Source organism: Siphateles boraxobius, unplaced genomic scaffold (genome assembly GCF_051911475.1).
Source record: "Siphateles boraxobius isolate OS27281-9 unplaced genomic scaffold, OSU_SipBor_1 100, whole genome shotgun sequence".
Lineage (NCBI taxonomy): Eukaryota > Metazoa > Chordata > Actinopteri > Cypriniformes > Leuciscidae > Siphateles > Siphateles boraxobius.
The window spans coordinates 3475271-3725161 of record NW_027508701.1 but is presented as its reverse complement, the minus strand read 5'-3'; the positions used below and the strand labels follow the sequence as shown (position 1 = coordinate 3725161).

The following is a 249891-nucleotide window of genomic DNA, read 5'->3' as shown; positions in this document are numbered from 1 at the left end:
GGTCTGCTCCTCCAGCCGTCGCCACTCCTAATCCACGATCTCCGCCGGGCTGCCCACCTAATCATCAGTTCATCCTCAGGGCACAACGGGTAGATCTCATGCACACCTCTCTGGGCACTGGGCACCCCGGGGCCAACAACACTCTGTCACTGTTATCCGAACGCTTCTGGTGGCCGGGTTTGGCAGGGGATGTGAAGAGGTATGTACGAGGTTGTAAGGAGTGTGCAATGTCCAAAAGTCAGAGACATCTACCTGCAGGAAAAGCTCCATCCCTTGCCAATTCCTAACTGCCCTTGGTCACACCAAGGAGTAGACTTCATGACTGACTTACCTTCATCGGATGGAAACACCTGCATCTTCGTCATAGTAGATCGATTCTCTAAGTTCTGCAGGCTATTACCCCTAAGAGGTCTTCCCACTGCCCTGGAGACCGCCGAACTTCTCTTCAATCATGTTTTTCGCTATTATGGGATCCCAGAAGACATTGTATCGGACAGGGGACCCCAATTCATATCCCGGGTATGGAAGTCGTTTTTCAAGCTCCTAGGTGTGACAGTCAGTCTCTCCTCTGGCTACCACCCTCAGACCAACGGCCAGACGGAGAGGAAGATCCAGGAAGTGGGGCGGTTCCTCAGGACCTTCTGTAATGGCCACCAGAACTCCTGGAACCAGTTTCTGGGCTGGGCATAGTATGCCAAAAATTCACTGCGGCAACCCACGACCGGCCTCACATCATTGCAATGTGTTCTTGGGTTCCAACCTCCCCTATTTCCCTGGGATGGTGAACCATCTGAGGTCCCCACAGTGGATTACTGGTTCCGGGAGAGCGAGAGAGTTTGGGACGAAGCTCACCATCATCTGCAGAGGGCAGTTCGCAGATCCAAGACAATCGCTGACCGGAGGAGGATTTCGGGCCCAGTCTATGTTCCGGGAGATAAGGTTTGGCTCTCCACTCGGGATATACGTCTGTGTCTGCCCTCCAAAAAACGTAGCCCCAGGTTTGTTGGCCCTTTTACCATCCTAGAACAGGTCAATCCCGTCACCTACAAACTCCAGCTACCACCGCAATACAGAATTCACTCCACATTTCATCTTTCCGTACTCAAACCCTTTCACGAAACTCTTATTCCCTCCACAGAACCTGGCCACGAAGAGGAACCTCCCCCCCCTTGTTGCTGGGAGAAGGGTCCATCTACTCCGTTCGAGAAATCCTGCAGTCCCGACGTCGTGGTGGTCGATTGGAATATCTTGTCGATTGGGAAGGATACGGACCAGAGGAGAGATCATGGATCCCAAGAGTCGACATCCTAGATCCCACGATCATGGAAGAGTTCCATGTGCTTTTCTTTATGAGTGTCACTAACCCAACTATCCTGTGTTTACTCAGCAGTTCTCTGTGCTGTTCCCGGTCTGTCTAGATCTTCTCTTCAGTGGTGTGCGAGCCGTAAACCATTCAGTCCAGCCAAGTGGTGGGTGAGTGTGTGCCGTCAGCCTCTTCTAACGGAGTGTGTATCCACTCTGGAAATCTCCTCTCGCCGTTCCTGCAAAGGAAACATCTATTATTCATTCACGGACTGCACTCAAGATTTATCCATATCGGAACTCGGATACTCACTCATTTCTGCACGTTGAGAGATCCTGTTACTCTGCTGTTTAATTAAACTTGATCTTCACTACTTACCTTGTTGTCCGTCTGCTTCCGTAACACAGACTGTAGTGGCAAAAAACATTGTTGGGCTTTTCCTGTAACCCCCTGTTATTGTTTCCAACCACCTGGAGAATGCGAGTACCGGGTCAGACTCACAGCCCGAATCCAAGAAAATCCAAGAGTGTTGTTGTTGAATGTTGTCGATATTTATTGCAAATAAATATTAAGTACAAAACAAAAAATGAGAACTGGTTTAAATGTCTTTAAGCATTCCTTTGCAGCGCTTGGAGTTCAGCTTTCTCATACAGGCCAAGCTTCAGTAACGCAGATCCAGGCCGAGGTCAAAGACTGTATCTGCTGGCACGCCTTCTCCTTCTCTCATGCGCTACACGCTCCAACTTATAGGATAGCGCCCTCTCTGGCTGTTGAAGGTGTACTACTCAAATGCAATAGAAAAGACAATTATAAGTAAATTATGAAACCAAAAATAAAACTCAAATGCGGCTCCTACACACCGGCCCCTAATTGTTCTCTATAGAAACAATTATTCAAAATAAATACAAAAAAGGAGCCAGAAAACAAATAATCTCTTAATACTTTTAGAAGAAAAAATAAAATAAAAAATAAAATAATAATGTATACATTACATCCCTTATTGGTGATCTTTAAGGGGCACCTGACACTCTTCATTTTCCAGAATTCGGCACAGCTTGGTAATGGGTCTATCAAGGATTGAAGTCTGTGTCTGGAGCTTCACGGATCGGACCAGCCCCTTTTGATCAGGCTTGGTCTCTAGAACTCTTCCTAATGGCCATGACCCTCTTGGAGCAGTGGGGTCAACCACCAGAACAAGATCTCCAACATTCAGGTTCTTCTTCACTACAGTCCATTTTTGCCTTTCCTGGAGTAGAAGAAGGTATTCTTTGGTCCATCTATGCCAGAAGAGATCTGCCATGTACTGGACCTGTTTCCAGCGGCGTCTAGCATAAAGGTCTGATTTCAGAAAGATTCCAGGAGGCATAATGGGCTGAGTTTTCAGCAGGAGGAGGTGGTTTGGGGTCAGCGGTTCTAGGTCGTATGGGTCTGAGGACACTGTGGAGAGAGGACGGTTGTTTAGAATAGCCTCTACTTCACAGAATAGAGTTTGAAGACCCTCGTCATCGATGGACTGTTGATGGAGTGTGGAGTACAGCACATAACGAACAGATCTTATAAGCCTTTCCCAGACTCCGCCATGGTGCGATGCAGCTGGTGGGTTGAAACTCCACTCGATTCCATCAGGAAGCAGGGCATCCTGGATCTTCAACTTGTCCAGTGTCATCAGAGCTTTCTTGAGCTCCACCTGAGCACCCACCAAGTTTGTTCCGTTGTCAGATCTGATGTGCTTAATCTGCCCCCTTCTGCAAACAAATCTCCTCAAAGCGTGAATGCATGAGTCAGTGTCTAATGAGAAAGCTACTTCCAAATGAACAGCTCTGCTAGACATACATGTAAACAGAACTCCATACCTTTTGATGGTGCTTCTTCCTCGCCTCACTTCAATCGGGCCAAAATAGTCCAATCCGACATTGGTAAAGGGAGGGAGGTCAGGTAGTATTCTTTCCAGCGGCAAATCTGCCATTTTTTGCTCACCTGCTTTGCCCTTTACACGTCGACACATGACACATCTTGAGAGCACCTTTCTTGCTAAGGAGTTGGCCTTAATAATCCAATACTTCTTACGGAGCTCTGAGAGCATGTGGTTCCTGCCACTGTGACCACAGCGTTCATGAATGTGTCTTAAAAGAAGAATTGAAATGTGTGAATCTTTGGGCAAGATACAGGGGTGTTTAGTTTCATCAGGCATTGCAGATTTATGCATCCGGCCACCTACTCTTAAGATGCCTTCATCTAGCACAGGATCAAGCCTACAGATCCTGCTGCTCCTTTTCACTTTAGGTGGGGTCATTTGCAGTGTTTTAATTTCAGCTGGGAATGCTTGCCTCTGAACATAAGAGATAACTGACCTTTCTGCCTGTAAGAGATCTTCCACTGTGAGGAGCTGTCCACCGGGTTTGGTCTTGAAAACCTCAAGTTTTGGGCTCCTCTTTTGGCTATGGGAGCGGGTAGTGACTTGACACGATGGGAAGCCCTTTTGTTTTTTGATTCTCAGTAGCAAGGCCTTTTTCAGTTTGATGTACCATGCCGCTGCTTTAATTAGCCTAATCCAATTTGAAAAGTATGAAATAAGCTGGTCTGTGGGTGTTTCAGTGTTTACCACTGTTGTAAACACAGTAGTGTTTCTCCTGACCTCTGGATCATCCTGTAACACTGAGCCCAATGCCTCCACCTCTAACCAACTTTCCTCAGGTTTCCATAGGAACTCTGGACCATGTATCCATCTCCTTTGTTCCATGAATTTACCTGCACTTAATCCTCTCGAGGAATCATCCGCTGGATTGTCTTTACTTCTTGCGTATCTCCATTGAGACAGCTCCGAATTATCCCGAATCAGCGAGACCCTGTTGGCTACATATGTTTTAAATCTTGCAGTGTCACTTCTAATGTACTTAAGTACGGTTTGGCTGTCAGTCCAGAAAACGGAGGGCTTTAAGGGTAGATGTAGTTCTCTCCTTAGCATTTTGTCCACCTTTACCAACAATGCTGCAGCGGCCAGCTCCAGACGTGGTACTGTGATGTTCTTTAAAGGAAGGACTCTTGACTTTCCCATGAGAAAAGTGACATGTATAATGTCCTGTTCATTAGCTTGTCTAATGTAGCTCACTGAGCCATAGCCATTCTCACTGGCGTCAGCAAAGTGGTGTAGTTCTGCACACTTTGCTGTTCCGTAGCCTTTTGGTTTCAAACAACGTGCAACACTGAAGCTTTTTATTCTTTCTAAACTGTTTGTCCATCCTTCCCACCTGTCTACTACAGCTTGGGGCAAAGGTTCGTCCCATCCAAAGCCTTTCTGGCAGAGCTCCTGTAGCAACTGCTTGGCTGGGAGAATGAGAGGAGCAAGAAAACCAAGGGGATCAAAAATGGAACTTACAACAGAAAGTATGCCTCTGCGGGTATGTGGCTTCTGGCATAAATTGATGTTAAACTGGAAATGGTCAGAGTCCACACACCACTGCAATCCCAGGGCTCTTTCCATTGGTAGGCTGTCTTTGTCAAGATCCAGTGTTTTTATTTCTTTTGCCCATTTTTCTTTTGGAATGGATGCTAGAACTGCCCGATTATTGCTGACCCATTGAGTCAGCTGGAATCCACCTTTGTAGCATAGTGCAGTGAGGTCTTTTACTAGCTGGATGGCTTCAGACTCTTCAACCACGGATTTAACACAATCATCCACATAAAAGTTGTGCCGGATAGTTTCAGCTACATGAAGGGGAAAACAGCTTTCATTGTCATCAGCAGTTTTTTGTAATGCAAAACTTGCACAACTTGGGGAGGACACTGCACCAAATATGTGCACAAGCATACGGCATTCCTTTGGGTTTTGACTGGTGTCACCCTGTGGCCACCACAGAAAGCGCAAGTAGTCCACACCTGATTTCTCTACTCCCACCTGATGGAACATTGACTTAACGTCAGCCATAATTCCAACGGATTCTTTACGGAATCTCATAATGACTCCGACAAGAGAATTGGTCAGATCAGGACCCTGTAGTAGCTCTGTGTTGAGGGATACACCTTTGTAAGTAGCTGCACAATCAAACACCACTCTAAGTTTCTTCTTTTTGGGGTGATACACTCCATGATGTGGTATGTACCATACCTTTCCAGGTGCCTGTATGAGTTCTTCCTCTGGGACCTCCTCTGCATAATGATTTTCAAAGATGTCATTGACAAAGGCAACATATTCTTGCTTGTATTGTTCATCCTTTTTCATTTTCCTTTTCAGAGTTTGGAGGCGCTGTTCTGCAACTTGGCGATTGTTAGGCATGCAGACAACAGTTTTCCTAAAGGGCAACTTCAAATAGTAATGTCCATCTTGTAAGACTGCCTCATTGGCTATCTCTACAAACCTTCTGTCCTCAACTGACATTTCGGTCTTCTCCTCAGATGCTACCTCACTGAAATCCTGATTATACTGTGAGATCAGAAGTTGTTCCAGATTTGTAACTGATATCCTATTCACAGTCACATTCTCTGCACTGCCATCAGCACTTCTCAGTGGCCCGTTTACAACCCACCCCAATAAGGTTCTAACTGCGTAGGGGCCCCCACCTTGACTATTAACAACCTCCCATGGTTCTATGCACTTTGGAGCATTTGTGCCAATCAACAGCTCCACCTTTGAATTAATGCTGGGAAGTTTGACTCGACTTAGATACTTCCATTGTGCTAAGTCTTTCTGCTTGGGAATGCTGTTTGTGGTAACTGGCATTTCTTTGTGAGTGAAGAGATCAGGAAGAGGTAAGAAGTTATTGCTGTCCAGTGCTGAAACTTCAATTTCAGAGACGACATGAGTTGGAACAGTTTTTTCTTGATTCATTGTGCGTAGAAGAATGTGTGTTTTTCTTCCCTTCAGATTGAGCCGAAACATAAGATCCTCGGAGCAGAAGGTGGCGGAGGATCCAGGGTCCAGGAGAGCATACACCTGTAAGACTCGGCTGCCCTTTGCTGCCTTAACCTGAACTGGGACAATGGACAGCACATTCTCTTGGTCTCCGGCCCCTATATGACCACATAACCCTGCTGATGCATTGCCTGTAACATCAGAGGATCTTTCTGCCTTTTTGATGATACTATCTTTGGCCTCAATATGTAGGACACTAGGGTGAGCTTGCTTACATACTTTACAGCTGAGACGCCTTTTGCAGTCTCTGCTAATATGGCCTGTGGAGAGACACCCAAAGCATATGCCTTTGGTCTTTATAAAACTGAGCTTGTCTCTATGTGTTATCTTTAAAAAGTCTTTGCACAAGTCCAATGTGTGTCTTGAGCTACAGAAGGGGCAAGAAAGATCAAACTTCATCTGCTTTTGGGCAATAGCTATACTAGTGGCAAAACTACTGCCAGATGACTTTGAGGCCTGTGGTTTGACTGGGGATCTAGCTTTTCCTCTACTAGCTGACTGATCTTGAAGATCACCAAATACCGGATCAGCTGCTATGCGAGCTTGTTCTTCAATAAAGCAGACTAGATCTAAAATCCTTACCCTACGACTACGTTGTTCTTGCAGCTCATAAGCCTTGTTACGCCATCTCTCCCGAAGCTTGTACGGTAGCTTGAGCACAATGCTTTTCATATTGGATACTGTTTCCAGCTCCTCCATATATTCCATTTCCTCCATAGCATTGCAGCAACTCCTAAGGAACATGGCATAATCCTGTAGCGATTTATAATCCTCAGATTTTATTTGGGACCAGGATAGGGCTTTTTCCAAGTAAGCACAAGAGATCTTGTATTCGTTTCCAAAATTTTCCTTTAGCAACTCCTTTGCTCTCCTGTAGCCTCTATCTTGTGACAAGTACTCACAACTCTTGACTAGCCTTTGTGCTAGGCCTCTAGTATATTGAATAAGAAACTGCAATCTATCTTTACTGTTATCGGTTTTGCTTTCAACCATATTTTCAAAGGAGTGAATGAACGACTTGTACTCAAGAACTTGTCCATCAAAGAGTGGAATGCTACCTTGTGGTAGCGTGGACAGAAGTTGCTGTTTCATAAGAATCCTTGTTAATTCACTCTGCTTTTCCAGAATTTTTATCATGTGACTTTCCTGTGCTGAACTGGGTGTAGGAATTTGCCCTTGAGGTACAATGGACTGAATGGCTGGGACTGACCTTGCTGGCTGGGGAATGACAGAGGGAGTACTGTGAGCTGAGGTCTGCTGTAATTGTGGCCGGATATCACTGCTAGTTCTGGGCTGGAAATCAGGTCTGCTGTGATGCCTACCTGGGCCTAAATTAAGAAGAGGAAATTGAACCTGAACACCTGGCCTGGTTTTAACTACTGGGGACGTCCTTTCCTGGAAATAAAGTGAGCTATCAAGCTTTTCATCCAATGGTACATTTGTCACTGTTGATTTTGTCTTCACTTCATCTGCTTCTGCACCCAACAAAGGCATCTGAACTGTGACATCAGACTTGGCAGGTTTATTCATTTCTATTTCAGCTTCTTTTAGATAATTAATTTTTGCAGTAGTGGCTTCAATTTCAGAATGCAACTCTAAAGTTTCTCTCTTTTTTCTTAGAATATGCTCCTGCTCCTCAATTGCATGCCTTTCTTGCAACTTTGCAGCTTTAGCCATTAAAGCTACTCTCTCTGCTTCTGCACTGATGCGCAATGACACCGACGTTGTATGTGATCCAAATGATTGCGCATCAGTATCAGTATCACTATCTTCTACTTGGGTGACAGAAGAGGTGGCTTCAACTATGGCTTGGGAACCTGGGTTTTGTATGGCTGATATCCAGTTTTCAACGTTAGCCATAAAAGCCGCTATCTGTACACATCTAGGCTGATACCATGTTTCGTGGTCTTCTTGATTTGCTTCCTCATCCAACATTTCACTATAGGAGGCATGCACGGCTTTGAACTCTTCAAGAAATTCATTAAACTTAATCATGTTTTGTTTAACTTCATCCAGAAATTCCGGACTAGTCATTAAATCATTCACAATGTTCATTCTCCGTGTTACATGTGACATTTTTCCTCCTCTAGACGAGCGCAATTGCGCGACAGTTTCATTCATGTCTTTAACAGGAGTTATTTCTTCTTCATTAGAATCAGCCATTATTCTCAACAAAAAAAAAAACTTCCCAAAATTCACAGAAAGTATTTATCTTACTTCAATCAATGCAAAAGTTCTCAAAATTGTAGAAAGCAGTTTGTATTCTTTCCAAAAATCAACATCTCGTTGCATGTCATTCGTTCCAATTTGGCTGTGTTTTCACCACGGCAAACTGCTTTTCACCGCTTTTAATTACTTGTCACAGTTCGCCAACTCACAAATCTGTGGTGAGATTGGTTTCTATATCCTTTAAAAATTATTCACTTTGAAAGCACATACCTCAATCGAAGTGTTTCTTTGTTTGGCTTGCCACGCTTAGACCGATGTTTGCTTCGTCTTCATATCGCGTAGTTTCAACATAAATCCTTTTTTGATAAATTCACAGTAGTCTTTGACGAAATGTAGTGGCAAAAAACATTGTTGGGCTTTTCCTGTAACCCCCTGTTATTGTTTCCAACCACCTGGAGAATGCGAGTACCGGGTCAGACTCACAGCCCAAATCCAAGAAAATCCAAGAGTGTTGTTGTTGAATGTTGTCGATATTTATTGCAAATAAATATTAAGTACAAAACAAAAAATGAAAACTGGTTTAAATGTCTTTAAGCATTCCTTTGCAGCGCTTGGAGTTCAGCTTTCTCATACAGGCCAAGCTTCAGTAACGCAGATCCAGGCCGAGGTCAAAGACTGTATCTGCTGGCACGCCTTCTCCTTCTCTCATGCGCTACACGCTCCAACTTATAGGATAGCGCCCTCTCTGGCTGTTGAAGGTGTACTACTCAAATGCAATAGAAAAGACAATTATAAGTAAATTATGAAACCAAAAATAAAACTCAAATGCGGCTCCTACACAGACCATGCTAACATTCCTTAGAAATATTTATCTACAGCATGTTTATGGAAGAATGAGGTAATAAAGGTTTCAAATATCTTTGATATCCATCCAATTCTCACTCTACCAAATTTCTAATTATACCTAGTGTAAAAGGAAGTTTGTCAAAAGGATCAATATTTATTGAAATATTATCCCACTTCAGATTTACATGACATCTAGTATAAAAGTAGGGAAAAGTGGAGCATGGAGCATCACTGCAGCATTACTGACATTTTCACGGCACATTCTGCAATAAACATTTAAGTATTTAGCACATCCCTGCATTTCAGTTAAAAAAAAATGTTCAGACGGTGTATATTTTGTTTTGTAACACTGCCAGATATTTACACTTTTTAAAATGAGATTATGTTAATCCAAACATGAAAAATCTGTCATGAAATTCTTACCTTCATGCCGTTCCAAAGCTGTCTGATTTTCTTTCTTGCATGAAACACAAAAGAGGATATTTTGAGGAATGTTTCAATGTCCATAGAATGGAAGTCAGTGCGGTTTGTGATATAAATATTTTATGTAATTGGTATTTTCAACATTAAATGTACAGAGAAATACAGACTAAGGATGCTCTGGTCAAAGGCCATTTATACTTGACCAAAAAGTGCTTAACACTGTAGAACTAACAGTCCTATTGTCACGGGGTGACGAACAAAGAGGAACTATTATTCCGGGAAATGTTTCCGAGTGGGAGCGGATTTAGTGGGACACCAGGCCGGTTCCGGGGTTTCCCCCATGTATTGTGTCCGGGCGTAGTTTCTAATTGAAGAAATAAATGCGAGAGGAGGAAAGTTAACAGTGATTGGGACACATATCCATTATATGGATTATAAAAAGGCCATTCTGGCGTGAAGAGGAGAGAGACGGAGCGGGAAGGATTAACGAGGCGCGAAGGCTGAACTTTATTCTCCGCATCTCGGGGAACTGGAAGAATGGATTCATAAAGTGAGAGCGATAAGGATTGAAGAGTGGCTGAGCATCCACATCATCTATGCAGCAGTTAAGTGTCTCTTTGATATTCTTCTGTGAAGCCCCTGTATTCTTCAATATTAGTTTGGGTGTATCAGTCAGTGGACAGTGGCTCCAAATTAGTCAAGATATTGACTGATATTATTTTGTAGTGTACTCCTCACAGTGTTGGATATTCAGATCTATCAATGGGAGAGGACGTCAGCCGGGACCGCGAGTGGGAGCCTTAATCACTGTGAGTTGTTGTGGACTGCAGTGCTTAGTGTGAAGTGAACACGTGTGACTCTTTGAAGTGACTTACTGCATGCACAAGTGTGGGTGTATAATTCTGCTTCCACCCGTTGGCCCCAGTGGGCAGGTCTGTAGGGCAGGCCTGTTCTGAAGTGGAGCCGCTGGGTGAAGATCTCCTACCATTGTCTGTTTCTTTATCTTATCTGCCGTCCGCTCTGCTACCTGCTCCGAAGAGAAGCCGCTGGGTGAAGACCTCTTACCATCATCCGTTCCATTATCTGCTGTCTGTTCTGAAGAGAAGCTGCTGGGTGAAGATCTCTTACCATTGTCTGTCCCATTATCTGCTGTCTGCTCTGAAGAGAAGCCGCTGTGTAAAAGCCTCTTACCACCGTCTGTTCCATCGTCTGCTGCTGCCCGCTCTGAAGAGAAGCCGCTGGGTGAAGATCTCTTACCATTGTCTGTTCCTTTATCTTATTTGCTATCTGCTCTGAAGAGAGGCCGCTGGGTGAAGACCTCTTACCATCATCCGTTCCATTATCTGCTGTCTGTTCTGAAGAGAAGCCGCTGTGTGAAAGTCTCTTACCACATTCTGTTCCATCGTCTGCTGCTGCCTGCTATGAAGAGAAGCCACCGAGTGAAAGTCTCTTACCGCAATCTGTTCCATTATCTGCTGTCTGCTCTGAAGAGAAGTCGCTGTGTGAAAGCCTCTTACCACAGCCTGTTCCATCGTCTGCTGCTGCCTGCTATGAAGAGAAGTCGCTGTGTGAAAGCCTCTTACTACAATCTGTTCCATTGTATGCTGCTGCCTGCTCCGAAGAGAAGCCGCCGTGTGAAAGTCTCTGTGGTGAGGGGGGCGTGGTTCTCGCGCCGTTTGTAGTGAGAGACGAGTCAATGAGCTGTGCGGTGAGTAAGTAGGTCAAGTGCAGATGATGAACACCTGTGTCTGATTGCAGTGATTGGCGTGGGGAGACCGATAAAAGCCACACAGTGGGAGAATGCTGGAGAGAGAGAAGGGACTGGAACTCGTGCGAGAGAGATGCACCTGAGAAGCTGAGACCTGACGGATATCGACGTGGAGAGAGTTTGTTTTGTGGACTGTGTTGTGCTGTAGCCACGCTACGGTGAATGCGCTATGTGCGCGCCTTTTGTTTTGTATTATTATTCTGAGTAATAAAAGCCGTACGAGTTCCAGTTTCGCCGACCCCGTCTTCTTCTTCCCACCACACTACTTTGAACCTTGTTACACTGGTGCCGAAACCCGGAAAGAAGGAGACTGCCGCCGCCATGCAGAACCCGTCAGCATCGCCATTAGCAGAGATCATCCAATCACTCGCGGCTCTTCAAAGGGAACAACATCAAGCCCTGCTAAGCGTAAAGGACGAGCATGAGCAGCGCTTCCGGATGCTGCTCCAAGGCCAGCAGGAAGACCGCGAGTTGTTCCGGAGCTGTTTAAACCGGGGATTCCAGCCACCCCCTCTCAAGAGTCGGCCTCGGCCCCGCCGCTCACCCTGGGGAAGATGGGTCCACAAGACGAACCGGAGGCGTTCCTGGACCTGTTTGAAAGGTCGGCCGAGGCCCGGGGGTGGCCCAAAGGAGACTGGCCCCTGCGTCTCATTCCGTTGCTATCCGGTGAGTCTCAGATTGCAGCCCACCAACTGCCAGTCTCGAATCTCCTGGTCTATCAAGATCTACGACGCGCCATTCTTCAGCGGGTCGGCCGGACCCCTGAACAGCACCGGCAACGCTTCCGGTCCTTGACCCTAGAGGAGTCCGGCCGGCCCTTCGTGATGGCGCAACAGCTCCGGGACTCCTGCCGCAGATGGCTGATGGCCATGGGAAGCGACGTCGAGAAGATTATCGACCAGGTGGTACTGGAGCAGTTTATTGGAAAGCTGCCCAAGAAGACTGCACAATGGGTCCAGTGCCACCGCCGACGTCGCTGGACCAGGCCATCCAACTGGCGGAAGATCACATGGTGGCGTGCTCTGGGGTCGGCGAGCCCCTACCGACTGTCTCTATCTCTCCCTCTCTGTCTCCATCCTCTCTCTCTTCCCCCACTGCCAAACCTGTTCCCCTTCCCAGGTCTCGAGGAGGTCTGGCGCCCAGACCAGCGCCAAGGTGGAGGTCCGGATGGTCAGGGGATACCAGTTCCCCCGGGAGGGCTGCTCCGAGGGGGATGCCTGCTGGGGATTTTTCCACCCTGGCTCCGGTGGCGCTGCTCTCCCCACGTCAATCCCTTGGCCCACTTCCCGCCGCTGGGACAGCGGTAAAGCCTGGGCCGGCCTGTTGGCGCTGTGGGGACCCGGGACACTTTATTGACCGGTGTCCAGTGATGGAGGTGGGGACGCTGGTTCGGGTCCCCGACGCGCCACGGGCCGCCCCCGATCAAGCTGGCCTGTACCAGATACCTGTGAGTGTCAAGGGGGGTACTTATCAGGCTTTGGTGGATTCAGGGTGTAACCAAACCTCCATTCATCAAAGCCTGATTCAGTCTGGGGTATTGGATAAAAGCCACATGGTTAAGGTTCGGTGTGTTCACGGGGTGGTGGTGAGTTATCCTTTAATGTCTGTGGCGATTCTATTTAGGGGACAAAAACATAGTGTAGAGGTGGCAGTTATCCGATAATTCTGGCATCCGATAATTCTGGGAACGGATTGGCCAGGCTTTGGGAAGTTATTGGGGGTTTTATGCGCGGATGCCTCTTGGGGAAAGAAGCAGAAGGGGAAGACAGCGGCGGTTCAGGTGGGAGATGCTGTACCGGGGCCTCTGGGTATTGGTGTAGGGGAAGAGAGCTCTCTAGAGAGATTTGTTCTCTCTGAGCGCGATGATTTTCCCCTAGAGCAGTCCCAGGATGAGACGCTAAAACATGCATTTGATCAGAATCAGAATCAGAAAGAGCTTTATTGCCAAGTGTGCTTGCACACACAAGGAATTTGTTTTGGTACTGAGGCTTCCAGTGGACATATACAAATACAACATGAAACATAATACTACAAATTATAAGAATAAAAAATAAAAATATAAATATATGAGAATAAAACTATCACAGTTGGGTTTATAAGGTCCGCTCTATCGACGGTCAGGTACTCCAGCCGAATCAACCGCTCTTTTACCCCTATTTTTGCGTGATTAAAGACAGGTTGTATCGGGTGGCCCAAGACGCCCAGTCAAAAGAAGATTCAACACAGTTGTTAGTTCCGAAGAGCCGCCGGGAAATGCTTTTTCAGGCGGCTCATTGTAATCCAATGTCCGGACATTTAGGGCAAACGGCGACACTAAACCGTCTCATGGCCCGATTCTTTTGGCCGGGCATTCACGAGAATGTGCGCAGGTGGTGTGTGTCTTGTCGTGAATGTCAGTTGGTTAATCCACCGGCCAACCCAAAAGCACCTTTGTGCCCCCTTCCGCTGATGCAGGTCCCCTTCGAACGAATTGGCATGGACCTCATCGGGCCATTAGAACGGTCGGCACGAGGGCATCGTTTTGCGTTAGTCTTAGTGGATTACGCAACACGATACCCGGAAGCAGTCCCGCTTCGCAATATCTCGGCTAAGAGTGTGGCGAGCGCGCTGTTTTCATAAATCTCCCGGGTGGGGATCCCTAAGGAGATCCTCACCGATCAAGGCACGGCGTTTATGTCACGAACGGTTCGCAAACTTTATGAGTTACTGGGCATTAAATCGATTCGCACCAGCGTCTATCACCCACAAACGGACGGGCTGGTGGAACGCTTTAATCGTACTTTAAAAGCCATGATTCGTAAGTTCGTTCATGAAGACGTCAAAAATTGGGATAAATGGCTAGAACCCCTGTTGTTTGCTGTACGCGAGGTCCCCCAAGCCTCCACGGGGTTTTCCCCTTTCGAGCTTCTCTTCGGTCGTCAGTCCCGCGGGGTGTTAGACGTTCTGAGGGAGACTTGGGAGGACGGACCGTCCGCTAGTAAAAATGAAATTCAGTATGTCCTGGACCTGAGAACAAAACTCCACACATTGGGGCTGCTATCCTTGGAGAATTTGTTACAGGCCCAGGACAGACAGAGACAGCAGTATAATAGGGGGGCTAGACTCCGTCAATTCTCACCGGGAGATAAGGTACTTGTATTACTCCCCACGTCCAGCTCGAAATTACTCGCAAAGTGGCAAGGACCCTTTGAGGTCACACGGCGGGTTGGTGATCTCAACTATGAGGAAATTCGAACATATAGGGGCGGGGGACGTCAGATTTATCACCTCAACCTTCTTAAAAAATGGGTTGAGGCTGAAGCAGTGATGCTGGCGACGGTCGTGAGCGGAGAGGAGGATCTCGGGCCAGAAGCGAATATAAAACCTCAATCACTCGCTCTGGCTCCTGCTGGAGACCACCTCTCACCCTCCCAGCTCACTGACATTAAGAAGTTACAAGCATAATTTGCAGATGTGTTCTCGCCCCTGCCTGGTCGAACGAATCTCATTCAGCACCACGTTGAGACAGATCCGGGGGTCGTTGTGCGTTGCCGCCCGTATCGTTTACCTGAACACAAAAAGAAAACGGTTCAGACCGAATTAGAGACAATGCTCGAAATGGGGGTAATAGAAGAGTCCAACAGTGACTGGGCGAGCCCGATAGTTTTAGTTCCTAAACCTGACGGCTCGATTCGTTTCTGTGTGGACTATAGAAAGGTGAACGCGGTGTCTAAATACGATGCTTATCCAATGCCGAGGATTGACGAATTGCTTGATCGGCTGGGTTCTGCTCGCTTTTACTCGACACTGGACTTAACGAAGGGGTATTGGCAGATCCCCTTATCTCCAATGTCCAAAGAAAAAACAGCTTTCACCACGCCGTTCGGATTACACCAGTTCGTCACGCTTCCTTTCGGTTTGTTCGGGGCACCTGCGACTTTTCAGCGTCTGATGGACAGAATTCTCCGGCCGCATGCTGCATATGCGGCTGCCTATCTAGATGACATTATCATCTATAGCAATGATTGGCAGCGGCATATGCAGTATTTGCGTGCTGTCCTAAAAACGCTGAGAAGGGCAGGGCTCACGGCCAACCCGAAGAAGTGCGCAATTGGGCGGGTGGAGGTAAAGTATCTGGGCTTCCACTTAGGTCACGGACAGGTGCGTCCCCAAATTGATAAGACAGCAGCCGTTGCAACCTGTCCGAGTCCTAAGACCAAGAAGGGGGTTAGACAGTTCCTGGGGCTAGCGGGATATTATAGGAGGTTTGTGCCTAATTATTCGGACCTCGCTAGCCCGCTGACTGATCTAACTAAAAAGGGGGCTCCAGATACGGTCCAGTGGACGGAACAGTAACAGCAGGCTTTTACCCAAATAAAGGCTGCTCTGTGCGGTGGACCGCTTTTACATGCTCCTGACTTTTCTCTCCCTTTCATCCTACAGGCGGACGCTTCGGACAGGGGTTTGGGCGCGGTACTGTCCCAGGAGGTGGAGGGAGAGGAACGGCCGGTGCTGTACATCAGTCGGAAGCTTTCTAAGAGATAGACGATGTACAGCACCATTGAAAAGGAGTGTTTGGCCATCCGATGGGCTGTCCTCACCCTTCGCTACTACCTCCTGGGCCGGGAGTTCACCCTGTGTTCGGACCACGCTCCCCTTCAATGGCTCCACCGCATGAAAGATACCAACGCGCGGATCACCCGTTGGTATCTCGCTTTACAACCTTTTAAGTTTCAGGTGGTCCACAGGCCGGGGGCGCCGACTTCCTCTCCGGGGGGGGGGGGGGGGGCTGCAGGCCGGACGGCTCCCCGGCCTGAGTCGGGCGGTGGGGGTATGTGGTGAGGGGGGCGTGGTTCTCGCGTCGTCTGTAGTGAGAGACGAGTCAATGAGCTGTGCGGTGAGTAAGTAGGTCAAGTGCAGATGATGAACACCTGTGTCTGATTGCAGTGATTGGCGTGGGGAGACCGATAAAAGCCACACAGTGGGAGAATGCTGGAGAGAGAGAAGGGATTGGAACTCGTGCGAGAGAGATGCACCTGAGAAGCTGAGACCTGACGGATATCGACGTGGAGAGAGTTTGTTTTGTGGACTGTGTTGTGCTGTAGCCACGCTACGGTGAATGCCCTGTGTGCGCGCCTTTTGTTTTGTATTATTATTCTAGAGTAATAAAAGCCGTACGAGTTCCAGTTTCGCCGACCCCGTCTTCTTCTTCCCACCACACTACTTTGAACCTTGTTACAGTCTCTTACCGCAGTCTGTTCCATTATCTGCTGTCTGCTCTGAAGAGAAGCCGCTGTGTGAAAGCCTCTTACCACAGTCTGTTCCACGACCTGCCGTTGTCAGTTCTGACGAGAAGCCGCTGTATGAAAGTCTCTTGCCACGGCCTGTCTCATTGTCCGCCGTGCTTGTTCGAAGAGGAACCGTTGTGTGCTCTACTCTACTATCGCCTGTACAGATAGGTATCATTCATTGCCCTAGAGAGGAACCGCTGTGAGAATCCCTTGCCATTATCGCTGCGGGTATTGACCATTGGCTGTTTTGGAGAGGAATCACTATACCCACCATCGATTGCTCCGAAAAGGAACTGCGGAGTGGAGATCTCGTAGCACTATCTGTCACGGCGACCCAATGGAAAACAGGAAGCAAATGCGAGTAACAACTTTTATTTTGAGGAATATGCACAGTCACGAGACAAACGGTGGAAACCGTACAAGCCGATGGTGGTGGGTGACGCAGGGACTTCGATGGTCAGGTCCGTGAAGAAGTGCAGTGATGAGATGACTGTGAGATGAAAATAATCCACAAGGTGATGAATAATCCACAGAACGACGAGCAACAGGAACACAAGCCAGGAACACGAAGACTGGGTCACCAACACTGACAACATCAAACAACGATCTGACAAGGATGAGAGAACAGCGGTGAGAATATATAGCGTGGTGAGTGCCTGCAGCTGGTGATGTAATGATGATCAGCTGGAGCGGATTAGGTAACGACATACATTCACGCCCACTACACACGTGCACTCATACAACAACATAAACACAAGACTAGAAGGGACAGTGAATGTGTCTACCGTGACACTATCTGTCCGATCCGTTACCGTCGTCTGCTCCGAGGAAGACCTACCGAGGGACCCCCCTCTATACCGTCGCCTAAAAAGGCTACTTACCAGTTCTGTCCGAAGAGGAACGATCGAGTCGACTTCCCCATTCCATTATCTGCTGGGTCGTGACCGTTGCACCAAGTCCTCACACCGCTGCTGGACAGAGGGGAACAGAGTTGGAATTCTTCCGCTACGTGTCTTAGTAAATAGGATTTTAATTCAATAAAATGGAACTTTTATTACTTACCTTGTTGTCGGTCTGTGGTGTCTCTGGGTAAACTCCTCGAGGTGGTACATTAGAAAGGGGCCCGTTCCGGCCCGTGACACTATGATTAGCTTAGATAATTAAAAACCAATCACCAGAACAAATCACACTAAAGAAGACTTTAGTGACATTGATTTTGACTCAACTGTATGATATAAATGTACATGTATCTTTCTATTCAGGAGACTCACTTGGTTGTTGTGGCCAGTGACCTCCCGGCCGTGAATAAAACTTAATTTCTACAAAGAGCAACTTGGGAGTCATGTCAGGTATATGCTGCGACGAATTTCCACAACAGGTTCAAAAATAAATGTGACCCCACTGACTTCTTGTTGTAGTATTACAAAAGAAAGAAATGAATAGTTTAGGAACAGTATAAGGGTGAGTAAATTATGACATTATCATTTTTGAGTTGAACTATCTCTCTTTAAGTGAATAAAACTCTGCCAGTGAAACAATATGTATAATTTACATGTATTTCTTAATATTTAATGCAGCTCATTTAGCTATTTTTATTATTATAAAACAAGCCAAAGATATTGATTAAGTGCATTAATTTTTTTGTTGTGCATTTCAAATAGCTTTATTCTTGCTTGGTATCTTTGTAAAAAAAATATATATAATGCACAGGCATATTTTTCCTTTGCTGCTGATGCATTGGGGAATTTATTTTGTCTCATGTATAAAGTTTATATGCTGATGTACCAGACAGAAAAACAGGTCAGAGGGTTTGTGGAAAAGTAGCCAAAATCCTGTAGGTGCAGGGAGAGGGAAGCACTGGAAAGTACTGAAAAACATGTTATATAACATGTTTGAGATGAGATAGAAAGAAGGCTCCGAAAGAGATGTTTTTAACGGTGGCGATATCACGAGGAGGGGCAAAAAAGAAAAGATATATGAGGATGCCTATTGGGTACCTAACGATAAGAAAACAGCTGGCATTTCACTTGGTTGATTGTTCAATAAAGTTATTTCTTCTGAGATCTGGAACTTTGACACTGAGAGCTTCCTTCGAGACCCGAACCAAAAAGACTCTGCCACAACAATTCATTCCCAGGATTACCATGGAAAAGCTGACACTTCTGCTTCTTTTCATGACATTCTCTCAGGGGGACTAATGAAATAATTATTGTTATTAATGGGAGAGCAAAGAATACATTTTATATTCTTCCAAGAAGTTATGTACTTATTTGAGTAACTTAAACAGTTTATGACATTTACCCAATAATAACCCTGTTTAAAGTGTTTACATGACCTACATGTTGTTGGGTTATTAAGCATAATCGATGATTGTGTATGTAAATACTCTAACTGTTTATTGAATATCATATATACAGCTGATGGATGGTCAGCATTTGGACTGAAATGTGTCGAATTCTTCGCAACACCACTTGACTGGATGGCAGCAGAGGTAATGTGCTGATGACAGCACAATTATTCTTATGTAAAATATGTTTATGCATTTCTTTAAATTTGTGGTTGAAATGTCATTTTCTGCAGTTATACAGAGAAATATATTTTGCGACATTTTCTGCCATTTGTCTTAAGTAGGGTTAAAAGTAGCTCTAGAGGTATTGGTATTAAAGGGATAGTTCACCCAAAAATGTAAATTCTGTCAGTATTTACTCTCCCTCATGTTGCTCAACCCCGTAAGACCTTCGTTCATCTTCGGAACACGAATTAAGATATTTTGGATTAAATCTGAGAGCTGGATCACTCCTCCATAGGCTTCTAAGGGATTGAAACTTGCCGGCCTCGAAAAGTCAGTTCACTAGTGTAACAGCGCAGCGCTTCGTCAGAAAGTAGGCTCACTATTGGCTGACGCTGGTCATGTGTGTGTTGCTGGCCAATAGTGAGCCTACGTTCTGACGATGCGCTGCGCTGTTACACTAGTGAACTGACTCGAGGCCCCTAGAGAAGAAAATTAATAAAGTCGTTATTTTTGCACACAAAAAGTATTCTCGTCGCTTGATAAACTTAAGATTGAGCCACTGTAGTCACTTGGACTATTTTAACGATGTTTTTGCTAACTTTCGGGGCTGGTGTTGTAAACTTCTTCCTTCTTCAGTGTAGAAAAACTCAGAAGTGAAAACCAGGGGACTTATTTAAGCAGGATTCTTTATTTGCTGTAGTCTGCTTCGTAGTCAAGTCAAGTGAAGTCTAGTCTAAGGCAGTATACATTGAGTTCATATATACATTTCAAGGGGGAGGGATTACATTGTGATGAACAAAGCATGTAAATGAGCTGAGACAACGAGAACAGGAAAGGCATAGACTTCTCGTACTGAGATGAGACAAATGGTCTCAGTAATAAAATAACAGGTGTTCAAACTTGCTCAGCATGACTCTTCACCCGGTAAACAACGAGAACAGGAAAAGCCTAGCCTTCTCGTACTGAGATGGGACAGTCAGGAATATCCAGCTGGGAACCCCTACCGTTTGCAGAGATTTCCTGGTCTCATCATTTCTAAACTTTCTCAATATAAAATACTATTGTATTGGAAATCTAAATTAAACATTTAAATAAATTTGTAATCCTACATTTCCCCCTTTGAGAGTTCTAAATAACTCTCACAAAATACAAATTTAGACACTTAAAAGTTAAATTCTTGTAACTTGTGATCATTACAGGCTCATGTTTCTGTGTTGCTGTTTCTGCAATTGCATGCTAACACAGAAACAAACATGCAAATTTAGGGTCCGTGTAGTTCTTAAGGGTAATAGTCTTTTCTGTTTGGAACTGTCATTTCTTTGTGAGGGGCGTGAGTCATTTGTTGAATGAAACACTTGATACTGTGGACGCATAGATAGTACGCTATTAGAAGAAATAACAGCAGAATTGCTATTTCCTTTATCCACAGCCAGGGTTTCCCAATCAAGTTTCCGAACCATGAAAAATTAACTTCTGTCATCTGGTGTAATTTTGCTGAAAGATCAAGAATGTCTTGATTTTGTTCAAGTTCTCTGTTGGATCCATTAAAACCCGGAGCAGCACTCAGGTCCGACGATGGTGCAGGCTCCTTGCGTTGCTAGAATGTAATCTAAGGCCACTCTGTTCTGTAAGATCATTATCTTGTGCGAAGCGAGAGTGTCAGTGATGTTACTGGTACGACAATCTTGATCATGTTGAAGGATGACTGAAGGTTTCGTATGTGAGTCTCTGCGTTGTGTATTTTTTTCTTTTTCTTTTCTTTATCCTTTTGTGATAGTTGGTTCACCAGTGAGTCTAGTTGTTTTCTGGAGGTTGTGGCTTCATACGCAGGTGAGGAGGTTGGTGCGTATGGGTCCCGGACTGTCATCAAGTGGTGTCTGCAGTATTTGTTCAAACACTAGGATTGTGAACTTTTTCTGAGTCTGCTATTGTTGATTTCCTCTTTCCCTATTTCTTAAACCTTTGACACCTAAGGAACAGTGAGGTAAGGATGGACTAGGATAGGGCCTATGAGGGATGTCTTCACCCCAGGGTTAACGCCGAAGCCTGTTGCGTTCGGTTCTTCCCGGGGCTCCTCACTGGTTCCGTGTCCTAACCTATCCCTGTTGGTGGGGGAACAACCTTACAGTGTGACACATGAGTCCAGGTTTTCCTTCCCTGACACAATACTGCAGCTGCTGTAATAAACATAACTTGATGTGGCCCATGCCACTTTGGTTCTAATGGAGGAAACGTCTTTGTACAGATCAATTATTAATTCAGGAGGCATCATTTTCTTCTGTGCTGCACTACCTGAACACACTTGTAAAGTTGCATAGAAACAAGCCTGTTTAGCTGCCATATCAGCAAGAGCATTACCTTTAGCTTCCGTAGTATTAGTTGTGAGATGTGCTTTCACTTTGATCGCTGCTAATTTCTTTGGAAGTTTCATGGAAAACATTAGATCTTTCACTAATTCAGCATGCTAAATGGGGGATCCCGCAGAAGTTAGAAACTGCCTGGTTTGCCAAATGACACCAAAATCATGAATTACCCCAAAAGCATATCTGGAATCTGTGTAGATATTAGCAACTGATCCTGAAGCTAGCGTGCATGCTCTTGTTGGGGCTACTAGTTCTGCAGCTTGAGCTGAAAAATGATCTGGAAGACGTCCTGAAGCTAACACTTCCGTGGTGGATGTTACTGCATAACCTGCTCGTCTGTTACCTTTTTCTTTTACTTCAATCATAGGTGTATATGTAAGCGTAACACAATCGTGAGTAATTTCTCCTTCATCCTCTAACAAAACTTCAGTCATAGCAGACATCATACATGAGGACGGATTTGTGACAGGTGCACGCTGTAAGACAATATTTGGCATTATTGTGGACACTGCATGAGGGCTTTTTTTTCATTTACAGTCTGATCTAACACTATTAATGATGAAAGGCCTGTGCTGTAAAATAACATTTAAGGCTGTGAGTCTACTTTAACCAGTGTCCCCCAAAGGAAAAACTGAGATAGTCACTTTCGTTTTGTTCTATTAAACAAAAACAGAAGTCTTTTATCTCTGTTGCAAGTTAGTGGGGAAATAAAGCACTCACAGCCCAAATGGTTAACACGTCAACCAGCTGCCCCAGTTTAATGATGAGGGGAGAGGCTGCTTCAGAGTAGCAAGCAGACTGAGTAGGAGCTGAGTAACATTGTTAACTTGTTTAAAGTTCTTTTTGTTTTTCCTACACTCTTTTCCCCAATGTCCATGTTTACCACAATAATAACAACTACTGCCCTCTCTCTTAGGACATTTGCGTTTCTGTTGATTCTCTGTGTTGACCTTAAAGGATGCTGCTGCAATTTTTACTCTTTCCTTGACATCAGAGTCTCTTTCCCATGCAGCCAAACTGTCTAAGTTGTTTTGTATGGTTCTAGTGGACCATGTTAAGTCTAAGAAATGCAATGCTTTTCTATGTTCTGACAACAGACCATCAAACCATGTGCGAACTAGGGGACCAGTATCTTCTAGCACCTTCTCTGAAGTGTCAGCTATACCACTGTATGCTGCTGCTGACTGGCAAAATCTTTGAGTGTACTCACTAACAGTTTCACCCTTCTTCTGTAAACAACTAGTGATCTTCGACCAGTCAATTTTAGGTCCAACAATGTTCTTCAACGCTTTCAGAACTCCCTCTCTCAATTCATCTTTTCTGGCATGTTTTAGTTCAGAAGTAACAGCAGACTCAAAACTGTTGAATTCAGATTCAGTTAGAATTTGTGACATCAGCTGTGTGACTTCTGCCAACGACATGTCGTAAAGACGCATTTTACTGATCAATGCCCTTCTAAATTCAGAAACATCAGTGCGTACTGAAGGTAAGCTTTGGGATAGTCTTTCTATATCTCTAGGTCCGAGTGCTTTGGCAACAGTTTGGTTTTGGACCACAGAAGAGTTGGTAGGAACACTTTCAGTTCCCTCAATTCCCTGTGATCTTCTGGCAACACAAACCTTTACTGAATCTACAGGCTTATCAGTTACTGATGGGATGCCTACATCTGTTTCAAAGAATGCTTTTAAGTTAGGATAAGTTTCATCTGACTGTTGGTCTTCTGAGTCACATTTGGTTGAGGCCTTGTTATGGCCCACCTTAGTGTGCATTTGTTTGTTCTGTTCTTTTAATTTAGCTATACACCTAGATTGTTCTTGTGCAATGGATAAGCTATATTCTCTATGGCAACAGATTATGCCTTTCATGTTTTTCTTTCTGATACATGCACCTAACACCTTCTTGCATTCTTCAATCGACCAAATCTTATCTGGATGAATCTCATATTTCTCTGTTAGTTCTTGTCTAACTTTTTCAGTGACTATTAGATCCATCTGTTCTCCTAACAGTGTTTTAAATTCGCTATCTGACCACAAAGGATTAGCAAGACCACCTTTTTTAGTTGTGGAGATTAGCCTAGCACTTTTCTTAATCATTTTGTGGATTTCTTTGTTACCACACAAACAAACACTAAAAGTTCTCTGATCCACAGGGGGTACACTCGTTTACACAGATTACTGTTGTTAATGCTAACCTTCTCTGCCTAAAGCAAAGGGTACACAAATTACTAGCAATTTATGCTAAAATCTTCCCCTCCTGAAAAAACATTTGCCACTTCCCTGGCAAAGCAGAGGATAAAACAATATTAACATGTACGTTAATCTTCCCTGCCTGAAAACAGAGGGTACAATATATTAGCACTTGATGCTAATCTTCCCTAATTTTATAGAGGATAAAACAAACAAAAACACTAAATCTTCTCTGATCAAAAGAGGCTACACTCGATAACACAGTTAACCTTCCTTGCCCAGAGCAAAGGGTAACACACAAAATATTAGCACGTTACACTAATCTTCTCTAACAGGAAATGCAAAGGATCTTTCACCTTCCTTACTTTTAGAGGATAAACACATCCCTGTTTGAACAGAGGCTCACCAATATGTTTGAACACGTAATGTTAACCTTCCCTGCCTGAAAACAGAGGGTACAATATATTTGCACTTGATGCTAATCTTCCCTAATTTTATAGAGGATAAAACACTTCCCTGGCAAAGCAGAGGGTAAACAGTATTAACATGTACGTTAATCTTCCCTGCCTGAAAAACAGAGGATACATTTCATCTCTAAAGCAACTTTAGAGGATAACTTTAGTTAACAAACCCTACAGCTGTCTGTTAACTTCTTCTCTGATGGCACATTGGATAATTTTTAATGGTTTTTCAACGGTTCTTTGAATGGAGTGAAACTCACCAAATTTTTGTTGTATGGAAAAATTCGGTCTGGAAAACTCAGTCAGAGATCTTTGTTGAGCTTGGTTCTGGAACTCAGTTAGCTTTGTTGAGATCTTTGTTGAGATTCAGTTCTGGAACACAGTCAGCTTTGTTGAGATCTTTGTTGAGCTTTGTTGAGATCTTTCTGGATTCAAAAGATTCAGTCTGGAACTGGAAAGTCAGATCTTTGTTGAGATCTTTGAGCTTTGAAGATTCAAAAGTTCATTCTTTGTTGAGTTTCAGTTTCTCCATCCGGGTCACGGCACCATCTGTTGTAAACTTCTTCCTTCTTCAGTGTAGAAAAACTCAGAAGTGAAAACCAGGAGACTTATTTAAGCAGGATTCTTTATTTGCTGTAGTCTGCTTCGTAGTCAAGTCAAGTGAAGTCTAGTCTAAGGCAGTATACATTGAGTTCATATATACATTTCAAGGGGGAGGGATTACATTGTGATGAACAAAGCATGTAAATGAGCTGAGACAACGAGAACAGGAAAGGCATAGACTTCTCGTACTGAGATGAGACAAATGGTCTCAGTAATAAAATAACAGGTGTTCAAACTTGCTCAGCATGACTCTTCACCCGGTAAACAACGAGAACAGGAAAAGCCTAGCCTTCTCGTACTGAGATGGGACAGTCAGGAATATCCAGCTGGGAACCCCTACCGTTTGCAGAGATTTCCTGGTCTCATCATTTCTAAACTTTCTCAATATAAAATACTATTGTATTGGAAATCTAAATTAAACATTTAAATAAATTTGTAATCCTACATTTCCCCCTTTGAGAGTTCTAAATAACTCTCACAAAATACAAATTTAGACACTTAAAAGTTAAATTCTTGTAACTTGTGATCATTACAGGCTCATGTTTCTGTGTTGCTGTTTCTGCAATTGCATGCTAACACAGAAACAAACATGCAAATTTAGGGTCCGTGTAGTTCTTAAGGGTAATAGTCTTTTCTGTTTGGAACTGTCATTTCTTTGTGAGGGGCGTGAGTCATTTGTTGAATGAAACACTTGATACTGTGGACGCATAGATAGTACGCTATTAGAAGAAATAACAGCAGAATTGCTATTTCCTTTATCCACAGCCAGTGTTTCCCAATCAAGTTTCCGAACCATGAAAAAGTAACTTCTGTCATCTGGTGTAATTTTGCTGAAAGATCAAGAATGTCTTGATTTTGTTCAAGTTCTCTGTTGGATCCATTAAAACCCGGAGCAGCACTCAGGTCCGACGATGGTGCAGGCTCCTTGCGTTGCTAGAATGTAATCTAAGGCCACTCTGTTCTGTAAGATCATTATCTTGTGCGAAGCGAGAGTGTCAGTGATGTTACTGGTACGACAATCTTGATCATGTTGAAGGATGACTGAAGGTTTCGTATGTGAGTCTCTGCGTTGTGTATTTTTTTCTTTTTCTTTTCTTTATCCTTTTGTGATAGTTGGTTCACCAGTGAGTCTAGTTGTTTTCTGGAGGTTGTGGCTTCATACGCAGGTGAGGAGGTTGGTGCGTATGGGTCCCGGACTGTCATCAAGTGGTGTCTGCACAGAATAAGAAAGAAAAAAAAACAAAAGACAGTAGAGCAGTATTTGTTCAAACACTAGGATTGTGAACTTTTTCTGAGTCTGCTATTGTTGATTTCCTCTTTCCCTATTTCTTAAACCTTTGACACCTAAGGAACAGTGAGGTAAGGATGGACTAGGATAGGGCCTATGAGGGAAGTCTTCACCCCAGGGTTAACGCCGAAGCCTGTTGCGTTCGGTTCTTCCCGGGGCTCCTCACTGGTTCCGTGTCCTAACCTATCCCTGTTGGTGGGGGAACAACCTTACAGTGTGACACATGAGTCCAGGTTTTCCTTCCCTGACACAATACTGCAGCTGCTGTAATAAACATAACTTGATGTGGCCCATGCCACTTTGGTTCTAATGGAGGAAACGTCTTTGTACAGATCAATTATTAATTCAGGAGGCATCATTTTCTTCTGTGCTGCACTACCTGAACACACTTGTAAAGTTGCATAGAAACAAGCCTGTTTAGCTGCCATATCAGCAAGAGCATTACCTTTAGCTTCCGTAGTATTAGTTGTGAGATGTGCTTTCACTTTGATCGCTGCTAATTTCTTTGGAAGTTTCATGGAAAACATTAGATCTTTCACTAATTCAGCATGCTAAATGGGGGATCCCGCAGAAGTTAGAAACTGCCTGGTTTGCCAAATGACGCCAAAATCATGAATTACCCCAAAAGCATATCTGGAATCTGTGTAGATATTAGCAACTGATCCTGAAGCAAGCGTGCATGCTCTTGTTGGGGCTACTAGTTCTGCAGCTTGAGCTGAAAAATGATCTGGAAGACGTCCTGAAGCTAACACTTCCGTGGTGGATGTTACTGCATAACCTGCTCGTCTGTTACCTTTTTCTTTTACTTCAATCATAGGTGTATATGTAAGCGTAACACAATCGTGAGTAATTTCTCCTTCATCCTCTAACAAAACTTCAGTCATAGCAGACATCATACATGAGGACGGATTTGTGACAGGTGCACGCTGTAAGACAATATTTGGCATTATTGTGGACACTGCATGAGGGCTTTTTTTTCATTTACAGTCTGATCTAACACTATTAATGATGAAAGGCCTGTGCTGTAAAATAACATTTAAGGCTGTGAGTCTACTTTAACCAGTGTCCCCCAAAGGAAAAACTGAGATAGTCACTTTCGTTTTGTTCTATTAAACAAAAACAGAAGTCTTTTATCTCTGTTGCAAGTTAGTGGGGAAATAAAGCACTCACAGCCCAAATGGTTAACACGTCAACCAGCTGCCCCAGTTTAATGATGAGGGGAGAGGCTGCTTCAGAGTAGCAAGCAGACTGAGTAGGAGCTGAGTAACATTGTTAACTTGTTTAAAGTTCTTTTTGTTTTTCCTACACTCTTTTCCCCAATGTCCATGTTTACCACAATAATAACAACTACTGCCCTCTCTCTTAGGACATTTGCGTTTCTGTTGATTCTCTGTGTTGACCTTAAAGGATGCTGCTGCAATTTTTACTCTTTCCTTGACATCAGAGTCTCTTTCCCATGCAGCCAAACTGTCTAAGTTGTTTTGTATGGTTCTAGTGGACCATGTTAAGTCTAAGAAATGCAATGCTTTTCTATGTTCTGACAACAGACCATCAAACCATGTGCGAACTAGGGGACCAGTATCTTCTAGCACCTTCTCTGAAGTGTCAGCTATACCACTGTATGCTGCTGCTGACTGGCAAAATCTTTGAGTGTACTCACTAACAGTTTCACCCTTCTTCTGTAAACAACTAGTGATCTTCGACCAGTCAATTTTAGGTCCAACAATGTTCTTCAACGCTTTCAGAACTCCCTCTCTCAATTCATCTTTTCTGGCATGTTTTAGTTCAGAAGTAACAGCAGACTCAAAACTGTTGAATTCAGATTCAGTTAGAATTTGTGACATCAGCTGTGTGACTTCTGCCAACGACATGTCGTAAAGACGCATTTTACTGATCAATGCCCTTCTAAATTCAGAAACATCAGTGCGTACTGAAGGTAAGCTTTGGGATAGTCTTTCTATATCTCTAGGTCCGAGTGCTTTGGCAACAGTTTGGTTTTGGACCACAGAAGAGTTGGTAGGAACACTTTCAGTTCCCTCAATTCCCTGAGATCTTCTGGCAACACAAACCTTTACTGAATCTACAGGCTTATCAGTTACTGATGGGATGCCTACATCTGTTTCAAAGAATGCTTTTAAGTCAGGATAAGTTTCATCTGACTGTTGGTCTTCTGAGTCACATTTGGTTGAGGCCTTGTTATGGCCCACCTTAGTGTGCATTTGTTTGTTCTGTTCTTTTAATTTAGCTATACACCTAGATTGTTCTTGTGCAATGGATAAGCTATATTCTCTATGGCAACAGATTATGCCTTTCATGTTTTTCTTTCTGATACATGCACCTAACACCTTCTTGCATTCTTCAATTGACCAAATCTTATCTGGATGAATCTCATATTTCTGTGTTAGTTCTTGTCTAACTTTTTCAGTGACTATTAGATCCATCTGTTCTCCTAACAGTGTTTTAAATTCGCTATCTGACCACAAAGGATTAGCAAGACCACCTTTTTTAGTTGTGGAGATTAGCCTAGCACTTTTCTTAATCATTTTGTGGATTTCTTTACCACCACACAAACAAACACTAAAAGTTCTCTGATCCACAGAGGGTACACTCGTTTACACAGATTACTGTTGTTAATGCTAACCTTCTCTGCCTAAAGCAAAGGGTACACAAATTACTAGCAATTTATGCTAAAATCTTCCCCTCCTGAAAAAACATTTGCCACTTCCCTGGCAAAGCAGAGGATAAAACAATATTAACATGTACGTTAATCTTCCCTGCCTGAAAACAGAGGGTACAATATATTAGCACTTGATGCTAATCTTCCCTAATTTTATAGAGGATAAAACAAACAAAAACACTAAATCTTCTCTGATCAAAAGAGGCTACACTCGATAACACAGTTAACCTTCCTTGCCCAGAGCAAAGGGTAACACACAAAATATTAGCACGTTACACTAATCTTCTCTAACAGGAAATGCAAAGGATCTTTCACCTTCCTAACTTTTAGAGGATAAACACATCCCTGTTTGAACAGAGGCTCACCAATATGTTTGAACACGTAATGTTAACCTTCCCTGCCTGAAAACAGAGGGTACAATATATTTGCACTTGATGCTAATCTTCCCTAATTTTATAGAGGATAAAACACTTCCCTGGCAAAGCAGAGGGTAAACAGTATTAACATGTACGTTAATCTTCCCTGCCTGAAAAACAGAGGATACATTTCATCTCTAAAGCAACTTTAGAGGATAACTTTAGTTAACAAACCCTACAGCTGTCTGTTAACTTCTTCTCTGATGGCACATTGGATAATTTTTAATGGTTTTTCAACGGTTCTTTGAATGGAGTGAAACTCACCAAATTTTTGTTGTATGGAAAAATTCGGTCTGGAAAACTCAGTCAGAGATCTTTGTTGAGCTTGGTTCTGGAACTCAGTTAGCTTTGTTGAGATTCAGTTCTGGAACACAGTCAGCTTTGTTGAGATCTTTGTTGAGCTTTGTTGAGATCTTTCTGGATTCAAAAGATTCAGTCTGGAACTGGAAAGTCAGATCTTTGTTGAGATCTTTGAGCTTTGAAGATTCAAAAGTTCATTCTTTGTTGAGTTTCAGTTTCTCCATCCGGGTCACGGCACCATCTGTTGTAAACTTCTTCCTTCTTCAGTGTAGAAAAACTCAGAAGTGAAAACCAGGAGACTTATTTAAGCAGGATTCTTTATTTGCTGTAGTCTGCTTCGTAGTCAAGTCAAGTGAAGTCTAGTGTAAGGCAGTATACATTGAGTTCATATGTACATTTCAAGGGGGAGGGATTACATTGTGATGAACAAAGCATGTAAATGAGCTGAGACAACGAGAACAGGAAAGGCATAGACTTCTCGTACTGAGATGAGACAAATGGTCTCAGTAATAAAATAACAGGTGTTCAAACTTGCTCAGCATGACTCTTCACCCGGTAAACAACGAGAACAGGAAAAGCCTAGCCTTCTCGTACTGAGATTGGACAGTCAGGAATATCCAGCTGGGAACCCCTACCGTTTGCAGAGATTTCCTGGTCTCATCATTTCTAAACTTTCTCAATATAAAATACTATTGTATTGGAAATCTAAATTAAACATTTAAATAAATTTGTAATCCTACATTGGCAAGTTTCAATTACAACAGAAGCCTATGGAGGAGTGGTCCAGCTCTCAGATTTAATCAAAAATATCTTAATTTGTGTTCCGAAGATGAACGAAAGTTTTACGGAGTTGGAACAACATGAGTGAGAGTGAATACTGACAGAATTTTAACCCTTTAAAGTGGAGATAAGGCCATTATATTAGAGATAGACTATACTACTGCCTTAACGAAAGTCACATTTTGAGCAAATATAGCTTTATTAATCATGTGCATCCACGCTCTCTTCTTCATAGTAAAATGGCAGTGGCGCACAAATAAAATAGATTATAGTATACATAAACTGAAAATTGTAACGCATGAGCACACACACAAAAAAAAAATCCCATGCGCACGTGAAAAAAGTCTGTAGATTTTTATTTTTGCAAAGGTCCCTTTAGAGACTCCATAAAATACTGATTAAGAACAAGTTTTGTTTTTTGCAGTGCAGATCACATTTGGAAAAACACATCTGTAATGCTGAGGAATACTTAATTTACCATTATTAATGTTACAAAATACTAAAATAATTAGTTTTAATTGATGATATTAAAAACAATCTGCCTTTTCAGAAGCACTGTCAAACTTTTGGTGGAAATCTTGCATCAGTGCACAGTAAATCTGAAAACGATCTTCTGCTGAACATGGTGCCTGATACGACTCGAACTTGGATTGGTGGTCATGATGCTGTAACAGTAAGTGGTTATGCAGACGATAAAACATTTAATTATTTTTTCATTGTCTTCATTGTCATTGCAGCGCATACAGAACGCTGCTGCTAGGATTCTGAGCAGAACCAGAAAATATGAACACATCACACCTCAGGTCTTTACACTGGGTGCCAGTTACATTTAGGATTGATTTTAAAGTATTATTACTGGTATATAAATCATTCAATGGCCGAGGACCTCAATACATTGCAGATATGCTCAGTGAATATAAACCCAACAGATCACTCAGATCATTAGGATCACATCGGCTAGAAATACCAAGGGTTCACTCTAAGCATGGCGAGTCTGCTTTTAGCTACTATGCCAGCCGCAGCTGGAACCAGCTTCCAGAAGAGATCAGATGTGCTCCTACAGTAGTCACATTCAAATCCAGACTCAAAACACATCTGTTTAACTGTGCATTTACTGAATGAGCACTGTGCCACTGTTCGTCCGACTGTTTGCACTGTATTTTATTTTATGTTTTAATTATTCTGATTTCATTTGATTATTTCTGTATTTTATCTTTTATTATAAACTGTTTTAATTATTCTGATTTCTTTTGATTATTTTAATTTCTTCTATGTAAAGCACTTTGAATTACCATTGTGTATGAAATATGCTTTATAAATAAACTTGCCTTGCCTTGCCTTGCATTTAAGTAATGTGTTTGCATTTTCATAGGCCAAATTCTGCCAACAATTAAAAGCCAAGGGCCACCGACCACAATGTTCTGACCGCAATGTTTGTTCTGCGACACAAAATGCTGGGTTAAAAACAATTTTCCAACCCAGCCCTGGGTAAATATTGAACTAACCCTTTAATGAAGTTTTGTGCATGTGTGATGAACTTTGTGTATATCGTACTGTTTTATCTGCAACTGCTCATCCAAATCTTCTAACATCCTGAAATAGTTTTGAGGCTGAGCAGGACCCTGAGGAGGCAGGAGCTGATGGTAGTGTTGATGTTGTGGCTGTGTGTGTAAAGAGGTTGAGGAGAGCATTTGTGTAGGTGTGAGAGGTGAAATGTGTGAGGATGGTGATGGAGTGGACTGGTCAGCTTCCTGGGCCTCAAACAAAACATTCATTATTTTTTTCTTTGCCCTGGTCTGTATGCTTACATTTTTTATTAATTTAAATTCCACAGCAACTTGATGTCTAAAGGAACTGTAAGGATCTGGAGTGGCAAGAACTGAAGTAACTTGCTGTAACAAATTAAGTTTCTGTCGCTCAACAGAATCTGCATCCCCTTTGCGACGTTTTGATTCCGATTTGGGAGTGGGAAAAGAGGTGGTGAGTTCTTCACCCCTTTGTGGGGTAGAGGGATGTGGTGCTGTGGTTAATGAGATAAAAACTGAGAGAAATCACATTGTTATTACAGCACAGAAGAGAATCCAAAGATCTTGCATTTAGAAATAATCAAACATATCAGAGCATAAAGTTGAATATTTATAAATTATTAAATATCTCCATAACATGTAAAAGAATAATAATATGTAAAGAATAATGAATCAAATAAATAATTTGAATAAAGACATTATCATAAACATTGACCATTTTGGATAGTGCAAGTATTTAAAGGATTAGTTCACCCCAAAATGAAAATTTCCTAATAATTTACTCACCCCAATGCCATCCAAGATGTTCATGCCTTTCTTTCTTCAGTGGAAAAGAAAGTTTTTTGAGGAAAACATTTCAGGATTTTTCTCCACATCTCGATCTTTCTGCCGGTTAAAGTTTTGTTTGTGCTGCTTCGGTTTTTAAGATATTAGACATTTAATTACAGGTGATGGCGTTACCAGCCCCTACCTCCAAAATAGGCTCAATCATTTGTGCTTCGGTCAACGTTTATTTTTTGCTGCTTCGGTTTCTTAGATATTAAAATAATATTTATTGGTCATTCTGAGGTCACTCAGCACCCCACATGCTCCAAATCCACGCAAAATAGTCTTGTTTGCTTGTACTTCTTTGTGCTGTTTTGCTGCTTCGGTTTTTAAAATATTAGACACTGAATTATAGACGATGATGTCGCCAGCCCTGGACCTGCTCCACAATTCACCCAAAAAAGGCTAGTCTTCGATTTTGACCCGTCAGATTCCGTGACCTTGTATATTTATTAATATCTGATCAATATGCTCTATAAAATAGAAAGGAGAGATGGTTAAACATCAAATGAGTCACTTTATTGAACATTAAATTCAGATATGGTGAAATAAAGAGCGGTCACATTTTTCGGTATGAATTTGACCCGTCAGATTCCTATACTATAGCTATATATTTATCAATATCTAATCAATATGCTTAATAAAATATAAATGGGAGATGGTCATACATCACATGAGTCACTTTATTGAACACTACAGTCCGTTTTGAAGAAATAAAGAGCGGTCACATTTTTCGGTAGCTATGATCTGTGATCTCAGAGTATTAGGCCAATGCATTTGTAAGGATAAACTGTAGGATCTCCAACATTATTGGGTAATTATAGTTAATAGTAATAAGAATAAAGATAAGCATATGTGTATCAGACAATGAGAATATTTAATACAAAACGAAACCATCATTAACAGAGTCCAGCATCAGACAACAACAGCACAGCATAATGTCAAGTCAAGTCAAGTCAAATATATTTATATAGCGCTTTTCACAATACAGATTGTATCAAAGCTGCTTCACAGTATCAATCAAAACAACTTAACAATGTTTGTTTATTACTGGAAAAAAAAGACATCCAAGTTTGGTAGAGCTGATCAATGGTATGATTGGTTAATTAATTTGAATATCCCCAACTGAGCAAGCCAAAGGCAACAGTGGCAAGGAACCGAAAAAACTCCATCCAGTGACCTAATGGTGTCCTAACACCCCATCAAATGACCCAATGGAGAGAAAAAAAAAACCTTGGGAGAACCCAGGCTCAGTCGGGGGCCAGTTCTCATCTGGCGTTTATGAACTAGAGGCCGAATTTACAGTAACTGTAAGATAAAAAATTTATATGAATGCCTGACTAAATAGATGCGTCTTCAGTCTAGTTTTAAACTGGGAGAGAGAGTCTGAGCTACGAACAATATCAGGAAGGCTATTCCAGAGCTTCGGAGCTAAATGTGAAAATGCTCTGCCTCCTTTGGTGGATCTGGATATCCTAGGAATGACCAGAAGCCTCGAATCTAGTGATCTTAAAGAGCGCGATGGATTGTAAGGCGATAGAAGATCCGTTAAATAGACTGGAGCTAAACCATTTAGGGCTTTATAAGTCAAAAGCAATACCTTGTATTTAATACGGAACTTTATAGGTAACCAATGAAGTGATGATAAAATCGGTGTTATATGATCATATTTTCTTGATCTAGTAAGAACTCTAGCGGCTGCATTTTGGACTAACTGTAGCTTGTTTATTGAAGATGCAGGACAACCAGCTAATAAAGCATTACAGTAATCTAGTCTCGAGGTCATGAATGCATGAACAAACTTTTCTGCATCAGAGACTGTGAGCATATTACGTAGCTTAGCAATGTTTCTAAGGTGGAAAAAGGCTGTTTTTGTAACATATGAAATATGCTTTTCAAAAGACAGGTTGTGGTCTAGTGTAACACCCAGGTCTTTTACTGTAGCGGATAAAGTAACAGGGCATCCTACTATGTTAAAGTCGTGCTGTGAAGGGTTTTGTGGGCGGTTTTTAGAACCGATAAGTATTACCTCTGTCTTGTCTGGATTTAATAAAAGAAAATTACGCGTCATCCAATCTTTTATATCATTAACACAATCTGTCAATTTGGATAATTTAGCGTATTCATCTGGCCGTGATGAAATATATATTTGAGTGTCATCAGCATAACAATGGAAACTAATTCCATGTTTCCTTAGAATATTACCAAGTGGCAGCATATATATTGAGAATAATAAAGGGCCTAACACAGATCCCTGCGGCACTCCATAGTTTGCCGAAGTTATAATCGATTTTTCTCCATTTAAGTAGACGAAATGGAAGCGGTCAGATAAGTATGACCTGAACCAGCTTAATGCTTGTCCTTGAACACCAGTGTAATTTTGTAGTCGATCTAAGAGTATTGTGTGATCTATAGTATCGAATGCAGCACTAAGATCAAGTAAAACTAGTACTGAGATACGGCCTTGGTCCGAAGCTAAAAGTAAATCATTTGTGATTCTAACAAGCGCAGTTTCAGTGCTATGATGTGGCCTGAATCCAGACTGAAACTTTTCATAGATGTCGTTTTCTTGCAAGAAAGAGCCGAGTTGAGCGGACACAACTTTTCTAATATTTTTGACATAAATGGAAGATTTGAAATGGGTCTATAATTTGCTAGGTTATTTGGATCTAATTGTGGTTTCTTAATAAGAGGTTTTATAACTGCCAGCTTGAACGTTCTTGGAACATGACCTAAAGATAAAGATGAGTTAATAATATTGAGAAGAGGCTCTTCCACTATAGGTAACACTTCTTTCAGTAGTTCAGTTGGTATAGGATCTAATAAACATGTTGTTGTTTTAGATGAAGTGATAAGTTTATTTAACTCTTTTTGTTCTATGGTTGTAAAGCATTGTAATTGTTCTTGCGGGGTGATAATTGCGGCTGAATTATAAGGCGCGAGCAGAGATCGAACGTTTACGATTTTGATTCTGATGCTTTCAATTTTCTCGGTGAAGAAGTTCATGAAATCATTACTACTAAACTGTAACGAGGTATTTTGTTCAGACGACATCTGTTTATTTGTTAGTCTAGCCACGGTATTAAATAAAAACCTTGGATTATTTCGGTTGTTTTCTATTAATTTGCTGAGTTGCTCCGCCCTGGCCGTTTTAAGTGCCTTTTTATAACGTGACATGCTGTCTTTCCACGCGATTCTAAAGACCTCTAAATTAGGTTTTTTTCCATTTACGCTCTAAATTACGGGTTTCTCTCTTTAAAACATACGTAGTATTATTGTACCATGGTGCTATACTTTTTTCTCTGACCTTTTTTAATCTAATGGGTGCAACAATATCCAATGTTCTAGAGAGAATGGAGCTCATAGTGCTAGTTTGTTCGTCTAGTTCATCTGTTTGTTTGGGTTCAGGCAGCAGCTGGGACAGATCAGATAAGCTATTTGAGAAATGATCTATGGTGGATGGACGAATTGTTCAACCTGGTCGATAACGTGGCGCAGCATGACATATTATAGCAGTGCATAAGATGCTAGTTATCAAGTATTGGTCAGTGACATCATCACTTTGCGGTACAATATCTATATCGGTTGGATCGGTTCCATATGATATAATTAAATCGAGTGTATGATTAAGACGATGAGTTGGTCTGGTGACGTTTTGCTTGACCCCGAAGGAGTTTAATAAATCTGTAAACGCAACCCCTAACGCATCATTTAAATTATCTACGTGTATGTTAAAATCTCCAACAATTAATGCTTTATCGACGTTGACCAAAAGATCTGATAGAAAGTCAGCAAACTCTTTTAGGAAATTGTTAAGGCCCTGGAGGTCTATATACGGTAGCCAATGCTAGAGATAATAAGGATTTTTTTTCTTACATCTAAGAGCGTAATATTTAGCACAAGCACTTCAAACGAATTAAACCTATGACGAGTTTTCTGAGTAACATTAAGGGTATCTCTGTAAATTGTTGCAACACCGCCGCCACGACCGATCAGACGGGGCTCATGCTTATAACAGTATCCTGGCGGAGTAGACTCATTTAGACCGAAATAATCATTTGGTTTAAGCCAGGTTTCAGTAAGGCACAGAACATCGAAATTATTATCTGTGACCATTTCATTTACAATAACCGCCTTAGGTGTGAGCGATCTAATGTTTAGGAGACCTAGCTTTAGAAATTGTTTTTGTTCACTACTAGCGAGATTTTTTGTTTTAATAACAATTAGATTTTTTCTAGATCCCGCAGTAGATTTATTATTTGATCTTAGTAAACGAGGAATAGACACAGTTTCTATGCAATGTTCTACACTAGTATTAATATCAATTAAATTGGTGCAGTAGAGACTGTGATGTGGATTTTTGGTTACTAGTCAAACGGTATTTAACATCTTGGAGATGTTATCCGACAGAAGATCTGCCCCGATTCTACTTGGGTGTAAGCCATCAGCGCGGAAGAGCCTTGGTCGCTCCCAAAACAGATTCCAATTATTTACAAAAATCAGTTTCTGCTCATTGCACCATGACAATAACCATTCATTTAGCGCGAATAATCTACTGAACTTTTCATGCCCTCTTCGGTACGTAGGAAGCGGTCCAGACACAATAATCGATGTTTCAGGCGATGTGCTGCGTACCGTATCGATAAGGCTCCTGAAGTCTTTCTTCAGAACCTCCGTCTGTCGCACCCTAATGTCGTTAGCTCCCACGTGGAGCACAACAGCTCCGACGCGCTCGTCACCGTTCAAGATCTCAGTTACCCGCGCAGTGATATCGAGAACACGAGCACCAGGAAAGCAGTGACTGTGCACCTTACTTTTACCTAACGTAGCGTGGACGTGTCGGGCGGTGGAATCGCCGATGATCACAGCATCGCGTTCCGTTTCACGAAGAGGGGAGAATCGGTTCTGAGTGGAGATCTCGAAAACCGGGAGGGGCGAAAAGATTCTTGTCCTGGCTCGCGGCTTCCGCGGAACCACCCAGGCTTCGTGGTGGTGTGTTGGAGCCGGAGTGAATGAAACCATGGCTGATCGTGACCTGGACGCTCGGGACCAATGCTGAGAAACGCACGGAGTAGACGAGGTCAGCGTCAGCGGGTTACTAATGTTAATCACTGATCCGTGTGCATCAGCGCGTGATGTTTCAAGAGCTAAATGCCGGTCTCTCATTTCAGCTTGTCTCTCTAGAAGGTCACGGATCTGCTTTTCTACAGCTTCTAATTCAGACTGCACCGCGAGCAATTCAGATTTGTTCTCATCTGCACCAAAAGGTAGATAACATACACCTGATATATTCGCCATCTTAACAGATGGACAGTAAGTTAGCAATGATGCAACCAGTGATGCTATTAATATTTATACTAATTTATGACTCAAGTCTTGGGTAAAAACCGTCTTTTTAGGGGTATGGGTGTAATGTAGACGCACGATAGACGGGAAAACAAACAAACTCACAGCAGGCAACGAAGCTGACAAAAGCAGTCGATCGCAGGGCGAGCAGCAGTGAAGCAGTGTCTTGCTCTACGACCAACAACCAATGTTCAAACCGTATTTGCGGTTCCAGCCGTATAATGGCCAACAGTCCGAGTTGTAATTATGAGTTAAATGATGGTTCAGAAAAGAATAAAGAGAGAAATACGGAAAAACAGAAGGAAATACGAAGCTAATACGAGGCTTAGACAGCCACGACGCAAACAAACTCACAGCTCACAGCAGGCAGCGAGGCGGACAAAAGCAATCGAGCAATGAGAAGGGATGTCTCACCAAACGGGTGTCGACGCCTGATAAGGCAGAAAATTAATCACAGATGTTCCAACAACGTAGCCATACTGGTTCTATCACCTGCAGATGCGTAATAATCTTCAGAAACACTACAATTTCTCTGTTCATGCTCCCCTTCATCTGCCAGTAAATTTAACGCTTGTATCAGCTTTGCTGCCGCCATGTTCCCTTCCAGCAACTCAAAATATGTAACATATATAGCCTATGTTTACCTGTCGCCGAGCCTGTTGGCGGGAGGGGGCGGGACGTGATCTGCTCGGAATGCATTTTCAATTTGCACATTAAATTTTGCTTCATTCATTGCGGGACATTTAATGAAAATGAAATGAGTTTAAATGCAATTAAGAAAAATAACATTGAAATGATCATTTTGCTACAGTTTTTGCTTGAACATGTTAAAATGTCTGATCATTTCTGTTATACATTTTAATTTTGCAATTTATAAAGCCTTAAAATATGTATTCAATTTACATATTAAAACTACTGTATGAAATTCAATTCAATTCAATTCAAATTTATTTGTATAGCACTTTTCACAATACATATTGTTTCTAAGCAGCTTTATAGAAAATGCATTTCTGAAATGTACATAGAAAAATACAGTTAGTTAATCATGTAGTAATTTAGGGCATAACATATCACAGGCGTTTAGTCGTGTCTCTTCACAGGTGTTGGGGCATCTGAGGTCTCCGTGAGAGGCTGGATACAAACTGGAGCTGACGAACGTTATTTACCACGGGACTAACGTCCGAGATAACAGCAGAAAAGCAGATGGGAGATAATTAGCTGCTGTTCATAATATTAATGCATTCGATCTGATTCAACAGTAGTATAAAAGGTAAACATTATGTGAATGCTTGGCTAAAGAGATGCGTCTTTAATCTAGTTTTAAACTGGGACAGCGAGTCTGAGCCTCGAACAATATCAAGAGAAGTCTATTCCAGAGTTTTGGAGCTAAATGTGAGAACGCCCTCCCTCCTTTAGTGGACTTAGATATCCTATGAATGAACAGAAGCCTCGAATTTAGTGATCTTAAAGAACGCGATGGATTGTAGGGCGATAGAAGGTCCAATAAATACACAGGAGCTAAACCATTTAGGGCTTTATAGGTCAGTAGTAATACTTTGTAAATGATACGGAACTTAATAGGTAACCAGTGTAGAGATGATAAAATTGGTGTTATATGATCATATTTTCTTGACCTATTAAGAACTCTAGCAGCTGCATTTTGCACTAACTGTAGCTTGTTTATTGAGGATGCAGGACAGCCAACTAATAAAGCATAACAGTAAACTTTTCTGCATCTGAAACAGATAGCATCTTACGTAGCTTAGCAATGTTTCTAATGTGGAAAAAGGATGTTCTTGTAATATATGAAATATGGTCTTCGAAAGACAAGTTGTGGTCTAGTATAACACCCAGGTCTTTTACTGTAGTGGATAAAGTTTTCCCTACTATACAGTAGGTGAAAAAATGTATGTGACAGAAGAAGTATGTTTGAATTCACTAGGCAACAAGTACCCGGATGACCTACTACTTCCGATGAGATTCTAAAGTGTGCATAGGATGGACACCTTACTATCCCATGAGGCCACGGGAGTGGATTTGTGAATGGTGGATAGGCAATGCAGCTGATGCTGGAAGGTCACATGCAGGGCTTGACATTAACACCCGCCAACCCGCCAAATGCGGGTGGATTTTGCTCGTGGCGGGTAACACAGTCACTCCAACTAGCCACGTTGGCGGGTTGAATAATTGTAGTCTTTTCAAAAGGCATCTGAAATAAGCCATATTGCAATGTGACACTACAACTCCCATGAGTATTACATGCTCACAGTGTTGCCTTGCGCTTGTGCGCTAGTGGCCGGCGATGACACAGAAATGAAGAGACAGCTAACGTTAGCTGCCCTGCTGGAGTTACGTCGTTGAACGCCGTTGGAGCTATGTGGCGACATATAAAAGGTGTAACAAAACCCGGTGAGCAGACAACACACAAGAGAAAACCTGATGATGAAACCAAAACGGAAGAAGAGACAAAGAAAAACAAAGACTTTTCAACGAAAAGTGGAAGTCAGGTCGAGAATGGCTGGTAGATGATCCAGCCAACAAAATCATGTATTGCTCCAATTGTAGGGCATATGGTGGTGAAAAGGTAAAGGGGGCATCTTTTGTGGTTGGGACAAGACATTTTAAAGTCAAAACCATAAAGGACCATGAATTGTCCATTGGTCATATCGGAAGCATTTTGACTAAACGGGTGAAGGTGGTTCGCTACAAGACAGTGTGGGGGTGAAATCTCTGCTCCTCATGAAGTCAGCCGAGTTCGAGAATATGGGGATGCTGTTTCGCAACGTACACGCTATAGGAAAGAAAGGTCGGCCCTTCACGGACTACCTGTGGATGTGCGAGTAAGTATTGTGCATGTTAATTAATATGTTAGAAAGCTAGGTTAGTCATGATGACTCATAACGTTATTCAATTTGTGTTTTAGGGTCGATGAGAAAAAAGGTCTGAAAGTTGGAAGTACATATAGGAACTCTAACAGAGCTAAGGAGTTCATGTTTTACATTGCTGAGGCTGAAAGAATAAAACTGAGAGAAGCTCTAGCCACCACAAAGTGCCTGTCAGTAATGAGTGACAGTTCGACAGACAGTGCAGTGATGGAAGAGGAGCTGGTGTATGTCAGGTGGGTAACAGCAGGGAAGATGGAGGTGCGTTTTGTTGGTATCCAATCGGTGGACAAACCAGATGCTAGCCACATCGCTGAGGCCATATCCTCAATAATGGAGACCGTGTCAGGGAGCGAAGATGAGACAGGACAGTGGCTACAAATACTGGTAGCGTGTGGGATAGACGGCACTGCTGTCATGACAGGGGTCAAGAAAGGTGTAGTTAGCCAGCTGTGTGGCGACAGAGTGGAGATTCTGGGTATACATGTCCCATCGGCATGTCCCATCGGCTGGAGTTGGCCTACTCTGATGCCATGTCCCATAACAAGCTGGCAAGGAAAGTTAATGACCTGCTGAGCGGCCTGTATACGTTCTATCACAAGAGTTGTGTGAACAGGGCAAACTTAAGGGGGAGCTTTGAGGAGATTGGCATGAGGCATCTGATACCGACAAGGATAGGAGGAACCCGGTGGGTTTTACATTTCCTGCGAGCCCTTGAAAACAGTTTGAAAGGCTACAAGGGACTCCTGCACCACCTAGAGCAAGTATAGTAGGCTAGTACAGGTAAGAAAAAGACCGTTATGGTGGCAATATTTCCCAAATGTAAAAACATGTCAGGGCCTGGAAACAGTACAGGAGAAGTGTGTTAGTTTAATGTAGTTGAAGTGTGTATTCATTCATTTTAATAATTACTCAATATTTTTAGATGTTATTTTATACTAATTACATTCTATACATTTATCATGTCAGACACAGTCCCCTGGAGGAGCTGGGAATAAAACACAGAAGGCAAAGGCCCAAGGGTTTCTCCATATTTTGAAGGATGGGGCGGTCATAAAATTCTCCTGCTTCCTTCGTGACTTGCTGACTCAGCTCAGCAGCCTGTCCCTAACCATGTAGCGTTCCTCAGTGACTGTGGCCGAAGTCCATGACTGCCTGACCTCCACCATGGCTTTAATGCTTAAATACAAATCCACGTACAACCACCAAATAGACTGTATTTATCATTAAATGTACATATTTAATAGTATAAATTAAAAATAATCATAATAATATCAATATATCATTATAAGAAGTCACTCAAAGTAGTGAGTGTGTGTGTGTGTGTCTCTCTCTCTCTCTCTCTCTTATAATTTGTAGACCTGGACCTTGGTTGAAGACAGTGCTGGGAACAAACCAGTATGAGGGTGTCAGCCTAAAACCATGTGATGACCACTCCCTGAATCAGTCCAAAGACCGCCTCATAGACCTGCTGGCAAAGACAATGGACAACAGGTTTGGAGATGTGAGCCATGGGATCCTGCGTGCCATGCGCATTACCAACTTCCGATATTGGCCAGAGGCAGACAGAAATACTGGTGAGCTGTAGGGGTGGGGGAAAAAATCGATTCTTAGATGCATCGCGATGTGGACGTGGACGATTCTGAATCGATTCTCAAATGTCAAAAATCGATTTTCCAAAAAAAAAATATATATATATTTTTTTAGATATGTAGCCTATTTATAATGACGTAATATTGACGGAACGCAAAAGACGGAACTCTGCAGCGCGGAAGTGCAGTGCCCGGACCGTCTGTCTGTGGGCTGCGGCGTGTGCACATAGCAGAGACGCGATGGCTGAGCGCGAAATCCAAACACCCTCCTCGTTAAAAGCTGACGTGTGGAAATATTTTGGCTTCTATGAAGTTGAAGGGGGAAAGGAGCTGGACAAGAGCCACACTAGTTGTAAGCTTTGTAGAATAAAACTAAAATATTTCGGCAACACGACAAATATGAGAAGCCATATGACACGTTTCCACCCAGAGGAGGAAAAACACTCGGCTGTACCAGAGCCGTTTCTCTCTATGGCTCTGGGCTGTACCGGTGTTCAGACGATTTCTGCTGCCTTGTCGAAAAATGCTATCCATGCGCGAATCGATCACAGACAATTTTGATTCATTCTCTATTGTTTCCATAATGGTGTAAATCTCACAATATTATGACATCGTTTTTTCATTTTAATCAGGGTAAGTGTATGAGGAACATATTTTGATATTTTAAATGAACTAGCAATTATCACATTTGATATAACAAGTAAAAATGATATTATTATATGAAATAAAATTATAATAAAATTCGAAGTTAAGAGTACAGTATAATGTACTGTTTTTATTTTTAAAACGGTGTGAAAAGTAAAAATTATCATCAAATATTCATCTTTGACCTGTCAAAGTTTCCTACAAGTCTCCACAGCAAGGATGCATAGATTTATGGGCGTGGTAAGCAGAAGAAAAATGAGTCTGTACATGCGCATAACCAGTAAGTAGCACATCTCAATGGGCAGCATGAATCGTCAGAACACCTGTTGTTGTTATATTACTAATTTACTACAAGTATGCTGCTAGTTCAGGCACACATTTATTTTCCTGTTGGTTCTTTGCAATGTTAATAAAATATATTGTACGTTAATTCTTTATGGGGCATTACTTTGTACTTTTAAAGCAAAGTATTTATATTCACACACACAAAGATTCAGATAATCGCTTTAGAATCGAATCGCAGGCCTCTGAATCGTAATCGAATCGAATCGTGAGGTGCCTAGAGATTCCCACCCCTAGTGAGCTGGGAGCGTTTTTGTATGCAAAGTCACCAGACTAATCAAAACATTAAGTTACTGATTTTATATAATTTTGTCTAACACATCTTCTATTTCTTATATATCTGTTATTTTTTGATTTTGGGGATCCTGATGTGGAGGACCTCATCACGCACTTTGAACCTGTGCTGCTGAGAGCTGGGGTGAAGGTGGAAGAAGTCCTGGACCAGTGGACTGTTCTTAAGTCAATGTTGTACCAGGACCCCAGTGTTCTAAAAAAACATCTTATGGCGTGAGGTCAATCAACAGCTTTGCCAGGACTACCCGGACATACTGCATGTGGTTGACCTCATCCTTTGCATCCCTGCTTCAACAGCTGATTGTGAGCGGGGATTTAGTGCCATCAAGCTGGTCAAAAGTGACTGGCGGGCCAATCTTAAGAATCAGACCTTGTCAGACCTGTTGACTGTACAGCTGTCCCCTGTTTCCATCACAGACTTCGCTACAAGACAGTGTGGGGGTGAAATCTCTGCTCCTCATGAAGTCAGCCGAGTTCGAGAATATGGGGATGCTGTTTCGAAACGTACACGCTATAGGAAAGAAAGGTCGGCCCTTCACGGACTACCTGTGGATGTGCGAGTAAGTATTGTGCATGTTAATTAATATGTTAGAAAGCTAGGTTAGTCATGATGACTCATAACGTTATTCAATTTGTGTTTTAGGGTCGATGAGAAAAAAGGTCTGAAAGTTGGAAGTACATATAGGAACTCTAACAGAGCTAAGGAGTTCATGTTTTACATTGCTGAGGCTGAAAGAATAAAACTGAGAGAAGCTCTAGCCACCACAAAGTGCCTGTCAGTAATGAGTGACAGTTCGACAGACAGTGCAGTGATGGAAGAGGAGCTGGTGTATGTCAGACTTTGATCCAGTACCAGCCATCAAGTTGTGGCATGTGGGAAGTCTCCGGTCTCGAAGGCCAGCTTTCATGGAGCACAGAGACCAGCAGAGAAAGGATGAATCTGATGATGAAAGCTGTGAGGACATTTAATCTGCTCCTCTCCTTCAATATCACTATGGTGAGCAGGATGAGGGACGTGAGAGAACCCCACGAGGCCGGTGGCGTGATTAATGTTGAACGACTCCTATGCGATGCACCGGTCTCGTATCTCTCACGGAGGAGCGGAAACATTAAAGGAGGAGCGACGACTGTGAAGAGCGAGAGAGGACAGGCTTGAATTTTATTTCCCGCCTCCTTCTTCCCGGGTTTCGGCACCAGTGTAACGCAGTTCAGATGTTATGGCCTCGGCCTCAGCCTCGTCCTGCTCGCCACAATCACTCTCACATTCTCACAAGTATTTTTTCAGAATTTGAATTGATGAGCCAAAAATAATTTGTTCTTCTTTGCTCATTGTTGTTCTAATGCAGAGACGTTTTTTTCTACTCTATTATTTATTGCTGTTGTTGATAAGGAGTGTTTACATTTACATGGTATATTTCTATCCATTTCTTGTCAACCTTACCAGTAGTCATTATTAGGGCCTGACCACAAAAATGACACAAACTGAAATGTGTTCTTTATGATGAGAGGAACGTTCCCCTCAAATTTGAATGAAAATAAAAACTTTGTCTGAACCATGGCATGCATTTTTCGTGAGGTTTCGAGACTGACCTACTGTCCATTGCAATTTCTAACAAAGAATTTCCCATCAGGGCTCAATAAAGTAATTCTGAGTCTGATTCTGACATTTAAACAGACAGTGTTGCTAATGCTAAAGGTTTTTTCAGTTTAGTTTTTTATCTTTTTTATTAATCTTCTACATCCATACAACACTTTTATTATGCAATAAGAAGCTACTTTTTTAGCTTTATCTTAATACATGGTGAGCTTTACACACAACCTTATCAGAGCTAATGATAATGACCTGTATTGTTATACATTTATGTAGTCTTGATTTGGCTGTATACAGTGGTTTTACATTTAAAAGGGTTGTAAATCTAGTTCAAGTAAATTTTAGCACGCCATAGTGAACTTTAAATAGGGAATTTCACAACAACAAAAATGTGGCTAGTAAAAATGCTGTGTGGCTAGTAACTTTGGAAAACCACTATCCATAATGTCAACATGAAGTACATCTGGATTTCATTCACACTACACACATTCATACTACATAAAAAAATTTTTAGAGGCCGTGAAGTAATTCTTCAAAATAAGTACCTTCTCAAGAGAGTATGCTATTTCGGATGCAGCCTGTGTTTTCCGGAAGACTGGAAAGCTGATCCACTGCCACGAGGACACAGTTGTAGCCATCTGATGCTGCAAGATCAGGGATGAAGTCCAGTCCTATGTGCAGGGCTCCAGACTAACTTTTGTTACGGCGTCTGACCCTGGTGATTCCCTGCACTCTCATTCCCGTGCCCTCTCTCCTGAATATTAAGTGTCTCATACTTCAGCTTAGTAGGGATCGTAATGCTCCTATTGCATTACACCTGTTCTGTATGAACTCTGGTCCCTAAGCTATATCTGCCTCGTTAACTCAGCACACTGTGCAAAGTATTGTTTCACCCTGTGTTTCATGTCCGAGCGCTCTCTAGTTCCCTGATTATCTGTGTTACTGAACCTAGCCTGTTATTAACCTCTCTGACTGTCAAGTGACCATTGCCTGTATCTGGACTCTGATTCTCGCCACCAGCCCTGAACCTTGCCCGTCTCTGGTTATCCTGTTGTCTGCTGCCCGTGTCGAACCAAGCCAGTCTCTGACTCTGAGTTCTGGCCACTGCCCCAGGATCCAGTCCGGCCCTTTCAAGAATTTCTGATTTGTGTTATCCTTCTACTGAAACGCTTTATGTTTGCTTGAGACTGCTTATTAAATTGTTGCAAATGGATCTGCCTCACCTGTCTGATTCGTCACAGAATACTTTGCCAAACGAGGATCCAGCGACAATGAATGCTCTGTCGGCCGCATTCACCGCTCAAGCCTCTCAGCTGGCCACTCATCACCACCAGTTGTCCCGCTTGACCACTCTCACGGAGGAATTGATTTCAGCGGTTCAAACCCAGCAGAAGTCTACCGCGGGACCCAAGGCCGCTTCAACGCCCACCACACCTGCTCTTCCCCCGGACTCACTTAATGCTTCGAGCAATAATCCATGCCTCGCGCTTCCCGAGAAATAAGAGGGAGACCCAGGTAAATGCAAGGGCTTTATATTGCAATGTTCACTGAAACTCGCCCAGCAGACCTCCCTACACGCCACAGATGCAAGCAAAATCGCTTTTGTATGTTCATTACTCACCGGACGCGCGCTGGAGTGGATCACCGCGGTCTGGAGAGTGGATGGGTCCGCCTTCTCATCTTACAGAGAATTTCTGGAACGTTTTCAAGCGGTTTTTGAACATGCCAAAGAGGGGAGAGGAGCCGAGGATCTTCTCTTGGAGCTCACGCAGGGAAAGCTCCCGCCGCGGAGTACATGCTCACATTCCGAACTCTGGCTGCTCAAACCAACTGGACGGAGGTTTTTCGGAGGGGACTCAGCCACGAACTACAAGCCGAGCTGGCCTGTCGCGACGAGGGAAAGGACTTTGATCAGTTTGTTCATCTCGCCATACAGATTGACAACTTGATGCGCTCACGTCGCTCCAGCCTCCGCTCAACCTCTCCACACCACGTGCTTCACTTTCCTCCGCTCACGCCGACGAACCTATGCAAATCAACGCGTCACACATATCCGAGGAGTAGAGGGAGCGCCGCAGGACCCTGAAATTATGCAAATTATGTACTGCGGAGGAGCTGGTCACTTTCGTCTGTACTGCCCACGACGACCTACACTCAAGGAGAGAACCTCGTTTGACTCCGAGGCTACTGCTCCGACTCCTGAACCTGTTATCTGCCCTGATTTCGTTCTCGGACCTGTTCAGTGGGATATTGAAACTGAATGCGCTCAAGCCAATGCTGACATTGAGATACCAACGGACTGTCCTCCCGGGAGGATCTTTGTGCCAGAAACACTTCTGTGGCGAGGGACGGCCGAGGGACGTGAGAGAACGGCGCGAGGCCGGTGGTGCGATTGCTAATGAGCAACACCTGTGTAGCACGCCGGTCTCGCATCATTAACGTCGTCGCTCCCCCTTTATGCTTCCGCTCCTCTGTGAGAGATGCGAGACCGGTGTGCTACACAGGTGTTGCTCATTAGCAATCACACCACCGGCCTCGCGCCGTTCTCTCACGTCCCTCGCCACAACTTCGAGACAAGGTAATAGACCACGTGCATGCCCTTCCCAGCTCCGGACATCCCGGAATCACTGCCACCATTCAGCACCTTCAAAACCGTTACTGGTGGCCCACGCTCTCCCGAGACACGAGCGAATTCATTCAACACTGTCGGATCTGTAACACCCAGAAATCCTCTCGTCTGCTACCAGCTGGCCTTCTTCAACCAAAGAGAAAGTTGAATGTGTCTCCCCCTCACCCTCTTGTTGTCTTCTCTGTAGAGCTTAGATCGGGCCCAAAAAATCAAGCCTGACCCGACCCGACCCGAGCCCGTTGTGTCTGAGCCCGGCCCGACACATTAACTGTAATTATGAGCCTGAGCCCGATTTAAACCCGACCATTTTAATACGTGGGCCGTTATAACCAGGGAAGATGCCAGTTCATTTTTTAACGCAGGTGCTGAATGGGTGCTAGACCATTAGCCGCGTTTCCACTGCCGGGCCAGGGTCGAGCCGTGCTAGTGCGTGCCAGGGACAGTCGCGTTTCCACGGTCACTTCCGGGGCTTGATCGGGCCTTACTCAGGGCCAACGGCCAGGATTTCTGGCCCGTCGAATACCTTGGGCCAAAGCGGGCCAGCTCGGGCTAGAGGCGTGGGCAAGGTAAAAGGCGGAGTTTATCGGTGTTAGGGAAAGTTATGGTCTGCGGCAAAGCCGGCAAGATGAACATTTCACTTTTTTATATCGCGCAAAATAATCGCTGCTCGAAATGGAGAATCGCCTGTACTGGTCTGTCGAAGATACCAAAGCTCTTCTGAGCATTTGGGCAGAAGAAAGGGTACAACGTCAATTTGCGGCGTGTGAAGAAACGAGGACGTTATAAAATACATCGTTGCTGAATTTTCTAAGCTAAGCATTCAGCGAGCAACGCTTCAAGTTCGGGAAAAAATAAAAAAGTTGCGGGCGCAGTATTGTACAAGGCAATTAAAACGCACAATGGACAAAGCGGAGCTCAGAGAAGAAACTTTCCATGTTCGACTTGATGGACGGTGTGCTGGGTCACCAACCCTCTGTTAGTGGCGACTCGCGAGACAAGTCGGGACACTATTGCAGCCACGGCCGGTGAGTTAATATACATACTATCTTCCTAACTTAAAAAATAAATAAATTCATAATGTCCGCTGAAATGGGTTGGGTTATATGACGTTTGATCCAGAAAGGCGATATAGGGGCGGGGTTTAGGGCAGCGTTGCGGGGCTACTGGCCCGGCAGTGGAAACGCAAGCCCGGTGCTTAAGGCGTGAGGCCACTGGCTCGGCTCGGCTCGCTGTTAGCCCTGGCCCGGCCCTGGCCCGACAGTGGAAACGCGGCTATTGATTGATATATATATATATATATATATATATATATATATATATATATATATTATAAATACTATTAATAAATGCCATATTTAATATTCAATTATTTTAATTATCACAACGAAAGTTTTAATTTTATTAAATTGAACAAGCACAACATTCAGCATTCAATCAAATATTCTTAAAGATTCATTATTATTAATAATGTTATTTCGACATAGCCTATGTGTGCGTGCAACAAGCAAGATGTGAATTTGTAAATTCGGTGATAAGCGTGCCGAGAATTGATTTAATGTATGATGAGATGGCTCCAGTTCACGTGCTATGGTGACCGCGGCTCGCCGGCGCCTCCATGTCATGATTATTTTGTCTGCTATATTTGCTTCTTATTTATTAAATCCAGGCAATTGGTTGATGAAAAATTTATTAAAATTAAGATACAATTTATACAAAACGAAATTCACTTTAAAGAAAGGCTTTCTACAAAACAAAACATAATGAAGTGGTCAAAATCATGCCTGAACCACTCCATGTCTCCCGATATTGCGCATCCTCCTATCTACGTTCACTTTCATAATCAACATAGATGGAAAAAAAATAACATTATAATATTTTAATAAATATGAAACTATAAATGCGCTTATTTAATGGCTACAACACGTACAGACTCTAGTAGTGCGCCGCACTTGCACTCAACAAAGCCAACACATATGTTGTCACTGCCCACGACTAGTTTAAAATATTTCCATACCTCCAACTTTCCTTCATACTTGCTCAAAGTTAATTCTCCTGTTTTAATTTTTTTCTTTACTTCTTCAAGCTCCATGTTGCACTTAAGCTACACAATACAGCACAGCGTGCGGGTGGAGGAGACGCTGCGCATGACACGTGACGTGCTTGATCAAGGGCCCGACCCGACCCGACCCAAGCATAGTGGCGGGAAATATCTCTGGCACGGGCAGAGAATTTAAGCTCAACTTCTCTGGGCCTGAAGGTCTACCAGTAATTCCGCCAGCCTACCACCCGGCTTGCATCTCACTGACATGGCCTCAATAGTTGCAAGGAGATTCTCAATTCCATTCACAGCCTGTAAAACATTTAAGTTGTAAAAAACATAAAGGGTAAAAGCTACATATTCCTTGATTAAAAAATATTTTTAACACTGTTTTAATAGGTTTAAACTATATTCTTCTGAACCTGTCAACATTACCTGAGGCAAAATAATATCATATCTTTGGAGAAGGCAGCTGAATTTGCTTATGGCCTCAAACAAGTCAGCCAAGAAGTGACAGAAACCCACAAAGCTTCCATCTTCCATCATCTTCTTGACCTGCAAGACATAACCAATTACTAACCACTAACCACCAATATCAGTTATTTTGAATGCCTCCCATATGAAATAATTTTGAAATTAAATACAGAACTTCCTTGATCTCCCAGCAATATCGGCATTGGTGGATGATGCAGTCAAATGTTCCATGTCGTAATAAACTGCCGTGAACTGGCCATGGTTCTGCAGATGTCTTTCCTTTCCTCCAGGTTTCAGCAAGGTTTGCAGGGCCCGGTTCACATGTGGAAGCTGACACGTACACCCAACTCCTCTCCAAGTGCTCGTAGTTCTCTCATAGATTTGCTGCTTAGGGGCAATCTTGCATAGGGGCGCCGCATCATGGGGGCGCCAAAGCGATGGTTAAAAAAAAATCTATTTTTTTTATAAGTTATATACATACATCTATATAAAAGTTATATAAGTTAAATATAAAAAAGTTATATATATTTTAGAGGACTAACAGGCTAGAGTAGGCACCGGCGCCCTCATAATATTCCATCATAGAATTTATTTTGACAGAAGGGTATCGCGAGCGGGCGGGGGCGCGCGCGTGAGCGCTGAGTCAGCAGCACAGGAGTGCGTTATCGTTGAAACTCGAAAAAGATGAATGAAGCAAAAAAGCGGTCGGGGGCTAAAAATAGAAAAAGAAGGAGGTTAAAGGAGATGGCATGTCAAGGGATGCGACAGCAGCTAAATAAGTGGATGGTGAAATGCAACAGGTAGCCTATGTGATGTTTGTGCTTGGAGGAGGCTTGCAAATATTCATGTTAACAGACTAACGTTTGCTAACTCTGGGAATGTAGCAGCCAGAGCTAGCTAGTTTAGAATATGCAAAACCGAGGTTGCTGAGCTGAAAAATAAAAAATATAAGGTAGCATGTACAATAAATGACAAGAATCTGGAAAACAACTAATGCAATATCTCTGGTTTACCATGGAATCATGCGTAGATTTGCTCCTCCTTTTTTTAGTTTGCTTCATTGCTCAGACGCACATAGCAGGTTGTGATATTTCGTCTGTCTTCCACAGATGTTTACGCGCACTCGATTATAGACCCTCCCCCTCCACACATTAGCCAGTTACAGTGGCCATTCCCTATTCTTCTCACACTCATCACATTCCGGATTCATTGACGCGCCCCTTCCACGTGTAACTTGTAAAAAAAAAATATAATAGAGGGGGGGGGGGGGGGATTTACTGGTCGCACATGTGCGACTCAAGGTAAAATTCAGTCGCACACTCTCAAATTTTCGTCCAAAAATGCGACCATTTGGTCGCAGTCTGGAGCCCTGCCTAGGTGTGACTAGGGGCAATGAGGAACAGGCTGAGGAGGAACGGGCTGAGGAAGGAGTTTGCTGATGGGCAGGTGGCGAGGAGATTTGGAAATTGCAGCCCTGCATGAACCGATGAACGACTGGTACATATACAGGCCACCCGGAAGGGGAGGTAGAGATTAGGATGAATGAGGAAAGGTGCAATGGTGAGGGTGGTAGGGTCTGATCTTAGAAAAGCTTTAATTATGACATCCATGAATTTGCTAACAGTTACCTCTAAAACACATTTCAACCGCCCAGTTGGGTCCCTTTGCCTTATAGAAAGACCACATGGCTCCTTCTGGGTCCACAGGACTGTCTCTCATATCCAAATGAAAACAGTGACCTTGTTCCCTCACCAGAGTTCTGCAGAACATCAAAGATGCCATGTGTGGCTGTAAAATCCTGATTTGTCATTAACATAAATAAACCAACTACATTCTGTAAATATATTTGTAAGCATAATATAAAAAATGTCACCCTTCATAAGCATTACCTAATATCTGCTTGTAATCTTGCTTGATCCAGATGATTCCACTGCTGATGAAGTTCAAGGAAGTTCCTCTATTTGTGTCATATCTTGGACTATTTATTTTTAAACATTTAAGCTTAGTTTTTCAGGTTTAATAAAAATCAATCTCTAAAATGAGAACGAAATATTGACACTCTGCACAATCAAGGGGATGACAGCTAACAATCGGCTCTGCTGTATCAGTAGGCTCAATATGGTTAGTGTATGGGTGGCTTTAGGAACGTAGACCAAGTAAGATCCCAATAATGGAGCATCTATTTATGATTTTAATAAATATACATTGAATATGTTGTTGTTATTATAGCATACTACTTTATTATGTACTAGGCAGAAACCCCTAGGTTTCATGGTTAGTCAGAATCAACAGTGAGACACCTGGGGCCTCTACCATGATAGTAGTTGAACAAACTCGGGGTTACAGGATTAGTTTAGAGTTGACAAAACCAAACCAATCCAACCAGGCTTTCTCTGTCAACTCAGGCTTTGATCCTGAGTTTAGGAGTTTAAGTCTGACATCAGTAGCGAACAGCCAATCACATGTTGAGAAAGAGTGAAACTGAGATTAATTTCTCGCGAGAGAAGCAGCGCAATTCACTTATTAATAAAAGTATTAAAATAGTAAGATTTTAAACAAATTTACACAGCAAGAAGAAAACAGCTGTCTATGAAAGAGGACAACTAAAAGAAAAAGTCTCGCTACTGTATATCATGGTGCGTTCACGTGCTATGGTAATCATGGTAAATACCAAAAGCCGACGTGGAAAATGCACATGAACACCCCGTCATGTGGTATTTTCCACTGGGCAGCTCGTAGAATATTTTGATGCACGAGATGCGATAACCTTTGACCTTTTCAAAATGGCGGAGAGCAACGCGAGAGTCGTGAATGGTAAAAATATTTACTATTCATGATCTAGAAAATATACAGCATATTATTTACCGTCTGAGTTTTGATAAATCATCTTCTTGCTGTAGCAGATGACTTAAGCAACCTAAAACAGTTTTAGCTAAATAACAGGTCTAGATCTCCATCTTTTTACCACATTACGACAACAAAAGCACTTGAACGCAACACACTGGTAAATACCAGTTCACAAGTGGAAAATAAAATATTTTCCATAGCACGTGAACGCACCATCAGTGCAAGTAAAAGTTGTGAAGTTATTTTATAGAGCTGATAAAGGTATAGAGAGAATTGAACATTTAAGCTCACATGTAGTTATTTTATAGCTTCATCTATTGATGCTAAAGCGTATTTATATTACCTTTATATATATATTCATTTAAACTGCATAATAATAATTGATGAACTAAAATTGTACACGTGTGATTGATAAAGGGTATAATAATTACACAAATAATATCTAAATCATACAAATGTATTATTCTAAATAAGCATCACTAAAAACCAGACGATTTTGTCTGTAAAAATCATTTGCTATGTTGTGACCTTTAATTTGGAGTAGAAACAGGAGGAGTGACTTTATCGCATCAGACATCTGTCACTTTGCTCACAGCTGATTGGTCCAAGTTCGGTTTGCAACCTCTTACCTGGAACATAACCTTCCCTGGACCAGGTTAGCCGTGGAGCGTAAGTTACTATGGCGATGAACACAGCTAAAAGCCAAACCACTTTCATGGTCCCTAAAACCCAGGGTTGACGCAAACTAAACTGAAACAAAGCTGGCTAGCCACCTAAACCGGCTTCATGGTATAGGCCCCTCCAGATGAACCAACTTCCAGGTATCATCAGATAACCCCAACAAAAGTCATATTCAAGTCCAGATTAACAAATTAACAGTGCATTCTCTCACTAAAAATGAAGCAAGTAATGCTGTGCAATGTTCTTTATTTCATTCAGTTTTATTTTATTTTATGTGTAATCATTCAGTTATATTATGGTATGTCACAGCAAGACAGAAGTTTAACTAATAATTTGATTTTAAGTTTGGAATGGAGTGACGCCTCTATATAATCAAAATTGGAGGCCCGAGATGGTCGATGTAGAAGGAAGAGTTCATATGTGCATAGGAGCAAAAAAAACAAACAGCCTCAAGCAAAATATAAAGTAGTGAAGGAAATGTGAATGTTTGAATGATATCTAAGGCTTAGTTCTGTTGTGAAGCGCTTTCCACACTGATCACATACAAACACTTTTCTCCAGTGTGAATTATTAATGTGGGTTTTAAGGGATTTATTGTGTGTAAAACTCTGTCCACAATGAGAGCAAGTGTAAGGCTTTTCTCCAGTGTGGAGTCTCATGTGGACCTTAAGGTTTATTTTGTGTTTGAAACTCTTTCCACACTGATCACATGGGAATGGTTTATCTCCAGTGTGAATGTTTATATGAAATCTAAGGCTTTTTTCTGTTATGAAGCGCTTTCCACACTGATCACATGCAAACAGCTTTTCTCCTGTGTGCATTCTGATGTGGGAATCAAGGGTTTTTTTATGTGTGAAACTCTGTCCACAATGAGAGCAAGTATAAGGCTTCTCTCCTGTGTGAATTCTCATGTGGACATTAAGGTTTCCTTTTTGACTGAAACTTTTCCCACACTGCTGGCAAGTGAAAGGCTTTTCTCCAGTGTGAAGTCTCATGTGGGCATTGAGTTTTTGTTTTTGACTGAAACTCTTTCCACACTGATGGCAGGTGATAAAACTGTTAGATTTGGTCTTCTCAGCTCTTTTTTGTGAGGAAGTCATTTCAGTCTGTGTGGATGGTTTTTCTCCGATCATGAAATCATGTTTCTCATCTTTCTCTTCAATATTATTCAGTTCTTGACTCTTTTCAGTTTTCAGTTCCTCTTTCAGTACCATCAGGTCTAAAGTGAAAAAAAGACAAATATGTTAAAACCAGTTTAATGGCAAAAAACATACTGCAATAAAACTACTGAAATCGGTGTTTTCTGTAATTTTTGGGGGGATTTCAAGTACTTTTGCCAGCACAAATGTTTAGTGTAAAGACATAAAATACATGTCTCCCAGATGAAGGGAACGGAGATGTTATGTTGTATGAAAAATAGGGTCTTACTTGGAAGCCCCAATCACCTCTGAGTTTTGAGTACAATCACGCTTTGATTACCCAGAAAAGCGCTATATAAATGTAAGTAATTATTATTATTTAGTGGTGGTTCAGGGTTGAGGCAGGGGGGACACCATCTCTGTTCCCTCCATCAGGGAACAAGGGTTACATTAGTGTTACGAGTGATGGAGATGCAGATGCTGGCAAGCTGTAGCATGCCCTTTTGGAAACTGCTCCCGTTGAGTCATAACCTACCCAGCGCCCCATGAAAGCCCAGAATGTTAGTCCTCCATGCCAACAGGATGAAAGGGACAGGGCTTACCATGGAGACGGTCATAGCTGCTGTTCCTTTTTTTATTTATTTCAAGTTTTATTTTGGTTCTCAATTCCCTTTTTTAAGCCATGACCAGTGTAATTAATGCTGGGGAAGCTTACCTAGTTCAACAGAGAGTGACGCTACGGAGGGCACATCCTACCAGAAGGGAAAACAAACATGTGGAAATCCACATATGGACTGACCCGTGGGGCAGAGCTACATATGGAAAGGCCTCTGCGGTAGGTCCTACCTAGACAGGGATAAAACTACTTAAGGAGCAGAGATGGGGCAGAGGCGATCTGGCATCTAGCCCAGTACAGGGGGCTGACCAAGCGGGCATGCACTTGAGTCCCGGGACTGGCGGAGGATGCTCGGAGGAAACTCAACCTGGTCCTGGAAGGGAGTGGTGGGATGACTAGGCCGGCCTGAACTCAAGGCACAATTTGCTGACAGACATTCCTGCAGGTTCCCCTCCCTCATGATGGAAATATGCAAGGTCAGGAGTGCTGTCTTTAGAGACAGAATCTTAAGGTCAACTGACTCAAGCAGCTTAAAGGGAGCTCTCTAGATACCAGAAAGGACCACAGAGAGATCCCAGGAGGGGATGAGACTCGGGCTGGAAGGATTTAATCTCCTGGCGCCTCTCAGAAACTTTATGACCAGGTCGTGCCTTCCTAGTGTTGTAAACTTCCTTCTTCAGTGTAGAAAAACTCAGAAGCGAAAACCAGGAGACTTATTTAAGCAGGATTCTTTATTTGCTGTAGTCTGCTTCAGTGTAGAAAAACTCAGAAGCGAAAACCAGGAGACTTATTTAAGCAGGATTCTTTATTTGTGTAGTCTGCTTCGTACCCAAGTCAATTCAAGTCAAGTCTAGTCTTTACATTGTAGTTTATATACATTTCAAGGGGGAGGGATTACATTGTGATGAACAAAGCATGTAAATGAGCTGAGACATGAGAACAGGAAAGGCATAGACTTCTCGTACTGAGATGAGACAAATGGTCTCAGTAAAAAAATAACAGGTGTTCAAACTTGCTCGGCATGACTCTTCACCAGGTAAACAACGAGAACAGGAAAAGCCTAGCCTTCTAGTACTGAGATGGGACGGTCAGGAATATCCCGCTGGGAACCCCTACCGTTTGCAGAGATTTCCTGGTCAAATCATTTCTAAACTTTCTCAATATAAAATACTATTGTATTGGAAATCTAAATTAAACATTTAAATAAATTTGTAATCCTACACTAGAGACTTACCGTCCACTGCAACGTGATGTGCCACAATGGTGGCAAAATACATTTACATTTATTCATTTAGCTGACACTTTTATCCAAAGCGACTTACAATTGCTATATATGTCAGAGGTTGCACGCCTCTGGAGCAACTAGGGGTTAAGTGTCTTGCTCAGGGACACGTTGGTGTCTCACAGTGGATTCGAACCCGGGTCTCTCACACCAAAGGCATGTGTCTTATCCACTGCGCCATCATCACCCCGGCGCACATACACCTTCCAGGTGGAGGGGGACAGCTTCTATCTCAACAGGAAAGCGCAGAATCGATCGGGAATCTCCGGGGGTCTTTCTGACGGGAAAAGCACCACACAGCGAACAGAATCCACTTCAAAGCATTAGTTTGCCTAAAACAGGGAGCTCTGGCTTGATTGATAGTGTCTACCACCGCCGGTGCCCTGTCCCTAAAAAATAAGATCCTTCCTCATGGCAATCTGTCAGGAAGATGCTGTCACAAGAAGAGTCAGGTCAGAAAACTAAATTTGGGTGGGCCAGTAAGGCGCTACCATCAAGACCTGTTCCCCGTCCTCCCTGATCTTGCACAGTTTCTGTGCAAGTAGGCTTACTGAGGGAAACGTGTATTTACGTAGGCCCCCGGCCCAGCTTTGTGCTAACACATCCGTGCCGAGGGGGGTTCGGTCAGGGAGTAAAAGAGCTGGCGATGGCAGGACTCCTGGGAGGCAATTAGGTTTACCTGTGTGTCCCTGAATCAACTCTAGATCAGCTCAAATACCTGGGGATGGAGTCTTCATTCTCTATTCATTACAGCATGTCTATTTTTGTGCTGTAACTAGTAGTAAAGTGGAAGAGATGATTAGTTTATGTGTGCTCCACACAGCCTCTTCGCTTGATCCGAGACATTACAGTGATCTGTCACACAATAAAGGGCGCCAAATAAGATCACAAAAGCTCGAGAGACACCTGTCGTCTCACTCCAGTCTATGGGAAATTTCCGATTCTTGTGAGGTTCCTCTATCAGTGGACATGATACTTTGGCAGTACCACTTTTTTATGCGCAACAAAGGTTTGCCTGGATGCGTTCATCTTGATTTTCCGACATGTGTAGTGGAAAGCTCAGACCGTTTAAAAGAAAGGCATTAGCCGACGACGTTATTTTTTCAGTAACGGGGCAATCCAACTAATCTAAACTAATTACTTTTCCCATCGTTACAACGCCGTTAACGTTACTGGATGTTAAATGCGGTGCATTACCATGGGCGTCAGTTTGGTTTGAAATGTGCTGGGGACAGAGACGCATTCGGAAGTGTATTTTCAGAAGTGCTGGGTACAAACTTTACATATTGCCTCACATTCACTCATTCATACATCGACGGCAGTGTCATCCATGCAAGGTGCCATCCAGCTCGTCGGGAGCAGCTGGGGTTAGGTGTCTTGCTCAAGGACACCTCGACACTTGGTCAGGTGGAACCGGGGATTTAACCACCAACCTTCTGGTTTGTAGACAACCTACATGAACCACTGAGCCACTGCCGCTCTGCCGGATTTGTAAATAAATCCATCGATCTGCAAATTTTGTTTGAGTTCTTAAATGGTCTGGTGGAAGATCTTTTGCCAAGCGTGTCAGAGGTTACGGGTTCTAATCCGCAATCGTATAGGTTTTTTTCTCTAATCAAAACTGAAAATGTTCATCAGTGGTTACAGTCTATATCAAGCAGGAACACGTTTGTGTGCATTTTATTTTGTGATTTCACCTGAATGAATAGAGAGTCTCCACTACCGCGATAGATTGAAGTGCGCGTCCAAGTGAAGACTGCGCGAGCCACAGAGAACACTGTATCCATGCAACCTATCGCAGCGGCAACGAGCGCTCAGCTTGAGTTAAAAAACAACACATTTTAGCGCTAGATCTATTATTTAATAGTGAATTAAAGGTTGTATCAGCGATTTCAGGCCCAAACAAAAATTATCACATTCATCTAATCTTTCCTAACGATCCGCTAGCTGCCCGCCCCATAAGCAGGCTGTCAAAAAACCGCGTCTCTGTAGGCAGCCTAGGCTCTGAGATCTGCACACAAAAACAAATGGGTACAACCACCACTCAAAATCAAAATAAACAGTGTTCTAACCAATCACGACAGGGGCGGGTGTTGTTTGTTTTTGCGCTTGTGCACGGCGCCTGCACGCGAAGTCGGAGCTGAAGAATAAGGCAGCGTCTATTAACCCTATGCTATCAGATACATTTAACATGGAAGAGGCAATCCCCAAGAAGAGGAGGAGGATTAGGGCGAGGGAATACCCTCGTTTTTCGTCAAAGAAACGAATAATAATCAGGAAGGCTTTTGAACGGTGGAGAGAATTCAAAGATTTGAAAAATTTTAAATCGGACGCTGAGGTTGCACTGTTTCTTCTGGACAGGTGAGTAGCAAACAGGTGAGTAGTTGTATGTAAACTGTGTGTGAAAATATAATTCTTTAAAAAATATGAGTGAAGCTCGACTAAACTCGGATAGCTCTAGCAAATATCAGATTGTAGGGATTTAGTGTGTGAGATTGGCATGCTAGTGAGCGAGTTGATTCTGACGAATTGGAATTCGTTGAGGGAGGGGCGAGCTAACTTGGTTTGTTTGGGATCTCGATTCAAACACAAACAGAAGTGACTTCACCCACAATCGCTGATACAACCTTTAAATGGCAACGCATGGCGTGGTTAGAGTTTGATTTATTTAATTTGCTACAATTAACTGCAAACACACTTAATATTATTTAACTGTTTACTTTTGAAGAAAATACTTGAAGTTCAGAATATCTACCAGACCAGTTGTCTGACATTGTGAGTTTATTTTATTTCATTAAAGAATAAGACTACAGAGCTAAACACACTTTGTTGTGAACAAAACACTTGGAAGAACAGGTTGTTTACTTGACCGGTTGTCTCAAGTTGAGAGAGTTTGATTTAATTTGCTAGAGTTAAATGTACTTTATATGGTGTAACTGTTTACTTATCTTACAAAGATAATACTTGAAGTGCAGGATAAACCTCTTGCTGTCTGTCCACGTGCAATAAATATCGAAAGTTATGTACAAACACCTGTCTGTTCTACTTCAAAAAAATCCAAATTCTTTGACATATAGCAACTTTTTTAAACAGTAACGCAAATAGTTACTTTCCCTGGTAATGAGTTACTTTTATTATACAGTAATTCAGTTACTAACTCAATTACTTTTTGGAACAAGTAGTGAGTAACTATGACTAATTACTTTTTTAAAGTAACGTTCCCAAAACTGTTCAACTAACACCATCATTTTGCATTCCTAAACTAGCTATGCTGCATTGATCGGTTCTGCTAGGACTCAAAACACTTTTCCCGGCAATATAGCTAGAAAAACACAGTATGCCTTTCTTACAAAATAACTTTTTGTAAAGTTGGTTTGAAACAATATGTATTGCAAAAATAATTATACAAATAAATATGACTTGACTTAGCATCAAACAACTATTTTTAATTGTGTAATATTTAAGTCCACCGAAGGCGATGTGTCTGAACTAGTGCTGTCAATCGATTAAAATTTTTAAATGAGTTAATCACAATCATGGGCTTTGATTAATCATGATTAATCACAAATTTAAAATACTAGGATGTACTTGTAAAAGTGCAGTGTTGAAATAAATAAATGCATGACAAACTGGTTTAAGGAAACAGATTCTTCAGTTTTATTATCTCAACCATTAACATTTATTTAACAAATGTTCGATAACAATCTCTTAATTTGTTGAGGCATCCATATGAACTGCAGACATATTTAGCAGGAACCAACAACTGTTACAAACAGGGGCGGACTGGCCATCTGGCATACCAGGCAAATCCCCGGTGGGCCGGCGTGCTTTTTGGGACAATACATCTTGTACTTTTTTTTTTTTTATCTTAACGTCCCATAAAACTCGTATATCGGCAGCCCATTCGTTTTGTTTTGCTTAATGCCGGTGTAATGCATTGGTCGAAAAAAGTCAGCGCAGTTTATTTTTGTTTGTGCGTGTGTGCCTCATGAAGTGCATGTAAGACAGAGAGCATCCTGATTGGCCTGTTTCTTTAAGTCAACCAATCAATTGTCAGTGTGGGTGGGCTTCTGAACATGTATCCCCCCCATCCAAACTTTGGTTTTATCAGAAGCTTTTTATTACGAAACTTGCCGTTAAGCAGAGCGGACATCGTCTCCTCTGTCTTCGTATTACTCGCGTTTGCCGTACCCTTATCACATCTGCGCTGCGATAACAGGAAGAAGTTGGGGTCAAACTTGATCAAATGATTAATTTGCGTAAAAACAATTAATAACGCGTTAACATTATTAGATTAATCGCATGCGTTAACGTTGACAGCCCTATTCTGAACCCATGTGCAGTTTTATTTGATAAATGAAAAACATGACACAAAAATAAACTGAACTGAAACATAAACATGAGCACTTGAACGTGACAACTAGACTTGAACAGAACTTGACTGTGACCATAAATAGACTTGACAAACTCACCAAACAGCAGGTCACACAAAACAAAGCTAGACAAGAGACAATGGTAACATAAGGGCTATTTATACACAAAGACCAACCGTCTACAATGCGAGTCAATCACTCGCATATGCGACTAAATCTACACTCTGGGCGACTAAATAATGTCAATCATTAGCAATTGGTTAATAAATTCTAAGATTTTACTCGCCGGTGTTTGTGTTAGAGGACAAGTATAAGTTTATATTTTCACTCCCTGAACACTCTGACTGAGCGCTTGAGAGTTTTGCTCTCCGTCAAACAATCTGTACCTAAACTATTTCTATTCAGCTCAATGGATGCACAGCGTACCTGTATTTGACATACTCTGTAAACTCTAGTGTGAATCCGCACAACTCGGTTGCTTTGCTGAGAGCTCTGTGTTTCTCACACACACGCAAAGAGAGAGCGCGAGAACCTTACAACAAACCAGTTTTAGCGAACGTGCATTGTATTGTTATTATTAGTAATAGAATTCGTAGTAGTAGAATTATCTTTTAATAATAATTTATATTATCTATTACTATTATCTATTTTTCACAGTAACTGAATGGCCAACAATATATTAAGCACCACCACCAGTCCTTCACTTCAGTTAAAATGACAAATTTATACCATTTAACCATTCATACATGGTTACCAAGTTTCACTTCTCATTACTAAAGTTCTATAGTTAAGTAGTGCTTCATTATCATAATCAAGGTTAGCTAATTACCTGTCACGATTTGGTTTGTTAATGTCATGTTCCATGTCTGTCATGTGATTCCTTGTTTGTCATGTGATCCTGCCATGTGTCTTGTCATTGGTTAATCGTCTGTTCATTGTTCACAGGTGTGTCTTGTCTTGTCATTAGTCTGTATTTAAGCTCTCATGTTTGCCATGTGTCCTGGTCAAGTTTTGTTCTTCTGTAACCACTGTTGTTGACCGTTATCTCATGTTCATGCTTATGATTTTGAGTTCATGCCACGCCATGCTTTTGTTTTATTGTCTAATCTTGTTTATAAATAAACTGCACTTGGGTTCTCATCTACACTTGCCTCCAGTGGATCCTTTTTACAGAACTTGACCAGGACACATGGCAAACATGAGGGCTTAAATACACAGACTAATGACAAGACAAGACACACCTGTGAACAATGAACAGACGATCAACCAATGACAAGACACATGGCAGGATCACATGACAAACAGGGAATCACATGACAGACATGGAACATGACATTAACAAACCAAAACGTGACCAAGACAAGACCAAATCGTGACATTACCTAAAAAATACATAAATATCTGCTTCAGTTCATACTGCCCTTAACACTTTCTCCGACAAGCGGATGCATTGAGTTAAATTATGAGTTAAATGTGAAGCGGACTCTAGCGTACGTGAAAAGATGAAGAATTGGGACCTGGATCAGAAATAAAGGATTGTGGCGTAAAAAACAACATTAAAATTAATTAATTGTTATTATTATTATTTTTAATATGGAGGCAAATATGGCCCTGTAATAGGGATGGCGAAAACTAAAAATTTTCTTGACCGACCACCGAGCCTCATTAGCCGGTTGAAACCGGTTAACCGATTAGTTTAAAATATGCCACGCTATTTGAAATAACAGCCATTTCGAGCTGCGCCTGCAATTTCGCAACTCTGTCGCATCTCTCTGCCGCTCTGCCTCCCGCTCACACACACACACACACACACACACACACACACACACCCGGCGCCGCCCTTCCACTCACGTCACTTTTTTTAAATCCCCTACAGCGTGAAACATGAGTCCCGCAAACGCGGCGCCGAGGAGCTTGTATGTAATCGGAGGACAAATGGCTCCTTAGTTTTGAAATGGTTTGGGTACAAGGTGATCGCGTTGAAAATAAAGGCGTTAGTCTAGCGTTAGAAGCTCATTTGAAACATTGCAGCGTCTCATTTAAGAAAATGAAGAGACGACGCTTTTGTTTGAGGTAGTGCTAACAATAATAAAGAAAGATGATGATCATCATCACCTTATCTGTTACCACTGAAATGTAGATGTCATGTATTTCCAAATCTAAGCCCATCTTATGAGGAATGTTGCCTAATAGACTGAACACGATAAAACCAATGGATAAAACAGGCACTTTCAGAACGCGTAAGTGACGCACCGGCCAAGGCAGGTCTAACTCACTGTGTGCCTTCTAATAACGGACAGAACAAGTCGCGTTTTCAGGTGATACATCATAGATGATGTAGGCCTACTGTATTTAAGCACTGTATCACACAAGTTGCAGCTTACATCTGTGTCATTCTTTTTGGTGAAATGGTCACACACTACACACTACTTTTCTTTGCACGCTTCATCCTGTCGTCTGCCCTGGCTCTGACGTCGAATGTTTTAGCCTGTAGCCTTTACTTTTCGCAAACCTTTTGAGCGCGCGAACCCAAACGCTGTGACCGGCTCGCGCCAAATGTTTTTATTGGTTTATTAAGTACAAACAGGCGAGTTATGAAAAATTGAGTGTGAGGGATTTGTTCACTTCACACAAACATATCTTGGAATGAGATGGCTAACTGTAGTAGCGTTTAGCCTAATTTAGAGATCACTTTTTTTTTTTAACCGACTACCGACAACTTTGATCGGTTAACGTTGATACGGTCAACCATCGGTCAAACGGTCATCGGTTAGCATCCCTACCCCTGTAATGATTTCCTTTCTCTTTTTACACACAAGCAAACACACAGGTTTCTTTCTTGAATATGTACATTATTGCAAATGTGACATTGGTTTCAAGCAACAGTGCCATAAACAAGTTAATATTGTTATGGGTGTGTTTTCTTTGTATTTTTTATGATTTTGTATTTCTCTTGGTTTTGTAGGGGGCAGCGGAGAGGAGGAACACCAGACTCAGAGTAGGAGGTGGAGGTATATGTGTTTCGGTGCCGTGCATGAGGGGCGACGGAGAGGCGACATCAACTCGGGCTGGACTCGTTTCCTCGCTACAACAGGATCTTTGGTCTGTCGTAGAGTTGAGCCGGATACTCGGCTGAAACGAGTATCCGGTACGGATAAAGCACTTTTGCCGAGTACGAGTATAATACGAGTAATACGAGTCAATATCTGTGCTCGGATTGAATAAAAATCCTCATTGGGTAGCTGACTGTGTCTGCGTTCTGTGATAGACTAGTCACAACGCCCCTCCCCTACACGCATACAGATTTGATTTATTGTGCTGCTGTGTCCCGCTCTGCTCACTCACACACAGAACACTCTCTCCCTCTGTCTCTCCCTCAGTCACTCAGGTTCGCGGGTCTTTTTTCCGTTAACGTTTAGGGTTTCTTCAGCTTCAGGTTTGTTTTTTACTTCGGTTTGTAGTACACTTACTTATTAACCAGTAGAGTTCTGGTAAACCTGGGGTTTGTTCAGACGTGGTGCTTGGTAGAATTCTCAAGGTCGGACATCCGGGAATTTTACTCCTATAATGCACTGCGCGCGCATAGCAACGCGGCGAAGGGTAAAACAACAAGCGCCCGCCATTAAGCAACACGAAAGCGGAAGATAAACAAGCGCAGAGAATAATGCCTAAAAACTATACATTTATGCAGTTAGCCTTTATTGGCTTTTTTTTTGGAAAAAACTGTGTCCCTCACTGACATGCCACTGACAGACTGAGCTCATTACAGCCACTTTGTTACACAGTGCTTTTGAATGAACAGTTTTTTGTTTTTTTAATTAATAAAAAATCGATTACATAGTTAATGTAATCGATCCTTGATGGGTATGTAAACATGACTGCAAGTGTAGGACACATGGTGTTCATACCAGGGGATTTGATAGGGTGGCCATACGTCCGGATTTTGTCTGGACAGTCCGGATTTTAAGTCACTTGTCCAGCGCAGCCTCAAGCCGGACACTCATTTGTCCTCCTTTTTGGAGTTGCGCTGAATTGTTTAAAAAAGTTAACCTATAACAATCCCGCACATTGATAGCGGCTCCCCAATGCCCGGAAATTAGTTAAAATCTCCTGGAATCTCGAGCCGTGCATGCGAGACAGGACATAACGTATGTGCTCCAAACTGTGCAGCGCGCGGCAGAGAGCGAGAGACCTTGCGTGACACTTGTCAACAAAATATATGTGTCCTTCTTTTTGGTGTTATGGAAATAGCCACCCTAGGATTTGATGAGGTAATTGTATGTCTGGAAACTCGAGCCTGGGCCATGCTTTTGGGTTGTTCTCCCAGGACTCAGCTGGATGCCGATGGACAATATTGTAATGCTAAACCTACAAGCGACAGCTTTCTGTGGTACCTGGTCAATGCAGGCGCTAGGAGACTGTCTATATATTGATAAGACATTCTGTAATAGAAGAAGAAGATCTGTATTCATATAGCTGATAGCGCCTTTCACAGACATGTAACGTTAGCTAGTCACAAAGCGCTTTACATGAGTGTTTTATTACATTCACTTCTCACCACCGACATACATTCGCATACACAGATATCATTCATCATTAATACAAAGTATTCCGTTGGTATCCATAACTGACATAATCCACAGCAAAACTTCTGTGAATAGATACCTTTTTGATTTGCCTCGGGCTTTGCCTTCGGTTTGTTTTACCCTTCAAACACGGCGGCGGCTGTTGCTATGCAGGTCACATGATTTGTGACGTAACGTCGACCAAGAGAATGCGACTCGCGTTGCGTCTCTGCCAGTCGGAGTTTTTTTTTTTTTTTTTAACCGTTTGTTTTACTTCATGCACTGAGTGTCTGACACTTTTTGCTGGATTTCATTAAAAAAAAAAAAGGAAGTAGTGGTATAAAACTATATTACAAATGAATTAGCTAGCAACACACACACACACTCTCTCTCTCTCTGCCGGTCATCTGAGTTTTTTTTTTAAACCGTCTGCTGGCTCTAACCAGTTTTTTTTTACTTCACGCACTGAGTGACACTTTCTTGCTGTATTTTATAAATAAATTAAAGGTAGTTGTGTTATAAATAATATTACAAATTAAGCTGCTACACTCACAAAAACACAAACACCCCCCCCCCCCTCTCATGATCAGTGATACAGAATAATGAGTAAATAGTTTTCTAATCAGCAATAAATAACAATTTCTGAACAACCCATATCAATTGCATGCTTAAAATACCATACCGGTTAAAGCCCCGCCCATTTCAAGTCAACCTGACCCACTTCCGGGTTAAATCCCGCCCACGTCCGGGTTAGGCCCCGCCCAGTCCGAGTACAGATACAGATAATTCATATGGTTAACAGATACAGATAATGCTGTACTCGCTCATCCCTAGTCTGTCGGCATTTTGGGACATTTCAGAGGGCATAAAATTGCTTATTGCACTTTGTGAAATCCCTAGAATTATGTAATAAACCTTATTCATCATATCAATCTTTGGTTTTGATTTCCCTTTATTGATGCGGCCACGAGTCGGCTGTAACATAATGGGGGTTTGTCCGTTCTTTTTTTTGCCTTTCGAGAAAATATTGGGCGGATAGATTATTATTATTTATTTTTTTAATCCTTGTAGTTCACGTAATAAGAGACTTTTATGTCCGCTTGTTTCGCGTGATAGAAATGCATGCGCTTTTTAAAAATGTTTTATTCGTGTTATAAGACGCATGGGTGATTAGAAATAACCGTGGGTGTTTTCCGCAGCTCAGCTGTTTGCTGGAAAATGTGCCGACAGATCGATGTGAAAGTTTTTTCAGTAGTTTATCACAAATGTTTGTCACTCATCCATGTGATATAAGAGGAAAGTGGGGTAAGTGAGTTAAACTTTAAACTGACCTACCATTTGAAACGGGATCAAGAAATGCTGTTGAAGTAACATTTTAGCACAATATAATAATAATAATTTGTTACATTTATATAGTGCTTTTCTGGGTACTCAAAGCGCTTTACATGGAAGGGGGAATCTCCTCAACCACCACCGATGTGCAGCACCACCTGGATGATGTGACGGCAGCCATAGTGCGCCAAAACACACACACACACACACACACACACACACACACACGCACACACACCAGCTTACTGGTGGAGAGGAGACCGTGATGAAGCCAATCAGTATATATGGGGATGATAAGGAGGCCATGATGGACAGAGGCCACTGGGCAAGTTTGGCCAGGACACTGGGTTACACCCCTACTCTTTTACGAAGGACATCCTGGGATTTTTAATGACCACAGAGAGTCAGGACCTCGGTTTAACATCTCATTCATTCATGAATGATTCAGTGTTTTTGAATAAATCAGTCACAACCCGGGTTAAGCATATATTCGATCTTTATATATATATATATATATATATATATATATAAGTAAAACAACTTCTCAAATAAGAAAAAAAATTGGATTGTCGACTCGTTGTCATTCGCCTACTGCAGCGATCTCATGTGAAATGAAATGACAGTAGACGGAACTGTGACTGTCGCGATCGGGCCAGTGCTGCATCCTCACGAAAGTTTAATATCTGTGCGCAAATATCCGAAGTGTGCATCCAGAGAGCCGCATCTCAGACAGCGCGTGATGCTTTTGCATCTTCTTGCACTTGAAACAGACATATTCACACAATATTGTCAAAATGTCCGTGGTGAGTGTCCTCATAAACATAGTCGGTTATGTCTTAAATAAATATAAACAGTAATAAAATACATGTGTAACAGTATATTGGATCTGTGCATTAGCTGTTAAAGTGACAGCAGCCTAATATTCCTGATGCTGTCTGTGTTTTTAATGTTAATCAAACAACAAAGGACAAAGAAATAAAATCACCCACTGCTCTTTACTGAATAACATTTATAACTTTAATATGGTCGGGCTAATCCATAAAATTGAGCCCTGAAATACAAAGCGGGTTGAAAATTTGAGATCTTACACTTCAAATGGTGGACTCGAGAAACAGGGGCCTCAAGCCTATTTCTATAAAACATAAGATTTCCAAAATAACACAAGTTTTACCAGATCTTCCCTCCCTCGTGTTAAAAATGCACCTAAAGAAAACAAATGTTCAGCCAGTTTTACAGAATAAACATGATCTGTGACTTAATTAGTAATCTTTAAATTAAGACATGAAGCTGAAACAGGGAGAGCTGCAAGAGGACAACAGTAATTGCATTATTTTCGTTATAAATATTTGTCATTATGACCAGTGTTGGGTAAGTTACTCAAAAAAAGTAATCCACTACAAATTACTAATTACTACTTTAAAATTGTAATTTGATTACATTACTGATTACTGCATGTAAAAAGTAATCAGATTACTAATTACTTTACTTTCAAGTTACTTTGAAAACCTATTAAAACTACAAGAATACACTACAAAGTGAAACTCAGTTCTTTCCGTAATTTAATATTGCAGAATACAGACATCCCAAGTCTCCTGAAAGTTCCGGGAGTCTCCCACATGTTGATAGCGGCTCCCTGATGCCCGCAAATTAGTTCAAATCTCCCGTAATCTAGAGCGAGCGAGAAAGAGCGCGCATGCGAGACAGAAGATAGGGGTGTTTCTCAATATGTTCTTGTGGACTTGTGAAACGTCATCAGTCGCTGCCCAAGTACTGTTCCAATTCAGAGTTCACATCTAGCCAAGTCCAGTTCAAGACCCCTGATGTGTTCCTGATCCACCACTTTTACCCAGGATGCATCGAGAGGTGACTTTAACTTTGTAGCCTATTAGAGAGCTGACTTATGTTTGACTGAACTGTTTGCTTTATTTCTAATTGTACAGATTCTTATACCTTTTAGGCTACTTATACTTTTATACTGGATATTATTGAGCATTAAAACTGACATTTAACAAAAAGAGACAGGGTTGTGTAATTTTATTTTATATATTTTAAAATATATAGAATATTTTTTATATTTATTTTACTATACATTCTCTTCACTGTATGTACACGTATAATAAAATAAAATGACAAGTCTGTCTCTGTTAAATGTCAGTTTTAATGATCAATAATGTTTCATATTTTTTAAAATGAAAACAAAAAGAAGCAGGGTTGTGTTTTATATATCGTGTTGTTATAAATAATGCAGTGAAGATAATCAATGTATGCGCACATTTGTGTGGCCATTAGCCTATGTTTACGATTTTTTTAAATGAAAAGAGGCAGAGTTGTGTTTTATAACATATTTTGTTTTATTGTTGACGAAAAGAGGCAGAGTTGTACTTTATACCATATTTCGTTTAATTGTTGCCTGAAATATAGCTACATAAAGAGATAACCGGAGTAGCCAGAGCTGCTGAGTGACACGATCAAGAACTCCGCGGTTCCGTTTGCAGAATAACCGGACTCGCGTCCTCTCGTCCTCGGGAGTTCGTTCTCCTGAGTCAAACTGGGCAAGTCTGAACGACCAAGGACGCAAGTCCAAAGTTTGCGTAGGCTACTATTGAGAAACGGCCAGACTGTGCTCCAAACCGTGTAGCGCTGTGTGTGTGTGTGTGTGTGCCTCATGAACCGCGTTCTCCGGTAATTCATTAAAGCGCATACTGACGCAGCCGGCCAAACGTGATTAGAAAGGCATTTTACTAAATATTTTTTTCTTAACAATACATTTGTAACGCAAGTAACTTAATTTTATTGACATCAGTAACTGTAATCAAATTACATACATTTTAAATGTAATGTGTTACATTACTGCGTTACCACGAAAAGTAATTAGAATACAGTAACGGTGTGTTATACCCAACTCTGATTATGACACTAGTATTATTTAGCTATGAACAGCATCATATACGAGCTAGTGTCAATCTCTCTGAGACTGAATACTTTTCACATGTGATGATGCAGTTCAGGAGAAGAAACTGATCCTACATCAACTTCTGATGGAAAATTTACAGCTGGGGTTGTTAGAAGAGATTTTAGGTTTAATGTTACACAGAATACAGGTTTTGTTTAGGCTACTTTCACATTATTATCCTAATTTAATGTTCTACATGTCATAATAAGCAGCATTAGCATTTGTCTGGTCATGTGATCTCAACAAACATGTCTGTCCACATGAGAAGACCCGCCGCTCCATGTCAGATAAAACCGCTTTAATTAGGACACTCATATGACATTCTTCAAAAATATCATTCATTTCTGTAGATAATTTTAATAAGGATTGAATGAAACTAACCTGTTTGTTCCTCAGTTTCTTCATGTTTCACGCTGAACACTTCTTCAATCTTTATGTCTTCACTCTCCTCTTTAATAAACGCCATCTTTATAATAGTGTCACGTGGATCTCAGATGTTTCTCCAGGAGTTTTCCTGTGTGTTTGGACAAATGTGTCATGCTTAAGATGAGAATAATTAACAGAAAGAAAAATAAATCCACAGTAAATCTCTGAGTGCGTCTCAATCAGCTCTAGTTCAGTAGTTCAGCGCACTGGTGAGGGAGTCAGTCAGAGTGAGAGTTAATGGACTTAAATCAACTGATCAGACAAAAATCACTAAACAAGCAGTGAAAATTAATAAAGAGGAAATACACACTTCATATTTAGGCATTTATGATGTATAAATGATTTTTAATGATTTGTAGACTACATTGAATAGATTACACTGTCATGAAAACGTTTGCTATTGGTTTGTAAAAGTTGTCATTACATGTTTGTATTCTCGTTGCATTTACACGGTTCTAGGCAGTTCGACCGATTCGAATCAGTGAATCGTTTTGCGGAGCGATTGGTTCAATTGACTCGGAGTAAAAAAAGAAAACATCACTTTCTCCTTCACTACTTGCCAGCTGCCGAATTCGTGTTTACGATCAAATTATTGACTATATCTGGAACGAAATGAGACGCACCTTTTCTGATTTACTGGGACTGTAATACCTAGTCATAGTAAACAAATTACCCACGTGCTTAAGCGCTTTATTCACAAAAACATCGTATGTTATGTTCAAATGAATAATTACAATGTTTCGTTCACTAATAAATCATTAATGCAAATGGTTTAGCGGTTTTTGTGTTGATATAAACGCTTTACAACGAACCTTTCTTCAGGCCAAACACAACACTAGCAGGAACGCGACGCAGACATATGACGTCAAATCACCAGACCAAAATAAAAGTCCCTTTAAATCGCAGCTGTCTAAAATCACAACAACAACAACAACAACAAAAAAAAACCTGTACAAAGACCTCCAGATAAATACTGGGCTTCTATATTTACACATTTAAGTGCTTCAAAACATATTGAGCTATGACATCCTATGACATTAAAAATTATTCTATATACAAATTATCTCATATATGTGGCTATTGTGGTTCATCATAGGCCCTGTCCCAAATGGCACATTTCATATGAATTTTCGGTCTTGTGTAGTTATTTCATGTGTCCGTTAAATCCATGAGACTGTAGGGTGTCTCATTTTTCATTTTAGGTTTTAGAAGGTTTTTCATGCATACTTTGTGGTTGATATGTGCTCTCAATGTGCACTTTTGCAGAGCACACACTGATGCAAGCTCTACAGCACACAACAGTCAAAGCAGGGTTATGTGTTTGCATGTTGTGCACAATAACCCTAAAGGCACTTCAATGTATGGCGGCTTGTTTATATATATATATAAATATAGCTGCGAGCAGCGATGAAGGGCCAAAGCCGGCGGCACCACCATCCCGGTGCCTTGCGGTGCCACCGGCTTGGGCCCGTAATCGCTGCTCGCAGCTATATTTTTATTATTTTTGTTTGTTTTTACGCACAAAAAGTTTTATAAACACTTATTATAGGCGTACCGTAGTGATTCAGAATAAGTCAAAAACACGGTTGGGAAAATGGATTCATGATGTAGCCTACTCGTTCATTTTGAACATAAGTTACGGACTGCAGCAGCTGATACTACGGCGTTCTGCTGCTCAAGCGTCCACTCGCACAAATGCAACCACATAACATTTTAACTCGCACATTCTCAAAAAATGGTCGCAGTCTGGAACCCTGAATAGTACTAATAAAGTCGTTATTTTTGTTTGTTTTTGCGCACAAAAAGTATTCTCGTCGCTTGATAAACTTAAGATTGAGCCACTGTAGTCACTTGGACTATTTTAACGATGTTTTTAATAACTTTTCGCCTATGGAGGAGTGATCCAGCTCTCAGATTTAATCACAAATATCTTAATTCGTGTTCTGAAGATGAACGAAGGTCTTACGGGGTTGAACAACATGAGGGAGAGTAATTACTGACAGAGTTTTCATTTTTGGGTGAACTATCTCTTTAATACCAATACCTCTAGAGCTGCTTTTAACCCTACTTAAGACAAATGTTAGAAAATGTCACAAAAACACTTTATTAAGGTACACCACATTCAGTATTCGAAACAATAAACATTCACCTTTCACATTTAAACCTTTAAGACTCGTCAAACTTTTGCAGTTAATTGCAAAATAAAAATGTTCCCAATGAAAGGCCAACTGATTCTGATATTTCTTTACCAGTGTTTTGGTTATATTTTAGAAACTGTTAACAGGCCTCTTAAAGAAGTTGTGTTTACCTACAAATCTCATTTAATTTAATTTATTATACAGGAAAATTTAAGAGTAACAATTTAGTTACAGTAAACGGGCCTGACTCAGTTTAAAAACTGGTTTACAGCAGGTTCCTGTATACAGGTTCCTCATACACCACATATATGTATTATTGGACCTATCTTCCTAATACAGCTAGGATAATGAATCATCAGATGACGCTTTGGAATCAGACGTTTTTCTGGAAACATAGACTTGAAAAGTTTACGATCATCAAAAATTAAATGCTTCAAAAAATAGGTCATATCATCTGATACAGTTGGTGAGAATACAGTGTTCACAATTTGAGAGTTCTCCAGAAATCTCATTCAGTCTTTCATGTAGACTGTGATAACCGTCTTACCTCGTCGTCTTCGTGTGAGAGAACATGGCGTATCTGTTAAACGCAGAGCAATACATGGAGGCGTGGCTTAGATTTACGTCAGTTTGAGTTCATTTGAAAAGAACGCTCGAATTAAACACTGTGTCAATGTTATAGAGAACACTGGCAGTGCTGTTTCATTAATTACATAGTGCGTTAAAATAACACCAACACTCTGGATTTTACACCCTCCCTGGAAATTTAATTTAATTTTGCTGTGTATGTCTTTCAGGGGTCCATGTACTTCTGGCCATATAACGGTAATGTTTATATATCACTCAAATATATAAGCGATTTAGCATTCACGTTGGCTGGCTGATGACGTGAGAGAACAAACTGCAGAGCTGAAAATGTATCAAAAGAGAAAATGTAAAAATGTTTTTTGATGTATTTTGTCGGTGCAGGTTATTGATGAATACGTCTCATTGAAAAACAACAGGCAAGAATTATATTTATTTAGTTTTAGTTATTATTGCACTGTAATTTTGGTAACACTTTACAATAAGGTTAATTTATTAAACATTAGTTAATGTATTAACTAACATCAACTAATCATGAGCAATACATTTGTTACTGTTTTTGTTAATCTTTGTTAATGTTAGTTAATAAAAATACAGCTGTTCATTGTTTGTTCATCTTAGTTCACAGTGCATTAACTAATGTTAACAAGATTTTAATAAAGTATTACCTATTTTCAAATTGACATTTAACAAAGATTAATACCAGCGCAGTCTTATTGTAATTGCGTCATTAGTTTACCTCACTGTGTCACTCAATGTATATTGATGAGAAATGTGATTTATATATGTAAAGATGTGTATAATTTAATACAGTGTTGCAACCTATTGTATAGGAAGCCACACACACACACACACACACACACACACAAACACACACACACACACACACACACACACACACACAAACACACACACACACACACACACACACACGCCAGTGTAACGCACATGATATCAGACACAGCCTATCCTACATGACCAATAAAACTCACAAACAAAATAAGGAATGTAATTTTATTTCAAACGAATGAGTAAAATAAAGTGGGTTGAATCCAAGCAGCTCTAAAATATTTTAGAATAGTGGCATCCATGATTGATAACCCTATATTTATTTATGTATTGTAGACTTTATTATTAAGCGTAGCAAACTTTTTTCTTAAATATCCACAACATGTGGCATGGTTTATCTGTGGATCAGATGCGTGTGAAAGTCCGTTAACAACAGTATATCTGGTGCTTTAGTTTCAGAATCAAACAACTTTTGTAATGTCGAGGTCATGAGAAAATTAAGTGATAACGAGAAAACTATGGAGTCCCTAAAGGGAAATTAGATAAGATGAGATGAGAGAAAAAATTAGATGGGAGGAAAAACTACTTGGGAATGCTTTTGCGTTTTATTTTTTGCAAATGTTTTTTTCAGGGGAACGCAAAAGCATTGACATTATTTTTTCCTCTCATCTCATATTTTTCCCAACCAGCATGTCCCCTTAGGGGCTCCGTAGAAAACCACTTTTATTATGTCATGATCACGAGAAAACATCTTTTGTTAAGTCGTGATCACGAGAAAACAAGAAGAAGAAAAAATAATAATCTATGACCTTTTAGGGCTTCCATACTAAATACATCCAGTATAAATATTATTTTAGTTTTCCTGGTTGTTACCCCTTTATTCCCCAAACTTTACATGTTGTTCCCTTATTCCTACATGTAAGTTCTTTATAGGTACGTTATAATTACTGAAAGGTACACTGTACATTTGTTTTACTTATGCAGTACTTTGCCGGCTGTAATCTAAAGCGTTACTATTTTGTTTCATAAATATTTAAAGTTATTTATTTGATCTATTTTAACTCTCCCTATAGTGATTACAAAAGTTATTTTAAAAACTGAGGTGGATTTTCTAAATGTTAATATGTTCAAAAGGATAGCAGGAATGACCTGTATCACCGTTTGGGAAACTGCTACATCAGTTAGTGTGGACTGATTTGACCTTAACAAATAAATGAATAAACTTACATTAAACGATCAGTCTGTCTCTGTTTTAGGTTGTTACCATACAGCATGTATTTAAAAATGTATTTCACGTTATTTCTTGTATGTGTGTTTGTATATAGTCAAAATTTCTATGCACTTTAGTGATTTTAGCCTGTGGCCAGGACTTTTATTTTGGTGTGTTGCTGTGACGTCATAAAGCTGCGCCGCGCTACGCTGCGTCTGTTGTGAATCTGCTGAAGGAAGGTTTGTGTTTTAAGCATTTAAAGTTTTCAAAATCAGTATTTGTACCACTGCATTTGTCTTATTCATTTTCAGTAACGATTTACTGTTTTAATTGATTCAATTTAATTTATATTTTCTCCTTATCATAAACATAACCGTTGGTAACCCTCTTGATATATTTAACCTAATTTGTACCATTATATAAAATTACATTTTAATGGAAAGAAAGGTAAATAAGCTATTTCCCGTTTATGAGTGAGATTTGTGTCATTAGCCGCTGCGCTTCTCATATTGTGTGGACCGACATAAAGGGATAGTTCACCCAAAATTAAATTCTAAAAAAAATGACAAGGTACGCTATAACATATTCTAGCAAACATTACATTGCCAGTTCCTCATAGTAGTGGGAAGTTCGGATCATTTTACTGACTCGGATCTTTGAATCTCGTTCATCAAAATGAGCGAATCTTTTTTCGACTCGTTCATTTCGTCAGAATGTATTTATTTGTTAGCTAAATTCCCCAAACACATCAAATATTGATAGCATTTAGAACAAGAAAAAAATAGCACTGCAAGGAAAAGGCCAAATTCTGAGAAACAGAAACGATTAACGTTAATTAATTTATTTGAGTCTTAAAGCGATGCAGTCTGTTAGGCTGCGTTTACACTTGGCATTAACATGCGACATGTATCCGGATGTTGTCCACATACACATTGAAAAGACAAGTGTAAACGCACATCTGATGGGAATGTTATCCGATCAGCGTGTCCAGATTCGGAGGTGGTCGAGGACGCATTGTGATCGGATCTCAGTGTAATGTAAACGCAATCCAGCCATCGTGTCTGCATTCACAGGTGGACGTCATATAAATCCCCGCCCAGTCTCCCCGCGTGACTGTCAGAAAATAATGGCCAGACGCAGTTTAGACAAGAAATGAAACTTATTTTAACCTTACAATAAATGTCAATCTTTAAAACAGTTTATTTAGACTTACATGATACTATGTGTGTCATTTTTCAATTTAATTTTGCAACATTATCTGAACGAGGCGATCGCCTGTACAATCACAGTTAGTCATGAAGAGCGGATTTTTGTTTTAAATGTTTAATGTTTTTATTTTTTCAGCATGTTTATCAATCTCCGATTTCTGTCAATATAGTCATTTCACGCTATAAGCTTAAACCCAGATGATCGATGTGACTTTAACATGATCAACCCAGTTATTTTTGTATGATCAACTCTGGAAGTATTCCTTCGTTCAAAAAAATAAATTTGATCTAATTACTGGAGATTGAAAGTAAAGTGAGTGAGTGAAAGCAATTGGGACATTGTTTAATTTGTATCATCTTTACTCTTAATCTGGTGTCGTGCCACAGACCTAATTTATGCAGGAAACAGAAATCCGATCGGTTATGCAGATACAGAGGCTACTTAATGTGAACAAATGTAAACGCACAATGTCCTGATTGGCTAATGATCCATTCTGCTTGATCGCATGTTAATGCCAAGTGTAAACGCAAAGACCTAAAGACTCAGAAGAGTCAGACCCGAGACTCGAGAGATGAATTAATCATTTCTGTTTCCGGTACAGAACTCATCGGATGTTGCACATGCGCGGTCATGCTCAATAGTACATCATTGCAAATTTAATAACAAAAATTTTACTATATTTAAATAATAATATATTAAAATTATATGAGCATTACGCTTTTACCTATTTTCACAATACAACTTTTAGCACACTTTAAAATAAAATGTAAAATATATTTTAGAAAAATATAGTACTTGAAGTGAAAATTCAGTTTATTTTTTAAAAGTATATTTATAGCACTTTATAAAAAATATATTTTATGTATATTAAACCTAACCCATTATCACTCATAACTTTTGGATAAAAATAGCACAGACACTGGACAAAGATGAAACTCTCTAGAGCGCATGTGTTCACGCACACTATCAAACGAAGTATACATTGAAAGACTATGCTTCGACTGTACACATACGCTAGTGTCCTCGTAAAAAACGAAGTATACATTGAAAGACTATGCTTCGACTGTACACATACGCTAGTGTCCACGTAAAAAACGAAGTATACATTGAAAGACTATGCTTCGACTGTACACATACGCTAGTGTCCGCGTAAAAAACGAAGTATGCTTTGAAAGACTATGCTTCGACTGTACACATACGCTAGTGTCCTCGTAAAAAACGAAGTATGCTTTGAAAGACTATGCTTCGACTGTACACATACGCTAGTGTCCTCGTAAAAAACGAAGTATACATTGCAAGACTATGCTTCGACTGTACACATACGCTAGTGTCCACGTAAAAAACGAAGTATACATTGAAAGACTATGCTTCGACTGTACACATACGCTAGTGTCCGCGTAAAAAACGAAGTATGCTTTGAAAGACTATGCTTCGACTGTACACATACGCTAGTGTCCTCGTAAAAAACGAAGTATGCTTTGAAAGACTATGCTTCGACTGTACACATACGCTAGTGTCCTCGTAAAAAACGAAGTATACATTGAAAGACTATGCTTCGACTGTACACATACGCTAGTGTCCACGTAAAAAACGAAGTATACATTGAAAGACTATGCTTCGACTGTACACATACGCTAGTGTCCGCGTAAAAAACGAAGTATGCTTTGAAAGACTATGCTTCGACTGTACACATACGCTAGTGTCCTCGTAAAAAACGAAGTATACATTGAAAGACTATGCTTCGACTGTACACATACGCTAGTGTCCACGTAAAAAACGAAGTATACATTGAAAGACTATGCTTCGACTGTACACATACGCTAGTGTCCGCGTAAAAAACGAAGTATGCTTTGAAAGACTATGCTTCGACTGTACACATACGCTAGTGTCCTCGTAAAAAACGAAGTATACATTGAAAGACTATGCTTCGACTGTACACATACGCTAGTGTCCGTGTAAAAAACGAAGTATACTTTGAAAGACTATGCTTCGACTGTACACATACGCTAGTGTCCTCGTAAAAAACGAAGTATACATTGAAAGACTATGCTTCGACTGTACACATACGCTAGTGTCCACGTAAAAAACGAAGTATACATTGAAAGACTATGCTTCGACTGTACACATACGCTAGTGTCCGCGTAAAAAACGAAGTATACTTTGAAAGACTATGCTTCGACTGTACACATACGCTAGTGTCCTCGTAAAAAACGAAGTATACATTGAAAGACTATGCTTCGACTGTACACATACGCTAGTGTCCGCGTAAAAAACGAAGTATGCTTTGAAAGACTATGCTTCGACTGTACACATACGCTAGTGTCCACGTAAAAAACGAAGTATACATTGAAAGACTATGCTTCGACTGTACACATACGCTAGTGTCCACGTAAAAAACGAAGTATGCTTTGAAAGACTATGCTTCGACTGTACACATACGCTAGTGTCCGCGTAAAAAACGAAGTATACATTGAAAGACTATGCTTTGACGGTACACATACGCTAGTGTCCACGTAAAAAACGAAGTATACATTGAAAGACTATGCTTTGACGGTACACATACGCTAGTGTCCACGTAAAAAACGAAGTATACATTGAAAGACTATGCTTCGACTGTACACATACGCTAGTGTCCACGTAAAAAACGAAGTATACTTTGAAAGACTATGCTTCGACTGTACACATACGCTAGTGTCCACGTAAAAAACGAAGTATACTTTGAAAGACTATGCTTCGACTGTACACATACGCTAGTGTACACGTAAAAAACGAAGTATACATTGAAAGACTATGCTTCGACTGTACACATACGCTAGTGTCCTCGTAAAAAACGAAGTATACTTTGAAAGACTATGCTTCGACTGTACACATACGCTAGTGTCCACGTAAAAAACGAAGTATACATTGAAAGACTATGCTTCGACTGTACACATACGCTAGTGTCCACGTAAAAAACGAAGTATACTTTGAAAGACTATGCTTCGACTGTACACATACGCTAGTGTCCACGTAAAAAACGAAGTATACATTGAAAGACTATGCTTCGACTGTACACATACGCTAGTGTCCACGTAAAAAACGAAGTATACTTTGAAAGACTATGCTTCGACTGTACACATACGCTAGTGTCCACGTAAAAAACGAAGTATACATTGAAAGACTATGCTTCGACTGTACACATACGCTAGTGTCCTCGTAAAAAACGAAGTATACATTGAAAGACTATGCTTCGACTGTACACATACGCTAGTGTCCACGTAAAAAACGAAGTATACTTTGAAAGACTATGCTTCGACTGTACACATACGCTAGTGTCCACGTAAAAAACGAAGTATACATTGAAAGACTATGCTTCGACTGTACACATACGCTAGTGTCCACGTAAAAAACGAAGTATACTTTGAAAGACTATGTGTTCGACTGTACACATACGCTAGTGTCCTCGTAAAAAACGAAGTATACATTGAAAGACTATGCTTCGACTGTACACATACGCTAGTGTCCACGTAAAAAACGAAATATACTTTGAAAGACTATGTGTTCGACTGTACACATACGCTAGTGTCCACGTAAAAAACGAAATATACTTTGAAAGACTATGCTTCGACTGTACACATACGCTAGTGTCCGCGTAAAAAACGAAGTATACTTTGAAAGACTATGTGTTCGACTGTACACATACGCTAGTGTCCTCGTAAAAAACGAAGTATACATTGAAAGACTATGCTTCGACTGTACACATACGCTAGTGTCCACGTAAAAAACGAAATATACTTTGAAAGACTATGTGTTCGACTGTACACATACGCTAGTGTCCACGTAAAAAACGAAGTATACATTGAAAGACTATGCTTTGACTGTACACATACGCTAGTGTCCACGTAAAAAACGAAGTATACATTGAAAGACTATGTGTTCGACTGTACACATACGCTAGTGTCCACGTAAAAAACGAAGTATACATTGAAAGACTATGCTTCGACTGTACACATACGCTAGTGTCCACGTAAAAAACGAAGTATACATTGAAAGACTATGCTTCGACTGTACACATACGCTAGTGTCCACGTAAAAAACGAAGTATACATTGAAAGACTATGCTTTGACTGTACACATACGCTAGTGTCCACGTAAAAAACGAAGTATACATTGAAAGACTATACTTCGACTGTACACATACGCTAGTGTCCACGTAAAAAACGAAGTATACACTGAAAGACTATGCTTTGACTGTACACATACGCTAGTGTCCACGTAAAAAACGAAGTATACATTGAAAGACTATGCTTCGACTGTACACATACGCTAGTGTCCACGTAAAAAACGAAGTATACATTTAAAGACTATGCTTCGACTGTACACATACGCTAGTGTCCACGTAAAAAACGAAGTATACATTGAAAGACTATGCTTCGACTGTACACATACGCTAGTGTCCACGTAAAAAACGAAGTATACATTGAAAGACTATGCTTCGACTGTACACATACGCTAGTGTCCTCGTAAAAAACGAAGTATACATTGAAAGACTATGCTTCGACTGTACACATACGCTAGTGTCCACGTAAAAAACGAAGTATACATTGAAAGACTATGCTTCGACTGTACACATACGCTAGTGTCCACGTAAAAAACGAAGTATACTTTGAAAGACTATGTGTTCGACTGTACACATACGCTAGTGTCCTCGTAAAAAACGAAGTATACATTGAAAGACTATGCTTCGACTGTACACATACGCTAGTGTCCACGTAAAAAACGAAATATACTTTGAAAGACTATGCTTCGACTGTACACATACGCTAGTGTCCGCGTAAAAAACGAAGTATACTTTGAAAGACTATGTGTTCGACTGTACACATACGCTAGTGTCCTCGTAAAAAACGAAGTATACATTGAAAGACTATGTGTTCGACTGTACACATACGCTAGTGTCCTCGTAAAAAACGAAGTATACTTTGAAAGACTATGCTTCGACTGTACACATACGCTAGTGTCCACGTAAAAAACGAAATATACTTTGAAAGACTATGTGTTCGACTGTACACATACGCTAGTGTCCACGTAAAAAACGAAGTATACATTGAAAGACTATGCTTTGACTGTACACATACGCTAGTGTCCACGTAAAAAACGAAGTATACATTGAAAGACTATGTGTTCGACTGTACACATACGCTAGTGTCCACGTAAAAAACGAAGTATACATTGAAAGACTATGCTTCGACTGTACACATACGCTAGTGTCCACGTAAAAAACGAAGTATACATTGAAAGACTATGCTTCGACTGTACACATACGCTAGTGTCCACGTAAAAAACGAAGTATACATTGAAAGACTATGCTTTGACTGTACACATACGCTAGTGTCCACGTAAAAAACGAAGTATACATTGAAAGACTATACTTCGACTGTACACATACGCTAGTGTCCACGTAAAAAACGAAGTATACACTGAAAGACTATGCTTTGACTGTACACATACGCTAGTGTCCACGTAAAAAACGAAGTATACATTGAAAGACTATGCTTCGACTGTACACATACGCTAGTGTCCACGTAAAAAACGAAGTATACATTGAAAGACTATGCTTCGACTGTACACATACGCTAGTGTCCTCGTAAAAAACGAAGTATACATTGAAAGACTATGCTTCGACTGTACACATACGCTAGTGTCCTCGTAAAAAACGAAGTATACATTGAAAGACTATGCTTCGACTGTACACATACGCTAGTGTCCACGTAAAAAACGAAGTATACATTGAAAGACTATGCTTCGACTGTACACATACGCTAGTGTCCACGTAAAAAACGAAGTATACTTTGAAAGACTATGTGTTCGACTGTACACATACGCTAGTGTCCTCGTAAAAAACGAAGTATACATTGAAAGACTATGCTTCGACTGTACACATACGCTAGTGTCCACGTAAAAAACGAAATATACTTTGAAAGACTATGCTTCGACTGTACACATACGCTAGTGTCCGCGTAAAAAACGAAGTATACTTTGAAAGACTATGTGTTCGACTGTACACATACGCTAGTGTCCTCGTAAAAAACGAAGTATACATTGAAAGACTATGTGTTCGACTGTACACATACGCTAGTGTCCTCGTAAAAAACGAAGTATACTTTGAAAGACTATGCTTCGACTGTACACATACGCTAGTGTCCACGTAAAAAACGAAATATACTTTGAAAGACTATGTGTTCGACTGTACACATACGCTAGTGTCCACGTAAAAAACGAAGTATACATTGAAAGACTATGCTTTGACTGTACACATACGCTAGTGTCCACGTAAAAAACGAAGTATACATTGAAAGACTATGTGTTCGACTGTACACATACGCTAGTGTCCACGTAAAAAACGAAGTATACATTGAAAGACTATGCTTCGACTGTACACATACGCTAGTGTCCACGTAAAAAACGAAGTATACATTGAAAGACTATGCTTTGACTGTACACATACGCTAGTGTCCACGTAAAAAACGAAGTATACATTGAAAGACTATACTTCGACTGTACACATACGCTAGTGTCCACGTAAAAAACGAAGTATACACTGAAAGACTATGCTTTGACTGTACACATACGCTAGTGTCCACGTAAAAAACGAAGTATACATTGAAAGACTATGCTTCGACTGTACACATACGCTAGTGTCCACGTAAAAAACGAAGTATACATTTAAAGACTATGCTTCGACTGTACACATACGCTAGTGTCCACGTAAAAAACGAAGTATACATTGAAAGACTATGCTTCGACTGTACACATACGCTAGTGTCCGCGTAAAAAACGAAGTATACTTTGAAAGACTATGCTTCGACTGTACACATACGCTAGTGTCCACGTAAAAAACGAAGTATTCATTGAAAAACTATGTGTTCGACTGTACACATACGCTAGTGTCCACGTAAAAAACGAAGTATACATTGAAAGACTATGCTTCGACTGTACACATACGCTAGTGTCCGCGTAAAAAACGAAGTATACATTGAAAGACTATGTGTTCGACTGTACACATATGCTAGTGTCCACGTAAAAAACGAAGTATACATTGAAAGACTATGCTTCGACTGTACACATACGCTAGTGTCCGCGTAAAAAACGAAGTATACTTTGAAAGACTATGCTTCGACTGTACACATACGCTAGTGTCCGCGTAAAAAACGAAATATACTTTGAAAGACTATGTGTTCGACTGTACACATACGCTAGTGTCCACGTAAAAAACGAAGTATACTTTGAAAGACTATGCTTTGACTGTACACATATGCTAGTGTCCACGTAAAAAACGAAGTATACTTTGAAAGACTATGCTTTGACTGTACACATATGCTAGTGTCCACGTAAAAAACGAAGTGTACTTTGAAAGACTATGCTTTGACTGTACACATATGCTAGTGTCCACGTAAAAAACGAAGTATACTTTGAAAGACTATGCTTCGACTGTACACATACGCTAGTGTCCATGTAAAAAACGAAGTATGCTTTAAAAGACTATGCTTCGACTGTACACATACGCTAGTGTCCGCGTAAAAACGAAGTATGCTTTGAAAGACTATGCTTCGACTGTACACATACGCTAGTGTCCACGTAAAAAACGAAGTATACATTGAAAGACTATGCTTCGACTGTACACATACGCTAGTGTCCGCGTAAAAAACGAAATATACTTTGAAAGACTATGCTTCGACTGTACACATATGCTAGTGTCCGCGTAAAAATGAAGTATGCTTTGAAAGACTATGCTTCGACTGTACACATACGCTAGTGTCCGCGTAAAAAACGAAGTATGCTTTGAAAGACTATGCTTCGACTGTACACATACGCTAGTGTCCATGTAAAAAACGAAGTATACATTGAAAGACTATGCTTCGACTGTACACATACGCTAGTGTCCGCGTAAAAAACGAAATATACTTTGAAAGACTATGCTTCGACTGTACACATACTCTAGTGTCCACATAAAAAACGAAGTATTCTTTGAAAGACTATGTTTCGACTGTACACATGCGTTAGTGTCCACGTAAAAAACGGAGTATACATTGAAAGACTATGCTTCGACTGTACACATACGCTAGTGTCCACGTAAAAAACGAAGTATACTTTGAAAGACTATGCTTCGACTGTACACATACGCTAGTGTCCACGTAAAAAACGAAGTATACATTGAAAGACTATGCTTCGACTGTACACATACGCTAGTGTCCTCGTAAAAAACGAAGTATACATTGAAAGACTATGCTTCGACTGTACACATACGCTAGTGTCCACGTAAAAAACGAAGTATACTTTGAAAGACTATGCTTCGACTGTACACATACGCTAGTGTCCACGTAAAAAACGAAGTATACATTGAAAGACTATGCTTCGACTGTACACATACGCTAGTGTCCACGTAAAAAACGAAGTATACTTTGAAAGACTATGTGTTCGACTGTACACATACGCTAGTGTCCTCGTAAAAAACGAAGTATACATTGAAAGACTATGCTTCGACTGTACACATACGCTAGTGTCCACGTAAAAAACGAAATATACTTTGAAAGACTATGTGTTCGACTGTACACATACGCTAGTGTCCACGTAAAAAACGAAATATACTTTGAAAGACTATGCTTCGACTGTACACATACGCTAGTGTCCGCGTAAAAAACGAAGTATACTTTGAAAGACTATGTGTTCGACTGTACACATACGCTAGTGTCCTCGTAAAAAACGAAGTATACATTGAAAGACTATGCTTCGACTGTACACATACGCTAGTGTCCACGTAAAAAACGAAATATACTTTGAAAGACTATGTGTTCGACTGTACACATACGCTAGTGTCCACGTAAAAAACGAAGTATACATTGAAAGACTATGCTTTGACTGTACACATACGCTAGTGTCCACGTAAAAAACGAAGTATACATTGAAAGACTATGTGTTCGACTGTACACATACGCTAGTGTCCACGTAAAAAACGAAGTATACATTGAAAGACTATGCTTCGACTGTACACATACGCTAGTGTCCACGTAAAAAACGAAGTATACATTGAAAGACTATGCTTCGACTGTACACATACGCTAGTGTCCACGTAAAAAACGAAGTATACATTGAAAGACTATGCTTTGACTGTACACATACGCTAGTGTCCACGTAAAAAACGAAGTATACATTGAAAGACTATACTTCGACTGTACACATACGCTAGTGTCCACGTAAAAAACGAAGTATACACTGAAAGACTATGCTTTGACTGTACACATACGCTAGTGTCCACGTAAAAAACGAAGTATACATTGAAAGACTATGCTTCGACTGTACACATACGCTAGTGTCCACGTAAAAAACGAAGTATACATTTAAAGACTATGCTTCGACTGTACACATACGCTAGTGTCCACGTAAAAAACGAAGTATACATTGAAAGACTATGCTTCGACTGTACACATACGCTAGTGTCCACGTAAAAAACGAAGTATACATTGAAAGACTATGCTTCGACTGTACACATACGCTAGTGTCCTCGTAAAAAACGAAGTATACATTGAAAGACTATGCTTCGACTGTACACATACGCTAGTGTCCACGTAAAAAACGAAGTATACATTGAAAGACTATGCTTCGACTGTACACATACGCTAGTGTCCACGTAAAAAACGAAGTATACTTTGAAAGACTATGTGTTCGACTGTACACATACGCTAGTGTCCTCGTAAAAAACGAAGTATACATTGAAAGACTATGCTTCGACTGTACACATACGCTAGTGTCCACGTAAAAAACGAAATATACTTTGAAAGACTATGCTTCGACTGTACACATACGCTAGTGTCCGCGTAAAAAACGAAGTATACTTTGAAAGACTATGTGTTCGACTGTACACATACGCTAGTGTCCTCGTAAAAAACGAAGTATACATTGAAAGACTATGTGTTCGACTGTACACATACGCTAGTGTCCTCGTAAAAAACGAAGTATACTTTGAAAGACTATGCTTCGACTGTACACATACGCTAGTGTCCACGTAAAAAACGAAATATACTTTGAAAGACTATGTGTTCGACTGTACACATACGCTAGTGTCCACGTAAAAAACGAAGTATACATTGAAAGACTATGCTTTGACTGTACACATACGCTAGTGTCCACGTAAAAAACGAAGTATACATTGAAAGACTATGTGTTCGACTGTACACATACGCTAGTGTCCACGTAAAAAACGAAGTATACATTGAAAGACTATGCTTCGACTGTACACATACGCTAGTGTCCACGTAAAAAACGAAGTATACATTGAAAGACTATGCTTCGACTGTACACATACGCTAGTGTCCACGTAAAAAACGAAGTATACATTGAAAGACTATGCTTTGACTGTACACATACGCTAGTGTCCACGTAAAAAACGAAGTATACATTGAAAGACTATGCTTTGACTGTACACATACGCTAGTGTCCACGTAAAAAACGAAGTATACATTGAAAGACTATACTTCGACTGTACACATACGCTAGTGTCCACGTAAAAAACGAAGTATACACTGAAAGACTATGCTTTGACTGTACACATACGCTAGTGTCCACGTAAAAAACGAAGTATACATTGAAAGACTATGCTTCGACTGTACACATACGCTAGTGTCCACGTAAAAAACGAAGTATACATTGAAAGACTATGCTTCGACTGTACACATACGCTAGTGTCCTCGTAAAAAACGAAGTATACATTGAAAGACTATGCTTCGACTGTACACATACGCTAGTGTCCTCGTAAAAAACGAAGTATACATTGAAAGACTATGCTTCGACTGTACACATACGCTAGTGTCCACGTAAAAAACGAAGTATACATTGAAAGACTATGCTTCGACTGTACACATACGCTAGTGTCCACGTAAAAAACGAAGTATACTTTGAAAGACTATGTGTTCGACTGTACACATACGCTAGTGTCCTCGTAAAAAACGAAGTATACATTGAAAGACTATGCTTCGACTGTACACATACGCTAGTGTCCACGTAAAAAACGAAATATACTTTGAAAGACTATGCTTCGACTGTACACATACGCTAGTGTCCGCGTAAAAAACGAAGTATACTTTGAAAGACTATGTGTTCGACTGTACACATACGCTAGTGTCCTCGTAAAAAACGAAGTATACATTGAAAGACTATGTGTTCGACTGTACACATACGCTAGTGTCCTCGTAAAAAACGAAGTATACTTTGAAAGACTATGCTTCGACTGTACACATACGCTAGTGTCCACGTAAAAAACGAAATATACTTTGAAAGACTATGTGTTCGACTGTACACATACGCTAGTGTCCACGTAAAAAACGAAGTATACATTGAAAGACTATGCTTTGACTGTACACATACGCTAGTGTCCACGTAAAAAACGAAGTATACATTGAAAGACTATGTGTTCGACTGTACACATACGCTAGTGTCCACGTAAAAAACGAAGTATACATTGAAAGACTATGCTTCGACTGTACACATACGCTAGTGTCCACGTAAAAAACGAAGTATACATTGAAAGACTATGCTTCGACTGTACACATACGCTAGTGTCCACGTAAAAAACGAAGTATACATTGAAAGACTATGCTTTGACTGTACACATACGCTAGTGTCCACGTAAAAAACGAAGTATACATTGAAAGACTATACTTCGACTGTACACATACGCTAGTGTCCACGTAAAAAACGAAGTATACACTGAAAGACTATGCTTTGACTGTACACATACGCTAGTGTCCACGTAAAAAACGAAGTATACATTGAAAGACTATGCTTCGACTGTACACATACGCTAGTGTCCACGTAAAAAACGAAGTATACATTTAAAGACTATGCTTCGACTGTACACATACGCTAGTGTCCACGTAAAAAACGAAGTATACATTGAAAGACTATGCTTCGACTGTACACATACGCTAGTGTCCGCGTAAAAAACGAAGTATACTTTGAAAGACTATGCTTCGACTGTACACATACGCTAGTGTCCACGTAAAAAACGAAGTATTCATTGAAAAACTATGTGTTCGACTGTACACATACGCTAGTGTCCACGTAAAAAACGAAGTATACATTGAAAGACTATGCTTTGACTGTACACATACGCTAGTGTCCACGTAAAAAACGAAGTATACTTTGAAAGACTATGCTTCGACTGTACACATACGCTAGTGTCCACGTAAAAAACGAAGTATACACTGAAAGACTATGCTTTGACTGTACACATACGCTAGTGTCCACGTAAAAAACGAAGTATACATTGAAAGACTATGCTTCGACTGTACACATACGCTAGTGTCCACGTAAAAAACGAAGTATACATTTAAAGACTATGCTTCGACTGTACACATACGCTAGTGTCCACGTAAAAAACGAAGTATACATTGAAAGACTATGCTTCGACTGTACACATACGCTAGTGTCCACGTAAAAAACGAAGTATACATTGAAAGACTATGCTTCGACTGTACACATACGCTAGTGTCCTCGTAAAAAACGAAGTATACATTGAAAGACTATGCTTCGACTGTACACATACGCTAGTGTCCACGTAAAAAACGAAGTATACATTGAAAGACTATGCTTCGACTGTACACATACGCTAGTGTCCTCGTAAAAAACGAAGTATACATTGAAAGACTATGCTTCGACTGTACACATACGCTAGTGTCCACGTAAAAAACGAAGTATACATTGAAAGACTATGCTTCGACTGTACACATACGCTAGTGTCCACGTAAAAAACGAAGTATACTTTGAAAGACTATGTGTTCGACTGTACACATACGCTAGTGTCCTCGTAAAAAACGAAGTATACATTGAAAGACTATGCTTCGACTGTACACATACGCTAGTGTCCACGTAAAAAACGAAATATACTTTGAAAGACTATGCTTCGACTGTACACATACGCTAGTGTCCGCGTAAAAAACGAAGTATACTTTGAAAGACTATGTGTTCGACTGTACACATACGCTAGTGTCCTCGTAAAAAACGAAGTATACATTGAAAGACTATGTGTTCGACTGTACACATACGCTAGTGTCCTCGTAAAAAACGAAGTATACTTTGAAAGACTATGCTTCGACTGTACACATACGCTAGTGTCCACGTAAAAAACGAAATATACTTTGAAAGACTATGTGTTCGACTGTACACATACGCTAGTGTCCACGTAAAAAACGAAGTATACATTGAAAGACTATGCTTTGACTGTACACATACGCTAGTGTCCACGTAAAAAACGAAGTATACATTGAAAGACTATGTGTTCGACTGTACACATACGCTAGTGTCCACGTAAAAAACGAAGTATACATTGAAAGACTATGCTTCGACTGTACACATACGCTAGTGTCCACGTAAAAAACGAAGTATACATTGAAAGACTATGCTTCGACTGTACACATACGCTAGTGTCCACGTAAAAAACGAAGTATACATTGAAAGACTATGCTTTGACTGTACACATACGCTAGTGTCCACGTAAAAAACGAAGTATACATTGAAAGACTATACTTCGACTGTACACATACGCTAGTGTCCACGTAAAAAACGAAGTATACACTGAAAGACTATGCTTTGACTGTACACATACGCTAGTGTCCACGTAAAAAACGAAGTATACATTGAAAGACTATGCTTCGACTGTACACATACGCTAGTGTCCACGTAAAAAACGAAGTATACATTGAAAGACTATGCTTCGACTGTACACATACGCTAGTGTCCTCGTAAAAAACGAAGTATACATTGAAAGACTATGCTTCGACTGTACACATACGCTAGTGTCCTCGTAAAAAACGAAGTATACATTGAAAGACTATGCTTCGACTGTACACATACGCTAGTGTCCACGTAAAAAACGAAGTATACATTGAAAGACTATGCTTCGACTGTACACATACGCTAGTGTCCACGTAAAAAACGAAGTATACTTTGAAAGACTATGTGTTCGACTGTACACATACGCTAGTGTCCTCGTAAAAAACGAAGTATACATTGAAAGACTATGCTTCGACTGTACACATACGCTAGTGTCCACGTAAAAAACGAAATATACTTTGAAAGACTATGCTTCGACTGTACACATACGCTAGTGTCCGCGTAAAAAACGAAGTATACTTTGAAAGACTATGTGTTCGACTGTACACATACGCTAGTGTCCTCGTAAAAAACGAAGTATACATTGAAAGACTATGTGTTCGACTGTACACATACGCTAGTGTCCTCGTAAAAAACGAAGTATACTTTGAAAGACTATGCTTCGACTGTACACATACGCTAGTGTCCACGTAAAAAACGAAATATACTTTGAAAGACTATGTGTTCGACTGTACACATACGCTAGTGTCCACGTAAAAAACGAAGTATACATTGAAAGACTATGCTTCGACTGTACACATACGCTAGTGTCCACGTAAAAAACGAAATATACTTTGAAAGACTATGCTTCGACTGTACACATACGCTAGTGTCCGCGTAAAAAACGAAGTATACTTTGAAAGACTATGTGTTCGACTGTACACATACGCTAGTGTCCTCGTAAAAAACGAAGTATACATTGAAAGACTATGTGTTCGACTGTACACATACGCTAGTGTCCTCGTAAAAAACGAAGTATACTTTGAAAGACTATGCTTCGACTGTACACATACGCTAGTGTCCACGTAAAAAACGAAATATACTTTGAAAGACTATGTGTTCGACTGTACACATACGCTAGTGTCCACGTAAAAAACGAAGTATACATTGAAAGACTATGCTTTGACTGTACACATACGCTAGTGTCCACGTAAAAAACGAAGTATACATTGAAAGACTATGTGTTCGACTGTACACATACGCTAGTGTCCACGTAAAAAACGAAGTATACATTGAAAGACTATGCTTCGACTGTACACATACGCTAGTGTCCACGTAAAAAACGAAGTATACATTGAAAGACTATGCTTCGACTGTACACATACGCTAGTGTCCACGTAAAAAACGAAGTATACATTGAAAGACTATGCTTTGACTGTACACATACGCTAGTGTCCACGTAAAAAACGAAGTATACATTGAAAGACTATACTTCGACTGTACACATACGCTAGTGTCCACGTAAAAAACGAAGTATACACTGAAAGACTATGCTTTGACTGTACACATACGCTAGTGTCCACGTAAAAAACGAAGTATACATTGAAAGACTATGCTTCGACTGTACACATACGCTAGTGTCCACGTAAAAAACGAAGTATACATTTAAAGACTATGCTTCGACTGTACACATACGCTAGTGTCCACGTAAAAAACGAAGTATACATTGAAAGACTATGCTTCGACTGTACACATACGCTAGTGTCCGCGTAAAAAACGAAGTATACTTTGAAAGACTATGCTTCGACTGTACACATACGCTAGTGTCCACGTAAAAAACGAAGTATTCATTGAAAAACTATGTTTTCGACTGTACACATACGCTAGTGTCCACGTAAAAAACGAAGTATACATTGAAAGACTATGCTTCGACTGTACACATACGCTAGTGTCCGCGTAAAAAACGAAGTATACATTGAAAGACTATGTGTTCGACTGTACACATATGCTAGTGTCCACGTAAAAAACGAAGTATACATTGAAAGACTATGCTTCGACTGTACACATACGCTAGTGTCCGCGTAAAAAACGAAGTATACTTTGAAAGACTATGCTTCGACTGTACACATACGCTAGTGTCCGCGTAAAAAACGAAATATACTTTGAAAGACTATGTGTTCGACTGTACACATACGCTAGTGTCCACGTAAAAAACGAAGTATACTTTGAAAGACTATGCTTTGACTGTACACATATGCTAGTGTCCACGTAAAAAACGAAGTATACTTTGAAAGACTATGCTTTGACTCTACACATATGCTAGTGTCCACGTAAAAAACGAAGTGTACTTTGAAAGACTATGCTTTGACTGTACACATATGCTAGTGTCCACGTAAAAAACGAAGTATACTTTGAAAGACTATGCTTCGACTGTACACATACGCTAGTGTCCATGTAAAAAACGAAGTATGCTTTAAAAGACTATGCTTCGACTGTACACATACGCTAGTGTCCGCGTAAAAACGAAGTATGCTTTGAAAGACTATGCTTCGACTGTACACATACGCTAGTGTCCACGTAAAAAACGAAGTATACATTGAAAGACTATGCTTCGACTGTACACATACGCTAGTGTCCGCGTAAAAAACGAAATATACTTTGAAAGACTATGCTTCGACTGTACACATATGCTAGTGTCCGCGTAAAAATGAAGTATGCTTTGAAAGACTATGCTTCGACTGTACACATACGCTAGTGTCCGCGTAAAAAACGAAGTATGCTTTGAAAGACTATGCTTCGACTGTACACATACGCTAGTGTCCATGTAAAAAACGAAGTATACATTGAAAGACTATGCTTCGACTGTACACATACGCTAGTGTCCGCGTAAAAAACGAAATATACTTTGAAAGACTATGCTTCGACTGTACACATACTCTAGTGTCCACATAAAAAACGAAGTATTCTTTGAAAGACTATGTTTCGACTGTACACATGCGTTAGTGTCCACGTAAAAAACGAAGTATACATTGAAAGACTATGCTTCGACTGTACACATACGCTAGTGTCCACGTAAAAAACGAAGTATACTTTGAAAGACTATGCTTCGACTGTACACATACGCTAGTGTCCACGTAAAAAACGAAGTATACATTGAAAGACTATGCTTCGACTGTACACATACGCTAGTGTCCTCGTAAAAAACGAAGTATACATTGAAAGACTATGCTTCGACTGTACACATACGCTAGTGTCCACGTAAAAAACGAAGTATACTTTGAAAGACTATGCTTCGACTGTACACATACGCTAGTGTCCACGTAAAAAACGAAGTATACATTGAAAGACTATGCTTCGACTGTACACATACGCTAGTGTCCACGTAAAAAACGAAGTATACTTTGAAAGACTATGTGTTCGACTGTACACATACGCTAGTGTCCTCGTAAAAAACGAAGTATACATTGAAAGACTATGCTTCGACTGTACACATACGCTAGTGTCCACGTAAAAAACGAAATATACTTTGAAAGACTATGTGTTCGACTGTACACATACGCTAGTGTCCACGTAAAAAACGAAATATACTTTGAAAGACTATGCTTCGACTGTACACATACGCTAGTGTCCGCGTAAAAAACGAAGTATACTTTGAAAGACTATGTGTTCGACTGTACACATACGCTAGTGTCCTCGTAAAAAACGAAGTATACATTGAAAGACTATGCTTCGACTGTACACATACGCTAGTGTCCACGTAAAAAACGAAATATACTTTGAAAGACTATGTGTTCGACTGTACACATACGCTAGTGTCCACGTAAAAAACGAAGTATACATTGAAAGACTATGCTTTGACTGTACACATACGCTAGTGTCCACGTAAAAAACGAAGTATACATTGAAAGACTATGTGTTCGACTGTACACATACGCTAGTGTCCACGTAAAAAACGAAGTATACATTGAAAGACTATGCTTCGACTGTACACATACGCTAGTGTCCACGTAAAAAACGAAGTATACATTGAAAGACTATGCTTCGACTGTACACATACGCTAGTGTCCACGTAAAAAACGAAGTATACATTGAAAGACTATGCTTTGACTGTACACATACGCTAGTGTCCACGTAAAAAACGAAGTATACATTGAAAGACTATACTTCGACTGTACACATACGCTAGTGTCCACGTAAAAAACGAAGTATACACTGAAAGACTATGCTTTGACTGTACACATACGCTAGTGTCCACGTAAAAAACGAAGTATACATTGAAAGACTATGCTTCGACTGTACACATACGCTAGTGTCCACGTAAAAAACGAAGTATACATTTAAAGACTATGCTTCGACTGTACACATACGCTAGTGTCCACGTAAAAAACGAAGTATACATTGAAAGACTATGCTTCGACTGTACACATACGCTAGTGTCCACGTAAAAAACGAAGTATACATTGAAAGACTATGCTTCGACTGTACACATACGCTAGTGTCCTCGTAAAAAACGAAGTATACATTGAAAGACTATGCTTCGACTGTACACATACGCTAGTGTCCACGTAAAAAACGAAGTATACATTGAAAGACTATGCTTCGACTGTACACATACGCTAGTGTCCACGTAAAAAACGAAGTATACTTTGAAAGACTATGTGTTCGACTGTACACATACGCTAGTGTCCTCGTAAAAAACGAAGTATACATTGAAAGACTATGCTTCGACTGTACACATACGCTAGTGTCCACGTAAAAAACGAAATATACTTTGAAAGACTATGCTTCGACTGTACACATACGCTAGTGTCCGCGTAAAAAACGAAGTATACTTTGAAAGACTATGTGTTCGACTGTACACATACGCTAGTGTCCTCGTAAAAAACGAAGTATACATTGAAAGACTATGTGTTCGACTGTACACATACGCTAGTGTCCTCGTAAAAAACGAAGTATACTTTGAAAGACTATGCTTCGACTGTACACATACGCTAGTGTCCACGTAAAAAACGAAATATACTTTGAAAGACTATGTGTTCGACTGTACACATACGCTAGTGTCCACGTAAAAAACGAAGTATACATTGAAAGACTATGCTTTGACTGTACACATACGCTAGTGTCCACGTAAAAAACGAAGTATACATTGAAAGACTATGTGTTCGACTGTACACATACGCTAGTGTCCACGTAAAAAACGAAGTATACATTGAAAGACTATGCTTCGACTGTACACATACGCTAGTGTCCACGTAAAAAACGAAGTATACATTGAAAGACTATGCTTCGACTGTACACATACGCTAGTGTCCACGTAAAAAACGAAGTATACATTGAAAGACTATGCTTTGACTGTACACATACGCTAGTGTCCACGTAAAAAACGAAGTATACATTGAAAGACTATACTTCGACTGTACACATACGCTAGTGTCCACGTAAAAAACGAAGTATACACTGAAAGACTATGCTTTGACTGTACACATACGCTAGTGTCCACGTAAAAAACGAAGTATACATTGAAAGACTATGCTTCGACTGTACACATACGCTAGTGTCCACGTAAAAAACGAAGTATACATTGAAAGACTATGCTTCGACTGTACACATACGCTAGTGTCCTCGTAAAAAACGAAGTATACATTGAAAGACTATGCTTCGACTGTACACATACGCTAGTGTCCTCGTAAAAAACGAAGTATACATTGAAAGACTATGCTTCGACTGTACACATACGCTAGTGTCCACGTAAAAAACGAAGTATACATTGAAAGACTATGCTTCGACTGTACACATACGCTAGTGTCCACGTAAAAAACGAAGTATACTTTGAAAGACTATGTGTTCGACTGTACACATACGCTAGTGTCCTCGTAAAAAACGAAGTATACATTGAAAGACTATGCTTCGACTGTACACATACGCTAGTGTCCACGTAAAAAACGAAATATACTTTGAAAGACTATGCTTCGACTGTACACATACGCTAGTGTCCGCGTAAAAAACGAAGTATACTTTGAAAGACTATGTGTTCGACTGTACACATACGCTAGTGTCCTCGTAAAAAACGAAGTATACATTGAAAGACTATGTGTTCGACTGTACACATACGCTAGTGTCCTCGTAAAAAACGAAGTATACTTTGAAAGACTATGCTTCGACTGTACACATACGCTAGTGTCCACGTAAAAAACGAAATATACTTTGAAAGACTATGTGTTCGACTGTACACATACGCTAGTGTCCACGTAAAAAACGAAGTATACATTGAAAGACTATGCTTTGACTGTACACATACGCTAGTGTCCACGTAAAAAACGAAGTATACATTGAAAGACTATGTGTTCGACTGTACACATACGCTAGTGTCCACGTAAAAAACGAAGTATACATTGAAAGACTATGCTTCGACTGTACACATACGCTAGTGTCCACGTAAAAAACGAAGTATACATTGAAAGACTATGCTTCGACTGTACACATACGCTAGTGTCCACGTAAAATACGAAGTATACATTGAAAGACTATGCTTTGACTGTACACATACGCTAGTGTCCACGTAAAAAACGAAGTATACATTGAAAGACTATACTTCGACTGTACACATACGCTAGTGTCCACGTAAAAAACGAAGTATACACTGAAAGACTATGCTTTGACTGTACACATACGCTAGTGTCCACGTAAAAAACGAAGTATACATTGAAAGACTATGCTTCGACTGTACACATACGCTAGTGTCCACGTAAAAAACGAAGTATACATTTAAAGACTATGCTTCGACTGTACACATACGCTAGTGTCCACGTAAAAAACGAAGTATACATTGAAAGACTATGCTTCGACTGTACACATACGCTAGTGTCCGCGTAAAAAACGAAGTATACTTTGAAAGACTATGCTTCGACTGTACACATACGCTAGTGTCCACGTAAAAAACGAAGTATTCATTGAAAAACTATGTGTTCGACTGTACACATACGCTAGTGTCCACGTAAAAAACGAAGTATACATTGAAAGACTATGCTTCGACTGTACACATACGCTAGTGTCCGCGTAAAAAACGAAGTATACATTGAAAGACTATGTGTTCGACTGTACACATATGCTAGTGTCCACGTAAAAAACGAAGTATACTTTGAAAGACTATGCTTTGACTGTACACATATGCTAGTGTCCACGTAAAAAACGAAGTATACTTTGAAAGACTATGCTTTGACTGTACACATATGCTAGTGTCCACGTAAAAAACGAAGTGTACTTTGAAAGACTATGCTTTGACTGTACACATATGCTAGTGTCCACGTAAAAAACGAAGTATACTTTGAAAGACTATGCTTCGACTGTACACATACGCTAGTGTCCATGTAAAAAACGAAGTATGCTTTAAAAGACTATGCTTCGACTGTACACATACGCTAGTGTCCGCGTAAAAACGAAGTATGCTTTGAAAGACTATGCTTCGACTGTACACATACGCTAGTGTCCACGTAAAAAACAAAGTATACATTGAAAGACTATGCTTCGACTGTACACATACGCTAGTGTCCGCGTAAAAAACGAAATATACTTTGAAAGACTATGCTTCGACTGTACACATATGCTAGTGTCCGCGTAAAAATGAAGTATGCTTTGAAAGACTATGCTTCGACTGTACACATACGCTAGTGTCCGCGTAAAAAACGAAGTATGCTTTGAAAGACTATGCTTCGACTGTACACATACGCTAGTGTCCATGTAAAAAACGAAGTATACATTGAAAGACTATGCTTCGACTGTACACATACGCTAGTGTCCGCGTAAAAAACGAAATATACTTTGAAAGACTATGCTTCGACTGTACACATACTCTAGTGTCCACATAAAAAACGAAGTATTCTTTGAAAGACTATGTTTCGACTGTACACATGCGTTAGTGTCCACGTAAAAAACGAAGTATACATTGAAAGACTATGCTTTGACTGTACACATACGCTAGTGTCCGCGTAAAAAACGAAGTATACTTTGAAAGACTATGCTTCGACTGTACACATATGCTAGTGTCCACGTAAAAAACGAAGTATACTTTGAAAGACTATGCTTCAACTGTACACATACGCTAGTGTCCACGTAAAAAACGAAGTATACATTTAAAGACTATGCTTCGACTGTACACATACGCTAGTGTCCACGTAAAAAACGAAGTATACATTGAAAGACTATGCTTCGACTGTACACATACGCTAGTGTCCGCGTAAAAAACAAAGTATACATTGAAAGACTATGCTTCGACTGTGCATATACGCTAGTGTCCGCGTAAAAAACGAAATATACTTTGAAAGACTATGTGTTCGACTGTACACATATGCTAGTGTCCGCGTAAAAAACGAAATATACTTTGAAAGACTGTGTTCGACTGTACACATACGCTAGTGTCCGCGTAAAAAACGAAATATACTTTGAAAGACTATGCTTCGACTGTACACATATGCTAGTGTCCACGTAAAAAACGAAGTATACATTTAAAGACTATGCTTCGACTGTACACATACGCTAGTGTCCACGTAAAAAACGAAGTATACTTTGAAAGACTATGCTTCAACTGTACACATACGCTAGTGTCCGTGTAAAAAACGAAGTATACTTTGAAAGACTATGCTTCAACTGTACACATACGCTAGTGTCCACGTAAAAAACGAAGTATACATTGAAAGACTATGCTTTGACGGTACACATACGCTAGTGTCCACGTAAAAAACGAAGTATGCTTTGAAAGACTATGCTTCGACTGTACACGTACGCTAGTGTCCGCGTAAAAAACGAAGCATACTTTGAAAGACTATGCTTTGACGGTACACATACGCTAGTGTCCACGTAAAAAACGAAGTATACTTTGAAAGACTATACTTCGACTGTACACATACGCTAGTGTCCGCGTAAAAAACGAAGTATACATCGAAAGACTATGCTTTGACTGTACACATACGCTAGTGTCCACGTAAAAAACGAAGTATACATTGAAAGACTATGCTTTGACGGTACACATACGCTAGTGTCCACGTAAAAAACGAAGTATGCTTTGAAAGACTATGCTTCGACTGTACACATACGCTAGTGTCCACGTAAAAAACGAAGTATGCTTTGAAAGACTATGCTTCGACTGTACACATACGCTAGTGTCCGCGTAAAAAACGAAGTATGCTTTGAAAGACTATGCTTCGACTGTACACATACGCTAGTGTCCGCGTAAAAAATGAAGCATACTTTGAAAGACTATGCTTCGACTGTACACATACGCTAGTGTCCACGTAAAAAACGAAGTATACTTTGAAAGACTATGCTTCGACTGTACACATATGCTAGTGTCCACGTAAAAAACGAAGCATACTTTGAAAGACTATGCTTCGACTGTACACATACGCTAGTGTCCACGTAAAAAACGAAGTATACATTGAAAGACTATGCTTCAACTGTACACATACGCTAGTGTCCACGTAAAAAACGAAGTATACATTGAAAGACTATGCTTTGACGGTACACATACGCTAGTGTCCACGTAAAAAACGAAGTATGCTTTGAAAGACTATGCTTCGACTGTACACATACGCTAGTGTCCGCGTAAAAAACGAAGCATACTTTGAAAGACTATGCTTCGACTGTACACATACGCTAGTGTCCGCGTAAAAAACGAAGTATACATTGAAAGACTATGCTTTGACGGTACACATACGCTAGTGTCCACGTAAAAAACGAAGTATGCTTTGAAAGACTATGCTTCGACTGTACACATACGCTAGTGTCCACGTAAAAAACGAAGTATACTTTGAAAGATTATACTTCGACTGTACACATACGCTAGTGTCCACGTAAAAAACGAAGTATACATTTATAGACTATGCTTCGACTGTACACATACGCTAGTGTCCACGTAAAAAACTAAGTATACATTTATAGACTATGCTTCGACTGTACACATACGCTAGTGTCCACGTAAAAAACGAAGTATACATTTATAGACTATGCTTCGACTGTACACATACGCTAGTGTCCGCGTAAAAAACGAAGTATACTTTGAAAGACTATGTGTTCGACTGTACATATACGCTAGTGTCCACGTAAAAAACGAAGTATACATTTATAGACTATGCTTCGACTGTACACATACACTAGTGTCCGCGTAAAAAACGAAGTATGCTTTGAAAGACTATGCTTCGACTGTACACATACGCTAGTGTCCGCGTAAAAAACGAAATATACTTTGAAAGACTATGCTTCGACTGTACACATACTCTAGTGTCCACATAAAAAACGAAGTATTCTTTGAAAGACTATGTTTCGACTGTACACATGCGTTAGTGTCCACGTAAAAAACGAAGTATACATTGAAAGACTATGCTTTGACTGTACACATACGCTAGTGTCCGCGTAAAAAACGAAGTATACTTTGAAAGACTATGCTTCGACTGTACACATATGCTAGTGTCCACGTAAAAAACGAAGTATACTTTGAAAGACTATGCTTCAACTGTACACATACGCTAGTGTCCACGTAAAAAACGAAGTATACATTTAAAGACTATGCTTCGACTGTACACATACGCTAGTGTCCACGTAAAAAACGAAGTATACATTGAAAGACTATGCTTCGACTGTACACATACGCTAGTGTCCGCGTAAAAAACAAAGTATACATTGAAAGACTATGCTTCGACTGTACATATACGCTAGTGTCCGCGTAAAAAACGAAATATACTTTGAAAGACTATGTGTTCGACTGTACACATATGCTAGTGTCCGCGTAAAAAACGAAATATACTTTGAAAGACTGTGTTCGACTGTACACATACGCTAGTGTCCGCGTAAAAAACGAAATATACTTTGAAAGACTATGCTTCGACTGTACACATATGCTAGTGTCCACGTAAAAAACGAAGTATACATTTAAAGACTATGCTTCGACTGTACACATACGCTAGTGTCCACGTAAAAAACGAAGTATACTTTGAAAGACTATGCTTCAACTGTACACATACGCTAGTGTCCGTGTAAAAAACGAAGTATACTTTGAAAGACTATGCTTCAACTGTACACATACGCTAGTGTCCACGTAAAAAACGAAGTATACATTGAAAGACTATGCTTTGACGGTACACATACGCTAGTGTCCACGTAAAAAACGAAGTATGCTTTGAAAGACTATGCTTCGACTGTACACGTACGCTAGTGTCCGCGTAAAAAACGAAGCATACTTTGAAAGACTATGCTTTGACGGTACACATACGCTAGTGTCCACGTAAAAAACGAAGTATACTTTGAAAGACTATACTTCGACTGTACACATACGCTAGTGTCCGCGTAAAAAACGAAGTATACATCGAAAGACTATGCTTTGACTGTACACATACGCTAGTGTCCACGTAAAAAACGAAGTATACATTGAAAGACTATGCTTTGACGGTACACATACGCTAGTGTCCACGTAAAAAACGAAGTATGCTTTGAAAGACTATGCTTCGACTGTACACATACGCTAGTGTCCACGTAAAAAACGAAGTATGCTTTGAAAGACTATGCTTCGACTGTACACATACGCTAGTGTCCGCGTAAAAAACGAAGTATGCTTTGAAAGACTATGCTTCGACTGTACACATACGCTAGTGTCCGCGTAAAAAACGAAGCATACTTTGAAAGACTATGCTTCGACTGTACACATACGCTAGTGTCCACGTAAAAAACGAAGTATACTTTGAAAGACTATGCTTCGACTGTACACATATGCTAGTGTCCACGTAAAAAACGAAGCATACTTTGAAAGACTATGCTTCGACTGTACACATACGCTAGTGTCCACGTAAAAAACGAAGTATACATTGAAAGACTATGCTTCAACTGTACACATACGCTAGTGTCCACGTAAAAAACGAAGTATACATTGAAAGACTATGCTTTGACGGTACACATACGCTAGTGTCCACGTAAAAAACGAAGTATGCTTTGAAAGACTATGCTTCGACTGTACACATACGCTAGTGTCCGCGTAAAAAACGAAGCATACTTTGAGACTATGCTTCGACTGTACACATACGCTAGTGTCCACGTAAAAAACGAAGTATACTTTGAAAGATTATACTTCGACTGTACACATACGCTAGTGTCCACGTAAAAAACGAAGTATACATTTATAGACTATGCTTCGACTGTACACATACGCTAGTGTCCACGTAAAAAACGAAGTATACATTTATAGACTATGCTTCGACTGTACACATACGCTAGTGTCCGCGTAAAAAACGAAGTATACTTTGAAAGACTATGTGTTCGACTGTACACATACGCTAGTGTCCACGTAAAAAACGAAGTATACATTTATAGACTATACTTCGACTGTACACATACACTAGTGTCCTCGTAAAAAACGAAGTATACTTTGGGCTTAATGTGGAAAGATAAAACTGAAACTGCAGCCTCTGGTATTGCAGGATTACAGTATTGAGGCCTTCTTCTGCTTGTCAAGAAACTGTACATGCAGCAGAAACACACACACACTTTTACAAACTAACTGCAATGTTTTCATGAAAGGTTTATTTATGTGTGACCTGTGCTAGTTAAACGAGCCGGAATGCGCACAGGCTAATTTCGAGCTACAGGTAAAACAAGTGAATTTGTCGATTTTGAGCTTTTCTCAAAAATTAGTTCATTAATCCCTCATCCCAATGCTCCAAATAGCAATTAAACATCTAAAAGTATCTTTATGTGTATGTTTTCTGAGAGTGCCTTTCCTTTGTCCGTGAGAAATGCCGTTTTTCTCTGCTCGCTTCTCGACTGGCGCTTCCCCTCGGCAAAAGCTTGGTATCGTTGTAAAGCGCAGTATTTCAGTTTTGTGAATATTTATAGCGAATTCTCAATGGCATGAGTCTGAACCAATGAGATGTGATTTTCAAACTCATGCTGATGTAAACGACCTCACTCACACTGACAGACACACCCGAAGCGCCTCACACAGACTCTCATACAGCACAATCCCGATAAACACATACAGTGCACACAGAATTACAGTATTTCAAAATATCTCTCTTGGTAAGTATTCACGCAAACATTATCTATTATGTCTTAAGGGAACGTTTACTAACTGTTGGGAAAAAAACATCTGAAGTGTAACCTTATATTAGATCTGTGCGTGCGGAACAGTAGGTCTAAAGTTGTCTGTTAAATAAAATGTTCAAATAAATAAATAAATGTAAATCAAACAATTGTGGTATCGTGGAAAAGTTGAATATATTTTTTTCCTATAGATATTGGTTTTGACTCGGTGTGTGCCAGATTTGGTGTTGTGCCGGGGGTTTTAGGGATGGTCATTGGCTGATTTTGTTTTGGAACCGTCAGAAAATGTTTAGGCTACTCGATTTTTCTCAAAATTGCCTTTGTTGACTCTGTCGACTTCAGACAGGTGTAGCTCAGTCATTCTCTGTCCGATTCCAACAAATAATACATCATTTTGAAGTTTCTTTAATAGAAAGTGTGAAAATAACAATATTTTTTTTTTAATTTGCTCATTCCGACTCCTTTTGGCAGCACGGGTCACATTTATTGAAAGTTTAATACATTTCTTGTAGTCTATAAATCATATGAAGTGTCATTATAATTGTATTCTTTTATCAATTTGTAGTTCTCTGTGATTTTTGTATGATCAGTTGATTTAAGTCCATTAACTCTCACTCGGACTGACTCCCTCACCAGTGCGCTGAACTACTGAACTAGAGCTGATTGAGACGCACTCAGAGATTTACTGTGGATTTATTTTTCTTTCTGTTAATTATTCTCATCTTCAACATTTGTTCAAACACACAGGAAAACTCCTGGAGAAGCATCTGAGATCCACTTGATTGTAAAGATGGCGTTGTTTAAACAGGAGAGTGAAGATATAAAGATTGTAGAAGTGTACAGCTTGAAATTCAAAGATGCTGAACAACAAACAGGTTAGTTTCATTCTCTTCTTTTTATCCTTATTGAAATGATCTACAGAAATGAGTTTTATTGACATGTAGTGGGTCTTCTCATGTGGACATGTTTGTTGAGATCACATGACCAGACTAATACTAATCCTGCTTCAAGAGCATCTGAGAAACTCATACTTCCATGTTGGGCTTTCGTTATTACGACATGTAGCACATTAAAGGCACACTATGTAACTTTTTTGTATTAAAATATCCCAAAACCACTAGAAAAGTGTTATTTATTTTGTTGATTTGTGTAGTTACATTATCACAAATGTTTCTACGAATGTTTAAATCCAGAGAAATAAGCAGTTTTAATAAGGACACGGACCATGTCCGTGCGTCGCCTATCAATGACATCATACCCGGTTACCCTCGATTTCAGTGTGGAGTTTTATTTTGTAGAAACTATGGAAACACCACAGAAGCTTTAATATATTATGTGTTTTATTACACAGGTGAGTTGTTTGGATACATTCATCGACAGAAATTGAATTATTGTTAAGCTCAACATAGTTTAAATCTCGTTTTCTAGATTTACCGCGAGTACCATGTTAATGCCTAATATTGATCTAGTTCACTGCAGTGTGCAATAATTGTGTCATATAGTAGCCGCCGATCGAATGCACAGAGTAGCGTTATAAAAACTGTCAACACACTCAAATGTATATGATAAAACAGCGCTGCGTTTCCCCATGAAGAAGCGTATGAAACATCATAAAAGCTCCGCTGCTCTCGAGCCGTGTGTCGCGCTAGTCTCTCATTAGCAATCGCTCCAACGGCCTCGTTCCTCTCCAACGGCTTTCGTTACGTTAATAAATCTTTAATACATTACCGAGTATATATGTGCGCAGGCGTGTAGTCCTTCACAAATCAACCCTCAACAAACTACTTGTCTGGCTTAAAAATTTATAATACAAAATGTTTTGTCGTGTCTGCGTAGCCACGCAAACCGGAATTATCCTGACAAGGTTATATCAGTACAGAGGTAAAGGGAAGGAGGCCTTCACAGGGAGGGACTAGTGACACTTAAGGACTGCGTTGTCGTCGCGTCCAGGTGCAGGTCCTTCATCAGATCTGGATACGGCCTGGATCCGGCGGACTGCGGTAAACCTCGGGATAAACAGAGAGACTAATATTAGCGTAGACGCCATCCTTCTTATGATGCACAAAGTACATCAGGATTTATGGGAAGTGTTCCCGGTTCCGGCTGATCTAAACTATGCAGCCTAACATTAAATTATAGAAGTCTATAATGTGTTATGTGTATGCTAAGCCAAAGAGATGTGTTTTTAGTCTAGATTTGAGCTGACAGACTGTGTCTGCTTCCCGGACAATGTTAGGAAGATTGTTAGGAATGTTAGGTCATCCATGAATATGATTTCTGCCCGAGTCCATCGTATTCTCCACTGGCTGTAGAGGTGAAGGCAACATCTCCACGAAATCAAGGCATCATCAAGCTACGCCTTTGTTTTGAATAAGCGGTGAAAAGTTACATAGTGTGGCTTTAAATTAGGAAAATAATATGGAAGTAACCTAAACAAAACAATTATTCGGTGTAACATTAAACCCCATATCTAGTATCTAACAATAATATTTATTTGCATAAATAAAACTGTGAAAAGTTAGTATTTTACGGTTTAGTAATTGTTGTTTATGAGTGTCAAACTTAGATTCAGAAATTAAGGACTCACTATTTATAATGTACAAACTCCTCAAAGCTCACTCTGATCAATTACAACTTTTAAAAGGAAATAAGATGGAAAAACATTGGGTGGCAGTGAGAGAGTTATTATAAATGTTTCTTTTTAAAAAGAAAATTTCTGCTAACAATATTCAGAACCTCGTGAAATTCAGAGGGTCAAAAACTTAGTATTCAATAAAATTACAAACAGTAGTAAACATTCATTGATTTAAAGCTATAAAGAAGTCAAAAGCATGTCGACAACAGGAACCAAACTCTTCAAGTCTCAGCCACAGCTACAGTGTTTGAGGGCGGGGCAAAGCAGACGCTGTTCAACTGCAACCAATGGGCTGACATTATGCAAATTAGCAACTAACCTATGCAGGTTCAGCAGGAAGTGAGACTGGAATTACGGACTTGTTTCAGGCAGTTCGATTTTTATTCCCGTTTCAATCAGCTCCCTAGTTCAGCACTGATCAGGGAGTCGGCCATTTTAAGGGCGGTCTCAATCGCAGAATCCTTATATGGCACTGAAACATTCAAAAGTCCCACAATGCACCGTGAAATCCAGGGAGCGTTGATGTTCACTATGTTCCGTTAACAGAAGTTCCCGAAGTGAAAAACTTAAATCACGTGAGCCAACTCGCTACACATAATGACACGTGAAAGTGTGGTTTGAATGCCCCGCCCACAGCTGAAATGGAAGTTTTGATTGGCTTTGCACCGAGTCGGACCTGTCTGTGATTGGCTGAAGTGCAGGGGTACACCTCAGTAGTTTGAAAAATGCCTGTCAAATGCCAGCTCGCCCTGTTGCTCCTTCGGCACCTTTGTCTTTGATTGGGACCAATTCATTCACAGCTCGCGTGCAGAGAAAACCACTATGGCGGAAGGAGAGCGTGAAGCTGAGGCGGAGTTTATCGCTAAACAAGGAACTACCTCTACAATCTGGAACTGGTACGCGGATATATTTCCACTCGCTGAACACTGACTGAACGCTGGAGAGTTTCGCTCTCCGTCAAGCGGTCCATAAAGCGCACTATTCCAGTTTATCCCGATGAATGCACAGTGTATCTGACCCACAGTAAACACTATTTGCTGAGAGCGCTCAGTGTTTCTCACACACTCAAAGAGAGGGCGCGAGAGTCTTGTATACCACGCAGAGTTGACATGCTGGGTATTCTTGATATTCCAGTACCACATCAATCCTTGGTGCAGTTTATAGTGTTGTTAGTAGTAGTAGAATTCGTAGTAGTAGTAGTAGTAGTAGTAGTAGTAGTAGTAGTAGTATTATCCTATCAGTATTAATATTTTTTTATTTTTTTTTACTGAAACACTAAATGACCAACAATGTCTTAAGCACCACCAGTCCGTAGTTCAGTTAAAATGACAAATATGCATTCATATGTCATTTTCATTCATACAAAGTTACCAAGTTTTAGTTCTAATTACTTAAGTTTTATCATTAAATAATGCTTGGTTATTTGCACTCTCTTGTAATTTTGTAACTTATCTGGAGACATGGTAGGGATTATTACTTTAGCTGTTTGCACTATTTTTTGCCACTGTTTGCACCATGAATAAATACAGAATATGCGTTTACATTTCAAATATGTAATTGATTTGAATTATTATTGTGTAATTATTATTGTGTGATGTTTCTCAGTACAGTTACACTATTCGAACATTATCTGCACTTTTACAGAAAAAAAATGTATATCTGCAACATTTCCATTTCTGCAAGGGCTGCCCTAGTGGAAAAAAAGAAGAGTTTATTGTATTTTAAGTAGGTACTTGATTAAGGCCACGGAGATTATAAGAGCCTATTTGATGATGGGTACATTTGACTTTAGATCAATGTTTGTGTTTCTGAGGCTCTCAAGAATGCATGCATCACTTGTAGCCAAAAACAGCGATGAATGGTACTATATATAGTTTTTGCAATATATATATATATATGAGTCATTCCACGAAACCGGCATGATTTGAGTCCCTCTGATCTTTTTAAGAGTATTTTATCTATTGGGTCACCAAAATGTATTTTAAAAAGTTTTTTGTATCAATTGAAATGTCTCCTTTAATAAAGCTTGAAAACATGACATACATTTTATCTTTATATTAGAAATTATCTCCTTTTTTTCAGTTGACACTACCTATTTTGTCATGTCCCTCATGGCCTTCTATGAAAGTGTACTTGGGATATGAACAATAAAATTAGAAAAAAGTCCATACATATTGGCATTCCCATAAATATCTATCTGTGCTTTTTTGCTGTTAATGTTTTTTTTTAGAGTAAGTTCATGATTATTCATTAAAATCACATTATTTAGTCCCGTACCTCAGTAACCCCTCAACCCCGTTACGCACATCATTCTCCCCCCATAAAAATAATGGACTGATCCTTATGTGGCATCAATAACAGGAAGTGACATCATTGAAGTCTTCAGAACAACATTCAATGCAGACACAGGCAAGTTACCCCCTTCTTTTATACTTATAACTTATTTATATATTGTGGTTGTCAAGCTCAACGACTCAACCCCGTTACATCAAATAAAGATAGAAAACTATTACTTGTGAAATTTATCTTTGCTATTTCAACAATATACACAATTCCTTAATATCATGCATGCCATGTGCTCTCCTTTTATTCACTACATATAGAGCAGTGGCCATTTTGAGCAAAAAATCACAACCCCGTCACACTCAACCCCGTTACTTCTTTGATCATAACGGGGTTGTGAGATTGTGATGGGGTTGTGTTTTTAACACTTTGGTTCTGAAGTTATCCAGTAATTTAAATGAATTATTATACAACTGCCTATATTTCCATATCTCAGTGTTAAGTAAATTGCTCTGAAAGAATGTTTATTTAATTATATCAAATTAAACATCTACAGACATCTATGAGTCTGTGATGGCACCGACAACAGCGGCAGAAAGGCAGAGGCAGTATCGTGCACGGCTAAAAGCTGATCCTGAAAAAAGGGAGAAATATCTGCAAAATGAACGCCAGAGATGGAGAATAAATGTAGAGACAGGAAAAAAGAAAGGTATCAATAAATTAAGTAAAAGACAACAGCGGCTGAAGCGTAGAAAGTGGAGAGAAGCTTACAAAAGAAGCAAGGAGAGGAGAGAGGCACTGAAAAACATAACCACTCCTCCACAAAGTCCAGATCATGCCCAAGAGATCATCCCCCAGATCATGCCCCATCCACCGCCAGGATCTTCAAGGTAGAGCAACAGTGAGCAGTTAAGAGTTTTAGAAAATGACTAGGCTGTGTTAGAAAGTGTTAGAAAATTCAAAGTATAGTTAATAAAAGTAACCTACTATTAGTTGTTTAGGTTGCATGTGATAGGTTTACTGACTGAAAAAACATCCGGTTGATGGCTGCTCGCTGTTTTGGCAGCCATCAACCGGATTCATTTTTACCCTTCTACAGAGCCCTGATTTCTTTCATCCTTTCCATAGTGTTCTTTCCCCTGTTATCACATCATATCCTTTTCTCATCATTAATTGACTAATTTATTGATTGTGTTTGTAGGCAACATGTGGAGGGGAAGAAAAAGTTAAGAAAAGAAAGAAACAGGCTGAAGTAGAAAATAGAACAACTTCAGGAAAGACTGGACAAAGAAAGAAAACAGAAAGAAAAATACAAAAAGAGGTTCCAACGTTTAAAGAAGCATTCCGATTCACCACAGTCAAAGGTTAATGAGCTAACTGCAAATTGCCCCGTAAACCCCAGAATCAGGAAGACGTTGCTGTATCACCAATCACTAATTAAAGACATCAGTAACAAATATCAGCAGACCACCAAAGAAAGGGAAAGACAATTAATTGCTAAAGTGACAACAGGGAGAATTGTCAAAAAATACAGGTTACAGAGATTTGCTGAGGATTCCCTTGGCTTTTCGAGTAAGCGTTGGCAGCATAAAGAGAGTCTTAACTTTGAAAGAAAGAAGACCAACAGGTTCACTGATGAATTCAAGAACAGAGTGAAGATGTTTTATGTAAGAGATGAAGTCAGTAGGATCACAACAGGGACCAAACAAACACTCACAAGGAAAAAAGTTAAGATGCAGAAAAGGTTCCTGGTGGATACACAAAAGAATCTTCACAGAAGATTTTTATCAGAGAACTCTGATGAAAAGATCTCATATTCTCTGTTTTGCCACCTTCGACCTTTTTGGGTTGTTAATCCAACAATCTCAGAACGAGACACATGCATGTGTAAGTTGCATGAAAATCTGAGCTTTGTGGCTGAGAAGCTCAATCAGCTAAAACTTATTGAGACTAACAATCTTGAAAACTTGGTAGAGAAGGTGTGCTGCAACCGATTCTTCTGGCCGGCTCGGGATGATATCCTCTGGTACCTGTTTGATGACGTCCTTGAAATCATTCCACCCCCAAAGCCTGTGACAAAGCGCCATGTGGAGATCTTGAAAGAGGTGTGGGCCAGATTTTGAATGCCACTCGTACACGCACACGCACGCAAGCACACACACACACACACACACACACACACACACACACACACACACACACACACACACACACACACACACACACACACACACACACACATCAAAAAAGCAAAAGTTATGTTTTATTTTGAGGACCTATTCAGTCCGTTCTAATGTATACTATGTTATTGTTTTCCTGCAGTCGGGTTAATAAAACTCCGTTCAATTGCAATTTATATTTGTTGTCTTTCTTTGTTACATAATGAAATACAGTGTGTATAGAAAATGTTACAGTCAATTTGAGCAAAAAACAACTATTTATATGTTAAGCTGTATTTGTCTCTTCAACCCCGTTACCATCTTCAACCCCGTTACCCTAGTCTCAACCCTGTCACACGTAAGTTTTTATTAATTATTTTTTTATGTTTATGAAAAAGTAATTTAATGTTTGTTGAACTTAGTCTAGAATGTTTAGAGCAATCATAAGAATACTGATTTTAGTTAAAATTCTGAAGTTTAGCCACATCTTTGATAAAAAATTATGAGGTTGCTGTCACAAAAAGTGCCCATTTCAGGCTTTAGTATAGCAAAAGTGTGAGATTTTATGTAACTTTTATATTTGCAATTACTAAATTAGTGTGAGGGACATCTGATTAATAGGAAAATGTTGATTTCATTACAAATACATTTTATAATCATATTCAAAGAGCTCATATATTGTCCATAACGGGGTTGAAGACTAATAGTGCCCATATTTTAAAATAATAACCAATAATAATAGGGATTTGATGCCTGAGGTGGGAAAATATGTTTTTCTGGAAGTTAAATATGTCATTAATGTTGTGGGCTGTTCATAAAAGTAATATTTATTGGTAAAAAATCTAAAAATGTGTAAGTCCAAATCGTACCGGTTTCATGGAATGACTCACATATATATATATATATATATATATATATATATATATATATATATATATATATAAATACAGAAAATATTTTTAAGTCAGGGGTCTCCAACCCTGCTCCTGGAGAGCTACTGTCCAGCAGATTTTTGCTCCAACCCCAATCAAACACACCTGGACCAGCTAATCAAGCTGTTCAGGGTTACTTGATAATTACAGGCATGTGTGTTGGAACTGAACTGAAGTCTGCAGGACAGTAGCTCTCCAGGAGCAGGGTTGGAGATCCCTGTTTTAAGTCCATATAGCCCATCCCTACAGCTGACTCCCTTCTCTGCGGCTATCCGTCCAATCTCTAAGAGCAACAAAAAAGAAAGTACATTTTGCAAGTAGAAACCTGGGCGAGTAATTGCGCATGGCAAGCACAACTCTCATTTTCTTCAGGAAATGTACAACCTTACCCTGCATGCCACTAACTCTACGGCCCAAGCGATTGGGCGAGCCATGGCTAATTTGGCCTTGAATTTGGCTAAATTTGGCGGAGGTTAAGGGCACTGACAAGACGCCTCTCCTTAACTCCCCCTTGTGTCCCTCTCGTCTGTTCGGTTCTGCAGTTCTTGTCTGAGCTTTTTACAGTGGCCCAGAAGTCGTCACAGGCGACGCGCCACTTCCTGCCAAAGCGGGCCACTTCCTGCTCTGTTTTCGTTGGCTCAAAAGAGCGCCAACTCAGCTTCCACTTTTGCCCTGCCTCAGCCCAAGGCATAACACAAGGTGAAGCAGCACTTCCACCCGGCTAAGCACTGCTGTTTCCCTGGTGCCAGGTGCTCCTCTCTAAGTTAGTGCTGGACCCCAAGCATCCCTGATGTTTCAGGCTCAAAGAGGAGGCTAAGACCCGCCAAGATGGTCACGTTTGCAAACATGTTTGTTTTCAGTACTGGGTCCCCCCCACCAGTGGTATGCGCCCAGATGCTGTTATATGAGCTGCTATAGCAAATCAAATAATAAGCAAATACCATCACAAAAAAGCTTTCCTCCTCTTTATTATCCCATCGCAAGCATCAGCCCCCCCGCCACAGAAGCCAAATTGGGTTGAAATAATCAAATGAGGCTACTCTCTTCAGTTCGCTCCCAGGCCTTCCCATTCTTGGATGTCGACGCACAGATCCTCTGAGCTGAAGTACAGGCTCTGCTAGTGAAGGGCACTGTGGAGGAGGTTTCCACAGCCCACAGCGAGTCACGCTTTTACAGTCGCTAGTTCCTCGTTCCAAAGAAAGATGGCGGCCTCAGGCCCATCCTCGATTTGAGATGTCTGAACCCGCGCCCTAATAAGGCGGCCATCCAGAAAGTAAACTTTGAAACAAATGCTCTTGCTGATTTGCCGTGGGGATTGTTTTTTAGCAGTGGATCTGAAGGGGAGTCTTGTTAATATGTAGTCCCACCATTCTGAATGTCCCTAGCTCCACACACGTTTACAAGATGCGTGGATGTGTCTCTCTCCCCACTGACACAGATTGGAGTATGCATTCTGAACTACCTCGACAGTTGCTTGGTTGCTTTTAGCCCAAACGAAGGAGGAACTATGCATGCACAGATCTCTGCTCCTCAGCTACTTGGAAAGTATGGGGTTCAGGGTCAACCTAAGCAAAAGCTCACTGTCCCTAACAAATCCTATTCCTGTGGCAGTCCACGACTTGGCCCAGATGCAGGCCTAGATTTTGCTGGAGTGCTCTGAGAATTCAGAGGTTGATGCATTATTCATAGTCGTGGACAGCCTTCCCCTAAAACCGTTTCAGGAGCTACTGGGTCTCATGGCTCATCCTCCTCAGTAGTGAGATTAATCATTCTTTTGGTTCGATTCTTGCCTTTGCGCACCATTTTCAGTAGTTTCACTAGTCTACTTTGACCTTTGCAGCACGGCCCAGTGGATAACGAAACACAAGCTCAAAGGAGTTGTTACTCCCGGTCCCTGACACTATTATTAAAGAGCGTTGTGACATCCAGTGAGAAGCGTTTCAATTTGACAAACTTGTCTGTAACAAACCACAAATCACTCAGTGATTTAACTAGTTTTAAATCGGATGAAACGGCCTCAACATTCCCAACACGACTGATGAGGTAAGCAGCAGAAACATTGTGCCATGAATGAAGTTAGAAGACTTTAAATCCCCTAATCAACACCCTTACAAACATTTACCTTGAATGTACTGTAGTAATTTACCATGATTTGGGCAAAAATGTGGAATATTAATATTGAATACTATGTTACAGTCATTTATATTGCCTTAGATTTATTAGGTGGGTAGAGGAATATATAATTCGTTTTTGTTATGAAATTATGGCAGTTTCTTTGTGAAGGTGTGTGTATAGTTTGTACTTGTGTTTAGGCATTTTTATACAGTGGTAGTGAGTGAGGAGCCATTCATGGTTTTACCTGTGATTACCAAGTCTCACTGTCAGAATATTTTTATTTAACCCTATAATTATAAATAAAATGGTTCTTACCAATAGCTGTGAGCTTGAATAATTCATAGATTTGTTCCACGGAAAAGTGTTCACAGGTGTAAATAAGTTTTTTTATTATGATCTTCTAAATCTGTATACTGTTGGGTACCACATTTCCAAGTAAATGGAATACTTTGTTAGGTTTAATTTAGCTTATTTATTGATACTGTTATATTTAAATGAATAATAAATAATGTTTCAATAAATAAGCAAAACCCAGCAGACCATCTCAACTTTTCGATTTAATGATCCGGCCCTCAAATTAAGCTAATTGAATAGCCCTGCTCTTGATGATGTACGCACTCTTATACTGGAGTGAGTGAAGTGAAGTAAACAGAATTATTTAAACTTGTTTGAGACTGTTTATGCATCAGCCCCAGGTGTAAACTTTAAAGTGTCTCCCTCATTTACTTCTGATCTGATTGACCAGAACAGTTCTTGATACCTGGTGTAAACAGGGCCTTTGTTGGGTTTGATGTTTTGCTTTGTGCCATTAAACTAGGGTTAACTTGTATTTGTATTTGTTTTTGTTTTGCTTTAGACCGAATGCAGCTGAAAGAGGAGAGTCAAGAACTGATTGAATTTGAATTGAATAATAATCATGAGAAAGATCATGATTTCAAAACTGGAGAAAAGTCTGTAAGTTGCTCAATTACAAAAAAGGTTTCCTCACAAAAAGGAGCTCCGAAGACAAACACTAGAAGTGATTTCACTTGCCAACAGTGTGGAAAATGTTTAACTCGAAAATCAAGCCTTGATGTCCACATGAGAATTCACACTGGAGAGAAGCCGTTCACCTGCCAACAGTGTGGGAAGATTTTCAGTGAAAAACGAAACCTTGAAGTTCACATGAGAGTTCACACTGGAGAAAAGCCGTTCAAATGCCAAAAATGTGGAAACTGTTTCACTCAAAAATCAAGCCTCAATGTCCACATGAGAGATCACACTGGAGAGAACCCATTCACCTGCCAACAGTGTGGGAAAAGATTCACTCAAAAAGGGAACTTGAATGTCCATATAAAACTTCACACTGGAGAGAAGCCTTTCTCCTGCTCTACGTGTGGGAAGAGATTCACACTAAAAGGAAATCTGCAGATTCACATGAGTATTCACACCGGAGAGAAGCCTTTCAAATGTGTTCAGTGTAGGAAAAGTTTCAGATCTAAACAAACTCTTGAAACCCACATGATGATTCACTCAAGAGAGAAATGTCATCAGTGTGGAAGGAGCTTCAAAGACAGTGAACACCTGAAGAACCATGTAAAAACACACACCGGAGAGAAGCCTCACATGTGTCTTCAGTGTGGAGTGACATGCTCAAGCAAATCAAGCCTTCAGAGGCACATAAGAGGTCACACTAGAAAGAAGGCTTTTGCGTGTCCTAAGTGTGACGCGAGTTTCACGAATCAAAGAGAACTGAAACATCATTTGCAAACTCATTCGAGAAAGACACCTAAATGTTCAAAGTCTGCCAAGAGAAAAAAAAGCAATATCAAAAATCACCTGTAAATTTACTCTGGAGGAAAGTGATTTAATCTTCCTCGGGGTCAAATGTTTTATTTTTTTACTTTTATTTTTTTGGTCACGCTTGCAGATACACTTTGCTTGGCAATTTTAAATTCCACCAGAAAATGGTTGTAAAACAAAATTTTAATATATGGAATTTAATAGATTTTTCAATACATCAGAATCAAAATGTTAGATAAACCTGTTTTGCTGTGAAATGCCACAATGTAATTGGAGAAATTACAAATTAAAGGGCATTAACTGAATAAAATAATGAACATTGCACTGAATTATTTGATTCCTCTTCAATGAGAGAATGCACAAGTAACAGCGTGGTTTCAGACCTGACTTGAATATGCCTAAGGTTGGGAGTATGGAAGCATAATGGGTAGCAATATTCAATTTGAAATCTAATATTCAAAATGACAATCCAATATGTAAAATGGCAATGTATTTCTGTATTTATATGTACATTTTCCATACCAAATGTGCTAATTTTGGAGCAAAATTATCATTCAAATCCTTCAATATAATTACCAATGGCTATTTCCTTGACTAGTTTTTATCCTATAATTTAAACTCATATTTTAATATTTTATGAGTTGCAATTTTTTTAAATGATAAGGTATTACATGAATGAATAGATATGGTAAACACTTTCAAGCTGTCTAGCACTTGCTCCTGTCTGTGCCGTGTCTGAGATTAACCCTAACTGTTGTCAGAGAGTGGACAGAATCGGTCTTCGAAGCCACTGGTTCTCCTACCGTGGCGGTCTTTGACTGCCGGCATTAACGTCTCTCTAATGGTATGTGCTTTGCCTGCCTTGGCAATACACAGTGCAGTGCGATATGAAGCTTCAGTGGCTTTTGCATTTAATTTAACAATCTCCCACAATTTATTTCTGACTTTGAAAAGGCTTGACATTTTCTGTCGAAGATTCTGTCTGTTTTCCTGCTACCCTCATCATTCTTGGTGTCAAGGTGTCGGCAAAGTTGTGCAGGTCTCATGCTGTCATTAGCCAGAATCTCCTGACAAACGAAACATAAAGGCCATGGTTCATCTGCTGGTCCTATCCACATACATCCTTAACTCAAATACTGATCATCATATCGTCATCTTTTGGAATAAAAGATCATGGACTGGATTGATTCCATTCCTAGAGCTTCTGAACAAATGGGTTTTTGGGGTTTGGACTGACGGGGCTCTGAACCTGAGGTTACCCCGTGAGCCCTAGAGCTCCTCATGTCCGATTTTAGGGGAAAATCTGGTCTATTGGAGACGTCCAATAGATTTCTTGGGCGCACCGAAAGAACACCACAGACACAGTGTAATCACCATGGGAAAATCTCACAGTAAAACTGGGAGCTGTGAAAGACATGATACACCAGTGTTTTGCCAGATGAGAACTTTATATATCATCTTTATATCTCTTTTAATTCATTTTACAACCTTAATTTTCCTTGCTTTTATTTTGTGATTATTTTACAATTTTTATGAAATGTGGTATATAAATAAACTTGCCTTGCCTTGAAAACCGGTTACCGACTATCGCAGCAAGCCTAATATATAGTTAAGCAATATCACACAAGACTTTCTCAGAATATTGGCATGATTGCAACTGTGATGCTGATCTTGTACAAAAGTCCAATAAACAAGTTGATATTAAGTGACATTTAAGCCAAAATACTATCTGTTTTTATTTTATTTTGTAAAAATTGTTTCAAACAAAGACGCACCAGAATCTTTTGCACATCTCCAAGCAACGATGATTCTTGAATGAACCTGCGTTTTGAACAATTGTATTGAACACTCACACATTAAGACTTGCCGCCACCTACTGGCAATAATATTTTCAAATTTACATTTATTTTCATATTTACACTTTACAAACCGTTTCTATTTAAAATATCAAACTTTTAGTTTAATTTTTACATATTTCTAAATTCAAAAAATTATATTTTAAAACATTCATGCAACATTATATACCCATGATCAGCTAACAGCCTATGTAAATGTGTCTAAATACCACTTGAGATGGACCTTCTGTGCAGTGATCGCGAGAAAACATTTATGTCGAGATCGCAAGAAAATTAAGTTGTTATTAAGAGGAAACTAGTAAGAAAAAAATTAAAATCCATGGCCTTTTAGGGCTTCCATACTAAAATACTTCCAGTGTAAATAATTATTTAATTTTCCTGATTGATACTTCTTTATTCCCCAAACTTTACATATTTTTCCCTCATTCCAACACATACGTTCTTTATAGGTACATTCAAATTACTGGAAGGTAAACTGTAAATTTGTAATACTTTGCGGGCTGTAATCTAAAGCATTACCATTAGGGATGAGCGAGTACAGCATTATCTGTATCTGTATCTGTGTTAACCATATGAATTATCTGTATCTGTATCTGTACTCAGACTGGGCAGGGCCTAACCCGGAAGTGGGCGGGGTTTAACCAGGAAGTGGGTCGGGTTGCCTTGAAATGGGCGGGGCTTTAACCGGTATGTTATTTTAAGCATGCAATGGATATGGGTTGTTCAGAAATTGTTATTTATTGCTGATTACAAAATGTTCTACGGTTCAAATAGTCTGACACTGTTTTTCAGATCTGCATTGACTTTAATGAAGACCAGTTGTTCCACATGGCTAGGGTCTAAGTTTGCACGTTGTGGACTGACCACATTTCCAGCTGTGCTAAAAACACCCTCAGACTGGACACTTGTAGGTGGACAACTGAGATGCTGCAGTGCAAAGCGTGTAAGATTGGGCCAGCACTGAAGCTTGCCTGACCAGTATTTCATTGGGTCATCGGTAAGGCTGATGTCCCCATCTGCCAGGTAGGCCTCCACATCACCTGATGGTAAATGTGTCCTCATTGGAATAGCCGATATCTTTTTCTGCAGGAAAGACAAGACTGAAGTGCTGCTGGTGGCAGGTGTCTCTTCTGTGTTTCTTGCAGGTGTAGCCTCAGGGTCACAGAGCTCCATCCTGAGGAGTAATGTCCTCTTCAGTGCCTCCACATTAACATTGTTTGGAAAACATCTGGCCTTATATCTGGGGTCAAGGAGAGTGGCAAGCAGAAATGTGGAGTTTGCAAAAATTGGTTCGAAACGCCATTCTAATTCTTTGCTCAGATTGGCTGCCAGTTTCCTTGCTACTGTGCCTAACCTTTCCCTGGACTCAGCCGCAACATCTTGGCCCAGCCCCACTGTGGCATCCTGATCATCATCACCAGCCATGAACTGATCAGATTCATCCTCAGATTCCTCACCAGCATGCAGTGACCTGATGATGGAGCACAGGCCATGCAGGAGGGGGATGACCTCAGAGATGGAGGCGCTGTGTTTTGAGAGCGCCCGTGTGACCTCCTCAAAAGGAATAAGAACAGTGAGCATGTCTGATGCTAACCCCCACTCATTTGGATAGATGATTGTTGGAGATTTACCCATGTTAGACTCCTGTGTCATAATCTGCACAGCCCTGCGCTGCTCCACCAGCCGCTGGAGCATGTAGAACGTATAGTTCCACCTTGTTTTTACATCTGTTATGAGCGTGTGCTGGGGGAGGTTCAACTGTGTTTGCAGCTCATGTAGTCTGTTGCTGGCTTTGCTTGAGCGATGAACATGGCCAGATATGCTCCTGGCTTTGGAGAGAAGGGATGTCACAACCCCGTCCTTCTCCAGTGCTTTGATCACCACCAAGTGAAGCGTATGGGACATGCAACGGATGTGCCCATATTCAGTCAAAGCTTTCACCATATTCGCTGCATTATCTGAAACAACAAACCGTATTGTGACAGACTGACCAACAGACTCTTCCCACTCTCTCATCTTTTCCTTAAGGCAGCACAGAATGTTGTTTGATGTGTGCTCAATGTCCAGCACACCAACATTTAGCAGCCCTGCTTTCCTCTGTACTGAAGTTTCCCCTACACGTTCACACCAGTGCCCAGTAAGATAGAGATATGCATATGCGTTGTGATTGCTGGTCCAGAGATCTGTAGTGAGGTTGATGACACCTCCTTGAGCTGCCTTAAGTGACTGGACCAAATCCCCTCTCATTGCCTCATACAGCTCAGGCACTACAGTTCGACTGAAATAGTGCCTCGATGGGATCTTATACTTGGGTTCTAAAAAGCCAACAAGTGTCTTGAAGCCTCTCCTCTCCACCACAGAGAAAGGTTCAAGATCAGTGCAAATCATTTTACCAATCATCTCTGTGATTTGTTCTGACCGGGGATGGTTTGCTGAGAATGGCTGCTTTGCTGCAAATGCAGTGAGTATTGGTGAAGAGGAAGATGAATTTGAGCCCTTAGCAGCACCCAGCTGAACACCAGTGACCCGAGAAGGAAGAGGAGACATATAGCAGATGGTTATGTAGAGATGTTGTGTTGTAATGTTTTACATCTTTAGGTTGTGTGTGTAGCAGCAGATTAATTTGTAATATTAAACTACCTTTATTTTTGATATAAAATACTGCAAGAAAGTGTCACTCAGTGTGTGAAGTCAAAAAAACTGGTTAGAGCCAGCAGACGGTTTAAAAAAAAAATCAGATGACCGGCAGAGAGAGAGAGAGAGAGAGAGAGAGAGAGTGTGTGTGTGTAGCTAGCTAACTAATTTGTAATATAGTTTTATACCACGACTTCCTTTATTTTTTTAACCCCTTAACGCCTGAATTTATATAGCTGTATATAAAAAAATGTTTTATGTGTGTTTTTGCCTTTAAGTAGATGGTAAATAATGTTGAGATTATCAATTTCACTTTTGCACAACAAATAAATCAAAATTTTGGTATGTTGCAAATTTGCAACAGCGGGCATAATGGTCAATAATAAGATAACAAAAAAACACAGTAAAATAAGAGTGAAAAAACAATGTTTTATTTATTCACCCTTTTTTTTAACTTATTTATATAAATCTGCAACAGCAGGTATTTAATAATAAGAATTATGACCACTTTCATGTCACCAACACAATATACACAAACGTTACTGTTAAGGCTATAGGAAACGCACGCACGCACACATGCATACATACAAACACACACATGCACGCATTCACGCACACGTGGACACACATGTATGCATGCATACATACATACACACACTCAGGCATGCACGCACGCACGCACAACAATGTAACAATGTTTTTCTTCATCCCCTGGCTCGGAAACACATTCGCCATCGCTGCCCGCATCTTGGTATAGAACCTCCTCCTCACTGCTGCTGCTCCTCACACCTGCAGGGGTCAAAATTAACTTTTAGAAATGTGAAAATCTATGGATAATCTATGGATAAACTGGCGAAATTCACTAGCCATTCAATAGGAAATCAGCATTTTCCGTCTAAAATCTAGTACCAGCCAACATAAAAATTAACCAGCATTTGGCTGGTGCTGGTGCTAATTTTTTTCAATAAAACATGGAAGGTTTCATTCGGATCTGCATAAAAATAATTAGCTTTTGTATTCATATCCCAGCATGGTGTATCCCAGCATGGTGTCTGTATACAGACTATTAAAAATAACTAAGCAAAATGCAAAGGATTACCTAGATAAGCTGTCACGAAAAGAGTTTTTCTATATAGCGCTGGTTAACGGTCAGCATTAGGCTTATGGTCTACTGTCGCTAATATGCTACAAAGCTAAATATTAGAATAACTTCAAAAATACGTGTCACACATATTTCACCTCATTCCGTCGAGTGTATAAGCACACAATAAGCAGGTGAGTATTTTTATCTTAGCACAACTTACCTTATATACACCTCGGGATCAAACTTTCCCGACTCATATCCATAACTTCACGACCGGAGTAATCCTCGTGCGTAAACAGGAAATAAGTCCGTCACTTTGCGGTCCCACTAGAAACAAGTGCTTGTCAAAGGTTCATAGGTCCGTAGCGAATATGCAGTAACCGGCATTGGGGGAATGCAGACGTTATCTCGACTGGTTGATTGAGTCAAACGGTTTGTCGCATATTTATGACAGTGGGCGTTAAGGGGTTAATGAAATACAGCAAAAAGTGTCAGACCCTCAGTGCGTGAAGTAAAAAAAACTGCTGACGGTTTAAAAAAAAAAAAAAAAAATCTGACAGGCAGAGACGCAACGTGAATCGCATTCTACCAAGCACCACGTCTGAACAAACCCCATGTTTACCAGAACTCTACTGGTTAATAAGTGTAATAAACAAACCGAAGTAAAAAACAAACCTGAAGATGAAGAAACCCTAAACGTTAACGGAAAAAAGACCCGCGAACCTGAGTGACTGAGGGAGAGACAGAGGGAGAGAGTGTTCTGTGTGTGAGTGAGCAGAGCGGGACACAGCAGCACAATAAATCAAATCTGTATGCGTGTAGGGGAGGGGCGCTGTGACTAGTCTATCACAGAACGCAGACACAGTCAGCTACCCAATGAGGATTTTTATTATTAAATCCGAGCACAGATATTGACTCGTATTACTCGTATTATACTCGTACTCGGCAAAAGTGCTCTATCCGTACCGGATACTCGTTTCAGCCGACTTTCCGGCTCAACTCTAATTACCATTTTGTTTCATAAATGATTAAAGGGATAGTTCACCCAAAAATTTAAATTCTGTCAGTAATTACTCACCCTCATGTTGTTCCAACGCCGTGAGACTTTCGTTCATCTTCGGAACACACATCCAATGTCGAATAAAAGCGGGCTGAACCTAACCAGCAACTCGTCTACTCTGGGTATTGGATAGGCGTTGAATTTCGACACCATATTCACCCTTCTATAATCAACACAGAAACGCACAGAGCCGTTCGTTTTGGGTACAAAACTATCAGGGTTGCCTAGTCACTATGTAATTCTTCTATTACGCCCAACTCTAGCATGGCTTTTAATTGTTTCGATGTGGTGCTGAATAAGGTCTGTGTGACCGGGCAGGGGTGAAAAAACATCTGCTTGCAACTTGGCTAAATCAGTGAGTTTCAGCAGCCAGGGGTGATCTCCCCGGGACCAGAGCGAGCAGATGTGCGGATTACCAGCTGCTTCTGGTCCGAGATCTTCCTCTGCTGAAATGGCCGCTGCTAACTCAACCGACGTCACCTCATTCCAACGTTTTAAAAGATAAAGATGATACATTTGACATGAATCTCCCCTGTCCATTCATCTTACCTCATAGTCGAGATCCCCAGTTGGCCTGCCATGGGACTACAGTGAGCTGCCTGGAAAAGCATTCATCCCAGCTCGAATGAAGGGAGCTTTGGTTACAGCCTGAATCCACCAAAGCCTGACATGTACCCCCCTTAATACTCACAGGTATTTGGTACTGCCTGGCTTGATCGGGGGCAGCCCACGAGGAGTCAGGACCCGGATCAACGTTCCCACCTCTATTACAGGAAACCGGTTCTGGAAATGACCCGGATCTCCAGTAGGCCGGCCCAGGTCTCCCCGCTGCCCCAGCAGCAGAAGGATGGCCAAGAGACTGGCGGAGAGAGGGAAGAGGTGAACGTGGAACGCATTGTTCCGCAACCTTGGAGCTGTATGGCCTGATTCAGTGACACTGGACCCACTCAGCCGTTCCTCGAGGTAGCCTAGCGATGAACTTTTCCAGTACCACCAGATCGATCACTTCCTCACCGTTGCATATCTGGACCATCATGAAAGGTCGACCGCTATCTCCCAGCTCCACTGATCGGAAGCGTTGATGTTGTTCAGGTAAGTGGCCACCCATTTACATATAAATAAATGACATTTTTATGTTTGAAAGTCTATAGGTTTTGACATAAATGCAAATATAAATATAATTTAAAAAAAATAATAATTATCGATTTTCAAATATTGCACCTGTCAATACAGAACGAAATATTCTGTAGCATATTTTGCGGCCAATACTGCCGACGTTGTCTTTTCTGTATCAGTAGGCTATATATTTATGTTTAACATGAAGTATAGGCCTTCCATAACTCTCTATCCATATGTCGAACAAGGGTGATAAAAAATCACGTGACTTTTTATTGTTGAAACCGGACATTAGTCTACACTTTGAGTTTGCAACGATGGACGATGGCAGGCTAATTGAAGAGGTGGAGAAACACCATCAACTGTACGATCCACAAGATCCTTGTTATAAAGATCTACGAAAAAAAGAAGGCGGCATGGGACGCAGTTGCCACAGCTATTGATTGTAATGTTAGGTTTACAATATAAAGCCTACAAGTGCATGTTTTGTCATAGGCAACTAGCCTACATGTGGTCTTTCAGCTCTGATCGAAGTTTGAGTGAGCAGGGTGTAGAGGTACGTTATCTATCCCTCCTATATTATTTATCAACAAGCACACACTTTATTGCTGTCTCCTGCTTGCATTTCATAAATTCAGAAATTGACCTACAAAGCTTTATGTTTGTTGGAATATGTAAACGTCAAGTTGTTATTTTCGTGTTATTTTTGTCAGAATTACATTGTACTAACAATTAACATTTCAAAAAATAGTTTGAAGTGATGTGTTCATCTGCCACATACCACAGAAAAATCTCCCATACCTTTAAAAACACAAGTCACCCCACAGACTGTCACCCCACAGACTACGAAACAGCTGTTTCAGTGCAATGACTGTGATAATAAAAATAAAGTAAGTTGTTTTGTAGAGATCAACTTGTAATTCTTTATTTATGACAATTCTTATAATTAGGAAGAGATAAAGGATATTTGCATTTCATTAAATGAAATGCCACACAGAATGTTTTAAATTAAACATGACTAACTATATTAAAGGAAAAGAAAACCAAAGTTGTTAAACTATTTACAATGAACACTACTTTCCCACAACAAAGTCTGACATGGCATGGATCCATAACTATGTGAGTTGTGATGTGATCACAGAGTCCCTTCCGGAGAGTTGAAGAATGTGCTTAATTTCTCTCGCACTTCATAGGCATCCTTGCTGCCCCTGTTCCCTCCCATGATACTTATAACAAGCAACTTGTCTTCAGTTTCTGCCTCGTCCTGCCATCCCTGGTTTTGCGATGGGTTGGTGAGGAAGTTGTGCAGGATGCACGAGGCCATCACTACACTGTCCACATTGTCCGGTGTCATCTGCAGCCTCGAGAGCAGCACCCTCCATCTCGCAGCGAGGATGCCGAAGCCACACTCAACTACCATTCTGGCCGTGGACAGTCGGTAATTGAAGTTTTCACGCCACCTTGGCAGACGATGACCCGGAAAAGGCCACATAAGGTAAGTTTTCAAAGGAAATGCTGCATCTCCGACAATGATGTAGGGCATGGGACCCTGCACTCCTGAACCTGGTAAAGGGCTGTCTTCGGTCACATTCAGGGTTTTGGCCTCCATGCCCCTGCCAAGCCTTGAAGAGGAGTCCACCCCCCGTCACTGGCCCGGCCAAAGTCTCCCACCTGGATGTAGGTGAACCTGTAGTCTGCTTCCACAAGTGCCAGAAGTACAATGGAGAATGTCTTCTTATAATTGAAAAACAGACTTCCAGAATTGGGAGGTGCTTTGATGGTGATGTGCTTCCCATCTATCGAACCCAAGCAGTTTGTAAATTTCCACTTGCCCCAAAATTTGGAAGCAGTGGCTTTCCACTGGTCCTCAGTTGGTGGAGGAATGTGGGTCGCCATCATCCTTTTTTCAATGGCACTGCACGTCATGTGCACAGATGTGCACGCAGTAATTGCCCCCACACGGTATTGATAGGCCAGGCTAGTAAAGCTTTCTCCTGCTGCAAGGTATCTGTGTGAGAAAGAAAAAGATGTCATTGTCAATATGAGTAATAATAATATAGTAGTAATTATGGTAACACTTTATTTTAAGGATCGGAAATTAGACACTAATTAATGACTAATAACTGCATGTGTAAGTAACTAGTTATGTACTTGTATGCCATTACAAGCTATTTATAAGGCCTTCATTGGCTGTTGTCTTATTTTTGTCTTATAGCCCCTTTATACTTGTTTCTGTCCTAACAATGTACTAATTAGCTAAAAATAAAACAAACTAATAGCTTGTACTGTGCCAATTACACACTTTATAAGTTCCCAGTACACTGTGTGAATGTGTAGCTTATAAGTATGAAATAAATATAGAATGGGCATTTCAACACAGACATTTGCCGAGAAACACTGTCTTTCTAGCAGTTGTTCTATACTAACAAATGATTTATAACTGAAATATTCCCTTTATTAATAGGTAACAAGCACATTTATCACTGATAAATGCAATATTACTTCAGATTATGTTCCCTATTCTAAAGTAAACATTTGCTGTTTTCCTATAAGAAAAGAGACATGTAATATTGTCGTGAACAACTCAGTGTTTATTGTTTTTATGGTTCAAGAGAACAAAATGATGAGACACATCTTGAATAATCACAATCAACACAGTATATAAAAACATATGAATGAATGAATGAATGAATGAATAATAATAATATAAAATAAATCAATAAAAACACTGTTTTAATTGTAACAATCTTAAATAGAAATTTAAAGTTAAAGGGCCCTTTCAGGTCCTTTTCAACACTGCTCAAAAGGTTACTAGCCAACACACCAATTTAACATGTAGATGTTTGTAGATTTGTACACTGTGTTGTTTACTGCAATATTAGATGTCTCTTTTCTTATAGGAAAACAGCAAATGTTTACTTTAGAATAGGGAACATAATCTGAAGTAATATTGCATTTATTAGTGATAAATGTGCTTGTTACCTATTAATAAAGGGAATATTTCAGTTATAAATCATTTGTTAGTATAGAACAACTGCTAGAAAGACAGTGTTTCTCGGCAAATGTCTGTGTTGAAATGCCCATTCTATATTTATTTCCTACTTATAAGCTACACATTCACACAGTGTACTGGGAACTTATAAAGTGTGTAATTGGCACAGTACAAGCTAATAGGTTGTTATATTTATATTTACACTGCTGAATAGTGTTTCTCCCGATCTCAAGCATTTAACTGTATACTGAAAACATTGTATATAATTGAATGAGAAGTCATTCATCTATAATCAATTCTAAAGGTCAGTCCGTCCTGAAAGTATTAAAAATAATGTAAATATGTAATAATGTTGTAAATAAGATGTACTCAGAAAAAGGAAATTAATAAAATCCTTTATTCATTCAGGTCATTTCACTTTCTGCTGAAGATACACATTCATGTATGTACCAAAGAAGTACAGGTCCACCATCTTTTTCATCTCTTTCATCTCTTTCATCAGGCCACAGGTGGCGGTACAGCTCTCACTGCAGAACAAGAGATAGAAGAGCAAACCGGGATTGAGGATGTGCTTGTTAACAATCAAAGGTAGACCTCTAGAACCAGTGTCACTCCAATCAACCTGCCCATGTACACATCATCCCAGACCACAGCCCTCACCTGCAACATGCTGTAATGGGCACTCTGGAACAACAAGGCCACTGGATGATCGCACAGAAGCTTGCCTGCTGTTCAGCTGCATGAGCTTTCTTCAAGTTCGGCTGCAGCCGCTTGGAAAACAATCTACTTTAAAGACACAACACTGATAATTTCAGCTGATAAAGTTAAACTAAAATGAAAATCTTATTGCAAATGATATAGAAATGTAAAGAAGAGCATTACAATTAGCCAAAAATCTGCAACCGCAGTAGAGTAGTTAACCCCTTACACCATTAACATGTTGGATTCAACAAACAGGATATTAAAGAATTTAAATGCAAAGTTACGTTATTATGATATTGATATTTGCATACCGCACTTCTGTCACAAAGCTAAAGCAATTTATTGCACATGGCTGTTGACTGACTTGATGTAAACAGGCAACAGTGGAAGGGGTTAAACTTCTCGCCATTATGCCTTAGATTCCTAAAATAACCTTAAAATAATGTGTCTGTTCTCGCTTCTTCATCGACCTGTAACACCTAGACCTGACAGCACCACCCTGTCAATAATGTTGGACACTGGTGGACAAAACTATAATTAATGCATATACTGTGGATTGTTCATTCTAGCAAAAGGGACACTCATATACTGGCGTTAGCTAGCTGACACTGACAGAGGCTAACGTTCTTCCTGTCAGAATACGCATAGATATATACACTAGATGTCACCTTGGGGTTCTAAGCATGCGTCAAACCGACGCCATCTTGGAACAGGGGTCTTGTCATAGGTTATATTTATACATGGAATCATTTAAAGTTTATTTTCCCATTGTGTTTATGGGCTGGGAATATGAATAAATCAATGTTCGTACTCTGAATTCCTCTGCTTTATTATTATTACCACTGTTTGCACTGTACTTTCTAAAGATATTCAGTGACAAAATAAATGTTACTCCCTTAATGTCCTTAGACAAAGTTAAATCATTTTGGGACGTAACAACTGCTATCTCTGCCTGTACTTCGAATTCATGGATGATGCCGGATTTTTGTGCTGCGTATGGATGTTCACACTAGTGTTAATTTTACCAGCCATTTTTAAATTTAGTTTCAGTTTTAGTCCAGTTTCAGTATCGCTTGTTAGTTTTTATCACATTTAGTCGACATCATCCCATTTTTATTTAGTCTAGTTTAAGTCGACTATAAGTCGAGCATTTTAGTCTTTATTTTAGTCCAAGAAAACATAATTTTATTCGTTTAGTTTTAGTGAACAAAAACTGTCAACATTTTAGTCTAGTTTTAGTCAGGATATCATTTTAAACTTTTACTTTTTTGTTTGCAGATAATATTTAACATTTCCTAAAATTATTTCACATTTCAACATTTTCTCATCTTTTTGATAAAAAACACAATTTTAAGGAATGTTACATTATAAACAACCACCACCAATCTCTCTGTTAATTTACCACAATGTCTTTGTGGGGAACTGCGACGTGTCTCTTCAGGTTTGTTGTTTTTTCCAGCTACCATGTGGCCACATTCCTTCCCTTCGACTAAAATCAAGCATTTGGTTTTGTTCTCCACTTCAATGAAGCGAAAATGTGTCCATATATCACGTCTCCTCTTTCTCCCGAGCCCCGTGCAAAGCATGTTTTACTTTTAACCTGTCGCCGCCTCTCCGTGAATCCAGCTCCTGCCTGCTCCATGTGTTGTGTAGGCTACTCTGTGCCCGGCCCGCCCGCCCGCTCCAGGTTTGAAAGTGGGTGTGTGGCGGAAGAGCTGACGAGGAGGAGGCGGAGGAGGAGACAGGATTTGACAAAAACATATCATATAATAATATGTAATTTTCGTCTCGCCTTTGTTCGTGAACTAAAATGTCCATAGATTTTAGCCCAGTCTTTTATTTACCGAACTGCATTTTCGTCTCGTCTTTATTCGTCTACGAAAATTATTTATGATTTACTCCCAGTTATTGTTTATTAGTGGGGATTTTAGTCTCGTCTCGTCTAATTTTCGTTCGGTGAAAAATGTGCGTTGACGAAAATATTTTCGTTTAGTTTTCGTTAACGAAATTAACACTAGATCACACGAACGAAATCTAAAAACTAGACTGCAAGGGATTACATTTCACAAGTGAGAATGTGTTTTATGATATTGAATGTTACGAAATTATATTTCTGGTTACGTTGGTTTGTTTCAGTCCTTGTTTAACGACCACACCTAATCCATGCTAGTTTGCTAGCTAGTTACCCATTTGTTTTTGACAGTTAGGAAAACCGACAATGAACAGAATGTATTTATAACAATGTAATAAGATCGTAAGATGTTGGAAATGTGGACAGTTGTTTTGGTCTCTATTCAATAGTTTCTCCGACTGGCGCTGTGTGGCCGAGTTCAGTCTCCGTCTATTTCCAGCTAGCATGCTACGCTAACTTCAGTCAGCATTCTTGGCTAACGGAGATGAGTCTTAAGTTAAAACGTCCACCTAAACAAGTTTATCCAAACGTACTGGTTCTGGCTGTTTACCCTGATTGTATCTGTTGAGCTACGACGTGACGGGGAAAAAATGGGAAAAAACAGAAACGGTTTACAACAACAAAGAACCGGGAACAAACCTTTTCAGCCAGGCCCTTTACTCTGCTCTCACTTGACTATGTCCCTTGAAGTACACTAAAAATACTATGGACTTATAGATTTGTTTTGTTTGTAGATTCCCAAGTGATAAACAGAGACGTCGGTCATGGACAACAGCACTCAGGACAGAGGGCTTTGAGCCAAAAGACCGCATTTTACTGTGCAGCTGTCATCCTCGGCCTGAAGATTTTGACAGGACTGGACAGACCATCCGTTTACGGCAAGGAGCGACCCCATCCATTTTTAATTTTCCTGATCATCTTTCAAAAGTTTGTCACAGCAAAAAATTTTAACACAACATTTTGTAATTGATTACGTGTTCCTATAAGCTCAATTTCCCTTTTCTCCAGCAGCCTAGTTCATCCAGGTTAAGCAGAACGTCAAACAAAGCAACTGAAGAATCTCCACACCCATGGTCCAACACACCTGTCAGGGGGTTTGTAAGACCAGATGTCTTTGATCAGTCAATCTTAGTAAGTGAAATGATTTAAACACCTTTGGATGCTTGGTGGATGTAACAGTGACATTTTCAGAAGTTAGGATACATGATAGTCGAGTCCCAAAATAGATAAATAGCCCTGGATAAGATGCAGTAGACATATTGAGGAAAAGTACTTCAAGTGTTGTTTCTATATGATTTTTAGGTGCTGAATCCATTTCAGTCGTATAACAAGTTGTAAAAATCACTGTTTTGGCATAAACAATAAAAACAAAATGGCTGCCAAAAAAAAACGTTTTAATGCATTTATTGCAGTTTAAACATTAAACATTAGAACTAAACTGTGCATTCTCAGAATATTTAAACACATAAACAATGAAAAAAACAACATTAACATGAAAGGGACAGTTTTTAATGTTTAAATGGCTGCTGGAACTCTGAAATTTCAACAAAATCAAGCAACAATACTGTGATCACAGGTATTCCAGAAGTTATTTGTTCATACAAGTATCATTGGACTTTCTGCATTTGCAAGATGCAGTGCATGGATTAGGCTTGTAGACGCATCGGGCTGTCTTGCACCCAGTGGTGCAGGCACAGGTGATTAACTCCTCACAGGCATCTGGAACTGGGGGTAGTGACATGAGCTGAGGAATAAGGGAATTCCCCTCTGTCATCCATCCTATGGTTTCAGGGGGTGGCAGAACTGGCTGCTGCAAGTAGGCCTGTCGCCAGACCAAAGCCTGGAAGTGAGAGCGCTGAATGTGGAAGTAGAAAGCGTCTCTGGTTGGAGGCAGTCTTTCTATTGTCATGCCCTTGACAAACATGCTTGCTCGAACTTCATTGATTTTATCAACATACTTTACACCATAGAGTTTGCAGAAAAACTGTTCTGCATTCTGAATGGTGTGGTCACTGGACCTTCGCCAAGCCCCGTTAGTAGATGTGAATACTCTATGAAAACTTCCCAGCATCTCTTCTTTGAATGTCCTGCAATGTATGAAGTTGAGTCACTCCCAGTGAGAGCATGGAAACCATGAAGTAGCTCGAGGATGTGGCTCCATCTGCAGTTGTTCCACTACAGCATGAACTGGGAAGTTCTTTCTCTCCTTTGCTGTACCTGTCTTCATCCAGATCTTTTGGCATGGCATCATGTGGAAGTGGGCAATCAGCAGTACCAAGATGTCGGTGTCTCTTGCAGAGATAGCAATTTTTGATGCTTTGCTTCTGATGCAGTGAAGGATAATTCTTGTGTCTGCTTCTTCATGTTTAGCTTCCAAGCTGTCAGTGTTAAGGGTTGTGTTAGATGCTTCAACCCTCTCTTCATCGCTGAAGCCACCTGCAGTAACTATAATCTAGGTGTCTGGTGCTCTCACAATCAGCTGTTGTGATAGAAAGCGAGCAAGGTCTGCCTTGTTGTCCTCGTGAGCCATAAAGTTCTCCCATTTTGTGGGAAGAGGTAAATCTCTGCCCTCAACTGGTCTTCTGATTGCCACCAAGCCTCTTCCACGCCTTTTACGTGTTCCACTCTTGATTGAGCGTGTGTGGTAGCGTTTAAACAGAACATCAATTCGCTGGAACTGTGCTCCACTTCGGAGAACAGTTTCCACAAAGATGTCTGCCAGGTCTCCAAAAGTCTTTGCTTCTTTAGCCTTCCCAATAGTTATGACCAAAGCTTGACCATCAACGATAAGCATTGATTCGTCTTGTAGGTCTGTGGCACCAAGGTGGTTGGGACATGGAATGTCAGCAGTCAAGACCAGGGGTGTCCAAACTCGGTCCTGGAGGGCCACTGTCCTGCAGAGTCTAGCTCCAACCCCAATTAAACACACCTGAAACAGCTTATCAAGGTCTTGATTAGCTGTTGAAGGTCATTAGGCATGCTAAAAACTTACAAGCAGGTGTGTTGAGGCAAGTTGGAACTAAACTCTGCAGGACAGTGGCCCTCCAGGACCGAGTTTGGACACCCCTGGTCAAGACCTTAGCAAATATCGCCTTTGAACCTGAACGAAGCTGCCCATTAACTTCTGCCAAGGACAGAGGTACAACGAATAGTTCATGCATCATAATGCTTTTGAGGTTGACTGGGCGTCCTGCCTCATATGCAGCAATGAGGCGCTGTAGAATGTTTCTGTCTGCCTTGACAGTTTTTGCCTTCCCAGTGATTGGGTCTTACTGTTGAACTTCAAATAGGGAAGCAAAAATACACAACAATACAAAGCACAACTGTTAATTTCACTACACTTTGTCTATTTGAGTCTGTGAATTTTTAAATTCCGATATAAAAGTTTAGATTATGCAAATGAGCACATATTTAAATAGATAATGCCTCATTTGCATATGTAAACATGACATTTCAGAAAACTTGTAATACAAAAATGTTTGTCTCTATGTAAGTGAAAAACTGGAAATGTTTTATGGTGATATCTATAACTTAAAAATTGTACCCTATCCACCTGTAGTGTTTCGGCTGTGAATAATGCACCTATTGTTTCGATAACAATTACAAGAAAATGGGAACCTTATTTCAATGTTATACGGTGGATCCTTATTCAGGAGACATTGAACTTTCTAAAAATGTGGTATAACAACTTTTCCTCAAAAACGCCTACAGGGTTACAAAATCTTGAAGATTCGGACCTGACTAGTTGAAGTTACTGAGTTTGTAAATATTTTCAAGATCATCAGTATGCCTTGGACCCAGTTAAAGCAAAAGAGAAGTTGGCTGTGTCTCAGGAGAACGTGGAGAAGTTACGACGGGACTTGAGAAATGCGGAGGACAGGGAAAGAAGAAAAAAGAAGACAGTGGGCTCCTTGTTGGAGGATTTAAACCAATGCAACCAATTTTATCGGTACAACTACAATTTTTAACCTGCAGCTGTGTGCCGCGCAGCAACAAGTTAATTTGATTTGTTGTTTTGCACCTCTCAAGTTTGTGTTGCAAACCTAGGCTCTTGAATTTAGTTCATTTAGACTTACTGTGTAGAAATAAGCAACACAACTGATTACAAACTTTTACATCAAATTTGGGTGCACCTAAATATAACAAGTAGAAAAAAAAATGCATATGATCAAGTTGTCTCTAAATCTATCTGAAATACGTCTCTGTGAAACTATAATTTTATTATTATTAAATTATTATTTCCCTGAACCTTCCAGACCTTCCAGTTGAACTGTTCAAGCACGACCATGCCTTCACTCCTCAAAGGGAATTTGCTTTAACGCTGCATTTGCATGGACCTAAAGCCTACACTTACTTGAGGGAAACCATGAAGATACCACTCCCACATCCTCACACTTTTCTAAAGTAATCATAATATTTTCTACAACTTCACATTTGTCAGAAATAGATGAAACTGATATGTCAATATGTGTTCTGTTTATAGCTTTACCTGTAACAGATGGTTGCAGACTGTGGATGCTCAGCCTGGGTTAAACACGTCGCTGTTAGACATGCTACAGAGACGGAAAAACGAAGACCCTGTTAGGTATGGTCGATTGTGTCTTGTTTTGGATTGCATGTCTATAAGGAGACAAGTGAAGTACGATTCACACAAACAGACAATGATTGGTTTTGGGGATCTTGGCAGAGGGATAGATTAGACCAGCGTGGCAAGTGAAGCCCTAGTGTTCATGGTAGTTGGATTACAAGGTCACTGGAAAATACCCATTGCCTTTTACTTCATAAGCTCACTTAGACCAGATACACAAAGGATTTTGCTTCTACAAGCCTTGGAGGCACTTCCTGAACGTGGCATCAAAGTTGTGTGTGTCACAATGGACGGACATATATCGAACATATTTTGTCCAGCCTTCTTCAGGGGAAAATGTGTTTGTGATCATGGATCCTTGCCATATGTGAAAATTGGCTAGGAACATGTTGCAAGTGAAGCCCTAAGGGAGGAAGGAGGAAGAGGAACCTTGGGGAAAAACGAGAAAAGAAGAGGAGAGAGGGGGACATGAGTGAGAACTGCGCTGTGACTGTACTGGTAGACTGCACAAAGAGTGAGTTACAGACATTTGAATAAGTTTACAGTGTAATGGTTGATGGTTTTGAAAAACTTGCTTAGAGTTTTCCACGAGGTGAAAGAGTGGACGGCTAGTTAGCACGATTTAGCTACAAGGACTTTGCCAGTAGTAGCCTGCTCGGTTGCCCTTTGGTGCATCGTCTGAAAAACACATATCTCCAGAGCCATTCCCTGCTTAGCTGTCAGACGACGTCTTCAACCGCCAGCATCGCCAGCACCGCTTTGCGTGGATGACGACAACGACCAGCACAACTACAGCAGAGTTTTTTTCCTGCGCCATTGCACGAAGCGACCATTGTGTTTAAGGTCTCTCCACTCCCAAGCCACGCTACAGGCCTGCCACGTGTTCTCCTCTAACTGTCTGGGTATTTATTTTATTTCATTGAGTGGCCATTTAGTCATTTGCCGGCTTAGTTTTAATTTTGGTGAATTGAGTGTGTTTGTATAATTGGTCAATTGGCTGAACTGTGTTTTATTTGAATTGCACTTTTGATATTTGAACTGTATATATGTAAATACTATATTTTTCAGTAAACAGTTTACAGGGCACCAATTATGGAAAATTACCTTTCATGTAGTGTGTAACATAGATCTAAGTGAACGAAAACATCCTGCAAAGTTTTAAATATGAAACTTCACCGTATACAAAGTTATTGTCTCTTAAAAGTAAGAGTCGACTCTGAGTCGCTGATATGAATCGATAGACGAACGATGCTTTTTCTCTATCTAGATGACGTCAACTTGACAAGTTATTTGAATAAGATACGCCCACTCATTGTGCACGCAGACACCAGGGAAAACTTGAAAACATCATGTCGACAACAAGACGCTGTGTTCTGAAGTGCGAATCAAAAGCGACCCCTTTTCACTGCCCAGGGAGGAGCATTTGAAGACTAAATGTCTACAGTTCATATATACAACTATACCACACAAGTATGGGGCGAACCTTGTGCTGTGTTCGCGTTATTTTAATGACGATTGCTTTACAAACATAAATGCTTTCAAGTGTGGATTCGCGAGCCGGTTGATACTGAAGGAAGGTCCAGTACCAATTTTATTTGGATCAGCTTCCTGTAAGTATTATTAATAATTGTTGCTTTTATGTGTTTTGTAGCATGCTCAATAAGTATTTGTGTGTGTTGTGTAAGTTACGCTCAGCGCAGCTTCTATTGTCTCCAATTGTCCCTTTTTTTTGTGAAATATGTGAAATGTTTGTCGTTGTTATTGGAGTTGTCATAAAGAATAGAGCAATACCTTGTAGTACTGCAGTGCTTTATCAATATGTTTATGCGTTGGGCTAACGCAAACAATAACTGATTGGGTCATCTGACCAATCACCGCAGATTAGTGTCACGCAAAGAAGGGGTTTGGAAAAATGAGTCGTTGAACGAGTCGTGAGCAAATCCGGTAAAAATAAATGCATATTATAAGACAACAAAAGTGTTTTTTGTCATTGCATGCATGTAAAACTGTTGTTGGGGACTCCCAAAACAATATTAGGAACATTTTAAATGCCATAATAGGTGCCCTTTAAACGTATTTCTGTTGAAGATTTTCATTACCTTGGGTTTATGATATTGATCATTTTTATACTTAATTAATGCCAGATAATATTATTGAGTTTACAAAAGCATGGTTTAAAGTGAAAGTGTTTAGTAACGCTGATTAAGATAAGGGACTTTTCAATTGATGCTTATTGCACTTATAGTATTGATAGCCATTTAAAAAGTGTAGAATATTAATGTAACTTTAAAAGTTAATGCTTATTTAACCAAGCACTTGAGATAGGCGCATACAATTAGTGTTTCACTTTCATTTAGCTATAAATACACTGTATGGTCATTTTGCATTAAGTTAGAAGCTACCATTAAAGTAAATGCTAACAACTAACTAATAATGAGGGAGCTACAGTAGAGCATTAATTAATATTAGAGAGCGAGATCTCTCGCTACATAGGAATTCGGGGAGCGCACTCCGCACTAATAGCTAAACACGCTAGGAGGCTCTACACAAGCTTACAGCTCCATCGTCAGTCCTGCAGGAACAGTTAAATGGAAATACATATCAGAGTTGAATGATGTTCAGGAACACGAGGGTCTTCATGCGGCCAACATAATCACCAGAAAACACATCAGCTTTGAGGGGCAGAAGATGAATGTGTCAGTGGCGGCCCAGACACTGAGTCGATCGGTGGCGATGGCTCTTCGTGTGCTCATGGAAGCTGGATGTCCGCAGTTTAAAGAATGTTCTCCTACGATCGAATTTCTTCAGGTAATTATTTTTTAGTTGGGAATGAAATGTGCAAAAAGTAATATAATTGATTGATAATTGTTTTCTAAAAGTGGACATTTCTGCTCTTGTCCTAAATCATCAGCGTCATCCATCCCTCAGCTGGTGGTTCAAGCACTTAATCCTTTCGAACAGTCTTTTTTTCTCTGCCAATGCCTGTGGCATCAGGATGGTCTTTGCTCAATCAACCTTTCCCCTTACCTAACAGCAGCTGATTCTTCCAGGCTACCACGATAACACAGAGATGCGAGACAGTCATGCCTCCTGACCTAAAGCCTGTGTTCCCTAACGCAGGGTTTCTGTATCCTGTCATTCTTCTGAACAAGCAACCAACTGCTAACATCTGCTCTATCCTAACAGGGCTACCTTCTATAGGTCTTTGAACTATTAATCATAACCAGCTGTAATGATGAATATTTGTGTTAAAGGTGATTGACAGATTTGTGACGTTATGAACAGCAAAAACCCAGGCTTCAAAGCTCCACTAGGTTTCCGCAACTGGGAAGACACGTTAGGGGTTATGACTGAAGCCCGAGCTTACTTGACCAAGTTGAGGCTGAACGATGGCACTCCACCTCATCGCTCAAAGAGGTTTCTTTGTTTAGTTTAGTTTTTGTTTTCCACAAGTAAGGTAAATACCTCAAGTGTATACTTTGTCATTGTATCCTTGGCATTAGTTATACTAATTAAAGATGCTATCAGCAAGTCTGAGCATTATGTAAAAGTAGAATCTAATAGTGCCAGTTAGTGCAAGGGAAAATATTTATTAATTATATGATTAATAATTAATTATGTCATTTTTTTATTATTATTAATCTATATTAATCTTAACATCAACCATCTCACTGGGTAATATAATCAGAGTAAATAAACTATTAATAGGACGTCAGTATTTAAGAATAAAACATTGCCAAATCTAGCTGCAAGCAGTATTGAGGTAGCCAAGCTTCTCATTGCCCACAAAACATTAGCATACCAGGTATTTACCTTCACTTGCATTACAAGCATACCTGTCAAGTTTTGGATTAGAAAATAAGGGAAATTTTCTGGTGCCCACCGCGAGCAGTCCCACCACCCCAACCAAGCTCCAGTCACGTTATCCCTTACAATTTAAGACAAGTGTTATAGCTTAAATGAAAACACAAAAGGGTATATATGAAGAGCATTTATTTTAAAGGCTTATTTGCATATTTTCTGTTCATTTAACATTGCTTGTCTCTACATTTACATTTTATTTTCATTCCACACATTCTTTTCATTTCATATTGCTTTTCTTTTACAGTTTTTCTTTACATGTCACATAACTTTTCTTTACTCTTTTAGTGAGTTATTGTTCAAATTTGTTGCAGACTTTGCATTCTTTAACCTGTTAGGCTGCAACCCCACTTTTAAAAAATCCTCAGAAATGGCACCCAAACTGAAACAGATAGCCATAAACACTATGTGTATATATTTATAGTTCATAAATACTTTGCACTAAAAGCACAAGTATGATCTCATTTAAAAGCTGACACCTGGCAGTTTGTTGTAAATGTAGAATTAATTATTGTCATAATGAAAAAATAGTTATTAATAGCTACAAAGTTTTGTAAAGTTATTAGAAATTTATTTTTCATGAAACATCTTCAAAGTTTCTGAGAATACAATAGTGGTCAAATACTGAAACTTGAGTGTTATATCTTTTTAATGATGTATAGTTTGTCAAGGTAATAACATTAAATCTAATAGTAACTTTAAACAAACAAACAAAAACGCTTCAGTGCGTCGGCGCACTGGCAACGGTTAACAGGTTTTAAGATGCTAAAGCCGCAGTTACAAAACGCGTGACTGTCCCCTACCCTGCTCCTCTTCAGAAAAGTAAATTCGCTGTCCCATTGATCGCGGTATTTACATGAGGGTTTTGGTTTTGTGGCAGGAGTGCCTTCCATCTCTGTCGTAGCGTCCATCGTCCCTCTCCGATCCCCCCCCCCCCCCCGCGTTGTCACTCATCATCTGACCTCACACACTAACCTCGCGACAACTGCCACCTACAGTACCCACAGTACCTGTAGTAGGCTACTGCAGTTGGCAGTTATCGCGTGGCTAGGGACAGAGCTCAGATTGGGAATGTTTTTTTTTGTTGTTTTTTTTATCCGCCCGGGCCATTATTATTTTTTAATAGCGCAGGTTAAAATACGGGAGATTTACGGGAAAATACTAATACGGGAGGACGGCGGGAAAGAAGGGTTAAATACGGGACTTTCCCGGCCAAAACGGGATACTTGACAGCTATGATTACAAGGAGTAAGAGAACAAGAGTTTTAAAGAGTAACAATACAACCATAGAGTAGATGGAGAGTCTGGATTTGTTACAAACTATGGTCTTTGTCCCAAATCAATCACTTACAGATTTACTCTTTAAAACGTCTTGATCAAGTTCTTGGTTCATATCCTTTTCTTTGACGTTGTGTTAAAAAAAATGTCGACACCAGTTCGGCTGCGTTGTACATTTCTTGCCATCACAAACACACTGTAAAGATTTTGGAGGTCAATCTCAAAATGTTATGTTGACTTGCTGTACTGAACATTTTTACTTCATTCAGTTGAAATATATGAAGTAGGGATGTTCATTTAACATTTTGTTTTCTGACTGACTGCTGATGCTTGTTAACCAGTGATCATCAGTTAACTTACATGATTTGAAGGTTAGATTAGAATTAAATAGAATTAGAAAAGATAAGTGTCTGTGACCCATTCAAATACCTCAAAAATGTAGATTTACATTTACAAATAGCAGCATAAACAGCAGAACATGAGGATTCACACACACCGTCACATCAAGCACCCGCAGTGCTTCTGTGAACACAGTAAACCAGAATAAAAGTGTATGGTGTTTCTGCAACTACGGGCACTTTTAAGTCCCAGCAGTGAAATTTTAGATTTCTGTTAAAATTTGTCATTTGATGTTTCATAAATATATTCACAGTGCCATTACACACCTTGACAAAAAATATAATTACTGATTAATGTGATTAAATATAATATTATGAAGCATTTATAGTCCCACACCTGTGGTCTCAACGTTGAGATACATAAAATAAGCTAATTTAATTACAATTTGACATTATTTCAAATGGAATTGTTTAATGTACAGATTCATTTAAAGCATCTTAAAAATCTTTATATTATTTACTGATCATTTTTATGAATTTTTTTAACTAAATGTGCCTGTCCCACACTTTTGAGTCATTACCGCAACAATGAAAAAAAGCTTTTATTATGTAATTTTATCGAACACAAACAAAGTCTAGTTTCTATGGAAACAGAAATGATCACTTGAGCACATTGCTGACAGACTGGGCCACCACACTACCTCACTCACAAGATACCAAAAAAATAAGGTAAACATCATATTTTCTGCTCTAGTATTTTTTGTGCGTCCTTACCATTCAGCTTAATAATTGTGTATTTTGAACTACTTTTTAAAAATAAATGTATATTACTGTTGAATTCATGTATATTAAGATGCTAAGAGTCAAAACTAATTTGGTAGGCCTTGCTAGCTGCCAATTAGCTAAAATATTAGCAAAAATGTCATTTCCGCAACATGTCTTTACCGCAGCATATTTAGGTGTTGCGGTAAAGACCTTGTGTTGCGGTAAAGCCAAATTCAAGGTTTACTGTATATTAAATTACAAATATTCAGTATATTATTAGTACTGAAGTATATATTAGTATATATATAAACATGCCATTTTTTAACCCTAGATTTTAACATTGTGTCCTTACCGACACATGATGTCATTACCGCAGCACTGCTCTATTTTCATTTTTTTTCACATTTTCATTTGCAAAAAAATATTTTTACACTTAAGCTGAGATGATTAACTCATTGAAATTGCAACATCTGTCATAAAAAGTTAAATGTTATCTTTTGTGTGTATGGAAACAATTGACATCTAAGGTTACTGTAAATTTTTTACATGGCATAGAAAAAAACATGAAATTCCCTATTTTGTATATTATTTTTTTATATCAGTATTTACAAAACTGCATCAAATTTGAAAAAGCTATTTAAATATATAAAAAAATGTATACAAATTACTATAGAAAAATGTATAAAATGAACGTTATTGTAACGTTGCGGTAAGGACACTTTTTAAGAAGATGACCCGAAAAACATAAAAAAATAAACATGTCCCAGATTAAAATCTTAATGACTACATTCTATTTTGTGTACATTTTTATATGTATTACAGACTGTGATGGTTAAAATTGAAATTCATAGTGGTTGATTTTTTTTTAATTGGGATCGTCAAAAGTGCCCGTAGTTGCAGAAACCATATATATATATATATTTATATGTATTTACACAACATCATTTTCAACTGAAAATTGTAAACTTTTCATGCTTTTTGGCCGCTCATTTACACGAAAATACCATTTTGGGGGCCTGACAATGTAAGGTTTTAAAAACTATGCCTTTACCAAATGCATGTAAACACCACGTGAACAAAACGCTACAAAAACAATATACAGTACCAATATATATATATATATAACATTACAAAAGTTGATGACAGTACATTTCAAATACAATAACACAATACAATACACAAGTTAAACTGTACATGATCTAGACCAGGGGTCTCCAACACGTCGCTCGCGAGCTACCAGTAGCTCTTGGCCTGATTGGAGGTAGCTCGCCAAGGGGAGAAATAATAAATAAAGGTGTAATAATTCTGATGGGATTGTCAATGCAGGGATATCCTCCATCACCTAATAAAAAGCTCCAAACTGTGTAGCGTGCGCACGACAGAGAGGGAGAGAGCGAGAGACTTTGCGTGTGTGTGCAAATGTTCGTTTGTGCCTCTTGAAGCGCATCCATATAACTGGATATGTACAACTTAAATCCTTTTTCCCGTTTACTGGACGAAGCCTTCGAGTTTTCCGGAATAGGCCTGTGTACATCATTGATGTTGACTTGAGGTAAATCCTGAAGGTAGCAAGTGTAGAAAGACATCTTCACAGCCGCTTGGTTTTGGACAGTTGACCAGAAATGACTGAGCTGGCTTATCTAAACCAGGAAGTGGTTGAAGCCTCGCGGGAGCCGCCATTGTAGCAGAACTTCACCTGCCGTTAGCATTCCATTGGCTCCCATTCATTTTGGCGTCACTTTGACAGCGAATAACTCTACATCTGAGGTGTCCAAAGACTTGATTTGTCCATTATTTATTTCTAAAGAAACACGACAATGTATAAAAGGCTCCATTACTTTGTATCTTACGTTATGGCCCCGTAGAAGCCGTTTTTGTAAAAATAGGCTAACGATTGCGTCATAACCACGCGACTCTCTGTCGCACTTTAGAGACATTACCGTATAGACAGGAGGAGAAGCTCGCAGGCAATCTTTCACTGTCTATGAGGCGATCGGGGGACATAGAGGCATAAAGTCAAGGAGAAGCCCATCGATAGAGAGTCCATAAAAGCAACGGGACAAAATATTTCAACAACGTGTTTGAAGAATTAGCACACCTGACATTATCAAAACCCAATGTTTTTTTTTCTTTTTTCTTCAGGGCATCAGAAGAAACTCACTGGAGCTTTTTTTAAAAACATTATTACGGAGCTTAACTTACTGGAACAAAACTGAGCAACATGCTGTTGCTGGTGACAAAACCATACAGTTTTTTATTTTATTTAACGTTATTTATTTTTTGCTGTAAGATGCGCAACATTTTTTTTTTTTCAAAATTACATAATTCATTATCAAGAAATAATTAATATTCATTATTCATTATTTATTTTACACATTTTCACATTTAGCAAGTATAACTTGAAACACCAATAATTTAAATAAAAGGAACCAGAAAAAAAAAATGGCATCACAAAGAGATAGATCTTTGGGCTTTTCGATTTTAAAGAAAACTTTACAGACTCTAAATACATTTTAAAAGCTGCTTTAAAATGCGATACTGTCGTTTTTTCAAAATTTTTTCCACAAAAATCAACATTTTTTAATATGTTATCATTGTATTCATTAATTTCTTTATTTTAATAATATTATTTCGGTCTTATTACCGGTAATAAGACCGAAATAATATTATTAAAATAAAGAAATTAATGAATACAATGATAACATATTAAAAAATGTTGATCGACGTAGCGTTATAGTTTTTAAAAAAAAATCAATAAACAGCAAAACAAATTCAGCTTCCCTGGCAATAAGACTGAAATAATAACATAAAAAAAAATACATAGCCTATATAAACCGTGATATATGTAGGCTATTTATTTTAATGTTATTATCGTGAATAAATGTTGATTAAACAGCTTCTCTGCTGCCGCCCGACTGGCAGAAAGAATCGTGGTGTGATCACGAAAGATGCTTCCCATTGAAATACACTAGTTTAAAAAACGTGCTGATATCACGATAATAACTAAATAAACGTGGCCGTGTCACGAATCATTAGATTAAATTACGTGACCATATCACAAACTGCCGTGAGACTGGGTTGGTATATTAGACTTTTCTTACTCTTGGTTTACTAATAACCTGTTTTCAAATCTGCTCTGATTCAAACCAACTGTAGAAGATGAAAATATTTAACCATTATATACTTTTACTGGCTATGGTCAATCACTCAAAGTCAGGACTGTCTGATGTTCGATTTCAAAATAAAAGCCTCATAAAATGTCATATTTCAGATTGACTTCAGAAATATAATGCAGATAGTAGTTGATGGTTGTTTGGACCAGATTTTTGATCTGTGAAACAATTTCATTTTATAGTTTAAACTAATATGATTATTAATTTGCAGAAATTTAGTTTAGGGCCATTTGTCCGACTGTGGCTACTTAGAATTTAAAACATAATTTTATAATTTTAACTTTTCTTCTCAGACACATTACATAAAATGTGTATTTAGAAATGTTGCATATAGCAATGACATTTAAACTTACACAACTAAGAATCGTGTGAAAACAGTTTCCTTTTTATATCTATCTTAATTTATAGACAAAACAGATTATATATGAGTTTTTGGAGTTCAACATCAGTCAGTCCTGACATTGTGTGAGTGATTTCTACTATCTTTGTACTTTCATTCTGAAGAGAAATTGATGTGTGGAAACAGGGAGTTTTCTTTTATATAACTTTTTACTTTACTTTTCGTGAAGAAAAGAGCAAAGAAATAGACACACACACAATCATATGCGCATATACATCTACAAAACACATTTACACAAGGCACACATAAGAGATAATGAGACAAAACAATATTTAAATGATTGAGTTTAGCGGGGAATATTATATCAGCTTCAAGCTCACACTTACTCAACCATAATCTGAACATGTTATTAATGTAATAAAGAGAAAGTAAGAGACTCTATAACATCTCAGTGTTTATGATTTATCATGCAGCTCAAAGCATTATGGGTAGAATCTCTCTACAGTTTATTCTGATTCATCAACACAGTTTCACTGATGATCCAAAACCAACGCTAAACCCAGGATAGAGCGGTTGAGTGAATGTGGTCTGGACTGTGTGGATGAGGCTCATTGTGTCAGAGACGCTGTAGAAGGACAGAGTTCCTGCACTGTGATCCACATACACTCCTATTCTCCTGTGATACACACACACTCCTGTTCTACTGTAATCCACACACACTCCTGTTCTACTGTCATCCTCACACACTCCTGCTCTACTGTCATCCACACACACTCCTATTCTCCTGTGATACACACACACTCCTGTTCTACTGCTGATGGGCTTTACAGGGAGTTTAGTCTGTATGTTATTGTGTCTGAATGAGTAACTGGAGGAAGAGCAGATCAAACTCCAGGACTGATCATTACATCCAAACTCACACTCTTTACCCCGTCCCTTCCTGCTGATGCTCTTATATGACACTGATATAAACACACATCTCCCACACCACTCAATCTCCCAGTAACAGCGTCCACACACACTCTCTCTACACAACACCTGATTATATCCATCAAATCTGTCTGGATGATCAGGATACGACTGAAACTCTGGGGAAGTGTCAGTAATCACTCTGTTCCTCTCAGACAGACGGATGTATTTATTCACTGTGTTCAGATCCAGATTGAGCTGATGGGAATCTGATGGAGATAAAACACATCAGAATCAGGAATTATGAATCTGTCTGATCTTTTAATGAAGATGAACTCTCCAATAATTTGGTATACATCTGAAACAAAAGACTTATGTTCTATTAAGAGCTTACAGCTCTATAAATAAAATTTGTATGTGTTTAAAATTTGTATAAATCTCAGTACAGTTTACCAGATATCCTGTGCAAATCATCATTTACATGATTAACTATAAACCTCTTCTGTCATGTTTTCTTTCACTTCTCCAGAAGAACATGAACACACTCAGAGAGTTTTTCTGCTTGTTTTCTTAGTGACTTACATTGTAGGAAGTCGTTCCTGGTTCTGGGAACAATGTTGGAGAAAGTGACTGTGGAAATCAACAGACATGAAGAGTGTGATTATCATGTCAAGAGAAAATGATCTCTGCATCCGTTCCTAAGACATTTCTAATATGATCTTCTACATGATCTGAGATGATGGAGGATGATTTCTGAGAACAGGACTTTACCTCTGTCAGAGATCTTCTTCTCTTTGCAGAAATCCTCCAGTTTGTCTCTCAGCTGACGGACAGATTCTCTCACGCCATCAAAAGAGGAGAGAGAACTGAAGGGATTGTCATTTACGTCTGTAGATTCAGGAGGAGCTGAGAGAGACTGGAAACTCTACAGAAAACACAAATCAAAGCTCATCACCTCCACACTTCATCAATAACCTCCTCTACTGTCAGATCTGTGCCGCTCTTGATGATCTTTAGTAACTCTCCTCAATCCAGCACTTTCACAGCATCAGCTTCATTCTGCTCATATTCATTATGTGACATTACAGATCCAAGTTCTAGCGTTTGACATTCACACTATATGTGAACTTCCTATCAATTTAAGCTCAATATTAGCTTCAGAAATACACACTTTTATTAGAAATACTGCCATCATAAATCCACATATTTAATGTGTTTCGAAATTAAATATTTTACAAATGACTGACCGCAACAGTGAAATAAAGCAAAAAAATATATTGTTTTACATTTTATTTCACATGTGGAAATAGAATCTAGAGCTCAGTAATATACCAACATCTCTCTCACATTAAATATTTTAAATAATCATATTATCCTGATCAAATGCATCAATCTCCATCTTAGCTGTATTATATTGTGTAAACTGGACTCTAAATAAGTGTAGCGTATCTGGACAGTCTCACATGACTTAACCATTCTGAGTTTTGGGAAAGCTTGTAACCCTTGAGATTTGTGCCATAACTCACCAGCCTAGCGCCAAAAAGTCTGCATCTAATTGCGTCCATAGACACTTTTGTGGCGTGCGCATTTAAAACAAACAGCCATAAAACCAGCGATGAGCGAGCCTCAAACCCATCTTTATCACATCAAAAAAACCTTTCCGGCGAGAAAGAATTCCAATGAAGGCGACCCAACACACACACACACACACACACACACACACACACACACACACACACACACACACACACACACACACACACACACACACACACACACACACACACACACACACATAGACATTCTTCACAAATGAATCCAGAAATAAATAGTTCTGACAAGGGTAAAATATATTCCTGTATACCGATGTGTTCTGTTTTCATTTTAGTATAGTTATGACTTCTCTAGATGTGTTAGGTAAACTCTAAATGCCTATATTCATGCATATGAATGTAACTTCGCATTCCTGTTCTTCTTACATATCTTTCTTGATACCGTTTTAATCCTCTCGGTCTGCTTTAGTATATATAAGAGGTTACGTTACAATGTATTTTTTACTATGCTTTACCATCTTGGAAGTGAAATGACCAAACTGATGACGGCCTCATAAACCATGCAAATTCGGCTGTCAGAAGAGACAAAGAAATCCTCTCCCGCCAAAGATTGCTGAATGTCATTGGTCAGGTCGCTCCGAAAGAGGCGTGGACTGTCTTCCTTAAAGGATGTTGACGCTGGAGCATCTGTGCTTTTTGTCTTGTCTTCTTGGTCTCTCGTCTTACTTTTGTTTTACTTTTCGTTTTGCGTTTATCTTATGTCTTTTATTTTTCGTGTTTGGTAGAAGTCCGGTCCTACAAGGGAAACAAACTCTTCCTTATAGCTTTCAAGAAACCTTACGGTAACACTTTATTTTAAGGTGCTTGTAATAGGCAGTAATTAACTGTTAATAAGACACTTATAAGACCTAATAGGATGCTTATAAACATAAATAAGTTAATATAAGTGTTAATTAAAGCATAATTAACACATTTATAAGGGCCCAAGCCCTGAAAGGGCGAACATTATCCTGTTTTCCTTAGGACAATTTTTTTTTCCTTAGGATAAATTTTGTTTTATTTTTCTAACGACCTGTGTGCAAAGTTTCAAGAGTTTTCGAGCACGTTAAGGGCCCCAAAAGTGTCCGAATAGTCGTTAGAAAAATAAAACAAAATTTATTCTAAGGAAAACAATAGGGCCTTCGCCCTTTCAGGGCTTGGGCCCTTATAAATGTGTTAATTATGCTTTAATTAACACTTACATTAACTTATTTATGATTATAAGCATCCTATAAGGTCTCATAAGTGTCTTATTAACTGTTAATTACTGCCTATTACAAGCACCTTAAAATAAAGTGTTACCAAACTTACTTTCAAGTAGTTTTGAATTTCCCGCGAGTGAAACGAGCTCCAGAACACGTCCAGCTCCAGGACGCACGAGGACCACACACCCACACAGCCTCGTTTCAGCGTCACAAAGGTCTATAATGCAAGTAGCCTATTTATTTCCATCAAAATCTAAATGTGTTTAGAGCTGTTTATCCCTGCTTTAAGGTGTGTGATTTCTTGCTGGCTCTCGAGGTTCACTGTTGGTGAAATATGCTATTTCTGTGATCTGCTCTCTTTCTTCCTTTCCTTACTTTCGTTATATTATATGTCCGTTGTTAAATGTAGTATGTTGTAGTTTCATTTTATTAAACTCCCTTATACTCTTGATTGTCTCTGTCGGTTGATCATCGAACAAAGCCTCTTAAATCTGTGATCTTAAAGGGGTGGTTTACTGCTTTTTTTCTTTGCATGACTGTGTTTAGTCATGCAATATAGCATGTCTTCGTGTTTTTTTTTTTTAAAAGCCTTATTTTTCATAAATTTCACCTTTATTGTAAGCCGCTTTCTCCTCTGTCATTTGAACGACCGGTTGACTTCCTGATTCTATGAAACACTCCCTCAGAAACAGGCAATGGGCTCAGATTGGTTAGTTGGGCCGGTGTGTTGTAATTGGCTAAACTGCGTAGCGCACGTTGTCCGGAAACTTCACGCCCATAATTACCTTTACGGGCGAAAGCTGCATGTGCTCCGGTCAAATGTAAATAATGGTGTAATACTGCCGTATAAGTTTGAGCCAGAATCAGAATCAGAAAGCGGCGATGAAGAGAGTCAAGCAGAACCTCCCCAAACACGGCTCTTACAAAACGTTTCTAAATGGTACATATTTGTATTATTATTATTCTATTCTACTATTATTATATAAGAATTTCGATACGCTGTTACTTGAAAATGCTCCTGCTGCTTGTTAGCTTTTGAGATACGGTTTTCTCCTGATTAAATATAATAATATAACTGAATAAATGACAGAGTAATACCGTTTTTTAAAGTTATTGTTTTGTCGATATAACGAACAACCGTTTATCAATTCACAAAACTTAGTTTACTCTGTGTATCGTTTTCTTTAGGTGTAAGTTACATGTGGCAACTGTGTGAAAATGCCAACATTACGTGAAAACATCTGATAACAGCAGCTGAAGTTTGCTGTTGCGATTACATATCATTTTTTGAACTTTATACATGTTTGTCTTATACACACAAAATAGCATTGAACTAACTGGCTACTAAACAAACAGCGTTGGCATTGGTTTACGTTCTTGATCAAATCGAAAAATTACGTCATAAAGTATACATGGAAAATACATTTACAAAATTAGTACATAATTACAAATTCAGATCCAAAATGTTTGTACACGTTTGTCATGTACGAAATAGCATAACTAAGTGGCTACTAAAGCCAGCGCTGGCATTTGTTTACGTCCTTGATAAAAACTAAAGCATTACGTCTAAAATTTAAATACATTTAAAATGATTAACTTACAGGTTGTGGCCCAACAGCTGCTGCCTCTGGTTTTAAAGTTGGAACTGCTTCATGTTTTAGTAACAGTTTCTTGTTGAATCCGACATTGAATTCGTGGAGATTCTGGAAGCTGTCTTCCGTAAAATGCGCAGCACAGAGAGCTAAATTACGATTGTAATTTTCTGGAACATAATCAAACATAAATTGTAGCCATTGTTGACGGACTACAGCGTCTGTAGGAAGCCGAACACAGAAGACGTGACAGCTGGGTGAAAATAACACACTTTCGACGGCATGGCTAACGTTACTGCTCTCCTCTATAACTCCTCCTCTTCGATAAAGTTTGATTGTTGACGAACTCTTCCTCTTCCACAAAGCAGCAGAAATATGGCCACGCCCCCTTGTTTGCATATTCCGGAGGGAGGGTTGGTTCTGGGTTAGTTACGTATAAAACCCGGGAGTATCTCGTTGTAGTTCGAGTCGTTTTTGTAGGCATTAAACTTCCTGATTTTTAAAAGACGATATCTCTGCTTACGTTGAACTTTCAGCGCAGAAACTTTGCAGATACTGTTCATGCACCAGCAGCAACATTACACACTACTTAAAATGAAAAAAGTGAAAACCGCAATCAACCACCCCTTTAAGACCAGCCGCTGCTGACAGGATCTCACGCGTCTCATCTCACTACTCTTGAAAATGAAAAAAGTGAAATCGCAATCAACCACCCCTTTAAGACCAGCCGCTGCTGACAGGATCTCACGCGTCTCATCTCACTACTCTTGAAAATGAAAAAAGTGAAATCAACCACCCCTTTAAGCTACAAGCTTGATATTGTTACTTTATTTAGTGATATTATCAGAAAGTTATTCTTCATAACCAGAAGAACAACCTTTCCTGAGAGAAATAAGAATAATCCTTCTTGAGAATTGATCAGAGGACCGTACGGTCGGTTCGGTGGACGGACAGATCATTCGACGTGCAGTTAATTCTGTCAAAGGTTATTCCGAAAATTGATATAGCCTATATGATATTATATATAATCATAATTGACTATAATTCGTCGTGGTTAATTATCTATACATAGATACAGATACATGGACAACATATTCCCTTTTTGGGCGATTTAAAATTGTAGGTGATAAGTAACTCATAACCTGTATGATCAGTTATTGATTATGAATTATGAATTATGGATTATACATTCCCCTCACCTGAGCTGAGACCCTACACAAGTTTAATACACTGGGAATGTCATTAAAGCCTTTGTTTTATTCACAAAATTAAAGGGCAAAGTTAAATTAGACACATTCATATTTGTGTGATGAAAAGGCATTAATATGTGATATTTTTATTTTCGTTAATTTAATCTTTTATGAAATATGAAGTAGTATTACTAAACAATAATTTTATATATGCTTGGATTTGGGGTAATTTGACTTTTAATAAAGCACTTTAAGTTTTTAAAACTGAACGCTTCTCTATGGAGGAAACGGATCTGCTCGTGCGCGAGGTTAAAGCGGGACAAAGTGTTCGCGCGTTGTATTAGTCGCATATTAGTAACTCTTTAAATAACAAAAATGATATTGTCCTGTTCTTCTGGATCTCTGTTACCTGTAGGAAATGTATGTGATCCTGTGTGTGTGAAAGCTGCTCCAGCTCAGCGTCTCTCCTCCTCAGATCATTGATCTCCTGCTCCAGTCGCTCCAGTCGTTCTTCAGCTCGACTCACTGCAGTCTTTTCCTGATTTCTGATCCGCTGTGTCGCCTCAGAGCGGCTTCTCTCAATGGAGCGGATGAGCTCAGTGAAGATCCTCTCGCTGTCCTCCACTGCTGTGTGTGCAGAGCGCTGTTAGGACACACATCACAATCACACAGTGAGCTTCAGTGAGTCCTGACTGAGACTTCTCAAACTTCTCTTCTTCTCCAGACTCACCTTATGAGACTCTACAGCCTCTCTCAGCTGCTGAAGATCTTTCTCTCTCTGCTGGATCCTCTGCTGGAACGACCTCTGCGTCTCCTTCAGCTGCTTCTGCAGCACAAACCAATAACAGAGATGCACTTTATACTGTCACTATATCATCATGAGAAGAGTTGAATCCAGTGACAGTAGAATTAATAACCAATGGCTGGAGGTTCAAACTCCTGAAGGGATGATTGATCATTTTTACCACCATTGCACATGGATTTACATGAAGCATAACCTGTTTCACACTGCAAGCATAAGCATCATAAAAGTGAAGCTGACACCGATGTAAAGCTTCATAATGACAGAGTTTCTGCTGAATAACAGACTTGCGGCTCTATATATAGTTCAAATGGACTGAGTCAGATTTACTGAACAGAAACTCTTTGAGTCTGTCGCTGCATTTAACTTGCGTTATTCTTGACAGATATATATTTAGTCAAACAATGGGTGAATATTTTTCATTATTTTATGTTTCTTTATTAAAGGGGTCATGAACTGCATTGTTTTATCGTTTTATAATGTTTCCTGGTGTGTGCACTTATAATGTTAGTATGATTTCTACATCAGAAATTGTCATAATTTTGAAATAAAAGGCATTTTTGCTACCCTGATTTTAGCCTCAGAGTAAGTCACTGATAAACTCACGCTGTTTGATTGACAGTTCCAGCGATTGAAGGGAGCATCCTTTGATCACTTTCAATATATAATTTATTCACAGTTTAAAGGGTAACTAAACCCTAAACCAACTTTTTTTAGTTAATGATCTGTAAGAATGGAGCTTCATAAATGCTGTTCATTGAGTCGAGTAACTTTTTTGACATTTGGGTATAAAGTGTTTTAATTCTACAATATATGGTGTAGAAACGTCTGAGTGCTGCCCTCTTCAGGTTGAACGGTGGCTACTGCAGTTGAATTTTCCTATTGGATGTTTGTGGCGGTTCGTGACGTAAGAGGTGGGAGGTGACGTAAGCAGGTTCCAGCTCACCACGCCCTTGGTACGAGCTACCACGCCCTCGGCAGTATAAAAACCATCTTGTTTCGTCATAACCAGTGTAGCGGGTCAGGAGTTGGAATTGCAAGTATTGAAAACGATCAGGATAGAGTATTTCACTGCCCTCGGTTCATCCCCTCTATCTCCGCTGGGCTCCGCCCACTTTTTCCAGCATTTTTCAAAAATTGCCAGTGGGTGGAGTCAGGCTCTGACCAGGGGTTTAGTTACCCTTTAAATTACAGAATATTTTCATCCTACTAAGAGGAACTATGTGAAGTTGATCGTTTAGTCACTGGTTTGATTGACTGACACACAGACAAAGAACATCTGACTGTACATGAATCCTTATATCAGAAATTACTGGTCACAGATCAGAATTAACAGTTACTTACATGTTGTGGCATTACTGTGGAGTCCATATCGTAAAAGTCTGTTTGCAAAGCCTGTGCCGATAATTTACATAATTTGCTAATAGTTTACTAAAAAATCCACAGTGAACTGTAGTGAATACAAATAAATAATGCTCAACTGAACTGTTTTTAGACTAACAAGGAAGTTTTCAGTTCTGAAACTTACAGGACATTCTTATAGTATGATGACGTCTTATATGTCAAAAGCTCAAGAAAAATTTGCTTCCTCAGTGACTGAGCCCTTTAAAGTCAAGTCATCTTCATTTATATAGCGCTTTTAACAATGTAGATTGTTCCAAAGCTGCTTTACAGTGATAATAGGAAATCAAAGTAACAGAGATTGTTTTGGCTTTATGACAGCTCTAAAATAAAGTTATTTTCCAGCTAAAGTTAGTTTTAATTGATTCACTTCCGTTGCAATGATCATTAGTTATTAACTTAGGGGCCGCTAACACGACACCGTTTTAACAGAAAACTCTTAAGTTCTCTCTACCCAAACTTTTAAAAGGCGAATTCCGCGAGAAAGCTGACGGGGTGCACATGCGCATTAAGAGTTCATTCTATTGGTATGCGTGTTTGAATTATATGTGCGCAGGCGTGTAGTCCTTCCCTCCAAAACCAACCCTTAACAAACTACTTGTCTGAGCTTAAAATTTATAATACAGAATTTGACCGCTTCGACGTAGCTACGTGAACCGGAATAATCCCGACAACGATTATCTGTACAGAGGTAACGGGAAGGAGGCCTTCACAGGGAGAGACTAGTGACACTTAAGGACTGCGTTGTCGTCGCGTCCAGACGCAGGTCCTTCATCAGACCCGGATACGGCCTGGATCCGGCGGACTGCGGTAAACCTCGGGATAAACAGAGAGACTAATATTAGCGTAGACGCCATTCTTCTTATGATGTACAAAGTACATCAGGATTTATGGGAAGTGTTCCCGGTTCCGGCTGATCTAAACTATGCAGCCTAACATTGAATTATAGAAGTCTATAATGTGTTAGTGTATGCAAGGTCAAAGAGATGTGTTTTTATTCTATCTTTGAACTGACAGACTGTGTCTGCTTCCCGAACCATGTTAGGAAGATTGTTCTAAAGTTTTGGTGCTAAATAGGAAAAGGATCTACCGCCAGGAGTCGATTTTGATATTCTAGGTATTATCAACTGGCCGGAGTTTTGAGATCGCAATAGACGTGAAGGACTATAATGCGTTAAGAGCTCGCTCAAGTACTGGGGAGCTAAACCATTTAGTGCTTTGTAAGTCATTAGCAATATTTAAAAATGTATACGATGTTTAATAGGGAGCCAATGCAATGTTGACAGAACGGGGCTAATATGGTCATACTTCCTGGTTCTGGTAAGAACTCTAGCGGCTGCGTTTTGAACCAGCTGTAGTTTGTTTATTAAGCGTGCAGGGCAACCACCCATAAGAGCAATACAATAATCTAGCCTTGATGCCATGAACGCATGGACTAATTGGTCCGCATTCGTCAATGAGAGCATATGACGAAATTTAGATATATTTTTAAGATGGAAAAATGCGGTTTTACAGATACTATTCATGTGACTTGCAAATGAAAGATTGCTATCAAAGAGCACACCCAGGTTCCTAACTGACGACGAAGACTTGACAGAGCAGCCATCAAGTGTTAGACAGTATTCCAGTTTATTACGTGAGGAAGTTTTTTGTCCAATAATTAGAATCTCTGTTTTTTCAGAATTAAGTAGTAGGAAATTACTAGACATCCAATTTTTTATATCAGCTATGCATTCCGTTAATTTTGTGAATTTGTAAGTTTCGTCAGGGCGTGAAGAAATATAGAGCTGAGTATCATCAGCATAACAGTGAAAACTAATGCCATGTTTCCTAATGATATCTCCTAAAGGTAGCATGTACAGAGTGAACAGCAGCGGTCCTAGTACTGAGCCTTGTGGTACGCCATACTGAACTTTTGACCGATAAGACATCTCTTCATATACTGCTACAAACTGATAGCGGTCAGATAAGTATGATTTAAACCATGCTAGTGCAATTCCACTAATGCCAACATAGTTTTCTAGTCCATTTAAAAGAATGTTGTGGTCGATAGTGTCAAATGCAGCACTAAGATCGAGTAACACTAATAGAGAGATACAACCACGATCGGATGATAAGAGCAAATCATTTGTGACTCTAATAAGAGCTGTCTAAGTACTATGGTGCGGTCTAAATCCTGATTGAAAATCCTCACAGATACCATTTCTTTCTAAAAAGGAACGTAGTTGTGAAGATACTGCCTTTTCTAGTATCTTTGACAGAAAAGGTAGATTCGAGATCGGCCTGCAATTGACTAATAACTCTTTCAATAGTTTAGTCGGTATAGGGTCTAACATACATGTTGTCGATTTAGATGATTTAACGATTTAGCAAAATTCTTCTTCTCCTATAGCAACAAATGAATCAAATTTTACCTCGGGGAGACTATAATGCACTCCCTGATGCAATGCTGTAGTAGACGGTTGCATAGTTATAATTTTCTCCCTGATATTATTAATTTTGTAATTGAAGAAGGTCATAAAGTCATTACTGTTGTGCTGCTTGGAAACTTCTGGGCTTGAAGCTTTATTTTTCGTTAGTTTAGCAACTGTTTCGAATAAATACCTAGGGTTTTGTTTATTTTCTTCTAATAGGGTTGAAAAATAAGCAGATCTAGCAGCTTTTAAAGCCTCTCTGTAAGCAATCGAGCTCTCTTTCCATGAAATGCGAAATACCTCTAGTTTAGTTTTCTTAAAGGCCTGAGTGTGCTCATTGTACCACGGCCGTGGAATATTTTCTTTAATCTTCTTTAAGCGCAACAGAGCAACTGTGTCTAAAGCACTGAAAAAGAGAGAGTTACAAGTTTCTTTCGCAATATCGAGTTCTTCTTAGCTATCTGGGATGCTGAGATGATGAAACTGATCAGGAAGATTATTAATAAAGCAATCTCTCGTGGCAGAAGTGACTGGTCTAACATATTTATAACACGGAGTCGGCATTGCAGCCTTGGCTAAATTAATTTTACACGAAACTAGATAATGATCTGAGCTTTAAAGCCTATATAACCTAAGTTTGTGTTGATAAATGTGTACGGTGTATTTTCACCATTTTCTGTTAAGTTAAATGCGAAGCACAAATACGCTCAGCAGTGAAAGTCCACTAACAGCTACTCTTCACTTCTGTGACGTCTGCAGTGTGAATGATGTTTCCTGATCATATGGTGCCAATATAAATAGTGTCAACATTATTTCATCAGTGTGTAGTTTCATACCTGTTTCTCTGTCCTCTGTGCTGCAGCTGATACAGTGTCGTGGTTTTTATGTTCGTCCATCGTACACAGCACACATATAAACTTCTGGTCAGTGCGACAGAAAACCTCAAGGAGTTTATCATGTGTTTGGCAGATCATCTCCTGCAGTCGTCCAGTGGCATCAGACAAATTGTGTCTCTTTCCTTTAAACCAACTCTCATGTTGTTCAAGGTGACTTTGACAGTAAGAGATCAGACACACCAGACAGGACTTGACGGCTTTGTGTTTTCTTCCAGTACAGACGTCACACTGCACATCTCCAGCTCCAGCGTAACAGTCAGCAGGAAGTTTAGTCTTCTTCAGTTTCTCCACCACTTCAGCCAGCATGGTATTTTTAGCTAAAGCAGGTTTTGGACTGAAGGTCTGTCTGCACTGAGGGCAGCTGTAGACTCTCTTCTGATCCTCCTGATCCCAGCAGCCTGTAATACAGATCTTACAGTAACTGTGTCCACAGGGAATGGCCACCGGATCCTTCAGGAGATCCAGACACACTGGACACAGGAACTCATCCTGAGAAAATCTGGCTTCTGCCATTTTACTGCATGTATACTGAGACACAAACACACAACAGCTCAACTGCACTTCAGTTTCTCTTTCTCTCGAACTCTTCCTGCTTCCTGGTTCTGTGTTTGAGTGACGTGTGCAAAACTTGTTTATCAAGTCAATAAAGCATGATAAAGCCTCATTCCTGCTGAGTTCAGATTCTACAACAGTAAATGCAAAAACCTTCACTGTAAACACTAATGCTCAAAATAATTCATTGGTTTGAGAAGGGTAAATTTAAAGTAAACAAATTAGTTATCTTTTATATGTATTTAAGAACTTTCTTTTTCATCTGAGTTTACAAAACAGACACATTGTAAGTAATCTGAATTGTTTAATTGTTTTAGACTTTTATGAGTTTCTTTGAATTTAGACAAACTTATATAACTGAAACTGGGCTGAGATTTCTATTTCTCAGCTTGCTTTGTAATTGCTTAAATTAAGTGTTATAATGTTTTTTTGTGCAAGATTAATGTTAAGTGGGAGATGTAGTAGTGTTTAATGATTTGCTATCCTAATTTAGAAGAGTTTCTGTTATGTGGTGTTTTTTAGTGTGTTTCCATCATGGTGACGAGTGGAGCATGAGTTTGGTTTGAGAACAGATATATGTTGTATGTTCTATAATGTCGTACTCATTTGCAAATTTGCAAAAAATTGTATGTAACCGATCACCTCAAATAATTTGAGTTCCCTTGTGATTGTGCCATGAAGCATGTGTGAAATCAGTCCAATGGTGTGATGAGACATCATAGACGGGTGACGTCACAGATCAGGAAACTATAAAGCGGACCCAGAAACAGACCGGGCTAGCTTCTGTGTCCTCAGCAAGTGCTGTCTGTGATACTGTTTCTGGCATTCTTGCATTTGCATTGCAGTTACATATATATATATATATATATATATATATATATATATATATATATATATCCTTTCCAAGCAGATCCAATTTTGGCATGTGGGGCATACATGACATACCCAAAATAAAAAGGTTGCTGCTAATAAGTCATCCTGAATAGACACATAACCAACATATATTTAGAAAGCCAACTCTTGAGAGTTTACAGTTCAAGACTCAGAATTAATCAGACTGTTATTAATATTGAGATATAGAAGCTCAAACAGAAACACATTAAGAATGTATTAAATGTATAAAAATAGTATATCAATGTAGTATAAGAACTTATAACCACAACTAAAGTGTAGTCACACGTGCGGTCATGTTTCATTTCAAATCTGAGGATATCATCTCTAAAATGATCCATGCTGTGAAGACCTAACCCTTTAATGTAGCTATTAATCAAAAATATCTTAAATGTAGCTGTATTGCTGCTGTGTACATGTCCAGGGCATGGAATACTGCTGTATGCTGTAAAATGTTATTGTACCCCTGCCCTAACACTAGGAAGAAAACAGGCAAAGTCTATTTTGTTAATCAATTTTATTTATTTTTCTAATTCTGATTCCATATATACATTTCCTACATATAGTGATTTTTAGAATCTTGAAATTAATTGTTAAATGTTCTTACTGTTCTGTTTAATAAAATAGTTAAGGGTTTCTTTCTAAAATAAAGGTTTATCAAAAGTTTCATTTTTACTCGATCTGGTTTTATTCTGAAGACATTGGGAATACACTGCATTGGCATTTAAGAATGAAGGATCACAAAATGTAATGCGTTAAATATTTGTCCCTGCCATAGTTTTGAGATTGTGATGTTGGGTCAACAACAGCTTGCAGCTGGGTCTTCAGTTCCTCCGTTACTGTGCAATCAATTGGAGGAACTACAATGGTCAGGGATTCTGGCTGTGTCCCAGAGTCTTCAGAGTCTTCATCTCGAGCATTCTGTGAACATGTATAATAAGTTTATGGACAAGGTATATTTTATTGCTGCAATACATTAGGCAAAAATGTAAATGCATGTTGTGGCACAGGACTTATTCTGTCAAATTATGGACAATACCTCAGATTCTGGAGGATCAACAGGTTTTTGAATAAGCCCAATTTCCCACATTTGGTTGGGGGTTCGATTGCCCTCTGCGGAGAGGATGGTTATTCCATCCACACGTGAAGGAATCAAGGCTGGCCTAATGACAACAGAACATGTGGAGGCTGTTGGCTGGATCTAGTAACATGGATCTAGCTGGATCTAGAAGTGCCAGGGTTCTGGTTTATATCTTGGTTTGGTGACAGAGCTCTGACACCTTCCTCCTCGAGAGTGTGTAAAACATCATAGAAGATGTGTTGTACATCACACGTAGGCTCACTATTGGCCGACGCTGGTCATGTGTGTGATGCGTGTGACGTACAACAACAGAAGCGCTGCGCTGTTACACTAGTGAACTCACTCGAGGCCCACAGAGAAGGACATGAATAGTTGAAATAAAGCTAGTGAACTATCCCTTTAAACTCATAAAAGACAAAAGAATTACAAGAAAACTGGATGAAACTAGCCCCGCCCTCCTTAGTTACTGTTTCTACGCCTGTCAAGCTTTCGCGTCTAGCACGTATATTTACAGTGTGTTTGCACCGGTGTCAGACTTTCCCAATGAGATAATTAGTAATTTTTGGCGAACATGTGAAATATCTGAGAGAGCAAGACTAAAGGGACTGCAGTGTGCATTCAAGGGATATATCCACCACATAATATGCAACCGATTAGAGAATAATTTAATAAAAATTGAAGCTAAAGCCTATATTCGCAGTAGCCGCCGCCTCATACGCTGACCCTTCAAATGGGAAACACACACATTGAGGAACAGCTGTGTTCGTGCACAACAGGGTAAGAGAAATGTAAAACTAATCTAATAGACGGTGGGCCGAGGGGAGATTTCATGTTTTCAGACGATCTGTGAGGATGGATAACCCAGTTTTTTATATATAACCACTACACGTTTCAACAAAGCAAATAAAAATTGTTGCCACTCATATACTTTGCACATTACTATAATATCGGTAACTTTCTCCAGGTTATTTTCCCGGCGAATAGAGCAGGCGGCTATGTGTGGGGTCCGACATGCGTGACGTATTTGTTGCCTTCATCCAATAGCGTGCGTGGGAAAGTGTCGGTGTTGGTGACGCGTTTGTCAACACACTGGCGCGCTGTTATGAAGTTGCTGTCTGACTCTGTGCACATCTTTTCGAGAAGTGATTTTAGCCCAGGAAAGATTGAACTTAACTCATTTTGCCCACTTATGCTACATATTCAGTTTGACACAAAATGTGAATGTAGAGGTAACGCTATGCATTCTCACTGTTTTTATTTTATGTAACCATCTTTTGTCATACGATGTCCTGTCATTTCGTTGTAATCTTTGATAAATATACCGTTCTGATTTCACACATTTGATCCATGATATTGCTTGGAAACACAACATCATAAAAACCATAGGCATCTACAGCAGGAAACAATGCTAAAATAGCCTAAATATAAAGTTATGAAACTTTACTTTGCCCTCAGCCAAAACGATTTGCCAAGGAACAAATTATAGATTAATGAGACCAAAGATCACCCGTTAGATATACACAAGACGAATTATATATCATGTTCAACCACTAGACATCAGAGCCAGCGGCACATGTCAGGAGCACTAGCCGACGTAAGGCTGTTCCAGGCGGGGTACATGAGCGCTGAGCACCCGGTGATCGCCTGGATCTCTCACTCCCAAAACGTCAGATCAACATTTTAAATAGGCGCTATCTTTATGAATAAACCATAGATTTGAGCTTTAGACAACTACACTGTTGACTGAAAAACTATTAAAACTACATTTTGTGACACAATAACAGTAGTATTTTGAAATGTCTAATTATATAATGGCCAAATACAACCAGAAAGAAATGTTCAGTCTTGCTTGTGAAAGGTAATTCCTCGAGATCTGTTTACAGTTGTGTGGCGATTTATACAGACCCAAGCAGCGCACGAAACACATTCTCAATTCCCGGTACGAAAGTTATAGGAAAGTTGCCCTCCGCAATATGGCGGCACCGTTAACGTACGCTCCAGCGGGCAATTGGGCATCTATGTATTTATTATGTCTATGATAAAAACGAGCCAGACAATACTCTTTATCCGGTACATTTTTACTGTGGAAGAAATGGCAAAAACATGAAGTGCTGCATGCATATACAGGTCCTTCTAAAAAAATTAGCATATTGTGATAAAGTTCATTATTTTCCAAAATGTAATGATAAAAATTAAACTTTCAAATATTTTAGATTCATTGCACACCAACTGAAATATTTCAGGTCTTTTATTGTTTTAATACTGATGATTTTGGCATACAGCTCATGAAAACCCCAAATTCCTATCTCAAAAAATTAGCATATCATGAAAAGGGTCTCTAAACGAGCTATTAACCTAATCATCTGAATCAACTAATTAACTCTAAACACCTGCAAAAGATTCCTGAGGCTTTTAAAAACTCCCAGCCTGTTTCATTACTCAAAACCGCAATCATGGGTAAGACTGCCGACCTGACTGCTGTCCAGAAGGCCATCATTGACACCCTCAAGCAAGAGGGTAAGACACAGAAAGAAATTTCTGAACAAATAGGCTGTTCCCAGAGTGCTGTATCAAGGCACCTCAGTGGGAAGTCTGTGGGAAGGAAAAAGTGTGGCAAAAAACGCTGCACAACGAGAAGAGGTGACCGGACCCTGAGGAAGATTGTGGAGAAGGACCGATTCCAGACCTTGGCTGTTTTCCTATAAGAAAAGAGACATGTAATATTGTAGTGAACAACACAGTGTTTATTGTTTTTATGGTTCAAGAGAACAAAATGATGAGACACATCTTGAATAATCACAATCAACACAGTATATAAAAACATATGAATGAATGAATGAATAATAATAATATAAAATAAATCAATAAAAACACTGTTTTAATTGTAACAATCTTAAATAGAAATTTAAAGTTAAAGGGCCCTTTCAGGTCCTTTTCAACACTGCTCAAAAGGTTACTAGCCAACACACCAATTTAACATGTAGATGTTTGTAGATTTGTACACTGTGTTGTTTACTGCAATATTAGATGTCTCTTTTCTTATTGGAAAACAGCAAATGTTTACTTTAGAATAGGGAACATAATCTGAAGTAATATTGCATTTATTAGTGATAAATGTGCTTGTTACCTATTAATAAAGGGAATATTTCAGTTATAAATCATTTGTTAGTATAGAACAACTGCTCGAAAGACAGTGTTTCTCGGCAAATGTCTGTGTTGAAATGCCCATTCTATATTTATTTCATACTTATAAGCTACACATTCACACAGTGTACTGGGAACTTATAAAGTGTGTAATTGGCACAGTACAAGCTAGTGTTAATTTCGTTAACGAAAACTAAACGAAAATATTTTCGTCCTCGCACATTTTTCACCGAACGAAAATTAGACGAGACGAGACTAAAATCCCCACTAATAAACAATAACTGGGAGTAAATCATAAATAATTTTCGTAGACGAATAAAGACGAGACGAAAATGCAGTTCGGTAAATAAAAGACTGGGCTAAAATCTATGGACATTTTAGTTCACGAACAAAGGCGAGACGAAAATTACATATTATTATATGATATTCATATTATATGATATGAATGGGCGGCGACAGGTTAAAAGTAAAACATGCTTTGCACGGGGCTCGGGAGAAAGAGGAGACGTGATATATGGACACATTTTCGCTTCAAATCCTGTCTCCTCCTCCGCCTCCTCCTCGTCAGCTCTTCCGCCACACACCCACTTTCAAACCTGGAGCGGGCGGGCCGGGCACAGAGTAGCCTACACAACACATGGAGCAGGCAGGAGCTGGATTCACGGCGAGGCGGCGACAGGTTAAAAGTAAAACATGCTTTGCACGGGGCTCGGGAGAAAGAGGGGACGTGATATATGGACACATTTTCGCTTCATTGAAGTGGAGAACAAAACCAAATGCTTGATTTTAGTCGAAGGGAAGGAATGTGGCCACATGGTAGCTGGAAAAAACACAACAAACCTGAAGAGACACGTCGCAGTTCACCACAAAGACATTGTGGTAAGTTAACAGAAAGATTGGTGGTGGTTGTTTATAATGTAACATTCCTTAAAATTGTGTTTTTATCAAAAAGATGAGAAAATGTTGAAATGTGAAATAATTTTAGGAAATGTTAAATATTATCTGCTGACAAAAAAGTAAAAGGTTAAAATGATGTCCTGACTAAAACTAGACTAAAATGTTGACAGTTTTTGTTGGCTAAAACTAAATGAATAAAATTATGTTTTCTTGGACTAAAATAAAGACTAAAATGCTCGACTTATAGTCGACTTAAACTAGACTAAATAAAAATGGGATGATGTCGACTAAATGTGATAAAAACTAACAAGCGATGCTGAAACTGGACTAAAACTGAAACTAAATTTAAAAATGGCTGGTAAAATTAACACTAGTGTGAACATCCATACGCAGCACAAAAATCCGGCATCATCCATGAATTCGAAGTACAGGCAGAGATAGCAGCTGTTACGTCCCAAAATGATTTAACTTTGTCTAAGGACATTAAGGGAGTAACATTTATTTTGTCACTGAATATCTTTAGAAAGTACAGTGCAAACAGTGGTAATAATAATAAAGCAGAGGAATTCAGAGTACGAACATTGATTTATTCATATTCCCAGCCCATAAACACAATGGGAAATTAAACTTTAAATGATTCCATGTATAAATATAACCTATGACAAGACTCCTGTTCCAAGATGGCGTCGGTTTGACGCATGCTTAGAACCCCAAGGTGACATCTAGTGTATATATCTATGCGTATTCTGACAGGAAGAATGTTAGCCTCTGTCAGTGTCAGCTAGCTAACGCCAGTATATGAGTGTCCCTTTTGCTAGAATGAACAATCCACAGTATATGCATTAATTATAGTTTTGTCCACCAGTGTCCAACATTATTGACAGGGTGGTGCTGTCAGGTCTAGGTGTTACAGGTCGATGAAGAAGCGAGAACAGACACATTATTTTAAGGTTATTTTAGGAATCTAAGGCATAATGGCGAGAAGTTTAACCCCTTCCACTGTTGCCTGTTTACATCAAGTCAGTCAACAGCCATGTGCAATAAATTGCTTTAGCTTTGTGACAGAAGTGCGGTATGCAAATATCAATATCATAATAACGTAACTTTGCATTTAAATTCTTTAATATCCTGTTTGTTGAATCCAACATGTTAATGGTGTAAGGGGTTAACTACTCTTTATCAGCTAAAATTATCAGTGTTGTGTCTTTAAAGTAGATTGTTTTCCAAGCGGATGCAGCCGAACTTGAAGAACGCTCATGCAGCTGAACAGCAGGCAAGCTTCTGTGCGATCATCCAGTGGCCTTGTTGTTCCAGAGTGCCCATTACAGCATGTTGCAGGTGAGGGCTGTGGTCTGGGATGATGTGTACATGGGCAGGTTGATTGGAGTGGCACTGGTTCTAGAGGTCTACCTTTGATTGTTAACAAGCACATCCTCAATCCCGGTTTGCTCTTCTATCTCTTGTTCTGCAGTGAGAGCTGTACCGCCACCTGTGGCCTGATGAAAGAGATGAAAGAGATGAAAAAGATGGTGGACCTGTACTTCTTTGGTACATACATGAATGTGTATCTTCAGCAGAAAGTGAAATGACCTGAATGAATAAAGGATTTTATTAATTTCCTTTTTCTGAGTACATCTTATTTACAACATTATTACATATTTACATTATTTTTAATACTTTCAGGACGGACTGACCTTTAGAATTGATTATAGATGAATGACTTCTCATTCAATTATATACAATGTTTTCAGTATACAGTTAAATGCTTGTGATCGGGAGAAACACTATTCAGCAGTGTAAATATAAATATAACAACCTATTAGCTTGTACTAGTGTTAATTTTACCAGCCATTTTTAAATTTAGTTTCAGTTTTAGTCCAGTTTCAGCATCGCTTGTTAGTTTTTATCACATTTAGTCGACATCATCCCATTTTTATTTAGTCTAGTTTTAGTCGACTATAAGTCGAGCATTTTAGTCTTTATTTTAGTCCAAGAAAACATTGTTTTATTCGTTTAGTTTTAGCCAACAAAAACTGTCAACATTTTAGTCTAGTTTTAGTCAGGACATCATTTTAACCTTTTACTTTTTTGTCAGCAGATAATATTTAACATTTCCTAAAATTATTTCACATTTCAACATTTTCTCATCTTTTTGATAAAAAACACAATTTTAAGGAATGTTAGATTATAAACAACCACCAACAATCTCACTGTTAATTTACCACAATGTCTTTGTGGGGAACTGCGACGTGTCTCTTCAGGTTTGTTGTTTTTTCCAGCTACCATGTGGCCACATTCCTTCCCTTCGACTAAAATCAAGCATTTGGTTTTGTTCTCCACTTCAATGAAGCGAAAATGTGTCCATATATCACGTCTCCTCTTTCTCCCGAGCCCCGTGCAAAGCATGTTTTACTTTTAACCTGTCGCCGCCTCGCCGTGAATCCAGCTCCTGCCTGCTCCATGTGTTGTGTAGGCTACTCTGTGCCCGGCCCGCCCGCTCCAGGTTTGAAAGTGGGTGTGTGGCGGAAGAGCTGACGAGGAGGAGGCGGAGGAGGAGACAGGATTTGACAAAAACATATCATATAATAATATGTAATTTTCGTCTCGCCTTTGTTCGTGAACTAAAATGTCCATAGATTTTAGCACAGTCTTTTATTTACCGAACTGCATTTTCGTCTCGTCTTTATTCGTCTACGAAAATTATTTATGATTTACTCCCAGTTATTGTTTATTAGTGGGGATTTTAGTCTCGTCTCGTCTAATTTTCGTTCGGTGAAAAATGTGCGTTGACGAAAATATTTTCGTTTAGTTTTCGTTAACGAAATTAACACTAGTTCACACGAACGAAATCTAAAAACTAGACTGCAAGGGATTACATTTCACAAGTGAGAATGTGTTTTATGATATTGAATGTTACGAAATTATATTTCTGGTTACGTTGGTTTGTTTCAGTCCTTGTTTAACGACCACACCTAATCCATGCTAGTTTGCTAGCTAGTTACCCATTTGTTTTTGACAGTTAGGAAAACCGACAATGAACAGAATGTATTTATAACAATGTAATAAGATCGTAAGATGTTGGAAATGTGGACAGTTGTTTTGGTCTCTATTCAATAGTTTCTCCGACTGGCGCTGTGTGGCCGAGTTCAGTCTCCGTCTATTTCCAGCTAGCATGCTACGCTAACTTCAGTCAGCATTCTTGGCTAACGGAGATGAGTCTTAAGTTAAAACGTCCACCTAAACAAGTTTATCCAAACGTACTGGTTCTGGCTGTTTACCCTGATTGTATCTGTTGAGCTACGACGTGACGGGGAAAAAATGGGAAAAAACAGAAACGGTTTACAACAACAAAGAACCGGGAACAAACCTTTTCAGCCAGGCCCTTTACTCTGCTCTCACTTGACTATGTCCCTTGAAGTACACTAAAAATACTATGGACTTATAGATTTGTTTTGTTTGTAGATTCCCAAGTGATAAACAGAGACGTCGGTCATGGACAACAGCACTCAGGACAGAGGGCTTTGAGCCAAAAGACCGCATTTTACTGTGCAGCTGTCATCCTCGGCCTGAAGATTTTGACAGGACTGGACAGACCATCCGTTTACGGCAAGGAGCGACCCCATCCATTTTTAATTTTCCTGATCATCTTTCAAAAGTTTGTCACAGCAAAAAATTTTAACACAACATTTTGTAATTGATTACGTGTTCCTATAAGCTCAATTTCCCTTTTCTCCAGCAGCCTAGTTCATCCAGGTTAAGCAGAACGTCAAACAAAGCAACTGAAGAATCTCCACACCCATGGTCCAACACACCTGTCAGGGGGTTTGTAAGACCAGATGTCTTTGATCAGTCAATCTTAGTAAGTGAAATGATTTAAACACCTTTGGATGCTTGGTGGATGTAACAGTGACATTTTCAGAAGTTAGGATACATGATAGTCGAGTCCCAAAATAGATAAATAGCCCTGGATAAGATGCAGTAGGCATATTGAGGAAAAGTACTTCAAGTGTTGTTTCTATATGATTTTTAGGTGCTGAATCCATTTCTGTCGTATAGCAAGTTGTAAAAATCACTGTTTTGGCATAAACAATAAAAACAAAATGGCTGCCAAAAAAAAAACGTTTTAATGCATTTATTGCAGTTTAAACATTAAACATTAGAACTAAACTGTGCATTCTCAGAATATTTAAACACATAAACAATGAAAAAAACAACATTAACATGAAAGGGACAGTTTTTAATGTTTAAATGGCTGCTGGAACTCTGAAATTTCAACAAAATCAAGCAACAATACTGTGATCACAGGTATTCCAGAAGTTCCCTTTCAGTCGATAACGTCGGACGTAGTCGACGCGACTGAAATGGGATCACGCTAGGGAGCCTATCGTCTTCGAGTATTATTGAACGAGCCAATACACATTGGTGTGCGAGATTTGCATCTCACACTCCGCCCCGCAGCGCGGGTATAAATACGGAAGTGGATGCAAGCACCATTTGCCTTTCGCTTCGGAGCCGAGCTTCATGTCTGGATCTGAAGAGTGTTGTTGTACAACGAGCGAGTGTGTCGGCGCTTCTTTGGGAAGTCTCTCCTGGTGTCGGTGGTTACAGCGCGAGTGCAGCGGTGATCGCGAGCTTCAAGCTCTCAACTGCTGTTTTCACAGCAACCAAATTTCTGTTTGTGTTTGTTTGTCTGACGGTCGGTTGAGGGCGAGAAAGTGAGTGCTTCACTGGCACAGGGTGCACCATTCCTGTGTCAGTGTTGCCGCGGTCATTCCCCTGTGTGCTCCGGCACTGGTGAGAGGTTTTCACTTCCTAAAAGAGCAACACGGGTGCGTTTGCGTCTTTTTCAAGATGTCATTCCGCCCGTGCGTTTCTGGGTGCGGTCGTTCCCTGTCTCTCTCTGATGGTCACAATTGTTGTATCACGTGTTTGGGCTTACAGCACGCTGAGGCAGCTTTTGTGGACAGCTCATGTTTTCACTGTGGGAACATGACTGTCGCAGTGTTGAGGGCGAGACTCGCCTTCGTCCGCGGAGAGCGAGTCCCCATTGCCATGCCCCACCCCCGGGTGCTGCATGGGATGGGTGACCGGAGGGTAGTGTTGGATGTCCCGCCCGGTAACCATTCCCTGTGGGCTCCTCACCCCTCCCTTCCACTGCTACCATTGGAGCCTCCGGTGTTATCTGCTGGTCCATCTGTAATGGGTGGGCCAGCGGTTCCACTCGGGGCTCCCCTGGGGGACAGGATGTCGATTGCAGCATCGGAGGGTGAGCTGATGTCTGGAGATGACGACTCGGCTGCGTTGTCTCCCTCCTGGAGTTCAATGTTGCCCGAGCCGGATCCAGAGTTATCAGCTATGCTGAAACGGGCCGCCGAGGCTGTCGGGCTCGAGTGGAACCCTCCACCGTGTCCTGTTCAGTCTCGGTTGGATGATTGGTATCTCGGGGCGGGCCGTGCTGGTTCTCAGCCCGCCGTCCCAGTGCCCTTCTTTCCCGAAGTGCATGAAGACCTTACTTGGTCGTGGACGGCACCTTTTACTGCTGAAAACGACTTGAGTAGTTCTTCCTCCCTCACTACCCTTGTCGGAGGAGCGGTGAAGGGTTATGAGGCTATCCCTCCAGTGGAGCGGTCTGTTGCGACTCTTTTATGTCCAACGGCCGCTGCATCCTGGGTGGGGGATCCTTGTTTCCCCTCGCGGGCCTGTGAGTTCGCGCCAGGATTGGCGGTCAGAGCTTACAGAGCTTGCGGGCAAGCCGCTTCCTCTTTGCATGCCTTGGCGTTGTTGCAGGTCTACCAGGCCAAAACACTCATGGACATGCACGAGGGTAGTTTGGACCGGGCGCTCGTGAGTGAGCTCCGCACCGCCACTGACCTCGCCCTCCGGGGTACGAGTGTCGCGGCGTGTGCGGTCGGTCTAGCGATGTCCACTTTGGTGGTCCAGGAACGCCATCGTTGGCTCAGCCTGGTTGAGATGGCGGATGCGGACGAGGTTCGGTTCCTGGACTCCCCAATTTCCCAGGTTGGGTTGTTCGGCGACGTGGCGGAGAGCTGCGCCCAACAGTTCTCTGCCACCCAGGTTCGGACGGAGGCTCCCCGACACACCCTATCCCGGCGGCCCGCTGTTGCCTCCACCCTGCCGCCGGAGATAGTCCCTCCGCCCGTTCGTCGCCGAGGGCGCCCCCCTGCCGCTGCCTCCGGTTCCGCGGGGTCTCCGCAACAGCCTTCACCCAGGCCCCAGCGTAGAACCAGCAGCAGGCAGGCCGCCCAGTCTGTCTCAGTCACCGCCCAGCCAGGGGGCGAGTGTCAGAAACGTTCCTGAGACAGGCCACCCAGGGATGGGGGGACTAGCTCTTCAGACGGTTACCGTTCCACCATTGGTTCTCCGGAGTCCAGTGGTACCCCAATTGTCAGAAGAGCGAATTTCTCAGTCCCTGGGTCCCAAGAGGGCGAGGCTGGCGGCTTGCGACCCTGTGGAACAGCCTTGCTCCCCCCAGCCCCCTCTTGTTCGCCAGCCCGCAACACGAGGCGGTCGAGGACCCGGTCATCCGCCTTCTCTCCCGTCCTCTGTTGCCCCGTGGAGACAGGTAAGTGCAGCACGGCTCACTCAGACCCCGCTTCGGGCCGCCCACGGGCCTTCCGAGCCGGGTCCCTGCCCTCCACCGCGCTGCCCCACCCCGGGTATGCCTGTGTTACCCTTGGTCCCCCTGGTTCGGTTCGTCGAGGCCTGGAAAGTGCTCTCCAACCCGTCCGGCTGGCTCCTCCGTACCATCAGGCTCGGCTACACGATTCAGTTCCGCCGGAGTCTGCCCAGGTACAGTGGCATTCGCCACACTTCAGTGTCGAGCGAATCTGCTCCTGTCATGCGCGCGGAGATCGCGGTCCTGCTGGCGAAGGACGCGATAGAGCCGGTGTCGGTAGCCGATATGAAGGCCGGCTTTTACAGCCCGTACTTCATTATACCCAAGAAAGGGGGTGGGTTACGACCAATCCTGGACCTGCGTGTCCTGAATCGGGCCCTTCACAAGCTCCCGTTCAGAATGCTGACGCAGAAACGCATCTTCCAATGTGTCCGTCCCCAGGATTGGTTTGCAGCGATCGACCTGAAGGACGCGTACTTTCATGTCTCCATCCTGCCGCGACACAGGCCATTCCTGCGTTTCGCGTTCGAGGGTCAGGCGTATCAGTACAAAGTCTTACCCTTCGGGCTGGCCCTGTCACCCCGTGTCTTTACGAAAGTTACGGAGGCAGCCCTCGCTCCCATGAGAGAGCAGGGCATTCGCGTTCTCAACTATCTCGACGACTGGCTGATACTAGCTCAGTCTCGGGAGCTGTTATGCGAACACAGGGATTTGCTGCTCCAGCACATCAGCCAGCTGGGTCTTCAGGTCAACTGGGAGAAGAGCAAACTCGCCCCTGTGCAGAGGATCTCTTTTCTCGGTTTGGAGCTGGACTCGGTCCAACACACGGCGCGCCTCACAGTGGATCGCGCCCGGTCGGTGCTGAACTGCCTGAATTTTATCAAGGGCAGAACAGTGGTTTTTCTGAAACAGTTTCAGAGGCTCCTGGGGCATATGGCAGCCGCAGCCGCAGTTACGCCGCTCGGCCTGCTTCATATGAGACCACTCCAGCACTGGCTTCGCGACCGAGTCCCGAGGTGGGCGTGCCGGAGAGGCACGCTCCCTGTGAGAATCACCGCGGCCTGCCTCCAAACCTTCAGCCCGTGGTCGGACCTTTCGTTTCTCCTGGCCGGTGTGTCCCTAGAACAAGTGTCCAGGCATGCTGTGGTCTTCACAGACGCCTCCAACACTGGCTGGGGGGCCACGTACAACGGGCATGCAGTAGCTGGCACCTGGACGGGGTCCCACCTGCATTGGCACATCAACTGCCTCGAGTTGTTAGCAGTACTCCTTGCTTTGAGACGCCTCATGACGACGCTGCTCGGCAAGCACGTACTGGTCCGGACGGACAGCACTGCGGCCGTTGCGTACATCAACCGCCAAGGTGGTCTACGTTCCCGCCGCATGTCACAACTCGCCCGCCACCTCCTCCTATGGGGTCAGAAGCATCTGAGGTCGCTTCGTGCCGTTCACATCCCTGGCCTGCTCAATCGTGCCGCCGACGAGCTCTCACGACAGATTGTGGCCTCGGGAGAATGGTGGCTCCATCCCCAGGCGGTCCAGCTGATATGGGACCACTTCGGGGCCGCACAGATAGATCTGTTTGCCTCTCCGGACTCGTCCCATTGCCAGTTGTTTTATTCCCTCGAAACGGATGCACTGGCTCACAGCTGGCCCCGGGGCCTCCGCAAGTATGCGTTTCCCCCAGTGAGCCTTATTGCACAACTACTGTGCAAAGTCAGGGAGGAAGAGGAGCAGGTTTTGCTAGTTGCCCCTTATTGGCCCAACCGAACCTGGTTCCCCGAACTTTTTCTCCTCTCGACAGCTCCTCCCTGGCCTATTCCTCTGAGAGAGGACCTACTCTCTCAGGGACGGGGCACCATATGGCACCCGCGTCCAGACTATTGGAGACTCCATGTGTGGTCCCTGGACGGGACGCGGAGGTTTTAGGTAGTCTACCACAGGCAGTCGTAGATACCATCACGTCAGCGAGAGCCCCCTCTACGAGGCTTGCTTACTCCCTGAAGTGGAAACTGTTCGTTGAGTGGTGTGCTTCTCAAGGAGAAGACCCCCGAAGGTGTTCGGTCATTTCCGTGCTTTCTTTTCTGCAAGAGGCTTTGGAGCGTCGGCTGTCCCCCTCCACCCTCAAAGTGCATGTCGCCGCTATTGCCGCACATCACGATGCAGTAGACGGGAAATCCCTGGGGAAGCATGACTTGATCGTCAGGTTCCTGAGGGGAGCGAGGAGGTTGAATCCGCCTCGCCCCCCCTCTATACCCTCTTGGGACTTATCTCTGGTGCTAACCGCACTGCAGAGACCGCCCTTCGAGCCTTTGCAGGTAGCAGAGTTAAAAATTCTGTCCCAAAAGACAATTCTCCTACTTGCTTTGGCCTCCATCAAGAGGGTAGGGGACCTGCACGCATTTTCGGTCAGCGAATCGTGCCTGGAATTCGGGCCGGCTAACTCTCACGTTATCCTGAGACCCCGGCCTGGATATGTGCCCAAGGTTCCTACCACCCCCTTTCGGGACCAGGTGGTGAACCTGCAAGCGCTGCCCCCGGAGGAGGCAGACCCAGCCCGGGCTTTTCTCTGCCCCGTTCGCGCCCTGCGCTTGTACGTGGACAGAACGCAAAGCTTTAGGACCTCAGAGCAGCTCTTCGTCTGTTATGGAGGTCAGCGGAAGGGAAAGGCTGTCTCCAAGCAGAGGTTGGCCCACTGGATAGTGGATGCCATCATCTTGGCGTATGAGTCCCAAGGTGAACCCTGTCCCCCCGGACTGCGAGCTCACTCCACAAGGAGTGTTGCCGCTTCTTGGGCGTTGGCGCAGGGTGCCTCGCTGACAGATGTCTGTAGAGCTGCGGGCTGGGCGACACCTAATACGTTTGCTAGATTCTATAGCCTACGTGTCGAGCCGGTTGCTTCCCGTGTGCTCTCTTCTCATAGAAGCCAGTAACACCGTGAGCCCCGGTTCAGTGTCGGCTTGCTGCGCCATTCCCCTCTTACGGACCGGATACGTGCGCCATTTCGCTCCGGTGGAATTCCCTTGTCCGGAACCTGTTGAGCTCCTCCGTACCCCCCCCAACGTCGGACGTGGCGGAACGTCTGGTGTTAGGCCTACCACTCGTATGCAGTGTGGAACCTGTGTTAGGCTGGGTCCATATGTTGCGGTCCCTACGGCGACCCCATATGTGTATTCTTCCACGATACGGCTCCCCGAGGTGAGCCCGTGTCTTTCCCTTGGCAGAGTCCTGCTGTCACTGTAAATTGGTGTGTCTCACCCCTCTCTAGGCTGGAGCCACCCCAGTGACATTCCATGTGTTATACTGCCCGGCTCTCCGCCCAGTTCATATGTGTATTTCCCCCCCCCTTTCGGGTTGGTTGGGCTCCGCAGCGTCCCTTCCTTCCAAGGTTGGGCACGCTTTCCCAGTGTTACCTAGTCTAACTGAGTGGGTCTTGTGGAACAGCAGCGACTTCCTGGCCTAAGCCCTGTCCTTTTCCGCTAGAACGTCGGGAGGATCAGAAGGCTTTTGTCTAGGCACTGGAAGGTGGCAGCGTTAGTGGCGTGTTCAATGGTTGATCCCATTTCAGTCGCGTCGACTACGTCCGACGTTATCGACTGAAAGGGAACGTCCTGGTTGCGTATGCAACCCACCGTTCCCTGAAGGAGGGAACGGAGGACGTAGTCCCCTTGCCACTACCGCTGGACCACCGATGACTCCGAGTTACGCTCGGCTCCTCAGCGAAAAGCAAATGGTGCGTGCATCCACTTCCGTATTTATAACCGCGCTGCGGGGCGGAGTGTGAGATGCAAATCTCGCACGCCAATGTGTATTGGCTCGTTCAATAATACTCGAAGACGATAGGCTCCCTAGCGTGATCCCATTTCAGTCGCGTCGACTACGTCCTCCGTTCCCTCCTTCAGGGAACGGTGGGTTGCATACGCAACCAGGACGTTATTTGTTCATACATGTCAGGGTGTTTGAATTCATTGTATCCTTGTCTCGTGTCATTGTTGTTGTGCGTGTGAGTGTGGGCGTGGTCTCCCTTCCGTACCGCTGATCAGTGGCGCCAGCTGCATTCTAACCCAGCACCAGCTGAACCTGATCAGCGATGCCTACTTATACTCACTGTTTTCGTCTCGTCCTTGTCAGATCGTTGTGATGTGTTCCTGGTGTTCGTTCCTGTTCCTGTCTGGCTGTTATCTGTACCTGCGTTCCTGTCCTGGATGTCTTCGTGTTCCTCGTCACTGATTCAACAGCACTCTCTGGACTGGCTATCAGCGCTTCACCCTCTTCACATCACTTCACCGGCGTCCATCAAGGTCCCTGCATCGCTTGCCCGTCCCTGTGTGTCGGAAGCTGTGACTTTGTTCCTCTCTGTGTTGACTTCACTATAAATAAACCTCACTTACCTGCTCTTGTCTCCACTCTCGTTCATTCCCATGAAAATACAAGTATCATTGGACTTTCTGCATTTGCAAGATGCAGTGCATGGATTAGGCTTGTAGACGCATCGGGCTGTCTTGCACCCAGTGGTGCAGGCACAGGTGATTAACTCCTCACAGGCATCTGGAACTGGGGGTAGTGACATGAGCTGAGGAATAAGGGAATTCCCCTCTGTCATCCATCCTATGGTTTCAGGGGGTGGCAGAACTGGCTGCTGCAAGTAGGCCTGTCGCCAGACCAAAGCCTGGAAGTGAGAGCGCTGAATGTGGAAGTAGAAAGCGTCTCTGGTTGGAGGCAGTCTTTCTATTGTCATGCCCTTGACAAACATGCTTACTCGAACTTCATTGATTTTATCAACATACTTTACACCATAGAGTTTGCAGAAAAACTGTTCTGCATTCTGAATGGTGTGGTCACTGGACCTTCGCCAAGCCCCGTTAGTAGATGTGAATACTCTATGAAAACTTCCCAGCATGTCTTCTTTGAATATCCTGCAATGTATGAAGTTGAGTCACTCCCAGTGAGAGCACGGAAACCATGAAGTAGCTCGAGGACCTGTGGCTCCATCTGCAGTTGTTCCACTACAGCATGAACTAGGACGTTCTTTCTCTCCTTGCTGTACCTGTCTTCATCCAGATCTTTTGGCATGGCATCATGTGGAAGTGGGCAATCAGCAGTACCAAGATGTCGGTGTCTCTTGCAGAGATAGCAATTTTTGATGCTTTGCTTCTGATGCAGTGAAGGATAATTCTTGTGTCTGCTTCTTCATGTTTAGCTTCCAAGCTGTCAGTGTTAAGGGTTGTGTTAGATGCTTCAACCCTCTCTTCATCGCTGAAGCCACCTGCAGTAACTATAATCTAGGTGTCTGGTGCTCTCACAATCAGCTGTTGTGATACAAAGCGAGTAAGGTCTGCCTTGTTGTCCTCGTGAGCCATAAAGTTCTCCCATTTTGTGGGAAGAGTTAAATCTCTGCCCTCAACTGGTCTTCTGATTGCCACCAAGCCTCTTCCACGCCTTTTACGTGTTCCACTCTTGATTGAGCGTGTGTGGTAGCGATCAAACAGAACATCAATTCGCTGGAACTGTGCTCCACTTCGGAGAACAGTTTCCACAAAGATGTCTGCCAGGTCTCCAAAAGTCTTTGCTTCTTGTGCCTTCCCAATAGTAATGACCAAAGCTTGACCATCAACGATAAGCATTGATTCGTCTTGTAGGTCTGTGGCACCAAGGTGGTTGGGACATGGAATGTCAGCAGTCAAGATCAGGGGTGTCCAAACTCGGTCCTGGAGGGCCACTGTCCTGCAGAGTCTAGCTCCAACCCCAATTAAACACACCTGAAACAGCTTATCAAGGTCTTGATTAGCTGTTGAAGGTCATTAGGCATGCTAAAAACTTACAAGCAGGTGTGTTGAGGCAAGTTGGAACTAAACTCTGCAGGACAGTGGCCCTCCAGGACCGAGTTTGGACACCCCTGGTCAAGACCTTAGCAAATATCGCCTTTGAACCTGAACGAAGCTGCCCATTAACTTCTGCCAAGGACAGAGGTACAACGAATAGTTCATGCATCATAATGCTTTTGAGGTTGACTGGGCGTCCTGCCTCATATGCAGCAATGAGGCGCTGTAGAATGTTTCTGTCTGCCTTGACAGTTTTTGCCTTCCCAGTGATTGGGTCTTACTGTTGAACTTCAAATAGGGAAGCAAAAATACACAACAATACAAAGCACAACTGTTAATTTCACTACACTTTGTCTATTTGAGTCTGTGAATTTTTAAATTCCGATATAAAAGTTTAGATTATTTGCATATGTAAACATGACATTTCAGAAAACTTGTAATACAAAAATGTTTGTCTCTATGTAAGTGAAAAACTGGAAATGTTTTATGGTGATATCTATAACTTAAAATTTTTACCCTATCCACCTGTAGTGTTTCGGCTGTGAATAATGCACCTATTGTTTCGATAACAATTACAAGAAAATGGGAACCTTATTTCAATGTTATACGGTGGATCCTTATTCAGGAGACATTGAACTTTCTAAAAATGTGGTATAACAACTTTTCCTCAAAACGCCTACAGGGTTACAAAATCTTGAAGATTCGGACCTGACTAGTTGAAGTTACTGAGTTTGTAAATATTTTTCAAGATCATCAGTATGCCTTGGACCCAGTTAAAGCAAAAGAGAAGTTGGCTGTGTCTCAGGAGAACGTGGAGAAGTTACGACGGGACTTGAGAAATGCGGAGGACAGGGAAAGAAGAAAAAAGAAGACAGTGGGCTCCTTGTTGGAGGATTTAAACCAATGCAACCAATTTTATCGGTACAACTACAATTTTTAACCTGCAGCTGTGTACGCGAGCAACAAGTTAAGTTGATTTGTTGTTTTGCACCTCTCAAGTTTGTGTTGCAAACCTAGGCTATGGAATTTAGTCAAATCATCAGCGTCATCCATCCCTCAGCTGGTGGTTCAAGCACTTAATCCTTTCGAACAGTCTTTTTTTCTCTGCCAATGCCTGTGGCATCAGGATGGTCTTTGCTCAATCAACCTTTCCCCTTACCTAACAGCAGCTGATTCTTCCAGGCTACCACGATAACACAGAGATGCGAGACAGTCATGCCTCCTGACCTAAAGCCTGTGTTCCCTAACGCAGGGTTTCTGTATCCTGTCATTCTTCTGAACAAGCAACCAACTGCTAACATCTGCTCTATCCTAACAGGGCTACCTTCTATAGGTCTTTGAACTATGAATCATAACCAGCTGTAATGATGAATATTTGTGTTAAAGGTGATTGACAGATTTGTGACGTTATGAACAGCAAAAACCCAGGTTTCAAAGCTCCACTAGGTTTCCGCAACTGGGAAGACACGTTAGGGGTTATGACTGAACCCCGAGCTTACTTGACCAAGTTGAGGCTGAACGATGGCACTCCACCTCATCGCTCAAAGAGGTTTCTTTGTTTAGTTTAGTTTTTGTTTTCCACAAGTAAGGTAAATACCTTAAGTGTATACTTTGTCATTGTATCCTTGGCATTAGTTATACTAATTAAAGATGCTATCAGCAAGTCTGAGCATTATGTAAAAGTAGAATCTAATAGTGCCAGTTAGTGCAAGGGAAAATATTTATTAATTATATGATTAATAATTAATTATGTCATTTTTTTATTATTATTAATATATATTAATCTTAACATCAACCATCTCACTGGGTAATATAATCAGAGTAAATAAACTATTAATAGGAAGTCAGTATTTAAGAATAAAACATTGCCAAATCTAGCTGCAAGCGGTATTGAGGTAGCCAAGCTTCTCATTGCCCACAAAACATTAGCATACCAGGTATTTACCTTCACTTGCATTACAAGGAGTAAGAGAACAAGAGTTTTAAAGAGTAACAATACAACCATAGAGTAGATGGAGAGTCTGGATTTGTTACAAACTATGGTTTTTGACCCAAAGCAATCACTTACAGATTTACTCTTTAAAACGTCTTGATCAACTTCTTGGTTCATATCCTTTTCTTTGACGTTGTGTTAAAAAAAATGTCGACACCAGTTCGGCTGCGTTGTACATTTCTTGCCATCACAAACACACTGTAAAGATTTTGGAGGTCAATCTCAAAATGTTATGTTGACTTGCTGTACTGAACATTTTTACTTCATTCAGTTGAAATATATGAAGTAGGGATGTTCATTTAACATTTTGTTTTCTGACTGACAGCTGATGCTTGTTAACCAGTCATCATCAGTTAACTTACATGATTTGAAGGTTAGATTAGAATTAAATAGAATTAGAAAAGATAAGTGTCTGTGACCCATTCAAATACCTCAAAAATGTAGATTTACATTTACAAATAGCAGCATAAACAACAGAACATGAGGATTCACACACACCGTCACATCAAGCACCCGCAGTGCTTCTGTGAACACAGTAAACCAGAATAAAAGTGTATGGTGTTTCTGCAACTACGGGCACTTTTAAGTCCCAGCAGTGAAATTTTAGATTTCTGTTAAAATTTGTCATTTGATGTTTCATATATATATTCACAGTGCCATTACACACCTTGACAAAAAATATAATTACTGATTAATGTGATTAAATATAATATTATGAAGCATTTATAGTCCCACACCTGTGGTCTCAACGTTGAGATACATAAAATAAGCTAATTTAATTACAATTTGACATTATTTCAAATGGAATTGTTTAATGTACAGATTCATTTAAAGCATCTTAAAAATCTTTATATTATTTACTGATCATTTTTATGAATTTTTTTAACTAAATGTGCCTGTCCCACACTTTTGAGTCATTACCGCAACAATGAAAAAAAGCTTTTATTATGTAATTTTATCGAACACAAACAAAGTCTAGTTTCTATGGAAACAGAAATGATCACTTGAGCACATTGCTGACAGACTGGGCCACCACACTACCTCACTCACAAGATACCAAAAAAATAAGGTAAACATCATATTTTCTGCTCTAGTATTTTTTGTGCGTCCTTACCATTCAGCTTAATAATTGTGTATTTTGAACTACTTTTTAAAAAATAAATGTATATTACTGTTGAATTCATGTATATTAAGATGCTAAGAGTCAAAACTAATTTGGTAGGCCTTGCTAGCTGCCAATTAGCTAAAATATTAGCAAAAATGTAATTTCCGCAACATGTCTTTACCGCAGCATATTTAGGTGTTGCGGTAAAGACCTTGTGTTGCGGTAAAGACAAATTCAAGGTTTACTGTATATTAAATTACAAATATTCAGTATATTATTAGTACTGAAGTATATATTAGTATATATATAAACATGCCATTTTTTAACCCTAGATTTTAACATTGTGTCCTTACCGACACATGATGTCATTACCGCAGCACTGCTCTATTTTACATTTTTTTTTTCTCACATTTTCATTTGCAAAAAAATATTTTTACACTTAAGCTGAGATGATTAACTCATTGAAATTGCAACATCTGTCATAAAAAGTTAAATGTTATCTTTTGTGTGTATGGAAACAATTGACATCTAAGGTTACTGTAAATTTTTTACATGGCATAGAAAAAAACATGAAATTCCCTATTTTGTATATTATTTTTTTATATCAGTATTTACAAAACTGCATCAAATTTGAAAAAGCTATTTAAATATATAAAAAAATGTATACAAATTACTATAGAAAAATGTATAAAATGAACGTTATTGTAACGTTGCGGTAAGGACACTTTTTAAGAAGATGACCCGAAAAATATAAAAAAATAAACATGTCCCAGATTAAAATCTTAATGACTACATTCTATTTTGTGTACATTTTTATATGTATTACAGACTGTGATGGTTAAAATTGAAATTCATAGTGGTTGATTTTTTTTTTAATTGGGATAGTCAAAAGTGCCCGTAGTTGCAGAAACCATATATATATATATTTATATGTATTTACACAACATCATTTTCAACTGAAAATTGTAAACTTTTCATGCTTTTTGGCCGCTCATTTACACGAAAATACCATTTTGGGGGCCTGACAATGTAAGGTTTTAAAAACTATGCCTTTACCAAATGCATGTAAACACCACGTGAACAAAACGCTACAAAACAATATACAGTACCAATATATATATATATATAACATTACAAAAGTTGATGACAGTACATTTCAAATACAAAAACATAATACAATACACAAGTTAAACTGTACATGATCTAGACCAGGGGTCTCCAACACGTCGCTCGCGAGCTACCAGTAGCTCGTGGCCTGATTGGAGGTAGCTCGCCAAGGGGCGAAATAATAAATAAAGGTGTAATAATTATGATGGGATTGTCAATGCAGGGATATCCTCCATCACCTAATAAAAAGTGTCCACGGGTTGGGTATGCCGCAAGCTGGTAAACTGGGCTGCAACGGAGGATTCGGGCATCATGTGTTGATCCAGGGTAACCACAGAACACATCAATAAACCTGCCAGTGTGGTCACAGATTGCTTGCAATACAAAAGAATGAAAGAGTTTTCTATTGAAGTAACAGTTGGCATCTCTCACTGGGGCTTTTATGCGTATGTGGCAACCATCTATAGCACCCAAAGCCCTTAGGAAAGCTTTGTGATTTGCCAACCTCGCAAACCCTTCACTTACTGCCTTTCTTGCATCTTCTGTGGATGGGAGTTTTATTATATTGCCTCTGTGGTGCAGGAGGGACCCAAGTACCTCTCTTACTGAGCGGAAGACTGTGGTCTTGGGTATAGAGAATGCCCGTCTGACAACTCTGTAGGAGGTACAGAGCCAACCAGAAGATGAATACCAGCACCTTTATGGTTTGCCCCCAGCCATGGTGTCGATCCTCATGAAGCATGCTCAGGAGTGCATTCAGGGATTCACGACTAAGGCGATAATCAGGTCTGGTGTCATTTTCTTCATCAAAAAACAGACGAAGCACTGGCACAGTAGGGTTCATTTGAATGTAGGTTGCGGGATTTACATCCTACAAAATTAGATGCAGGGCCACACATTAATCAACTTTAATAAACTTGTGACGTCCTTCATTCTATTCGGTGTTACTGATATAAATGTATATGGTTATATGCATATGTTTATTAACTGGGCTATATTGTGTAAAAAATGTAGAGATATATTGCCAGAAACCATATGGGTTTATGTCAAATTATTATGAATTAATTATAAACCATATTAAAAGTTGATTTGTTAAATTATTATTAATTATTATTAATAATTTTACATAAATTCACTTTTTATATGGTTTCTGGCAGTAAAACAATATTATTCATATAAGACCTTTTCACTGTGCTAAACTAGCAAGTTAAAAAATATGTCCAGGTGGTGGAGCTACAGTAGCAACTTGACTCACTCGTTCAAGCGTCATGGCCAGAAGCAGTCTCTTACAAAGTCGTCGTCTTCGCTGTCTTCTTTCATATTCATTACGGATTATAAATAGATATGACAAAGTAAAAGCGGCACGAAGTAGCTGAGGCTCAGCCATTTTTCTTTACTTTATTTACCTCAGCAGTGTTTACTATACATCAGTGCGCGGGAAGAAGGCGCACGAGACCGCTATGTAATTATGTGACCATTGATTAAAAACACATACACAGAAAGTTGACCAAATAAAGTTCATTTTCATATTGCATGACAATTACAACAGAGCTTCAATTCTGTTAATAGTCAAATAATAGCAGTAGTCAAGTGTATAAACTGTTTTTCATTATATTTATAGTTAGGCTACTTAATGTTTTTTATTTTTTTATTGTATAGTGTATATATTTTAAATGTGATATTAAATTAAAATATTAATGTAAGCCTATATCTATTTATGTTAATATCATAATCTGCGAAACCCCGCCGTTAACTTACTTTGATGGCGTTTGCAGGGCATTCCAAATGAGCGGTTATTGTCAGCGAAGTCCACTTCGACTGATATACCGTGCTCAGGGAGTAGGGAGCAGTGAACACTTGTGTAGGGACCCTGTCGAATGGAACGCACCTCCTGTCCTCTGTTTCTGACGTGCTCTATACCTTATAGGATGCTTATAAACATAAATAAGTTAATATAAGTGTTAATTAAAGCATAATTAACACATTTATAAGGGCCCAAGCCCTGAAAGGGCGAACATTATCCTGTTTTCCTTAGGACAATTTTTTTTTCCTTAGGATAAATTTTGTTTTATTTTTCTAACGACCTGTGTGCAAAGTTTCAAGAGTTTTCGAGCACGTTAAGGGCCCCAAAAGTGTCCGAATAGTCGTTAGAAAAATAAAACAAAATTTATTCTAAGGAAAACAATAGGGCCTTCGCCCTTTCAGGGCTTGGGCCCTTATAAATGTGTTAATTATGCTTTAATTAACACTTACATTAACTTATTTATGATTATAAGCATCCTATAAGGTCTCATAAGTGTCTTATTAACTGTTAATTACTGCCTATTACAAGCACCTTAAAATAAAGTGTTACCAAACTTACTTTCAAGTAGTTTTGAATTTCCCGCGAGTGAAACGAGCTCCAGAACACGTCCAGCTCCAGGACGCACGAGGACCACACACCCACACAGCCTCGTTTCAGCGTCACAAAGGTCTATAATGCAAGTAGCCTATTTATTTCCATCAAAATCTAAATGTGTTTAGAGCTGTTTATCCCTGCTTTAAGGTGTGTGATTTCTTGCTGGCTCTCGAGGTTCACTGTTGGTGAAATATGCTATTTCTGTGATCTGCTCTCTTTCTTCCTTTCCTTACTTTCCTTATATTATATGTCCGTTGTTAAATGTAGTATGTTGTAGTTTCATTTTATTAAACTCCCTTATACTCTTGATTGTCTCTGTCGGTTGATCATCGAACAAAGCCTCTTAAATCTGTGATCTTAAAGGGGTGGTTTACTGCTTTTTTTCTTTGCATGACTGTGTTTAGTCATGCAATATAGCATGTCTTCGTGTTTTTTTTTTTTTAAAAGCCTTATTTTTCATAAATTTCACCTTTATTGTAAGCCGCTTTCTCCTCTGTCATTTGAACGACCGGTTGACTTCCTGATTCTATGAAACACTCCCTCAGAAACAGGCAATGGGCTCAGATTGGTCAGTTGGGCCGGTGTGTTGTAATTGGCTAAACTGCGTAGCGCACGTTGTCCGGAAACTTCACGCCATTAACTTTACGGGCGAAAGCTGCATGTGCTCCGGTCAAATGTAAATAATGGTGTCAATACTGCGTATAAGTTTGAGCCAGAATCAGACCCAGAAAGCGGCGATGAAGAGAGTCAAGCAGAACCTCCCCAAACACGGCTCTTACAAAACGTTTCTAAATGGTACATATTTGAATTATTATTATTCTATTCTACTATTATTATATAAGAATTTCGATACACTGTTACTTGAAAATGCTCCTGCTGCTTGTTAGCTTTTGAGATACGGTTTTCTCCTGATTAAATGTTTAATATAACTGAATAAATCACTGAGTAATACCGTTTTTTAAAGTTATTGTTTTGTCGATATAACGAACAACCGTTTATCAATTCACAAAACTTAGTTTACTCTGTGTATCGTTTTCTTTAGGTGTAAGTTACATGTGGCAACTGTGTGAAAATGCCAACATTACGTGAAAACATCTGATAACAGCAGCTGAAGTTTGCTGTTGCGATTATATATCATTTTTTGAACTTTATACACGTTTGTCTTATACACACAAAATAGCAAAGAACTAACTAGCTAAACAGCGTTGGCACTGGTTTACGTTCTTGATCAAATCGAAAAATTACGTCATAAAGTATACATGGAAAATACATTTACAAAATTAGGACATAATTACAAATTCAGGTCCAAAATGTTTGTACGCGTTTGTCATGTACGAAATAGCATAACTAAGTGGCTACTAAAGCCAGCGCTGGCATTTGTTTACGTCCTTAATAAAAACTAAAGCATTACGTCTAAAATTAAAATACATTTAAAATTCTTACTTACAGGTTTTGGCCCAACAACTGCTGCCTCTGGTTTTAAAGTTGGAACTGATTCATGCTTTAGTAACAGTTTCTTGTTGAATCCGACATTGAATTCGTGGAGATTCTGGAAGCTGTCTTCCGTAAAATGCGCAGCACAGAAAGCTAAATTACGATTGTAATTTTCAGGAACATAATCAAACATAAATTGTAGCCATTGTTGACGAACTCTTCCTCTTCCACAAAGCAGCAGAAATATGGCCACGCCCCCTTTTTTGCATATTCCGGAGGGAGGGTTGGTTATGGGTTAGTTACGTATAAAACCCGGGAGTATCTCGTTGTAGTTCGAGTCGTTTTTGTAGGCATTAAACTTCCTGATTTTTAAAAGACGATATCTCTGCTTACGTTGAACTTTTTTTTTTTAAATTGTAGGTGATAAGTAACTCATAACCCGTATGATCAGTTATTGATTATGAATTATGAATTATTGATTATACATTCCCCTCACCTGAGCTGAGACCCTACACAAGTTTAATACACTGGGAATGTCATTAAAGCCTTTGTTTTATTCACAAAATTAAAGGGCAAAGTTAAATTAGACACATTCATATTTGTGTGATGAAAAGGCATTAATATGTGATATTTTTATTTTCGTTAATTTAATCTTTTATGAAATATGAAGTAGTATGACTAAATAATAATTTCATATATGCTTTGATTTGGGGTAATTTAACTTTTAATAAAGCACTTTAAGTTTTTAAAACTGAACGCTTCTCTATGGAGGAAACGGATCTGCTCGTGCGCGAGGTTAAAGCGGGACAAAGTTTTCGCGCGTTGTATTAGTCGCATATTAGTAACTCTTTAAATAACAAAAATGATATTGTCCTGTTCTTCTGGATCTCTGTTACCTGCAGGAAATGTATGTGATCCTGTGTGTGTGAAAGCTGCTCCAGCTCAGCGTCTCTCCTCCTCAGATCATTGATCTCCTGCTCCAGTCGCTCCAGTCGTTCTTCAGCTCGACTCACTGCAGCCTTTTCCTGATTTCTGATCCGCTGTGTCGCCTCAGAGCGGCTTCTCTCAATGGAGCGGATGAGCTCAGTGAAGATCCTCTCGCTGTCCTCCACTGCTGTGTGTGCAGAGCGCTGTTAGGACACACATCACAATCACACAGTGAGCTTCAGTGAGTCCTGACTGAGACTTCTCAAACTTCTCTTCTTCTCCAGACTCACCTTATGAGACTCTACAGCCTCTCTCAGCTGCTGAAGATCTTTCTCTCTCTGCTGGATCCTCTGCTGGAACGACCTCTGTGTCTCCTTCAGCTGCTTCTGCAGCACAAACCAATAACAGAGATGCACTTTATACTGTCACTATATCATCATGAGAAGAGTTGAATCCAGTGACAGTAGAATTAATAAACTTGTTTATCAAGTCAATAAAGCATGATAAAGCCTCATTCCTGCTGAGTTCAGATTCTACAACAGTAAATGCAAAAACCTTCACTGTAAACACTAATGCTCAAAATAATTCATTGGTTTGAGAAGGGTAAATTTAAAGTAAACAAATTAGTTATCTTTTATATGTATTTAAGAACTTTCTTTTTCATCTGAGTTTACAAAACAGACACATTGTAAGTAATCTGAATTGTTTAATTGTTTTAGACTTTTATGAGTTTCTTTGAATTTAGACAAACTTATATAACTGAAACTGGGCTGGGATTTCTATTTCTCAGCTTGCTTTGTAATTGCTTAAATTAAGTGTTATAATGTTTTTTTGTGCAAGATTAATGTTAAGTGGGAGATGTAGTAGTGTTTAATGATTTGCTATCCTAATTTAGAAGAGTTTCTGTTATGTGGTGTTTTTTAGTGTGTTTCCATCATGGTGACGAGTGGAGCATGAGTTTGGTTTGAGAACAGATATATGTTGTATGTTCTATAATGTCGTACTCATTTGCAAATTTGCAAAAAATTGTATGTAACCGATCACCTCAAATAATTTGAGTTCCCTTGTGATTGTGCCATGAAGCATGTGTGAAATCAGTCCAATGGTGTGATGAGACATCATAGACGGGTGACGTCACAGATCAGGAAACTATAAAGCATACCCAGAAACAGACCGGGCTAGCTTCTGTGTCCTCAGCAAGTGCTGTCTGTGATACTGTTTCTGTCTATTTAGTGTTGTATTGGCATTGCAGTTACATATATATATATATATATATATATATATATATATCCTTTCCAAGCAGATCCAATTTTGGCATGTGGGGCATACATGACATACCCAAAATAAAAAGGTTGCTGCTAATAAGTCATCCTGAAAAGACACATAACCAACATATATTTAGAAAGCCAACTCTTGAGAGTTTACAGTTCAAGACTCAGAATTAATCAGACTGTTATTAATATTGAGATATAGAAGCTCAAACAGAAACACATTAAGAATATATGTATTAAATGTATAAAAATAGTATATCAATGTAATATAAGAACTTATAACCACAACTAAAGTGTAGTCACACGTGCGGTCATGTTTCATTTCAAATCTGAGGATATCATCTCTAAAATGATCCATGCTGTGAAGACCTAACCCTTTAATGTAGCTATTAATCCAAAATATCTTAAATGTAGCTGTATTGCTGCTGTGTACATGGAATACTGCTGTATGCTGTAAAATGTTATTGTACCCCTGCCCTAACACTAGGAAGAAAACAGGCAAAGTCTATTTTGTTAATCAATTTTATTTATTTTTCTAATTCTGATTCCATATATACATTTCCTGCATATAGTGATTTCCCAACTTTACAAATTCAGGTTCTCCCTCCATGGGGATTATTTACTTATTTATTATTATTTACTTTTAATCAAGCCTTTGTTGAGAACTGCATTATATTTTTGTTGTCTTGAACAATGAGAATATAATTGATTCTGAACACAAAACCAAATCAGTAAAAAAATTTGTTACTGTCTGACAATGTGCAATGTGAATAATTACATATTCAAACAATTAAATTTTATAATGTACAAAATACATTATATGGATTATGTTTTGAAACCAATACCATGGTATAATAATACATAAATAAAAATGCATGCATACCTGAAACATACCTGTTCTATTGTACAAACTGGTAAAACTCCTGGGAGCCAAGTTAAAATATTCAAAGTTCATCCTGAAGAAGTGTGTGTGTGTGTGTGTGTGCGTGCGTGCGTGTGTGTGTGTGTGCGTGCGTGCGTGTGTGTGTGTGTGCGTGCGTGCGTGTGCGCGTGCGTGCGTGCGTGCGTGTGTGTGTGTGTGTGTGTGTGTGTGTGTGTGTGTGTGTGTGTGTGTGTGTGTGTGTGTGTGTGCGTGTGTGTGTGTTTCTTGCTAGGTTGTAAAGTTTATGCCTTGAATGACAGTTGCAGAGACTGACTTGATATTTTTCCTTTCATCAGTTCTGATTTATTCATGTGTTCTGTTTCTGTAACTGCTTTGTAAAGCACGTTGTCTTCCTGTTTTCTGTGTCTGATGACTCATAAAATGTTTTGAAATATGTCACTGGCTCTGTTCCTTCATATACTCTTGATTTTTAAGATTGTTTATAATTTGTCATTTAAGATAAAAAAATATATGCAGTGTAACTAAATGCATTTAGTGATATGTTTACTGCTGACAAATTCAGATAAAGATACTTTATTATTATTATTTATTTTCCCTAAAGCAGCTATTAGCCCGCAGTCAATATGTCAAGATCTATAATCAGTTAGTACGACTGATTTGACATTACCAAATAATCATCAATGGACAGCATGTATTTAAACATGTATTTTACGTCTTTACATGTTTGTGTTTTTATAGTCTAAATTCCTGTGCACTTAATAGTGATTTTGTGACCAGGACTTTTATTTTGGCGTGGTGTTGTGACGTCATAAAGCCGCGCCGCGCTGCGCTTCGTCTGTTGTGAATCTGCTGAAGAGAGGTTTGTGTTTTTAAAACATTTAATGATTTCAAATAGATATAGCCCGTTCAGACCATTTTATTGGTTTCACAAGCATTGCGAATTTATTATTAAATGTAATATTAAAATGCTTTATATTAAACTTTTAAGAACGGTATATCTGTGAGTAAACACACATGAGTATCAGAAAAGGTGTGTCTGATATCGCGCTCTTTATCGTGAATCAGTTTAAACACTAATTCGGTCTCTGGTAAAAGTTGTGATGGAGAAACTCAGAGTCAGCTGAACCAAATGCTTGTCAAAGTGTGTTTCGCAGCTCTTGAAAAGAGTTCATGATCCTGCAGTACCAGAGGCTGCAGTTTCAGGACCTGCATTTCTAAAACACTAGTTCAGTTTACTAGCAGTTTTATAGCACTTTTACTATTCAATTCTTCTTGTGTTATTCATTTTCTGTTACGAGTTACTGTTTCAATTGCTTAGATTTAATATTAACCCTAAACATAACCGTTGGCTATCCTCTTGGTATATTTACCCTAATTTGTTTCAATATATGAGCTCATATATTGTTTTTAAAGGGTAACTAAACCCCTGGTCAGAGCCCGACTCCACCCACTGGCAATATTTTAAAAATGCTGGAAAAAGTGGGCGGAGATAGAGGGGACGAACCGAGGGCAGTGAAATACTCTATCCTGATCGTTTTCAATACTTGCAATTCCAACTCTTGACTCGCTACACTGGTTATGACGAAACAAGATGGTTTTTATACTGCCGAGGGCGTGGTAGCTCGTACCAAGGGCGTGGTGAGCTGGAACCTGCTTACGTCACCTCCCACCTCTTACGTCACGAACCGCCACAAACATCCAATAGGAAAATTCAACTGCAGTAGCCACCGTTCAACCTGCAGAGGGCAGCACTCAGACGTTTCTACACCATATATTGTAGAATTAAAACACTTTATACCCAAATGTCAAAAAAGTTACTTGACTCAATGAACAGCACTAATAAAGCCCCATTCTTACAGATCATTAACTAAAAAAAGTTGGTTTAGGGTTTAGTTACCCTTTAAAGTGCCCCCGTTATGGTTTTTTGAATATTCCCTTTCATGAAGTGTAATAGAGCTGTTTGTGGATGTAGCCTAAACGTTCTGCAATAAATTAAAAGGTGCACGATAAATAAAGTTATTGTCTCCCAAAAGAAAGAATCAACTCTGAACCGTCTTAACGAGTCGTTTGTGTTTCGAATACCATTGCTTTACGGTTCTATGTCACTAGAAAATACATTTCCATAATGGCCACATATGTTGTACATTTTCCGCCCGCGAACAACTTGACAAGCCCAACACGGCACTTTACTGACGACGACTGCTCAAGCATTGTAAAGCGCTTGCTCTAGAAAGATGGGTCAGTACCCAGTTTATCTGGACCATGGTGCATCTTGCTATGACTATTATTGATGTATATATTTTCTACTGGGTGTTCAACATACGTAGTTTTGTGTTTTACATCGCGTAGGTAGGGGTGTGACTGTTATTATATAACCGTGAGACCGACGGTTATAGTTGAACACCGTCATTAGAACTCTATAACCGCCAAAACCGTGTTATTAAAATATTTTTTACAAACATTTTTTATCATAGAGAATGTTTAAATACTAATATCAGATTACGAGGGAAACGGAGGCGGAGTCAGTGGTGCTTCAGAGGCTGAGTGCTGGAGATGATCGGGAGAGGACTATGTGTGTCCCTTTAGACTTTGAGACTCACGCGCGGTGCCATGCGATGGTGCTGGACATGCGTTGGGGGACGGCTCTCGGACGGAGCGTCGCGCAGGTCATCAGTAATCACGACCCCGGCCTCTTACTGCCCTCGGCCTTGCCACAGCAAGCTTCTGCACAACTGAAATAACGACACTGGAAGCCTTACATTTTCAAATTCACATTCATTAAAAATAAAGATCAAAGTATATTTTGATTTTAGATGTACGCGAGGGTTCGCCTTCAGTGCATGTGACAAATTTTATCAGCACCAGAATAGTACTTATGTACTCGTGTCATGTGCTGCCCATTTTTTGAGATATTTTTTTGTTTTCATGAAAGTTTAACCTATTTAAAGGCACACTATGCAGGAATTATCAGTAACTGCACTGGGGGGGGGGGGGGGGGGGGGGGGGTAAATATTGTAATAATATAATATTATTCACCAGTGCGCTGAACTACTGAACTAGAGCTGATTGAGACGCACTCAGATTTACTGTGGATTTATTTTTCTTTCTGTTAATTATTCTCATCTTAAACATGACAAATTGTCCAAACACACAGGAAAACTTCTGGAGAAACATCTGAGATCCACGTGACACTATTATAAAGATGGCGTTGATTAAACAAGAGAGTGAAGACATAAAGATTGAAGAAGTGTTCAGCGTGAAACATGAAGATACTGAGGAACAAACAGGTTAGTTTCATTCAATCCTTATTAAAATTATCTCTACAGAATTTAAAGCTGCAGTCCGTAACTTTTTTGGGTAAAAAAAAATAATAATGAAAAAAAACATAACCAGCCAGTGTTCAAAAATATCTCCTTGCCTTTGCTCGAATCAAAACTGTTAGCTTGTAATAATGATTTTAATTCCAGTGGTACTGGTGGATTTCCGCGGGAAATTCGAGCATGTCTTTGTGTCATTACGTCACATCTGTACACATAGAGAAGGTGTTTCGGCTAGTCGGCTATATTGCGTGAGGATGTTGGAGGTGGAAATTTTTAGCCTTTTCTCACAGCACTTTAAATAATTCAACTTATGGTGGATCCAGAAAGGTTCAAACGACAATCACCAGTGACAACTGGAGATTCACCAGTTGTAAAACCCAAAAGAATTCGGACTTCGGAGTGGGTAGAGAAAAAAAGAGACTGCAACCGGGCCCACGCGAAAACAAGGATAAACGTCGGCAGGGCTTTTGAAAGGTGGCGTGAACTCCGTGATTTGAAGGGGTTCAAAACGGACGCAGAGACGGCTTTTTTTCTGCTGGAAAGGTAACGTTAAGAATTTTCAATAGTTCAGTCGTGTAACAGTAGCACACTTGTTCGCTTAATTCACACAGTTACGGAGTTTTCTTTGTTGTGGCCTTTTTTCGTTTTGCTAGTATGGTAAATATGAATTATTTTGTGCTAGCTATGAGAGGGAGCAATTCACCTCTACTCCAAGAAAACCAAACCCGCCTTCTCCGTTGTCAAGCATTGGAGCTGAATCAGATCGGTAAAGTGAAAATTTTCCTGTCGTAAGATGTTATGCTTTTTTCCCCCTTAGTTGATCAGAACAAAAGTGGATGTTACTTACATGTTCAGATGACATTTTCCGGTGAAAATTCTTATGTTGGTCATACTGTACTTCCAAAAAGTAGAATGTGTGATTCTGAAAGGCAATATCCACACCGGCGCGTGGACGACAGACGCGCAGTCTCCTCAAAACATTGTGTTCATCCGCGCGGTTTCATGCCGATGTACAACTCACGTAAAGTTGATAATTCCTCGAATAACTGCAATTACAGATTTCAAACAGAGATGGCGACAGAGGAAAAGCTACGGACTACAGCTTTAATGATATTGATATTTTTTATATGTTATTTGACATGGAGCGGGTCGCCTCATGTGGACAGACATGTTTGTTGAGATCACATGACCAGACTAATACTAATGCTGCTTCTGGAGTATCTTGAGAAACTCCCACTTCCATGTTGGACATTCGTTATTACGACATGTAGCACATTAAATTAGGAAAATAATATGGAAGTAGCATAAACAAATAAACAAAACAATTATTCTGTGTAACATTAAACCCCATATCTAGTATCTAGCGATAATATTTATTTGTATTAATAAAGCCATCATGAAAGGTAAATAATTTATATTTGTTGTTTTTAAGTGTTGTAAGATTTAATTAACTTGCTGTACTATTTATAATGGACAAATTCTGAACAATTATACCTTTTAAAAGGAAATAAGATTGAAAAACTTTGGGTTGTACTGGGAGAGTTATTTATAAATGTTTATTTTTGAAAAGAAATGCAATAAATTCTGTTTAATATTTCTTTCACATTTTTGCACAATTTATCTAACAATATTCAGAACCTCGTGAAATTCAGAGGGACAAAAACTTATTAGGCTATTCAATCAAAATTACAAATAGTAGTAAATATTCATTGAATCAACGCAATAAATAGTAAATAAGTTATATGTCAAAAACATGTTGACATCCCGAACCAAACTAGTCTCAACTACAGCTACAGTGTTTGAGGGCGGGGCAAAGCAGACCCTGTTCAAACGCAACCAATGAGCTGGCATTGTGCAAATTAGTTACAAACCTACGTCGGTTCAGCAGGAAGTGAGACTGGAATTACTGACGACTCGTTTCAGTTCAGAATCGCTTCTATCTTTTATAGGCCTTAAAGTGAACTAGGAAAAATATATTAGAAAGTTGTTGTTTTTTTGCTTATTTCTGTTACTTGTAAAATTTTCATCACTAAAGTCTGATTGCACTGTATTCAGCACAAACTCTGCTACAATAATATGTGAGCAGGATGTATGTAAACGTTTGCAGTTTTGAGAATTACGTTTATATGTGGTTTGTGAAAATTTTTTTTTTTTTTTTGAAGGCACTGAAATAAGGCCATAAAATCCATACTGATTATTTGTTCTCAAGACTTTTGAAAACTGAAACACGTAGTCTAGAATATTTGCTTCAAAACTATGTAAAAATCATCCTGCCCACTCAATCACATAAAGCAATATATTCATTTAAAATTTGCAAGACATGATTTGTGTAAGAAGAGAGCTGTATGTGAGGCGGCGTGACTTTTCATGAATATTGATGTGTTTCACGCCTGGGAAGACAAAGACCCTCCCCTAATGATCCCATCAGGTGGGACTGTGAGGGAACTATATACAAAGAACTAGGAGAGATTTAAAAAAGAATGGCTTTTTGATTGTTTGGATTTATTTACAACAAAACACAATCCAAAGATGCATAACAAAGGACAAAAAAGCTCATTATTGAGCACAATGATCTAAAGTCAGAGACAGAACAGTCACACACCTTTGTGCCATTCCGGTTCAACATACCTGTCATTTCCAAGGTGTTTACTATCATGTTTATATCATGTATGTTTTATGTATGTGTATATCAGGAGAAACTAGAACTGCACGATTTGAGGAAGAAAATCTAATTGTGATTTTTCTAGTTAAAATTGCGATTTAAAATTAACAAAAATATACCTGTATATGAATATATATATAAGAACACCGGGTTTGTTGCGCCTTGTAGGCATATACTTGTGGGGATGCAGGTGGCCTATAACTAAAAATCATTAGAAAGGAACACTTCAGTACTCTACACTAGAGAAAAATATATGGATTATTATATGCAGGGTTTCCACGGGTCTTAAAAAAAGTCTTCAATCACTCTTCCGTGAATCAAGGCCTTAAAAAGGTCTTAAACCAGAGCAAAAAGTAAAGTAAAGCGAAAGCCTATTTTATTTGCTACGCAGCTGAGATCACTCAATATTCATTGAACAATATATGTTAGATGGCGGTATGTGCTGCTTCATCTGTCTGTCACCCGAAGAACTTGACAAATACGTGCAGATAAACCCTTTCTAAAGCACGCTGTTTAGAAACGTAGTTCGATTGGAAGGCCGAAAGATACGTTGGCGAAATTGGGAAATGTCTATTCCAGCCTAAATCTATAAAAGGTTTACGGCTTGATTGAAGTCTGTAGCAGGGAATGTTTATCAAGCTTATTGTTTTACATGGCGTAAATAATTTCCAGTTGAGTACGATGGGGATCAAAGCAGTCGACTCACACTAAGCTAGCACCAATCACAAACAGCTACAAGGTGTCATGCAGACTTCGAATCTATATTACAATACTGTTCTCAAGACACAATCGCAACAAATACAAAGAGTTTGTCAGCCTCGTGTACACACGAATCTCCTGCTGCGACGGTTTCTTCCACACACTGAAGTCGGAAGTGTTATGCTTGTACAGTATGCTACCACGACTCCTACAAATCAAACGCTGATATCGAAGAGATCTTTCGTGTTATGTTTCCTGATTCAGAACTGGTAGTGACATTTAAGCTCTATTCTGGAGAAAAAGCAGTGTCATAGAGGTATATAGATATTAGGGCTGTAGTCAAGACCACCTTTGTCGAGTCCAAGGAAAGTCCAAAACCAGGACTAGTCGAGTCCAAGTCAAGACCGAGTCCAAAGAGGTTTGAGTCCAAGACAAGACCGAGTCCAAAAAGGTTTGAGTCCAAGACAAGACCGAGTCCAAAAAGGTTTGAGTCCAAGACAAGACCGAGTCCAAAAAGGTTCGAGTCCAAGACAAGACCGAGTCCAAAAAGGTTTGAGTCCAAGACAAGACCGAGTCCAAAAAGGTTCGAGTCCGAGTCAAGGCCAAGTCCAGGACAGGGAAAAAAAGTCTTATGCATGACATTATCAAGACAATCATTTTGGGTTATTATTTGTTGATCTAAAAGCAAAAACAGTGTCACAAACCCCAGGATTTTAAAGTATAGACATTCCCCTTGATATCATATAATCTTCTAATCTAAAGAAAGCAGAATGATGACATATGGTGATACCTCATAATGGCAGTGTTTCAGTGTGGATCTGAAAGCCGCATCCAGATAGCCCCTTATCACAGGCCATTCTTGAGACTCGCCCTCGAGGAGCGGGCTTATCAATACAACGTTCTGCCGTTCGGTCTGTCCCTAGCACCCGAGCATGGACGCCGCGCTTTCTCCCCTGAGACTCCGGGAAGTGCATGTGCTGAATTATCTCGACGACTCGCTGGTTTTGGCGCAATCGCGGCTCACACCAGAGCAAATGGACGGCTTTTATGTGTGCTTACTGCGAACATAATAAAGACACCTGGACTCGGTTGAGACCAAAAGCCATATTTGGCCAGACCAGTGGCGAGACCGAGACAAGTCCGAGTCCGAATACCAGCGAGTCCGAGACAATAGAAAAACGTTCTTGAGTCCGAAACCGGACTCGAGTACTACAGCCCTGATAGATATACAACAGGTCTGATCAGAAGGTCAAAGTTATTTCCACATTCAAGTGGTTGAGGTATTCAAGTCTTAACATACTTTATGTAAAATTAATACAAAATTGAGTTAGCAATTAAAAAAAAAATCTTATGCTTTGCTTTTGGTTTTGCTTGTAACTTTATTAATATAAATTTTAGCAACACAAAATATCTCTCAAACTGACATTTATACATGTACCTAAACATCTGAGACAGGTATTGGTGCATTAGTATACTGAAGTGTGAATGTAGTGGCAAATTTGTAAAAAATACGCTTAAACTTCACGGATTGGCACCAAGCAAAATTGAGCATACACATTGTAAATTTAGCAAATTTTTCAGTTGGCACTGTGTAATTACAGGAAGACTCAAAATGCTACCCTGCCCACTTCATTTTGAATAATGCCGAAAATTGACAATTCTACAATAGATTCATTACAGCTCAAAATCAGCCTAAAATATGAGACAGAGCGTCTTTACTCTTCAGTATCATCCCTATCACTATCATCAGGGCCATCATCCCATGTAGCTCTTTCCTCTGTTTCCTGGTGCCACAAGTAGAAAAGTTAGTCTGGATCCCTGCTCGACTCCGCTATTATTCTTGAGCACAAGGGCCCACGCCTACTTGCTAAATATATCAAAAATACATTAAAACATACCATGCAACAGGAAAAGTGTTCAAAAGCAGAGCATCCACTACAAATATTTCTATTTCAATTAATTTAATGTTGTACCTTCTGGATAATGATTTCATGAAATTTCAGTGCTTAACTCCATTAGTGAGAGGCACATTTAATCTAAATGTGTATTATGTATACATATGAAACTCTGAATGTAAAACAGAGTTTAAATCATTGCTTACTTTTATTTCTTCGCTCATACTAGTAAAAGAGTGCGTACACACCGTCTAGAGTATCCGTATGGTACGAACATATTTACGCCTAGTTTATATTTTATTATAAACTATAATTTTATTATATTATATTGTGCAAGGAAAATTGCGTACGCACATTTCTATGCCCATGTTGTGTACGCAACGTTTATACATCAGCCCCAGGTGTAAACTTGAATGTCTCTCTCATTTACTTCTGATCTGATTGACCAGAACACTTCTTAATACCTGGTGTAAACAGGGCCTTTGTTGGGTTTGATGTTTTGCTTTGTGCCATTAAACTAGAGTTAACTTTTTTTGGTTTTTGTTTTGCTTTAGATCAAATGCAGCTGAAAGAGGAGAGTCCAGAACTGGAGGAATCTGAAGTTAAAAATGAGTATGAGAAAGATCATGATTTCAAAACTGGAGAAAAATCTTTTAGTTGCTCAATGAAAAAAAAGGTTTCCTCACGAAAAAAAGGTGTGAAGACAAAAACTAGAAGTGATCTTACCTGCAAACAGTGCGGAAAAAGTTTCGCTCGAAAATCAAACCTTAATGTTCACATGAGAATTCACACTGGAGATAAGCCGTTCACCTGCCAACAGTGTGGGAACAGTTTCATTCGTAAATCAAGCCTTGAAGTCCACATGAGAGATCACACAGGAGAAACCCCATTCACCTGCCAACAGTGTGGGAAAGTTTTCAGTCAAAAATCAAACCTTAATATTCATATGAAACTTCACACGGGAGAAAACCCTTTCACCTGCAATCTGTGTGGGAAGAGCTTCTCACGGAAAGAAAATCTACAGATTCACATGAGAATTCACACCGGAGAGAAGCTGTCCACATGTGAAAAGTGTGGAAAGAGTTTTTCACTTAAAGGACTCTTCAAGGACCACATGAGGATTCATTCATGTGCCTTTATTGTGGAGTGACTCACATAAGCAAGACTTGAGATTCACATGAAAATTCACACTGGAGAGGAGCCTTCCACCTGCCTATCAAAGAGACTTGAAACATCATTTGCAAACCTTTTCTCTAAAGAATCTTAAATGGTCTAAGTCTGCTAAGAGATTTATAAAAAGAGAGCAATTTCAAAAATCACCTCTACATTTACTCTAAACGAGATTAAATCACTTTCCCCCAGTGTCATGCTTGCAGATACACTTGTCTCGGCTATTTTTAATGCCACCAGCAAATCTATGTGAAATTAATTTTGATTTCATTCATTTAATTGTTCAATAGATCAGAATCAAAATGTTAGATAATCTTCTGTCTTGCTATAAAATGCTACAATGTAAATGGAAAAATTACAAATAAAAGGACATTAACTGAAAAAAAAAAATTTGCAATGAATTATTTGATTCCTCTTCATTGAGAGAATGCACAAGTAAACATTGTTTCAGTCGTGACTTGAACATCCCTATGGTTGGAGTGGGTGACGACATCATGTTTCAGTACGCCTGCTCTGGTGATGTAGGGCATGTCTATGAAACGCATGTGCCATACTTGCGTAAAGGAAGTTTTGATTGGTCTATATGTGAGGCTGATGCAAATGTCTATGCACTCTTATGTTTGTCTGATGAGGCGCTTCCTTCAGCGCCGTCTTTTGCTTTCTCAATCTGGTACTGCTGATCAAGTCTCGCTAATTGTACTTTGCCAATTGTGTGATTCGTAATCAGCAGAATTCAAGTCACTATAAAGAGTGAAGAGAGAATTATGACAGTGCAGAGCCTCGTCTGTGTCAACTAAATTCAGAAGATAGCTTGATTGAAATCTGTGTAAAATATATATTGTATCCTTATTATAAGAAATCATGACTAAACTTTACTCTCTGCACTCTGCTCAGAGCGGGAAGGTAAGAGACCAGAGATAACGCATGGTTTACGATGAGGGAGGAAGAAACAGCAACCTCTCAACTAAAGACAGTGTCTAATTGGTCAGAACTCAACCAGGAGGCTAGACAAACATTTGAGTTTAAGAAAATCTTAGGACACGAACAAAGCATTAGAAGATACTTGGAGTAGTCATAGAGAAGCCATGACGGAGTAACCAGACAGATGAGTGAACGTAGACGAAAGAACCCAAATCAAGATCAGAAGAACATGGGTTAAACGGCTTCATTCAAGCCATATAACTACTCCCGTCTCACTTTTCTTTCTCTTACTTAGTTTATTTTCTTTTCCAAATGCCACCTCTCAAAAAAAAAAAAAACAGTGTCTAATTGGTCAGAACTCATCCAGGATGCTGGACAAACATTTGAGTTTAAAATCTTAGGACACGAACAAAGCATTGGAGTAGACATAAAGACGCCGATTCAGACCAGACATGTAGACGAGCAGGCAAAAGACTGCAGATCAAGATCAGAAGAACATGGGTTAAACAGCTTCTTTCAAGGCAAACTCTCATCTCACTTTTCTTTCTCTACTTGGTTTCTTTTCTGTTGAGTCTCGGTTCTAAGTTAAGTTTTGCTGTAAAGTTTCGGTCAACGATTCGACAGCAAAGCCCGCTTCCAACTTCAAAGATCTTCCATCCAATCGCCAACACGCCTCATGATTTGCCGCCCAAGACATCTATCCAGACACAAGGAGACCGCCAGCCTATCAACGAACCCGGGAAATTCCCTTTTCGAATAAACAACGCAGACCCAAAGGAACGCAACAAATGCAAGTATCCTCCAGACTCTTAGCTGAACTGGTCCTTTCATATAACATTTAATAACCTGCCTAAGAAACGATAGAAGGGTTAAATGAATGGTTGATGGTTGTTCAGGTCATGTCTTATAAGTGCATATATTGTTAGAAACTTGGGATTTCACCATCTCACTCTTAAAGGTGCAATGTGTAATATTTCTGAGGATCTATTGACAGAAATGCAATATAAGATCCATAACTATGTGTTCAGTGGTGTATAAAGACCTTACTCAATGAACTATTATGTTTTTATTACCTTAGAATGAGGCATTTATATCTACATAACCGCGGGCGCCCCCTTCTATGAAGGTCGACATATTGTGACGTCATGTTTCTACCGTAGCCGACAGCGAACACACAGCATTACAGAGCGCGTTTCCTCATTACCTTGAAAGAGAAGCCGCAGAAAGCTAGAAGCTAGCCATAAACACAGTGAGTAGTGCCTTTTCCCTTGTCAGTGGTGTAAAATATGTAGTTGGATTGTTCATGTAACTTAGTTCTTCTCCCTCGCTGTGTTATGGCTTTGACAATCAGCTGATTAGTACTATTGACCGTAAAACAGTAACGTTACAGGAGTCACCAACCCGTCGGTCGCGGTCGACAAGTCGATCTTGGAAGTATTTTAAGTCGATCACGAAGAGTTTTCAAAACCAGAGAAAAAAAAAAAATAATTTTATTCATTATTATTTATTAATTTGTGTGTAGTAAATGGTGTCTAGGGGATGCGGAGGCGCACACGCGCTGTTACAATCACATCATTTTTGCAGACGCGTCGAGTATAAACAATGCTTTACGCTTTAACCAGCTCAGCCACAGCCCTACAGCATAACAGCTCATATTAGCCAGTTAAACTTTTACTACCCTGTTAGAAACAATATGTAGTTGCGTAGTTTCATGTGGTTCTTCTCCCTCGCTGTATTATGGGTTTGCTATGTGGGGGGAAATGTGCTGGTTACGTTCGTGAGACAATCAGCTGATTACTATTATCATATTGTATTAAGACCCTTGATCCTCACCTGACTATGGCTTTGTAAACTTTATCCATGTGGTTTATAATGGACTGTGGTACAGAAACAGTGACAATGTTACACACTCTTGGCTTACTCTGGCTATTCTCTGCTGTCTCAGACGATATGTTTGTCCAGTTTTAGCCACCGTAGCTTCTTCGAAAGGGAAGGGTGAGCAGTGGGCTGAGCCATTAGTGCAACTCGCAACCGAACCGCTAGATGTCGCTAAAATCTACACACTGGACCTTTAAAACACTCTTGAATTCTTTCCCTACTTTCTATCTTTCTTTCTTTCTTTCTGCAACTCGTATGAATGTGTGTACGTGTGTTGTTTGTATTTAAAAGAGAAGTGTTCTTGTGTTATGTTCTTACAAATGCAATGTCTTAAACTGCTGATCTATGTTACCTTGCTAATAAATAGTGTTTTCACTATAGTTTGGATATCGTTCAAGTGAACGCTGGACGAGTCATTAGCTCGGCCGTAAAATAAGTGTCTCTTTCAGAATTCACTATAAATGAATAAATTAATTCCCTTGTGGCCTGTGACCTTTCCTAAATTGACCTGTTTCCCTTACAGCGCAACGGTCGGTCTCCAAATTAAACTCTCTAAGAGGTAATAATGAAGGGCTTCTAGGGACCACTTGATGCCAGACATTCTATTTTAATTGTGGCACACCTGATTTCTCTGGGCAATAGCTTCCTACTGAGGTAGGTTGGTTTCTCTTCTCCTTCAGGCCAGTACCATCCCTATTACTTTATCTGAGGCATCGACCCTAAAATTAAATTATTAAATTATTAAAAATTCTGAAGACTACCTAGCTACACAATATACTGTAGGCAAAATTATATGGACCAATGTTGAAGGTGGGATAATGGTCTTGGAATGTTTTTCATGGTTTGGGCTAGGCCCATTATTGTAGTGGTGTCTGAAAAAGTGGCTATACTCTAACAGGTAACCCTCTAACTCTGGAGCAACAAAGTTACAGCACCTTATATAAATCTAATCCCTGACATGACAAAGTGAATAACAGGTCGTTCTGTCCTTGAGCAGGGAAGTTAACTCTAAATCCACCAGGGGCCTCATGTATCAACACTGCGTACGCACAAAAACACTGCGTACGCCAGCTTTCACGTTCACGGCCAGATGTACTAACAGTGAAATTAACGTAAGAATGTGCGTTCCTCCACGTTAACTTCATGCCTTGCGTACGTACATCTGTCGTGATTTTTGTCCGTTGGCAGACTGATCTCATGAAATGGCGTATGTATGACACGCCAATTCGTATTTCCATTTTTGGCGTGCTATCAACACGCATAATCGCTTTTCAGCGTGTTTATCAACGCCTTTGACTTAACGTTATATTACTGTATTATGTATATATAGATATATGACCTACCCCAACCCCGTCCCTAAACCTACCCGTCACTGGGGTTAATACCATTTATGAGTGTTCTCCTACCATCCTAGGAAAAGAAATATCGCTCCACAGATGTAGATATAGATTTTGCTTCGTTTCGCTCGGACATTTAACGGCGTACACATACACGCGGAATCACTCGGACATTTAATGGCGTAGACATACACGCAAAAGATTTCGGCGTGGACATACACGCGGATAGCTCAAAATGCGTATAGATAACACGCCACTTGACTTGAAAGTGGCGTGTATGTTTACGCAAAGTCATGATGTCATGTTGCGACTCATAGAGGCAATACAGTGAAGTGGCAAACATTACACTATTAATTGTTCTATCACACCACCAGCTGTCATTTATTGCTTATAATTTGTAATTGATAAATTATTTGACAAATTATTGTCACACGAGTCTTATTAAAATATTCTATTCATTATGCAATTAAGTAAGAACATATATAAAGCATGTGCAAATTGATACAACCCATCTAGAAATGGCAGTGTTGTCTTTATTAGAGGATATTTTCAATGGACGAATCCGGAGAGAACGAGTTTTTAGGGACCACAATGATTTTCTGGCCCAGGATGATGACTGGCTTATCAGCCGTTTCAGATTTCCAAGGGCTTTCCTCTTGGAGCTCTGCGCTGAGTTGGGTCCGAATTTGGAAAGAGAGACAGTGAGGAGCCACGCATTACTCGTTCCTTTACAGGTGCTTACTACTCTTGGTTTCCTGGCAACTGGTTCTTTCCAAAGAGAACTGGCAGACCGCTCAGGAATAAGCCAGTGATGTTTGAGCCGTGCAATGCCAGCTGTATGGGACGGGATCAACCGCTTGTCTACCAGGTATATAAGGTTCCCGTACGATGCAGGTGACCAGCCAAACATTAAAGCGCAATTTGCAGCGATAGCCGGTTTTCCTAATGTAATCGGAGCGATCGACTGCACACATATTGCTATAAAGGCGCCATCTGAAGAAGAATTTGCATATGTGAATCGGAAACATTTTCATTCAATAAATGTGCAGATTATATGTGATGCACAAATGCGCCTAACAAATATTGTGGCAAGGTGGCCTGGGGCAACCCATGATTCATATATCCTTACAAATAGCATGGTTGGGATGAGACTCCAAGCTGGCAGGGTGCGTGGTGGGTGGCTACTTGGTAAGTTATGCATTTAAATGTATGGTTCTATCTAAAAGTTTACATATTTGTGTGTGTAATTATTCAACTGCCCATCAGGAGACAGTGGTTATCCACTAAAGACGTGGCTGTTACCCCCCCTCACCAACCCACAAACTGACCGAGAGCGCAGATACAATGATGCCCATTCTCGCACTCGGTCAGTTGTAGAGCGTGCGATTGGGCAGCTGAAATGTCGGTGGCGCTGCCTTGACAGGACCGAGGGGATGCTGTTATACCACCCTGACAAGGTGTGCCGCATTGTGCTGGCCTGTGGAGTGCTGCACAATGTCACGCACAGGCATGGCATACCCCTTGGTGAGGTGGGGGCTCCGCCAGATGACTCTGACCCAGGACCAGTATATGTGCAGCACAATCAACAAGCCATTCAGGCCCGTCATCGTGTAATTGCGACAATATAAATTGTACTTAGACACAAAGTTCATTTTTTGACCAATTCCTTTAATGAATTGCTTATTTCTGTGAGTGCGTCAGTGACATTTTTCAGGTGACTGTTAATTTCCCCAATGGCCCTAACAATTTGCTGTTGTGACTCCAGAACAGCATTCGTCAAGACGCGGCCAGATGGACGGGCTTCAGCACTGGGGGGAGCATTAGAGACACCGGAGACGCTGGACTGAATGGGCTCTGGCTGCTCGGGTGGTGCGGACTCTGAGTGCGTGCCAGTGGACGTTCCTGCTGTTGTTCCTGCGGTTCCTAAGTCCAAATAAACACAGGCACATTTTAACAGTAATTTGAATCTGTTCCTTATTAATGGGTACACGCATTTGCAATAAAGCAGTGGATATGTAAAATCTCTGGTGTAATTTTTGCTACATTGCATGCATTTTAAAATTAAATGGTGGCTGGTAGGCTATATGTATCAAAGTTAAGGAAATACATTTTAAATTAGTCACCTTGCTGGCAGTCCTGTAGTATATCCGAGTCTCCCACATCAACGGATACGATTGCAGAGATTAACGTGTCTCCTACAATAGAGGCAACTCTCTGATCAAAGGGTGTCAGTTCATCGGCCCCTGTACCACCGCCTGTTCTGCCCACACTTTGTCGGTCCGCAGCAGTTCTCCGCTTAACTTCCACCTTTATGTCAGACCATTTCTTCTTCAGTTCATTTACGGTGCGACTCTCAGATCCCACCGCATTGACGGCATCAGACATACTCTCCCACTCTTTTTTCTTTCTTTTGTTATTAATTCCAGAAGACAAAGTTCCAAATAACATATTTTTTCTTGTTTCTACCTCTGATAGTAGCACCTCTAATTCATTTTCAGTGAAATTTCGTTTCTTGCTTGCTTTAGCCATGTTCTTGCAGGTTTCTTTTGCCAAATTTGACTAATTACCATATTTAAATTAATTTAATTGAGGGAGGAGACTGGGTGGGGCGTTGTGCTCGTGCATGTGCGCTCAATTTTATGTTAATTGGGATGTACAAAGAGAATATGCGTGGGATCCTTCTTACGCAGAGATTCATACATCTGTTTTTTTTTGTGCGTACGCACATTTACAGCTTTGTCCGTACGCAATGTTTTAGTATGAATTCAACGCAAGTCTTTGTACATGAGGCCCCAGGTGTACTCATTATGGCAGCACCATGCACCTTCAAGGGGTTTGATCAAATTCAAATGGCATTTCTCATCCCTTATGTTACATTAAATGGAATTTGTAAAACAACTGGCCGCTGGATTGAATAATAATGATGTCTGAAAAGACTGTACCTACATTAAATGGTTTACTTTGTTTCAAAGTAGTCAATCCATAACCTGAACTAAAATCTTTAGGGACACATTTAAAAAAAAATTAAGATATTCTAACATGACTAAAAGCCATTAAAATGACAATTATCCAATAGTACTCATATTATTCAAAATCAACATGTTAGGTGACCAGGCACATATTTTATTTATTTGCCTTAACTAGTTCTCAAAATTAAAATGAAAAAAATATTACTTAGGAATACCATTTATTATTATAGTATGAGTGTTAAAACACCCCTTCAAGTTATAATCTTCAACCCCAAACATGTTGTTTAAATCCTTTCTTGCAGTGTTTTCAGTTCAAAACAGTATCTATACAGTTTTACGAACACAATAGGCTAAAGTATGTACTAAAGTCCAGGTACTGTAGACCAGGTGTGCTCACTCCTGCTCCTGGAGAGCTACCATCCTATAGGGTTTCATTCCAACCCTAATTTTGCACACCTGATTCTATTAATTAGTTGGATGAACAACTTGATCAGGTTAGTGTCGACTGGGGTTGGAGAGAAGACCTACAGGACAGTCTCTCCAGGAGCAGGACTGGGCACCCCTGCTCTAGACCTTTAAAGGAGTATTGTCTAACATCAACACAAAATGGACCACAGTGATCTGTCTTCTCTCTTTTTCTTTGCTTCCTTTCCTGCCTTATTTGGAGTAGATGGACAGTGCCCCTCTTTAAGCCAGGACAGCACAAAAGGCTTAGGGTTGAACATCTCCAATTGGGTTGCATTAATGACGACGAACAAGACAGCTGAGAGACTTCTGCCCCTCGGCGATTTCTTGTCTTACTGGCTGTATCATTCATGGCGGAAAACCCTTGTTCACACTCTGTTGATGTTGCTAGATATGTTTGGCTTAACTATCAATCTTCTTAAAGGGTTACTTCAGGATTTAGCATTAAGATTTGTATTAGTAGAAAACCAGTAGTATTTTCGAATTACCTTGCTTCCCCCCCTCATTTCCCCCTGATATGAGAGATTTATGTATTTTTAGTCTGGAAAAAATCCTCCGATGACGCAAAAATCGTCATTTTGCGTCATCGGAGGATTTTTGGGCCAGAGGCTTAAAACTACAGCCAGTACTAGTAGCTAGTTCCGCATGTTTTCACTACGCCCATATGGGGCGGGATCTCACTCACAGAAAGTAAGATATTGTCAGCCATCTTTCTGTAGAAGCTAAGCTAACAGGCTCTTGCTCTGTGTATAAAGTTTGTATAGTGGGCTAATCACGATAGCGGAAGGTAACGTTAGTTTAGAAGTTGAAATGACAGAAGGGGATTTCGAAGATCAGTTGCGCGAATCTGATGCTCGCGGCTACCTGTACGAGCCGCAATACAGCGATGAACAGTTGCGGGAGATGGAGGAACAAGATGCGGCCGGAGCAGCTGCTGCAGCAGGGGAGCAAGACCTGACTCGAGCCCGGCCAGACTCCAGCTGGGGCGGACTGGAGCTGTCAGTGCTCACGCTGTGCGCCTATGGAAACAGATAGAGAGTCCTATTGCTGTCGCGAATTTCAACGATCCCATTTTCTTCTGGACGAGATAAATTGGAAACGCCAGCCAAAGCCCGCAGGGACAAACGGACGGCTTAGTGTAAAGTGAGTAACGTTATTTGGTTTGTTTTTCTTTTTTTTACCAAGACGTAATGTACAGAGTTTGGACACCCGGCATTATCACAATGTTCTTCCCTCGTAACGTTAGTCAGCTGAGCTATTGTTGTTATATTTACATCTATGATAGTATACTGTGTGCAAATAGTTCGCATTGCTAACGTTGTGCTTACTGTTTTGTAGACAATATCGCCTAACAGCCTATCGTCACTTTATGGAATGGTTCCAGCAAGGCGAGCGACTTGGTAAAGACTATCGTCTCGTTTTGCCCACCTGTGTTGTCCAGGACATCAGACGGAAATATCCAGCTCCTGACTGACAATACTGTGAATGAATATAAGGAAACAGCCGAAGCTCTGGAAGAGCTTTGAGTGTAAAAGTGTTAATATTAATTTTAAGTTAATATAAAAGTTATAACTCCCATCGGTTGTGGTTCTTTTTATAAACCTTTAAACCTTTACTGTTACTAGAGTATGTATTAGCCTAGAGAATGTGTGGAGAAATTTTTCGGATACTGCCGCCTGTAACCGGTAGGCGTGGTTTGGGAGTGGCCTGGCCTCGTAAGGGCAGCAAAGCAAGTGCATTCTGGGAGTTGTTGTCTTTCAGCCACATGAGTAAAAAATACATTTTCTGCCTTTTCTCAGTCTAGAATGCTTCAATTTAAAAAATAATTTCACATTTCTACTATATAAATGATCACTATTAAATACACATTCATGTTCCCAGAGCTGAAGTATCCCTTTAAGGTCTTCCCACTTTGATCCTCTAGCAGTTTCCAGGAACGGAAATCTTCAACAGCCTCTCTGGGTGGTTTTCCCAGATCCTTTGCAAGTTCATGTATCTCATTCTCCCCATACAAGATCAGTTCATCCCTTGTTTTGGGCCAGTTGTGAGGGTCTAATGGTTTTAATGACTTTGTGAGTTCAGAATCTGGAAGACGACTTGACAGGTTGTCGATCACTGCTTGAAAGAACTGAAGCTGATTGACCTTCTCTGTGCTTTCCTTCAGGGCTACTCCCTTAAAGGTTCCCTCCATCAAAGATTATTTTGCTTCTCTCATCGTCATTCCCCCATGTGTCTTCATGGCATCCAAAACCTCCAGTATATTGAGTATTTGTATTTGTATTTGTATTCGAGTAAAATTCAAAATTTAAAATTCGAGTTTTTTTGCGTTACACTTCTAATTTACGTTATAGTGTAAGTATTCTTTAATTATATCCATTATAATAATTATGGATATGCAATATTGGTTGATGTTTTTCCGTAAATCCAGTAATGAACATGTAACAAGGAATGTCATTGAAAAGAAAATAACATAACAGCCATTACCTCATCCATGGTTAAACTAACAACTAATAAAATACCATTGTGGGGGGGTTGGCAGACAATACCAGGAGAGGATGCTTTAAGTGCATGTGATTATGCATAGCAGATGTTGACAGATGTTTGATATCTCTGCCTCTGCTGATTTGACTTTTGCACACATTACACATCACTTTGGTGTTATCTGCAGCACTGACTGTAAAATGCTTCCACACAGAACTTCAGCAAGTTTTTTTGGCTGGTGGAGGACCAAGAGATGGCTCAGCAGCAGCAACACTCTTTTCTATTTGGTTGCCCAAATCCATGTGGGGAGTTCCAGCTAAGTTAATGAGTGAGGGAAGCTATGCTAAGGTTAACTAGTCTATAGCCTACATCTTGCTGTCTGCAAAAGACAGAGTAATTTAAACGTACCATATAACTCCCACAAGTGCATACAATTCGTCACAATTACACATGCATTTTTTAACCGAATGTTATCGTTACTCAGTCAACAGCCTATTGTCTAAATTACCAAGCTAACAGAGCTACGTAAACAGAGCAAACATGAGCACCCGACTGCAGACGTCAATAATGCAGCGTAATGGAATAATCTCCCGATCAAACTCCGCTTCCCGAAAGTTATAAACTGCCTCCGGAACCCAATTAAGGTACAAAAATCTACTCAACAAAAATAGTGATGCAGTGAAGTGGTTTTTCGCGCAGCCGAGCCCTCTCTGTTGCTGTGTGGAGCAGCCGGTGTCAGTCACCTCTTCCTGAACGTCACTCACTCACTCGCGCACTGCGGTCTTGTGAGGAAACGCAGCTTTTTGATATAAAGTTTTTCTTGTTCCCGAATACAAATATTTTAAAAGTATTTGTTCGAAATAAGTATTCGTAAAAAACACGCTATTTGTGCCTTTCCGAAAACCGTATTCGGGTTCGGCTCCACCCCTAGTATCGGTGCATCCCTATTCATGACCACAATTTATTGAATCAGTCAACAGATTGTTTACTGTATTGATGATGCCCCATAATGAAATATTACTTACTGCAAAAATTGTAGAGACAGAACTCTGGGACTGGGCTGAAGATGTGAACCTGGAAACTCCACGTGTAGAGAGCACCTCAAATGAAAGCAAGCACACAATGATTATTATTGTTATTTCAAGATATATACATACCACACCATTAAAACTAGCGAAAATAATTCATGTTTCAGAAGTAAAGATATTTACATTAATCACAGGATCATAATTTCAAGTACATAATTACAGGATCCCTATTGTTAACTTCACTAAAAAGATTCAGAAATCCAATGCTATATTGTGAACTTTACCGATAGGAAAAATTGTGGAAATTCTCTACATATTATAAAATACTACAGCGCAAAAACACACAAACACAGTCGTTGACTGACAAAGTATAAAGAAGCAAAATCTCTTCATCATTGCTTTAAACCCATAATTACAACTGAAGTTTTATTTTTTCGGTAACATGCAAACTAACGATTAGAGACCTTTCACACAGAACACGTTTTCCATTCCATTATTTTTCTATGTATACACACTAAATTGACGTGGGCCGTGTGTTCACCAAAGTGTTTTTCAGCCACTGAAAAACATCAGGTGCTCAGCTAATAAAGACGCCCGGCTACAGGCGCTTGAGTGCTTCAGCACCATAGTTTTTTTGTTGTTGTTGTTGCTAGCACTGCCCACCGCCAAAACAAATTGCTCTAAAACAAATAATACACTATTAAGATATAAAAAACTATTTATATCTCATGTGTAACCAAAGACACATTAGAAACCGCGGTAGATTATTGAAGGACTGTTCTCGGCGGGTAACGTTACGGCCGATGACGGCCTGGAGCTCAGAAACCGTCGAAGCAATCTTTAAATAGGAGCTATCTTTACAAACAAACAGCATATTTTAAGTTTATAAAGCAATATTCTTACCTAAAAATATCTTAAAGGGGTCATGACATGAGAAACCAAATTTGCCTTGATCTTTTGGAATATAAGAGGTCTTTGTACCATTAAAACTTCCTGCAAGTTTCATAGATTAAGACGTCCTCCCCATTATAAACGAACAATGTATAAATACAGCTCGTTGTGGATCCATGGTTTGAAGTTACGTCACGGTACGAAGTGACGTACCAGTCGTTTGCATATGACCGCCTCAAGAGCAAGACAACTACGCCTCATTTCGCAGGTGTTCAGTGGTGTACACGACCAAGAACGGTGACACAAAATAAAACGTTGCGCTTTTCTAAGCGTGTAAAATGGATAACTACACTCACCTAAAGGATTATTAGGAACACCTGTTCAATTTCTCATTAATGCAATTATCTAATCAACCAATCACATGGCAGTTGCTTCAATGCATTTAGGGGTGTGGTCCTGGTCAAGACAATCTCCTGAACTCCAAACTGAATGTCAGAATGGGAAAGAAATTCGTCCTGTGGGCGAAAATGCCTTGTTGATGCTAGAGGTCAGAGGAGAATGGGCCGACTGATTCAAGCTGATAGAAGAGCAACTTTGACTGAAATAACCACTCGTTACAACCGAGGTATGCAGCAAAGCATTTGTGAAGCCACAACACGCACAACCTTGAGGCGGATGGGCTACAACAGCAGAAGACCCCACCGGGTACCACTCATCTCCACTACAAATAAGAAAGAGGCTACAATTGGCAAGAGCTCACCAAAATTGGACAGTTGAAGTCTGGAAAAATGTTGCCTGGTCTGATGAGTCTCGATTTCTGTTGAGACATTCAGATGGTAGAGTCAGAATTTCAGGCTGTGTGTAGCACGCATAGTCTGTGGCGTAGGATAAATGTTACAGCGTAGGTCTGACGCAGAAGTATAAATCAGCCTTTATATATCCACTTCACTGTGTTAGTTCATACTGGCCCAGATTGTAGTGTTTGGGACAGAGAGAAGACCGTCTTCATGATCGCTTTGAGCAGTATTGTGTGCGTTACTGACAAATAATTAACTTATAAACGTTAAATGCTTGAATCAATATGATTATTTTGCTTGGAAGTGTATCTGTTATCGTTACGTTCTAACTGCTAGATGCATGACTCATCAGTTTCACTAGCGTTCAGTGTGATTCAAACTTATTGCTTATTAAAATTAATGTTGATGTCACTGTATAGTCTTGTTTGCACCTATCTTTACATGTGCATCTTTACGACACTATTTTGATCAGTGCAGTCTTATAGTAATTGCGTCATTAGTTTACCTCACTGTGTCACTCAATGTATATTGATTAGAAATGTGATTTATAAACATGTGTATAATTTAATTCACTGATGTTATACAGTGTTGTAACCTATTGTATTTTCTCATTTCTTTGTAAACCACACACACACATTAACACTCCTCAAACAGCATCCCAAGCTTGTAATTATATCAACTGGATTAAAGTTTATTTTTTTGTAAATCTGGAGTATTGCAGCTCTTTTTTGATGGAAAAGCATGAGGAAAATAAATCGAATCCAAGCAGCTCTAAAAGATTTTAGAAGTGATCTGGCATCCATGATTGATGACCCTATTTTTAGGGATTCAAGAAGCACTGTGATGAAACCTTATTGTAATTGTCCTGATTTTTATTTAATTATTATAGACTTTATTATTAAGCGCAGCAAACTTTTTTCTGAAATATCCACAACATAAAAGTGCTCAATTTATCTGTTGTTAAGTTGCGTTCGTTACTATAGCAAGAGTAGAATCCTGTTGCATTAGTTTCAGAATCAAACAATCATTCTAAAAAACTACTTTTGTTACGTCAAGATCACGAGAAAACATTTATGTCGAGATTGCGAAAAAATTAAGTTGATATTAAGAGAAAACAAGAAAGAAAAAAATAATCTATGGCCTTTTAGGGCTTCCATACTAAAATACTTCCAGTATAAATTATTTGTTAATTGTCCTGGTTGTTATCTAATCCCCAAACTTTATGTATAGTTCCCTTATTACTACACATACGTTGTTTATAGATACATTATAATTACTGAAATGTACACTGTAAATTTATTTTACTTATTGAGTACTTTGTGGGCTGTAATCTAAAGCATTACCATTTTGTTTCCTAAATGTTTAAAGTTATTTACCCGAACTTCATCAGAATCATTTTTTCAACTATTTTACATCTCCCTGTAGTGATTAAACTAGTTATTTAAAAACTGAGGTTGATTTTCTATATTTTATGATGTTCAAAAGGATACCAGGAATTTGGGAAACATTGCTGTACATCAGTTAGTGTGAACTGATTTAACCTTACCAAAGAAATGAATAAACTTACATTAAACGATCAGTCATCAGTCTGTCTCTGTTTTATATTGTTAGCATCATTGGACAGCAAGTATTTAAACATGGATTTCACTCATATTTCACGTCGTGTACATGTTTTTGTATATAGTCTAAATTTATATTTACTTTAGTGATTTTAGCCTGTGACCAGGACTTTTATTTTGGTATTGTGCTGTGACGTCATAAGGCTGCGACGCGCTACGCTGCATCTGTTGTGAATCTGCTGAAGAAAGTTTCGTGTTTTAAAACATTTAAAGTTTTCAAATAGATATATTGCGTTCTGACAGTTTTATTGGTTTCAGGAGCTGTGTGATTTGATTATTTAATGTGATATTATAATGCTTTATCTAGCGTTAATGAGCGTTATTTCTCTGAGTAAGTAGTATTTTTTTTTACAGGTTTTTAGTGTTAAACACACGAATAACAGAAGTGGTGCAAAAAAAATAAAAATAAAAACAAGAAAGAAAAAGGTGGGGCTCATTTCGCGCTCTTTATCGTGAATCAGTTTAAACACGAATTTGGTCTCTGGTAAAAGTTGTGATGGAGAAACTCCGAGTCAATTGAACCAAATGCAGATGAAATTGATTCGATGTGTGTTTCGCAGCTCTTGAAAGAGTTCATGATCCTGCAATACCAGAGGAGCAGTTTCAGGACCTGCATTTCTAAAATACTAGTTCAGTGTGTACGAGGGACATTCTACCAGAAACGTACATTATCTGTCCTTGAACTGTTACAGTGAATAAAGTATTTCATCCAAAACAATTCTAAAACTGACTGATGGTTGATATCTGTGAGTTGGCCTGTAAATGAAGTTGTCATTCATTGGGTTCTCAGATATTTTTTTTCTTTATTAAAAACACTTTTGAAAATTACAAATCCTGTACTTGTCCTTGTCCTCAGCCAAATTGGAGCTACAGCTTTCATAGTTTTGTTATTGCTAAAAACTGTTATTTAGAAAATAACTCCATCAATAACTAGTTTAACTTCTTATCATTCACATCAATTGATTAAAAACATGAAATTCTACATAAATTCTACAAATAAATACTATTTTACACTGTCCCAATGTTTTCGGTCAGTCCTGTCACGTTTACATAAAACCCTACATAAAATGTGTGCAGTAAGCCTTTAAGGGTATGACTCAGAGGAAGTGACATAATTTGACAGAGGTGAAGCTGACATGATCAAGGGTAAGTTCTCTCATTGAATTGTATGATTTTAAACTTGTTTTTGTATGTTTTCTTTTGAGGAGGACGAGCTAAAGGGTCAGAGCCCTGTCACGGGAAAACATCCCAGAAAATAATGATTTAAAAAAAATCCAAAACATGTCTAAAAATGTTACTGAAATTCCTTGCTTGCATGTTAACAGTTTATGCTAGCATGCTAACAGGCTGAGTAATGGCAGTTTAAAATGGCGGCCGTCAGGCCCCGTCACATCAGGTCCCGTCACATCCCTATGTGACAGGGCTTGACGAACTGTGACACGGCTTTACAAATGAATGGGTTTGTACTTTTTTTTATTACCTTTAATGCATATAATATGTATTTAATGCATGCCATAGTAAACAACCCTAGCAACCACCCAGAACACCCTAGCAATGCCCTAGCAACCATCCAGAATACCATAGCAACCGCCTAGCAACACCATAGCAACCACCCAAAATTCCCTAGCAACACCATAGCAACCACCCAGAACACCCTAGCAACACCATAGCAACTACCCAGAACACCCTAGCAACGTCCTAGCAACCACCTGAAGACATGAATAAGCCATATCTCAGCACCAGAACATCGTACAGACATGTTTGTTGGCTCGTATGCAATCATGTACCACACCCTAGCAACCAAGTGGTGAGTTTTGCTACTGCAAGCATCACTTCACATATTCTTCTGGAAATGTACAAATAAAGAACACAAAACATAACTGTTTCTGCATCAACAAAATCCATAAAGTCAGTCCTGTCACACAGGAAATTATGATATAAAAATGTACTATTTGAGGAATTATTGATGAATTAATCTCTTTAATTGTGTAGATGAAGGTGGGCGTATAAATCCACCATGTTTTTGTAAAAATCTCCTATTTAAAGCTATTTTTTTACAACTATATGAGTGCCTGGCGGGTATTCTGTGATTTTGAGTACTACAGTTGACCCAAAAGTTGCTAAATATTTCTTAAAGGAATTACAAAACCATGTTGGATACAATCAGGGACATGTGACCAATAAGAAAATGCTATTTGTATCAAAGAAATTCATTAGGAAACCATTCTAACATATACAGATTTGTCTGTGACAGGGCCGGACATTTTAGGGGTGAAATGCGTATTAAAATGTATTTTATTCAATCATAAAAACATGCTGAGATGGCATGCTATGTGTTTCTCATAGTTTAACATGTCCTCTATATGACTCAGTGTTCAGATTTAAGAGTAAAATATTTTTTAGAAGTGGAAATGTACGTTTCTGGTAGAATGTCCCACTAGCATTTGTATAGCACTTAATATTCAATTATGTGTGTTATTATTTTTCAGTAGCAATTTACTGTTTTAATTGTTTAAATTTAATTTTTATATTCTCAACCCTAAAAATAACCGTTGGTAACCCTCTTGATATATTTAACCCAATATATTTCAATATATGAGCCCATATATTCAATTTACCCATATAAATCAGTTTTGATGGAAAGAAAGGCCTTATTTAAGTAGTCGGGCTGGGCGATATCGACGATGCCTTGCAAGTATTGCAATGTCGATTATAACAGTCAGTTATCAGACGATCATCAACAATATCGGGAAATAAATTACACTTATATTTCACATATCCCCATAGTTACACATATTTTTTCACACGCATTAATTTTTTACTAATTTAAGTTAGTATAGGGTTAGGAATATAATAGGGCTTTTCCCTAATGTGTTTACAGTGTGTGTGTCATCTCCAGGTAGACCATTTCATTGGATATCGTGATATTTTATTTAAAGCAATTATGGACAAAACCTTATTAAGTAAGCTATATTCTGTCGATGAGTGAGATTTGTGTTTCATCAGCCGCTACACTTCTCATCTTGTGCGACCGACTTAAATTGCAGTAAAAGGAAAAACTGTTTGCATTACAATGTGTTTCATTGTTAATAATTTAATTATGAAAACATACCAGTTTACAACATAAGCTTCCGCACAACTGAATAATGACACTGGAAGCCTCGCACAATTATTTCACATTTATTACAAATAAAGCTCAAAGTATACTTTTACGTGTACGTGAGGGTCCATGTTCAGTGCGTGACACAAATTTAATAATACGTACTGTACACATTTTTTTTAGACATTTTTATCGATCATAACTTCTGAAGAAAAATAGTGCAGATACTGGAGAAAGATGAATCTTTCTAGAGCGCATGTGTTCACGCACGCTATCAAATGGAGTTTGTTTCTCTTAATTATTCTCATCTTAACCCTTTATAATGGGGGATGTTACAGGACATAAAACAAACAAAAAATTCTACATTTTTTTCATCTTTGCATTGCAAATCAAGGTCAATGAAGTTACCATATATGAGCACTTGCCTGTCTAGGGTAAAAATATTACCGAGAGCGAATTTTAAAAAATATGAGAAAAACACACAAACTGCAAGGAACATTTATTTAAAGACAACTATGTCTTGAGGTACTGATACTGGTATGACTGTCATACAAGAAAAACACATATTCAACAAATACACATACACATAACATTCAGTTCAGAACCATTTCTGGAACCGATAACAAGACCACTTGTTACAACAGTAACAAAACATTTTGTTTTGTTTTTTAAAAAGTGGATGTATAAAAACTATAAGAACATGTTTTTTGGAAGGAAGTCGGGATCCGCCACATCATTGTCTTCTTCCTGTGAGCTATCATCATCGCTGATGGCAAGGTTTACGGGAACAACGATGGTATCCCTCTTCCCATAAAATAGCCGAGCAGACAGCTGCAAAAGGAATATGCTTAGTCAATATTGAACCAACTCTGATTTATTTGTTGAGGAAAACATTAACAGTGTAATGTAGATCTAATGGGAAAAGAGTATCGACATCGAAAATATAAAAACACAATAAAAACAGAAAATACAATTATAATTATTGTTAGTACCACTTATATTTGCTCATAATTGTGTTTTATCACAAACCAATATTCAGTAATTAAAATCAATTCACACAGTATAGGCCTCGCACTAACAATAAGTATGCCATTTAACTAATAACATACAAACATACATTCATAAGGCATATATCTAAAAATGGACACTTGTGCCACTTAGGTGAACGAGGCATATGATCAAATATGGTGCATTTAGTTTTCAGCCAAACATTAAGCTAATTTTTACAAATGCTATGCAAATAACAACAATCTTAATCTTTAACACAACTATTCAACCAAATAATTTGTGAGTTACATCAACTTACCATGTTTAGTTATGATGTTATTACTATAGCTGTGGGAGAAGCCAGGTTCAAAAGAGCAATATTTATGATTTCTGCAAGATGGCTGTGTTTGAGGTGCTCCAGGCCACTGCTGATTGGTCAGATGCCTTGATGTCAATATCTGTCAGATAGCTTGATCTCCCCTGATTGGCTGAGAGAAAACCACATGACTATACAACTCCAAATGGAGACGGGGGAGGGCATTTTGAATGTGTGCGGAAGTGACTAAATATGGTTGCTTGCTCCATAAAGGGCTTAAACATGACACATTTGTTCAAACACACAGGAAAACTCCTGGAGAAGCATCTGAGATCCACGTCACACTATTATAAAGATGGCGTTGATTAAACAGGAGAGTGAAGACATAAAGATTGAAGAAGTGTTCAGCGTGAAACATGAAGATACTGAGGAACAAACAGGTTAGTTTCATTCAATCCTTATAAAAATGTCGGCCTCTTCAGAAATTATATTATATATTGATAAATATATGTACATATATAAATATATATGAATGATATATTTCTGAAGAATGTCATATGAGTGTCCTAATTAAAGCTTTTTATTTGACATGGGGCGGGTCACCTCGTGGACTGACATGTTTGTAGATCAAATGATCAGACAAATACTAATGGTGCCTTGAGTTATCTCGTATTGTATTTACGAGTTGAACACACATGAACGCCACCAAAATGTCGTAACGAGTGGGGAGCTCGGATTTTCTCTTATTTATCTTATTTTCCGATCTTTACAAGTTGTGGGCATGTCAGTAGGCGGGTTTCCATTACAGATTTGCGCAAAACTTTTGCGATTTCTTTTTTCTATACTTTTTTTCTTCTAAATGTCGACAAAAAACTATTGTGAAATGACAGTGTTATGCGACTAACCGATGTTATGCGACTAAAACGTATTTTTTTCCTCTCGCGATAAGTCATTCCAAAAGTCATGGCAGCGGATGTTGGTTTTATATGGTTTACGTATATCGCAGCCGCCGCACTGGCCATTATTATTATTGGAAGGAGACGTGTGTGTGTTATCCAGCATTAATGTCAAGGAAAGACCCTTATACTCGAGAGCGGCTCATGTGAGGAGTTTCTGGTGTTTCTCCCTCATTTCTGCTTCGAGGTCTTGATTGTGGCATTTCTTTGTTGTTTAGAATCCAGTATTCCTGTCATTCTTTTGTCTTTTATGAGTTTAACAAAGAACTCAGTCTTGTATTCTGTCCAAACACACCGCGTCATCTATGTCATGTGACTGTAAATGCGCAAAAACTTTTTCCAGTGCAGTTTTGTGAAACGTTTATTTTTCAAATTGCCTGAAAAAGCCCCTCATGCGAGAGTAAAAACTTTTTTGCGATAAATGGGAGTCACGTGACGCTGGCTCTGAACGAAAACGCGTTGTGGAAACGCGTTGGCCTAGTACTTTTTGACCCTCTCTGCTATTATAGTTTTTCAAGATGGCGGAACGACATGGAAGCCTCCGTGGACCTACCCGTCACATGTATATAAAGATAATAAATTCTTCGTTTACGAGGATAAGTCAGATAATTGGCAGAGGTACTTGTACACCATTGAGGACATATTTATGAATACAAATATTGATTTTAGATAATAAAATACCTAAAAAACTACACATAGTCCCTTTAAAGGTATTTAGCAGTGATATTGTCAGGATTTTCTATTTACAGTGTATTAAGCTAATTGCCTGTACAGAATATGATGCCATTATAATATAACAATGCAACATGTAATGATTAAGTTTGCAGTGGCTGAATTAAAAACATAAAAAAGCAAAGTAGCCTACACATTTCTTTGTTCTTCATTTTCTAGAACTAGTGTTAAGAACCTTGCTGTATTTTTGTGTAATTAATTAAGAGAAAGTACACCGCCATCTTACTCCAACAAAAGGGACTTGAACGCACATGCCGTCGTAAACACGACTTCCCACCTCCTACGTACGGACTTTCCAGGAGGACTTGAACCCACCATAATGCTGAGGTTTCAGAACCTCATAAACTCAGAGTCAAAAACTTAGTATTCAATCAAAATTGCAAACAGTGGTAAATATTCATTAATCAAAGCAATAAAGAAGTCAGGGTTAGGGTTACCCTAACCATATGGTCCATATTCATAACTCTGATTTTTTTTTTACACTAGACACTTGAAAATTTACATTAAAGTGACTCACGATTTCTTTGAATGAACATCATTTAGGGAATAAAAAATCAGACTTTTATGTTAAAGGCCTGAAAACACCATAAAGATGAAACTGAATGTCTGACCATGTTTTGATTCAAATTTGAAGATGATACTCTCAAAAATGGAGTTTCTGTAATCTTTTAATTAGGAATAGTCTAGGCGTCCTCTCCTAAAGGCCATTTGGAGACTCCAAATGGACACCTGGTAACCAAATGACATAAGGAGTAAACACTACATACAACATACGTGTATATCAATTCAGAACTGTTATGCCCATCAAGCCACACAAGAAAAAACGATTTCAGGACAACATTTTAACAAAATACTCTTTATTTTGAACAATTCTAATAGCAAAAACAGTGAAACAAAAACACTCACTTCGTGTATACATTCCAAAAGTGTATTGTTTTATAACTAATTAATAAATTATATTAAAAGAACATTTGCAATTGCAACAGTGTTTTTTACTCAAATAAATTACAATAAACTGATAATTATAATGAATATCCAATTACAAAAAAAAAGCAATTACAGTATTTACAAAGTCTAGGAAGACATGTTGATCAAGGCAGTCACTACCCAGTTTTGTTCTCTAACCAACTGGAAACCAAAGCCACTGAAAGACAGGAAAGATGAAGTGTGTAAGCAGAACAAATAACATTGCAACACTGTGTATGCATGTGTGAGTACTTACCTAGTACTGCCTCATGCCAGCATGTCACGTTTGCTCCAGTTGCGCCGAATTAGAAGACGCCCACTAAGAGAGAGAGAAAGAGAGAGCAAACAAGCAGAACAAAACCAAACAGAACAAACAAAGTCCAAATAGAATAAATCTAATCTAATGGGTTTCAACTCTAGGAAATCTGTTTTAATGATTATGCGTTATTGTAAGATGAGTGCATATGATGGAACACGATAGCTCACTATAACAGGAAGAAACCGGATGAAAACTTGGTCATTTAAGTGTGTGTGTGTGTGTGTGTGTGTGTGTGTGTGTGTGTACCCCCGACCGCTAATGTCTCACACCAGCGATGGCTTCTCTTGCTTCATCTCTCTCTTCGGAACTGCAAATCCACCTAAACTTGGAAACATTTCTGGAACAACTATTAGAATTGAATGCTTTGAACAATGTAACATGTAAATTAAAAAAATGACAAATATTATAAACCAGATGATTAATATTTTCCACCCTGCTTATGCCAGTCATTGTAACAGTCCCTTTTAGGCAGAAAGTACAGTGGCACCTCACATGTTGCACACATGACTGGTGTCTTCTGATAGCAGAGCTTGCACTTTCTCCGTCCAGCAGTGCTGTCGTCTCTGATGTGTGTCGGGTTGTGGCAAGCATCATTTGAAGCCCGAGGAGCAGCTGTCCTTGATTCTAAGCCTCGAGTTCCAGAACAAGCGTTTCCCTGAATGCTTTCTGGGTGAGGGGTTTTTCATTCCTTTCTCTGGCCAGATGCTGATGCAAAATGAAGGCATTGGCAACAGCAATATCGAAGTGGTAAAAGAAGGTTCTGTACCACTTCCGTGTCTTGTGGAGCACTTTGTAGTACCCAATGAGGGCGTCAGACAGGTCCACTCCCCCCATGAACCTGTTGTAGTCCAGCACAGGGAATTGGCACATGCACTTGAGACTACTGCCCATCTTTGTTCTTCAACCTTTGCACTGTCACCTTTATATGCTTTGTGGAATGTGGAATGACATCAACACTTCCCGGGTGTCTTTCCATTCCACAAACAGCAGCTCATCCTCTCTGAGCCATCGCATGGTCCTTCGTGGAGCATTCCCCGGTAGTCTGTTGATGACTGTCTTTGGGAAACCGATCCTGTTCAGACGAATGGTGCCACATGCCCAAATCTTCTTATGGAGGAGGTCTCTGAAAAGCATGGGACTAGTGTAAAAGTTGTCGACGTATAGCTTGTAACCAGTGCCCAACATCTTTTCATCTACGAGTGCCATGACAGACTCCTAGCTCAGCCCCTTCTGAGATGGCATGGACTTATCCTCATACACGAAGAACTCACAGGTGTAGCCACACAGGGAGTCGCCAAGACAAAAAGCTTGTAGCCCCATTTAGTGGGTTTGTTCTTCATGTACTGCTTGAGTCCAGACCTCGCCTTGGATGCCACCATCCTCTCATCTGTGGAGATGTTCAGATTTGGATGAAAGAATGTCCTGCAGGTTGTCATAGAGAGGCTTGATCTTCCCCAAGCGGTCGCGGGGTGCTGTTCCCTTCTTCTTTATCATTTACTTCATCATCCTGAGGATTGGTAAGATGAAGAGCGTTCGTAATGGTATGAAACATCCCACAGGACATGATCTCAGCAGGAAGGGGAGCACTGTAGATTCGGGACCTCCTCCAATAATCAGTCAGGGCAGAGACCTTCACGAGACCCATGTACACAAAGTGCCAGGTAAGACCTGAAGTCTTCAACCGAGATGGTATTCCATGGCTTTTCTCTTCCTTGCTGATTTTTGGCCCCATAGACATTGGTGGGCTGAACGATGGTCTGCAGCACAGACATTGAAAAGAAAAGATGAAACAACTGCAGTGCTGTGAAGGTTGCAGTTGTCACCAACTGTGTACGAGCAGGCCTAAATACAGGCTGCGAAGGTCCAATATCCTCCTCATCAACATTGTGCCATCTTTCCTGTGAGGTGCTCAGAGACACAGTAGGTACTGACTGGCTCCCCCTCCTTCTTTACCTGTACCTGTACCTGTACCTCTGGTAGCTGAAGCAGATTCAGATGGAGGTGCAGGAGATGAAGACTGCCATGGTCTCTTTCGTCGCTCAGGACTGGACTCCGGGTTCCAGTCCTCCTATGTTTCAGTTGAAGGCCTATTTTACAGCACAGGAAAACACACACACACACACACACACGAAAGAGGATTTCAGTTTGAGTCAAATATTAGAAACATACTATTATTAGGAGCATCAATTTTACGTCATATTACAATAACACATGCCTATTTGTCAAATACCTTATGCTTATAATGCTCAGCATTATGAATGCTTGGTAATAATTATCAATTTTTTCCACATATCTTTACCTGACATCTTGTAATCCTTTCCTTCCATTATTGATATATTCAATGCACCATTCATTCATTCATTCATTCATATAAACCTATCACTGTAGTCTCATATCTTGCTGGTCATCTCAACTGTAATTTTATAATCAAAAACATCTTCACCTGACTTCTTGTAATCCTTTCCTTCCATTATTGTTATATTCAATACATCATAAATATAATGTGTGTGATATAAATATAATGTATAATATACAGCCCTATCACCTACTCGTGTAGCCTTGTTGTCTTTGCTAGTCATCTCCACTTTCTTTTTCAATCAAAAACATGACATGAACAGAAAAACAGCCAGTACTTCATAAACATAAAAAGTCAAGACAATGTGTTAAAACTTACCAATCTAAAACGGGATTGAGTCCATGAACAAACATCTCCTCTTCTGCCGAATCGACGCTCGACACCGTACTCTCTCTGTCTGAGATGCATCTCTCAGCGTTTACGTCGCTGTGCGTAAAATGGCGAAAGCGCACGAGGGAACGCACTTGTATTAGACAAATCTGCTTACATAAACTTAGCAAACTGTCAATCACTCCAATCGTGTTTTAGTTGGTTAATACTCCCATCCATCAAAACTTTGCTGATCAGACATTGGTTGGTTTTGTCCAGTCAAAAACCGAGGTGCGAGAGTGATAGGTCGCACAGCCTGTTGCTACCCCCCCTTGATATTTTGGCCATTACAAAGCCTGTGATAGAAGGAGAGAAACGGGGAATGACTCATTTTATCGTCAACAATCCAAAATACAGGGGAGAGATCGTTTTTGAACGTTGGAATATAGATTAGAATTGATATTTCATTGAAAATGAACATGATGGATTACTCTAACTGGAAGCGCTTATGAAAACAAAGGAGGATATTTCTTTTTCCCCCTATTTTTTCGTTGTTTTGGATTAAAAAGTGGGATGCATTTTGAAGAGTAGACCCTTACATTGAAATGTATGCTGGTGTTTCTTGGATTCGTCCGAACTGATCTGAACCATAGGAGATGAAAGATAGGTATTGCCGTTCATTTTGTTCATATTCACAGGGTCAGTCTGTCAAAATTTAATTTAACCCATTCCTGTCTGGTGTATTGATTGCAAAAACAAGTTCAGAACATGATTCTGGAGTGTTTTAGCTTTCAAATGATGCATAGTTTATGATAGTTGATTGAATATTTGTTATAAAACAAAGGTAATAAAATTATAGACTCGACCCTACTCTTAAAAGAGATCTTGCATTGACCAAGGTCAGCCTTTTCACCATATGATCATCATTTACCGGTGATGTGGGGCGTAGATGGGGAATATTACACAGTTTCACATCCCATCTCTGAAAATGTGGAATCCAATGCCACGGAAACTCGACGCTGAAGTCTGGAACATAATAAGTTGTGAAGGATTAAATCCTAATGAGACGAACACTAACCTGGACAGTAAAGACCTTACTAAACCATCCTGAAACTATATTTGGTGTTTCTGGGATTGTCCTGGACTGGTTCAGGTCTTATTTTAAGACAAAAAACTATTGCGAAATTACAGCGTTTCCATTAACCGATGTTATGCGACTAAAACGTATTTTTTTCCTCTCGCGATAAGTCATTCCAAAAGTCATGGCAGCGGATGTTGGTTTTATATGGTTTACGTATATCGCAGCCCCCGCACTGGCCATTATTATTATTGGAAGGAGACGTGTGTGTGTTATCCAGCATTAATGTCAAGGAAAGACCCTTATACTCGAGAGCGGCTCATGTGAGGAGTTTCTGGTGTTTCTCCCTCATTTCTGCTTGAGGTCTTGATTGTGGCATTTCTTTGTTGTTTAGAATCCAGTATTCCTGTCATTCTTTTGTCTTTTATAAAACTGTTTCCAGTGCAGTTTTGCGAAATATTTCTTTTTCGAATTGCCTGAAAACTCCCCTCTTGTGAGCTTAAAAATTTATTTGCGATTAAATGGGAGTTTTTGCGAAATTGACGTGTTTCCATTAGGCGTGTATTCAATTCGCGATTTCAATTTGCGCAATTTGAAGGGTAATGAAAATGCGACTACAGATCATTTGCAAAAAAATGTTTTCTCAGAACATGAGATCTACTATTTAGAACACAATTTAAAGCGGTATTATCATGCTCCAAGAAATTCTTGCTATAGTTTAAAGATTAAAACACAGCATGCCACAGGAAAATTATTCAAAAGTAGTACATTCACTACAAATATTTCTATATGATTTCATGAAATTTTAGTGCTTAACTCCATTGAGAGTGCATATTTAATCTAAATGTGTTAATCAAATGTAAAATAGTTTAAATAATTCTGTTTACTTCATCACTTTGCTGACTCCAGTAAAAGGTTTAGACACTCTCCGTATGGTACGCACATTTCTATGCACATTTTGTGTGTACGCAATGCTTATACATCAAGCCCCAGGTGTAAACTTGAATGTGTCTCTCATTTACTTCTGATTCGATCGACCAAAACGCATCCTAATGCCAGGGCCGGTTACACTTTATTTTAAGGTGGCGAGTAATATTTAAGTACCGAGTAATATTAAGTAACTACATGCACTTACTATAGGGTTAGGATTAGGGTTTGGTTTATTTGCATGTAATTATGCATAATTTATAGTTATTACTATTGTAACATATGGAACAATGACACTGTAAAATGAAGTATTACCACAAGGCCTTTGTTGGGTTTGATGTTTTGCTTTGTGCCATTAAACTAGGGGTAACTTGTAATTGTTTTTGTTCTGCTTTAGCCCTGATGCAGCTGAAAGAGGAAAATCAAGAACTGATGGAATTTGAAGTTAGAAATCATTATGAGAAAGATCATGATTTCAAAACTGGAGAAAAAAACTTAAGTTGCTTAATGACAAAAAAGGTTTCCTCACTAAAAAGAGCTCCGAAGACAGAAAGTAGAAGTGATCTTACCTGCCAACAGTGTGGAGAAAGTTTCACTCGAAAATCAAACCTTAATGTTCACATGAGAATTCACACCGGAGAGAAGCCGTTCACCTGCCAACAGTGTGGGAATATTTTCAGTCATAAATCAAGCCTTAATGCCCACATGAAACTTCACACTGGAGAAAACCCATTCACCTGCCAACACTGTGGAAAGATTTTCAGTCAAAAACGAAACCTTAAAATCCACATGAGAGTTCACACTGGAGAGAAGCCGTTCACCTGCCAAAACTGTGGGAAAAGTTTCAGTCATAAATCAAGCCTTCATGTCCACATGAGAGTTCACACTGGAGAGAGTCCTTTCACCTGCCAACAGTGTGGGAACAGTTTCACTCAAAAATCAGACCTTTATATCCACATGAGAGATCACACAGGAGAAAACTTTCACCTGCAATCTGTGTGGGAAGAGCTTCTCACTAAAAGGAAATCTACAGATTCACATGAGAATTCACACCGGAGAGAAGCTGTTCACATTTGATCAGTGTGGAAGGAGCATAAAAGCCTTGAGATTCATATGAGAATTCATACTGGAGAGAAGCCTTTCATCTACCCTCATTGTGAAAAGTATTTCACAATTAATGGAAACCTTAAGATTCACATAAGAAGTCACACTGGAGAGAAGCTGTTCATGTATCTTCAATGAGTCACAAGTTTCACATATCACAGAGAATTGAAACATCATTGACAAACTTATTCTGGAAAAAACTAATTTTCTAAGTCTACCAAGAGATTTATAATAGAGAGCAGTTTCAAAAATCAACTCTACATTTACTTTGGGGGAAGGTGATTAAATCTTGTCAAAATGGTTTTGCCATCATGCTGGCAGTTACACTTGTTTTGGAAATTTTAATGCCACTAGCAAATCTTAAATTTGAAATCAATATTTCTTTTATTTATTTGATTGTTAAATAAATCAGAATCAAAATGTTCGATAAACTTCTGTCTTGCTATGAAATGCTACAATATAAATGAGAAATTACAAATAAAAGAATGTTAACTGAATAAAAATCAACATTGCACTGAATTTTTGGATTCCTCTTCAGTGAGAGAATGCACAAGTAAACATTATTTCAGTCGTGACTTGAATATGCCTACGGTTGGAGTGGGTGATGACATCAGGTATTTGTCACATCATGCATGTTTCAGGACGGCTGCTCAGGTGAAGTAGGGCGTGTCTGTGAAACACATGTGCCCTACTTGCGTACACTATAAGAGATAAGTGAGAATGATGACAGTGCGGAGCCTCTTCTGTGTGGCTTGTAATGTCTTAGTCCTGTGTATCAAATGTAAATTTTAGTCTTTATCACATTTAGTCAACCTTGTCCTGTTTTTATTTAATCAAGTTGAATCTGGTCATTTTAGTTTAGTTTTAGTCAATGAAAACTTGAAAAGTTGCTCTGAGATTGTGAGTCTTCGTGGGCCTCTAAAATCCACAGAGGGAGGTGAAACAATAAAAAAATTGGTAAGTGGGAAAATTGATGGCTCACCCGCAATAGCATGTTTGTGTAATGGTGGTATTCACAGTGAAAAAATGTAAATAGTTGTTAGAGAATATATATATAATAGTTACAGAATCCACTAATGAAAATATATACAAGTGCACAAAATAGTCCCAAATTACAAAGAAACAACAAAAAGGCAATATAAAATTTGCAAAAAGAGAGCATCCACAAGATACGCTTTAACAGTCAATTAAAAAAATTGATCATGGCATTACAATAGCTTGCTCATAGAATTGTCAAAAGATGACTTCACAACCGGGATGCTTTCTTCTCGCACCAGAAGACCTCAGTACAAATAAACATAAATGTAGGAAGTGTCTGGAATGTAAACTGTATGGGAGTGTGTTGATGTAATGATGTCTATATATGGCCAGGAGCACGTGTGCACCTGCTTCTCCTGACTGTGGAGAAAGCAGAGGGGAAAGGATTACGTGCATGAAGTGTATGATTCCAGTACTGCCGTGCTGACCGGGGATGACTACTTCATCACATCACCTTCCCCCTTTCCTAGCCGCATAGTGTTGCCAACCCTTGACAGGTAGTCGGCCACAATATTTAACTTCTTAGGCCTGTGCCGAATCTTGAAGGAGTAGGGCTGTAGGGACAAGTACCCTGGAATTTTTGTCTTCCATATTCTGAATTTAGGTCAGCGCCCAAAGGTCGGCCTCCAAATCAAACTATTTTCTGTCTTGGCCATTAAACTGGTTATCGGTGTAGCTATCTATGGTGGTGAAGTTCGGGATACATCGTCAGTGCCAGCCTGCAAGACCCACGAAAACCAAACTCTTTCTTGGTCCTCAGTTGCGAACTTCATCTAATCACCTCTAATTTGTCTTGAGACTTCAATTCACCATTGCCCAGGCAATACCCCAAATAGCAGGTTTCCTGTTGAGCCCACTCGCACTTACCACATTCAAAGTCAGACCTGCTGCATGGATCATCTCCAGGGTTAGAGATTGTCTGCCAAGTTTTGCTCTAAACAACTTCATCAAGATATGCAGCAGACCACTCTTCACATCCCTGGAGTACAGTGTCCTTTAAACTTGTATAGTCCTAATGGAGTCCTAAAGGCGGTGTAGGACCTGGAAGCAGGATCAAGGGGCACCTGCAAATACCCCTTGTACGGGTCCAGTGTGGTGATAATTGGATGTTATCATGGATTCGGCTTTGTTTTTAGATTAACAGGTCACTAGTGTTGTTAAGGCTGTTTTTTATTAACTCAGAACCGTTTCTAAGCTGAAACCAATTCTCTCCTTTAAGGACCTGGAGACTGTTATTCATGCATTTGTTTTACCACGCATTGATTACTGTAATTCTTTATAGGTATCTCACAGAATCAATTATCTTGTCTACAAAATTCAGAATTGAGTTCAAGGTTTTGTTGATGGTTTTTAAAGCGTTGCAGGGTATTGCCCCAAAATACATTTTTGACCTTGTGATACCTTATCAAAACAATACATATGAGATCTTCTAGTCAGATGATTCTTCATGTTCCTAAAACTAGATTAAAACCAAAAGGTTATAGGGCTTTCTCTCTGGTAGCTCCATGCTTATAGATGTAACGAATGGGCTTAATCAAAATGCTCTAGACGTCTGTAAGGAACTCAGCTTTTTGGAAATATTAATAATCAATAATAACTTGTTATTATTAATTATGAATATTTGGGTCAGTTAATTGGATTAACTTGATGTGGCTGAATTAATATTATAATCAATTAATCAGTTCGTCCAACAAACTCTTTTGATTATTAATTTATTCTAAGAAACGGGTATCTTCCATGGCCAAAGAAGAATAATTATTTCTTAGCATGTACAGCACTTTGAGCAAGTAGCAAAAACTGCGATCGTAAAAGTGACTTTGTATTGCAAACAAAACATAACCAAATACATATTATGTACAAGTTTTATTAACTAAATATAGATATTTATATGAATATAAATAAACTAAACAACATACACACATGAATACATAAATAGGTGAGTGATAGAACGAAACCGAAAACGGAACTAATGAGAAGTTCCATGTAACTATATGAGAAGAACATCAGCATTTCATTTTCAAAGCATCAAATCAAAAGTATACTTGCATGCCTGTGTAGCGTACACTATTATCAAAGTTGTTGAAAACTGAAGTTGTTGATGATTCTGCGAGTGTCAGATGTTGAAGTCTCAATCATTTTCGTCTTTGTTGGATGAAGAAGATATGATGAACTTGCATGGTGGGTTAGATTCCTTGTTACAAACTCCTGAGATTGTCCTTGGTTCTTTGTAAGAGAGTGTCCTCTCTCTTCCATGAGGCCGGATCTGGTTGGGATCCAGGCCTGCTGGGAGGCCTCTGGGCCCACATGGAGGGGGGGATGGGGTTCCCCCGTATCACCCGAAACAGTGTTTCCGGCAGGATGAAAACTACCAAGAGAGGGCGGTCACTGTTGCCTGCCTCTGATATAGCCTGAGAAAGAACCAACCCCTAAGGTTTGAATGGACCAATGAGTAAGGTGACATGTCCGAGAGGGGAACCGGCTCTTAGTTTATTTATGGTCTTTGTCCCCAGCGTGCTTAGACTGTTCATTCAAGCTCAAATAGACATAACAAATTCACATTGCATTCTAAGAGAAGGTGATGTACATCAAAGTGTGTGTCATTAAATGAGGATTAATTAGGTAGGAAGCATGATACAGGTGAGGTTATATTGACCGTTGGGCGGTTATGTAACCACATACACCCTAATCAAACATATCATGTTGTTTTACATAATAGTACACGAGACAATAAATTATTACAGTTTCTGTGAGGCATGTTCCTTCATAGATCAGAGTATTACCGCAAAGTTTATTTAATTAAAGATTGTCTCTCTCTCTTAAGCATGTGGCGCATGTGGCCACATTCCTTTGAGGTCGTAAAAGTCTGTTATCAGTCTTAAAGTGTTCTGTAACCGGACTCCCGGCTGATAAAGTAACTTCATTTGTGAGGTTAGTTTTGGGGGAGAGTTTCATAGACCTTTATATTCATTAAATATAATGAATATGAATAATTAGTGTGTGTCTGATTGGTCCAGACCCTACACATCATAAAACCTTCCCCCTCTCCCCTTTTGTCATTGGCCCTCAAACCAGTTCTCTTCAAAGACTGTTACTGTCTCCGCTCACCTGAACGATCTCAGCAAGACACTGTGTCTCCAACCCTCAAAGACAGCACAGGAGACCAGACGCCACTAGCCATTTGGTCAAAGACTATAGAGATAAACTTTCAATACACAAAGACATTGACTCCATTCTTACCCACAAACTTTCCCAAATGTGTATAGTATTTCTCCTGTGTTTTGTGTCGATCACTCCCAGCCACTTCATCTCTTCAATCCTCTCTTTCAATGGTTCAAGCAATATTTCTGGTACTTGATAGGGTCACTGCCTGACAAGATTGGTATTGGTTAGATGGATGGTGTGCTGAATCAACATGGTCAACTCAGGCTTCTTGACGAAATAAGGTAGGATACTGATCCAGGAAGTCTTGTAATTCAGTCATCTGGGGCTCCGCTAGGTGACCATAGGGACACCCCTGAAGACTGGCTCTGGGGTTCCTCCTCTGCTCGTCCATTATCTTCTTTCTCTAGCTTCCTGATTAACAGTGTAGTCGCTGGAGTTTAATTGCTTGGCTCTTTCCACTTTCATCAAGTGTACGTGATATGTCTGATAGACTTTCCTTTCTCTAGGATGAAGACTTCATAAGTCATTGCCCCATTCTTCCTGGTTATGGTCTATGGACCCTGCCACTTGGCCAGTATCTTGTTTGCAAAGGTAGGGAGCAACAGCAACACATTCTGACAAAGTCCCGCGTACTAGTCATACCATCTCTTCTGTTCTTATTGTGCCTGTTGCAAGTTGTCCCTTGCGTGATCCCTATAGCTCTCAAGCTGGTCTTGCATCTCCAGTACAATCCCACTTTCCTCCTCAGTACGGCCCCCAGAGGTCTCCAATTTCTTCTGTAATAGGTACAATGGTCCCTGTACATGCCAGTCACACAGTAACACAAAGGGTGAGAAACCGGTTGAGGATTGTGGAACTTCTTGGTAGGCGAAGAGAAGAAAGGGCAACCATTTCTCCCAGTCACATCCGGTGTCCTCTACAAATTACAACGTCCTGTGTCCCTTTACAAAATCGTCTTCATGGTCTGGTGAAACCGCTCCATCAAGCCATCAGTCTGTGGGTGATAAAGACTGGTTCAAAACTATGTTGCTTTCATGTCGGTTCAGGAAGTGTGGTCGCTTCCGATCTGTCTGTTTAATGTGGCATGTCTAATTGTAAGGAATTGATGCAGAGAGAGTTGAGGCAGATGCTATTAATAATCCGTCCCATCTGCCGTCCCTTAAATACGTTTGTAAGCATTTTTATTCATCCTAGATCTCCATATTGAGGTGTCAAGGTAATGGAGGAATTTGGACTCAGCTTGTACATTCTCTCCCATGTAGTCAGGAAAAAAATGCTTGTGGAGAGGTTGTGTGAACAGCGATAAGCAAGGATGGCCGGGTTAAAAAGTTGCTTGCGAGCTATCTCTCCTCTGGCGCTGCACCTTTTCTCTCTCACCTTGCCAATGAAACAAGCAAATTTGGCTCTTATGGGAGCTGGATGTGCTCGCTGTGAATAGCCGTGGTCAGGGGACTCCCCTCACGCTTGACTTTTTCCCTGTAAAAAAAGGGATGAAAGTCAGGTGTTTGCACCTCATGGATTAGGCTCTGTGTCTGTTAAAGCAGCACTGCAGCTTTGATCGTGGGGTTGCAGGTGGGTGGAGTAGAGGTAGATGTTATTAAGATGTCATGAGTCCATTTCCTCTCCTTACCTCCTCTGCGGCTTATGGCAAGGCATATGCAGAGGCATGACAGGCCTGTGGGACCTTGCACACCTTGAATTCCTCTTGGCACTATGTACCAGTATGCTCCATCTTAATTGAGTAATTTGACTTATTTTTTACTTGTGTATCAGCTTCTGCCTATAGTCTGACAGGTTATTTCCAAACAATGCTATTGCAAGCATGAGGTGAGGCCCTGTGCAAGCTAGAGTCCTGAGGGGGAACCTAGTGCGACGATCCTGGATAGGTTTATGTTAAATAGTAAAAAAAACAAATTGGGTCAAATTTTAGCCACGTTTAAAATCTATGTTGAATATTTTTTTATTATTCCTATTTTTTGTAATGTTTATTGAATATTTTTCTCATCTAACACAATGACTTCAATGATCTTTTAGGGGCAATTTCTCAGCCAAATTGATGTGAGATTAATTTGAGGTTAATTTGATTAATCTGCACATCATGCAATTAATTTGATTAAACATTTTAAAACCTCTTTCAGTAGCTTGGTGCATATAGGATGTAGTATACTTGTTGCTGGTTTTGATGCTTTAATGTTTTTATGTTGGGTTTGATGTGTGTTGCTTGGTGCTTTTAAAATAGGATTAAATTGTATTTGTTTTTGCTTTTCTTTAGACCTGATGCAGCTGAAAGAGGAGAGTCAAGAACTGATGGAAATGGAAGAGAAAAATCAGCATAAGAAAGATCATGATTACAAAACTGGAGAAAAATCTTTAACTTACTCAATGACAAAAAAGGTTACCACACAAACCCGAAGTGATTTCACCTGCCAACAGTTTGGGGAAAAAATCTAACAAAAAGGAAACTTTAATGTCCACATGAAACTTCACACTGGAGAAAAATCTTTCACCTGCAATCTGTGTTGGAAAAGCTTCTCACGAAAAGAAAGTCTTAAGACTCACATGAGAATTCACACTGGAGAAAAGCCGTTATCATGCCCTCAGTGTGGAAAGTGTTTTTCACAAAAAGGACACTTTAAGGACCACATGAGAATTCACACTGGAGAGAAGCTGTTCACATGCCCTCAGTGTGGAAAGTGTTTTACACACAAAGGACACTTTAAGGACCACGTGATAATTCACACTGGACAGAAGCCGTTCACATGTGATCAGTGTGGAAAGAGTTTTTCACTCAAAGGACACTTTAAGGACCACATGAGAATTCACACTGGAGAGAAGCCGTTCACATGTGATCAGTGTGGAAAGAGTTTCATATATCAAAGAGACATGAAATCTCATTTGCAAACTCATTCTGGAAAGAAACGTGCAAGTCAAGAGATTTAGATTAAAGCATTTTCAAAAATCAACTGCACATTCACTCTGGAAGAAAGTGATTTCATTTTGTTTAGTACTACAAAAAAAATTTGAACCTTAAAAGTAATGCAAATGTGAGTCGCTGTTTTTGTGTGGAAAGAGTTCAATGGCTCACCCATTTTAAATGCCACCAGCAACTCTTTGTGAAATAAATTTGGATTTCCGGTTCAGTACTTCAAAATCAAAATGTTAGACAAACTTCTGTCTTGCTGAGAAAAGCCTAAATGTAAAAGAAAAAAATACAAACAAAAGGACATAAACAGGTAAGGGTTAATGCCCGACAAGGTGTCCATTGTCAGGTATTAATGGACGATGGCGAGGCGTAAACTGTCCGACGCGCAGCGGAGCCTCCGCCGAAGTCCATTAATACCTGACAATGGACACCTGGAAGGGCATTAACCCGCTTATACCATGGTCACTTGCCAAATAACACATTTTTAAAACATTAGTTTATATTTTAATTAGTTTTACAATCGAAATCTAAAGTTTTTACAAACAATAACTTGGATTCCCTGGTTATGCTTGACGGTTTATTTAGCAACTGGAGATATTTATAGTCCGCTCAGCTTGTAGAACCCTTCAGTTTAGCTAACTTACGAGCCAGAAAGTTAACATTTTTTTTCATGTAAGTTAGGCTTGTCTAGCCATGGGCGTTACACTTTTGTTTTTTTAACCTATAATTAAAACACACAGGTAGGCATAGTTTTTTTTTTACTACACATAAAACAATTAATCAAATAACAAACAAACAAAAAACAATTAGTTGTGCTCCAGCGATTTCCGCTTATAGATATAGGGAAATAAATTAATCAGGTCGAACAGAGGGGCATTTGCCTACATGCTAGCTTTTTTTTTTATTTAAAATTAAATTCAATGTTTCCATTTATAGTGCAATTTGAAAAAGTCGCCAAGTCCGACATAGGGCCCTTTGAAGGAAGATCCATGAAAGCTGGGTGCTGCCCGTGATGGGCTCTTGATGCAGACAGTACGTTGCTCCAGTCTCGTCTCTCACGGACTGACGGAGCCCAGTAAGCCCGCAGACTGCTCTCGCATCGATGGCCTGTCACGACATTATTTGACGGCTCTCCAGTCCAGCATCGGAGAGTCGACCTACAGCGGTGCTTCGGAGGCTGTGGTTAGTGTAGACCTTCGAAAGACCCACCCGAAAGTTAAATTGATGATAATAATTATAATTATTATAAAAGTAGGTCTACTAGGCCTAATAATACATTTATATTGACATAAAGTGTAATTACTTTTCGCTGATCTTTTTCATCATGTTCCCGAGGTAGTGGATACCGATCGGCTCCCGGCTGTACCACACTTCGGAAGCGGATGTCACGGTGCGCTTCGGATGGTGGTAGAAAGCCTTTGCGTAAGATGGACATATGGGCACATAGGACTTGAAACTTTTACCAGACACAGCGGATCCCCGGGTCTGGCAAATATAAAACCTCTGAAGTTTTCCTTATCTGGGTCATTCGGATCTTTGTTGTTTTTGGTGTGCGGATTGTAAGCCAGGGTGACAAACTCTACCCCGTCCTCGTCTCTCCGGACTTTAAATGATTGCATGCAGTGCTCCCGGTTGCCCTCAGACTTTTCTGACCAGGCCAAGGGGCATATCGGGAGACAGTACAGCTGAACTTTTTATGATTTCAAGGTCAGAATACGTGGATGGTGAACACTGGTATCTTTGCCGCTTTTTCGGTAACGTTTAATTATTGCTTTAAACACAGCATTACAGGTCATGAATCTTGTGTCAGTTATAATATTGAATTCCGTTAAATGACGGTTGATACCGGCTCTCAGACTCCTTAGGCTTGAAACGCTGTACTTTCCTCCTGCCTTGGTTGACTGGACAGCTGCGTAAAACTCCCGCAGGGTCTCATTCAGACCATCGAAGGGGTATTTTTCACAGCTGGATTCCATTCCTTTTTGAACATTAAAGTCTCTGAGTGTAGTTACTGCCCATTTCATATTTTTTTTGTGTTGATCTCATCTTTTTCGTCTTCTATCTGATTCAATTCTTCCGGTGTTATCTCCTTGTGTCGTTTTTCTTTTTCATTTACAACTTTTCTTTCTTCAGAAGCATCCAAGTCATCAAAGTTGTCAAATTCTCCAAAAAGGTTAAAAGAAATAACGAAGTCGCTCGTTGTATTAGTAGGCTATGTATAATGGCTAACTAGATGTTTCTTTTGATACAATAAATTGTAAATGGATACTTTGACTGCCTGTTGCTATGGTTACTCACAGTTGATGTAGCCAGCGGATTTATTTTTTTAATTTCGAACGGTAAACAGTCGGTTTCACCAGAACTCCTTTACTAGGTTAGCCTGGCTCCGCCCTCCTACGCACTTCCGCTCAATTTCATTTTCCTTCAGTACTACGTCTGGGATTGCGCTGTAGACTTTGGTTTTCTCCGATCAATTTTTTACCGGGCCAATCAGCGAACAGAGGGAGTGGCTGAGAACGATGACGTTGATGTCGACTCGTGCGTTATTTTGAGTTGTAGTTCAAAATAAGAAAGATGCGAGCGAAGCCTTTCGGTCGTTGTGGCAACGCTGCCGAATATCAAGAAGTTAAAGCCGGAGCAAGAACAATCTTTGCTTAGTTTTGTGTTTATGGCCATCCTCCCACGGGGTTCGGGAAAAGACATATGTCACGACCAAACGTCAGCGATTGGTTATGGCAGATAGAGTGACTCTGGGCAGATCCAATAGTTTTAGACTTCAATAGAATACCCGCCTACAAGGAAGTTAACGCTTGTCAATGGAGCGGTGCCAGACTCTCTGTACAAATGAAATGTACGAGAGTCTGGTAGAACCAGGCTATTACTAGGTGTCCTCTATCACTTTTTAATAGACACCCTGCAGCCAATCAGTATCGAGTATTCACCCAGACCATGGTATAAAATAAAATAATGAACACTGCACAGAATTATTAATTCCTCAATAGAGCGAGTGATTACGTTGGAGTAATGTGAGTTTCGTGGACACTTCATTGATTTAGATTTGTATGTGTTTGTCCTTAAGGGCGGGTAAATATCATCTACAACTTGTTTTACTGTGGGAAGGAGTCACAGTCAGATTACAGGTCAGTTGATTTGCACCATCTTAAACCAGAGTTAAGGGAGAAAATGGCCGTATAACTTCAGCAGCAGATGTCTTGCTTAACAAAAGAAATAAAGGAGATTAGAGCCTAATTTCAGGCTGTGCCTTTATCATCCACCTGATAGATGTTAAATAGTTACCAGCAAGTAGAGTTTAAGAGACCCTAGTAGTGGTATACCCTATCTAGGGCTGGAGTAGTGCCAGAAGTCCAGTAATGTTTAGTTGCGAAGGCTGTGTTTAAGGGGAATTCAAGTTTTAGTCTTACTTTTTTAATTTTTAAAATTAAAGTTAGGTCACTGTAAATTTTGTCCTATTCCTGCCTCTAAATTTAACCCTACCATAACTTATCCGTGAAATCAGAGGTAAACAATAGGTGAAAAATACTGATATAGAAGCACCTAACCGTGGTTGTAAGCCTAAACTTGACATAAACTGTAAACTTGTCCCTCAAATCTGATTAGAATGTTGTTCCAGAATCATCAAAGATGTTGATCCATGAACATGTACTACAACCCCATTTCCAGAGTACTTGGGACATTTTGTAAAATGCAATAAAATCAAGAATAAAATCTGTGGAAGAGGCAAAGGCTGCCCTTCAAATTGGTGATATCGTGGGGCAGGTACAGCATGGAAGAAGGGGTTTTGGGCTGAGTTTAGCTCCTCCAAAATGGCACAAGGCAGCCCCAGCTCAAAGGAGGAAGCTGGTTGTCAACAAGGTGTGAAAGCAGGAGGAGAGGATGAGGTGTATAAAGGCCATTTCCCAGGCCAAGCAGGGAGAGTGGATGAGATGGGAGAGTGTGGAACAACGCAAGATGGGCTGGCAAGACCTTTGGTCAATGGAAGAGAGTAGGATCAGTTTCCTTATCAGGTCAACATATGATGTTCTCCCATCACCACAGAACCTAAACCTCTGGGTAGTAGACGATCCCTCTTATCCTTTGTGTTCATCACCTGCCAAATTAAGGCACATTTTGACAGGATGTAAGGTGGCTCTTAGCCAAGGTCGGTTTACTTGGCGCCATGACCAAATACTCCGATGTTTGGCTTTAGCATTGGAAGACAAGCGTAACATGACCAATAAGTTGCCACCTGTTCTAGCAAAAACATTACACACAGAAGACAATATTCCTCCACCCAGACGTGCAACCACCAACAAAAGGTGTTAAAACCAATTCTCGCTCAGGACAACTGGAAGCTGCTAGGGACTGAAAAAAATGCTGGCTGATCTTGATCAACGGCTTATTTTTCCACCTGAGATTGCCACCACTCCGACCAGATATTGTTTTGTGGTCTGGATCAGCACGCATTGTTCAACTGATAGAGTTAACAGTGCCATGGGAGGATGCTGTAGATGAGGCATATGAGAGGAAGAAACTGCGGTATGCTCATCTGGCCACTGAAGCAGAACAGCGAGGATGGAGAGTCCAGGTTTTTCCAGTGGAAGTGGGTTGTCGAGGATTTGTGGCACACTCCACAACCCGGTTCCTCAGAGACGTCGGATTCAGTGGCCAAGAGTTGTGTCGCACAGTAAAGAACTTATCTGAAGCAGCAGAGAGGAGCAGCAACTGGCTGTGGTTGAGACGGAGAGATTCTGGCTGGCTGTGTACAGGCCGCCATGCTACGGTTTCGAAAAATTCTTGAAAATTTGAAGAGTCTGTGGGTTTATTTGTATAGTTTGCATAGTAATTACAGTTATTACGTTGCTCTGTATTTTGTGTGAATGAGGATTGGTGTTTGGACAGATATTGTGCTTTGCGGTAGTATGCCATACGGAACCGTTGCCACTGACCGCTTTAACGTCCGCAGTGGGGCTCGACAGCCTTAGTCAAACGGATTGGCGCGTATAGTCGGGTTGTGGAGAGGTTGTGAGAGATTGTGGTTAGGTCGCATGTGAATAATAGGAAGGAGCAACCTCAGCAGCAGGAGGGATGTAGAGGTCAGTAAGCTGGGCTGAGTTGAGCGGGGGACGGAGGGGGGTGACTCTGGGATGCCAGAGTCACTGTCAAGCCCTCTTGAGGTGTCGTGGGCTAGTCGACGAAACACTGGGGATGGAAGGTGCCCACTTGAAGACCCTAGAGATGTCCCCTACTCTGCTCAATCCAGACGGTTGTCATGAGGGGAACGCACTGTGGTTGCAGCCGTTGTGTGTGCAAATACACGGCAGCTATTAACACCAGACAGAAGGAGATAAACATCACCATTTGGAAAGAAGCGTAAATGGATGGAGAAGCATAGGTTACTGTAAAGCTACGTCTTAGTTGGTGCTTATCTTGGCGAAAGCCAAGTACAAATCAGCATGAAGTTTTAACATCTAATCTCGTGTAATGGAATTCATTCCAAAATCATCAAAGATGTTGATCCATGAACATATACTACAACCCCATTTCCATAGAACTTGGAACATTTTGTAAAATGCAATAAAATCAAGAATCTGTGATTTGTTAATTCTATGACAAAAGTACAAGGAAAAGTTTTCCAATGTTTTTTACTGACCAACATAATTGTATTTTGTAAATATGAACAAATTTTGATTTTGATGTCTGCAACACACCCCAAAAAAGTTGGGACAGAGACAAAATAAAAGTGAAAAGATTATCCAAATTAGATTATCCAACTCTTTTGAAACAGTCCACAATGAGCAGGTGAATTGGTAATAGTTGAGGGTATCGTGTTTGGGTGTAAAAGTGCTTCTCAGTCTTTTTATGCAAAGATGGGTCATGGCTCATCACTTTTGTGCCAAATATCATGAGAGAATTGTCAAACAATTAAGAAAAAATCACATTTCTCAATGCAAGATTGCAAAGAATTTGTCTTTCATTATGTTCCATACATAATATTGTCACAAGATTCAGGGAATCCAGAGAAATCTCAGTCTGTGTTGGGTAAGGCAGTAGACCTCTGTTGAATGTGCGTGACCTTTGAGCCCTCAGATGGCATTGCACAAGATACCATCATGCTAATCCGTTAAATACAGCCACATGTGCTCAGGAGTAATTTAGAAAACCGTTTTCACTGAACACAGTCTGACTCTGCATTAAGAAATGCCACTTGAATCTCTGTTATGCAAGGAGAAAGCTTTACATCAGTTCTATGTGGAGATACCGGCGAGTTCTCTGGGCCTGAGCTCATCTCAGATGGTCTAGACTCTTGAAGACAGTGGGAATGTGTGCTGTGGTCAGATGAGTCCATGTTTCAGCTTGTTTTTGGAAAAAAATGGACACCGAGTTCTCGGTCCCAAAGACGAAAGTGACCAACCAGACTTTCACCAGCGACAGGTGCAAAAGCAAACATCTGTGCTGGTATTGAGGTGCATCTTTGCAAACGGTATGGGTAACTTGCATAATTGTGAAGGTATCACTGACATGGAGGCATGTATTTGGATTGTACAGAGACATAAACTGCCATCAAGATGACATCTTTCCTGGGAAGCAAGACAATGCCAGGCCTCATTCTGCACATGCTAAAACTGAGTGGTTTTTAGACACTCTGCACCATAGAAGGGATGTGCCAGCCTGTTTACTGCAGTCCAGATATGATCTTATGGAAAATGTATGACCCATCATGAAAAAGGAGAATCAGGCAACGATGACCACAGACTGTTGAGCGGCTGTCTTGTATCAGACAAGATTGGGCAAATATTCCACTAGCAAAACTCCAACAATTAGTATACTCAACTCCCAAATGATTAAAAAGTGTAATTAAAAGGAAAGGTGAAGTGACACAGTGGTAAACATGTCTCTGTCCCAACTTTTTTGGGGTGTGTTGCAGCCATCAAAATCAAAATTTGTTCATATTTACAAAATACAACTTTGTTGGTCAGTGAAAACATTGGAAAACTTTTCTTTGTACTTTTGTCAGTTGAAAAAAAGGTTAAATAGAATTAACAAATCACAGATTCTTGATTTTAACTTCTCTGGAAATTGGGTTGCAGAATCATGTTCCCCATTCCAGTTAGGGTCAGAAATGTAGGTAAGACCTCAGTTTGTATTTGTCAATATCAAAAGTGGTCTCAGTTGTCTGTCTGCTAATGTGGGATCTTCCAATGTGGACTTCATTTTTGTTTTTTCCAAAGCAGGTGTAAGTTCTCCTCCAGCAGGGAACTCAGGCCTGACTTGAGGAAGGGATAACAGAAAAGTAGATATTTCTGGTGCAGAGTTCTGGTCAGTTTATTTTTTATTTTTTTACATCAGCAGGACTTTTACTTGGAAGAACATGATTAGGCTCAGGCTTCATTAATTGTTCATTAGATTCCTACGGGTCAGACAGTACAAGTATCAGATTCCCATTTGTATTAGGAATTGTGTACATTGACACAGAATACGTTAGAGGTTGGTATCATTCATAAAAGCTGTAGTCCATAAGCCTCAACAATATTTTTGGTAAAAAAGAAAAACAGGGCTCTCCGTTTATTTAGATTTCAGGAAAACTGAACAAGTTTACATTCATTTTGTCAGCTATTTTCAATTTTAGTCTTAGTCCCTTGTTAAATGTCCTTGTTAATTTTGATCATTTAGTTAACCTTTTGGTTAAGTTTTAGTCGACTAAATGTCTCTGGATTTTAGTCTAGTTTAATTAAAAACATCTAAACTAAAGTATTTTAGTCCAGTTTGTCCAGGCTATCCATTAATCTATGGCCTTCTCGTTCTGACATTGTTCCTGTGAGTCTGGGTTGTAGAATAGAATGTCAGAATAGAATGCACTTGAAATAGTTGGCCTCTCCTTTTTCTGGGTGGTTGCTTTGCTTTGCTGTAGCTCTATCTGAAATCTAGAGCAGAAAAAGTACAATGATGTCTGGGACAAATGCCAAACCACACTAAGTTAATAAATGGTATGATTTTGACTTAATATCACAAACCCTTAGTATCCAAGTAACTTTTTTATAACTCTTTATACAATAGAAACTGCTTCAAAGCAGCTTCACACTATTTACAGTAAAGTACTAGATTCAGTGATTCAGTTCTGCTGTAAAGAACCTCTAGCAAGACAATAGTAACTGTAATGATCATTGTGTAAAGTTCATGCATTATGAAATAAGTTCAATTCAGCTATAAGCAGCCCTACTGAAAACACCAGTCGCAACGTCGTTATTTAGCTTGAGGCAGTTCAATATTGATTAAATTCAGTTCAATAACAGTGTCGATGTTGCAAACTTCAATTTTGACAGAAAAAGAACAAGCAGTCAAAACTAGGTGGTTTATCCTGCACAAAGTTCTTGTAGACAGTTGGTTTCAATAACATTAATATGTTGGTTTTTATAACATTAATGATCCTGAATTAAAGGAGAACTCCGGGCAATTTTTAAGTTAATCTTGATCGTTATACCTTTGTGAGTACTGTCTATAGGAAAAAAACCCGAACCGGATTGGTGCTTGCAACACGGAGCTGCTACAGCGAATGCCCAGAGCTCCCCCTCAGCTAAAACGGCAGTTATGGGGGCATATACATAAAAAGTGTCTTTGTGCCTCTTAACAGGCACAAAATGCAATTAAACTGTCTGTCCAACAGGAACAGGGCCCTTATATGTGAACAAGATGCGTTTAGCAACTTAGCCATTGTTTAAATTCACCTAAATAGTGTTTTAGACGGCTAGCTGTAGTCTCGCGCTGAAGTCCCGTGGGAACTCAGTTGTTGCTGGAAAAGGTAAATAGTAGTGTGCAGGTGGGAGGAGCGTAGTGTGTGAAGAGTGATGATCGGAGTTGCTTACAAGTGAAGAAGCTTGTAGTAACGTAACTATGGAGAATATAGAAGATTTTGAATACATGGAAGAGGCGTTTGAGTATGATTGTCGTCCTTATTTATTCGAACCCGAGTATACAGACGAAGAACTAGCCTCACAAGAGTTGGAAAGAAGGAGACAGACAGAAGGGCAACTGGCAGATGAAGCATATGCTTCAAGGACACGGATTTGGAACAACTGGTGGTGTTTGTGTGGGTGTTGTGACCCAATGCCTACAGAGGAAGAAAGCCTGTGCTGTAAAGAGTGGGATCTCATACAGCCAGGTAACGGAAAATGTGTCAGCTGTACCGAGGATTGCCTGCTCTTATCCAAAAGGCAGTCCTGGACACTTTTCTTCTTCGTTCCTAAAATAAACTGGAAGAGACATCCAAAACCGGAGAGACTAAATGGGCAGCTATCCATAGAGTGAGTTGAATATCTGATTGATTACATATACCTTTTCCTTAGTCATTTATTAGTATTTAATTATTTTTTTTGCTGTAAATACATTAGCCATTTAGCTAGTGAACTGACCAAATGTCTTCTCTCTCTGCCCCCACCCCCATTCCCTATAGCCAATGCAGACTGGTGGCCAACCGTGTTGTGCTAGAATGGCACTGAAAGGAGAGCGCCTAGGACGTGGCATTAGAAGACCATTACCTGGCTGTGTTGTATCAGTGATCAGAAGAAAGTATTCCTCCCCCACTGGTACTTACATTGGATTTCAGGAGGCAGAGGAGATATTCTAAATGTTTAGTCTGAATTGTACATTGTGCATGTTCGAAAAGATTGCATGATGTCATTCATTATAATAAAGATAGTAAATCAAAGTTCTTGTGCTCCTGTGTTTTTACTCGAACTATAACACAGTATTACAGTTACAAACAAAACTTTATTTTACAACAATAAATTACAGAACAGTGTAAGCTTTATATTAAAAATGTCAACATGGTCAGATAACAGTGGTGTTGCCAAACTCAAAAGCGAGATTTGGTATGAGTGACCAGATCACCCTTGTCTGGCCTTGGAATTGGAGCGATGTTCTGGAGCAATTTCATTTGTCCTGGTTTACGAGGGGGTTAAGTGTCGGAGAAGACGACGGCACTGTCCTCTCTCCTCCTCAGCACACGCTCAACAAGATCATGTCGAAAGCCCTGTGTGGTGTTGTCAAACATGGGTTTTCCAACCCATTGCTGACTCTGTCTTGAGTATACAGCTTTGGACCCTGGTTGTCCTAAAATACATGAAATTACAAATTAAATACAGCATCTCCATGGAAAACCTAAAGAGACTAGGTAGTATACAATGAATGTGATGTTGTCATGTAAAACATATTGATATAAATGAGCATATATTATATGATACCTTCTTTTGTCTTCGCCCGTGGACTCCCAACGTTGCTATTATGGTCAACTATTGCAAGTTGGGTACAATGTAAATAGATACCAGTATGCTTGAAGAGTGACATCTGCCTCAAGTCTCTAAGGAGATTTTTGTCCAACACCACTCCCTTCAGTGCCACAAAAGCTGATGAATCTGGTCTCAGCCACCTTTTGCGCCTCTGTTCATCCTCTGTCAGGGTTGTGTGAAGGCAGGTGTACTGAGCACCATCCTCCTCCCACCGGTGAATGCCACATATGTGGTGCAGAAGCGACTTCCATCTTCGTACACAGTCCTATAAAAATTAGATTGAAGTCATAGTTGGTGAAATACTTTCCTGGTTCAAATATTACGTTTTGTGCCAGGTAAATACTATTAAAAATATTTACTACCACTGTTATTACACCGACAGGAACATTTTTTGTTATTGTTGATATAACAGTTAATATTCTATACCAAAAATACTTTATCTATGTTATGTACTACTTTATATTCTTACCTCTTTGTCACCTTTGCTTGTGCTGCATGACCAGTACAGATGCTTAGTGATTGACTTTATCTATGGCTGCAAGTCTTTGTTGTTCTTCTTATTGGATATAAGTACAAGTTTCTTCTTCACACCTGTACAAAACAGCCAAAAATTACGTCAAAAAGTTAGTGATAAAATGAAAGAGAACACACTTATCTTGTGAGGTACAAACAATTGAGTGTCTTTTCCACTAAATTTACTTACTTTTGCTCACATGCCAGGGATCAAATTCATGTTGGATGCTAGTGTAGTTGTTCTTCAAGAGTTTGCGGACGGATGGCGATCTGTCAGTGGTCACAAAACCAACAACCACTCCCCTGTCAAGCAAATAACCCAGACCCCTCTGAAATCCCAACACCTCCATAGCAACCGAGCTGGTTGTTTCTGTAACCTAGAGAATAATATTGACCGATCAGACAAAGCATCTCTACATTTGTTTTTGAAAACACTTACATAATTTGGTGTTACAAAACATAGTAGATAATTTACCTGAACCAAATCAAAATGAATGATCTCTTTTGTGGCATCATCTTGAAATGAATATGTACAGTATTTGGTACTGAAACCTGTTGTGAGAAAAACGCAGAGATGAATTGGTAACTATGTTGTAGGGTTGCCATGTGTCATACAGTAAAATCAGAATAATTAGAATCATTCCTATTATAACTCCTGGAGTTATGATTTACATTTCCAGCAAAATGCTTACCTGGACTGTCACTTCGCGAGATGTTCCTTTAATTTCTCGTGATGATCTCTGTACGCTTGATGGATGACTGGTATTAGGTAGACAGATTGCATTGAATAATATTGAGTTTTCTTCGGAATTGGGGTATGAAGAAGCTCAGCCCAGTCAGAAATGGTGGTATGGGTGGTTCCTGTGAAAAAAGTGGATGGGCTGATGAGAAGGTTATTTTCTGTCATCCCTCTTGTCAGGACATGAAGCTCAACTTCCAGGGTGATCATTCAAGCATGTCCAAAGAACTCGGATTTGGCTGCCATGGGTTATAATCCTTTTGTCTTTTGTTTTCCACCGCTGAGCCGCAGGTCTTGCATGTGTTGAACAGTTCTAACAGTCTGGATTCATTCACAATCCAATTTCTTTCATGTTCCGGTTCTTTTCCAGAGCCAGAACCTGAACCAGAGGTTGATGTCGGGGTGTCGCTAGAAGGTGAAAAACTTTAATATGTCAGATAAAAGCATTTTCCCAAAGCTTCTGCTCATATCAAACGTTGCCGAATGTTCTTTATCGTCCTGTTTGTGAAATTTATAATGTAGTTGTTGTGTAAATACATTTACATTTATTTCTTTAGTAAATAATAATCATTATCACACAAAAAATAACAGTAGTACAGGCTCAAAAGAAAAGTCATTCAACTGACTTGTGCCACATCTCCACTGGTTGTGTTGGGGACAGACAAATATGATGGCATGGCACCCTGGTCCTTGATATTAGAAATGTATAATATTACACTCTAGTGATGGCAAACGTGTTTGGAAATTTATGAAAAGCTTTGATCATTGCGAGGATTACCACTGATTGTTCCCATGAAAGAGGTTGTGCTATATATATGTCCCAGTTAGTGAAGGCTCTGTGCGAGGTCTTACAGAAGATGTCTCTGGACTAGAGAGAAGTAGGGTCAAGCAGGAGGACAGACCAGACCGGCTTGATCTGGATTCACTTCCTCTTTGGAGAGTTTTCTTTGGAGTTGACTGTGGCACTCCAGCTAATTGTGATTCGTTCAGATGCACACCAGTAGCATCAGTCTCCTGAATAAGTAGGAAGTAATAATAAAGAAAATAATAGCTTTATCCAACTGCCTAACAGTAACATTTTCTATTTGTATGTATATCTATCATTTAGTGTGGTCATTCGGACAATATTTTCCCAGGGAGGTCGTAGCCTGTGTGATCATCACACACCTCCCCCTCCCCCGTACTGCACCCTCCCACACACTTTATTCTCTCTAGCAAGTGCATTGTATTCTCATAGAAATTAGCAAAACACAAATATAATTGAAGACATAGAAGCTAGTGAAATAATTAACGTTTTGCAAATAAGACTACAAAAACATGTGAAACTGCACATCTCTCCTCAAGCCGTGTGTGCCCAAATGGAAGAATAAATAAAGTTTGCATTACCTACAGTGGTTGCAACCGTCTTCGTCCACGGAATGGCTTTTTTCTTCAACCGGCACCGCTGTGTTGTGTCTGTGTAGTCATCCTTTTCAAAGTGTTCGCTGCAAATGCGGTGATCTTTAGCGCATAGTACTTGTATGGGAGTTTGCACATCAAGTTGAAGTACAACTAGCCACAACTGCAGAATCTCGAGGTCATGGAAAGGTAGACGATGAAAATGTAAGTTCTTGTATTTTCGCATTCTGTTGCCACAATTTGGAACGGCACCACCGCGAACCATTTCCTTTTCACTTGTAAGCAACTCTGATCATCACTCTTCACACACTACGCTCCTCCCACCTGCACACTACTATTTACCTTTTCCGGATACAACTGAGTTCCCACGGGACTTCAGCGCAAGACTACAGCTAGTCGTCTAAAACACTATTTAGGTGAATTTAAACAATGGCTAAGTTGCTAAACGCATCTTGTTCGCATGTAAGGCTCCTGTTCATGTTGGACAGACATTTTAATTACATTTTGTGCCTGTTATGAATCACAAAGACACTCTTTATGTATATGCCCCCATAACTGCCGTTTTAGCTGAATGGGAGCTCTGCGCATTCGCTGTAGCAGCTGCGTGTTGCAAGCACCAATCCGGTTCGTTTTGTTTTTCTATAGACAGTACTCCCCAAGGGTTTAACGATCAAGATTAACTTAAAAAATGCCCGGAGTTCTTTAAGTCAATTTTGATGGTAATCTGAACTGTAGACTGAAACGTAAGTGGTGCTCTTGGGTCATTTTGCTGCTCATCCTCTGCACATTAAAGAAAGATGGTTTGATTCTAAATTTAGATTTTTTTTTTACTTATCATACAATTCAAATCAATAAATTCTATACATAGTAAAAAATCTTGAGCTTGTTTTTCAGTGGTTTACATTTACATTTATTCATTTAGCAGACGCTAAAGTGACTTACAAATGAGAACAATAGGACAACAATATCAAAGTGCTATGACCCCTCTCAGTTTAATCTAAATGCAGTACTTTTTTATTTTTTTATTTTTTTATTTTTTGTAAATGAACAAAAAAAGAATAGAAGAGAAAGTGTTAGTATTACTGGATAAAGTGCTGCCGGAAAATATGCGTCTTCAGCGTTTTCTTGAAAGTGGGTACAGACTCAGAACCTCCAGCAGGGAACAGTCATGGTAAAGTTCTGTGAGAGAGATTGTGTGCCTCTTTGAGATGGCGCCACAAGACGACGTTCGCTTGCAGAGCTCAAGTTTCTGGTTGGCAAAGCTTAAGTCTAATAAGTGTCGCTTATTTTAGTCCAGTGTCCAGTATTTAGGGCTCATAGTTTCGGAGGAGGGATTGACTCTGTTACAGGATAATATGTTAGTGCTGACTGATTGGCCTCATCCTCAGACTGTAAGAGAGGTAAGATCATTATTGGATTTAGCTCGATATAACCATCGGTTTTAGAATTTTTCTAAAATATCAGCTCCTTTGCAAGCAATTTTGATTGGCCACACCAAGACGGTCTTCCGGAGAGCTGAATCTGTTTTAGGGGAATTGATACCTGCATGTGAGCAGGCACTCTTTCAACTGAAGCTGGCACTGCAAAAAGCGCTTGACTTGTCTTTCGCAGATGATTCTTTATAGTTTACTCCTTATACAGATTGGAGTAATCATGGGTTGCAGGATAGTAGCAAAGGAGTTATAGCCAATGGTAGTTGAAACTTGCACTCTTCTGAGTAGAACTGTTAGAAAAAACTGGCTAAGTTAAATTTGGACAAGACTCTGATGAGTCAGTTATCACCTTCTCAATCTGTTGGGACAGGTCCATTATTGTAAAACAAAACAAAAAATCCCTTTCTAGGTTAATTAAGGTGAGCAGCAGCATTACAGGTTCTAAGCATGAAGGGTTGGAGGAACTCTATCAGCAGCAGATGTTAAGAAGGGTTGTATCTATCCTGCCAGTTCTCGTCCCTTACGGGCTGAATTTCAGATGTTGCCATCTGGATCAAGCTTTAAACTCCTAAAATACAGAGCCAACAGATATAAACACTCTTTTATTCCTGCAGCCATTCTGCTTCTTATCTCTATAAAGAACCATAGATAACTTATCGACATACTATTTACTGATTGTTTACTGTTTTTTATTGTTTTTAACTATGCCTGGAAGGTAGGCAATCTCTGTATTGTGTTTGTGATTTGTACTATACTATCTGCTGCACAACAAATTGCCCCATTGGGTAAAGCGTCTTACATGCGCTTCATCCGCACACATGCACATTTGCACACACACGCAAGGTCTTTCGCTCTCTCTGTCTTGCGCGCGCTACACGGTTTGGAGCTCGCAAGCTCTAGATTCTGGGAGATTGGAACTAATTTGCGGCCATCCGAGACAGCAATCAATATACGGGAGACTTGGGATGTCTGCAAACGTTCACCGGGCGCTGCGTACATTGGCCAAAGAAGATCGCCTGTTTGGGCCTCATGTTTTTTTAGACTAAATATATATTTTTAAATTATTATTTAATACCCATTTTTAACAACATGAAAAAGACACTATTCAAACATGACATTAAAATATAAATATAAAAAATGACAGACATTTCTTGGGGGTGCTGGGCGGGTGCTAAACCTATTATAGGGGGAGCTACAGCACCAGCTAGCTCCCCCCTGGCGCCGCCACTGCACATAGTCCACATGTTCAAAATAGATGTGGAGAGCTTCCCGAAGAGCCACGGTGACTCTTCATCCAGGCCTTGAGCCTGTGTGCCTGAACCCCTACTCCCTGCAGAGTGCCCTAAACCCCTACTCCCTGCAGTGCCCTAAACCCCAACTCCCTGCAGAGTACTCTAAACACCTACTCCCTGCAGTGCCCTAAACCCCTACTCCCTGCAGAGTGCCCTAAACCCCTACTCCCTGCAGAGTGCCCTAAACACCTACTCCCTAAAGAGTGCCCTAAACACCTACTCCCTGCAGAGTGCCCTAAACACCTACTCCCTGCAGAGTGCCTGAACCCCTACTTCCTGCAGAGTTCCCTAAACACCTACTCCCTGCAGAGTGCACTAAACACCTATCCCCTGCAGAGTTCCCTAAACACCTACTCCCTGCAGAGTGCACTAAACCACTACTCCCTGCAGAGTGCACTAAACCCCTACTCCCTGCAGAGTGCCCTAAACACCTACTCCCTGCAGAGTGCACTAAACACCTACTCCCTGCAGAGTGCCCTAAACACCTACTCCCTGCAGAGTGCCTGAACCCTACTCCCTGCAGAGTGCCCTAAACACCTACTCCCTGCAGAGTGCCCTAAACACCTACTTCCCGCAGAGTGCCCTAAACCCCTACTTCCCGCAGAGTGCCCTAAACCCCTACTCCCTGCAGAGTGCCTGAACCCCTACTCCCTGCAGAGTGCACTAAACCCCTACTCCCTGCAGAGTGCACTAAACCCCTACTCCCTGCAGAGTGCCCTAAACCCCTACTCCCTGCAGAGTGCCCTAAACACCTACTTCCTGCAGAGTGCACTAAACACCTACTCCCTGCAGAGTGCCCTAAACACCTACTCCCTGCAGAGTGCCTGAACCCTACTCCCTGCAGAGTGCCCTAAACACCTACTCCCTGCAGAGTGCCCTAAACACCTACTTCCCGCAGAGTGCCCTAAACACCTACTTCCCGCAGAGTGCCCTAAACCCCTACTTCCCGCAGAGTGCCCTAAACCCCTACTCCCTGCAGAGTGCCTGAACCCCTACTCCCTGCAGAGTGCACTAAACCCCTACTCCCTGCAGAGTGCACTAAACCCCTACTCCCTGCAGAGTGCCCTAAACCCCTACTCCCTGCAGAGTGCCCTAAACACCTACTTCCTGCAGAGTGCACTAAACACCTACTCCCTGCAGAGTGCCCTAAACACCTACTCCCTGCAGAGTGCCTGAACCCTACTCCCTGCAGAGTGCCCTAAACACCTACTCCCTGCAGAGTGCACTAAACCCCTACTCCCTGCAGAGTGCCCTAAACCCCTACTCCCTGCAGAGTGCCCTAAACACCTACTCCCTGCAGAGTGCCCTAAACACCTACTCCCTGCAGAGTGCACTAAACACCTACTCCCTGCAGAGTGCCCTAAACACCTACTCCCTGCAGAGTGCCTGAACCCTACTCCCTGCAGAGTGCCCTAAACCCCTACTCCCTGCAGAGTACTCTAAACCCCTACTCCCTGCAGAGTGCCCTAAACCCCTACTCCCTGCAGTGTGCCCTAAACCCCTACTCCCTGCAGAGTGCCCTAAACACCTACTCCCTAAAGAGTGCCCTAAACCCCTACTCCTTGCAGAGTGCACTAAACCCCTACTCCCTGCAGAGTGCACTAAACCCCTACTCCCTGCAGAGTGCCCTAAACACCTACTCCCTGCAGAGTGCCTGAACCCCTACTTCCTGCAGAGTTCCCTAAACACCTACTCCCTGCAGAGTGCACTAAACACCTATCCCCTGCAGAGTTCCCTAAACACCTACTCCCTGCAGAGTGCACTAAACCCCTACTCCTTGCAGAGTGCACTAAACCCCTACTCCCTGCAGAGTGCACTAAACCCCTACTCCCTGCAGAGTGCCTGAACCCCTACTTCCTGCAGAGTTCCCTAAACACCTACTCCCTGCAGAGTGCACTAAACACCTATCCCCTGCAGAGTTCCCTAAACACCTACTCCCTGCAGAGTGCACTAAACCCCTACTCCTTGCAGAGTGCACTAAACCCCTACTCCCTGCAGAGTGCACTAAACCCCTACTCCCTGCAGAGTGCACTAAACACCTACTCCCTGCAGAGTGCCCTAAACACCTACTCCCTGCAGAGTGCACTAAACACCTACTCCCTGCAGAGTGCCCTAAACACCTACTCCCTGCAGAGTGCCTGAAACCCTACTCCCTGCAGAGTGCCCTAAACACCTACTCCCTGCAGAGTGCCTGGACCCCTACTTCCTGCAGAGTTCCCTAAACCCCTACTCCCTGCAGAGTGCACTAAACCCCTACTCCCTGCAGAGTGCACTAAACACCTACTCCCTGCAGAGTGCACTAAACATCTACTCCCTGCAGAGTGTCCTAAAAACCTACTCCCTGCCGAGTACCCTAAACACCTACTCCCTGCAGAGTGCCCTAAACACCTACCAGGCAGACCACGGGCCCCTGGAGATGAAGGAAAGGAGCCGTGTAAGTTAGACAATAACATTTTGAATGTGTAGAAATTACGTTTGTACTGATCAAATGGCATCTTTCAAAAACTGGTAAGGTTTAGGACACAAGAACCAAGTCACACAATTTATGCAATCATATAAGGAAATTATATTTATTAACGTATACATGAATGATTTGAGGCAGACTGCAGGTTGATGAATCAAACTGTCATCTTCTGGTGACCCGTTCTGTTAGACCTGACCAAAAAGGAGAGGAATCATAAGACCAAGGCTGTTTTTGTTGTACAAAGACACCAGATATTGATAACAACTTCACAATATCAGTTTTTATTGCAATTATCAGACAGAAGACCACCGACCCAAAACAAACTTGTATAAATATAATATTATCATGTGACATGACATTTTATTTTTATTTGTCATTACAGTCATGCTCGCTATCTGGCCTAAAGATGTTTTTGTTTCTTTGACAATTTACTGTCAAATCTGGACCATCATGTCCATATATATATTGTGCAACAAGTCGATAATGTAATTATTGTGACAGACCTATCACATATACTCTATATATTACCCAAATAACAAAATGGAAAGGGCAAGAAAAGTACGGTGGAGATGGTGACTTACATGTTGGCAGAAAACAGCTGATTGATTAAGAAAGGGATTGTGGACTTAGATGGGTGTTGGGTCACTGTGTGTTTGAGCTATTCCCTCACTGACACTTAATGCTCTGTCCGTGTCTGTTCCTGTCATTGTCATTATATGTCTGAGCCTCGTCACAAGCATTTCAATGCACAGTTCTCCTTAGTGTTAACTATGCAAATGATAAATAAATGCCTCTTGACGCATCCCTGAAGTGTCAGCAGAGCTTGTGTCCACTAGACTCTCCCCTGTGAAGGCCTCATCGGCACAACAGCCATCGGCACTGATCCTCAACAAACCCGTCCCCATATCGGCGTGACACTGAGCTTAAAGGTACAATATGTAAGAATTTTGCAGTAAAATATCCAAAAAACACTAGGCCAATGTTATACATTTTGTTTAGTTGATTACTTACAATATCCCAAATATTTCCAACTATTTGTAAATCGTGAGAAAATTGCGATTTTAACCAAGGAAATGGGGCGTGTGAGCAGGGGTGAGGAGTCGTCAGTCAATGACGTCATATCCGCGTTAGCCTCGGTTTCCGCCAGGTTTGACCTCGTACTGCCATAGTAATCATGGGGACAGACATGGACAACTGGGTTATGCCTAGCAGGACGCTCACGCTGTTGTTGTTTTGTTCAACCATAATGGACCATGACAAGCAGACTTTGAGACAAAAAGAGGACTAAAACGAAGATCAACATCTTTCGAGATGCCGAGAGCTCCACGTCCGCGACTAACTTCAACTTGACAGAGACGCGAGTGTTGCATGTACTTTATTAGACAGGTGAGCAAATGTACATAAAACTAATCAATGTTATTTAGTTCAACATGATGAAATGTTAGAATATGATCTGTATGTTATTCTAATGTTGATCTAGCTTAGTTAGTCTCTTACAGCCAACACACAACCTAACTAACAACATTCAACACTCAAATGCCGTGTAGTGTGATAGTGTAAATAGTAACACTATAGTTTGTGTAACTGTTAGAGCAAGTGAAACAGCGCTGCGTTACCTCAAGTTTTATTCGTCTAATAAACTGACCTGTGTGAGTATTAATTCAGCACTTGCGTGTACTTCGGTAGAATGAAATGTTCTTATTCTTTTATATCCGCAGGACTCGTGTTACGTGTGGCGCTGGTATACGTCTAGCAATCTCGCCCTGCTTTACACCACAGTCATGTTAAAAACATCAATGTATTCACTCATCTATAAAAGATCCATCAGCTCGACGACAAGATCCATAAATACGCTTAATGTGGAATATACTTCATCAATATACGCCTTTGTTATTGTAAGAGGTTAGCGACCCCTGGTAGCGAAAAATCCTGCATATTGTACCTTTAAACCAGATGAACTGGATAATATAATGTTTCGATCCAATCTGACCTCTGACCTGTAATACTGCCTGAATCATAATCATACACTGTTTGTTCGTTGGCTGGAGGAGAACTGAGCGACGGAGTTTCTCACAAGGTTTTTCCTCCATTCTGCCACTGATGGAGTTTTGGTTGCTTATATGGGGACATTTAATATTCAACAATATTATTGATCTGCCTGCATTAACATCATTATATGAGAACTGAGCTGCGCTGGATGATGACATCACTGTTTTCTCCAGAGCGGCTATAAATTAACTAAACTAATAACTTTTTTACAACAGAAATTTTTTACATCACTGAATTTACTTAAAGATAGACTATGACGCA

General features: G+C 40.2%; 6 protein-coding genes and 1 pseudogene across 9 annotated transcripts; 4 read left to right on the top strand and 3 right to left on the bottom strand.

Annotated features, from left to right (window-relative positions):
• Nucleotides 1-54215: 54215 nt before the first annotated feature.
• Nucleotides 54216-70847, bottom strand: LOC143746951 (uncharacterized). The gene is made up of 2 exons (XM_077239270.1): nucleotides 70628-70847; nucleotides 54216-55205 (listed from the first exon to the last, which is right to left on the bottom strand). Exons 1-2 carry the CDS (start codon nucleotides 70710-70712, stop codon nucleotides 54436-54438), a joined length of 855 nt encoding a protein of 284 aa, XP_077095385.1. The 5' UTR covers nucleotides 70713-70847; the 3' UTR covers nucleotides 54216-54435.
• Nucleotides 70848-75575: 4728 nt separating this feature from the next.
• Nucleotides 75576-195190, top strand: LOC143747003 (uncharacterized). Of its 3 annotated transcripts, none has more exons than XM_077239415.1 (3): nucleotides 75576-75633; nucleotides 188209-188341; nucleotides 194185-195190. In XM_077239415.1, exons 2-3 carry the CDS (start codon nucleotides 188257-188259, stop codon nucleotides 194778-194780), a joined length of 681 nt encoding a protein of 226 aa, XP_077095530.1. In that variant the 5' UTR covers nucleotides 75576-75633; nucleotides 188209-188256; the 3' UTR covers nucleotides 194781-195190. The 3 variants fall into 3 exon arrangements, with proteins under 3 accessions (XP_077095530.1, XP_077095522.1, XP_077095538.1); XM_077239407.1 differs by lacking the exon at nucleotides 75576-75633 and adding an exon at nucleotides 185837-185913; XM_077239423.1 differs by lacking the exons at nucleotides 75576-75633; nucleotides 188209-188341 and adding exons at nucleotides 188490-188917; nucleotides 189057-189140.
• Nucleotides 75588-115525, top strand: LOC143746876 (uncharacterized). The gene is made up of 3 exons (XM_077239096.1): nucleotides 75588-75633; nucleotides 104054-104181; nucleotides 114287-115525. The coding sequence occupies exons 2-3, from the start codon at nucleotides 104097-104099 to the stop codon at nucleotides 115252-115254; spliced, it is 1053 nt and encodes a 350-aa protein (XP_077095211.1). The 5' UTR covers nucleotides 75588-75633; nucleotides 104054-104096; the 3' UTR covers nucleotides 115255-115525.
• Nucleotides 117828-119615, bottom strand: LOC143747287 (zinc finger BED domain-containing protein 4-like). The gene has a single exon (XM_077239961.1). The coding sequence runs from the start codon at nucleotides 119613-119615 to the stop codon at nucleotides 117828-117830; it is 1788 nt and encodes a 595-aa protein (XP_077096076.1).
• On the top strand, nucleotides 127631-136250 carry LOC143747277 (THAP domain-containing protein 6-like; annotated as a pseudogene).
• LOC143746620 (tripartite motif-containing protein 16-like) lies at nucleotides 143102-155528 on the bottom strand. Its single transcript, XM_077238568.1, has 6 exons — nucleotides 154853-155528; nucleotides 150130-150225; nucleotides 149809-150042; nucleotides 144592-144745; nucleotides 144403-144450; nucleotides 143102-144089 (listed from the first exon to the last, which is right to left on the bottom strand). Exons 1-6 carry the CDS (start codon nucleotides 155423-155425, stop codon nucleotides 143431-143433), a joined length of 1764 nt encoding a protein of 587 aa, XP_077094683.1. The 5' UTR covers nucleotides 155426-155528; the 3' UTR covers nucleotides 143102-143430.
• A 14134-nt stretch (nucleotides 195191-209324) lies between the features above and the next one.
• Nucleotides 209325-222839, top strand: LOC143746984 (uncharacterized). Of its 2 annotated transcripts, none has more exons than XM_077239364.1 (3): nucleotides 209325-209375; nucleotides 213897-214029; nucleotides 221630-222319. In XM_077239364.1, the coding sequence occupies exons 2-3, from the start codon at nucleotides 213945-213947 to the stop codon at nucleotides 222307-222309; spliced, it is 765 nt and encodes a 254-aa protein (XP_077095479.1). In that variant the 5' UTR covers nucleotides 209325-209375; nucleotides 213897-213944; the 3' UTR covers nucleotides 222310-222319. The 2 variants fall into 2 exon arrangements, with proteins under 2 accessions (XP_077095479.1, XP_077095489.1); XM_077239374.1 differs by lacking the exon at nucleotides 209325-209375 and adding an exon at nucleotides 210298-210332 and having other exon boundaries at nucleotides 221630-222839.
• The last annotated feature ends 27052 nt before the right edge of the window (nucleotides 222840-249891 follow it).

Coding starts and splice junctions, on each gene's coding strand:
- LOC143746951 (XM_077239270.1), bottom strand. CDS start 70,712: ATGGCGTTTATTAAAGAGGAGAGTGAAGACATAAAGATTGAAGAAGTG. Junction 55,206..70,627: donor AGAAACTGAGGAACAAACAG/GTTAGTTTCATT, acceptor TTTTCACTTTAG/ACCTGATGGTACTGAAAGAG.
- LOC143746876 (XM_077239096.1), top strand. CDS start 104,097: ATGGCGTTGTTTAAACAGGAGAGTGAAGATATAAAGATTGTAGAAGTG. Junction 104,182..114,286: donor AGATGCTGAACAACAAACAG/GTTAGTTTCATT, acceptor GTTTTGCTTTAG/ACCGAATGCAGCTGAAAGAG.
- LOC143747287 (XM_077239961.1), bottom strand. CDS start 119,615: ATGTCTCCTCTTCCTTCTCGGGTCACTGGTGTTCAGCTGGGTGCTGCT.
- LOC143746620 (XM_077238568.1), bottom strand. CDS start 155,425: ATGGCAGAAGCCAGATTTTCTCAGGATGAGTTCCTGTGTCCAGTGTGT. Junction 150,043..150,129: donor AGGCTGTAGAGTCTCATAAG/GTGAGTCTGGAG, acceptor GTGTCCTAACAG/CGCTCTGCACACACAGCAGT. Junction 144,090..144,402: donor CAGGAACGACTTCCTACAAT/GTAAGTCACTAA, acceptor TATCTCCATCAG/ATTCCCATCAGCTCAATCTG.
- LOC143747003 (XM_077239415.1), top strand. CDS start 188,257: ATGGCGTTGATTAAACAAGAGAGTGAAGACATAAAGATTGAAGAAGTG. Junction 188,342..194,184: donor AGATACTGAGGAACAAACAG/GTTAGTTTCATT, acceptor GTTTTGCTTTAG/ATCAAATGCAGCTGAAAGAG.
- LOC143746984 (XM_077239374.1), top strand. CDS start 213,945: ATGGCGTTGATTAAACAGGAGAGTGAAGACATAAAGATTGAAGAAGTG. Junction 214,030..221,629: donor AGATACTGAGGAACAAACAG/GTTAGTTTCATT, acceptor GTTCTGCTTTAG/CCCTGATGCAGCTGAAAGAG.